The 288,358-nt window shown below is 33.4% G+C and overlaps 1 protein-coding gene across 3 annotated transcripts; it reads left to right on the top strand.

The window, feature by feature from the left end:
* The first annotated feature begins 162,726 nt into the window (after nt 1-162,726).
* TFPI (tissue factor pathway inhibitor) lies at nt 162,727-287,975 on the top strand. Of its 3 annotated transcripts, XM_006209999.4 has the most exons (15): nt 162,727-162,807; nt 171,711-171,749; nt 205,857-205,920; nt 211,834-211,971; nt 218,699-218,807; nt 220,881-220,993; nt 233,403-233,762; nt 256,092-256,214; nt 261,529-261,726; nt 265,782-265,823; nt 269,028-269,204; nt 269,898-269,993; nt 285,876-286,055; nt 286,762-286,835; nt 287,252-287,975. In XM_006209999.4, exons 8-15 carry the CDS (start codon nt 256,094-256,096, stop codon nt 287,312-287,314), a joined length of 951 nt encoding a protein of 316 aa, XP_006210061.2. In that variant the 5' UTR covers nt 162,727-162,807; nt 171,711-171,749; nt 205,857-205,920; nt 211,834-211,971; nt 218,699-218,807; nt 220,881-220,993; nt 233,403-233,762; nt 256,092-256,093; the 3' UTR covers nt 287,315-287,975. The 3 variants fall into 3 exon arrangements, 2 of the variants coding, with proteins under 2 accessions (XP_006210061.2, XP_031534145.1); XR_004189990.2 differs by lacking the exons at nt 171,711-171,749; nt 287,252-287,975 and adding an exon at nt 282,659-282,683 and having other exon boundaries at nt 286,762-286,834; XM_031678285.2 differs by lacking the exons at nt 171,711-171,749; nt 285,876-286,055; nt 286,762-286,835; nt 287,252-287,975 and adding an exon at nt 276,250-276,463.
* Nucleotides 287,976-288,358: the final 383 nt, after the last annotated feature.

Below are 288,358 nucleotides of genomic sequence, written 5' to 3'. Positions count from 1 at the left end.
TTTATGATAGTGAATAAATAATGATAACTGGTAAGCCAGGTATTGTAGAAAGATATTGGAAATTAATCCAACAAAGAGGTCTACCAAGATCTATATATTCCTCAGGGTTCAATCTCAGACTGCTTTATTCCATTCTGACTTTCTACTTTTTAGCGTCTAAAATGTGTGCCAAGTCCTCTAAGATGTAACTTTAACTGTGATTAAAGGAAGCAAGATCAGTTTTAATTTCTCCTTTAGGGCATAAACAATCTTCAAATTATTTTAAAGAAGTCGTCGTTATGTAACATTTTAGACTTTTTCTCTTTTGGTTTCTTTTAATTGGTAACTATCTTTTTTTTATATTTTGCAAGATGAAAATAATTGAAAACTAATGATTGCTTTGATCTATTATTTACTAATTGCTATGTGTCTTACTCAGGAATGGAACATTTTTCAAATTATTTTAAAATACTGAGTCACATCAATTTTTTCACCATTTTTAGACATTTATATCACTTCACACTATTTTTTTCTTTTTTGTAAAAATAAAACTTGTTTGAGATGCATGCTTCAGTTCTGGGTCTGTCACTCAAAAAGTTATTGATATGTAACCATTGTTTCTATGTTCTTATCCCATTTACTCCAGTTTTAGCAAGGATCCTGCTGTATCAGTTTACTGAAAATTTCCACCCTAATATCTGATCATATCCTCATCTTTACCTTTGATATCTTATCCCCCTGTCCTGCCTTCAGCAAGAATCCTGTTAAGTAGGTCTGGCAAGATTTCCCCTATCCCAGACATTTCCTTTTAGTAATTTTCCATCTATTGACTACCATCCTGCTCCTTGGTTATAAATCTCCACTTATGCTTTATTCGTAGTTGAATCTAATTCCTCTCCACTGCTGCAAAACCCCATTGTTGTAGTCCTCTTGAATAATGTGCACCTTATTGTCTTTAACAAGTGAAATTAATAATTTTTTCTGAAAAAGTTTAAAAAGGTATCTTTGGGAATTATAATTTAAATATTTGCTTAATACACAATACCAGCAAGTATTAACTAGTTTATTTCCTACCTTAATTTCCTTCTACTTCCTTGTCCACAAAAACCCCATCCTTGAATGAATCCAGCCATGTGCTTAGTACTGCAAAGTGCTGTTTAAAGAGGACACTAAAATTGTGTGATGCCTCTTGGTCTTCAACTGGAGCTGTGTCCACATCCCTGCCTGGAAATCCTCATGGTTGACTCTCTTAAGATTATGCACCTATTCGCTCAGTAATTATCCTACATGTCCACCTTAGCCTCAGGCTCCCAATTTTACAACTCTCTTATCTCATATAAACATCACCTTGCTCTTCATAGAACCAGCAGGGGTCCTCAGGGAAAACTCCCTGGACTCCCTCGGCATCCCGCTTACCCTGAAACAAATTTGGATTAAAACCTGCTATTCCTCCTATGTTAGAGGAACCATGACTTCCTTCCAGTTCAACTTGTGTTCTCAGTACCACTCCTCCTGACACACCTCTTATGTCAAGACCAACCCTCCCTCTCCTGGCTCTTTCCCCTTGACACAGAACCGCAGACCAGTGGTTCTCTACTAGGAGTATTACCTGAAGGATGGATACACTTCCAAACTATACATACTTTCTCTGTAATTGAATAAATTTTTTTTCACTACTCTAAGTCTTCTTAGTAGCAAAAGGCATTCCAAGATGTGGTGCTTCAGTGAAGCTTGGTATAGAAAGCACTTTACAGGTGACTTTGCTTACGGTCGAACACATTTTGGTTTAGGATCATAGCTTCCACATCATCTACTGAGTTAGAAACTACATTTTAATAGCTTCCCCTGGAATTCATATACACAGAAGTACTGATTTAGGCCATTGGTTCTCAACAGCAGCTACACATTAGAATGCCCTAAAAATCTCCCTAAAATTAGTATCAATGCCTAGAATCTTTTTCCAAACCACTTAAATTAGAATCTTGGAAAATGGAGGGGTCCCATCTTTCTTTCTCTCTCCTCCTACACTCCCTCCCTCTTTCCATCCTTCTATCAGTCATTCTTTTTTTTTTTTTAAAGCTTCTCAGGTGGAATTCTAAAATGCATCCAGAGTAGAGAATAAGTAGATTATGGATGATGGAAACAAGCAGGGTTTCCACTTTGCTATTTACTACCTACACCACTTCCACAAATTCATTATTTTTTCTGGTTTTAGCTACCTCATCTGGTATACCAGAGTAATACCATCTACCTCAAAGAGTCGTTCTATAAACACAGTGCTTAAACCAGTGTATCACAGAAAATGATGCTCACAAAGTGGTAACTATAATTACTGAAATTATATCTTGCTTATACTCTGTGGATTTGTTATCTCTAAACAAAGAGATGGCTTCTGTTTTTCTCAAACTTCAGGGCTTTGCATCAATTTAGTTTGGCTCAAAGACTAAAACTTGGCGAAGCCATGGTTCTTATTCTCATGGAGATACAGATCAACCTTACAGATTAGCTGGGGGTGGTGTGAAACTCCATAGCTGGAATACGTGCTTTTTTTTTTTTTAACAAAGAGGACTAGAATATGTTATCTGGTAATCTCAGAAAAAGGCCTAGTCTTACCCTTTAAGCCCTTTTAACAACTCCTTCTCAGTTTTCTGAGCTCTAGGACTTTGTCTATTGCTTTTATTTTGGTGAAATAGTCACAGTTGGGTATTTTATATCTTTGGTAGATATAGAAGACAAGACAGATTTTCTGCTTATTTTGAGGATGGGACTAATTTTATCACCCTGTGAAGGAAAAGTGCTTTTACCACAGTAGGAGTAAGATAAGCACATTACAAAATCATCATTAAAAATTAATTAATCTCTTGAGTAAATCTCTCTAAACTGGATTCAGTATAAATTTGTTTCAGATAATAAATTACTTAAAGAAATAATTTGAAGAAAAAGTTATTGAAGACTATAATTTAACTCAGTCTTTGAAAGTCAAAATGGCTAGTTTTATGTTTTGTTTTGTTTTGTTTTGTTTTGTTCTGCTTGTTTTTTTGTTTGCTTGTTTGTTTTCACCTCTTGGAGTAAGAGTGGTGGAAAAGGACAAAACAAAGTAAGTTTATATAGCAGTAAAATAGGGAGGGTGATCCAGAAAGGATGAGAGATTGCAGAAAAATTATGGCAAAGAGAATGCTGATGGGGTATAAAATGGGCCCCCTCATTAGAAGAGGAAATGGGCCTAGAAATCTGCATCCTAAAATACATAATGAGGAACACACAGTGGAGGTAGGAACTCATGTCCCCTCTGCAAACCCCAAGCAGCTCTAAGCTCAGAAGCAGTGGGTAAAATGGAGTGGGGCCCTCTACAGGAAGATTAGCTGGGGGTGGTGTGAAACTCCACTCTATTAGTCAGTTTACCTCTATCCCACAGAGTGCGAGCAGGCAATTAGCACTTGAGATGGGGGACAGTAACTGGGGTCTCTCCTCAAAAGAAACTGAACCAGACAGGTTCTTGGCTAGAAGGCCAGTTCTCACCTCCTTGCCTTTTTTGTCCCTTACTGCAGAGATCTAGAAGTGAAAACTCCTTCTCAGAGAGAGAGAGATGATGTGAAAAAAATTTAACACAATACAGCTCTTCTGTACCAAGTTCTTCCTTCTGAAATTTAAACCAGACCATCGAGAATAACTGGATGCATGTGCAAATCAGTAGTATAAAAGACAATGGCCATTGAATCTAAAATAGTCAAACTCATAGAACAGAGATTGGAGTGCTGGCTACATAGGGCTGAGGGAAGGCAAAATAAGGAGATGTTGGTAAAAGAGTACAAAGTTTTAGTTATGCAAGATGAATGAGTTCCGGAGAGCTAATGTATAACATGGTGACCATGGTTAACAGTATTATACTGTATACGTGAAACTTCCTACGAGGATAGATCTTAAATCTCACCACACACACACACACACACACACACACAATATGGTAACTATTTTAGAGGTGATGGATATGTTATTGAGCTTAATTTTGATGATCTTTCACAATATGGAGATATACATATATGTACCTCAAAATGCTTCATACCTTAAGAATATACAATTGTTATGAGTTGAGATTGTTAACTAAAGTGATTAGAGAAACAGTAAAATATTAAAGTTCACTTCTTCAGTCCTGTACTCTCTTCTCCCATCTCTAGTGACTACAGTGGTGTGAAATACACTTGATGTACTTCTGTACTAGGGTGAGGGGAAAGAAAAAGAAAACCTCAGAGCTACACACTCAAAAGGATTAGCAAGGAAAGGGATTCTGTGTGTACATAGCCTAGCTCCTCAGGTAAAAGAACATTTCTGGTGCATTGTGCCAGCCCTCTTCCCAGGGACTTTAAGCAAGTTGGCTTATAACTGGATGTAATATGGGTAGGAAATCAGTTGGAAGCCTAGTTCCTAGTCTGAGCACAACTAGCACAATGCAATTTGTAAGATGTTATTTTAAACACTAATGTCCTAGATCTAAATTGTACCTATACGTATTACTTTGCCTTTCTATAATTAGAACAAGGTCATTTTGAAAAATCACCAGCAATACTAGGCAATTACCTAAGAGCTATATATATATATATATATTTTTAATTCACATTAGACTTATGTTCCTTCTCTGAAATAATTTGTTAGTTTGTCTTTTCTGTGCCTAGAAAGATTTCTTCAGCTGTGCCTGCACTGCCCTTCTCTGAATCAAGTATCAGATCAACTTCAAAGCAAGTTGACTTGCTGACACAATTACTATGTCACAGCATTGGGCATTCACTTGGAATTGGAAACAGGATGAAGAGCAGTGTGCTTCCAGTAATTTAACCATGTGTAGAGTCTAAAGTCAGGCAAATAGCCTATGCAATTTAAACCTTTCTTACCAGAGAGGAGGCTATTCATTATAACTATATCAACTAAGAAGAAAAAGACAAGAATATCACAGAAATCATAATGATTGATTTTTAATTTCACAGCTGTTAATTACTTGGAGTCACTGACATCAAGTGAGAAGAAAACATATGCCCCTTTTATTAGGGTGGTTCAATCACAAGTGACACTATGACTAAGCTGAAGGAATGAGTCACCTGTGCTGCAAAAGAACCAATTTCCATTTGCTAATGTGTTGTCAGGAAAGTCAACTGGCCAGCCTGAGTGCTGTCATACTTAGAGCCAGTTGTCAGGCTAAATTAGCAGAACAATTTTTCTTTCCTTGTATGAACTGTTTATAACTCATCAAGGGGAATAACAGCCTTTACATGCAACCTGTTTTAATGGAAAGAGGTAAGGTTCTGGTGCCAGCAATTTTGAATGTGTAGGATTTTTCTTTTCCCATTTTAATACTAAAACATAAAAGTGACATGTATTGTAAAAATAATACATATGCGTATTATAACAAAATAATAAATACTAATGTGAGAATAATGCATATATAAAAATACACACATGCACACAAATCAGTTCCTCCTTGCCTGTCATTTCCAGGTTGATTCAAAACTCTAGAAAAAATTAATATTATCAGCTTAGGTATTATCTTTCTGTCATTTTTTTGGCCAATTTTTCATTTTAACATATGTATAGCTCTTTATTTTATTAATACTATAATAATATAGTAATTTACTTAACTACCCTCTTATAGTTATTTAAGTTCTTTCTGGTTTCCCACAATCATCCCTCCTGCCACTGCCAGAAAAACAAAAAAAGTCACAAACAACATACTGATGTAAAAGTAAGTACTAGTTTGAATGACGGTTTTGCCATACCCTACATAGGTGATTTCAGGTGCGATATTTAGTCTTTTGAAACCTCAACTTTTCTTATTCTCAATTATGGAGAAAATAATGCTAATCGGTATTGTGGTGGGAAGTAAGTGAGATGATGTAAGACACCACAGTTTGATATTACTGTGAACATTATTATGAACAAAATCTTCAGTCTTGTATTTATATTTTTGACTTTCTAAAAATAATCTGTCTTTCTAAAACATACATTTTATGGAAAACAAAAAGTAATGTAATACCACAGACTTTAGAGAAGAATAATGAACAAAAATCATAACATGAGCTGATGATATTTTTGACCAGGCATTTTGCAAATGGATTTTTTGGTCTGAATATTAATATATCTGAGCTAGGGGTGGTGGGTAACTAATATTCATGTATTTTGACAGAATGCTCTGATTATATTAATGTTCTTTCAAAATGGATAAAGAAACAAATTTGAAGGAAAAAGGAAGAAAACAATTTCCAAAATTAAGCTTCATAGTGAGACAAGGGAGAAAAATATACTCTGCATAATGCTTTCAGCTGACATAGATGGGAGACACCTCAGCGAAGCCATACCTAATAATCAAAATATTATTTATCAGGTGCATTGCACCCATTTTGAAAACGGAGATGCTTTTGTAACCAGATCTATTATAAAATGCATACATGTGTGTGTAATTTTTTTGAAATAAATAAATAAAATGCTTAGGAGCATCTCAGATTCAAAGTAATACATATTCATATTGAAATACACTATAGCTAAATATATGAGTTAGTCAATTACTTTTTTCAAAGATAATTTCTTTTTTCTCTAGAATGGTTATAAAATATCCTCAGGTAAAGTAACATGGTGAGTAAATCAAAGCATCATTTTTATGTCTGGGATAGGTTAATCTGAATGCAGTAATTATATAATATATCCTTTAAATGTTACATTTTAGGGTTAGTTCTATTACAAGTTACAATTAAACCTTAGAAGTAAGCCTTTGTTTGAAATCTTGAGGTAAAAATATTATTTGCATAGAAGGCAGATGATTATTACGCAACTATATCCTTTTCTTTAGTACAAAAACCAAATATCTCCTTGAGAAGAAAATGAACTCTGATTGCAGGAGGTGAAAATTATTTCCATCCTCTCCTAGAAGAAGGAATGGATTGCATGGTATGTTTATCACCTCACTACTTGGTGGCATTTACTTTACACACACACCTTTCTGATGTATTAGCATTTTTGCTTCTGTTTCTCTTCTGCTGAGTACCTTTGCCCCTCTTCCTTGAATTTTCACTCAAAGGCCTTCAGTTCCCATCCTCATATCATTTTCCCAAGAGCTTTTCTGTCTCCTCTCCTCCTGGTGAGCAGAACCTTTCATGACTGTGCATGAAGCAGTTTGGACATATGTGCATATTTGAAGCAGAAATGTAAGAGGAAGGAAGCAGGTGTGTCCTTAGAAAAGGATCCCCATTTATTATTTCAAAAGTCCATACATGTCTTGATATCTCTTAAGAAGCTTAGATTTCCTAATATTACAACAAAGATAATAATTCATCATCCGAACTTGGACACATTTAGAGTGAAAGAGGCACTAGCTACAAGGAACACTGGGGAGATGGGCATAAATCAGCACCGTCTAAGCAGACTAGGACATATGTTCATCCTAATTTTAACCTTACATTTGCTTTTCAAAATTATTTAATTAAAACATATAAAGGAATAACTTCAAAGTTATAGGGAATATTACAATGAATGGCAAAGCAATTCTGTGATAATGTCAGTTCACTTTACTAGAAAATAAAACATAATTATTCAATTTCCTGTAAAAGAGACCAATACATCTCATTATTAACATCAATAATGCAAAAAACATATTAGTATATTTAATGTCTTAGGGAAATAGTAAAGAATGTTGTAGCATTAAGAGAGAAATTATGGTGTAGTCCTTGGTTTTGATTTAAATAAAATTAAGCTAAATATAATTTCTTATGGTGCATTATTTTAAAGTCAAAATCGGTGAAGTTACTATCGTAATCTATGTGTTAGCTCTTGCAATTAAATTAAAATTTATGTTTTGACATGTTGCCATATTTTATTTGATATATTTATATTGAGACGAGAATATTTTACTCAACTAAGGAAAAAATAGGAAAGTATTTGATAATACAGTGTAAACATTGCATTTGTACTTTTAACTATATAGTAAAACATATTATTTCTAAAGTTAGTCTTTAAAATTAGATGCATATATTGATTGCCAACTTGGTTTATGTTGATTGATTTATTTTCTAAATTTGTTTCTTTCTTTAAATTTTTGTTTTTTAAATGTTTAATGACTAGTCTGACTTAGCACCAAATGTGTATCAGTCTGTGATGCAACAGTGCACATGTAAAAGTAATTCTTGTTCATTCTTGAGAAGTTCATTGCCATGACTGGGCTCTCTACAACCCGATCTGAATATAGGGTGATGGCACCAGGCAACTAGGTACACATTGCTCTCCAGAGGAGGTGGTGTAGTTTTAAGGAATTTTACTTAGCCTTTTACCCCACAAATTAGAGAAACAATGCGATGGAAGTTCTGCCACCTGCTATGATGTATGAATTCAGAGACCAGGGAAATGATAACTGGCTAAATCTGAAGATACATTTTAGTGTGAAATGATCCTGGGTCGGGACACCATTTATCAACTAGCTTCTATCACTACCACTCAAACAGAGATCCAAAGTAGCATTTTGAATTCCCTGTTACCAATGTCATCTTTGATTCTGTATCCAACAGCCCTCAAAAGGACAGACATTCTCTTTTTCTCAGTAAATGGAAAATGTTCATAGATCTCTTTGGGGAAAGAGTAAGGAGGTGTTTATGTTCTAATAGTGGTGTTGCTGTATCTTTCCTCAAGGGGATCCAGTAATCAATGGATTTTGGATCTATGCAGTGTCATGTATCTGGAATTTGGGTAAAAAACTGTAACTTTCCATTTTGGTGGCTGACATCAGCCTTCTGCTTGGCAGCACTTTTTTTCCTTATTATACAAGTTACATAACACCCTAAACAGTACGAGCTCTCAGTCATCCCAGAGATCTCTAAGGGTCAAGGCACCCTGATTGCTACTGTGATCTTGCTACCCATTACAGTAATTACATGTACCTTGCCTTTGATAGTTAAGTACTTCCACCAGGCCTCTGATATTCCAGAATTCTGTGAAAGGGATGCTCAGTTCTTTCTGCTCACACCAGCTTGCTCAAGAATCCACTACTGAGTTTCATAAAGATGCCTGTGCTGCTCCTCTATCCCACCCGCTACCCCCACCACCAAGGCACTCCTTATTGATTTAAAAAGGAACATTCTATAAATGCTCCTGAGGAAGAGAAGTAGATGGTGAGGTGGTGTGTTTTCTGGCTTTACAAGATAAATCCATCTTAACTTTTTCACCCCTCTGAGCCTTCTGACTACCTCAATATTCTACCAAGTTAATTTACCTCATTCACAGTAGACTATAATTGTATACAAACTTCAAGAGGATTATCCCAGCATGGTTTCATAATTGGTTCCAAGTGTCCCTGCCAAGTTATTAATTTCTATCAAGAGTGAGTGTTCTCAAGTTATTAAATTCTTCCCTTTCCAGTCTTACACTCTTTCTCTTCTGGTCAAATGTATTTTCTCAAACTCTTGCCTGTACACATTAGCTAGGTCCTACAGGTCCTTTGGAGAGTTTGATATTTCCATCCAGACTTGGGCCCACATCTTTCTGCTCAGGTTGTGCTGATGTTCATCTTGTTTAGTGGTATATAGACAATAAATGGTGTAGAGAGACAAATATTTTGGATGATAAGCAACAATTTGTGAGGAATTTGCTTCAGGTGAGATGTCTGCAGTGTTTCCAAACAAGGGAGACTGTTCTCCTCTGGCAGGGTAAGGAACTGTTTCTGACAGTTCAGGAAGTCAGAGGTTCAATAAAATACACAGTTTTGAGTTTCTCATGATTGTCCACCCAAAGTCTCCACCTCAGATCTTAAGATCTTACTCTTTTCCTACGAAGATGCTGACTTAAAAACTGGAAACCTGTTGAAGAAATGAATACCATGCCCTTTGTAGCTCCCCTCTCTTACACTCAGAATCTGGGCTTGATTTTCAGCATAGCCTGACCTATGACACAAGGACCTCCCTGAACATCATCATGTAGAAACTTTATGTTTCACAATATTCCGTGAGTTGATAGTGACTAATCTGCCCCTGCCATTTTCTTTTTTTCAAAATTCTAAAGCAGCTGAATTTTTCCAGTTCCCATTGCCTCCATATTGTTTACATGTCAAAGGTACTAGATACCTCATCACTTCATATTACACTGGCACTTCATCTTGAAAAAGCAAGAACTTTAGTAATTGTGATGATGCTGTTATGTCAGAGGTTTTTAAAACCATGGATTTATACCAGAAATGGGATCGTCATTGCCTAATGACCTATCAATGATCTAGCTCAATAATCTCATCTTTGAGATTTAATTTTTAGCAACACTCCTCATTCCAACTGGTTTAACATAAATCCCCCTGAAAGTAGAGCCTGAGACAAAAGACTAAAGCACACAGGGAGTGGAACAAAAGGAAATGGAAAAGAAATATAAGAGTATTACATAAGATTGCGGTTCAATCACCAGAGGATATTCTGAGGAGCCTTATGTAATGCATCTCATAATTGTTTGCCTGGGAGTTCCCACTGTTGTTGTCCAGTGGTGGCTCTGTGGACATTAACTCCTCTGTATTTGGCATTAGAGAAATCCTGTGTCAGGAGTCATATGTGGTCCACTATATGAATTCAGTCATGGTGCTGAGTATAGCTGAATGAAGCTGGTTGAAGCCTGTTCATAGATGGCCATGGCAGCAAAGACTGAGGTAAGAAGTGGGACTAAAAGAATTTATAGCACTGTGTGGGACATACCTAAGGAAGAAAAATATTTTTTCACTTATTTTTTAACTTCCTATAGAATGAATGTTCTTCATGCACACTTAAAAAGGGCTATTATAAAACACTACACATAGAAACATCTATATTTTATTACATTACGCTTAAGCTAATTAAGGTATTCGATGCTTAACTTGTCCAGAGACAAATGACGATTTTTGCAAAGAAATTAGTGAGGGTAACTTCAAAATTTTAAACAATTCTTCAGTTTCTTTGTTTTTCTTTTGTAGATTTTAACTATGGATGTAAGTTCCCCCTTTGGAAGATTGGAGATATCGTTGGCTTTCTAATTTGTATTCCCTTTCCTTTTTATTTTTGGTTTGCATTTGAGTTAACACAATTCCCAGTCAGATTAACTGGAATTTTCATATAAAACTCAGAATCAGGTAGATCATTTATTCTTCCAGAAACATAATTGTCTGAATAAGGGATGAAAACACCTGCTTTACATGCTTCCATTTCACCCTCTTCTATCCAAGACAGACACTACTAATTGATAAAGGTTTTGTTGTTGTTGTTGTTTTGGTTTTGGTTTTGGTTTTGTCTCACTGACTCCTGTTACCTCAGTTCCTTCTCAATATAATGCTTTGGAAGTCTTAGTAGGAATATAGGATGAAATACAATTGCTATTTCTGGAATCATTTTAAGTAGAAAACTCTTCTTTCCCTTTTTTCCTTCTCTTCTCCATGATTTCTAAGGATGGAAATAAGATATGCTGCTTTCAGGAATTCTGTCTAATTATTCTAATATTTAAGAGTTACAGCTTCTGATCAAATAAAATATATTCAACCTTTTATTAGCCATAGTGAATTCATTTAGTAATATATTCTATACCTCCCTATTCAGACATTTCTAAAGTAGAAATATTGATGAATTCATTCTTAAATTGACTGACAAGAATGGTTCAGAAAAAAAATTATTTGTGAAATAATATAAAAGTATGAATTAAATGTAAATAAAGTTATTTAGGCTTAATTCAAATTTCAATAAAGTATGAGTACTTTTGAAAAATTTCCCTGAAATGTTAAATGGAAATTAAAGCTATCCTTTATAAGAAAATAATTTTTTTAGAAATGAAGTTTTGCTTTCAAGTTGGTAATGTTTTATATAAGCCCTTATTTAGTTTCACTGCAGATATCATGAGAGATTTTTGAAGCCTGTAACACCTTTAGTAATGTTTTTAATGTGGTCAGACATACAAGTTTGATACGAGGGTATATTTGAAGAAATAACAGAACTTTGTGGGATTCAGGTCAGTGGACTAATGGGGTCATATAATCCTAGAGTTGGGAATTCAAGAATCATTGTATTGAATTATGTACCCTTCCCGAACTTTGGCACAGCTTTTAAAAACATAAACTTTGAAGATATTTGGTATGTTTTTTAATTGCCCTCAATTACATAAGTTCAAGACGGGTAAGAGGCATGTCATGATTGATATTTTCACTTATAGTAATTTTCCACTTTTTTCCCTAAATAAAATTATCAACAAAATGGCATAACAATTGGAATAGTATTACTCTGGAAAATGTTCTTGAATAAATTATAAGTTATACTTCATATCTATTGTCTGCCCACAGTATGTCAGGTGCTATTTGAAAGGTCATTCAGGAAGAACAAATATCCACAACTTCATCCTTAATGATCATTCAAAATAAAGCATCACATTTCATAGGACCCCCAATAGACAGCAATTTAGTTCTCAAGAATGAACAAAGCAAGCGATGAAAATCTATGTTTTAAAATACAGTCACTTAAACTGTCATATCTATCATTTAACTTTAGAAATAATATTCAAACATAAATGTGTTAATTTTATAATAATTCTGTTCATTTCAGGGAACATGATGTCCATATATACTTCAAATGCTCTTTGTCTCTTAAAACAGTGGCAATATAAGAAAAATATTTGCTGGTAAATAAGCATTTTGACACACGTTACCTAAAATGTCATCTTTTAATGAAAAGTAGATAAGATAAAATCAAAACAAGATCATGAATAATTATAATGAATAAATTATATTTAAACTCCACTGATAATTGTTTGGTTTAGAGACACAGGCTCATAACTTATTAAGAATGATTTCATGTAAATGTAGAGTCTTCCAAGTTGACATAATAAATAGGTTTGGATATTTCTTAACCAGTCTCTTTTCCTTTTAATCAGAAAAGTACATGTTTTACTTTGCTCACAAACCATTAAAGCTGATTTGGAAACTTTATCATTGGGTCAATGGATTAGTTCAGAGAAAGTGACCTTAAATGTCAACGTATGGAATTACTTAGATCAGTGAATTTCAGGACGTATTTTACTTGGACTGAGCTTGGTCTGTATTCTAATGTAATTAGGATGACTATGGTGACCCTTTTCTGTGTGTCATTGTTATGAAAAGTAATTGGTTCATGTGCTCCCATTACCTAATGAGACGTAATTCAGGAACAAAAGAGGCAAAGGTAGCTTCCGAATAATCTGGGGGGCAGGACTGACTCCTCCTAACTCCCGAGATACTGAAAGGGCCCCACACCTACCTAAATAATAATCATATTCCTTAAGAAGCCATGCAGCCCTTCCAAGGACCGCTTCTTCAGACTCAAGAAAATGGACACAAACCTCAAAGGCAAAGAGGTACCACATTTGAGGCACATAATCTTCATTCTAGACATTCTCTGAGGTTTTCTGAACAACAGATATTTGGGCTAGCAAGCAGAGAAGATCTCTGGTTTAATACCTTACTAACAAAGGGGATATGAAAGGAACTTCCCAAACCTTGCCTTAAATCCTTAGAAGTATTTTTAAAGTGCTAAAAGGCATTGGAAGTGCCATGAGAAACTATTTCAATAAACTAAGATGGTCAGTAAGATTTCAGGTGATGCAGAAAGTACAGATTTAGAATCTCCCTCAGTAATCCATTTTGAGCTTCAAAAAATGCAGTAAAGTTCTTAGTATAGAGTAGTGCAAATAACATTGTAAAAAAAAATTGCCAAATCAAAGACCATATATGCCTCAATTCTGAGGTCAGCCAATCACAAATTTAGTGGCTCTTTATTCATATAAATACTACTCTTATTTCTTTTTCTGAGTTTCTTTTTATGAAGCCTCAGTTAGGACAACTTTCTGGGAGCATTGCCTAATGCTTCTTCTAATCCACTAAAATTAACTAGTCTATACACTAACTTCTTGCAGTTTACTCTGTTTTATTGTCTGTTGCCAAGACAGCACATAATAGGTCAATTAATTTGTGAAGGAAAAGCTGGGCTGGTCTAACAAGATAACTCACAAATTTAAGTATTGGAATATTGATCTGAGTTCTGCTGGACTAACTTGTAAATCTAGGTTAATTAGTGTTGGTTTGCTGTTCATGTTTTTTTGCTAGCCAGCTGGGTTTTCAAAGATACATATCTGGCTTTGGAATGTTGGTTTGCTGCCTCCCTGCCTCCACTTTTGTGATGATGATGCTGCTAAAGCAGTTCCATGCCTATTGGCCGAATACCCCAAGCTTGTACTTTACCCTATAAAACCTCATGTGCACATCTTGAAGGTGCTCAGAGCTTCGGAGCAGAAGCCCCTCTGAGGCCGCCGGCGTAATACATCTGAGTACTCCAACCCTCCAAGTGGTGCTTGTTTCTTGACTGGCCTGCCGTTTCCGTAACAAATTCAGATAGGCTCCACCCAATTTTTCCTTTTCCAATAATAAGTATTTCATCTTGAGAGAAATCAGCTTTCAAAAATTCAAAAAGTTATAACTGTATATAAATGTATATTTTTATTAGGGAATGTTTTTAAATCATAAAATAATTCATGTATTGGTAGAAGTATATTACGAATATAATTACAAACTGCTTGCTTATTTTATAATTTGTTCTGAGTAAAAAATATATAAATTTGACCATTTGGATAATGACAAATGCATAAATTCTGTCCCTCATGATTTAAAATGCATTTTGTTTCCTTTTGGCTAGTGTTTATGAAAGTTTTAGTGAAAAGGTGGTGAGTTAGAAAGGAAGTTTACTGTAATTGTGACCATTCATAACCCCTTTTAGTGTTCTTTGGGAATTTTCTATAAAGATTTATCCTGCTTTTCAAATGCATTTGCTTTCTGACTGGTATTCCTTAATGCGACTTCATGCCAATTCAAGCTGCCTGCATTTTTAAACCTTGGAGGTAACTGGTATGAGAATGAAATATTTTATTCCTAGACAAATATTTTGGGAGATAATTTTAAATTACTAGTACAAATAAATTATGTTTTTACTTTCATGATATAAACAAAATTCCTAACATTTAACTACTATGTCATTTTCTATGGTTCCACTGTATGTTTATAATAAGAGTAGGTAGTGAATATTTAGACATTTTTGCTACTAAAGTAAATAGTTTATAATGAATACTTCAATAATAAATTTCTTTCAAGTTTCATTATAAACTTTACAGGACAATGTCAACTGGTAAGAAAAAAGAACATAAAATCCAGTCAGCATTAAGCCAGTTGCCCAAAGAATGTTTTTAAAAAAGAGATATGTCAGTATTAAAGCTAGGAAAATAAAAAGAAGTCAGAGTAATTTCAATTTTATAGCATGTGTATGATCAAATTATTTTGTGAACATATTAGCAATTTTTAAAAACAAACTTTCTTTCTTCCTTTCTTCCTTCCTTCCTTTCCTTTCTTTCTTTCTTATTTTTCTTTTTTTGTATTTAATTGTTTCCAGCCTTGTGCTAATCTAAACAGTGCTGCAGCACACAGCATAGCCTTTTTATACTTTGGCTAGAGTATTTGTGGGTTACAATTTGAGATGTGAGATTGCTAAATAAAAAAAGTACATATAAGTGTGATTTGTCTAGTTTATTATTTTATTTCAACTTATTTTACATTTCCCATTTCAGTCTGATGTGGCATGTAGGGTATGAATCCCCTAAAACTGGGACCAGTAGTCTTCCTCTATAATGAGACAGAGTAAGTATTTTGGGCGTGGCTGGTCATACTTAGCCTCTATTGCAACTACTCACTTTGCTACTGAAGTGCAAAATTAGCTATACATATTGTGTAAATGAATGGGTATAACTATATTTCAATAAAACTTTACTTATAAAAACAGGAGGTAAGATGGATTGGGCCCACTGGCTGTAGTTTGACTGCTTCCCTAAAATACATACTTTGTGTGTGTGTGTGTGTGTGTGTCCGCTTCTTTCTAAAAAAAGTAGATAATTATGGCTCATTGGTCAAGGGTCATAAATTTTACATATCTTTGATATATGAATGGATAAGTGAAAATAGAAAAAGTATACTCTAAATTATTGTGATTGCTGTGAAAAAAATGCCCTAATAGAAATATCATAAAGCTAAAAAACAGGACTGTGTCAACTTATAACTATCTTTACTATTCAAAGAAAATCAATTGCTTATTATAATATTTTGTTAAATTTAAGAATTTATCATTTTTAATGACATTTATAAATATTTTTAGTTTAAAGGTTGAATTTTCAGATTGCAGTGAAGGAGTCACAAATGACTTCCCTGATGCTAAGGCAGATTTAAGAATTTCTTGTGATTAATTAACTTGCTTTCTTTGAGTTGTGCCCTAACTTAAATAACTTGCACCTAAACCCAGGACCAAAAAGAAGGTCAGAGAACAATAACCCTGAAGGAATGGCCAGATCCTCCAAGAACCCCCATGACACCAAAGGGATCAGACCAGATAACACCAAGGCCGCAGGCAACAACGACCTACTAAACAGACCACCAAAAGTTCCACTAAACTTTTGTAAAAGATTCTATTGTTTGTTATCACTGATATGCTCTGTTCTGTTTGCCTATATAATGAACAAGCCCCAACCCCAAGATGGATTCACCGTTCCTAAGGCAGCAGTCGGCTGTGACTCCTCTTTGCCCAGCAAAGTGATAAAGCTGCTCTTCTCTTTGCTCCCAAACTCTGTCACTGAGTTTGAATTCGCCTTTCGGGGTGCAAATGTCGAATTTTCAGTAAAAGCAGTAAAAAACTATTACTATTTTTAAGAGCATACTTATTGTTGGCTCTTCTAGTAAGGAAAGTAGTTTCTGGTCAAGCAGGTAATATGTATGTATGTTAAAAGTTAAGGACACATTTGTAATTGATGAGCAAATACTGATTTCCAGTAGCTTTTTTCTTTTTTCTTTTTTTTTTTTTACAAAACAAAATAGTGGCTCATCAATTCTCACTTCAATGATGGAAAAACTGAGGTATAAATATATGAACCCATTTCCCTAAGGACTGTGAACGAAAAATACAGTAAACTATGTAAGTAAACAAAGAATGCTGAAACCATCAAGTCATCAGCCACTGCCATCACCCCCCAGTGAAGACAAGCCTGCAGTCCAGCCCCTGCGGCCACTCACAATGGTGCACTCTGAGGGCACTCAGAATAAGAAAGGACAAGATACTAGCCCTAGATAGCTAGATGCTTGTCAAAGGAATGAATTCAATGAGCCCAAATGTTCGCTTCCTCCCATACACAGAAAAGCACTAAGTGCTTTAACTTGAGATGCCTGGTTTTCTTTAGATAACAAGTAATCTTTTCTTGTTCCAAGTACCTGGTCTTTGTTGTAAAGCTCCTATATATCCTAGCTCCTCTGCTACCTCTTCGGATCAGTCCCTCAGAGCCATCTGAGAGGCTGTCATCCCGGCTCAAGTCCTTCCACCAAATAAAACATAACTCTCAACTTTTAGGCTGAACATTTATTTCAGTCAACAGGACACAGAGGGAAAAAAAAAAAGACAAAATCTCAATTCTTAAACTCACAGATCTTTGAGTTGGAGGATTCTATTCTTTCATTTCTTTTTTAATTGCTGTTTTTATTTTGGGGAACAAAGAATATAAAATATATTAACTTTAGAAACAAAAACATAAAAAAATTTAGTTGTTTAAGGAAAACCTATACTGTCTAAGGAACAGTGTAGAAGTTACTTCAAGAGCCGTATCTAACTGTTGTGCCACACACTAGTTTCCTACAAAACACACTTAGGTGATGACAAAATTCAAATATTTCATTAGTAAAGTCCATTTCTCTCCTTTAACTTTTTAAATATTTTTACCATTTAGAAACTTGCAATAGATGAAAACTTGAGAAGAACTTTCTGAGTTCTACTGCTCCCTTTTTACTACTCCCTCCCTCAAATTCCATTCACCCATGGTAACCTCTGTCAACAATTTACTGTGACTCCTTTGTTCCCTTTTTACGTATTTGCATGGACGTGTATGCTTATATATATATATATATATATATATATATATATATATACACACACACACACACACACACACACACACACACACACACACACTACATAAATTATGCCACACTGTAGTGGTCTATGACAAGCTCTTCTATGTTAATAGATCCTACAGGTTTTTGTGTGTCAGCTAGTGAAAACAGTTATGGCCGAAAAAAAAAAAAAAAGAATCCATCATTTATCTATCTATCTATCTATCTACCTACCTACCTATCCACCTAGAGAAAAAAGAGAATATTAATCTTGTATCACAAACTTCTGAACTCTAATTTTAGTTTTAATGCTTTCATTTTTATGTTGTGGTTGGTTTTCTTGGAATTTCTAGGTAGGCATTAATAAGCTGAAAAAATGGCAATTTATTCTCTTACCATTATGTATTATCACACTCATTTTCCAATGATCTCATTGTATTGCCTAGAACTTGTATTATAAGTTTAAATACAGGCTATCTCAATGGGCATTCTCTAATTTGTACTGATTTTATAATGATCTGTTTCTACTTTTTTATTCCTAAGAATGACGTATACCTTAAGTTTTTATAGATATTTATCAAGTTAAGGACATTGATTTCTTATCGCAGCTTATTTATGTGCACGTAAATATATACATAGATTCTTTCCTTGCCTCCTCCTTGCTAACTGGAAGGTGGTGGCTGACAATCTTCAGTGTTCCTTGACTTGCAGATGTAGTGCTCTTCCATTTCTGCCTCCACTGTCACATGGAGTTCTCCTATTATGTGTCTGTATCTTTACACAGTCATCTCCCCTTGCGTCTTTCTCATCTTATAAGGACACCAGACATACTACATTAAGGGCCAGTGCTACTGCAGCATGAACTCATCTGGACTAACTGCTTCTGCAGAGACCCTGTTTCCCAAGAAGGTCACATTTGTAAGCACTAGGGCTTAGAAACTTAACATATTTTAGAGGGACCCAGTTCAATCCATAACACCTATTATTAATTTTCTTTTTTTTCTTTTGCTTAATTCTTAAAGTTTTTCATTTAATGCACAAATGATTTTTCAGTCAAACCACCACGTTGTCTGCAAAGAAAAAGTTTTAACTTTTTGTACTTTTTCCTCTTAACTCATCAAATTGAATAGCATTGTAAAAACTTTATTTTAATGGTGAAAGTGTATATTCAGTCTGCTTCTATTTTTAATATAATTAATTCTCTTTCTTAATTATTAAAATACCATAAAATTAAAGATATACCTGCAAAATCAAAGAAAAAAATAGCAATTTGTTAAATGCATATGATGTACAGTACTATCCACACTACTTGTTCAAACTGACATTTGCAATTATTAATGGACCACTTGGTCACATAACTCATTACAAACAGGGTACTTGTAGCTTAGGAAGAGATGAAGTAACTTGCCCAAAGTGGGCTCAGTGACAGAATGCTGAAGCTTGGATTTAAACTCAGACTCAAACTATTAAGCTATTATAAAGGAGCACTTCAGCTGTTTCAGTATTGTTTTAATATTGCATGTATCTAAATTTAATATAACTTCAAAATAGAGTATATATTTCTATAGGAAAAAAAAAAACATGAAAATTTGAGAAGCTCCTGAAACTTGGCCTGGCTTTCCCAGTCTTTGGGGAGATAGTACCCATGTATAGTTCCCTTTTTGATAATTTAACATAACTCTATTTACTTAATGGTTTCTATGTCTTCTTCGTAACTCTCTTCAAACATATCAGTTATTGTTGTTAAAGGTGCTGACCTGAAACAGACTGCCAGATAATTCTCCAGCAAAGATGCGTTTATTCAAGATTAGCACAGAATTGCATTTGGTGTCTGCAACCATGACGAGCCACATGTGAGTCCCCACAAAGCGAGGGAGAACACTTTTATAGAGGGAGAAAGGAGCTGGGAAGACTGTAGTAGACAAAGAGTTCATGGCTTTTCGATGGCTGAGTTCTTGCCAGGAAAGAGGAATCTTTTTTCTTCCTAGTTGGCTTCGCTGTTGTTGCAGAGCATGAGAGCTCCCTCTTCTGGTCTCCCAAGTCTATTAATTGAGGTTTCCATTTATTAATATTTTTACAAGGAAAAAAAAATAAAAGCTGAAGAATCAGCTTTTCTTTCTTTTTCTGGCAACTGTTTAGTAGTTTATATTTCATATTCAGAGGTTTATTTTTCATTTTGATGGGAGTGGAAGGACAGGTATGGCTTCCTGGTTAGTTTCTCAACAAATATTTTCCAATTAATTAGATTACAAAGGTATTCTAGGAAATATTTATTAGGTGGGTAGGGAGAATTAGCTATTCCAAGGAAATATAAGAAAAGCCAACACACATTCCTGAATGCAAATAACAAACTATAAATGTGGTTTACTTGATTATGAGACTATTTTATAATGGTTGGTCATTTTATGATCTCTCCTTCATGCTAAATGGTTAGAATTGAATATTTTTTAGTATATTTTTTAACAGAGATACTTGGCATTTATTTTCCTTTCTCTATATAAACTTTATTGCTAGTCACAGCAATATTAATGCAACTTTGTTGTTTTTCTTTAAATTTTATTGACATACTAGTTTTCTAGAACTGACATAACAAATTATCACAAACTTGGTGGCCAAACTACAGAAATTTACTCTCTCACAAGTCTGGAGGCCAGAATTCCAAATTCAAGGTGTCAGCAGGGCCACACACTATGACTGCTATAGGGAAGAAAGCTTGCTTGTCTCTTACAGCTTCTGGTGGCTCCAGGCTTTCCTGCCTGGGGAATTGTGGCAGCCTAACTCCAATCTCTTCCTCCATTTTCCCACAGCCTTCCTCCCTGTGTTTCTCTGTATTCTTTTCTGTATCTTATAAGGATACTCTCATTGGATTCAGGGCCAATCTTAATATGATAATATTTCATCAAGTTCCTTACCTTAATTATATCTGCAAAGGTCCTATTTCTCAAAAGGATTATATTCTGAGGTTCTGGATGGACATGAATTTTGGGAGGACACTATTCAACTCACTACAATAGGGTAAAATGAACTTCAGAAAAAGTAAAGGCAGTCAATAGCTCTATTTTTTCAAAGTTGTGATAGTATAGCAAATTTTTACTTCTTTTTATTCTAAGAATTAATAGTTCTGAAAGGAGAGAAGTAAAAATGGTAATGTTGTTACCAAAGTTGTATTATTTACTGCCTCACTCATAACAAAAACTTTGAAACATCCAGCTCACTGCCTCATACATTATGCTCAGTAAGGTTAGATTCTGTCACTTTCCAAGAACTAGCTTACTTCTCACTTAATCTAAGCAGACATTCCCCTTCCTTGACTGTGGCTTATCTTACATTTGAGTAACTGTTATCTTTTAAAGAACTTTAAAAGTGAAGTTTCTCTGAGACCTCAAATCACTTAACTTTTTATAGCCCTGGTTTCCTCATTTAAAAATGAGGACAATAAAATGTGGTTGTGGGGTAATTTTGATGATCAAAATAAGTAAAATATATGCTTTATGGAAAGCACTATAAATGTCAGTTCACTTATCAGTAAATAAAATACAATTTTAAAAATTACTTTATTAACTCAATATTAAGGGGCAATATTTTTTTTTTTAGCATGCTGGCAGATTTTCCATGTCCTTCTTTAGTTCAGCAAATCAGTAATGTCATTTTTATTTCAACTTAGACCATTAGAATGATTAATTTGCATAGACTGATAAAAAAAAGGAAGAGATTTGTACCTAATTAATTTACTACTCAGAATTAATTTTTGTTCTTGCTTCTTTTCCTTTGCTCTTATGGTACCATTACTTTTATATTATCTCATTTTCCACACAAGAGAGTTGATGAAATTCCTCTTGGGCAGAATATAATAATGATGCAATCTTACTGTTCATCAAATTGAATTTCTCAAGAGGCACTGGAAAAACTGATGATTGCATGGCAAAGTTTGTGATACCCTGGAGTACACATATTGTAAAAGGAGACACATTTGGAACTTTACATAAGAGGTCTGAACTCTCACATCATTTGGGAAACTGATACTCATCATTAATTAATGGGATGAAATTTTCAAGGCTGTCAAGTAACAGAGCTGGGGAAAAGAGAATAACATAAGAGGAATCAAGATGTTGGAATACATGAGAAAAAAAAGATGTCATACCATATTATGTTTAACAAACAAAAGTATTATACCATGCTATTCTGTTTTTTAACTACCTAAAAAGGCATTAAACCATGTTAGCATTAATGATTTAAGAAAATACTGCTTATAGGTTGATCAGCATATGTACCTGTATAAGGTATATTCTCTCTTTCTCTTTCTCTCTCTAAACACATTTATTTATTTCTATGTAGACCCAGAATAATATTTTCAGTTGTAATACTCATTATGAACAAATACTCCCTCCATGAAATTATTTTATTGAGAATAAAATCTCTGAGATACTAAAATATTAGTGTAAAGAAAGTTAGGCATGACCAAGGCAAAATATAAATATAAAATAGAATGCATTTCCCCTCCACCAATCAAAAGGGCAAGCTACTCTTCTTATGCAAATTTCTTGAATCATACATTAGTTAGGGTTCTCCAGAGAAACAGAACCATAGGATGGAAATATATGTGTGGACAGATGGATAGATAGATAGATCTATCTATCTCATATATATCTCTAGCCTATATAGACAGGATACATCCTGTGTTTACTGCATATCTTGGGACTTGCCAGCCTCCATAATCACATGAAAGAGATTTATTAGAAAGAACTGACTCATGCAATTATGAAAGCTAACAAAGTACCAAAATCTGTAGTAGGCAAGCTGGAGACCAGGAGAGCCAAAAGTATGGTTCTAGTCCAAAAATTAGCAGGCCTGAGACCCAAAGAGAGCTGATGTTTCAGTTCAAGTCCAAAGACAGGAAAAAACCATTGTCCTGGCTCAAGGCAGTCAGTCAAGGGAAGTCTCCTTTTACTTGCAAGGGGTGAGCCTTTTTTTCCAATTAAGGTCATCATTGATTAGGTGAGCTCCACCCATATTAGGGGTACAATCTGCTTTATTCAGATGCCATATTCAACATCTACTTATTATTCAACCAGTAGTATAACTTTTAAAGACTTGTTACAAGTATCTACATATTCCTCCCTCAAATACCTGTTTTAAAGCAGGACATAAGGAGAGAAAAGACGTTTTGTAAGACTTCTGAGAAGTTCAATTCTTATGTATTTGATGTGAGTAATTAATATGTAATGGATTTAAAACCATTAAACAGCAAAACCTCAGCAAAGCCTCCCCAGTTGGAGAATGAGTACATTTACACTGATAGCTCAGATGGATGGTATTTGAAAGTGGAAGGTTAGGTCAGCTATAGCAGAGAGTACTGAGTAATGTGGAGAGTTTTCTGGGCAACAGACAGATGTAGGTATTATTTCTCCATATTAAAGGCAGAAAGGTCTATAAATGCCCTCTTACTCAAACCAAAGCAAAAGGAGACATTTCGTAGTAAGCATTTCCCAATGTATATTGGTTTTGGCAAATCGTATATATAATAATTCTCTCACTGTGTAGAGGCACCATGCTCCCTGTGCACACGGGAAAAAACACGAATACTGTTAGTTACATTTTTTAATTTGAATTAGAAAGTATAAACTATTAATGATACTTTATGAATTCCTGAAGACAACAATATTGAGAAGTCTGAGTTTCAGGGTATCAAGTCTAATCAAAGAGACAAAAAGGATCCATGGATAAGCATGAAAATAGTGAAAAAAAAAAAAAAAAAAGAACAACAGAGCCACAATGACTAAAGAAAATTCAATTTAGTGCAAGGACAGAGGCATTATGAAAACCAGTTTTCATTATATCACATTTACAGTTGCCTTTTTAATAAGTTTTCCTTTTTTAAGAAAATATTAGTACACAAATCATTCTTTAGAATGAGTTTAAATTTTTCTACACCTTTTAATATTTTTTGCAAGAAAAATTTGAGTTAGAAAGCTCACCTTAAGTTTTAGAAAGGAGAAGTAATTATACTGAGTCATAAAAGTTAATAAGTATACCAGGACGATATAACTTATTTCATAATCACCATCTTGGTTCTCAGCATTTTCAGTACAGTAGGCAGCTTTCCTTAGAGAGCCATACGTATTCAGGGACAGTTTCTGTTCAGTCGAGTTAGTCCTCAACTCTATTTAAGGCAATATAAAACATTCCTAAAATCTGTGTCTCCTCTTAGTTCAGTTACCCTGAGACTTAAATACATTGGTGTCACTTTTTCTTGATCCTTAGATTATTTCTTAAAATTTCTATATGGATCCTTTTCAAAAAGAGAGCACTCATTAAATGTTTTCATTGTGCAGTGGAATTCTTCATTTATTGCATGTATTTTCTTATTTATGATAATGATATACTGTAGTGTTTCAAAAACTGAGATTTATGGACTGCAGGAAATTCACAGGTGTTTTCTCCAGAGGTTTACATGTCTTGAATGTTAAGAAATACAGGTTGTACTGCGTGTGCCAAAAATTCGAAAAGTTGATCATACTTCCATTTGAGAACTTATTAAATACCCTCATTGTGTCAATTTAAATTAATCTTAATCATTTCACAATATATGTAAAGCAAACCATTATTCTGTGTGCCTTAAACTTATATGGTGATGTATGTCAATTGTTTCTCAATAAAACTGAAATAAAATCTTAAATTGAAATATTATGCTAATTCAGAAATGTATTCAGTAGTAAAAATAAAAGATTATTATTTTTTAAAAATACAGGTTCCCGATCTACCATTTTTCTTGTGTAGCCCTGTGTCTCTGATGCAGGTTTTGAAATGCCATGATAGTTTCATAAAGATGATATGAAATAAGATTAATATAATAGTCAATGAAAATGAGAGTTTGTAGGATCTGTTATCATGTGAGAATATTTGTCATTGGTCCTTGAAATTGCAAACAGATTTTTTTTAAAAAAATGATACTTGGAATGTATCCTAAATGCAGTCTTTCATATATATACAGGTACGGAAAGATACCTAATTATTTTATACATCATTCATTTTACTAGGTGTACATAAGTTCATGATTGAACAAGTATTTTTTCCTGATTGGCTAAACTGTAAACAATTAACAGTAATTATGATGAATCACAAAAAGTTTACTTGTGCATTTCTTAAGGCAGACAGATGACACTGGAGAATAACTGTATATAGAAACAGGGAACTCACATACTTTGGCACCAATGTCCCATTTGTTTATTTTTGCTTTTATTTGCATTGCCTGGATAGACTGCCCTAGGAGAACTCTGCTAAGATTATGACAGAAAATGTTTTGCCTATGTTTTCTCCTAGGAGGTTTATAGTGTCTTGTCTTATGTTTAAGTCTTTAAAGTCATTTTGAGTTTATTTGGTGTATAGTGAGAAGGAGTGCTCTAACTTCACTGATTTACATGTGGCTGTCCAACTTTCCCAGCACCACTTGCTGAAGAGACTGTCTTTTCTTCATTGTATATTCTGGAAGGGTGTTTTAATTTCAAAAAAATTCAAAATTTGAATGTGTTTTATAGTAGAATGATAAAATGGTCATAAAGTTTGAGGTTTCTTCCATCAAGAGTTTTGTAACATACTTGTTTTAGGCAATGGGACATTAGCAAACACAAGGCTGCTTGTTGAAACCATGTGAAGAAGCTGAGATTAGCCTAAAAATTAGTGAAAACCTGTGTTTGCCATAGCAAACATCCACACACATGTGTGAGTTCATCTGGGAACAGTCGGTTTCTAGCTACCTGCCAGGAGACAGAAGCTGCATGTATGAGCCCATAATGTACAAGTAGAAGAACCACCCACCTGGGCGTGGATCAGACTGACAACCCTCAGAACCATCACTGACTGAAATAACTGTTGTTTAGCCTGCTGAGTTTGGGGTACTTTGTTATACAGTAGCAGCTGTGACACGCCCCCTCTGAGTTGACACTAGTTCTTGCCACCCCATTTCGTATTACACCTGAGAGACTCACACATTTATGTCTCCTGAAAGCATTTCATTTCTGGGCTTATGTTCTTACTCACTGAAAATCTACTCTTTAAGAAAAGAAGCATTGAATATCTATTACATATTCATAAATATAATGAGGCACTGAGAGCATGAATATGAGTAAGACTTAGTAACCCTCCTCAAGCAACCACTATCTAGTGGGAAAGCAGCATGAATTAGGCATCAGATATGTAATGTACGAAGACAGTCACTTCAGATTACAAATTTCAGGTCCCAATCAGTGATTTCAGCAGGTGATTCAGTCTTTTTCTATGGTTCTCTATTTTTCATATCCCAGGAATTCTAAGGTGCACATAAATGTATTCATAAAAACTTTTTGGAGTCTTTGGCTTTTGCTTGATGATAGGAAAGTCAAATTTATCCTTTGGTGCCGCATACCATCCTCACTGGCATTAGCACTAGTGAGAGCACTTAGTAGCCATGACTACCTTCAGTGAGCCTAAGGTTAGCACTCCCTCAGTCAGTGCCTGAACTGCTGTTTCCATGCCCAATGCAGCAATCCTCCCCAGATATAAAGTTACTCAGTCACTCAGTTGTGTCGGGAGGCTGAATTCTCCTTTGTTACTGTGGCTGTAAGTCTCAAAGCCCTAGAGGTTCTAAGGAAATAAAGGTACAGTCAAACCATCTGTTTCTGCTGATGGCAGTACAGAGCTGGTAGCTTTGTGGCATTGGCTGCTGCTGATGTGAGGGTTATGCAGGACAGGCAGGTATAAACTGCAGAGGTCGCATCCTGCCAGATGTCACACTTAGCTGCATTGAAACAGTAATTTTCACAGACCAAGTGACTCCTTAAATCTTCTTATGCTTGAATAACCATTGGTACAATTATTGCTGTATAATTCTCTATCAGTTTTTCTAGACCATGATGGCTTCTTGTGCAAAAAAAATGAGATCATTCTCTTCCTCTTTAACAGTAAAACAGCCCAGTGTCTCCAAGTGTTATAGGTCATTTAACTCAATCTCTCTTTCTTTCTCAAACTCTCTTTTTCTATCTCTCACATGCATATACACATACACACACACACTCATCCATATTTGTATAGAATAGCCAAAAACTCATTTACTTTACTTTAAATCATTGTATTTATATTGAAAGAAAAGCTAGGTAAACATGAACTCTCCATTTTCTCCTAAGATCCAGAATCAAGATGTGTTTTGATTCTTAGCCCTTTATTCAGTGCGCTGATATGTATGCCTTCTACCTGTTGGGTACACTCACAAACTCATTATTCTTTCCTTTAATCTTTCCACTGTGATCGACCAAGACCAGAGCTGCTTTGCTCTGCCCTATCTAAGCCTTCCACTAGAAAAGACAACTAACAGCATATATCTAGTAATAGACATTTTGTATAGTAGTAATATTGCATAAGTTGTTTAATTTGTGGGAGGGTAACTGCTGTATCTCTGTCTTCTGACAATAAAAATTCTATTTTCTGTTTTATTATTTTGTTTCTTTTTCTTTTCTTACTTGACTTCAAGTTGACTGAGGGCACAAACCAGGGTATATGTTATAAATGACAATTTTTGCCTTTCTCAACACTGAGGATATAATGGTCTCAACAAATACTCTGAACAATATATTAATATCAATTACTTTTGCTGTTGTATGTTGGCAACTAACTAATTCAGATATCAGCTAATGAAGATTTGCCACTTGTCATCATTTTATATTTAAGTTTTCAAGAGAGTTCAAGAAGTTGCAAATACGCTTTTAAAGTCCTTAGGCAGCTGTTTCTGAAAGAAATTGTTTTAAAAAGATGCTATTCCCTTTATTTGGGTCCATTTAATATTTTCCTCTTCATTAGTATCAGTTCCTCAAATCCTTCATAATGTCATCTGGTACACTCTCAATTTAAAAAGTACCTCTGTAATCAACAGAGAATTTAAACACCTTAACCTTAATGATGTTAGAAGCAACTGGCCATGCTGGAAAGTAGCTGTTGCCTTAGCAGATTCTTGCTTTAGCTATTATTATGCCTTGATAAGTAACTTCAAAAATGAATTTTAGTTCAGGCCAAAGAAGAGGACACTCATTTCAAATTTAATTAAGCACTTTTTTTTAAAGAATACATTGTATTATTCAAACAGCCTTGTCTTATTAAGAGTTATCTTAATTGCTTAGTGTACCTTCGGCCTTATCAATGTTAATACTGCAAATATTTTAAAATAACTGATGAAATTTCAGGTTATTGCTCATCCAGCATTTCTTTGAATTTAAGTGATTTTATTTCTCCATTTAAATCATTTATATTTACAAAGACTATAAATTATAGTGCTTAATTCAGTTTCACACACATACACCATATACTGGCAGTAAATAAATGGGACACACATTTTATTAAAAGATACCAACTTATTGTGCTGCTCATACAAAACCCTCAGCCCTCTACCTGAGATTTACAATTCATATTGCTAGTTTGTCTTCATTATACTATTCAATTTTGTATCCAGATATCTAGATACTAAGTGACTTTAAATATAAAATATGTTCATTAATTCCATTAATTGTATTTAAAATTATTATGAACAATTAATGCATTGAGTTTTGTTAAACACAACTATGATTGGAATATGATAAATAATAAACATGATAAAAAATAGAAAATAACCAGTATGCTTTTATGTTATATATAGAACTAGATAGGAAGCAGGTGCCTAATAAATATGTATTAACAATTATTATGAAACATGATCCCCAAAATTACTGAGTTGTTTTAGTGAAAAAAACCTGATTATGCCAGAACATAATTATTTGTAAACAGATAGTCATCAGAATATTTGCTGTGAAATCATAGAAAGTGTGGCCAGTTAAAATTGCCTACAAAATTCATTTAAATATAAGCTGTTTTTGAAATACTTTATGTAGTGAAATGTATTTTTGCTGAACAATGTAGTTTTCCTCCTTTCTACAGTCTACGATAATCATTGGTAATTTCCCTAATCTTCCCCAACTCAGGCTTTGATCAGCACAGCATAAACCAATGTTTATGTCTTCATTTGTGGTGGCGGGAGTGGGAGGGAGAAGCTGACTAGTTATTATAGTGAATAATAGCCTTTGATGAATATCCTTAAAATTGCTTTTATAAAGTAGGAGGGTAACTTGTCCTCAGTATTCGTGGGTTCCATGGATTCCACATCTGTGAACTCAACCAATTGCCAATCGAAAATATTTGGGGAAAAAATTTCAGAAAGTTTCAGAAAGCAAAACTTGAATTTGCCATGCACCATTAACTATTTACACAGCATTTCCATTTATATTAGGTATTATGCATAATCCAGAGATAATTTAAAGTATATTGAAGGGTGTGCATAGTTTACATGAAATGCCAAGTCTTTTCATATAAGGGAGTTGAGCATCTGCAGATTTTGTTATCTATGGGGGTCCTGGAACCAATTACCCCATGGATACCGAAGGACAACTGTGTTCCTGTCAAGGATGGTTAAATATTATTTAACCAAATCCAAGAAAGTATAGCAATAATATTCCATTAGCCTATAATAATGTGATCTTTTAGACACTTAAAAATACAATTCTGATTCAGCAGCTACCCTATAGAGAAATGCTGTATAGTTCTTAAAGTTTGCTCTGGTATTTAACACTTTCAAAGAATGAATTATTTGGACTTTGAGCTTGCAGTTTCATTCAGACAGTGCTTACATGTACAAAGAACATTCATTAAGGAAAAAGTCTTTTAAAAAATAGTTATTCCACTACATTTCTTTAGCCTAAGAATAAACTATAAAATCTTGCTGCCAGGTGGCTTTGCTGTCTGTTTCCATGGCTTTGTAACTCTCTTGAAAGTGATCTTTTTTCCCTCTCTCTTTGAGGGAAAGAAGTGCTGAAGTTGTGACATTTCATTGTAACGCCTCATGCCCAACCCCAGCAGCAATAATTCAAGTTAAGGTTTAGTCACTTCATGCTCACAAGTTCTGAAACGAGCTTGCTCAAATAGCATTACTGAGAAATCAAACTTTCCTCAAAACTCTGTGGACCAATGAGAATTGGTAATTGCAGATATGTCTAAATCACATATTTATTAATTATTTTAATATGGATAATAGCAAAAAGCTGTCCTGGTAACATCTCCAGATTTTGAGTGAAAAAAAAAGCCTCAATAAAATATTTACTGAATTTGTTTCTTACACAATAAAGAGAGGAAAAATAGAATTGAAAATAACAGACACAGTCACACGTCTACAAGGCAGATTAGGAGGCAGAAGAAACAGTGTATAAGATCACCAAGAAAGCTTTGCAAAACTACAGAGCCCTTTGCTGCTCATCCTATGGTTATCTGATAGATGATCACTATGTATCCTACCAGCCCCATGGACATCCACTGATAAAGAGTGGTGTGGACTGGAAATCAGCATTTCCTTGATCTCTAGCTTATTCTTTCAGTCAATCTTAGCCCAGTTGTAAGAGTTTGGTGTTAGCATAAAATGCTTGCTTATTTAGCAAGCTACCACGTAGGAAATTTGAGTTCCATGACACTGTAATTTTGCATAGAGTGACGTGTATCTATCTACTCTTTTGAGGGGGAATTATATATGTCTGAAAGGGGTTACTCATTGAAGGCAAAGTCTGGGATTGACCTCTAAGTCACATAAAGTCTCATGTAAATGGATTGCTAGAAATTATGAAGTTGGATGACTATCTGGTTTCAAATATGCATGAGCTCTTAAGAAAACAGTGTTTTATTCTTCATTCTGTGATGCCACTTAATTTTCATTGCACATTCTTTCATACAAGGTGGCCCTTCTAAATATAACGTTAAAAGATAAAGAAAAAAAGGCTAACCTTTCATTCCAACTTCTGTCAGGTTGAAGTGCTTTCCTGTGATCTATAAAGAAAAGACAAGACCTTTCAAAGCATCTATACCTGTTGAGGATCAAAGTGAATACTTCTAAATAAAAAGGTATAGGGATGAAATGGAAGTTATCAGGAGACTGCTGCCCCAGTCTTTCAGTATTTAGAATCACTATTCCTTTTATGGTAATTACTAATGATTGAAGCTTTCAAAAATGAAAGAGCCTATCTTAGAGTCTAGAGATGAGAGGCAAAAGGGCTATGTCAGGACTGCTGCACTGAGGGAATGTGAATCATATTGGTGGGGATGGAGCACATGTCTACCTTCCCTATCATCCACCAGAGCAGGACTTACAAAATCTTTCAGAGAGAATGCAGGTAGAATTGGACTTGTGGAAGAACCAGAAAAGAAAAAAAAAAAATCCATCCAAATCAAAGGCGGAAGATCAGCAAAAGAAAGAGTAGTTCTCACCATAAATTTCAGGTAAAAAATGTCAGCAAAATGGAGTGAAAGTGAGGTGATCATCAGAATAATACAAATAATTGCCTTCAGAATAATTACATCAGAGGCCCCTCTTCCATCAGAAGAAGTTTGTCCTTTACCAATTCTCAAGCACTACTTTCTAAAAAATGTGATAGATGTTCCCAGAGACAATGCTTAGCCTGGGTATTGGAAAATAATAAAAAAGCAGATTAAGGACTATGGCAACTCCATATCTTGACAAAAAGAGTAGAGGAAAAACATGAAGGGAAAATAGAAAATATCAGTTTTTGCAATTGCATCCAAGATAAAGCTACACTTATCGCTTATAACAGAGAAATACTGCATCCAAGAGATATCCAAAGTGAGTACCTATAATACATATACATGTAAATTTTTACCAAGAAACAAAAATTTTAAGTCGCTGTTGTTCAAACAGTCATGAAATATTTTGAATACTGATTCTACCTAAGGGGTAAAGGAAAGTCTCAAATTTTCCAAAGTAGAAACCTTAAAGACTACATAATTTGTCCCTAAGAAAAAAATTAATACTGTAATTAGCAAGAAAAATAGCTAAAATTAAGTAACACTTCACATTCTGTTAAAAGGTACAAAGTTCTAGTAATCAGCAGTTCTCAGTTGCAGTGCCTGTTCATTGGATATAGGGTTGTTCTTGGATTTAGTTGGGAACCAGACCAGGTGACTGCTAAATCCCTTATAATCAAAGATTAACTTTAAGTCTCTTATAATCAAGGATTAAAGTTGTAGTGCACTAGAAAATGCACTTTTTTTTTCTTCTTCACAAATGCTTTGGTAAAAAACAAATAGGAGATAGCTCATTTCTTTGGGCTAGACTTTAACAAGACTTAACACCAGTGAGACAATTTCACTACACCAAATGATAGAATAATCATCTGAATCCAATTAAATAGTCGCTTCTAATCATAACCATGCCTCACCTTGCTTACTTACTAAGAAGGCTAGACATACTTACATAGAAATATTAAACTATAAGCAAGAATAAGTTCTGAGCCAAGACTTCTTTTAGGTCTTCTGCACATGTTTATATTCTCTTTCCCTGTTGCAATAAACTCACATACACACATGTACACAAATTCCTAGCAAGATATTTTGGTTGAAAGTCAAGTTTCTCATTCATAAGGACATAAAAATTGAAAATACTTATTGAAAAATGACAGTAGTTTGAATGAAACATGCAGAAGTGTGACTGCAAGTCTGTATTTTCTTGAGAAATCTAGGAAAGAAGGGAAAGAAAAAAGCAGTATCATAAAAAGAGTTACAAAAGAAAGAAAGAGCCAAAGACGGAATCTTGACAGAGAAAGAAAAAAAGAAATATTGAGACCAACTGAGAAAAGCATCATCAGAAAAACCAGATTTACTCTGATTTCTTGCTCTTTGGTGGAGATCAAATTTCATAGTTAACTAGTCAATAAGCAAAAACATCATTTGGGCCTCCACCAAATGTAAGACAGTTTACTTGATAACTTGGAGGATGTGAAGAAAAAGTAAAATATCAACAAAGCAGGGAAAATTGTAAGAACATTATAAGCCATACACTGAAAATCTTAAAAATCCAGAAATTATATGTCTCCTTTTACAAAGGTATCAGCTACAGTAAACTAAAAAATTGGGAAACAACATATTTAAATATTTTATTTTGAATCCTAGTGCAGTGTAGCAAATTGTCATTACCTCAGAATATTTACAGAGACTTGTGGTTAATAATGCTCATCTACTGAAGTATTTAGGTAAAGATCAAAGAACAAATTCAGGCTGCATTTTGCTTTGCCTTTGTCCTCCCAATAGATATGTACCCCTTCCAAGTTTCCTGAAAATCCATGCTCTAAGAAAATAAGAGCCTCCTCATGCCTGTCTAAACCTTGTCCATTTCACTTTCAAATATACAAATGCCAAACATGTATTTTGTGGACTTTAGGTTTATGAAACATAGTTTTAATATTTTCATGAAGTCAAAACACATGCCTAGTTTAGAAAATAATCAGTTGTAAATTTACCTGTTAAAAGTCACAGTATATTATTTGCTTTATGTTCTAAAAACTTTAAAAATAATTGCCTATACATATGGTAAAAGCATAAACATATGCATAACAATGACAAATTCTTAATTCAGGATAGCTAACTTTGGTGAAAGAAGGAAAAAAGGTGAGGGATTGAGAGGAGCCCAAAAGTACTTCAACTAAAATTTTATTGCCTAAAATAATATATTAAGTAAATGCAGTAAAATATTTAAAATAGCAAAGTTAAGTTATAAGCAGCTGAGTGTTAATACTATTATTCTCTATAAAAGCAAAGAAAATAAGATATTTCTCACCTAGCAACAAAATCCATAAAGAATCCTGATTTTACTTAGCAAAGAATGCAAAAGATATTTAGAGATTTTATATTGAGTGATATAACAGATCTGTGTAAGTGAAAGATATATATTTCTGGAATAACATAACTTTTTAAGCATGTTGATTCTCTTCAATATAGCTATGAAGTCAATACACTTCCCAAACAAAATCTAATTACAATAGTGTGAAAATTTAATATATAATAAAGCTGTTAAATCACTAGAGAAATTGTGTTGGGAAAAAGGACTCATCTAATGAAAAAATATAAACTTGCATCCTTTCAGGGAATTATGTACACAAACACATTCTAAATGAAGGCTACGTTACCACATCTGTGAATGGCAAAACATCTAATAATACAAAATTTTGGCAAAGCTGTGGGAAACACCCTCTCACTCTCCTGGAGGAAGAATAAACTGCTACATGTCATTCCAAAGTTTTATCTAGCAGCACTGTTGAAAGGAAGAGTTGGTGTGCTTTATGACTCAGTAGGAACACTCTTCAGTATATATCCATTCTCATACAGGTGAATATGGAAATGTGGATAAATGAATACTTAGTTTAGCCGTTTCCGTCCATCTGCATGGAAATGAAAATGTAATACATAGGGGACTCATACAACAGAATTACTATTCAACACTCAGAAACAATCAATGAACTACTGTTAAGTAAAGCAGCATTGATGGATCTCAGAAGTATAGTATTGAAGGAATATTATAAGAAAATGCATAAAATACTATTTCATGGAAATAATTTTCAAGGAAACACATACTCTAAGAACGTAGAGTTTTAGCTACAGTATTTGGCACAAGTATAAATATATATGTGTACATAAGAATGTACATATACTATATATGTACACATATGCATGATTATTTAAAGAAATGTAACTTAAGCCTCAGAACCACCTATGAAGTAGGTATCTGCAACCCATGTTGCAGGAGAAGAAACTGGTCTGGAATATAAGTAATATGAAAGGTCAAATGCTCATGAAAGGCCATTAACACAGCTACTATGTGAAGTCAAGATTCAAACCTTGGCTATCTGGTTCCAGAGTTCACAAGTTTAAGCACTACGTGTGCTAATTTGCAAACATCAAATGCATTAGTGTGTACCTAGGGGAGAAAGGAAGCAGACATGAGGATGGATGATGATGACAAAACAATAATATAAAACCAATCAGTCTTCAACATACTGATAAGAATGTTATGATATGATTAATTCAACTCTGTGAACCTAAAGAAGGGAAGGGAAGGAGGAGGAGGAACAGAAGAAAGAGAAAAGAAAAAACAGTCTAAGGATCTGAAGAATCTAAGTGATCAGCATGAATAATGTCAGTGAAAAGACCAGTATCTGACTTTTCTGGCTTTTATTCATGTCATCTGCAAGTGAAATACATGAAAGTGTTAATAAATTAAGTGCTTTAAGTTCTGGAGATGAATTTGTTCAAACCTTACTGAACGTCTACTACTTGTGTTTTACCCTGAAGTATTGGAGAGAGATTAAGCAAATGCTCTTTCTGTCTCTCATTTCTATGTGACATTGGACAAAATATTTAACTTCTCTTAGTCTAAATTTTTCTTAATTAAATTGCATTATGCTTTAAAAGTTCTTTATTGTTAACAGTAACCACACTGGAATAATTCAATTACTTAAAAAGATTTAGTAAAGGGATTTTTCATTGTTTGGTGGTATTGAATGCTTATTTTAGCTTTTTTTTTTTCCTCCAACAATGTGCTCAGGTTTAGGAGTGAAGCACACAGAATTGTGAAGAAGAGATGGAGAATCAAAATAGAAAGATAAATAAACCAGTGAAAGCTAACTGTCTGTAGATCAAGGAGAAGACAGAGTTCCCTATCATGTCTAATTAATTTACTTAAAGAATTATTATTTTAATCTTTTATAACATGCACCCACATAGGTAATTCTAAAAACAGTCATCTACCCCAATATCTATTTAATGACATCAAATTACAGAATCCGTGGTGACCGAATTTTGTCACAAAAATAGGAAATGGAAGTTAAGTAATGGCAGAAAATAAAAACTAGTCTCAGTTTCCTACTTCTGAAAAGAGATTAAAACAGTGCATTCACAAGAAATTAAAAAACTGTAAGAATAAAAGTTTAATTAAATTATTTAAGCCTAAAAAGAATGTTTATCAGACACAGAGCTTGAGATAGTGATGGTGGTTTTATTTTTGCTTTGCTAGGTTTTGTGTGCTTCGGTGGGTTTAAGAGCAAATGTGAAAAAGGTGTACTTTAAAACAGCTTGATCTTTCCTCTCTGGTGTTGTGGCCCTTTGCCATATTTTTATATTGAAATCACTAAGTTATGGACTTTTTCTTAAAAAAAAAAAAAGGTTACTCCAAAATATTACCCACTTAGTAGTGGTTTAGCAGTATCAAGTGCTTAAGGGAAATTTTTTCTATCTGAAAATCTAGGTAGAGATTAATGTTTGCCATTTCACAGCTCATTATCTTGAAATGGTCCCCTCTAAAGCCACGAAATGTCTTAAGTTTCATATGAATACTTTTAAAATAAGGTGCTATTCCCAGAAATCATTAGATCTGCTGTGCAGTTTTTCTTTGAAAGGCTCCTGGATTTCAAAATAAATGTTTTGCCTTATGAAAATAAAAGCCAGTTTGTGTTGCTAGAAATAATTATCTTTCCATATTTAACCAAAATATCTCTTTTTTTCAGGAATAACAGATCCAATTAATTTCATAGTATCAACCATAAAGACTTATGTACTGAATGAACCATTCTGCATGAGTTAATTTTTTTAAAAATAGAAGCTTATATTTTGAAGCACAAACAAAAAAGCTTTATTTTCTGGTTCTGCTAGAAATATGCCCCCAAAATATTTTACAGTTTACTCTTTAGGCAGAGTATGAGGATTGAAAATATGTTCAATTCATTATTTCAGAGAATGATCAAGTATTCTGGATTATTAACTTCTAAAGTAAATGATCACACTGTGCTTTATACTTTTCGAGGTTTATTTTCATGATTGTCCTTTCTTTTCCTCTTTAGCTGCATAGTAGCTATCAGAATTAGAACTAGTATACCTAGTGCTAGCAACTATTTTACACTTTCTAAATACTTTTCTGCTCTTGAATTGTAAAACAAAAGTGACAGGGTTTTATTCAAAATAGCGATAAATAGGGATACTGGGAGGTTCTGACGTTAATATACTGCATGTTTATCAATAAAGGTAGTTAAGAAGTCAGAAGTCTTTTCAGTTGTCTTATTAACTGTGTCCTGATGGTTGATGTTTTTGCATAAGTGGATTCTGGATATTAGTTGTCCTACTCTTCTGTTGAGGGTGTTGATTTTCCTAATGTGGGGACATGAAACAATTTTCAAGTGTCTAAAGAAATAAAGCAATATCTGACATGTAATTTTATTGATGTTTTATTCAATATTCTCTCTGGAAAAAAAAAAGCAACAACAATCCAAGCAGATAGTCGATGATGATCAGTGGGCTAAAACTGACATCTATGAAGCTGAATTAGGTGTGGCGTCATCCCTAAGGGATTGCACCAATGGGAGACAATGTAAAACAAATTCAAAATATAATATGCTAAGAGCTATGAGAAAGATGCATATGAGTTAGCATGAAAACTCAGAGAAGAGATAAACTGCTTGGTAAAGTCAGGAGGCTCTTCAAAGAGAAAGTAGCATTTCAGTTGGGTCTACTCTATTTTAAAAAAGGCATTACAGGCAGAAGTCATTTTATGAGCAAAAACAAGCTAGCTAGGAAAAGTGTAATGTTTCAGAAGCAATGCTGTTGTGAAAGCTCACTGAACAAAATTTAGTCAATTTTCACAATAATGACCTTTTCAACTGTTATTTCTCCAATTTAAGATCTAATTCATGATCACATATTAGTTGTCATGTACCTTTACTCTCTTTTAATCTAGAATAGTTCTACAGCTTTCTATAGTTCTTCTCAGTCTTGTCATTTTTTTAGAGTAGGGTCAGTCATTTTATAAAATGTCCCCAGTTTGGATTTATATCTGATTATAGTTTATAATGAGATTCAAATTATACATCATTTGCAGGAATATCTTGCAGATGTGATGTGTCCTCCTCAGTGCATCATGTCAAAAAACTCATGATCTTACTTTGTCTTAATTTTTTTTGTTAACTTTAATTAATTTATTAGATTGTATCTGATAACTTTTCCTGAATGCAAAGCTATTTTTTCCCCTAAAATCAGTCTTGTGGGGAGATTCTTTGGGATTATGTAAATAACCCATTCCTTGTCAAAATTTTACTACTACATTTAACAATGTATGACTTTGTAACTCCGTCATTCTCTCCACATTTATCAATTCACATTCTGCTATGTAAGGAAAATATTTTGTTTCTTCATTCAATCATTTGCATCAGTATGGAACTGTGAATTCGTATGTTATTAAAGAAGTTATAATGTGTACCTATCATTATTTAATCTGAGTTTAAAATGCCTCACATTTGGCCACTGGGAAACATTTCAAGTTGTCTCATGTACCTTTTTGATAATATTTTCATTATTCTTTAAGCACTTCCTTACTTGCTACCACAAATTGCCCCAGGCTCATCTCAAATTTTTCCTGCCCCAGACCTGGAATAAATCTTTACTCCGAGGGTCTCTGGTTGCTCTGAGTGAAGAACACTGTTAAAATGCACAATCAGGCCTCTTGGTCAAGAGTCGGCAAACTTTTTCTGTAAAGGACCATGTAGTAGATATATTAGACTATGCCAGCCATATGGTCTCTGACATATTTCTCAATTCAGCCACTATAAGAAAGGCAATATATAAATGAATGAGCATGGCTGTGTTCCAATAAAACTTTATTTATGGACTATAACATTTGAATTTCATATAATTTTGTTGTATTGAAAATATTCTTCTTTTCATATTCTTCAACCAATTTAAAATGTAAAAACCTTACTTAGCTCATGGGACATACACAAACAGGTAGTGAACCAGACTTGGCTTTGGGCTTTTGATTGCCCAGCACTGCTATCACTGGCATCACCACTGGGGGCACTAGAACGGTGAGTGCCTTCTCTGCATCTGGGTTCACCTGGGTCACCAGCACTGTCATCACTGCCAGGGGTTGGGGGTGGGGGGAGAGGTTGCAAAGAGGAGTGGGTTGTGGGTGCCTCCACCACATCTGGGGTTGTGGGTGCTGCTACCATGCTGGAGGAACTTGGGTCATAGGCCTCATCAACTGGTTCTCTATGGCTGTGGGTGCTGCTGCAGCTGGGAGACCAGATTTGTGTGCATGGCCTCTGCTGCTGCTCCTGGGTTCTCAGGAGCTATGGGTTCAGCTGCTATGGCCGGAGCCACGATTGTGGACATCACCTCTGCTGTTCGTCCAATTCTGCCTCCTCTGTGTGTTTCAATCCACCCACCTTCAGATGGACAGATGTGTGGATTTCTCCAGCATCTTAGTGTGTTGAGTAGAGGAACATTTGTTGAACTATGGAAGTTTTACTAGTTGTAGACCGAAAGGGAGAGACAAAGGGTGTCACCATGATGCTGATGTTGTATTTCTCATTACTCTTCTTTTGATATTTGCAGGATCTCTAGTATCATTTCCTCTGTATTCCTGATATGGATAATTGTTTTTTCCCTTTCTTTCTTGCTATTAGTTTCATTAACCTTTTTAAAGGGCTATTAACTTTGTTATTTTTTTCTATTGCTTGTCCATTTCTTATTTCACTGATTTTTGTTCATTATTTTCTTCCTTTTACTTATTTTGGGTTTATTTGGTCATCTTTTTTCAAATTTCCTAGGGTGCAACTTAGAGTCTATATTTAAAACATTTTTATCTAACATAAGTAATTAAAAATATAAATCTCATTTTCAGCACTGCAGCTTTAATTTCTACCCGCCCTGTACTAAAGGGAATACCTTCAGGCAAAAAGTCTTATACATGTAACTCATATAATGTAGTTCCCTTTTTTCAAAGGCTGACTTCTCCTATTTTCTGTCTACTTTTGGCCACTCTAAAGAACCTTCAAATAGTTGCATTAAGAGAGTTATATATTATATATGTAATCTATATATTAAAAGGCATATATTCTCTCTTCTGGAGACAGAAGGGACTGATCAAATCTACTATTGCTTAGTTATATATATAATCAACAATATATGGATTAAACATATTCGGAGAAGTTGTGTTCAGTATAAACAGTATTAACAAGTATCCTTACTAACAGGTAGATGAAGTGCACAGTAGCATCCAACTATTTTGATGATGCAATTTTCCCCATTGAGGAGTACCATGTGGGAATACTATTCTGAGAAACAGTCTTAGGGAAATTCCCGTTTAGAGTCACATTTCTCAAGCTCTTTGAGTTGTGTTAATTTGGAGTCTACAAATCTGGTCTTTGGATTTTTATTTCAGTATTTCTTCTATATTAACATTTTAACTTTTAAATATATTCCAATGTGAAATAATGATCCTTCAAAAATTTATTCTTTTTTAACTTCTTAAAACTTCTTTGGAGCTGTAAAATTTAAAAGGTCTTGAAATTAGTAAAGGAATTTCACAGTTGTAAATTAACTTGGTGCTGGGGGCCAATTCAATTAGCTAAGAACTTACTTTCAAATTGTTACCAATTGGATCAATGGAGTATGACAGATTTCCTCTTTCATTTCCATGTTTCTAGGGACACAACGTTCAAAGAAACATACTGCAAGACTAATTACATTTTATAAGGATAGGGTGTTCTTCCTCTTTTTAAACATTAGTAGGCAAAGGGGATTTATTTTTAATTTACAAAGACAGGACTCCTGATTACATTAAACAGGGACACAATGTGAATTATCTCTGTGCAAGCTGCAAGCAGAATTCTTTAGTTCATGCTGATTCCAGCCTAGCTTCAATTCCTCCTTTGTTTTCAGAGAAAACATATATATATGTTGCCAAATACCGTATTGATATTACCTGCCTTTAGTTGGAAACTCCTACTTAAACCCTAAGACTATCTCCCCAAATCTCCACAGTTCACTTACCCTATAATAACAGTGGTATCTCCAAATGCCACTTCCTTCTCCTTTTCTTTTTAAACATCAAACAAAAATTTTAAAATGTGCTTGGTTTTCTTTTTGACTATCATTTTGTTATATCTATTAGAGCTACTGAGATGGCATTTGAGCATCAGAGAAGAGTACCTTCTCTTTCATTACAATTTCAACATCACCTGTGGCAACAATATTCCCTACAACATGTGGAAATGCTTTGGCACCAAGACCTACCCCTGAAATATTTCTAGGAGAAACCCTCTAAATAACAATAAGCATTTATTTCTAATACAAATCATCAATTTAAAAGCAGCTTCTTAGAGTTAAAACAAATACTTAATTTAATACACCAACCAAATAAAAGATCATCTTGATTTCAGACATGTTAACTGTAAAAAAAAAAAAAGTGCAACTTAGAATTGAATAAATACTACATAACACATCAGGGGTAATTATTTTCCAAAGACTGATCTTTGTAGATTCCTTTAAATATTGTGCTCCATACACACACACACACACAAACACACATATTTATATTTATTTATTTATTTATATGTATTTATATATGTATTTTAAACTTTCAATTTAAAATATTCCCTTTATAGATACATAAAATCCACTTACATTATTTGCTCCCAAAACTAACTTACTCTACAAAGCAAAGCTGAAATTTGCCAGCCATTTATTTCCTAGGACATTAAAGTCAAAAGTATTAATTGTTTTGCAAAACTCTTAAATCATCTCTTCCATACGTATGTCAACACTGCTTATATATGAATTCCACTCTATGTATATTTAAATGTGTTCTGAATGTACATAATTCCTTATTTGGAGGTACTCTCCATCACACTCACAATGTATCTATAGATACCGAGGAAGCATGGCACACATGGAAGTATCATTTCATCTGACAATATTATAGATGTTATTTTTCTATGGCTGACAAAAGATTAAAGATTGCTAGCTTGGCATTCTTTAGGTTGTAGTAAAGTGAACTTTATAGCATTTCTTTACTCTATTTCAACATTTGTTTGTTTTTCATGTATTTTCATTTGCTTTATATTCTATTTGTCCAACCTGGTAGGTTTGATTTTGAATAAACATACAAATTGTCAGTAAGATTTTCTTTTAAGTGGCAGAGTTAGTGTTTCTCCGTGACTCACTGATGAGATATGATGTAAAATATTCACTGATTTGAGATACTGAAGTAAAACCTTTAGGTATTGTCACAATCAAATATGAAACAGAATGTTGAACGATACCTGTTTCTATGGACTAGAGCAAACTGATAGTGAAGTTGTGGTAATTTCACTGAAAAGGTACCTTTGGATAAGATTTCCATGTATCAGAAATATCTCTTGATACATACACTCAAGTACACTGGAAATGTCCCCTTTGTTTATTTCTCCCATCAATTTAAATCTGACTGGAACACATCCTTCTAAGCAAGAAATTCAATTCAGTGTGATTCTCTGAAGACACATGATTCAGTCCTTTCTGGGATACGAATCTTCGTCAGTGTGAGAAATTTAAGTACCTATAGTCCAGCCTCCCTGGGTACATGATGTAGCCATTTTTCTTTAGAATTTGACAACCTCCTAGGGCTAGGCCTGTCAGGAAAAATACAGGATGCCAAGTTCGGTTTGAATTTCAGATAAACTTCACAACTTTTTCAGTTTAATTAGACTGAAAATATTGCATCCTTACATTAAAAATATTTATTGTTTATCAAAAATTCAAATTTAACTGAATGTCCTGCATTTTTATTTGTTATATCTTATATCCCCACCTGGCACATAATACAGGCTCCCCCTGCTATGTTCAGAAATCAAAAACACTGCCTTCTTCCTGGGTCTGGGACAAACTACCCTTCTCTATGTCTGCCTATTCCTCCTAGGTAAATACTGAAACACAGAGCTAACACTTTCAACTAAGGCTCAGGCTGGCAACTTCAAATTCCTACAGATTCCATAATGTAACATATACGACTGAAGTAGGCCCAGGAGGCCTATGGTAAATTATTATAAATCAGCTAACAGGGGTAGCTGATATTCAGCTCCAGCTAGGTACATCCTGTAAAAATTGGCCTAGTGTTGCCGGATTTTCTGAAATCCAAATTCAAATTCTTAATGGGGAGTCTCCTTATATTTAAGTGTTAGTAGCACACTGAAATAATTTTAAAAATAAATAATCAGTAAGATTCCTTCAGTCCTAAGATTTTAACCATCACTGTAGTCTTTTACTAAAGAAAGCAGTCAAATTTTTCTCCTACCTGCTTCAGCTTTCAGTTCTGCGACAGAAACCTCACCTGAGTTCAGAGAGCCCAGAGCCTTGTTATGAAACAAAACAAAACAAAACCAAACCATGGCTCAAGTGCCTTTGTGTAACAGTGTGATGAAATATCATGTAAAATATTCACTGACTTGAGAAGATGAAAGTGAATCATGTAAAATTGAAGCTTTATTTCAAAATTAGTTAGTGCTTACTTTATAAATCTAAAGGAAATCAATAGCTTTGTGATGTTCACGTAATGTCCCATTAAAGCCTGGCTATTTCACATGGTTTTGAAGCTAATAAAACAAAAATGAAAAGATTTGACCTTAACCTGTAAATCATGTGCACGTGATCTTTTTTTTTCATTCAGTTAAGATGCTATTTTCTGTTTCTAATTATGTCTTGTAACAGCATTAAAGTATCACAATCTTGAATGTGTCTTCAAGACATTTTCCATATGAGTTTTGCTTGCTTATATGGTAATATCATTAGTTTCTGGGTGAAATTCTGCCTGTATCACACTTTCCTCTGATATATATATAGAGTTCATAATTGTGTGGCAAATAGTAGTAAGCAAAGCTTTCTTTTAAATGCAAATGGGATAAATCTAATTTCATATGTATATTGTAATAATCACCTTTGGCAACTGGATGTAATAAATGGATATTTCTAAGCCATTTTTATTTTCTCATTCTAAGGTAAAGAGTATTTAAGAAGCTAGGTGAACATTTTGAAGAAATGGAGAATGACTGATTAAATATTTATGCATATTTAGAAACTTGTTTTAAAAGTCAATACTTCAAAGAGACCTCAATAACTTTATCTAACAATACAGAGTAAACAAACAGCACAAACATTTCAAAGCCTATTGACTTTTCCTGAGCATGAGGCAAAGATTTACTTGAAGAGAATCAATATTTAGCAAACAGGATAATGGCTTAGTAACCTGTATGGCAATGAGGCAAAAAAGCAATTACATGTTTAACTGCAAATATAATTTATTTCTGATCATATTTTCATCATTTACTGAGATCTTATTCTATATCAGTCATTGTGCTAGATGCTGTTGATACAATATTTAGTAGCATTCATAATGCCATCATAGGATTCCAATTTTACAGTAGAAGGTAAGTGAACAGGTTATTGCAGTCTTCTGTTAATAAGTTACAGAAGAGCACTGGTTGCTATAGGAGCACACAGGAGGGACATCAAACATACATGATGTCCCAAATCTTTGTGATAAGATTACTTTTATCTGAAGAGACTCTCTTCCAGAGGTGCTGACTGTTGAAAATGCCATGAGACATAACAGGAGGGAGAGATAGGATGCGTGGATCTGTGTCCTTAACATGGTTCAAGAATATATTTTATCATCCATTCTAGGATACTTTGTGAGAGAGGACACTTAATATTTACATTGAGGCCATCAAAATTAACCTAACATACCCCAGGAAAAATAGGATATATGGTCACCCCATGGATATTCCACTGTATCACCTCCAGGAAGAATAGCTAAATCCTTTCCTGCATGCTAGATTTATTCTCCATTATAGAATAAAATGGTTAACTTGGAATTTGACATTTAAATATATACCATTATTACTAAAGTAATGTCATTTTCAGAAGTCTTTGATATTATTCAATTGTAGTCAGAATATTAAATACTTACAAGGTGACTAGGAGGTTATTTCTGGCTTCAAAGCAGGATAGGTTTTCCCCATCCTCGCAGACAATGACTATTAAGAAGTTAATTTTTTCAGATACCAGATCAAATCTCTGCCTCTTTCAGATGTCTGTAAAACGTAAGCTTATTCTTTTGAAATGTTCTCCATTCAATCTTAAAGTGATGGAAGATGCAAATGTAGCCTAAGACTATAATACAAATACGCAAGCCTTGTATGACTAGGGAAAAAAACAAACAAGACAAAACTATTATCTGAGTTAGGAAAAGACTCTGCTAGCTGTTCCTACTCCTCTCAGCTATTCAACACACTTGAACAGTGTAATAGAAATTATTGTTTTTATGCTTTCTTTTTCATTTTCTGGAACCTTGATAAATGTATCTGAAATGCTTACTGTCCTACAAGAGCAACTGCCATTTAGTTGACAAAATGTGGATTACTAACAATAATGGGGGAAAAAAATAACTTTGGAAGAAAAATGACTATTCCATGCTACTTGACATTTGCTTAGTGGTGTGCTGTCTGGCACACTTAATAATAGCTAATGAGACTTTAATGTTTAACTATGAAAAGATGCATTTAATTGTAGGTTTTCAAGGACAATAGAACATTTTTACTTTGATTTATAATTATAATAAATTAGTTTTGAATAGAATATAAATAACAATTCTATTCAAATGGAATTCATGGGCACTTTTAATAGCATGTGATTTATTTTAATATTCCATTTACAGGTAAAAGTGGTTGCAGATAGCTCCTGTTTAGTTGGGAGAAAGGGTGAGTCATTGCAAGTTGTGACAGGCCTAAACTCATTACAATTCATTTTGCTCTAATCCTTCTGTACCATACCCAAGACTTCTTGTGAAATTTTTAAATACATGCTTTGTTGAAGCCAGTTATTTCGGTATTGAAGATGATACCGACATTATAAAATATAACAAAATATGTCTCTACTATAAGGAAGATACAACTCTGACTGAGAGTTTCAGAACTTTGAAAAAATTTATAATAATTTTACTGAAAAATAAATTTGTTGAAATTAAACATTTGATGGAATTTAAATTATTTATTTTCCATAAAAGTTGCACAGAAAGCTAATTTATCAAATACTCAAGATGAACATCTACTGGCAAGATTTTCTCTAGGATCACAAAGCCAGAAAGACACTTCAGAAGCCCTCGAGTTTATTTATCTTAGTAGTCTTTGTGTTGAAAGGTGTAAAATAAATTTAAGCAGAGCAAAATATTAGTCATGAGTTTGTTTGAAAATATTTATCAAACAAGTAGTTTGATAAGCATATATGTACAGGTCAATGTATAGAAACTAAAAATATGTCAATCTGCTCAGCATTTACTAGCTAGTAGATCCTTCATGAAAGTTACAAAAGACGTATGAGAATATTTATTTTGTGATGGTTAATTTTATGTGCCAACTTTACTGGGCCACAAATGCCCAGATAGTTGCTTAAATATTAATCTGAGTGTGTCTGTGTGTATCTGTGTTCTGGATGAGATTAATATTTGAATTGACAGACGGAATAAAGATTGACCTCTCCAATGTGGGTTAGCCTCATCTAATCCCTTAACAGCCTGGGGGTACTTACTCTTTCTGCCTGTTTCTCAGCTGGGATATCAGTCTTCTCCTTTACTCAACTGGAACTTACACCAGTGAAAGAAAGTTTTCCTGGTTCTCTGACTGTACTCTGATTGGAACTATACTAAATGCTTTTCGGGGTCTCCAGCTTGCAGACAGCAGATCTTGGGAAACTTCTTAGCATTCCATAATCATGTTAATCAATTTCTTAAAATAAATCCCCCTCTCTCTATATATATATACACACACACACACACACACACACCCCCATCTGTATCTACATACATTATATATATACATATGTATATACATGCACACACATTGGTTCTATTTCTCTGGAGAATATATACTGAAATACAGCTGTTCATTTATTAAATTTTTAAATTAAATCATATGCCTTAAAATAAATGGGGTCGGTTTTGTTTCCTGACTAGACGCTGAGTGATACAGCCTCCCTTTATCTATTGCAGTCTATTAAAGCAATTTTTCTAAGTAACTTCCTGTTATTGCTAAAAGCCCAGAGAATTTTAAATTCAGTAAAATACAATTTGTTTTACAAATTTCCTGTTAATTTTAGAATACTTTGGAAAACTTTAACTCCGTTTACCACCTCATCTTTTATATTATTCTTGTCCTGTGTTAATTTCTATATATTTCAAACCAGATAGATAGAATTGGAACCAAGCAGGACCCTGTGACTCTGTCAAGTTTATCATTAACCTCTCTACCTGAAACTTTATTCCTTCTTGTATTCTACAGTTGTTCCTCCTCAGGATTGGGGAATATCAAAGAAAAGGGAGGAACTGGAACTGAGCGGGACTCTACGGGCACACCCCCCATCCCTCTGTCTTGTCTGTAGAAAAAGCTGAAGTCTCCCAGGCCTCCCTAAGCCACAAAAGAGCAGGCTCAAGCAGCTGATGACTAGGACAGCAGAGTCACAGACTTACTGTCTGATGCACATTCCTGAGTTATTTTACAGACACTATGACTGCCACCAGAAGGAAAAAGCTGACTGCATGATGAGCAGACTGCAGACAAGACATAAACTACTCCTTCTTGAGCGGTACTGAATCTACAATTAGCGTAATTTCAAGAACTGACCTTAAGAGAATGGGATTAACACTGCTGCTCATAATGATCTATATCTCTGTGGTCATGAAAATAGCTGTAGCTTGTTCTGCCTGTATATGAAAACAGGCAACTAAAATTATCAGCAGAGATGCTACAGACCTATGTCAACATCTTCCACTCTGAGAATATGGCAACCTATGTCTGCGTGAATAAATTACAGAAGATAGACCTTTGCCCATAATCTCATAGAAATGGAATGATGTTCTAAGTGGGAATTTGTAAGCAGCTTTTGGCAGGAAAGAGCTCTCTGCAGGAGACCCCTTTTGTCTTGCCACTAACCTTAAACCAGGCACCCCCATGCTCTACTCATTTCCAGCCCTAGCACACTTTCAGATCTTTTGATCACTCAATACCTTGCTTCATATGTTGGTTCTGTCCTAGATAAAAGAACTAGAAATGGAGAATGAAAGTAATTAACAGATGACCAGATCTCTTCCCTAGCTTCCATTTAGGTAATCTCATGAATTGTGTAAACAGGATAGCATCTAAGGAAAATTCACAAGGAATTCACAAGCCTGCACACCAAGCCTGCATGCAGTGGGGAATGGTGATGACTCGGACTCCCTTATCTCAACGATCAATCGAGATTACTTCTCACTTTCCCTCTAAATCTCTGATGGCCAAGCAGAATCTTCAGAGATGGTTTTAGGGGACACTGGGTCCACCCTCTCCCCAGATTGCCGGGGAGAGGCAATCAGAATATTAAAGGCAACTTTCCTTTCTATCAACATTGCTTCTCTTGAGTATTGATTTTTGAGTGGCAAGCAGCCAAATCTGAGTTTGGTAATAGTATCTCGTATAGTTATTAGTCTTTTCTGTTTACTCAGCTATTTACATTTTTTTCTTCTAGTAATTCAGTGTTTCCTGTTGAAATCATTTTCTTTCTTCCTGAAAATCTCCTGAGGGCATTTTTTTTTTAGAAGAATTCTGCTGTAGAGAAATTCTCTCTGCTTCTGTTTTTCTGAAACCATCTTCATCCACCTTCATTTTGGAGTGATACTTTTACAAGATACAGAGTTTTTGGTTGGCTATATTTTCTTTGATTGTTTGAATGGATCTTCCATTGTACTCTGATGCCCACAATCTCTCTCTCAGATTTAGCCCTATTTCTTAAGGCTAAGCCCTGGCATTTTAGCTTGATTTTTCACTGCCTGAGTAGGCTTCCACTGCTATTTTTTAAATGGCTTCTTCATTTTAACTAGATTTTCTAGTTATCTCTTCAAACATTTTGGATTATGAACAAAAAACGTAGAGAAGAGTCAGTATAAATGAATACAGTTAAGAGGATACAGCTTGATTTTTAAATTTTATTTTCTGGTCTAAATATCTAAATTATATTGAGTAGCACTGAGCAAGTAAAGTCTTCAAATGATAAAAAAGAAAGCAATAAAAATAATATATTTAAGTAAATACACTGGAAACATTTTTCTTCTATTAATGTATAAAACAATATTTTTTCTCTTAATAAGTAATATGTGCTTGGGAAAGCTGTATTAATAGTAATTTTCCCCCTCCATTATGATGGTCTTAATGTGAAATGCCTATGCACAGTAAACAATTAATAGAAAAATTGAGAAGACCTATTTTACTTCAAACAACTCAGCATCTCCATCATTGCAACTATACAAAAGTGAATCAAGAACTCTTAATCATGGAAAATAGCAAACTATCATACAGATGAATGTTAATGACTAATAACAACAAAGAGTTGCCCATAAAATAGACATTTTGAATTATTTTTATTTCCAGTTTTCCTAGAAAAATCTATCAAACCTTTCTCACAGGAGAGATGCATCCTTTCAGATGACACAGCTGGTTTTTGACAGAAGCTGATGTCGGGGAGTTTGTAGTAAAGAAGAAAACAGCCATTTAATACCCAGCACTCCTGAATCCGACTCTGGCCATCCTGCCAGGAAACTTCCTATATAGAATATCTAATCTCTTTATAGAAAAAAAAGTTGTAGAATCTTATTTCACTCTTCTCTTTTTCTTACACTCTACATCTAATGCACTGACTTATCCTAAAGTTAAAGACTTTTGGATATTGGTAAAGAGAGTTACTCTTATCATGTGTCTTTAATGGATGTTGATGTTAAAAGAATTTTGTGAAATATGATGTCAACTAGAATAAGGAAATTGCCTTTGCAGCTGGAACTTGAATAGGACTCTTTTCTTTAGTATGGTATTACTTGATAGAGTTGTAAAAGAATTGTTTTCTTTTTTTAGGGAGATGAAGTGGCTAATTCACTTCGCTAAACATTCTAATGTCCACTGTTAAGCAGCTTACACATAAGACTTCCTGACTGTCTATGAAAAACATGCATTTATACATCACAGCTCACACGAAAATGTTATGCTGTTCTAAAAATGCTTTAATTGATTCTACTTTTAATTCAGGAAACACTGGGATTTCCTAGATCCATAAAAGTGTTTGTCTGGAATGAACAATTTATTTCTCAACTAAAACATGTGGTTTAGTCTCCCTCTGACTGCCTACTTCATTAAAGCAAGTTCTCAGTTTGGGATGTCTTACAATGTTTATTTAATGTTTCATTGTTCTATTTATTGTGCTTATCACTAGTGGAAGCAATTTCTCATTTGAACTTATAATGTATTTATTTCATAGGACTGTAGGCAGTTAAACTGATTTTGTGTGGCGTCCAAGGTTTCTTAGCTTTGGCAAAGGTAAGTTTTCCAAAGAACTATATTTTACTTCAAAGATATTTAATATTTCAAAGGAAAAATAATTACATTTTTGAAATCTTAAAAAGTCACATTCTGTAACACGCATAATACATCTTTTAAAAGATGTATGATAGTCCTAATGAATTATATAATTACAAACACAATACAAAAATGAGGCCTTGGTTTGTCTGGAGGAGGAAAAGGAACATGTACTAACTTAATGAGAAATTCATGTATTCTTATAAAGTGTATGGAGGTAATTAATATATCACTATATCCTATCTCTGGTGACAGTGAAAGTATATTTTGTTGACTGTGACCTGGAATACTACAATGAAAATAATTATTTTAAAATAAGGGACTTCACATTTATAGATGAATTCTAAACTTGGATTACTTGTCTTTTTCATGCTGAAAATTATGTAATAATATCTAAGAATAAACTGAAGAATTCTCTCAAAATATATACAGAAGAATAAGATGAAAGGTATGGGGTAAAGTTTGGTAACATGGATAGTTCCATGAATTTCAAAATTAATTTAATGGATGCCACGAAGGTGCAGAATTAACAGGCACAAAGGAGAAGAAACAAAATCAAATGTAAAAATTAAAAAAAAATACCATAAGCTGATAAAAGACATGACCCTTTGAACTAAAAGTCCACACAGAATGTCAAGTAGGATTAATCTTTTTAAAGATTTCCACCTAGATACATTCAGATAAAATTTAAAACCCTAAAATTATCCACAGGGAAAAGAAAATAATATCTATAAAGAGTACAATTTAGATAGGCATCAGTCACAGACACATACTAGAATACATTAAATAAAGATTAAGTGGATGTCTTCTAATACCTGAGGAAAAAATTTTAAACCTAGAATTCCAAACTCTTCAACTCTCAGTCATTGTGCAAAGAAAATATAAATCTTTTTAGATATTAAAAAAAAACTAGGGAATTTGATTCCAAAATATTCTTCCTGAAGAATAACTCAAGCTTTTAGTGAAACAAATAGAAAATCAAAATAAAGCAAAAGATCAGTTCTTAGTTGTGTTCACTAATGCAAGAAATATGGAAACCAAGGCAGGTGTGTAAAGCAAAGTAAATCCTAGGGATGTGACTAGGCTGGAGCTGTGGGAGTGAGATGGAGATGGGTCGTAGTACGAATAACCACTGTAGCCTAGGGGAGAAATGTGAAAGGCATTCTTGAGGTTCTATATAGCCCAGTTCAGGGTCTAACTAGGGTGATATATGGAATAAAACCCAGAAGCAGGATTTCTAGCCAGGAATTCACATTTGCGTGTGGCCAGTGTTATGACATCCTTGAACCTCAAACATGAGAATGGTTAGAAAAATAGGAAACAGAGTATCAGAGTATAAAAAATGAATCTCAATCTTTTTTCTCTAGGGATTGAGATCAACATTAAATTCCAGTTTCTTCCTCTAAACCTCAATGCTAATTCTTTAATTTACTTCCTTATCTTTCTCTATAGCAATATACTATTCTTCCCTTAATATTTCTCCATATGATTATCCAACATGGGAACTTACAGAAACACAAGTTCAAATATTGTATTCCTCAGCATGACATATGTATTTCCTTTTTCTCTAACTCAATCACCTTTAAAACAGAATTAAGTTCAAACTCCATCTAGTGAACTAAATGATTTCTGATGTCTTGTTTTGATCTACCTTACCAGCTTCATCTCCAGGTATATTTCCCCATTCCTTCATTTTTCCAGTCAAGTACGCTGCCTTGCCTGTAATTTCCAGGGTGTTCTCCCACTCTCCCACACCCATTCCTTCTACCACCACTTTCCTCACAGGGAGACTGATTCAGGGTCTGCAGAGGTGCTAAACAATGTTGGGGTTTGGGTCCTGAGGAGCCAACTTTCTTAGGCAAAGTGAGTAGTACGGGGGAAAGAAAGTAATTTAAATACCTTGTCCACAAGCAAGATAGGTGAAGTGTTCACAGACAAAAAGAGTATTAGAGCAGGAACCACCTGAAATATATAAAGAAGGTACAATTTGATGACTATGAAAATGGATTGGTGTTTGTAAAATCATCCTTTGAGCCAATGAGTATATGAGTGGGCCTCGTTAAATGGTTGGAGGCAGTGTGGTTAGTTTCTTGACTTTCCATATTTTGCTCTCTCTACCTGGACAAAATCTATATATACCTGACTAATGGTTTCTTATTACAGAACTAGTTCTTTACATATACTTGACTAATGGTTTCTTATTCCAGAACTAGTTCTAGATTTCTTTTCTCTTGTATTCATTGCCAGAACTTCCTGGGTATTTCTCCTAAGGACATTGCATGTTCATAACTCACATTACTTCTGCTCTCACCATGTTTCATTCATTTATATACTATAGCACCTCATATATGGTACTGTAGGTACCATATAATTCTTTCATAACTTTTCAAATGGATTGAGAATGCCTTAATTGCAAAAACTGCATCTTCTTTATTTCTGTAACCCAAGCAATAACCCAATGCCTGGAATATCCTAAGAAATCAGCAAAGTTAATTCAATATTGAATTCATGGAATTGACAGAGCTCTCACTTATCCAACAGTATTATCATCTGCAAAATTATATTAGATACAATTTAAAGGATTATCTTTATTAGATATCATTCCCCTTTTAATTTAAAGGTTAATATGAATTATTACATTACTTTTAGATTTTGTTTGCACCAAATTCAAAAATAGGCAATTTTATATGATTCATTATTATGTAAAATTATCCTCAATAATAGAAGAAATTGAGCTCTACTGGCCTAAATTTAAGTTCTTGTGAAAAGCTGCTCAGCCAAAGTATGCCTGCATAGAGGTTTCTGACACTGGGTAGGTTTGTTTGGTGACAGAAACTAATCTACCCTCAAATCTCTTCTACATACATCCTACATTGACACTTTATGATCTAGTAATAACAAAAATAAAAATGCTAGTTCTCAAAGTATAAAAATAATAAACCTTTTTCAAAGACCAAAGTGAAAATTTCATCAGGACCTTTTAAATTCTAATTAATGGCAAATACCTGTCCATGGACCACATTTTGAGCAGCAATAATCTACAGTATGAAGATAGGGATTTATCAAGACAACTTGCCAACAAATTGATAACCTGAACTACTTAAAACAATAAAAGAAGGATTCATGATGTTATACTAGCTGTATCATCTATTGTCTTAGACCATTTAGGCTGCTACAACACAAACCATAGTCTAGGAGGCTTACAGACAACAAAAAATTATTTCTCACAGTTCTGGAGGTTGGAAAGTCCAAGATCAGCATGCTGACAGATTCAGTATCTGGTGAGGACCTATCCTGGTTCATAAATGGCCATCTTTTCGCTATAATCATACAAGAAGAGAGGAAGTTCTCTGAGGTGTTTTTATAGGGCACTGATACCATTAACGAGAATTCCGCCCTCATAATCTAATCACCCCCACAAAGCTACACCTCCAAGTACCATTACTTTGGGCATTAGGATTTAACATATACATTTTGAGGGGACACAAACAGTCTATAGCAATATGGAACCTAAGGATAGGGATATATATGGCCAGGTGTAAGGTAGGGTCTGAAGTAATGAACTGGAAAGGCCTATTAACAACCCAGAAAATACATTTTCTCTCTCATCTTTTTTTTCCCCCAATCAAATTTCTCAGCTTCTCTTTCACATGGTCCAATGTAGCCACCTCAAAATACTAATGTAAATATTTTGGTTTCAGTCCAGTATGGATGGGTGTCTATTTGTCCCTGTGATTATCACTTCTTACAAATGAACATTATCATATAGTACAAATATGTTTAAGGGCTCTGGTGATGAGGATGAAGGAGGCATTCAGCAGAGAAGGTGGTCTGGCAGACATTGCCGAAGTGTGTCCTAGTCATACTCCTATGATTGCTCTTAAAAATTACTTTTGGGAGGAGTCTGAAAAACAGTGGCACATTACTTTGAATATGTCCAATATTAGAAAATATTTCAAGGTAAAATTCACTTTTTGTACAGCCATGTTACTTTTATTTGAACTTGTCATTTGAATCCATTGGGTTATCAAGCTGCATATGCAGCCTTTAGCCAAAAAAATAAGGTGACAGTATCAATAATAGTCTGATCTCTTGTGTTGATTGTAAATTATCTGCAAAACTTACCAAAGATTCTAGAAACACTTGAGTGATGGAGAAATGTAAAAATTCCCAAGTACATCCTTTAAAAATTATGTATATTCCGATATATGTATTTTTCACTAACATTTGTCATTCATTATATTCATGAACTTACGGGTCACAAGAAGTAACATGAATCAATACTGCTTAATTAACAAAAGGGAGGGTTGGTTAAAAAATATGTATATATATGCATATGTAAATACATACATACATCATACACATGTGTATATACAAGTATACAAATATATATACACATACATGTATGCATATATAGAAAATATATGTCAGCTCATTAGCATAACAAAGACACTCCTATCACTGGGGACATTTCACAGGTTTTAAGAGTTGTCTGCCAGAAACTGGAGACAATGACCAAATACACTTTTTTTATACTACAGAAGTCCATTGTAATTCTTATCCTTGTTCCTTTTTAGGTAATGTGTATTTTTAATTTGGGGGTTCTCTAAAGAATTTATTTTCCTTTAGTTTTCTGTAGTTTGAATATCATATGCTTACTTATAGGGGTTTTGGTCTTATACTGCTTGGTGTTCTCTGAATTTTATACATCTGTGATTTGTCATCTGTTACTAATTTTAAAATGTTCTTGGCCATAACTATTCCAAATATTTCTGCTTCTCTATTATCTTTTGTTTCCCCTTCTGTATTTAATTACACATATATTATACCTTCTGAAATTGTCTCACAGTTTTGGGGTATCCTATTCTTTTTAATTATTTTTCTCTTTGCATTTCAGTTTGGGAAATATATATTGACTTAACTTCAAGCTTACATGAGTGAGTTAATTCCATGTAGAAACAAGTTAGATCACTGTCCCATGTTTCTTCTTACATCCATTTTACTGTCTATGAGGAGAAAAACCTAAAACACTAATTTATTCCATACATTTATGGGTTCAGAGAATTAAACGCATACAAATTTTGCACATGTTGTCAGTGAGCAGCATATGTTTTATTAGCATTGAGCCAAAAAACTATAGTATGAAAATAAAATAATGCAATATCTATCTGATATTTTTGTTTCAATAAGCTAAAATTGTTATACATATAAAATAGTGAACACACACATGTACACAAGAACATACATATTTCTTAACTAGATATATCCAGAAGCAAAGAAGAGCAGATTTCCAAATTTGGAACCCAGAGGGTTTCGATCCTTATGTAGTTAATGGCCTAGAGTTCCTTTTTTTCTCTTTTTAAGGGTCTTTGGATTAATTCACATTTGAAAAGGCCAGAATAAAATGAAGTTTATTTATTTATGATAAATCTTAGCAGCAAAGTTCATTTTTGTAAGGAGAAAGAAAAAAGGACTAAGAGGAAAGTATTTTCAAATGCTGAACAATCCGCAGTTTAAGCAAAATCTGTCAAAACCAGATGTTGTTTTGACAATCCATCCTAAATAGACTTGTTTTGCATTCCTATCTCTGGTTTCAAAATAACAGTACAATTGAAACAGTTTAATCTTCTGTAAGGAGTAGACTGTTGTAGTACAAAAAAAAAAAAAGGAGAGAGATGAAATAGTATGATTCTATTCTCAATGAACTCAATTAGAGTAAATTCATTTATTATTAATATTGAACATATTATGGTTACTTCAAAGGACATAAACAAACAGAAAACAAAATTGTATTTTTAAATTCCATTTCTAAAAGACTTTTTGGAGGGCAGTGTTTCTTTATAATGCTTGAAAACTGTCTACTATTTTAGTTTTATATGTTTAAAAAGTCCGATTCCCTTATAAATTCTTCAAAATAAATTCTAGTCTATACAGATTATGTCATATAACAAAGCTTAGGCAAAGAATTTGAACAATGTAAAAATTCAGTTAGTAACCAAAGAAAAAGAATAAGAAAGAACAGCTTTTTATGATCAAAGCAGGCACCTGACTGGTTATCTCTCACTGGGGTACAAATTATTTGGGAAGAAATAAACATCACAGTATTGGCCAGGTTAGTTGAGAATTAATTTTGAAACTAAAGAATACCAAAGTAGACAGGGAAGTGTTGTTAAGAAAAGACCCAGCAGTCTATTGTTAGAAGATCAAGGCAGGGAAGTGTTGAAGTTACAGTCTTCCTTGGAGTAGTAGAGTAGGCTAATTTAACAAGGGACTTTAGCACTTCAAGAGAAGGGCAGTGAGTGCCATTCTGCCAAACAGGTTGAAAATTAAACTTAACAGCAAGTCACAAATATAGTTCTCTTTTTCCCAGACTATAGACAGAGAGGTGATGAATAAGAGGCTTACAATCAGAATTGTGGTAAAATCAATCAAACTTTCTAGAACAATATTCAAAGAGAATTATAAAGACTCAATATACAGAATTTAAAACCATAACTAGGTTTATTGAAGAAAAATAGTAATACCTTAGTCATGAATTTTGAAATTTTTTAAGGGGTCTATTAGAGAAGTATTGCTCCAAATGATATTTCTATATTAGCAATTAGCTATTTAAGTTACCCTGTAAGTTATCCTGCTACATTTTAATTAACATTTTGTCATTATGAAACAAGGTTGATGCTACTATCATCGGTGAAATTCAGTTGGTTTTATCTGTCTTCCAGGTATAGCTTTTACCTTTTGTTGGACTTGCTCTTATTTTGCAATATTTATGACATAAAGTTACAGCTAGTCGAAGAGCTCTGGAATATGCAGTCAAATAAACAAGCATTTATCTAAATATTGTTCAAAATAATTTATGAAGTAAATTTAGTGATATACGTGCTGAGTGTTATAATTTTTGTGACATTTAAGAATTTCCATGTATTTGCCAATTTAGCATTGCTGATTCTATGCTTGCTTGTCAAGATCTGGGATAGACCCTGTAATTATGCAATGGAATGATGAAAATCTTCAAATATCTAGATAGAAAAATGTGGCATCTACTTATTTGGAAATAACACTATGGATGGTGTTAACCCACCAACTATAGCCAATTTCTGGCCACCATCACTGAACACAGAGTTGGGAATAGATGTGCACACAGTTGAACATCATTCATTATACAGTGTCTCCACCTTACAGATAAAATAGAAATAAATCTAAGAGTGTACATAATAGTTAAACGTACTAAACAAATTAGAAAGTGATGAATTTTGAGTATTATTACAATTTTAGCACAATCTAATTGTAAACTTATGTAATTTATCTTTTAATAATGTCTATGTTTAACAACTGGCTCACAAAATACTTAAAAATTTAACAATTATTTCTCACAAGCTGGTAGGAGCTGGCTCCAGCATACCAGCAGATATCTCCATTAATCTGGGAGCTTCCTTGTCTCTTCCTTCCTTTCTTTCTATATTCAGATTATGATTAGTTGGAATTTGCCAAAAATATCTCCTCAAATTATCAGCTGCCCCAATAATGCCCTCTTCATTTTGCTATTTCCAGTTTTCATAATTGATTTTAATAATTATTGAGCAAACCAGGATGTGCTAATATTGTATGAAGCCAGCACAGTCACACGTATTAACTAATCAGAGCCGCTAGATAATTGAGACAGCTGCTTCTCCTGAATAATCAGTGCACTGGATATTGATATTCTGCCAATAGATGGTTTAAAAAGTTATTTATTGGAGCCACCATTTGGGTAAATATTCAACTCATTAGGTACATATGGGTTAGCTGAACGACTTGCTCTTGATCAAAAAGAAACAAAGAATAGTTTATAGCTAAGAGTTAATCATAATAGAGGGATGGAATCTGTCTTCATGCTGTAGCTTATTGACTTATTCAATTTGCCTTTTGGAATTCTCTGAGAGATAAAAACACAGCAGTTTGGCTAATAACCCACTGCTTCAGCTAAATAACAGTGTCAGAATCTATAAGTTATAATGTAACATTAAGGAGTATAATGATAGTTATTCTCCAGAGGATGTTTCAAACTCACAATGAAGTAACAAGCAATTTGTTGAGGATCCTTCCCTGCCAGTTGCCAAAGCATTAGCATTCCATCTGCCAGGCAGTGGGATTAGCATATCCCCAGTGAAGTTGTTAATGGCAACTTTCAAAAGACTAAATCAGTGCTTTGTAAAATCTTGAGGAAATCAAGTTGAAGACTGTACTAACTTTTCTTTAGAGATATATATTATGTTAGCCTTTTTTCCTTGTTGCTTATTCATTTATATTCATTTGTTTTAGCATCTATTATATGATAAATGGAAGGACCACTAGACACTGGAAAGTTTTTTTTATCACTTGAGCAAATGAAAGCAATGTTATATTTACTCCTCTTAGAAATAGCCCAAGAAAACTGATACTGTTTTAAGTCAAGTTTTAACAAAAGCTTTATCCAAACTGAAGCATTTTGAAGAATTGGGGATGCACTGTGCAGAACTTTTCTGGCCTTGCATGTTCACAATGCCTGATACTTTCATCAGTCTCCACTGATGCATAGCTGTGATCTTTGAAAGCTATTTGCAGTGTGTGCTAGGAAAAGTACTTCCTATGGAGTTTGTCCTGAAAATACCTTTTTACAAATGTTTTCTAACATTTCAAATACACTTAAGGTTAAGTCAAGGACTCCATTTCTCACTGGTTAGAAATGTAATTGATAAAAATTAAGGCTGCTAAAATAATCCATGTCTACTTTTACATTAGGAGAATGTTTCTCTGCCAGGTGCACTCTGGGAATATTAACTTAAGATAGGAAGAGAGTTCAGACCCGAGGATTTTGTAAATTAATAACCCCAGGCTAGCTCTATTAGGGCTTTGTATGCAAACAGTCTGAGAGTTATGAGGTGGGTCTCTTGTTTTAATAAAGAATTACAACATCTGGCAGTTTGTAAAAAGTTCTTTAGTCTCTACATTTTCCTTCTCTTCATCTTGCTCCTTTTTGGGGGCACCAAAACTACTTCAGATGTTTTTGATCTCAGAAAGTTATTAATGCCTATTAATCTCAACCAATTTTTTTAAAACAAAATAAATAATTGTTTTATATTTCTAAGACAGATGCATAATTTATAGCCAACTGATTCAGCTTAACTTCTTTTAGATAGAAGACATACTTATTTTTGTGTGTTATTTTTTATTTCAAGTAACAAATTACAAATTATTCCATTTAGTGTAATACTAGCTGCAGTGACAAACAAGTGTATGACAGCATAATAAACAAGACAGTAGCTTGTTTCTTATTTTCCTGAAGTTCTGATCATGGATGGCTCTTCTCCAAGACAGGATACATATTCTTCCCATCTTGTTGCTCTACCATCATCAACATATGCCTTCTAAGATCATTTTGCTCATCTGTATGAAGGCAACTAAAGAGGAAAATGCATAAAGAATTTCAAGTAGAAGGCTTGGAAGTGATATACCTCTGTTGGAAGTGATGTAACTTTGCTCACATTCCATAGGCTAGAACTGAGTTATCAGACTGCCTAAACAAAAGGAAAGTTAGGAAATATAGCTTAACTTTGTTCATAACTTAAAAAGGAAATCGATCTGATGACCATCTAGCAATTTTTACCACGGTAAATTATGGACTAATACTAGGTCACTATGAAATGAAATGATGCATTCTGTGAAGTTTAACATATTAATGTTCACCAGTGCAGTGAAACAATGTTTATTATTCAAGCTACAAATCTAAATAAGGAAATAAATAAATGCACATATACATATATATTACCTTTTCTTTTGTTCACATTAAAGTCAAATAAATTCCTTTGTACTGATATTCATTCATTCATTTATTCATTCAGTATATAAAACAGCCAACTTTACGTTTTGCCCTTTTTTCAAAGCTCATTTTCACCACTTCGTTTCTTTTAATGGACCACATCTTAGCGATCTTGAAATCATCAAAGGCATAAATGAGAAGGTATTACAGTTCTGCAATCTTAAAATATAAAATAAATTTCACAAGGAAACGTATTTCTTCCTGTTTGTGTTTTTTCAGTTGTCTTTATAGTACATCGATAGATATCCAATGTTAATAGCAACTAGTAAGTTATGCACAGTGCCTTTAATAGAAAACTCTTTCCAAACATATGTTCAATTGGTATATAATTCATAGAAACTCTTTTTAAAGGTATCTTCTCATTAGAGATCACTTCAAATACTCTGAACATAAATTTAACGCTGTTTCAAATCCTTAAGGAATTTAGTGTGCTAATTTTATCTTCTTAAATTCTTATCTGACTAGATAAGTCAGTATTTTATACTAGTATTGTCTTTCTGTATTTAGCACAATATACACTTTTATGTACTATTACAGAACATGATGAAGAATAAATAAAACTATAATTAGTAAGAAAATTTGTTACTAAGGATAGAAAGAGAATATGGAGCATTATATCTTCAGCTACTAATTTGGATCTGTATAATAAACGAAATTTATTTTGTGGCTTGAGGAAAATGACTCCTAATTATTTACTGTATTTCCATTCTTTATATTACTCTCTTAAAGTCAATGAACTAGAAAGGTAACTAAGGATAAAATCTTTAAAATATTTTTCCATTCATAATATCCAACATTGGATACTTATCCAACATTTTACATATGTTTTCTCTCCTTTGGTGTTATTTCTTTTTTATGACTGAATAGTATTCCATTGTATAAATATACCACCTCTTCTTTATCCAGTCATCTGTTGATGGATATTTAGGTTGTTTCCATGTCTTGGCTGTTGTAAATAGTGCTGCTATGAACACTTGGGTGCATGTGTCTTTCTGAATTAAGGTTTCTTCTGGATATATGCCCAGGAGTGAGGTTGTTGGATCATATGGTAAGTCTAATCTTAGTTTTTTGAGGAATCTCCATACCATTTTCCATAACGGCTGTACCAAACTACATTTCCACCAACAGTATAGGAGGCTTCCCTTTTCTCCACAGCCTGTCCAGTATTTATCACTTGTGGACTTATGAATGATGGTCTTTCTGACTTATGTGAGGTGATATCACATTGTAGTTTTGATTTGCATTTCTCTGATAATTAGCGATACTGAGCATTTTTTTCATGTGCCTATTGGCCATTTGTATGTCTTCACTGGAGAATAGCCTTGTTTAGGTCTTCTGCCCATTTTTGGATTGGGTTGTCTTTTGTTATTGTTATTAAGTTGTATAAGATGTTAATACATTCTGGAAATCAAGCCCTTGTCAGTCACATCATTTGCAAATATTTTCTCCCATTCCATAGGTTGTCTGTTTGTTTTGCTTATTGTTTCCTTTGTTGTGCAAAAGCTTATAAGTTTAATAAAGTCCCATTTATTTATTTTCGTTTTTCTTTCTGTTGCCTGGGTAGACTGCCCTAGGAGAATATTGCTTAGATTTATGTCAGATAATGCTTTGCCTATGTCTTCCTCTAGGAGGTTTTAGTGTTTTGTCTTATGTTTAAATCTTTAAGCCATTTAGAGTTTATTTTGTGTATGATGTGAGGGAGTGTTCTAACTTCAAGATAGAAGAGGGAATCATAAACCAAGGAAAACAGGCAGCCATGCACAGGCAAGGAAACAGACTGTCGCCTAGAGCCTCAAAGATGAACCATTCTACTGACACTTGGACCATAGACTAGTGAGATAGATTTTGGATTCTGACTTTGAGAGTAATAAAATACATTTGTATTGTTTTTAGCCACTAAGTTTGTAGTAATTTGTTAAAGTAGCTATAGGAAATGAATGCACTGGTATATAGTCAGTTTTCTATGCTATCATTAGGAGAGGCTGAGTCAACTCCTTTCCTACTCCAATGACTTAATACCATGCCATGTTTACAGCTCAGATGCTCAGAGGATGAGAAAGTTGAAAGTGATAATACGTGCTTTTGCTACATTTAAGAATATTAGTGGTCAGGTGTTAGTGACTAATGGAGTTGGGAGAGGTAGAGCATTAAAGAAGAAAATCATGAGCAACAAAATCCAAGCACAAACCATGTTTTCTTTCTGAATGGGATTTTCTAGTTAATTTCTGCTGCCCACAGAGCCATTGTCTTCTGAATAAAACAGACACTATTTTCTGCTAAAAGTCTGTCTGACAGTCTCTTTCTCACTCTCACCCTCTCTCACACACATACACATATACACCCCTCATCTCTGAGGAATCAAGTCTAATATCAGAACCAGTTAAGGCTTTCATACCTAATTTTACAAATGGATATAAATTACCTTGATAATTCTTTGGGCCCCACCCTATAACATACCCGACATGATAGGTGGCACCAAATGTGCCCATGCTTAGAATAACATTTCATAAATTCTGGAAGTGTCGATTCTGAACTCAGGTACAGGATTTCCTCCCTCCATTTCTTGCCAATCTCTGTTCTTACAAAAGTTTAAAAAAACTCGTAAGTCCCGATGCCACTGATGATGTTCTTTACCATTTGCAATGCCAAGAACTTGGTTGTATTGAATTATCTACCACTAAAAAAAGAAGCACAGCACCTGGCAGGCCTCTTTTTGTTGAGGAGGTGACATGTTCCAGGAATATTGGGTTAAATGTAAAGCTGCCAACCCGAGTTAGGCCTGAGCATAAAAGGGCTCACAGCAGGTCAAAGCATGCAGTCCTGCAGCTCGAATCGAACGATCTGCCAGACCTAAGTTGTCGTATGTGCCAGCAGTGGGAAAAGATGTGTATTTTGACAGAAAACCTAAGTGTGAGAATTACAATGAGGCCCATGGGGATTTAGAGCAAGATTATGCCATCCATACTGGGGAATTACATGTTTTCTGAGAAACAGCCCCTGGCCTGTTACTAGGCCTTAGTAGAGACAAAATACTTAACCATGTATCCAGAAATGACCTTTGTGAGCTGCATTTCATTTTATCCTCCATGTCAAAACACTGGAGAGGCCCAACACTAGGGTATGTGAGATGAAGTCTGAGTAGGACCAGTCGACACAGATAAACTGCATGAGCAGCTGCCCAGAATTCCCATATCATGCACCAGTTGCACAGAATCCTTTCTTTTGTTAATACTTATAGTAATAAGGAGATTCTCTATAATCACCTAAAAGAGGATGAAAAGGCTCAAACTTGGTTCACATATAAGTGTTCTGGATACATGGATGCAAGCCATTAATGGATGGCAGCTGCATCAGAGCCACAAGGATGACCTTGATGGACAGTGGAAAGAGTTGTAGTGTATCTGGTCATCCACTTAGTGCAGAAGGAGAAGTAATCTGAGGTGAAAGTATATATAAATTTCTGGGCAGTCATCAATAGACTGGCTCTTTTGTGAGTGGTCTGGAAGGAAATGGAATGGAAAATTCGGGCCACAGAATTCTATGGTAGAAATGTGTGGATAGATATTTGGTTGAAGACACAGAGTGTGAAGATTTCTGTATCACATATTACCAGAATATAATCACTGTGAAAGAGGCACTAAATAACCAAATAAACAAAAAGTTGTCCAGTTAATGTTAGCCAGCCTTCATCCAAAGGTCACCATGGAACTGGCACAATGGGCACATGTCCCCACTGACCACACTGACAGAGAATGATACCACACATGGGCTTAACAGCATGGCATCCTACATACAAAAGCTGATTTAACTAATGATGCCTCTAAATGTTGAATCTTCCAGCAACAGAAACCAATGTTGAACCCTAAATATCGCATCATTCCTCGCAGAGACCAGCTTGGTTACTTGGATGCATGTCAGTTACATAAGGCCCCTTTCATCTTGGAAGATCCAGTGGTTTGTCCTAATGAGAATTAGTTACATATTCCTGGTATGAACTTGCTTTTTCTGTTGAGTGTCAGACTACTAACCATGGATTACTTACATGATGCCTGATCCACAGACTTGCAATCTTGCAGAAAATATCATTTGGCCAAAAGACCCGTATCTCACATACACACACACACACACACAAAACAGCATTACAGGAATGGGCACATCACCATGAGATCCTCTCTACTGTATTCTGCACCAGAAGCAGACAGACTCAGAAGGCACAGTTGAAGTGCCATTTCAGAGACAACAGTCGCAGAGATGGAGTGTCACTCTTCATTTTCCAGTGATTTCAGAATCAAAACAACTACACAGCATACTCTACATTAACATGACTTTAGTATCCCACTATCTTCATCAATTTAGCTTTACAATTCAAGAAAACATTTGCCCAGGAAGATAGAAATGGTAAATTATTGTTTTGTGTATGTCAGGAATTTCCTCAAAGATCCATAAGCTCTCCGAATAGAAAAGCATTAAACAACAATTTATACTCCAAGACTCTTTGGACTCCTTGCTTCCATATCTTCAACTTCTTGTGTCCACCAATGTTAAACTATTATGTCATGATCCTTACTCAGTCCAAACCAAGTCTCCACATTGAAAGATCCGCCTCAGAAGAGAGTTCAAAAATTTCAGCATCTAGTCTTTGCACTTCCTTCTCTGAAACGATATTAAGATTCTATTAAGGTAGTATTCTTCTTTACTGTGATTAACAATAGTATCAGCTTTGTCTTTTCAATAGGGTGTTCTGTTGATATTTTGGGAGCTGGTGATCACAGATGTTTAAGTGCACAAAAGCTTTGAATTTACTTCATAATGAAATTGAGGTATATACTATATACATAAATTTCTTATATGTTCTTTAAATTTTTATCCCTATTCTATTATTAAGCATGTATTAGGTATAAAATGTATAGATAAATGAATCTTAGATCTCCAGTGTTTGTGTAGATGCAGGCTCTGATTTTGCCAGCTTTCTTGGCAAACTATTTGCTCCAAGAAGTGCTACTGAGATAAAAACTTTGGTTATATTTACAATGGAACATTTAAATCAATCTGAACATATGTGGAAAATGAAAATAATCATAAATAGCAGATGCCAGATACAGCTTTTCTAGCAATAGTGTTAGAATGCATGAATTTGTCATTTGCCTAACAGTTTTGCTGTTTAAGGATGAGTAGTTTTCTTTAGGGATGTACAGGGAATTCACAATTTCTCTTTATTAATTTTAATAAGAACAGATGACAAAAGTGTTATGAATTTGGTACACTGGCAATGAAAAATTCCAGGAGAAGGCCATTCTCTTAGTATGACTTGAGGTCCTTTCTAGCTAGACCATTCATCTATGCATTGCTGTGACTGGCCTATATAAATCTGAGAAAGTCGTAAGAGAAAAGATATTCCATTCTATTGGCAGATTTCTCTCAGCGGTGAAGAATGAAGAACTAATTGGTAAATGTATGATAAACAACCTATATCTATACATTCTTTTTTATTATTTTTTTAACCTAGGAAGTCAAATATTTTATTAAAATTAAATAAAACTTTTTTTTGCTAATGTAAGGAAAAAGAACAACTCAATCATCAGGACTATAGAAATCAACTGATCTAATAATTTACAAAAGGAAAAAGGTATTAAATTAAAAACAATATATAGGACAGAAATGTTGCTATGCTTTTTATAATAGGTTATTATATTTATCAGTTAATTTGAGGCCAGTTGTTCTCAAAGCTTGACCCCCATAGATCAGCAGCTTCAACACCACCTGGGAACTTGTTTAAAAGACAAATTCTCAGACTCTACCTCAAGCCTACAAAATCAAAAATTGGGGCAATGGGGCCCAGCAAATCGTGATTTTACAAACTCTCAAATATGATTCTAATATACACTAGCCTAGGAAAAAATTAAGTTCATCTTGTGAAAACACAGATCAACCAATAGGTATTTGATAACTGTTATTTGCCCAGAGAAAACAAGAAGGTATGCATTTAGAAATTAGAAAGTGGTATGTTAAAATATAACTCAAGTATTGCTACACTGAGCAGGCAGTTGTTTCAGAAGCCCATGGGGTTTTCAAGCATAGGAGTGTCATGGGATAGTAGTGTGGTTTCTTGTTTGTTTGTTTTGTTTTTAACTCTAATAGATATGATTGATTGACACAAGAGAAATGGTAGGAGTCTGGTAAATGAAATGGGTGGCAGATAAAAAAAGCCCAAACTACAATGGAAAAGCAAAGAAAGGACCTAAGGATTTTGACTGTGGGCCGATAGGAGAAGGACATCTCAGTCGTTATGCCAATGGTCCTCTGGGCTCCTATTGGTTGTTTGATTTGTTTGTTACTCTGGAAGTCAGATTTATGTGATTTGAAACACAAATTGAAAAATCTAGCATATAAATCATATGATATCTTTGAACAATTTTTACACTCCAGTGATTTGGAAAGTATAATAATGCATAGACATTATCTCTTGAATATGTACTTTTATAACCATTCTAATAGCTAAATGTACTGATGCTGGAGTCAGATTCATAAATTCAACTTCCAATTTAGTCACTAGCTCCTATGTTATCTTGAGCAAATTACTTCATCCTTCTTATCCTCATCTTCTGTTTCTAAATTTTTTAACATAATAATAATGCCTATGTCATTGAGTTAGTGTAAAGATTAAATAAGGAAATCAATGCAAAATTCTGCAAAGAGCCTGGCATATGGTAAACATTCAATAAATGTAAATAAGTATTATTAAATGATCAAGAGGTAAGTAATAATTTTTTATTACACTAATAATGTTTTTTTACTCAATGAAAACATTGCATGAAACATTATTGATATCTAATCAATATCCAGAAACCTTAAAAGATATATTTTGAATGTGCAATGATCTATAGGTACATGGACACTGATGAAATCTGTTTCACAATAATTAACTTATCTTCAGTTAACAAATTCTGGTAAATATTTTCTAATCTCTTTTAGCTATAATTCAATTTTTTTGCTTCTTAGACTGCTTTAATTTTTCTGAAAATACATCCCCCATGGCATTATATATTTTGTGATAATTGACTTACATCATTTAAAGTACTTAGTCTGACCTATCTGAATGTTCATCCTAACACCCAGTTTCATTATTTAGAATCAATAAATAACTGTTGCAGATTTAAAATGTTTCAAGAACATTTCTGACATTTTAATATTATCCTTAAGTAACAGCTACCTATTCATTAATTTTTATAATTACTTCAATAAATCGATTAATTCCTGATTTCATTTCCATTAATATATATATATTTTTAAATAAAGAGGCTACAGAGGACAGCTCCTATTGACTTTCTGAATGAAGATGATGGCACTCTATTAACTTAATTTTATTTCTCCAGGGAAGAGATTGTTCCTTGTGCCTTCCTAGAACATTGTCAGCTGATGATTTTCTGGTCTTATATAATAAATTAACATGCGCACTTTTCTGAGCCTTCTGCCTGCTTTCTCAATATTCTGCATAAGCAGTTCTGACACATCTGCCTTATTTATTTGGTGCTTCTAAACTTCAAGGAACATGTTCTTGAAACATATTCTTAATGCATTTAAAATTTTTAAGTGATTTATGAGTGCCCTTACATGAACAAAAAAATTTCCTGTCAGCCTTTAGTTTACCTTCCATGGTCCAGCTCCCTCAAAATCCATGTACTGTGTTCAGGTTCCTGCCAGTACACATGAGCCTGGACCTGTAGGTCCCTTGGTGCGTAACTGTCTTTCCATAGAGGGACTTGCCCACTTGAGTTCTGGTGAGGCTTGACCCTACTTATTGGTCTAGAAGCAATGAGTGGAGGTGGAGACACATCAACAGAGGCCACAAATCATTTTTAAGGCATTAACTTCAGTGAGGCCTTTTCATAATCTCCAAGTAGCAGGAGGCTACACTCTTCTGGCAGGGATGGAATCCCCTCAACCTGCTTAGAATGTCCAGAGATAGCTAGGCATTTAGAGATCTCTGGCAGCTCCACCCAAATATCCTGGCCTCAGGGTCTCATTCCTTCCTTATCAGGGCTCAGGCTTCAACATGAGAGACCTGTTAGGCTGTAAATTAAGCTTCCTTGGTGGTCAGCACTTCTTACAATTAAGGTCCTGATTTTCAACATAAGCTTACCTCTAGCCACAGAAGATAAGGATTTTCTAAAATGCTGCTAAGGACATTTTCTGTGTTTCATACTGCACTCAAAATTATTTGGTTTACTAACCTATGTCTGTTACTTTCTTTCTTGGGACTTCTGAGAAGTTAACAATCACCAACACACAACGTGTACAACAAGCCATCACACTTCTTCTTTCAAGCACTGGGGCTATTACATAAACCACTGCTAACATTCCACCTGTGTTCTATCCTATCCATGTTAGTAACTGTACTGTGCAGAATGCTATGGATTATCATCACCTCCTTTGCCACCAGCAAGAATGTACTTGTTGACATCTGGACAGCAAACGATCTAATTCCAGAATCCTATCTTTCACCAACTGTCTTAAACCTGGGTTCCCTAGATGTCTACTTCAAGAAAAAGGTTTGACTGCAAGTTAACTATGGGAAAGATCAGTAAAGGAGTAGGAAGTAAAATAAAATTAATAAAAAGTGCTTTAATTACACAGGTTACCACTGAAGGTAGCTGGAGTTCAATTTTAAAGAGAACCTCTGCTACATGCTCCAGTCGTCAGATCCAAGATTCCAGAGAGCTAGGACATTTATCCCTCAGTTCACTTCTGTCAGTGAATGAGTGATGACTGCTAAGGGCATAATGTACAACTCAGTTTTAGCCTGTAAAGTGTGTGCGTCTAGAGAGAGTTCTCAGGCAGGAAGAAGGATGTCACTGACAAATAAAGGAATTGTGGGTGCCATGGGGATATGAATGGAGCTCCAATAGCATAACTATCTGGTTGTGTCAAGTTAGGGTAATTTGCAATCTGCAGATTGGACATGTGGTTTGACAATGCCCAAATTAGCAGAAATTTCCTAAGGATTCCAGAGAAAACAATGACTTTATTGTTGGTTACTAGAAAAAAAAAGTATATGACAATCCATAGCCAGATAACTTTAAAAGAAATAGAGTTCTCAAAGTGAGTGGTACTGGCTCCATGGGACATTTTGGAAATGTGTGGAGTCTTTTCAGTCAACACTAATGTTACGAGGGATAACCTTATCATTTAGTGATTTGGTACCAGGAATATTAGTTTCAGTGTTTAAGGTATTTCCACAAAATTATTTTCTATTTTCCCACAGGACTTTCAAATGACAACATGCCCATTCCTGCAGATGAAACATGTTTCTAATAATAAGAGAACATAATTCTGTAACTTAACTTTAGACATAAACACAAAGTATTTTTGAACATTTTTCAATTTTCCAGAAATATAGACTGTTAAAAAGTCAACACTCCTTAGCTGAATATTGCCTAATTTTTCTCAAATCCAAACTTACTCACTAAAAGTACAAGACATTTGACTAATGTAATACATCATCTCATGTACTACTAGTACCTAAGATTTATATTCTGAAATACATATTATTTTATTATATAAATTACATTGTTGGAACATAAATAAAATATTTTTATTTTCAATCTTATCTTTTATATTTATAAAAACAGTTTTTATGTTCCCTCTACTATAGAGAAATGACATTAATCTCTTGGGGTTAAAAATTATTGCTCTAAAAGGTTACCCATCGTTTTTACTTGTGATACTTTCAGAAAAGTCAGAGGACCAGGTCCCATCTCCAGCAAATTTTGATTTATAAGTTCTGGGTTGTGACCTGGGGATTGTGATGGGAATAACTGATAAGGTAGCCTCATCTATAGTATGATTTATAAAATCACTGCCAGTGATTTAGGCAAAAGAAAAATTCAAAGCTTTTTACTTTCTAAAGTTAGTTTGCATATAAAATCAGAGACCTCATATTTTCAATGAATCACAAATAGAACCAACTACTTCACTGCAATAACTTACCAAGAAAAAAAATCCACCAAAACAGTTATAATAAATGCTTCTTAAGAAGAAATACTTCATGTGTCATTGAAGTTATATCACCAAGCAAAATAGCTTAATGAATTAAATTAGTCACTTTAAAGCTAGTATGGAATTTTAGAATTATAATGTAAGAGAAGGAAATTAGTTTAAAAAATAAACTACAAGATGGTATTTGCCTTAGTTGGAAAAAAAAAAAAGAAGATCGGTTTCTATCATTACTGTGTAGTAGTAGAAGAACAACGTAAGACGGTTTGAAAGTTCAATCTGAATAAACGTTTAAGACGTTTGATTTTTGGTTGACTCTTAGCCACCAAACCTTTCAAGTCTGAAAAAGTTGACTGGAGTTTTTGAAAGAACAGTCTGTTTTAGGATATTCTTGACATTTTTTTTTAACCTCAATTCTGTTGGGCCCAGTGGGGTGGGGAGTAAAAGCACAATTTTCTTTTAACATCATCATTCTGATATGTTTTTTCTTACCAAGTTCAAAAGAAAAAAAAAATTAAAGTTAAAAGCACATACCCACATACAAAAATCAGGAAATATTCTGGCTCTATGTACTAAAAGCTAACCTTTATTCCTCCTTTATTACTTGTGATTTTCTAGAAGCAGTGCCCTGCTTTTCCCAACACTTGCACCCCAAAAAAGGAAATAGAAGGATCAGAACATTTTCAGTATAATACTTTCCCTAAATATCAAATGAATGTGGTATTCTGATCAGAAGTATACCTCTGATTCCAACTCTGCAATAAGTCCTAGATCATACTTCCTATCTTCTAAAATAATAATGAAAATATAATCATGCTAATAATACTGTTAATATTTATAAATTTGTCTAGTGCCAGGAGCTATTCTAAGTGCTTCACATATTAAAAATAGTTAAATTTTAACAAAAACCTTAAGAGTTAGGTATTTTTATTCCCCTTTTACAGATGAAATACACACACACACACACACACACACACACACACAAATGAGATCTGTTTGGAGAACCTCATCCAACAATACCACATTCTAACCATTTCAAATTATCTGCACGCGCCTGAAAGTATCTATTTTTTGAGAGGGTCTTGTCCATGAGAATTGCAAAAGATAATCCCTGTGCCTAGAATGCCCTCTTCTCAACCCCTCAGCACCCAGCTAAGTCCAATTCAGACATCATTTTATTGATTCCTTATCCCTCTCGAGATTCACTTAGGTGCTTATTTTTTGTTATCCAACGGTACTTTGAAGATGTCTGCATTACATTTTCTTCTCATGGTCTGTCAAATCCGTAGTGGCAATTTCAACTTTTATCAGTGCATTACTAGGCACTAGAATAGGACTGTCCAATAGAACTTTTTATGATAATAGAAATGTTCTGTATCTGTGCTCACCAATACAATAGCCCCCAGCCACATGTAGCCACTGAGCACTTAAATTGTGGCTAGCATGGCAACAGAACTGAATTCTTAATTTTATTTATTTGTTGACTAATTTAAATTAAAACAGCTACATAGAACAGCGTAGCTCTGGAATACAGCTGACACTCTATACAGGTGCACAAAAAATGTTAAACGAATAAATTAATAAATTGATTCTAAGCTATTTGGGAAAAGAATGGAGGTAGGAAAAACTAGAGGTAGGGACATATGTTAAAAAGCTACTCCAGACTTTTTGTCCATCTATGTCATTTATACTCAGTCATAAACATCAGACTTGTGGTAGAACAGATGATAAAAACAAATGCAAAGGTAACTAATGATAGCAGCACAGTTGCACTATTCTAAGATTATTTGACTCTAAAAGCGACTTCAGGTCAGGAAAAAAAAAACCAAATATGGCTAACATGAGTGTTCAGGCTTGAATGTTTGTGTAAACAATTTCCATTAGAACTTTAGATCATTATTTGTTTTTTTTCCATAAGCATACTGAGTTTTAAGACATTAGGTATGTGTACAATCTGATTCATTCATTCCTGTTAGAAATTATTTTATCTAGCATAACCATCTATAAAATGTTTGAAATATTCAGCTTTTAAGGGTCTTGTTTGGTGTTTTATTAACATAAAATTATTATAAATATAACTTTTAATCAGAAGTGTTGTATATGATTACATGTTCACAGAAATAATAATGCACATTGAAAATAAATCTTCGACATGACAGCTTTTAAAACATATTCTACTCCTTAATTATTTTTGCTTCCAATAATTACTTCTTTGCTTAGTCACTTAGAAAATCTTAATTAGAAGATTAAAGGCTTACCTTTTGAAATAGTAGGGGAGATAAAAAGTTAATCACAGGAATTTTAATTATATAAATGAAAAACAACATAATTATAACTCTTTTTTGTAGTTTATCATCACCTCATATGTTTGTGTATATCAATATCCCATGTTCAATTCCATTTATAGTGTTTATTGAGTCCACGTAGTATCTATACTCATACCCCACGATATGTTGCTACAAATCATTAATCTCAAGCTAATTTCAACTTACCAGGTGTAAGCGATGAAAACTAAGCTTTTAAAAATTTTACTTCAAAGCATGACATTGGTGTTTTTGTGACATTTAACACAATGTATTTATACCTTTGTAAATGATTCTACCTACTTACAATAAATCATATTAATAACTAAACTGCCATCAGCTATGTACAAAGTATATTAAATCATTTTGATGATTTTTATTCAGTGTAACATGGGTGTGAATGACATATGACAAGTCCTTCTGCACCAAATGATACCTCTTCAAGGAGGAGCATTTTGCCTGATCTTTTGGAAGTATGTTAAAAGACAGATGTCAGCCACCAGTTCTTCAAAGGATTGCTTCACAGGCAGAAATGTCCAGCCCAAGGCTGCACCCCTTTTAGGATGGCTCACCTCAAGTGACTGACAGCAACAGGAATAAAAAGGCCCAAGCCAGGAGGGAGGATCAAGATGGTGGCGTAAGAGGACGTGGCACTCACCTCCTCCCACAGATACATCAAAAATACATCTACATGTGGAACAATTCTCACAGAAAACCAGCTGGAAACTGGCAGAAGGTCAATACAACCCAAACTGCAAGAAACATCTCCACGAAACTGGGTAGGACAAGAAAAAAACAAACAAAAAAAGTCATTGATATGGGACAGCAAGCCTGGGAGGGATTTGTAAAAGAGGGAAGGTACACACAGGCAGCCCCTCATATAGGGAGCTTCCTTGCCTGCTGGGGGGTCCACTGGGACAAATAGAGAGGCTGGAGGGCCCTGGCTTCTGTTCATGAGGAGTGCACGCATGCTGGCTTGCCACAAACCAGGGCAGAGAGGTTCCAGTGCTGGCAGCTACTGCCTCACTGTACTTCACAGCCTAAAGTGTGTGTCAGACAGGACAAGGGACACACTCAAGGGCAACAGAGGCTTATCAAACCTGACCCTCAGGGCACCTACTCCAACAACTGAGGGGACCCCAACCCCTGACAGGTCTGTGACAGCCACAGAGCAAAGAGGAGGCCCCACTCAATAGCCAGCATAGGGTCTGGACATCACAACACCAATCACACCACCCATCAAAGGGATAATGGCCAGCACACTCTGAGGAAAGACATGGCTGGCATCTATACCAAAATGGTCCCTCACACCAGAAATATTAGACTCATTTAGTCTACATAGGGATGCTCTCACATAAAAAACAGCCCTTAAAGACCACAGTAGATAACAGTTTCTACTAAATTGATAGAAACAGAGAAAGTTAAGTAAAGTGAAAAACACAAAGGAACTTTTTTTAAAGAATTTAAAAGACTAAGAAAAATCCCCTGAAAGGACAAAGAATGAAACAGACCTCACAAGTCTACTAGACCTTGAGTTCAAAAAGGAGGTAGTAAAAATGCTAAAAGAATTAAGAAAGACTATTGATAAAAATGCAGATCACTGTAACAGGAAATAGAAACTTTAAAAGTGAACAAATCAAAATTAGATAGCTCAACTGTCAAAATAAAAACCTAGAAGCAATGAACAGCAAACTAAATAATGCAGAAGAATGAGTAAGTGATATGCAAGACAGAATAATGGAAATCACCTAATTAGAACAGCAGACAGAAAGGCAAATGAACAAAATGAAAGCAACATACAAGATCTAAGGGATAATATAAAGCATGCTAACCTACACATAATAGGTTCCAGAAGAAGAAAGAAAGCGATTGAGAATGTATTTAAATAAATTACAACTGAAAAATTCCCAAAACTAAAGAAGGAAACAGATATCAAGGTACAGGAAGTACAGAGGGCCCCAAACAAGATGAACCCAAACAGACCTACACCAAGAGATATCATAATTAAAATAGCAAAATTTTAAAGTAAAGAGGATTCTAAAGGCAGAAAGAGAAAAACTAAGAGTCAGGTACAAGGGAAACTCCAAAAGGCTATCAGCTGAATTCTCTGCAGAAATTATGCACGCCATAAAAGAGTATGGTATGCTCAAAGTCCTGAAAGGGAAATATCTGCAACCTAGGATACTCTACCCAGTATGATTATCATTTAGAATAGAAGGAGAAAATGAAGAATTTCTCAAACAGAAACTAAAAGAATATAGCAATACTAAATCTATTATAAAATAAATTTTGAAATGTGTTCTCTAAGTGGAAAAGAATAAAAAATCTATAGGAAAGGGTTAAGTCCCACTAGGAAAGACAGAAAATAGTAAGGAATGGAGATTACTCAAATAAGCCCAAAGATAGATTAAAAAACAATAAAAAATGTTTGAAAAAGCAGTAACTACAATAAACAGCAAAAGGATAAACATGAAGATGTAAAATAGGACATCAAAAATCACAAAATGTTGGGAGGGGTGAGTAAAAAATATAAGTCTTTTAGAATGTGTTTGAACTGATATGACTAACATTGTAAAGTAGATATAGTTATGGGTCAACACACTTGAAAACCAGGGTAACCACAAATCAAAACCATAAAACAGATTCACAAAAACTAAAAAGAAAGGAACTCAAGCATAATACAAAAGAAAACCATTAAACCACAGAAGGAAAAACAAAAAGAAGAAGAAATGAACAAAGAAGAGCTATAAAATCAACTGGAAAACAAGGTTTAAAATGGCAGTAAGTACATACCTATCAATAATCACTTTGAATGCCAATGCACTAAATGCTCTGATCAAAAGACATAGAGTGGCATACTGGATACAACAACAACAACAACACAAAACCCAAGAACTTACAGTATGCTACCTAACAAACAAATCAAACAACCAACACCACAAATTTATTATTTTACAATTCTGGAGTTCAGAAGCCTAAAGTTAGTGTCTTTGAAGTGCTGTGTTACTTCCTACACCTCTGAGGAAAATTTATTCCCTTGCCTTTCCTAGCTTTTAGAGGACACATATATTCATTGGTTTATGGCCCCTTCCCCCATCTTTAGAGCACATCACTCCAACCTCAGCTTCTATTGTCACTTGTCCCTTCTCTGGCTCTGATCTTCTTGCCTACTATATATAAGAGCTCTTGTGATTAAATTGGACCTACCTGGATATCCAGAATAATCTCCCCCCTTCTCAAAATTCTCAATCACATCTGCAAATTCCTTTCTAACATTTAAAGTAATATTTTCACAGGTTTCAAGGTTTAGAGTGTAGACATTTTGTGAGTCATCATTCAGTCTACCAAACACACAAATCAGAGAACATGCTTCAGAATTTAACATTTGTATAGAATGATTTTATGATTAATGACTATCATTAGCTGTCTGGATTGTAATTAGTAAAAATTCTTAATGCTTCCTCTGGTGTTATGAACCTTTTTTAACCTGACATTATAATTCATCTATATTGCTAAATAATTTCAACTTGGCTAACTCACTTAGAATACAGTGAATACAAAATACTATTATGATTTTAAGAAATACTGTACTCAGCATTTATTTTATTGTTTTACACATTTCAGGTTAGGAATTTTGTACGTGATAAAGATACAAAAATAAATAAAAAGTGACTCTCTGCCAAAGATGAACAAGAAGAATCTGTGGGGCAGCTAATGTAAATGTAATAAAAGGTGTTAATGTAAATTATTAGAATATAAATGAAACAAAAACAATCTGAAGGAAGATAAAAAGCAGACAACCTTTGATATAGAATACTGATAAAGACATCACAGAAGAATTAAGTCATTGGTTTTGATTTTAAAAGATAAAAAGGATTTTGACTAGTGGAGATAGAGGACAGAAGGATATCCTAGGAAATGCAAACAATTTATGAGAAGACATAAGGGCAGAAAGCATGTGGTTGGAAACACCAATTGCTAGACTGAAGCCTGGATGATGTGCATGACTAGATGTTATGGCTTGAAATACAGGTTAATATCAGATTACGGAGAAATTTTAACGCTATACCATGAAGGTGGAATTCTATTACAACGTGAAGCTACTAAATAATTCTAAAATAGGATGTTATTGTTTTGAGATGTGATTTAAGTATCTACTCTATTGGAGACATTCTTGGTACTGGGGATGCAGTATGAAACTTATACCCTAACGGCCGGTCAACAGTTCATGAAATCTAGTCTTTTAATTTGATTACTGACTTGGTTTGGTTTTTATCATTTAATACTTCCAATATAAAGAGATATTTTTGTGTGTTTGTGTGTGTCCTACTGAATAGCATGATAACATTGTCGAACAGAGTGATAAGTTTATGCATCTGAAAAGGAATATATTTCTCAGGAATTTTCTTTTCTCCAGAAGGGGGCAGCACAGCTCTTGTGTAAGTAGGTAGACTAGCTTTTCCCAGAATATCTACAAGCAAATGTTTCAAAAATGAGAGCCTGGATTTTATTATACTTCTCTGCTTAAAAAAAAAAAAAAAATTAAAAAAATATCCCTACCAAAATAAGTTGCCCACTTAGAAATACATGAATTTCTTCAGACTAGCATCCATCTAGTACTATAGTAATTCATGCTGATTTCCCCATCTGAGAGACTGATGGAAATTTTTATTCCTCTTTCCAAGACCTCATGAAAAAATTCTTGTGTTTCCATTCTCTACATGGATTTCCCACTTAGTATACTGACAATATATTGCTCCAATTTACCTTTACTTATATTAAATCAGCATTCAAAGCCATTTGGATATAAATGCATAACAAGATTCATAAGACTTTTCTCCTACAGTCCTTGACTGATGTAAAATCATATCCACAGCACGACTTTTTCTATAAGTTGCTAATACATGTTCTATTCCTTCACAAACACATTAAATCAGACTGATGGAAGAGATTCTAGATGGTAATAGAAGTCCTCATATGTTTTCATTTAAACCAACAACTAAAACACAAACAACTGTCTTTACGCTTTGCTCTCAGAACCTCTCTTGATATCCCTTTGCACGTTGTACATTCAGGCCTTTCAAATCTCCTCTGCTCAATCTCTCCTTAAAATGTCATGTAACTAATGCTTTATCTTTTCCTGTATCACCCAGGGCTCATTAGTAAGGCTTCTAAATTAACTCATTTATTTTTTTTTTAATTATCCAACATACTTCTTTTAAAGGCAATATTTTGTTACTATTACTCTAGGCTGGTCTTACAGAGTATCTCAGCATATATAAGGAGACATTAAAAAGGAACCTATGGCTTACGGGAAGATATGTTGAAAGAGTTTGGGTGCATTATTTGTTCCTTAAAGATAACTTTGTGATTCTTCCGAAGAGATTAAAAATTGAACTCTCTTTGGACTTTAGTTTCTTCAATAACATAATGATAGGGTTTGAATAGATGTCCTGGGCTTGCTCTTAAACTGTCTAGTTTCACAACAGATTTGTGCTTTGGCATACTCAGGGAAAACTCAACACTTCTGTATATTTATCTACATAATGAGTAGATAGATATTCCTCAGAGCTCTACACTTCCCTTATATTCAATCAAGATGATGGTGGGCCTCTAGCTCTCTTACTGGCTAAGTGACTCACACATCCACTCTACTTTTCAGAATGTGTGGCTGAATTTTACATTTCTAAAAGCTAACACATCTGCACTTGGAAGTAAAAACTACAGAGTCAAATATTTCAAATATTTTACCCAATTATGGAGATACAGTTTTCTAGGAATGAGAAGGGAAAATGTAAGGATGATTTATAATACAACCAAAATAATTTAAAGAATATATAAGCTTTGTTTTTAAAATCTTATAACAGATTTATATTTATAATATATATATTTTAAATATAATAGTTTTATATAATAGACTTCAGTTTAATATTGTAATTTATATTTCTTAAAATGTCATAACATTGGGTCTTCAAAAGTATGCATACTCCTAAGGGGACATGGATAAGTTTAAGGGATAAATCATCACTGGATATTAGAGTCTGTGACTATTCAGTAAGCAGATATCAAGGGTCTACTTACTAATGTACAGAAAATAATATGCTACCATATATTTCTTCAAAGTTTCATGTTTTAATGTCTTTATTGGTCACATTTTGTTTGCTCTTAACAGCCGTATTTGTTTACATTGATCTTAATATTATGGCATTTATTATATAACAAAAAATTACTGTCTGCATTTTTCTCAGATTTTTTTAATGATAAAGTTAATTTAAATAACAACATTTAGAAATAATGTTGATGATATTTAATAATGTCCTAAAACACAAAAAAAGTATTTCTGCAAATACTTACGTATCTGCAAATCCTAATATAGTTATTAAATAAATACATGAAATGTGGTTTGCATTTAGAGTTGGGAAAAGTAGTCTGCTAAGATTTGCTAGACCATTTTAAGGTTAGCAAATCAAAAACATAATTATAGTTGTCAAATGCAAGCACTTCATGTAAAATGCAGAATACAGATTTAATATTTGTATACTGATTGGGTAAAACTGTTCATCTATTTTGTTATCATGCAAATATATCCAGATAAAATACTTATGAGCTATAATTTGACAGAAAACTACATCTGTATCTGTATAGTGCTCTAATTTTTCTATACAGTACATAAGCAATGGAGTAAGTGAAAGAACAGAACAAGTTACTTAAAGTTTTATGCTTTAATCAGTGGTGATGTTAAAATTATGTCCTATTTTCTCACACTAGCTGAAATTCTCAAGAAAAACATAAAAATCATAAATTGCCAAATCTGTCTAGCCTATAAAATTAATTACTTTCTTAGTCATTTCAGATCTCTGACTGCTTCAATTTTAAGTTAGTATAGTTTACCAGATCAAAAATAAATTTCCAATGAAGTTGAGTTTATTTTGTTAATATGATAGATTAGGCTGATGATTTTTTAATATTGAATCAGTCTTTCATTCATAGAATTAATCTCACTCAATCATGCTATACAAATAATAGACTGGATTTGAAGTATTTTGTCTAGGATTTTTATATTTTTTTTCACGAGAGATCCTGGTTTGCAGCTTTTTTCTTTTCTTTTGTGTTGTGTGTTTGTTGCCTTTGTCTGATGTTGGTATTGGGGTAATGTTAGCCTTATATAAGAGTTGAGAAGTTTTGCTTCCTCTTCTGTTTTAGGGAAAAAGTTATATAGAACTGGTGTTTATTCTTTAAATGTTTGGAAGAATTCTCTAGTAAAATCATCTGGGCTTTGATTTGTCTTTATTGGAAACTGTTAAATTACCAATTCAGTATCTTTTAATAGTTTCAGACTATTCTGATTATGTATTTCATTTTAGGTAAGTTTTGGTCATCTGTGTTTTCTGAGGAATTGATCTGTCTCCTAAGTGATCAAATGTATCTGTGTAGAGTTGTTCTTATTATTCCCTCATCGTCTTTTTACTATCTGCAGGGTCTACAGTGATAGTCCTTCTCTTTATCCCTGATATTGGAAATTTATATCTTTGTTTCTTTGCCTATCTTACCAAAAGCTTATCAATTTCCTTGTTAAGGAACCAGCATTTTATTTTATTGATTTTCTCTTTTGTTTTCCTGTTTTCAATTTCATTGATTTCTGCTCTTATCTAAAGATCATTTCTTTCCTTGTGTTGCTTTAGGTTTCTTTTAATCTTCTTTTTTTAGCTTTTTGAAGTCAAAATACAAAAGTCATGTCAAGTCATATTGAAGACTGAGGCAAAAGAAAAAAATCAATGCTATTGATCCTGTCTTTAATCAAAATGTGGATAATTCTTACATAATAGATTTTTGTATTAAAATTTATTTTAAAAATACTACATTAAAGCATTACTTATCTTAATTATTGAGAGTTTTGGTAATCTTAAATTTTGTCTCTGAGGTAGGTACTTCACTAGCCTGACCTCAGTATTGGTCCTGCTTAAATCTAACTTTCTTTTTATTAAGAAATATGTAGGATATGATTTTGTTTCTGTAACACTTTTAAAACAGCTCCCTATTGATAGTAAATTAGAGAGCTACTTTTCAATCATTTCACAACATTTATTGTCTTCTGAGTTCCCTAGAAAGGAGACTCTGAGGAGTAGATTTCTGAGCAAGCGATTATTTAAAAATTAACCCCAGGAGCTTCCAGCAGAAGAGTGTAGGAGGAAGGACAAGGGAGGGGAAGAAGCCAAGAAAGAGTAATATTTTAGGTAAGATCCTAAGGAGGGTGACTTCAATTTGATCTTGCAGGGGAGCTTAGGAGTATAAATTATGTCTCAGAAGTCATCCCTATTTGAAGGAAGGAAGCCTACTTTTCATACACTTGAATCCATCTAAGGTCAAAGTTGGAAGGGAAGCGGACTGGGGAAGAACTCCCAACCACATTTGCTCCCTCTGCCATTGAAAGCAAAGCAGTTCCATTAGCTTGAGACCAGTCTCAGGAAAAGAGTCAAGATACTGACCTGACCATGGGAAGCAAAAGGTTCATGCAGCAGAAGTGGCATAAAGAAATGATAAAAATAAGGGGACCTGGACAAATCTCATGTATTATGTAAGTATATATCAATTAAAAGTATAGAGAGAATTTCAGGGATCTAGATACTTACTATAATACAAATTAAAATGACTAAATATGAATATTTCTCATCACCTTTAAATATACATACATGTACATATATTTATATATGTACATATATATATGCTGTATATATACATATGTACACATGTATGTGTGTACATACACACATCTTTCCCTCCCTGTATTTCTAAGGTTGATCTTTTGGTACTATTTCTTTAAAACTTTAATACATTTTGGGAGAATAGATAAGCTATCAATTATGTGGATAAAGAAGATATTAGAGGGTAACTAGATAAGATATTAGAAGAGGTTTCTATACTTGCTTTAATGCATTCTCAAAATTCTCTTTGTGTTGTTTTGGAAAGTTTTTGCTTTGCAACACTTAAAATAATTTTGACAATCTATGTACCACCTCAAACACTTTTAAGTAGGCATCTATATTTTATCACTACAAAATTTAAAATAATTTACAGCACATTTAAATGAATCAATTTAATATATATATATTTATATATGTGTAATAGTATGCTAAATAATTTATTTATATAACTGGTTATGTAAAATATATTAAATATATGTTAACAACTACATACTAATTTTTATATATTAATATAAATCACTACTATATCTATATATAATTGTGATCTGATATCCACAAATATCCATATAAAAATACATTTTAAAAGTTCTTCCTTAAGAGTCAAGTATTTTACTTTTACCCCTTTCTCCTTTGAATTAATATTTCCATCCCATTTATCAGTAGAAATTTATATTAATATTTCAATTATACTCTTTAGAAATTGTTGAAGCAGATCATTTTTCTGAAAAGAATGTATAAGGAAATTGATTATTTTACAATTTATCCCTTAAACTTATCCATGTCCCCTTAGGAGTATGCATACAATAGTTTGAAGACCCAATGTTATGACATTTTAAGAAATATAAATTACAATATTAAACTGAAGTCTATTATATAAACCTATTATATGTATAATACATATATTATAAATATAAATCTATTATAAGATTTTGAAAACAAAGCTTATATATTCTTTAAATTATTTTGGTTGTATTATAAATCATCCTTACATTTTCCCTTCTCATTCCTAGAAAACTGTATCTCCATAATTGGGTAAAATATTTGAAATATTTGACTCCGTATTTTTTACTTAAAATATTAAAAATTTATGAAAACATAAAATATGTATGTCTATTCTCCCTTTTATTCAAACCAGCTTTCCACCATCTCAAAGATATGCGGTATCAATAGTTAAAAGAAGTCAGAAGAGTGATAGAGATTGATATCTATAACATAGGTTATGCTGTGTTGTTTAACTCCCTGCTGAAATACATTGTATTATTTTCTTCGTAAACTAGAATTCATCTTTAAATGTTGTCTTTCATCTCAGTTAAACAATATATAATTATTGTTATGTTCTAACAGCCTCCTTCATGAATACAAGAATTTCCAAGGACAATGACAATTAAAATTTTTAGTATATGAAAAACTTAGTAAAGTTTTCAAATAATTATGTGAATTGTGTTCCTAAATCAAAATTATTTTGAAGAATATGAGTATGACAACTCTGTTAGGAAAAATACCACACTTCCCAAATGCTTATTGGTTGTTCAAAGCAAAATAAATTATGTGTTAAAATATACGATGAATACGATGATTGCTCTGTCTTTAGAAGATTAATTTTTTTATTTACATGAATGAATAACTTAAGTTGTTTAAGCTATTATGTTTATCCTCCAAAATAAAGATATACGAGAATTATCCCACTTAAAATATGATTTGTTTTAATTTTTTCTAGGAAGGTAGTATAGTGCTTAGAATTTATAAAAGTTAAAAAATGAAAAACATAATATTCTTATCTTATCATATATGCTGCCCTTAAACATTTCAGAAATAAAGCAAAAAAATAATTCTCAGATCGAATGAATTACTTTAGCAAAATGTACCAAGGGGAAGGACGTAATGAGGCAAAATAATACAAACAATTAACTCTCAAATGTTGAGGCATTTTTAGAATGCTATTGACTTTTCTGAATATAATTAAGGCGTCAAAGGAAAACACAACTTAAATGTACAGCTCCTAAAATAATTTCATTAATTTGCAATTTTGCCTCAAAGAGAAAAGCACAAATGGTCTTTTCACTGGAAAAATAAAATAAACACCATTATATTTATTTCTTAATTTTTTTAAAATTACACAAAATCAATTTTTAAGAGTTCATTTAGGAACAAATATCTAATGATCTAGGAATACTATTTGCAGATAATATATTTTTATTTCATTAGAGTGTAACTTTCTGAAAGAACGTGTCTGCTGTATATTAACATACTTTTTTGATTAACAATATCTAATGTAGTTTATTAAATCAGACAGTTATCCTACAATCAATTATTTTACATATAAGAAATTACAAATCAGTTCTGTGGGGAAAGAACACATTTTTCAGATGAAATAAGAGAAGAAATTTAGACAACAAATATTAAGAAAGAAAGACGCTATTCTCATAGTCATTCTAGTGGAATCAGTAGAATTAAAGGATATATAATGTGACAAGTGAATGAAAGTACAGGAAGATACAAGAAGACTATATTGGCAGTACTTAGTGAAATTAAACTTGTGCTTACTCTATGGCAAACTTTTCCCAGATATATATTAGAGAAATTTACACACAGAAACTTAACTGTATATATAAGGATATTCATTGTAAAACTGTTTATGGGAATGAGAAGTTGGATGTAACTGGAGAGCCATTACTATAATAAAGAAAGTAAAATATCGTGCAGGTATGCTGTGGCATACTATGTAGCAGTTAGAATCTATGGATTTATGCAGATTTGCAGCATGACTAAATTTTTTAAAATACTATTTAAAAATTATACAGCATAAGTTCCAAAGTGAAATGTTTATTCAAATGAAACACATATACACTACCATCACCAGCCACACTATATTGTGTTTTCACAAATGTCCAGATATTCAAAGACATATATCAGATGTGTTACAGAAGATAAACACTGGAGCAGGGGAACAGAAGTAAAGATATATGATAGCTCAAGAAAAAACAATCTATGTTTATATCTATAGATATACTAAAAATGTCTTATTAATTATGTCAAAAACAATGCTAATATTTTACTAAAAATGTAACAACTATGGATGCAAGTATAGAAACAGACCATTTCCAATTCAATCATTGCTTACTTTCTCAAAAATCCAGTGACCAACAATCATTAATTTACCACTGGCTGTAAGTCTTTTCCATGAAAAATTACTTTGCTAGCCTAATATAAGAGCCCTCATATTAAAATACTTTATTAACATCATTATATATAATAATTGGAAATATCTCAAAAAATCATGTTGACCTCTGTATTCAGGTAGGATGAAACAGTTTCCAGAAGATAACACTTCTGCTGCGAACTACCTGAAAAGTCAAGTAAATATATAATATATATATAAAAAATTATACATATCTAGGTACATACAGAGAGAGATTTGCAAAAGCAACTGTATCTATAGAAAGTAAAATTCTATAGAGTCTTTCATAGTTTATCTGAATCTCTTCTGCCGTCCCTGTATACATTTACTAATCCTGTGCTCTGTCTCAAAGCTGAAATGCTAGGATAGATCCTAGAAGACTGCTACTGAGGGACAGAGACCCCAGAAGAGCTTTTGGTAGTTACATGGGATTGGATGAGGAAAACAAACAAACAAGAAAGCAATCAATCAAACAAACAAAAAACCCTGTGCTGCCAAATACTGCCTTGAAGAGACACATCTTAAAGATGAGACAAAAAATATTGAAAATAAATAGATGAACTAGAACTATTGTACACATCTGATAGGATTATGAATTGGTACAACCACTTTGGAAAACTCTTAAGCAATATGTCAAATCTGTGATCCAGAAATTTCATTTCTTGCTATAATCTATTAGAATTGCATTTATATACTCAACAAAACACATGTAAAGAATATTCATAGCCACACTATTCATAACAGACAAAAACTGAATCTACCTAAATGTTCATCAACACTAGAATAGATAACTTGAGGTATTTTAATACAATTAAATTCTGTACAGAGATGAGAGTAAATGAATTATAATTCTATGCAACAGAAATATGATGTTGAGTAAAATAAGTCATAAATGAGTACACTACTACCTTATTTCATGCAAATTAAGTTCTAAAACAAGAAAAATTTATCTATAGAGTTAGAAATTGTGAACATAGTTACTTTAGAAAAGGTAATAGTCATTTCAGTGGAGACCGAGAGGGTGCTTTGTGAAGCTAGTAGTATTCTCAAATCTGTATTGGTTACCTGAATGTGTTCAGTTTGTAAAAATGTTTGTATCTGCACACTCATAATTTGTGAACTTCTGTATCTATGTCTGTAAAAATACTCCTATACAAAGATTTCAAAAGAATATGGGGGGGAAAAAAAACATATGTGTGGTGATGTTCACCAAGTCCTGATAAATAGCCTTGAAGAGATCAGTATAGCCTTTGAAGAAATCAGAAACCTGCCTGCTCGTTCGGTCTGAGGAAAGACAAAAGGCTGATTTGTTTTCTATAGCTATAGGAGCTGGGGACAGAGCCAAATAAGTAAGTGTCTTCTAAAACCAAGGAAGAAAATGCTCTGTTGTGCCATGAATGAATGAATCAATGAACAAACAAATGAATGAACAACCTAAGAAACAAGCAAAAAAGCAGGAAAGGTAAAGGCAGCATGGACTGGATGGAAGCAGGAAAAGTTCTAGTTTCCTCAGTACTGTATAAGAGGCATAGGAAGCTGAAGAAATGTTGGCCTGCAATTATTTCACATCCTTCTTAGATATAGAGAGACAGTTGTGACTCAAATAAGACAGAGTATCTTCAGAGAATTTTAGAGTCTATTGGAATCCAGCTGTACACTCTTGAGCAATTTGCATAGCCTTCCTCTGGGGGTGGAGGGTGCAGTGGAGAGATGCTTTTTTTTTTTTAATATACCATTTTCTGTACTATTGAATTTTTTTACATAAATCTGATTACATTTGAAAATTTATAGGTCAGTTTTCATTTTGTCATTCATGATTCATTTGCCTTGGAAGTCTTAATTTCATGGAAATTTCAATATTCATATGAAAATTCTGATGAATTAAAATAGGTGAATATTATAAATGTTCTTGCTTCTGATAAATTAAGATATTTTCCTTTAATATGTACCAACATTGAGTTTTAAAAATCCACATAATGTGCCCTAAAATGTATTTTTAAAAATATTTTAGGAACCAGACATTTCACAAGTAATTTTGAACCTGATTCTAAGTAGCTGTGTGGTCTTGGGCAACTCATTTCCTTTCTGAGTTAGCCTTCTCCAAATTGCTTGCTCAGAATCAAGGAGAAAGTGACTCCCTTCTTAAATAAAAATAACTATGTTATAACTTGAAAAATACTATGTTAAATAAGATTAAGATAGAATTCATTGCGGAAAACCTTCAGAATCATCACAGTAATTTGCAAAATGAACCTCTACCAGAAGAATTTAGGATGCATTATCTCCCAAACTTTTTAAATATACATCCTATTTCTCATGAAACACATATTATCATTTGCTTTTTTCCCCTGGGGCAGGGCTTAAAAAACATTGTTTTAGTACAAAACTTATGTTGATATATGAAAGCATTCTAGAAATATTTTCTAAATATGATTTCATTGGCATACTCATTGACAAATTAGTTCTCATTAGCCTAGTCTGTCAATGAAAAATAGATCTGTCAACTAGATAAAAAGAAAAAAGACTGTTTATTTTGGCATTTCAACTGGATGTTAAATTTTATACAATAATCACATTTAGTTAAAGGACAATTAGTTGTCAGTGGCATTAATGTATCATGATAATCAATGACCCAGTCAGTTAATCAACACTGAATTATTAGTGAAGAAATTGACAAGGTATTCAATTATACTAAGAGCTGACGAGATTTGTCTGCATTCCATGCATAAATGTAATGGATTGATTATCAAAGTTAATGTGACTGTATTGATCACATATTCCAAGTTACATTTTCTTAGACTATGATGAGATTATCTCTACCACTGTTCATATTAAATTAAAGTGAACATTTCACAGAGAGCAGTATTTTTAGACTTTAAAGGGATGTGCTTAGATTAAATAGTGATAAATCCATTTTTATACTAATTGATTTAGAAGCTTTTAAAAATGTTTTATTTTATTTCAATAGGTTCTTGTACTGAAAATAATGATGCTTAATATTTCTTTTTTTAAAATTTAATGAGTAATATTGATATTATTCCCTATGATTGCATAGTAGATGGTATAAATTGGAATTACAAACTGGCAGCCTGCCGAGTAAATTCATCTCCTGGATGGGTTTTATCTGGATTTCATCTTGTTCATTTTTATTTTAAATACAACTTTTAAAAATAGAGATATTTAAAATAAAAAAAAAATACATGGTCATTTTGGGCATGCACTACCAAAGGCAACAGCCAGCTGGAGCTGAGAAAAGGTCATTCTTTAGATGGGGCATTGACTGACCAGTTTGTACTGCCATTCACTAACACACACACATTTTCATTGTTCCTCCTTACTCATTTATATGACCTGACTGGCCCCTCTAGAGCTGAGTTTTTAACTCCTGGTATAAATAATCTGAACAATGACAACATGCAAAATATTGTTCTATATCTCAGAATTAAACACTTTCATTGGAGAAGCAGTAAGGAGAGTTTGTTTTTAATCCCAAATCTACCCCTTATTTACTGTCAAATAATTGTCAAACCATTGAAGTTCCATTGGCCTCAGAAGTCTCTTCTGTAAAATAAGGGTTGTTTTCATGTCTCCTTGGGTTAAGAATCTATGATCTCCTAATGAATAAGCTTTTTTAAAGGAAAATAATAGATTAAGCCTTAATTTAGAATGATTCTTAAAACTTAACAGATGGATACACTCTTCATTAGAAACTGTCAGCAGATAAAATGGCACTGCTGAAGCTTATATACAGAGTAACTCGCACGTATTTACAACCTCTATGAGAGCAGGGTTAGATTTATTTTGTTAACCTCAATTTGACATGCTAAGAATCTTTTAGTGAGGCAAAATTAAAAGTGAATGTCTAATGAAGGAATCGAATACCTCTCATCTTGGCTGCTAAGTACCAAATGTTATTGTTCATAGAATCTGATTACAGTCTTGGCCAGGGTTCCGTAATCCTCTACAAAATATATGAGAGTCCACAGAGGTGGGGATGGCTTCGTCACTTTAACGGCAGGGTACATGCATAACACAGAAGCCATTCACTGAGGGATCATCAGGCAGAAGAGCTCATCAAATTATGAGCTCATAAAATTAAGTCCCCAAAATAGCCTTTAATCCATTTGAACCTCATTTTTTGCAGAGTAGTCCCGATTTGACACTTCATTTGTGGTTTGGCTCTGTGCCCATTTTACCCTGCCAAACTGTGATATACTTGATCACTTTTCCTGATTCCCAAGTCTTGCTTCAGTTCTTTTACTTTGGTTAAGTGTGATTCCCCCAAAATATTACAGAGATCATTCATTGCTGTTGTTGTTGAACACTCCATATTTAAACATCTTTTGTATTCTGAACACTGTTTCACTATTGCATGATTTGGGGTAGAAGGTAGGTTATCACTTTCTACCGCAGAAACTCAGGCCTCCAGATCTCTGCCCTCCTCATCCACCTCACACATTCACCCCTTCAACGTATTGCAGATATTTCTCTCTACTTCTTGGTATCCAGATGCAGGCATGTGGACTAAATGTGGCCAATTAGGTTTTCAGCCTGGAAATCTGAATCTCAAAGGAGTATCACACAAATATAAGAATAATGGGATTATGTCTTCAGAGTTAGCCTATACCACCCACCCAGTGTTCCGTATGAGTGGTTTTCACAATAGCATCGTAACAGTATTTTAGGGGGATGTGATAGTGGCTCTATTCCTTGCTGCCCAGCCACCTTGCTTTTTGTCAGTTTTTGAACCAGGCTCTCAAGCTTTTCCACAGACTGTACGAACTGCAGATAACTTTCAACATGCTTCTGCTTTTGTAATTTATTCAAAACCTTTTTCTGCTGTTGCAACCAAGGATTTCAATATCAAAGACATCTTTGCAGATTATAATACAGTTAGATCTAACTTCTAAAAAACGACATACATTTGAACTTTTCCTAGGCCTGACCAAGTGAATTCAAAGTCTGCATGTATATCCCCTAAAGAACTAGCTGTGTCAGAAGTTACATCTGAAGCCCTAACAGCTGGTGGAAAAATGCAAGAAAGATTAATATTACCATATTAATTGTCTTTTACTGCATAACCACAGCATCTCAGAGCAAAAATCACTTGTTTCTCAAACATTTGTGGGTTGGTTAAAACTTAGCTGGTCTAGGCTTCCTGGCTCTGCTTCAAAATCTTAATTCAACTGGTTTTTGCAGCTCTTTGTGGGTTGGCATCTTATCTGCTTCACATTTATTTATTCTGGGCCCAGGCTGTTAGGCTTCCAGGGGAAGTTCGTGTAGCATTGACAAAGGCACAAAAAATCAAGTAGAAACACATGGTGCCTCTTGAGGCCCAGGCTGGAACTGCACATTATTTTTTCTGCCCACGGTCCACTCTCAAAGCAAGTTACATGGCAGAGCCTCAAGTCAAGGGGCTGGGAAGTACATGCCATTATTGTCAAAGGACATGAATATAAAAAGCAGGGAATAATTAGGAACAATAATTCAACCTATGACAATTACCCAAGGTACTTACCAATTTAAAGGTCAAGGATTTAGCCAAATAGCACAGACAACTAACAACTGAGATCCAGGATTAGGTCATAGGGAAAGATATATTCTAAAACCACACACCTAGATATGAATGTAAGATTGGAACAAAATTATTATGGAACTAGGCTTATAGTCAGAACGCTAAGCAATTAGAGAAGAAGCAATAGAGACCTTGTTCTTGGATAAACGACAAGTTTAGAGCATGACAGATAAGGAAGAGCCCTTAAATTGGTTGTGGAGACTAAGGAGTCTTCAGCATACAAGTCAACACAAACACCATCTTCTAGGTTTAGTGAGTTAATACAGGCAGTGTTTGCCCATATCCAAAAAAGTCACTATTATTACCATAATGAAATATTTAATAATCAGCTACGTTATAATGGTTTCCAAATGAGTTACAACCTCATGAACCTCTTATATTTCAGATCAAGTATAAAATGAAGTTTTAATTTAATCTTCTCATTTGCTATACAGTAAAATTCAACATAAATTGAATCTTGGAGGGAGAAAAAACAATGCATTACACACTCAAAAGTGCAGAAAGCACATGAACTTCAATGTGGCAAAGATGGACAACACACTAGAAACACATGGTTTGTATTTAATGTCTATACCAAGGTACTGAAAGCTAAAATTCAGTGAAGAATTTTATGAAATAGATAAATCTATCTTGTTTCTTTACAGCATTCATTGGGATTACATCAGAAAATATATTAGAATGACTCTTAAGTGTATTTTATCAAAACCATTCAAAATAATCAAATATTCATAGCATCAATTAAGGTTTTTTATCTCATCTCAGATTTAGAAGGCTGAGGTGGTCATTCCGTTATTTCATTGAAAACTAATAGTTATTCAAATAATGTGTGGCTAGAGGGTTTTACATAATAAGTCTGAAAATAAGAAATCAAGGATGCTTTCATCTTCCATCTCTGTCATCATCTGCCTATAGCAGGCAGGTATCATAATTCTGTTCTAGAAAGATGCTTCTTTCTACTGTTAATACAATATTTTGACCCTGAAAAGACTTCACAAAAACAAACAGAAATATGTGGTATATTTCTCTGTATTCTGTGAAATTAAAGATCCAAAATGAATAAAAGCTACCTGATATCTTTTTCAGTAGCATTAGGTGACATAACTAAGTAATATCTAAGTGCTATCAACATTCAGAATGGTAGAGGAACCATATACTACCAGTGGTAAAGTTCAGGAATCATCTTACAGATTCAGAAAATGTCCAGATTGTTTCTACAAGTATTATTAAATAAGTTAATTGAAAGTTTCAGATAGGATTCAACTGCTAAAAAAATTCACAGGTGCCAAAATAACAATGCTTATTAGACTTTGGTTTAGTGCAGAAGGATATTATATAGCAACAGTATTAAAGTAAAAATATTCATTTCAGTCAAAGGCAGCCTCACAGCAATATTCAAAAAGGCTGGATGGGATTCATATTTACTTCTCTCTACAGGGTCACAGTGGTGTTCCTTCTCTCTATGGTCAGGAACTCCCTATGTCTGCATAGATCACCTAGAACCAGAACCATATCAACTGGCACTTCTTAGACTCTCCTGTTCCCATAGGCAGAGTATTGCTACGTGAACAGTCCCAGAGGAAGAACTCTCCCGTTCTCACCAAAACAAAATGCAAACCACCAATTTCACTGCTACCAATCAGCAAGTTGATAAACTGAAACATCTTCACACCACATAAGAGTAAAAAGATATTTAGTATATTCAATGTTTATTAGTTTTTAGTTAAAGTTAAATCTTTTGTACTAACCAGAAGAGGGCTTTATTTGAAAATTTGTGATTATCTATATTGCCAAACTTGTTTTGTTCTTTAAATATATATTTTTCAGATGTTTGTTTTCACATTTTCTAATTCTTTAAAATTTATTGTTTATTTAGTTATTCTTTTAACAGAGGTACCCGTGCATGCTAAACATGCACTCTACCACTGAGCTATATCCTCCCCTCACTTACCTTCTCATTTTTATTTTTTAAACAAATGCTAGTAAACTTTACTATTTTATCAATTGAGAACATAACAAATGTATTTTAGACTTATGTCTCTTTGATGCACACCAACAGAACTAATAAAATTAATAAAGATTAACATTTTTCTATACCAAGATGTTTTTATTGTCCTTCTTGTTGTATTCAACATCTAATCATTATCAAAATACTTAATATGTAGCAGAACTTTCATATCACTTATTTACAACGTCATTATATATTGTCAATCTTTTAAAAATAAAACAGCCAGTTATTTTACAGCAAAATGGGTTTATTTGGGCATAGAAGGATATTGCAATTAGGACAGGCAAGCTATAGTGACTCATAAGCAAGTCTGGAGGAAAAGAGAGTGACTTGCTTTTACTAGGTTTTAGGAGAAAATGGGATTGTGGCACTTTCTCACTGGCTCTAAGTGTTGTTGCTGTAGTAGAGAGGAATCTTCCTTCTCTTTCTTAAAAGTTGAGCATAAAATTCCTGTATGATTGATGTCCTCCCTTACTAAAATATTCTTATCTTCCTTCCTTCCTAAAAATTCTTATCATCCTTCTTTCTTTTGTTTATGCAGACTGCAATGAATTATATGTATTTGAGAGTTCCCCCATCAGGGCATCCTGACGCCATTTTAAATGAAGTATTTCTTATCTATTTTCATAATATAATTATATATATTAATTATATCTTACATAAAATTATAATATTCTTACATATAATCTAGCCAAAACAGCATTAAACAATTATCACACGTTGTTTAATTCAAGTTAGTTTTAAAAATTAGACTAACCTTGAAGCTATAAAAAAAATTTAATTATACATCTAGCACAATATGCATGCAATTGCTTACCAATTCTCTTATGTGATTAGTGTAAGTTTATTTCTAATAATATGGAAAAAATACATTAAAAAGGTATTTAAAGAGTTTTCAATAGAAAGTGCAATATATATTACATGTAAGCAATGGATATTTATTATCATATTATCAGAATGGATTTGTTTTTAACTAGAGTAGGTTTGATTAGTAGAAATATAAGATCACTCATTGCATTAATGATAACAATAACAAGGGATAAGAGAACATAGCTCAGTGGTAGATTGTGTGCTTAGCACGCACAAGGTCCTGGGTTCAGTACCTTCATTAAAAAATAAATAAATAAACCTACTCACCCCCTCCCAAAATAAGCTTGTAAAAAATACAAAAATAAAATAAAACACCAAAAAAATAAAATATTTAAAAAATAATAAATAGAAGAAAAAACAGAGTCTGCCAATAGAGAGATGATATACTCATAGTGCATGAACCCCAAGTTTAAGTCCATAATGTTGAAAAAAAATATTGTACTGACTTGGACTAAGCAAACATATTGTTAAAAGAAAAATATTCAAATTGCTGAAATACAAAGTCTGGAAAATACAATGCATTTTTAAAAAAAACAGTAATTTCTGATGGAAACAGAATGGGATAGGAGACAGGCTAAGGGAGAATTTTCTGTTTTTCTATGTATTGTTTAAATCATTTTTTCCTCATTTTTAGCATGTAATAATATGCCACCTGCATATGAAAGCCATTAAAAAGTTTAGGAGAACACATTAAGCAGAGAGGGCAGCACACAAACTCAAAGAAGTTCATAACTACAGAATCTCAGCCAGGAAGTACAATTAGAGCATACCCTTCAAAATGAAGTACTGGGAAGAGATGGGGGCTAGATGGGAACTAAGACTCAGACTTGCTTAGACTGTTTTATAGGTGATGGAGAACGAGTTTTAGACCCTAGGTAAAGAGGAGGGAGGACACAAACAAATTAACACTTTCAAATTGAGTAAACCAGATAGTAAACTAGGAGCCATTAAAAGAGAGAGTAATGGGTGTTAAGAAGTGAGACAGGAAGGTGAAAAATGAGAAATGCCTTAATATGACAATGAGAGTAGGTAGAAAAGATAAATAATGTTGAATGTGTTGAGTTTTAATGACTGTATGTCACCAATGTTGATACGCTGAGCAAGTTGTTGCATATATGTCTGAAGGGTGAAGTGAAGTTCAATACCAGAGATAAAGATATAAGCATTTTCCAGCCCATATGGAGTAATTAAAGTCATTCATATAGTAAATAAAATCCCATTTGGAGAAAGGCCAGAGAAACCAGGGGAGAACTCTTGAAACTACAGCTGAGGAAATGATGCCCCATGAAATGGAAGAGAGAGAAAAGAATGGAAAGGAAGGGAATGAAAGTATCACAGAAAACTAAGAATGACTCAGTAGCATACATAGCAACAGTCCAGGCATAATTTGAAAATTAATAAGCATGTAAGAATATTTGTTAGGTGGTTAGATCATTAGACACATTTTATATCATGATTTCACATTTGTTTTGACTACAATCTAAATGGGAGGATTTAATTACTAATTAAAACCTTGACATTTACCTCAGGTAATTTCCACAAGAAGTGTGCATTTGAACAAAATCAATAGATAAACAAAACATCAATTGCTAGATGACTATACATACTCCATTTGAACAAGTACGTGTGATAGATATTACTACTGCCTAAATATGTTAGGATAAGTAAGCACTTGGATTCTCTACCTAGTTTACCCAAAAGGCAAAATCTCCCAGAGGATGATGTTTAGAGTTAACAAGACCCACTAATTAAATTTAATTAGGTCAGCCTGCATGAGATAATTAACATAATTAATTTTGATTTTTAAGTGCCCCAAAGAGAGGCAGTTATCTGTTTATTTTTGAAGAGAACTTCAGTGAGGAAAAGAAAAGAAAAGGAATAAAGGAACTAAGTCTGAATATTAGAAAAATGACCCAAAGTAATTTACCATAAAATTTGATATATAAAGACTTGTTTCTTTGAAATTTATAAATACCTATTCAAAATTATTCAGAGAAACTGCCCCCTCCAAGTTCTGCTCTGTTGTTATATTTAAGATTGTTATATTTATTTCTTATTCAAGAACTATCTGATAATTTTATTTTGTTAAATGTATTGGGATAACAACTAAGCATGTAACTTGGAATATATGTTGGAGTAAAGATCCTTAGTTCACAGTATTTGAGTTAATTTTGCAAGAGTATCTACCTCACTATGACTCAGAAGTACAAATAAGGAGCTACACTGTTTTTGGATATTTAGTGTCATACAGTTGTAATCAAGAAAAAGACATACACATATTAACATCCTTGACATTAAGATGCATCTTATAAATTATAACTGGTAGATTTTTCTTTTTTTCTGGTATAAAACACTGGTAGTTCAGGAAATTGACAGATTAGATAAAGTATGACACTTAGTAAGGCATTCCTCACTCCAAGTTTATACTCCAAAGATACAAACTAATTGTTCTATGATATTTTATAATACCTTTTTATTTTTTAAGAAAACTCCATAAAATATAATAAAATTAATAAGCATAAATTATTTAAATATTTAAAATATACATCCATATGACTATCCAAGTCAGAAATACATAATTGCTACCCTAAAACTTTTTGTGAACCCCTCCCTTTTTTGTAGACATAATTTCACTTCACTGAGACTCTCTTTCTCTCTCTTCAAAACTTTATCACTGTATATTCTCTACAAAAGGAAGCTGACTTTTACCTGTTTTTGAACTATTACAAAATGAAATCCTACCATACATACATACAACATGTATGTAGACAACAGACAAAATGTACTGTTTTGTCTTACATTTTTGTTCAATAGTGTGTTTGTGAGATTAAATCTCCTCTTGGAGTATACAGCCAATAATTTGCTGAGAATAAGTTGTCACCCTGATACTCCATCACTACAAAATGCTCTAGTGTGTATTCTACAACAAAAACATTCTTCTACATAACCACAATATACACATCAAAATAAAAAATATAAAATTGATACATTACTAATACCTAATCCTCAGAGTATTAATACCTAATACTTTAATCCTCAATTAAAATCTTGCCAATTGTCCAGGAATGTCTTTTATCAAGTTTCAAATTACATGTACACTTGGTTGTCAAGTATTTATTTAGTCTTTGGTTTGGAAGATTTGCCTGATGAATCCTCATAGTTAGATTCAGGTTATGCACTTTTGGCAGAAATATCACAGAAGTGATGCCATATTTTCATTGCATCTATCAGGTGAAGCACAATTTTTATTTGTTCCATTTCTGATGATATTTACTTTGGTCAGTTGAATAAGTTGGTATCCTACAGGTTTCTCCACTGTAAAATTATCTTTTTTTCCTCCTTTTTAAATTAATAAGTATTATGTGGGAGATACTTTCAAAATATGTACTTAAACTGTCCTTTTGAAACTTTCAATGTATTCATTAACATATTTATATCAGTATGGGTACATGGATTCCTATTTTATTCAATACGTTGTAATTCATAACTATTACTTATTTTAATACTCAAATTGTCCTTAATTTCCTCATGGGTCCTCTTCAAGCTGCCTTTTCTGTCCTTTTCCTTACTGTTGAGTTTTAAAAGTTTTTTTTGTTTGCTTTGTTTGTTTTTGTATTTCAGATACAAGAACTTTATCAGATATGTGCTCAATATATTTTATCGTCTCTGGCTTGTCTTCTGATACTCCAAACAGGCTTTCAGAGAGCAGTCATTCTTAATTTTAAGGAAGTCCAAATTATCAGTGTTTTTCTTTTATGGACCATCTAAAGACTCATCACCAAATTTAAGGTCACAGATTTTCTCCTAAGTTCTCCTTTCGAAGATTCACAGTTTTGCATTTCATATTTAAATCTATAATCCCTTTAGAGTTATTTGTAGTTAACATCTGTGTCTAGTTTTGTTTATCTATTTATTTATTGCATATGGACTAGAGAATGCTTTACATATTAGAGCTGATACATAAAACGTGTCCCAAGGTACATTTTTAAATAAAAAAGCAAGTTGTGAAACCATGTATAGCGTGCTACTTTATGCATAAAAAGGAGAGGTAAAATATATAAAGCTATCTTGCTTCTTCATATATAATGAATGATATAAAACAAATTTGATTATGTATCAAAAAGAGGAGGGAATAGTGGTTTGTGCATACGTGATCAACAGGGGGAGATCTATATGACATATGCATTATATATGTGGTTTTGAATATTAATATATGCCTCCCTAAAAAACTAAAAATAGAAAATTAGGAAGTTATTTTCATTTTCCAAACACTGTCTATTTCCTTTCTGTGTGAATATTTCTCACTTTATCTTTTCTCCTTTCTGACTGTTATCTTTTTCCTTGAAAACTAAACATTTCAAGTTAGGATACTTTGTGACATTCTCTGTAACAACTGATGAGTTCCTGAAGATGTTTCTGGTTTGGGTCTCTTTTTGTTTCTTTCACATGATATCCTGGCAGCAGAAAGAGAATAATAGAAATTGTTGCTCTTGTACATAATCACCTTGAACTGCAGGGCAATGATTAAAGTTTGATAGATGGTCCAAAATGGATTATGTGCTCTCTCAGTAAATGAAATAACAGTGGGGTTGGCCTATTGCCATGTACAGGAATATGATAGAATGCAGCCATATATCTTACTAACTTTTACTAATTTTTATAAGTTTCTAGAATAAATTGGAATACTATTGAGATATCATGATTATTTTATAACGAAAAAATTTGTTAAAACTTATGTTTAAACTAGCAAAGAAAACACCTTTCTATTTATAATATTGAAAGTAATTATTTCTAAGGATTCTAAATTAACTAATAAATCTAAATTTTATTTTTCAATGAGGCTGAATATGTCTCTAACACTTGTTACAGATAACAAAACTGACTTTTAAGGGCTCTCTTATGAGCTTTGCCAGTCCTAATATTTTTGTTATTGTTTTCTCCACAAGAAAGAAACATTGGTTTATTATATTTTTTCAAGTATAAATTATACTTTAGAGTCAGAGTTTCAAGTATAAGAAGCTGAAGCAGAAAGCATCATTTTAGACATAATATTTTAGGTAACATATTCCCTTTCTTAGATTATCCTGCTTAGTTAGAGGCTGCCTTACAACTTAAAGTGAAAGCTTCAGTTATACTTAACAATTGAATGCTAACCAATATGTGTATCTCTTCATCAAGCTGATAGCCCACATAATACATATAACCCCTGAAATACTTACAACAGTAAAACAATTACAGTGATTAAAAAAAAATGACCACAATTTGAGTAGCTATTTTGAATAATGCTAAGATAACAAACACGAAAAATTCTAAAAGGATATTTTCAAAATTAGTTTGTACAAGAAGGCAGCTCATTGTTTTTGCATACTTTTTTCATTTATTTTTTATTGATGCATACTTTTAATATAGTATATAGGGCTGAGTAAAGATTAGTTATACTGCTCATAAATGGAAATGAACCATATGTTTTAGAATACTCCCTAAAACATGGTTGAACACTCTTTTTCAAAGTCACATCTTCTGTCTGAAGCTATTCTTTATTGCTTAAATCTATTTTATTATGATCTTGGTAGGGATAAAGAATGTCTAGTCATAGACTTTTCTGATAATAGACCTTTTCTATTTGAAAGATTGTTATAAAGTTAGACTGTAACTAACCTCAATTTCTTTAACCTTTATAGATTTCATTTTTAAATCCCAAATACTAGATTTAAGGGAATAAAGAACTGAAAGATACAATTCAGTTCAACAAACATGCATTGAATGATGACTTTTTGACAAGTACCATAGCAAACACCAAGGCTACAAAGTTGAATGTGCTAGGATCTAACTCTATATTCTGATAAGTTATATATTGGCAATTTGAATAAAGTGTTTTGAAAACACAGAAAAGAGAGTAGTCATTCTCTTAAGTTCATCAGGAATTTTCATTTTGAGCTACATCTTAAAAGATGGGTAGGATTTGGTCACACAAAGAAGAGAACTAAGCTACAGAATTCTATCTTAACAATACTCATGCTCATTTTTTTATCCTCCTTTATTCTTTAATCTAGTTACTGTTCATCTATCATTTAGAAAACTGCTACAATAAGTACAATGCAGTTGTCTGGCTCTGTGCCTCTCCAATTCAGTATCAGTTCTGCTGCAAGAGTTTACAATATGCAGTTACCAGAGCTAGGTAATTGTAATAAAAGGCCACATCTCTTATGGACCTATCAATCAAAACTATATATATAATGTGTATGTACATACATATGTATACAATTTCTGATAATGGTGGAACATAGGGATAAAATAGGAAATCACTTTTTTTCCCTTGCTTTGTACAAAAGTGGATTCTCTGAAACAAGTGGTAGACAACAGGGTGGGAAATTTGTTTTTTCCCTCCACATTGTATGGTTTGTTCTAAACTATTTCCAGTTGTAAAACAATTGATTATAATTTGCATCTGAGCTTCAGCCATTTTTAGTAGACATTCTCCCAGACTCTTAAAAGTGCTTGTCACAGTAGGGGAAAGTATAGCTCAGTGGTAGAGCATGTGCTTAGCATGCATGAGGTCCTGGGTTCAATCCCCAGTATCTCTATTAAAAAAAATTATAAATAAATAAATAAAACTAAATCCCTCCCCCTGAGAAGAAAAAGAAAGTGATTAACACAAATTTATATTTTCAGTGATTTCCATCCCAAGTTTGTTAAGATTCATTCAAAGGTACTTTATTGGATATCTGGAAAAAGGAAAATAAAGCAAAATTTGTCTTAGTGCCATCTTCAAGCAAAATTTTATGTATATGAAAATTCCTGAATAAATATGGTATCTAATCCTATGAACTTCTCTCATTAATTGTATGTACTGGCATAAAGTTCTTAAGATAGCTTGGAAATTTAAGGAACAAGGAAAGAAAATAAGGGAAGAAAGGGGGAGAAAGATTTGAAAGACAAAGTGAAAGGGGGGAAATGGTAATAGAGTAACTAGCATTTCTATCCACAACTTTTTCCAAGGGGCTTGTTATCAATGAGTTTAATAATCAAAATATTTCTGTAGAAATAGGCAAATACTGACATGAATAATTTACTCTAATTATTCATCATTCCAAGTGGCCCCAATTCAATTCCACAATGGTTGCTTGGCTCTTTTTTCAATTTTGTAGGTCTCTAAAATAATGTACCCTTAAATATTTTCCAATTAATGATTGATCCCATTTAAAAGATGATCCCATCTTGGCCCCACATGGCCTTAGTGTAATTGGTATTTCCTTATGTCATTTTCTAAAATACATAAAGAACTTACATCCCTAACATAGATTCCCTTGATGACAAAACAAAGAAACATCCAAAGGGCATAAGGGTAAGCCATTTAATATCTTATTTCACTCTTCCAGGAATCAGAAGATATAGAAGTGTGACCACTAGTGAACAAAGCATGTGTAATCCTCAAATAATCTGACTCAGTGATAATATCTGATTCATCTTAATAGCAGCTTTTTATTTGCAGTGTGACACTGAGCAGGAAGTACAGATGCCAATTAAAGATAGATAAATTGGTACTAATATTTGAAATTCCCATTTAGGAATAACCTACAAACTGACTCTTTTTCATGTGACATCACCACACCTGTCAAAAGGCAATGAAGTTTTTGGATCTATGATTATTTATAAGCACTTAGACTCTTTCCTAAATCAAGTCAGTTTCCATGGAAACAGGAATTAGTTGTTCAAGTCTGACCTTTCCTTTGCATAGTTTAGTTTTGACAGCTATGTGAGCACTGTTTTAGAAAGCACGTATATCGCAGGGATCCTTACAAAATATATACAGAGAAGAAAGTAATTGAAAATGCTAAAATGCAGTTAAGTTTATGTATTTTTAATATAAATTTTTATTTCTTCAGGAGCATGTGAGTTTTATTTTAAGCCAGTTTTACTTTGTAATTTTCAAAATAATAGTTGGAACAACGTAGATAATTATTTTTATTGTTATTACTGGTAAATTGTTACATAAGTAAATATTGGAAAGAAATAAATGCTTGTATAAGGAAATAATATACTGGATATTCGTTAATGATAACTTAAATGTATAAGCAAATACAAACAGTGTACCTCACACATACTGTATCACCATAATAATCTAATTATTGCAACTCTGGAAAGTACACATCATTATCTTATTTTTTTCAGTTGCAAAAGGATTAAGCACACTAAATAATTTCCCAGTGTCATAAGCCAACTATTTAAATGCAGGGTTTATGTTCCAGGAATTACACAGCACAAGTTCTTTTAATGTCAACCTTTAAAATTGAACAAATTGGGTAATACTAACTGGTAGAAAAAATTTACTACCTTTCTGAGATTTGCAGTCTCAATTTATTTAATTATAAGGTTTGAAAATTAGGGCTATATTTTTATCTGCTTCTGCATCAGGAAAGGTTATTTTTGAGTGTTTTTACAAGTTTTCATATTTGTGAAAGAAATCAATGACTACAGCTTTGGCAATGTGGTAGTAACTGAGAGAAAATAATTTATTAAAACCCGATAGATTAGAATTTTGTAACAGTGACCCTCAGAAAGCAGATAATGACAGTTGTCATTAGAGCTTCAAAATACAACTTATCACCAAGTGTAACTGTAGCTCATTAAATTATTTTAGAAAAAGGTTTTTAATTCTATTTACTAATTTTAACTTCCAAAGTAAATAACAGAAAACAGCAGCCATTCCAACATAAAGAAAAATGTTTCATTAGTAAAAAAAGAAAAAGTTATCTATCAGGGATAACCATTCAAACATAAGAGCAAAGTACTAAAATAAATTCAATAATGAATCAAATGTAAAATAAATGAGTTTCCATATTAGTTTGACAGAATAACCTTAAAGAGTCTTGAAGGACGCTGCAATGTAATTTCATTTCTTTTAAGAAACAATTTTTAAAGTCATAAATTATATAAAATATAAAAATATTATGTATTGCTTACCTCTTCAGTTTAATAACTTAAAATCATTAAGGACTTTAATGTTTTTCATGTTCATGATAAAATACGGAGCCATATTAACAAATTCCCTCCCCCTTTCAAATCTATTTTATGTGTTCTGACACCTTCTAATTTTATGACTTAATATATTTATCATCTTTCACACAGCTGAAACATATATCATAAAGTTCTAGGTTGAATTTCTGCAGTTGCAGAACACACTTGGATTTTTTTCCTAAAATGAATAAACATATTTTTAAGCTTTAGTTTCTATTTTCCTCCTCTTAAATTTGATAACCTAGTGTTTGAAGGAAGTAGATTATATCATTATAGGTATGAAAACTGGCATCACAGAAAAGGTACATGTTAATGGGCTATTTTGGTGAGGCCTTGGGTGAAATGCATGATGACGAGTCGAAGTTGAATGGGAAAATAGTCTATCCTGGTTCAGAAAAGTTTAGAGTGGGCTGCAGAAAATAACTTTACCAAAATATTTCAATAGGAAAGAATGGAAAGAAAATTCCATTACAGTTCTCAACTTTTAAAGATTATATTTATTACTCTTAAAACTGCTCTAGAAAGCAACCAGGACTCCTAGGAGAAATGCCTTATCTGAGGAATGAGGCACAGAAAGTACATGTATACAAAACATCTTTTTTTATGTGTTGGAAAGTAAAGAGTTCTTCGAAGAATGCTGGGAACATTTCAAAAGGATACAGGAGCCAGCTTGAGAACCACAGAAGAGAGAGGGAAAAGAACAGAAAAAATATTTTATAAAATAATGGCTGAGAAGCTTCCCAAATTTGACAAAAATTATTAATTGGCAAATCTGAGAAGTTTGAGGAAATCCATACTGGATAAACACAGAGATTCAAACTCAGACACATCACAGTCAAAATGCTGATGTCAAAGACAGTCATGAAAGCAACCCAAAGGAAAAATCTGAGAGAAAACAGAGTCCAGAAAGCAAGCATCGGTACAACATATTCAAAGTGCTGAAATTAAAAAATACTATCAACCAAGTATCTCACATACATCAAAAGTATCTATCAAAAATGAAGGTAAAATATAGACCTTTCCAGATAAATTAAAATCTCACAGAATTTATTGCTAGCAGACCTGCTTTACAAGAAACACTGAAGGGAATTCTTGAGGCAGAAGGAGTGAAATTAGACAATAATATAAATGCACATAAAAATAAACAGTCTCAGCAGATGTAATTATGTAGGTATGTATAAAAGGCAATATAAATGCATATTCTTACTCTTTCTTTTAACTCATTTAAAGAGTAATTGCATACGTATATGTACCCAATTGGATTGTTGAGCTATAACATATATAGATATACATTTGACAATAACAACACAAAGTAGGTGGGTTGGAGTAAAGTTGAATAGGATTAAGAAATGAGGTAAGATGAAAACTCTAATTAAAAGGAGGAATGACACAACATTGTAAAATGATTATAAATCAATAAAAAATGTTAAAAAAGGAAGAAATGAAAGAAATAAGAAATGATAAATGAGGTCAATATTACAAACTATACAAATATATACTTGGTCTCTTTTCTTCTATCATTTTCTTTAAAAGACATATTGTTATATAAAGTAATAATTATGGCACTGTATTATTGAGTTTATAATATATATTGACCTAAATGTATGACAATGATGGCACAGATAGGAGGATGAATGGAGCAATATAGGGATAAAATTTTGGTATTTCACTGAAATTATGTTAGTATAAATTTAAAGTATATTTTGATAAGATGTAATCCCTAGAACAATCATTAAGATAATATTGAAAAATATGATTACAACTATTATAGTAATTAAAATTTTGCACTGAGAAATATCTACTAAATTGAAAAGAAACCAGGTAAGGAGGAACAGGGGAACACACAAGATGTGAGACGTATAGAAACTAAAAGCAACCAGACAGATATAAAGGCAACCATGTCAGTGAAACACTGAATGTGAGTGGATTAAATAATCCAATCAAAATGCACAGTTTAGACAGGATAAAGAAAAACAAGAGCCAACTATAAATTGCCTTAAGGAGACAAACTTTAAATTTAAATACCAGTGAAAGTAAATGGAAAAAAAAAAGACATCACGCAAAAACCAACCTTAAGAGAGCTGAAGTGATTACTAATATCTGGAAAATAAACTTCCAAAAAAAGATGTTATATATTTATATAAGGATATTTCATATGACAAAAAAAACACAATTCATCAAGAATAAACATGCATGGCCCTCGCAATAAAGTCCCAGAACACATGAGTCAAAACCTGACAGAACTGAATGGTGAAATAGTCAATTCAACCATAGTAATTGAAAACTTCCATATCTTATTTTCATTATTGGGTAAACAACTGACAGAAATCAGTAAGGATATAGAAGACATGAACAAAATTATACACCAACTAGATTTAATAGTTATCTATAGTACATTCAACACAATAACAGCTGAATATACATTCTTCATGTTTATGGAACATTCTTCTGTATATAAATCAAGTCTGAATAAATTTAAAGTGATTGAAATCATACAAAATATGTTTTCCAATCACAATGGAATGAAATTAGAAATCAAAAGCAAAAAATATGTGGGAAGTTTACAAATACATGAAAAGTTAACAACATACTCCTAAATGACCAATATGTCAAGAAAAAAATCACAAGGGAAATTTAAAAATAATTTGAGATGAATGAAAATATAAACACAATATATCAAAGCTTATGGAACAGAGCTAAAAAACTGCTCAGAGGAAATTTGTAACTGTAAGTACCATATTAAAAAATATCTCTGGAGTATAATGTGAAACTTGCACAATGCTTTTAATTACTAATTGTGTCAACTTGGGATAATTATTTAAGTTTTTGAGCCTTACTTTAATCTTCTTATAACAAAAAATAACTCCTAAATTGCAAGGTATGGAAAATACATGTAATCTCTCAAATGCATATATTTATCTCTCAGTAAATGATACCTCTTCATCCTACTCTTTCTTCTTTCTCTTCCTTTTAGAGTAAAAAGAAACCGTTTCATCTTATATAATTTTTAATCTCAAAATTTTAATATTCTAAAATTATTTTCTAATAGAGCAATAAAAATAATAAAATAATTGAATTTTACTTCAAAAGGAATTCAGTATTAAAAATGTTTTCAATATCATTATTGTTACTATTCTCAATTCTCACTGAAATACAAAAAGGTAGCATTACATATATGGATGAAGTAGAATAACTTCCTTGGGTTACACAAAGCAGAAGATATATCAAAGAGAATGTTCAGATTTTGTTGGAGTACTTCCAGAAAGATTATAAAATAAAATATTTTCATGTCAGTAAGAACACAAAGGAGTCTCTCCAATACACTCATACTACAATCCTGTTTTCTCCAAACTCTTTAGAGAAAGGGAGAAAGAAAATACTACTTCATATTCCAAGTGAGATGGAATTAGGTAAACTAATGGAATAGAATCCCTCATGCTGTAAAAAATGCATGATCACATTCTTAAAAAATCCACTAAGGAGACAATGTTTCTCACTGCCCCTACCCCCTGTCAAAAATAGCAAGAAGAGCAAATACCAGCCCTCCAGGTGATTCTAATATTAAACATTACCAGAATTTTGATCAAGTGCTTAATTCTTACCGTAAGGAATGACTTAAGCCACTAAAATACCAAGTTTCTGTGTTTGAAAGAACTAGTGGCTACCTAGACATAGTTTCTGTGTGTGTGTGTGTGGATGTTTTAAGATAATTAAACTTACTTTCTAGATGTTTAAAAATTGTAGGAAAACTAGAACTTTTTTAAAAAAATAGCCATAAAAATACTCATGTACTCATGTTTGGAAGTAAATGAAAATGCTGCTTAACTCATACCACTATTTCTTCATTTACTGTGATAAAATATACGCTTTACTTAAAAGTAGTCATAGCTTCTAACAAAAGAGGTTATTTTACCAGCTGTAGCTATGCATGTTCTTATAGCAAGATCACTGCATTTGCTTCCATTCTGAAAAAAATTAGATATTATAAACTCTCATTAAGGAAGAAAAGGAAAAATATGAATTTACAGAATGGTGGTATAGAAAGAGAATGGGTTTTAATGACACAAATCTCACCGTGAATCTTACTTCTGCCACTTAAAAGCTCGTTGATCTTAGGGCAATTTAATTAACCTTTTAAAATCCCAGTTTTCCCATGTGTGAAATGTAAATAATTAAATGTATAGCATTATTGAGAAAAGAAAAAAAATGTAAAGCATCTATCAGTGTTTTACAAATAATCTACTCTTAATAACTGTTAATCTTTTTCTTCCTGTTCTACATGATCAAAATATGGCACCTTATTAGAAAGAACTAGAATAATTGATGTATTTATCCTGATATATTATTTTTAGAAAGTAAATTGTTTAGAAATGTTTGAGATGGTATAATAGAAAAAAAACTCTCTCCCAATTTTCTCTCATTATCTCAAACCCCTCTTTCAAGCACTGTACTTGTGTACCTAGCTGCCTCTTTCATACTTTTTCTTGGCTATCTCTAAGCAACTAAGATAAAATTGTTGATTTCTCCTTCCCTCCATGTCCCTACATAAGAGCTTTTTTATTACAGACTTTTCTAAATTAGTAAATGGCCCCGCCAGCACCCAATTACATAAGTCAGTCCTGAGGCATTTTTGACATTTCCTTTCCTTTTCCCCACATCTAACCTATCTAATCTATCTCATTTTTCTCTCCCTCACAAAAACATGTATCATCCGTTTCTGTTCTTCATTTCACCACCATTTTTTCATCTGGAGTACAACAATAATTTCCTGACTGGTCTCCCTTCTAATTATCCTGTCACTTTCCATTTCATTTTCCACACAGTGACTGAGGAGATAATTATAAAACACAAGTTGCTTTGTTACTATTGTCTATAACACTAAATGGCTTCCTTTCCACTTAAAAATTATTTGCATGTTTCTACACATGACTTAACAGGCATTCTATGTTCCAGCCCCTACTTAGCTCTCCAAACTCTTCTCATCATATGTCCTCTCCCTGCTGATACACTGACAAGGGTCTCTCAGGTCCGTAAGCATACCAAGTGCTTTCCCACTAAGTGCTACACCTTCTGCCTGAAAACTTTATCACCCAATTTTCACAAAATTGGCTTCTGTTCATCTTCTAAGTCTCAGTTTAAATTTCTTCTGAAAAGTCTTTTCTGGCAATTCAAACTAACATCATACCCCCATTCTTCCTTTGAAAACATTCTGCTTCTTTCCTTTCTACTACTTTTTGAGATATATTATTACATACATATATTTTTACATCCATTAGGTGGGATTTTATTCCTCCCTACTTTCTCTTTCAGGAAAGATTTTTTGGTATGACACAATAAAGAAAAAAATTAATGGCATAATATGTTCAATTTATTCAACCAAAGAACATACGAAAGGGTAGAAAATAATGGATGTACTCAGGAGCAGCAACAATTTTATATAGATCACTTTGATAAGAACTTCAAGATGAAGTGACATTTAGCACAGATAAGAACGAATTGAGGGAGGAAGACAAGAGGATGCATTTTCTAGGCAGGGAAGCACAAGCACAAAGTTCCTGAGACAGAAGTATTTTTAGTGTGTTTGAGGAACAGTAAGGAGGTCAGAGTGATTAAAAAGAAAGAACAAGAAAGAGGGTTGAGTTGGGTCTAGATTACATAAAGTAACATAGATCATAGCATGAGCTGTGTTTTTTATTCGAGTGTCATGTATTCTGTTAGGGGAATCAATTTTGTTTTTATTGTAGGCTCTCTTGTTTGAAGAATATAAAGAACTAATACATTCCTCAGTGTGGAGCAGCCACTGCTACTGGAGGATGGAGTCAACAGGGAGACCCAGAATATGAGCACATCTAGGGTGGAACTGGGGCCCTGAATTGCACAGTTGAGGGAGTGAAAAACTGAAGGGATGGTTGAGAAAGGATGGCAAAGGAAAGACTGGAACGTAGAAGATTTGTTAGATGCTATTCAGACTAGTATGGTATGAGAGATAACCAGTGGGGAAAGTAAGGGGATGTTTTGCACTACTCTCCTAAGTCATGAGTTTACAATCATCTATAATAATATTTTTACGTGTCTAGACAGTGTGTTGTGTCTAGAAAATGCAAAAAAGTATAAGGAGTTAAATTAGAAGATAACTATTACCATATCTATTGATCTGCGATATGCTATCTGACCTTGCATGAATTGTGACAAAATACATGACCAAATAAGGAACATAACCCCAAACTCCCTGAACTTCAAGCAGAATGGTGCAAAGAGAAGAACCACTAGTGTCAGCCCTGAAGTTAGAAAATACCCTCTCCTGGGAAGTCCACCATGGTAGAAACAGATGTGACTGTAGCCACTGGGAAAATATAACTAAACGAAAGGACATTTCGGAGACTTTCACTTTCAGATTGACTCAAATAACTTTGAAGTTGTCACTTCCATCCTTACAACAGGAAAATACCTGAAGAAACTGAAGTCATAACTTTCCTTGCACATATCAGTGAAATGAAGTTGCAGGGCAAACAATCATCCCCAAATCTAGAGATAGAAGTGAATACAGAGAATGACAGTCTACATCAGCTTGTATGGAGCAGGAATCTCTAGAGCCATAATCAGGAAGAAAATACTTAATGGTAATTTCAAAAAATTGCTAGAGGCAGAGTGTCCATTAGAGTGAGACCCACAAAGGAGTGTCTCACTCTTAGTAGAGAAAATAAGTGAAACCAAAAGCTAGTTCTTTTAAAAAATCGATAAATTTGATAAACTTCTAGCCATATTAACAAAGTAAAAAGAGAGAACACACAAGTTACTAATATCAGAAATAAAAGGAGTCTTACTACTGATCCCATAACACTAAAGAATAATAAAAAATAATATGACTAACTCTGTAGCCAGAAATTTGATAATTTAGCTGAAATGAATCAATTCCTTGAAAGACATAAACTACAAAAAACTCATACAAGAAGGAGATGATTATCTTAGGACTATATCTTTTAAAGAAATTATTTCATTAATAACCTTCCAAAAGGAAAAATGCTAGGGCTAAGTAATTTCATTGGTGAATTTTACCAAACACTTAAAGAACACATGATACCATTTCTCTAGGCCAGAAAATAGAATGAGTTAGATATCAAGATTTCATTATTTACTGGAGAGAAGTGGGTAGATTTAGACAAGGATAAGAGGTTTATGAGAGAGGCCATGTATCACATCTTAATTAAATTTAGGTTTCCCCAGAGTTTCCAATATGCTCTAGGAAACTATACTTTTCAATTAATTTGGGCAAAAGAGAAAAAAACAAACATATTAGAACAACAGAAATAAAGCTACTATGATAGATGTTATTTTGTATCTGAAACCAAATGGTGGTGGAAGACTGGTGAAAAGCTTAGTGGGAAAATGTGGAATTGCAATTAGTGGTAAAAGAAAAAGGGGCTAGTCCGGGGTTAACTAGAGAAAAAGCAGGAACAATTTTGCTGTTAGCATGAGTGTCCTGTGCAGGAAATGGCATAAATGATCATGAAGTGTTGGGGAATATAAAAGAATAACAGTAACCCATAAATTGATTGTGGATCAATTTATGTTTCCCAGTGTATCTTCAGAAATACTACTGGGAAAAGACAAATGATGACACTGAAAATCTGTAGAAGGAACAGGTTTTGCAAAATGTAATACATACTCAATTTTGTTCAGCAAAACCATTGACCACTGGTATCCTATGTATAAAGGATTCAGACCCCCAAACTCATATTATGCATCAAGTCCTGTACTGGATAGCCAGAACTTATGAAGCCATTTTACTATTTGTAAAAAACATCTCATATGTTTTTCTCCGGAGTGTCCCATCTGGGACCTGGAATCTTGGAAAAAATATTTTGAGAGAAGTGACTGCCTGCCTACCAGCCCTCTATTCAAGTCTAACTGAGCGAGGAAGAGATATTGAGAATACACTGCCATCCTGACAATATTGGGACATACTAACATCATTTGCTTCTGATACAATGCACCAAAAAGGTCACATCATCCCAGTGACACTCCTTCCAAAATGCATAACTTGAATCTAATGATAGGATAAATGCCAATTAAGTAAAAATCTACAAAATACCTGTCTTCCACTCTTCAAAAATGGAAAAGCCAAGAAGATTAGGAAAATCTGAGGTACTATTGCATATTAAAGAAAGCTAAATAAATATGACAACTAAATATATTGTGCAGTCCTAGATTGGTTCTTGAATCAGGGAAAAAATAGTTATAAAGGATGTCATTAAGACAATTGATGGCATTTGAATATGGAATGTGGATTATACTATGGTAATATATTAATATATGGAAATGCTAAAATTTCCTGATTTTGTTAATTATACTGTGATCATGTCAGAGAATTTATTCTTTTGTCCATAAAACAATACACATTAAAATATTCAGTGGTAAAGAATCACAGTATCTCCAACCTTTCCTCAATTGTTCAGGAAAAATTCTTTCTATCTATTTATCTATCTACCTACCTAACTGTATGCATAAAACAAATAGGGCAAAATGCTAACAAACTATAAATCTAATAAGGGATACATGGGAGTTCCCAGTATTATTCTTATATGTTTTCTGCTGAAATTATATAAAAATAAAAATAAATATGTAAAAGAAATTAACTTAAGAATGATATATTTTAACAATCTTGGAAATAATAAGGTGTTATCAATTTTCAAAAATTAATTTCAATTTTTTTTCAAAAAAAGATTTCTTCATGAAAGAGAGAACAAAAAGATGGAAATTGTTAAAATATAGTTCAGTCTTTGTTAACAATAAAACTCCAATCAGAAGCTTGTATTTTTTTTCAGTTTTACAATTATTTGCTTTTACTTTCTGTGGAATTGAAATAATATGTAAATGTCTACATGGAGCAAGGATTTTAATTTTCATTGTGTGTTTCATATTTACCTCTCACTGCCTCTTTCTCCAGCTTTAACTAACTTAACTTTTTTTTTGGCAATTTACTTCTTTATCAATGAATGAAAAAGTGTAGGTTTTAATTAACCATCAAGTATTTAAGTTCTAGCAGCTATGGCTTAGGTTAAGTTTTGTTTCCAACACAAAATTCCTGGCCTTGATAGTCCCAGGATTCCTGTCAATACTCATCTATTTCTAATCAAGTATTTTATCTGTTCATATTGCTGTGTTTTAGAAAATATATGAAAATCCTCCTATTAAAATGTGAGACAATTTGACTGGAACCAAATCTGCTCATCAAAGTAAAGAAATTTGAATAGTTCTAATTGTCCCTAAATCAGCTTTAAAAATCAATTTAGCTAATAAATATAAACTAAGACTGATTAAGATCTCAGTCAAATTCATATTTGAAACAGTATGTGTAATTATATTGCAAATTGAATACAAAATTTTATTTTTAAACAATCTATGGCAATTTGGAAGGAAAGCAGCATCCTGGAAGAGCTAATGATCAGGCTTCAGAGGTTGTCCTGATTTGTGTACGCACATGTATATTTTCACAATTTGGCCAACCAATGTTGTATAACAACTTTCAAAAATACATTGCTCACAATAAATTTTCTAAGACAAGACTTTTTGAGATGCCTCATTATTAAAATGACCAAATAAATTATGTGTTTTTCATTCATGTTCCTTATTGACCTTGGAATACATCTGTTAGGCTGAGAAATAATAGCTTTGGGCCTATATACTGAGGCAGAAATTGAAGAGTAAACAACTAAACTTGCAAGAAAGCTCCCATATTCTTTGGGTATTTTCATACGTAAAAAGAGAAGTTTTGCTCACTTATATTTCTTTCAAAATGTCATTCTCTTATAATTAAATAAGCCCACATTAATTTAAACTTGGTATGTATGGCATAGTACATAAACTAAGGTGCAGTTTAAATAGACTTCATCAGGTATTAAATCATTTTTAAATTTGTATTACTGCAGATACACTTGCTTAGAGATAACATGAAGAACAAAAATTGTGACCTTAAGTTACAATAAACTCTTAAAGACATTAGTGAAAACAACTTTCTTCATGTCAAAGTTTGCTATGCAAAAATGCATTATTGCAATGGTGACACTAGGGCCAAATATGATAACTCACATGACTCCTTAATTTAATAAGTTGACACAGACTCTCTTTCCATTACCTCACCAAGAGAAAGACAGGGAATCTTTCACTGAGGACAAATTAAATTTTTTCTCCTAAATATAACTAAATGAATGTGTTTCCAAAATTAAAATTAGATAAATATCAAATTAGCTACAAATGAAATTTTGTATAAGTTTTGACTGGCTTTATTGCATACTTATGATCATGTTATTTTATTGATTTCAATGTACACATTAACTTAGATTAAAAAAAATTAGCCTAGACTTCTAGTAAAAGAACCTGTTCCCTCTATTTTTAATCAGTCTAAAAAAAAAAACTTCTTAGTGTTTGGTAGTTTTATGTTTCATAAGCCTTAAGAAGAAAATAATGTATGTATGTATTTGCTTTAGGTCATCATCTGATGTTCAGATAATCAGAGAATAAGTACCTACCTACATGCCTAGGTAATCAGAGTTATTTGAAGAGCTACAGAATCAATTTCCCAGCTCTTGCTCTATCTACTCATGGAGGACAGCCACACTACTGCAAAATCTTCTGAAACTGCCATGTAAATTCTCTCATTTCTGGCTACCTCACTGAGTTTATATAGAGTCAATCAAAATAGAGTCAGGGACACATCATTTTTGCCACTATACAGGTGCCCACCATAGCAATGACAGTGTGTATTCAAGGGCCACCTACACTTTCTATTGGGTCACCCACGGCATGCATCTGAAGCTGCAATTACCTTGCATTTGTTCTTCTTTTCTTGATTGTCTATAATACTATATCAATTACATATCTTTTCTTTCAGTTCATGGGAATATGCCTATATCCTAGTATAGTGATACGCATTCAAAAAATAGTTCTATAATAGTTGTAGTAGTAAAGCTCCAATGCTTCTCCACTGCCTAAAAGATAAAATGCAAATTCCTTAATATCAAATAAGGCTTTACACAGCCTGACTGTGACCCACCTCTTGGCATTTCTCAGGTTAGAGCCCTTCCTACAAAAGGTCATTAAAGCAAACTAAACATTGATCCAGATCACCCCTGTACTCTGTACGTTCAGATCTTTGACCTGGGTTAGCTTCACTGGGAATATTTTTCCTATCAACACTTCAGAAGATGTTTTATGTATGACTCCTGGGTTTTTTGTTTTTGTTTTTGTTTTTTTAAAGAATCCCTGTGTGCCTCAGACAGAATTTATCACTCTTCACTTTGTGATCTTTGACATAATTTATCTTTCTTATGGCCAATTAGCATACATATGATACCTCTGCATATTTCTGCTCTCTTCACTGTGGTGTGAGTTCTGTGACGACAGAGTCCATGTATTCTTACCTGCCTATATCCAGTACCTGACTCAGTACCTAATATATCATATATGATATTTTCTGGACTAAAAATTATTTTCACTAAGCAGTTTGTTTTCCCCTCTAGAATAGATACTAATTATTGATATCATTAAAATCTCCCCAAGTTTCCAAATTCATAGAGCAAAATGAAAGGGAATATTTGATGTACCTTAATTATCAGTAACACAAATAACACTTATAGTGGGCTTTGGTATTTGTGGGCAGCAGGCTTGTAAAAGTGGAAATGGCTAAGGACAGTAATCTTTTATTTATTACATACCACGTGGTATACTTTGCATATCAAACACTAGAACATAGTGTTTAAGTTGTGGATAAAGGTTACAACCACTTGAGAAATCATCTATGTGACTGCACTGATAGAAAGGAATTGAAAGAAGGTAGGCTATTTAAAATCTTTGTTTATAATTTTTAATGTGTTATTTCAATTTCTTCAGGTTTTTCATTTTGGTGAAAATTGCTAAGAAAGTCCATCTTAAATGTTCTCATCACAAACACAGAAAAAGATAATTAGGTGAGGTGTTGGAAGTACTAACTAACCATATTATGGTAATTATTTCATAGTATACAAACGCATCAAATCATCAAGTTGCATACCTTAAACACATACAATGTTATATGTCAATTATATCTCACCAAAGCTAAAAAACAATATAATGATATTTAAGAAATTAGGGAAAGCAGTGTAAATGATTTTTGGAGTGTGTGTGAGGAGCACTGAAGCTTCATTGTTCCTATTTCTTTTCACTGGGGAAAAACTGAGTTAAATTATCAGAGTTCTTTTCATGAATATTTTTAGTTATTTGAAAAGATTTCCTTTATGTTCTCAATGAATCCATCAGATAAAGACAACATTTATGAAGAAGCCATGTTGACCATTTTCTCTTAGTGGCTGGAAAAATTCTTTGGTAGTATACTAGTTAATTTAGAAACTGTTTTTCATTGCTCAATCGCCACAGGAAAAGGTATAAAAATATTCTACTGCTTCATAAATGCCAGATCCCCTCCAAACCACCATTTTGACTGATGTAATATATTTTGGGTGAAAAAAATTAATTTATAAAAAATCTAAACTTATTTTCAGATGATAATATTAAAAATTATTTATGTATTCTCTTTATAGGAAATTTTTTTCTCTTTACTAATATGATATTTAATTATTAAATTGCCTATTGTGAGTTTTGTTTCCTCTAAAAAAGATATATTGAAGCCCTAACCCCAGGTACCTGTGAATGTGACCTTATTTGGAAATAACATCTTTAGAGATGTAATTAAGTAAGATGAGGTCATACTGGATTAAGGTGGGCCCTAAATCCAGTGGCTGGTATCCTTACAAAGAGGTATTCACAACACAGAGAAACACAAGAAGAATGTCACATGACAATGGAGGCAGAGATTGGAGTGATGCATCTACAAAATAAGGAAGAGCAAGTATTGCTGACAGTCACCTAAGGCTAGGAAGAGGCAAGGAAGGAGCCTCTCCTAGAGTCATCAGAGGAAGCATGACCCTGCAAACACTTCGAATTCAGACGGTTAGCCTTCAGGATCGTAAGAGAATAAATTTCTGTTGTTTTAAGCAACCCATTTTGTGGTAATCCATTACAGTAGCTCCAGGAAACTCATACAGTGGTGTAATATAAAATTATTAGTAGTATCTGATCTGTATTTTCAATTTCTTTAAAAAATTACATAAGTAATTTTAATTATTGATAAGTAATTTGGGTTAAGCTCCCTTTAAAGAGCACTTGCTTTAAGGCCAAATTCTGTTGTCTATTTTATTATGTTTGTTATGAAGATTAACACCATCATGGAAATTCTTACATATATTCCTAACAACTCTTTGAGACAGTCACTGGCTCAAAGAAACTGCTTGTTATTATAGGATTGTATGTAAGTTGTGAAAGCGTGTCAGTATAAAAATGTGCCCATTCCCCATTCCCATAATAACACTAGAAATGATCAATTTTCTGCATCTCTCCCAATCTGAAAGTTGAAAAGCAATCTTATTTATATTTAATTTATATTTATTTGATTATTATGGAGCTTTACTTTTTGAAATATGTTGGCTGGACATTTATAATTATTCTTGTTTTTCCTAGCTGATCATATGTTCAATTTTTTTTCAAACAGGTTGCTTATTTTTGCCAATATCTTGTATTCTGGACTCTTGAGACTTGAATCTCTACCCTTGTGATCATGGGCAAGTTACTTAATTCTCTAAATCTCAGTATTCTTATCTGTAAAATGGTAATAATGAGAGAATATAGCTCTTAAGGATGTCATGAATAGGAAAATATATAGAGAGGATATTACACAGTACAGAATAGTATATCATAAGTACTTCACCATTAGTGAGGAGGAGGAAGACACTGATATAATAAATACATCAGCCCATAATGAAAACATTTGGTTTATCGTAAGGTGTCACTAATCAGAAGTTTACTAAGTTCAGAAAGTAAGAAAGATTCTATCTTCAAATCATTGTCTCTGCTCTGGTTGCATTTAGGTTTCTCTTTGATGCTAGTGAACAGTATGCATATTCCTGCCTTTGCTCACTTTTTTTTGATCATCTAGAATGTCACCTGATTCATCTTCCATGTAGCACATTAAGTATTTTGAAAATTCCAATGAATAGTGTTCAGATTCTTATCTTTAATATTCTATTATTTTAATCCCATTAATTTTCATCATCTTAATCCAAAAACTTTACAATTTCCAATGATCTTCTTGTCCCAATTCTACTTCTATTCCATCTATCAGCAATAATTTCTTATCTTTTTCCATTATAAAGACTCCAAATTATCTTCATGACAAAGTTGAAATACTCCTGCCTTGTATCTAAGGCACAATATGTAGCAAGATGTACAGAATCTGTGCTCTGTTATTATTCAATATGAGCCTTCCATTCTAAGCTTAACTGCTATTTTGCATCAAACAAGCCAACCTATTTTTTCCTCGATAGTATTTTCTCCATTTATTAATAAGCATATCAACACAGCTAAACAACAGAAGCTTTGCGTATTTGAGAAAACTCACATCAATTACTTGCTTCCTACTGGTTAGATCTCCAACCAGTTTCCTGTCTTTCTCTTAGGCTTTCCTTCCCTCCCTTCCTTTCTTTCTTGTTGTGGTAAAAACACTTTACGTGAGATCGCTTCTCAACAGATTTCTTAAGGGTAAACCACAGTATCGTTATCTGTAGGCACAATGTGGTACAGTAGATATCTAAAACGTATTCATCTTGCATAACTGAAATTTTATACCCGTTGATTAGCAACTAGTCATCGCTCCTCACCTTCCAGGCCCTAGAAACCACCATTCTGTTCTTTGCTTCTATGTGCTTTTTTCATGCCATTTCCTCTTGAAAATGTTTTTTTCTTTTATCACTTCACTAAACCCTTCCTTATATATCTGCCCTTACACAAGTTTCTTCATTGCAATAATGTTCATTAAACAGTTGTTTTTATCTTACTCTTAGCAATTTCCCCAATAACTAGTATAGTGTTTGAAATCTCATAGATTCCCAATCAATATAGGCTGAATACCCCATAATGCTTTTCCAGAAACACTAAGATTTATTATCTTCTATTTAAATTTATACGACTTACTTGTCTGCATCACTTACTTCTAAGAACTTAATTTTCTGATTCCTCAGAGAAAGATAGGATCAGGGTACCAATTATGTCATGGCCCTGCATGTTCAACACTTGTGCACTACCTTCTCTGGGATAAAGGAGACATATGGGATTGAAAGGCTAGGTACCAAAAATACTCATTCCATTAGCAATCAGAAACTATGTTGGTAATATACATGGGTATATATGTTTATTAGAATCACAGGTGACAAAAGAAAAAATTGTGTGTAAAGATGACTGAACTGTTTAGACCAGAGTTGGAACATGAAGAGAGAATGGCCTTAGTACTGTCAGCTACTTCCTTTGCTGGTGAACTGTATCAAGCTAATAGAAACAGCTTTTATCCTCTTTGTTCCTCAGAGTGAAAATATACTTGCAACATAGCTCATGTTTTTGAGAGCCTGATCCACATTGGGTCTCTTGAAAGTACAGTGAGAAGCAGACAGGGAACCCTAAGTCCCCTCATTTCTCATGGAGGTAGGCAGATTTAATATCTCCTTAGGATACCTTTATGATAAGAAATGCTACCAAGATTTCTTCTAGATTCTCATTTTTTTAAATTAATAAAACATTAGCTAATAACTTCTGTTTAATTGTCTCTTCCTAGAAAAATAAAATTACAGGGTGTTAATTTAAAAGTCCAAAATATTGCTGCTTTTATAAAAGTGTTCCTTTATTTGAGTTGTTACTTTGGGTTGCTAACATTAAGAGAACAGCCCTTCTTTTTTCTTCTCTGCTTCAGCTGCTGCCTCCTCCATACCTTAGAAAGTTATCTGGTCCTGTTCATTTCACAGCAAATCTAGCAGAACTGATGAGATCCAAAACAGGCATGAGGTCATGATTCAGGTATCTAGGGTTCAGCAATCTTTTTCATGATAACTACAAATTAATCATTGCTACTAAACATACGTAATTTCTGAATGTAGAAGTTTCAGTTGATATTATTTCTGAATTTTAAATAATTGAATAAAATACTGATTTTCACAGGAACAGCCCCTATTACAAGATACCTAGACAATACTACAAAATGTAAGGCCAAAAATAAGGATGGGGATACTGGGGAATGAGGTGGCTTTGGGGATACCAAAAAGAAGCAAATTTTGTGTTCTGCCTAGCTCCTTTGTGTACCTTTGAGGAAACTTTTTATATGGGATCATATTTGCTTAAGACAAAATAATGTGGGAGGTTCCTGTAAATACACTTGGCACCTTAGGTATTTTCCCAAATGCCAGTTAATTTACTCCTTTCTACTATTTCTTTCCCTCTCCCATTCCCAGAAACATAAATCCTTGTACTAATGGAAATGTTATCTCATAATTTTCTTTCTTAATTGTTTTAAGATCCAAAGGGGGAAAAAAAAGATCCAAAGAGATGGTCCCTATTAACTAAAACTTTGCAATCTACATGTAATGGCAAGTACTGCTAAAATGCTCAAGATTTGCAAATGCAAACCAACACATTTGTGTCCTCCAATAAGATGTTTCTATGTCATTTCTAACCCCACATGAAATAATGGACTCTTTCTACCCACTTCTTAGTGCCCTGAGATAGACTCCATAATTTAGCCATTCCTATTTCAAATCCAAAAATTAAATGAATGGATGATTTGAAGCTGTAAAGTATCTGATATTCCATATAAACCTTCTGGTGAATAGCTCTTTGGAAGAGTACAGAGCATTTTGTGTACTGTTAGATACATGGAAGAGTCATAGCTAATGATGTTTTTGTTTTTATAAAATAATGCAACAGCAATGAATTACTTTTAAAGATGATTATATAAAGTATGAGAGTTTTAACAATCACCTATGTTAACTGAATGTCATCACTGACAAGGAATTCACTACCGCAAACAGTAATGTATTTGAGTTTCAAATTGGTTGCTATGATCCTGCTAAACCTCTTTTGTATCAAGTCTTAACCTAAAAATTAAAAAAAAAAATTCACATTCTTATACTTTTTAAAAATGGTTTATTGTCATTTAACTATTATAGTGACTTTCAGAAGTCACTCTTATTGACAAAATTTCTTTATTAAACATATAGTCATAACATACACAAAAGCAATACAAGTGGTATAATCAATGCAAATTAGAGTCTCTTGAGTTTAGTCAACTCTGGCCGATTTAAAGGGAAAAATATCAGTTACAAGGATAAAAAGTAAGTAAAAATCTGGGTGGCTCCAGAAAATTAGGCAGTAGGAATTGGAGTCTTTTTAGGAGTTTCCATTAGAATAACTAACTCTGCTCCATTTTCTGTCCTTGAGTCACTCAGCTCAAGATTGAGTTTCAAAGGCTGACGGGCTTATCTGCACTCATGTGCCAATCCCTTCAGTTTGGTGAAATAGATAAACAAAGCATTTTGTTAGAACTTACTACTGAGATCATCTGTAAAAAGTTACCACCAAAGAGCATGACTAAAGGAGAGGAGAGAAATGCTACCAGGCAAAGACAATCAATACCTGATCCAGCAGGCCCAGAACCCTCCAGCTTTTCTGCTTGGAGCTAGGTACCTAAATAAGTATGGCCTTCTGAGCAGGCCCAGTTGTCTTCACATCTAGAAGAAGATGACAGAAGAGTGCTGCTTCCATTTCAGTAAGCTGGGTCATTTAATTCTTTAATATTTGTGTACATTTCTGATCCTCATTTTATTTCTGTAAGCTTTCTACCGTTAAGAACACTGAAGAAAAAGAAACTGACTCACAGAAAATACATATATATATACATACATACACATACATACATGGTTATCTAGATGGCAGAGAATGGTGATTTCATTACTCTTTATGCTTTTCTGTGTTTTCTAAATCATCCCCAACAGATACGTATTTTTAAACTTTTATATACTATGGCATAGGAAAACATTCCCTAAACTATCCTTTATATGTGTACATGTGTGAATACCACAAATACTTTTCCCAAAGATGTTAATAGGTACAAAATAAGAAATAATTCCACCATTAAAAATATTTATGATATGCCGCATATTCTAGTACTCTCCTGGGGATCCACAATTAATATTAACACATAAAGGCTTTGTGCGTCCCTGACTTCAAGTCAGGTAGAACTGAATGTAATTTACTTTACATGTTTTTTAATGTATGTGCTTTGGCTATTTATGGCATTATTTAAAATTTCCATTTTCTCAACAATTCAAGGTTAATAGTAATACCTGCAATTTAAATGATTAGAGGACAAATTTAATAATACAGACTTGGATTCAAACCTTAGTTTTTGAATTTCATCTTTGTATGTTCAACTTTCCTACACTTTAATTTTTCTCATGTATATAACAGAAATCATATATTAAGGTAATTATTAGAGTGTCAGGAGGATCAAATTAGACAATAATTATGTACAGATCTTAACGTGGTGCCTGACGTACAATGAATCTTCATTATTTGGTGACTATTATCACTGCCATTACCATTGGGCTATTTGAGTACCAAGTGAAAAATATATGTAAGCTTTTAGCAAGGTTAATAATATAGTAGATGTTTATTTAGGGCTACTGATGGTGTGGTGGTGGTAGAAGAGAGGGAAAAGAAGCAACTTGGACATGTTTCAATTACAGAAATATTCCTAGGTCAAACTTTTGCATACATCCTATATTCCTCAGACATTATTTTTGTGGACATTATTACTTATTCATACATATGCTAGAACACACCTTAAGCTTTTGTATTTGGGCGGGAAGCTTGGCAGGAACTACCTCGGTCACCTCTGCGTGAATATACCATGGCCTTCTGGTCAGGCACTTGTCCTTGTTAGGCTCCTCACATTTCATAGGAAATGTTTATCTTACCTTCTGTTTCACCGATTGTTGCAGCATATGGCCCTGCACAAACTGGCAGTGCAGAATAACTGTGTTCCAAGTACTTGTTAGGGAGTGTGACCTTGACAGTGAGGATTGATACAAACTTAGTATAAAAAACATTATGTTCACCTTTTTTAGTGACATTTTAAAATCTCTCTCTAGATAAACTGAAGAAGTCTACTTTAAAACATTTTATCATAGGATTTTTCTTAATCCTCTCCCCTTCCCTCCCAAATATTCCTACCATATAGTTTCTTTGTTTAATAAATTTGAGCTTTGGGTTTTTTAAATTCATTCTTATATTTACTGTAAAGTTATCATTGAAGATAACATTAGTACATTGTACATTTTCCTTTTCTTGAGGATGAATAAGAATTTTCTCCTCAATCTCTGTACCAAAAATATTTGTACTACTCTTAGTCACAGTTTACAAATCATGAAGACTGTACATCTTATAAATGATAATGCTTGCATTTTGAATTTTGGTTGCTAAAAAGTTTTAAGCCATTTTTGCCATCTACCCCTTCAAAAAATATACAGACTCTAATTACACGCATTTTGTGTAATGTGTTAGCATTATCTCTGGCATTATGTTATCTTTAAACTAGTCCTTTTAGATTTCTTATGAATTTCTTATGAATTTCAAATTAACATTTTTTTGAAGTATGACATATCTGAAAAAACATAAGTCATAAATGTATGGTTTAATGAATTAGCACAATGTGAACATAATCTGTGGATCAACACTAATGAGAAATAAAACACTACTAGCAATGCAGATGCCCCTATATTCTCCCTTTTAATTTCCTATCACCCTCATCTTCAAAGTCAACAACTATCTGTTTTTGAAGAGCATATGAATGAAAGCTATAGATTCTGTTATTTAATATTATGTTTCTGAGATTCACCTATGCAGTTGCATGAAGCAATGAATTTTACTTTGTTTTACTACAAAAATAATTTTTAAAATCTCTAGTTGTTTATCCATTCTACCATTGAAAGAACACAAATGGCATAATTATGTCTTCCTATTTAATTGACCCTTCTATCATTATGTGTTCCTTTTTATCTCTAATAATATGTTTTACTTTAAATTTATGCTTTTAGACAGCTTTCTTTTGATTAATCTTTGTATAATGTTTCTTTATATTTTTATGTTCAATTTATGTTTTTCTTATAAATAACATATACCTAAGACAATCTTTTTTTCTGAGCATTTATTTTTAATTGCAGGGTTTTAGTCCATTTACATTTTATGTAATTAATATAATTAGGTGTACCTGTAATATCGTAGTATTTGTTTTCTATTTTCCCCATCTGTTCTTTATTTCTCCTTTCTTGTCATTCATTATTATTTTTATGCACTATTTTATTTTCCCTCTCTCTATATGCTATTTCTATAGCCACATGTTCCCTTGATTCATCAAATATAATGTACATAAGTAGTTTGTCCACATCATGCAGAAAGGAAGGATATTAAAACTCTTCAACTCAACTCTATTTAATGCTTTCCAAGATTGTGTGCTATTACTTTCACATATCTTAGCTCTTTATATATTTAAACTGCATACAACATTATTTTATTTGTATTTATCCACATTTTAACTTTTTGGTTCCACTCTCTTTAACCCTCTCTGAGTACATGTTGTCGTCTGTAAATACTGTTTCCACAACTGCCTTTTAGTTTTGTCTTTAATGTGGGTTCACTGATGAAAAAGTTTTTTGTTTATGTAAACCAGTTTCTATTTTGTCTTATTTTATAAAGGATAATTTTTGTTCTACATATAAGTCTATGTAGAAGGTTATTTTCTTTCCCCATTTGAACCTATCATTCTATTTTTGATTTCTATAGTTTATATTGAGAAATAATCTGTCATTGCTAATGATGCTCCTTTGAAGCTTACATGCTCTCATCCTTCATATTTCTTTTGCCTCTGTCTTTGGTTTTCAGCAGCTTTGCCATGAGGTGTTTAGGTGTATTTAGACTTCTTGGTGTTTATATAATTTCTTGATGTCTATCATAAGTTTCTGAAAACTCTGAACCATTATATATTTAAATAGTGCTCTGTCCTATCCTATATCGCCTCTATTTCTGGCCCTCATGTTAAATTAAACTGAAGTTTTCATCTTAATGTCTGTCTGATAAAACAGATAACAAACACATTAGGTTTTTAGCTGGCAATCTATTCTTAACATGTGCAATATATTTTAGTTCCTTTAGGACTAGAATTTGTACGGTTTGATATAACCAAAATTTTCTTCCAATCTCAGTCAGGTGCTCAGATCTTACATCTTTGGAATTTGACCTTTTAAAATACGTGCTAACCAGAACATACCAAGTGGTCCATACTAATGTTCTTCTCTTTTCCATTTTTGACAGTATTTATGAATATTCAACATATATTTATTCAAATAATGCTTACCAATCAGCTAATAAATGCCAGGTACTAGACTGTGTTTTAATAAAGTTTACATTTTAGTGATTATATGTCCTAAATATAAATTTTGATTCTCAAAAATAATAAATACCTATTAAGTCTGATCTGTACAGTGTGACTATCACTGCAAAGTCAAAAGGGAACAAAGCAAAAGCCCCTAATGAAAAGAAACTCACAGTATGATACTTGAGATAGACTATATAAAGCTTCTTGAAATTTTTAGATATGTACTGAGAAAGGTATACAGAAACTATAAAAGGACCAATGAAGATATGGAGATTAACTGGGTCTTAGACAAGGAAAACTACATAGAGACAAAAATATTAGAAATCTTGAGGGAAAAATTGGATTTGCCAAACAAATAAGTTGGAGCAGGAAGACATGCCAGGCAGAGGAAATTTCCAAAGGAAGAGATGTCACAGAGCAGATCATATTTAGAAAAATGTAAATACAAAATGCCAGGACAGAGAGGTTTCTGAATTTTGTGTATGTATGTATATGTACATGTGCAGTGGGGTGGTGGTGGTGTGTATGTGTGTTTATAGACATTTAGTAGGGCATTGGGGTAATTGAGAGATATAAGTGAAATATTAGAAAAGACCATTCCATTAAGAGCCTAACAGTTTCGGACTATTACTAAGTTATGGGCAGGGTGACAAATTTTAAGGCAAAATATCATAAATTCATGTTTTTAGAATACAAATTTTCTATTATGGGATAAATTTTAAAATTTTTGTAAAATCTTACAATGTTCTTTCTGCAAGTTTACTATGCAAGCCTGACAATGATGAATATTACCTTTCACAGCTATTTCAGACAATTTAATGATATGATTAGTATCTCTGACTGTTTCCATCACTTTCACGTTACCAACCATCACTTCCTTTTTTTGTGGTAATTGTTCACTGAAGCAGTTCCCTTAACTCTTGTTCACTCTTCAGAGATAAAATTGTCAGCAAAGAATTATCAGCATTTATCAGATTTTCTATTTTAAGTGGAATGAGAATTGTAGCTCTTATCTAGACTGAAGTTCTTATATACAGTATGAGGGCACTCACATAAGGTATGTTTCAAGTAATATTTTATTAATGATAGTTCATGTATGAGTTTCAGAGTTATATACAATAGAATAATTTATAGTGACTAAAGGTTGTCTTTCTAATCATAACAGTTTTACTCATGATATATGATCAGTAATTGTGGGAGAAAACTAGCAAGCTGAGAATTGGACAATACGTGCAGCCAATTTTATCCAAGCCAGAACCAGATCCCAGACTAATTCATCATTCACAAATGAAGTGAACACAAATTATTAAATTCCTTAACTTACCATGAGCTTTTTGTGGGCTTATTAAAATATAAAAAATTTTTCTCATTTCCTCACTACTTACACATTTATTAGCTCTCAGTTTGTTAGAAGAAAGAGCTTTCCTTTCTTTGCATTTATTTTTTCAAGAATTCTTTAATTATTTTATATTCTGTAATCTGTTACTAACATTATACATGTTTATATTCAAAGCATTCATAACTGGTCATAAAGAGGCCCTGAAGGCTGGCTCTTATATCTTTCTAAAGTGCCTTCTTCATTCTTTGAACATTTCTTTACTGCTGGCATAGCAAACCGTTTCAAAGTCTTTTGTTAGTTTACCAGCACCAACCCTGAAATTAGCAATTTTGCCAAGAAATCTGCTTACTTTCTGTTGGCTTCAAAATCAAATATGGGTTCTCAGTGCTAAATATGCTCATTGCTACTAGATCACTGACTTGAGACCCTCTAGAGAAATGATCCAAGAAATACATGTGTACAGGTATACATGTGTGTATGCACATGGGCACATACCCATGCACAGAGTACATTTAATCTTCCTCTCTTTCTGCATCTGTAATTCTCTGAAATGGTAAGCATGGATCCTGTTATATATGATATTTTTACTTGTTTACTTAATCCTAGAATGCTCAGCTTCAGAATTGCCTACTCATAACCACTATGAAAAACAAACTGACCAACTAGAGTTTAACATTTGTTTATATTTTTCTAAAGAAGTAGCCTAAGAATATATAGGCAAACAGTTTTCAACAACCACCAGAGATTTAATCTCTTCTATTAGGTAAAAAATCATCTCACTAAAATGAAATTTTGATAAGAAACAGTATATTTACATAATCTCAAAATATCTTCCTGCAAGATACACATCCCCTCAAAGGGGAAAATAATTACACTAAAATAGAGAAATCTGACAGGCACCATTTTAACTAAGTGATAAAAGTTAAACTTAGTAATAATAACGTGTACCTTCTGATATGATACTCTGGGGAGCACAGAGAATCACTATGTGGTATTTCTGCCAAAAAAAATACACATTACCAAAATCAAATCATAAAGAATATTCAGATAGACCAAAACTGACAAAATAAGTATTTGTTACTTTTCAACGAGTCAAGGTCATGGAAAACAAGAAAGCCTAAGGTAGTGTTCTAGTTTAAATAATAGCAAAAAAAATTGAATGAAAAGAAAAAAAAAAGAGAAAGAGAAAGAGAGAGAAAGAGAAAGAAAGAAAGAAACAAAGAAAGAAAGAAAGAAAGAAAGAAAGAAAGAAAGAAAGAAAGAAAGAAAGAAAGAAAAAGGAAGGGTGGAGGGAGAAAAAGAGGAAGGGAAGAGAAGAGAGAAGAAAAGAAAAAAGAAAAGAGAAAGGGAAAAACAAACAATTAAATACAATGAAGAATTATGGATTGGTCCAAGACCAGTTTTTTTTTTTTCATCTAACAAGGACATTAGCAGGACAGTTGAGAGCACCTGAAATCTAATCTTTTAGCAAATTTCCAGTATTCAAAGCCATAAAATAATTCATGAAAAACAGTAGATGGAGTATATGTCCTAACCAACCCAGTTCTCCATAAATAAATCTAATACTGCAGCATAAAAAGGGAAAAGTTAATTAAATATTAGCAACAGAAAAAAGTTGCTTTCAAAATTAATTTTTAAATTGATGAAAGAGGAGGACCGGTCAAGATGGTGGAGTGGTAGGATCATGAGCTCGCCTCTCCTCACAACTACAACAAAACCACAACTGAATGATAAACAACCATCAAAAAAATGACTGAAGCCTAGCAAAAAAGATCTTCAGCAACTGGAAACACAAAGAGGGAACCACAGCAGGACAGTAGGAGGGGCATGCTCACCACGTAGTTGGGTCCCATACCTCCCAGGTGGGCGACCCACAAGCTGAAAAATAGTTAAGTCACAGAGACTCTCCCATAGGAGTGAGAGGTCTAAACCCCACATCAGGTTCCAGTGCTCTTATATGCCCAGGTTCTGGCATTGGGAGGAGAAAGAGACCCCAGAACATCTGGTTTTGAAGACCAGGGGACTTGGTTCTGAGAGCCCCACGGGACTGGGAGAAACAGAGTCTCCATTCGCTTGGGAAGCATACATGGAAAATCGTGTGCATCACGTCCAAGGGCAGAGGCAGTGATTTCATAGGAACCTGGGCCAAGCCTGCCTGTTGGATTTGGAAGGTCTCCTGGGGACATGGGGGATGGCTAAGGCTCACCCAGGGGATATAAAAACTAGTGGTAGACATTCCAGGAATGTTTATCTATATGAGCTTTCATGGAGGCTAACATCTTGATTGGATCATCAACGCCAAGACCTAGCCCCACCCAACTGCCTGTAGGGAAGCCTCAAGCCAAACAACATACAGGGTAGGAACACAGCCCCACCCAATAGCAGACTTCCTAAGCCACAAAGGCCTCTAGACACAGCCCTACCCACCAGAGGTTCAGGACCAAGCTTCACCCAGCAGTGGGCAGGCATCTGGCTCCTCCTGCCAGGAACCTGCATAAGCCTCTAGTTCAGCCTCATCCACCAGGGGTAGATACTAGAAATAAGAAAACAACAATCCCAAAGCCTGTAGAAGGAATCCACAGACACACAGAAAGATAGATGATATGAGGCAAAGGAATATCTCCCAGGCCAAGGCACAAGATAAATATTCCAGAAGAAGAAATAAGTGATGAGGAGATAAGCAATTTATCTGAGAAAGAGTTTAAAGTAATGATGGTGAAGATGTTCAGAGAACTCAAGAGAGTACAGATGTACAGAGCGAAGTTTTTAGTAAAGAGTTGAAAAATATAAAGAATACCCAAACAGAGGTGAAGAATAAAATCACTGAAATGAGTAACACACTAGAAGGAACCAAGAACAGACTAAATGAGGCAGAAGAAAGGACGAGTGAGCTAGAAGACAGATTAGTGGAAATCACTACTGCAGAATAGAAAAAAGAATGAAAAGAAATGAGGATAGTTTAAGAGAACTCTGGAACAACATGAAGCACACTAATATTCGCATTATAGGGGTTTCAGAAAGAGAAGAGAGCGAGAAAGGACCTGAGAAAATTTTTGGAGAGATAATCACTGAAAACTTCACGAACTTGGGAAAGGAAACAGTCACCCAAGTCCAGAAAGCACAGAGAGTACCACACAGGATCAACCCAAAGAGGACCACACCAAGACACACAGTCATTAAATTGACAAAAATTAAGGATAAGGAGAAAATATTAAAATTAGCAAGAGAAAAGCAACAAATAACATAAAAGGGAACTCCCATAGAGTTATCAGCTGATTTTTCAGCAGAAACTCTACAGGCCAGTAGGGAGTGGCATGATATATTTAAAGTGATGAAAGGGGAAAACTCACAACCAAGAATACTCTATCCAGAAAGGCTCTCATTCAGACCTGGTGGAGAAAGCAAAAGCTTCACAGATAAACAAAAGGTAAAAGATTTCAGCACCATCAAACCAGCTTTACAACAAATGTTAAAGCACCTTCTCTAGTCATCAAACTATAAGGAAAGTGAACAAAAAGAAGAGAGAAAAAAAGAGAGAGAGAGAGAGAGAGAAAAGAGAGAAGAAAAAAAGAGAGAGAAAAAAAAGAGAGACAAAAAAAAGAAAAAAAAAAGACCTACAAAAAAATTGCTTTGGCTGTTCAGGATCTTTTGTGGTTCCTTGTGAATTTTCAAATTGTTTGTTCTAGTTCTGTGAGGAATGCCATGGGTGTTTTTACAGGGGTTGCATTGGATCTGTGGATTGCTTTACGTAGGGTGGCCATTTTGATAGTGTTGATTCTTCCAATCCAAGAGCAAAAGAAATCTTTCCATTTCTCTGTGTTATTTTGGTCTTTGGAGTATAGGTAACTTCCTTGGTTAGACTTATTTCTGGGTATTTTGTTGTTTTTGATGTAATGTTAATGTTTATGCTGGTTATAAAATTCTGGTCTTTAAAGTGGAAAAAAAGTGAAGTGAATGAAGGGCTGAAAATGGCAAAATATCCTTCTTTCTTATGGGTGAGCTGTATTCCATTACATATATATATATGCTGCATCTTCATTATCTATTCAACTATTGATGTGCACTTAGGATGCTTCAATACCTTGGCAATTATAAATAATGTTGCTGTCAATACCAGGGTATATGTATCTTTTTGAATTAATTCTTACTTTGTGGTTGGCTTTATTCCTTTGAGAACTATGTAAGTTTAAACAGCTAAAGCTCTAAACGTTCTTAGAAACAGTGAACAATACATATATATAAATTTTAAAATATATGCACAGTGAAAAAAAAAAAAGAAATGAGCTATCAAGCCATGGAAGACATGGAAGAAACTTAAAAGACATATCACTAAATGAAAGAAGCCAGTCTGAAAAGGCTACAAACTGTACAGTTTCAACCAAATGACATTCTGAAAAAGGCACAGCTACAGAAACAATAAAAAGATTGTGGTTTTCAGAGGTCTGGGGAGAGGAAGGATGGAGAAATGAACAGATGGAGCACAAGGGATTTTTAGGGCAATGAAATTATTCTGTATGATACTATAGTGGTGGCTACATGTCATTATTCATTTATCAAAACCCATAGAATGTACAACATCAAGAATGAACCTGTAAACTATGGACTTTGGTTGATAATAATGTGTCCATATTGGTTCATCAATTGTACCAAATATGCCACACTGATGAGGGATGTTAAGGGTAGGGGAGTACACACGTGTGGGTGGGGAGGGCTATGTGTGAACTCTCTGTATTTTCTGCTCAGTTCTGTTGTGAACCTGAAACTGCTCTAACAAAATAAAGTCTATTAAAAAAATTGGTGAAAGAGTATAATTTGAAAAACTAAAAAAGAGAGTCACACCAGTCCAAACGGCCACAAGATATGGATAAGAAATGTAGCCATCTATTTCAAAACTAATTCAAAAAACATTTTAAATGATAAAACTATGAGAGAATAGCAGCTCAAAAATAGAATAGTGATATATAAAAATGATATAAGAAAGCAAAAGGAGAATCCAAAAAGTAATTAATACAGGTGGGGGGAAATTAGAAATAAATTAAAATATCATAGGAAGGAATAAAAGAGCAAAGAGACCATAAACATACAATAGGGAAAAGAAAGTACGGAAAGGAGAAAACAAAAGAAAATTAAGCAGAAAATAAGAAAGAAAAAGATTAAAAGGAAATAATAAACATAGAAGAAGGAAAAGAAGATCTAGTACAAATAAACTTAGAATTCCTGAAAGGAAACAAATGAGATTGAAAATATTCAAAAAATCTAATTAAGAATCTCTCTTTAAGAAAAATGGTTGAAACTAAATTTTGCAATGACAAGGCAAACTGATTCAGATTTCGTGAAATTTGGCAAAATTATTAAAATTTTAAGGTTAGAAAAAGGCCTATGGGCATCCAGACAAAAGACATTTTAAAGGGAAAAAAAATCAAAAATACGTTATCCTTTTCAACAGTTGCAGGTTATGCCAGAAGTCAATGGAGCAAATGTATCTGAGATATCCAAGGAGAGACAATATGAATACAGAATTTTTTATCTGCTCAGACTAAATTTCAGGCCAGAGGAAAAGGAAAAACTAATATATATAAATATGCAATAAATCAGTGAAAAATTTTTCTGATCAATGCTTTCTCAAAAATCTATTATTGAAATAGCTTCAAATAGCCAAGACATGCTTAACAATTTTCAGCATAAGAAGTGCTGCTGAGCAGTGAATGTATTCATCTGTACAAATAAAACAAAGCTATAGAGATCAGAGTGACAAAATACTTTGCATTTGTTACATGTTCTGACAATTTACATAAATGTGATACATATATAGTTGTAATACTAATATTAACATCCTAAATGAAGAAATAAGGGAAGAGAAATTACTGGTAGAAAAAGCTCACTAAAAACCCTTATGTGTTACCTTGGAAAAAAAAAATATTTTTTAAACTAGATGCTTGGAGGTGGGGGAAAGAGAAAGAAAGTTACTAATTTCAATATTGTTCATAGTGTAATATTAATGAACAATATCTCTAAAAAAGAGAGGAAGCAATGTGTATAATTTAAGGCACTAGTAAAAATTAACCATAAGAATACAAATATAAATCATCCTAAGTACCAAGTTAAATGTTTTAAAAGACTGAATTTTATTTTTAAAAGAAAGCAGTTTTCGAGGATCTTGAAGGGAATAATTCTACCACATCTAATTCAATATAGAGAACAACTTGATAAAGATAATGGTGATGGCTGGGAAATCTGGTTTTGTAAAAATCTATGCAAAGGAACCTCATTTTTTCCATGAAATACTATTCTTTAACTGTATTTCATGATTGCATTTCTACTATTCAAACTGGTATTTTTTTTCTTCTTGACATTCATGACGAAAGAGGTTTTGAGTACTCATTTCTTTACATTTATCTTATATATTCTAGGTTTCAAAAATAATTTAGAACATTTCATTCTATCAGTTCACGGAAAGTTTAAATAATACTGTATACTTTCTTGAGATTCCTGTTTCTTCTGTATTTATGTATTAAATTTATTTTTGCTTAGTTCATATGAAATGATAGGGTATTACTACTTATTGCTGTAAAATTTGGACAGTTTTCTCATTCTATTAGGAATAATTCATCTAGTTATATCTTCTTTAAAGGAATTGTTCAGATTGTCTGCCTCTTCTAGGGTCAGTTTTAGCAATAGGCAACTTGATAAAGTATTAGCCTTTACATCCAGTTCACTTTAATTTACTTGCACAGGTGTAAGCAAAGTAAGTTTTTGAAATTCTTTGAGCCTCTTGTCTAACTACAGTCATCCTACATTATGATTTTTTAACTAATTTTTTTCCAAAAAATAGGTTAGCTTCTTTTAACATGTCCTTCTCCATAGTAATTACTCCCTAGCCTTTACTTCTCAGACGTAGGAATTAGAACTGCCCTGTTATTAATTAGAGCCATTTTTCCTGCTCTGTTATTAGTGTGAGGAGTATTACACTATCTTCTGTAATTCACTATACCCTACCCACAGCTTTGTAGATAGTCCCTTTTATGGAAACCTTCCCTAAATTCTCCTAAATTGAATATATTATCTCTTTCGCTAGGATTCCCTCCTTTACACTGTGATTTTTGTTAAAAATATTATCATATCGACACTGCCATATTAAATAACGTTCTCCTCCGTAACTATAATTATAGATATTTTCAATCTAAGTTATACACTGAAAGTATCTGAGCTTCTTTGCTTGTTTTTTTCATTATGGATCTTTTTCTATAGAGACCAAATAGATAATAAGAACTGTCCTGTTCCTTTTTATTTTTCTTTCTCATAATAAATAATTCCAAAATTGAGTATTGTTTGTATCATTAGAAATGATTTGAAGGAGTTATACTTCTGCTGCAGCAGTGATTTTATATACAATGTTAGAATTACTTTCCTGCTCAATTTTCATATATATAGTTTGCCTTTGCCCTTGTATGCTGCTTACTTAGGTGTGTCTCAAAACCCTTTTTGAGATACAAATATGTAGGTAAGGCTGAGGTTTGATTCACAGCTACTGATCCAAGTACCAGTCACAAACAATCATCAATCCAATGAGGGCTATAGAACACATTGAGAGTTTCTCTAATCTTTGCTATTATGCTTAACTCTACTGATGAAGGAAATATAATTTTTAAATTGTACACCTTAAAAGTCAATTCTGTCAAGGCATTTATTGTATCAACACCATGGACAGTGCTTTAACTGAGACATATGTTATGAAATATCATCACTTAATGATTGATCAAGTTATTTATTTATTTATTTATGGCAGCTACTATAATCAGCCTGGGTCAAGGCCTTATATTTATGAACTTTTATTATAATTATCACTACCATTAACATTTTGTTTTTCCAGTACCCTAATCATGTTCTACTATTCATTCTTCTTTGCTAAGTTATAGCTACTCAATTTATCTTCAGTAAATTAATGAACATTTAAGAGTATCTATGAAATGAAAAATAAAGAGAGGAGATAAGATGGATGAGTAAGAGGGTGCTGAGCCCACATCCCCCAACAAAGACATCAAAAACACATCTACATGTGGAGCAACTCTCACTAAAAACAAACTGGAGGCTAGCAGAAAGGCTCTTCCACAACCAAGGCTATAAAGAAAGATCCACATGGAGTTGGGCAGAAATGGAGAAGTGATCAGGTTGGAACCCACACTCCCAGCAGGGGGCACAAGAGGAGGATATAATGAACCCTATGATCCTCCCTGAGGAGTGAGAGGTGTGAGCCACATATTGGGCATCAGAGACCTGGAGTCCAACACTGAAAGATGAGTCCCCTTAGCTGGCTTGAAAACCAGTGGGACTTACAAGAGGGTGGTAGGAAACTAGACTCCACTTGTGAAGAATGTGCACCTGCTTGCTCACTCTCAGGAACAGGCAGGAGTAATAGACTGAAAATTTTCCAGAGCTCTGACCAGTGTCCCATGACTACCCTAACATGCACCCTAGCCTGAACTGAGAGTCTGCTCCAGCCCCTGTTGCTCCAATGCAGCTCTCCACTAGGGCAAAGGCTGTCACTGCTTTCATATATATTCCAGCCAAATTACTGAGTTTATCTTAGAGACTCCAAAAAATATTTTCCATTAAGTTACATGTCAAAAAGAGATGTATAGAAGATATAAACATTTGAAAAACCTCTACATATATTTGTGGTTTGTCTCAGACTTAAATATCTGAAAATAATTTTATAGAATATGTACATTTTAAACATTTCTAAAGCTTCTTGTATCTTTGGTGGATACGTATTCAGCATGTACCTTCTTTTCAAATGGTTTAAAAAGAAAATTTTGTATTTGCTCTTCTGAAGAAATCTTCCACAGCTGCCTGCTTTGAGTGTTTCCCAGATATGGTTTTCCAAATAAGAATGTAATATTTTCTGGTAGGACATTTCCTCCTGGAGTACATCAGCTTTCTTCAGCAATGAGTTATTTTAAATTCCCATTAAAACCCCCTTGCTTGTTTCTACAAATATACAAATCAGTGCATGGTATGATGCTATCAAAATTAACTGCTACATCATCACCACCCTTTCTTTCTAAAATAATATTGCTTGTAAGTTCCAAGTGTAAGAACTTTTACTTGTAATATATATAAAATATAGACTGTATTTCAAATTACTTCCATATAGAAGAGGTTGTGTACATAATTATGTTATTCAATGACATAAAAATAATTTTGTAGTGAGAGTATAATGTGAAATAACATAAAATCTTAAACAACAATTTTGAAGTAATATATTCAGGTCAATCTCTAGCAGATAATTTATTATAGAAGAAAAAAGAAATAAAACTTTATTTCAGTATTAGCAACAGTATTCAGCATTTGATTTTGACACAAATTTTCCTTTCTGATCAGTAGCAACTAGTTTTCTGTTTAAACTGTGTTTCTAGTTGAGTTCTCTATAGCTATACTTAGTAAGGTAAAAACAGGTATATCATAAATAATTTCTTAAAGTAACTATTTTGCTTTTGTTTCCTCTAAACAGAAATAAAAGCAACTTTGAGTAAATTCATTTTTTTCTCTTTCTCCTATTTGTATTTTTAATATATCATTTTCAGAGATATTGGTGAATTCCAATGCATGAGCTAATAAATGTTATTTATTTATATATCTTTTGGGGTTTCCAAAATCATCCAACAGATTAATAATTTACTGAATGTGTCTTGTGCCTCTTTATATTATCAGATCAATTAAATTTGGTTAGTGATTGGCTACACAGAGAACTACATAAACCTTAGTTATTTTTTCTGATAAATATGAAAAGTACTATAATAACATATTTTGGTTGTCAGTTGCTGTCATGCTATAAAGTGACTTGTGCTTTTCTCATGAAATGTCCTTCAAATCTTAGGCAGCATTTCTGGTCAAAACGCTGCTACTATTGTAACTAATGTCATAACCAACCCCTTCTTTTAATTTCTTTAATTCTTCAGACTGAGCATCTGATCCTGAAATATAACCTTGACTTTTGGAGTTGTAATGTCTAAACACTTTCTAAACCCTCAGTTCTTAGATAGAAATTACTTCCTGCATCTTGCATCATTTTTCTATTAAGTTTCACAGGTTTTATCTTCCTAATCTGATCTCACAAAAGAATCTTAAGTTTTCCCTGCAGCTTCATCTCCATAGAATGACAATTTTTTGCAAATACAAGTGCAGAATATAATACGTTAGGTAGAGATGCCAAAGCAAGAGCTGGTTAAATTCTCTCGGAGTTCCATGATTTATTCCACTCCCCATCATAGCACATACAGCTCAATTTCATGCCTCTGTAGGAATCAGATTACTTCTTCCAGGGATCCTGGGGATGACGGCATTTAGTAGATATTAGGAAGTTAAATAAATCAGTGCTAAGGGAGTCTATTGTACTCTGCAGGGGAACCAGGTGTGCCTTAATTCCCACGTGGCAGGAAATTAAAAGTGTTTACAGGCACAGAAGCATTGATCCTATTCTTCTGTTAAAGTGTTTCAGCGAGGTCATTAGACTGAGGTGGCTCTAAAGCCTTGGTACCCTACATGAGCAAACCAAAAAAAAAAAGGAAAAAAAAATCTAAGCCAGAATCAATGCACTTGAATCCAAGAAAATTAAGATCAATCACCAACAACCAACTCTCCCAAATAAGGCAACTGTTTAAACTACAGTCAGTCAAATAATTTCCTTGCTTTGCTGCTTCATCTTTTATATAAACCCCTCTCCCCATTCCTCTCAGCTCCTGTCAGTGGAGTGCTCCTAACCACGTTTGGTTGCCTGATTCAAATGGATGTATGCTTAGATAAACTCCTGAAAATTTTAATGTGTCTCAGGTTATCTTTTAACACAACCTTTCCCAAGAACTGGCTCTCAAACATATGCAGATAGATGGATTAATAGATACATGTATATAGACATGTGTGCCCTCAAAAGTGGATAGTTATATAACCAAATGTAAGTAACACCTCTCCCAAAAAGTAGGAAAACAGTAAAATACACACATAGAGCTCTGGATTTGCAAAAGACACGATGAAAAAGATCAATTACTTGTTTCTAAAAGTACTGGGAAAGTAGTCGATTTAAATGACAAGCCCCCCTATGATATTTAAAATAGAAGCTTAAGGGAATTTTTTGTTTGTTTTAATGTTTCTTGTCTAGAGCAGGGTAAAGCCATATGGCTCCGAGAAAAAAAAATTAGTCAAATTTTAAGAAAATATTTAAATGTGACTTTTCCATTTAAAATTAACCTATCTTAAAGTTATTTGATAGTGGAGGGGTAGTGTATGGTTAGCTTAAATTATTCCTCACTAAAAGAAAATCCTGTGGGCATCTAGAATCTCTCTTTATTTCCTCTGATAGCTATTTTTATTGTCTCTCTATAGTTATAAAACAGGCTTCTAGGTGTGACTAATAGATCATATGGAAATAATTTGCATCACATTGCACTTTCAGACGCTCTCATACACCTTGCCTTAAATTTGACTAAACTCGTTTTCACTTGGACAAGCTTTCCCAGGGTGGCTGTTCAATTCCAACTAAAGTTAATGGGTCTAATTCAGCTGCCTCTACCCAGATAAAATTACCCTCTAATTCAGTGTCAGTACCTTTTAAAAAGGATCTCTTTAAATGTTTTGATGTAGTTACATCTGAAATTAAGATAGTTTACAAACAATGGATTTTCCTTTCCAGATACATAAAATCTAAATTTTATTTTGCAATTAAGAGAAAGGAACAAATTGCAGAAAGGAACGAAATTAACTATATTCTCACTTCTGCTCAGAATAGAGCAAGAGGGCCTGGAATGCTGAAGTGTTCATAAAATTAAAGTACATTAGAAAAGTTATTCTTTTCAAGTTTATAAGTTGCTCTAAATTCTTTTAAGCCCCAGTGAATATTCTCATTAGACAATTATTTTATGCAAATATTAAAATAGTTTTTCAATATATACTATATTATAGTAATTGTTTTACTCTTCTTGGCTATGTGGGTACATTTTTCCAAATGTTCTAATTGTACATAAGTTGATATAATGTCTTTTATATTTAAATGAGCACTGTTTATTGCTCTTAATGCACTCATTTTGAATTTTAACACCTGTTATTTATTTGCTGAAAATACTACCGAATGTTTAAGTTGCATTCACAGTATGCAAACAAAATAAAATAGTAAGCAAAAGGCTCAGGCACTCACCATAAATACATATAAACTGATATAAAGCAAACCAACTGCCTTTGGGACAAAATTTCCCAAATTATGACAAAATTTTCCAAACTGTTGCATGCTATGCTTTTCAAAATTGTCACACTCCATTTTATTGAGGGTTTGGAAATACAGAAATGGGTTAAGCATAAGAAAACTATTTGATTACATCCTTAAGCAAGGAGAATTATTTTTGCCCATGTTTATGGACAAAAGAAAACTTGCCCAAGAAGCAAAGTTGAAGGACTTGGAATTTAGAAAGTCATGACTTTGCTCTTTCCATATTTTTCACAAGGTAGTTACAGGCTGGTCTAACAAGATAACTCACAAGTCTAGGAATGTGAAGGAGAGGCTGGGCTGGGCTGGGCTGGGCTAACAAGATAACTCACAAATCTAAGTATTGGAATACTGATCTGAGTTCTGTCAGACTAACTTGTAAATCTAGGTTAATTAGTGTTGGTTTGCTGTTCATGTTTTTTGCTAGCCAGCTGGATTTTCAAAGATACATATCTGGCTTTGGAATGTTGGTTTGCTGCCTCCTCACCTCCACTTTTGTGATGATAATGATGCTAAAGCTGTTGGATGCCTATTGGCTGAATACCCCAAGCTTGTACTTTACCCTATAAAACCTCATGCGCACGTCTTCGAGGTGCTCAGAGCTTCGGAGCAGAAAACCCTCTGAGCCCGCCGGCGTAATACATCTGAGTACTCCAACCCTCCGAGTGGTGCTTGTTTCTTGACTGGCCTGTCGTTTCCGTAACAATTTGACTTAATCTTATATTATGGCTAAACTCTCCTGGTCATTGTTTGAAACAATGTGTTGAGTGCCTCTTGCACAACAGCTCATAAAGTCCTCATAACCATCTCACAGGTGGGACGACAATTATCATTTCACCCGTGGAGAATCTGAGGCTCTAAATAAATAAATAAATAAATAAACAAATAAATAAATAAATAAATGCCCTGCTAAACCACCTGGGATTAGAAATAAATGAGGCCTGGCCTTAACTAGCCTTTCCATTTTATAGCCACCAGAACTTTAATTCAACCAAATAACAAATTCAATTTATGGTGGCTGCAAAGATCCTGGCTCTGGTGTAAACCTTCAGGGTATATACAGGGCAGTCCCTTACACTGGGTTGCTTACAGTCTAAGGTAGATGTTCGATCCACAACTGTGGTTGAGATATTTACAAAGTGCAGGAGAACTGTTACAAAGTGGTTCCTGATTCTGACTCAGTCTCAGGAAAAGTCTGGGAAAGGGGCCTGTGCCAAACCAAAGTGTCATGTTCCTGCCTTGTCTAACAGAGATTGCTAAACTGTAGGAGAGCAATTTTTCTTTTTTGTGTTAAAATGTCCCTCCAGATTTTTTTTAGATAAAATGCCACAATTTTTGAGTGGACAAAAATTTAAAATTTTTAAAACCCATCAGACAAATTGAAAGAAAATAATCAACAGTCTAGGTTCAGATTATTGGCTCCCAGTTTCTATACAAATATCTGCTCATTCTATTCCCTCTGCTCTGAGATTTTCCTCTGAGTTCAGTGAGTAGCATTACCATCTCCACCCTTCCCTAGGATTAAAACTATCGAAATTTGCAGATACTGACTGGTATATAAAACAGATAAACAAGTTTATACTGTATAGCACAGGGAAATATATTCAGTATCTTGTAGTAGCTTATGGTGAAAAAGAATATGAAAATGAATATACGTACATTCATATATGACTGAAGAATTGTGCTGTACACCAGAAATTGACACAACACTGTAAACTGACTATACCTCAATAAAAAAAAAATTTTAACTCAAAAAAAAAAAATGACTGGAATTATTTTCATCTTCTCTAGCCCATAGTTTGTCAGGTCCTGTTGACCCCATTTCAGTTTTCACTGAGTCCACTCTGGTAGCATTTTCATCATCACCCAACCTCAGTCTATTCTTGCCTGAGGAATTTTTCTAAAATATTGAATTTTTTTTTTTAAGGAACACTCCTTCTTAGACATTTCTGATGTGTTTATATTACCTAAGAAGTAAATTAAGTTCATTAAGAGTCTTCCACTGTGGGAGCCCATGATTGGGTTAACAAATTGTAACAGATCCCAGCTGCTTATCTCCTTAAAGAAGATGAGCTTAGTAACTGCCTTGAGGTATAGCAATGACCCAGGCCCCCCAGCTATAAGGCTATAAACGCTGGGTGTGCCTGCTGTAAGTCTTCTATCCCCAAAACAGCCTTGGGCTGGAATGGTGAACAACTTATAAAAAGCTGCAGACTCAGAGGTGAGAAGGCTGGTTAGCCAATGATGGGTAAGATCCCCTGAGGGGGCAACCTAAGACAGGCACAGCCCCTAAGTCCAAGTTCTTAAGCAGCTCATTCTCATACATTCCAACCTGGTAAGCTGAAAGGCTCCACAGGAACATGATTCACCAAAAATGGCCTTCTGACCTTGAGCCAAACACCAACAATAAACAAAGCCTTTATACTCATTGTGATCCCACCCTGTCCTTCCCTAAATTCCTGCATTCCTCCTTTGACTGCACTCAATAAATAGGAGAGATTTGAGAGGCTCGTGGAGTTGGCTCCCGACTCCCTCTCGCTCTCTTGACTTTTCCAGAGTCTTGAGTAATTCATCCCATCTCGGTGGGACTTCTGCTGGCCAGAATCCACAATTGGTGACAAACCCACATTCCATGAGCTGGCCCAATCTAACTTTTAGCATTCTGATTCCTAATTTTCTAGTTTATCCTCTCTGTATCAGTCAGTGTTCTCTAGAATTATAGAACCAAGAATTGGGTTATGCAATTATGAAGGTTGAAAAGTCCCACCATCTACAGTCAGCAAGCTAAAGACCAAAAAAAGCTGATAGTGTCTAAGTCTGAGGACTTGAGACAAGGAGAGACAGTGGTGTCTAAGTTTAGGTCTAAAATTTGGCAAGCTTGAGAGCCAAGAACAACCAAAGCTTTAGTGCAAATTCAAAGACAGGAAAAGATTAATGTCTCAACTCAAGCAGTCAGGCAGGAATTCCTTTTTAGTTGGCCTTTTTGTTCTATTTAGGTCTTCAACTGGGTGGAGGCCCACTCACATTAAGGAGGGTACAAGCTTTACTCAGTCTACTGATTCAAATGTTAATCTCATACAGAAAGAGCCTATAGACATACCCACAATGACATTTGAACAAATGTCTGGTCCAAGCAAACTGATACAAAAATTAGCCATTATATCCTCCTCCTTTGACAAGTTCTAATGTGCTAGAGAATTTATTTATCTAATGTTTTGGGGCTGTGTAACTAACTAGAATAACATCTTTATAAAAGCAGGGCTTCTGCTCTGCTTTGGTCATCCTTTTATACTCAGCATTTAGAGCAATGCCCATATGTTAGGAAGTTAGATAGAAATGAGCACCAGGCAAGGGGAGAGGAAGAGGTGAGAGAGTAATCCAGAAAATAACAGTACACCTGCACTCAGGATAAGGAGCTCCAAAAAACTTTCACTTTGTCTAAATGAAGGCCAACAAAGGAGTTGGCTAGAGTCGAACCCTGTGGCTGCACAGGAGACAGAAGGACCTGGCTCAACTTGATCCAATGCTCATTAAAATGTAATTAACATTACAGTTTGAGCCCCCTCCCATAGGATTCTCTGTGTGCATCAAGGGTAAAAACATGAGTGAAAAAGATGGGTATGCCTGAGCACAAGGAACAGGGGCCTTCAATCAGCTTGAGCACTCAATGGAAGCCATCAATAATCAATCATGAAAACCAGGATATAAAAATAGGAAAAACAAAGGAACAGTGCCATTCTTCCTCTCTTGGATTGGCCTGCCCCCAATTCTTGGTGGTGTACTATATTTTACTACCTTTTTACTTCACTAAAAAAATTCTGTTTATATCATGCTCTCTGTCTCTCGTTAAAAAGTCATTTTTTCCGGATGACTAAGAACTGAGGTAACTTTTATTCCCCTCTTCCTGGCAACACAAAGTATACGCTCACCAAACTGGTGCTGCATAAATACTGTTTTATGAGTAACTAGGATTCAGATTATGACCTCCTATTCCATAAAGTCACACTTCTAAATACTGGCTTTGAATATATTAATTGATCAGTAATGATGAGAAAGCATGATTAATTATAAGTATGATAACTTTAGAAGAGAGAGAACTAATTCTTTCCTGAAGTAGCCTAGAGGACTTTATAGAGAAGATAAGACAACCTGGGTCCTGAACAAAGAGTTGGGATTTTGATGATTTCAGAAGAAGGTGGAACATATTCTAAGAGGAAGGCAAGGTTCAACAAGTACTCAAAAAAAAAAAAAATGGGAGCATAAAAAAGAGGGTGCTACATAATTTTGAAATAGTGAGAACTTTTTATAGATTTGTAAAGAGAAAAAAGCAGTGAGAGCTTTTTATTGATGATGTTTGTGAAAAAATGTCTGAAATAAAGTTTTTAGGCTTTGAGACATATTTTAGAGTGTTAAATGCTAACTCCAGAGATTTGACATCATCTCATAAGGAAAGGACAGTTATCAAAGTCTTTAAAGAGAATATCAGCACTATGCATGACATATGTAAAATGTAAGAAAATTAACCTCATAGTGATAGCTTATAATGAAAAAGAGGTTGAACAAAATCATACATAGAGAGAAGGTGACTGATACTGTATTCACTGCAGCATTGGTTCTTCCACTAAGGAAAATCATGACCAATTATTTTCAAATAAAAGGACTTTTGTTACCAAAGAAATGCATTCATCTTTGAAAGATAACTTATGGTGACTAACAACGTTTGGGAGCTCAGTAAACACTGCCTTCTATATTAATCTCCTGATGCTCTTGATTACTGTTCAATTGTTCAGAGCCCACTGATTTCCAGACTGCAACTAAGAACAGGCACTGAGAAGCTGATCATTCTTTGTGAAATAACATATAGGTTTACCTTCCCAACAACAATGCTAAACATTTCTTTGTTTAGATCATTCTTGTAGTTTCCTACAAATAAACTAGAAGTTAAAACCTTTGCCAATTCATTAGACAGATTGAGCCCGTGAAACCATTTTTTATTTAATATGTAAAAAAGAGAAATGAGCAAAAAGTGAATGTCTTGATGGTACTTTAAGCTGTAGAGATGTCTGCTCTTTCCATTGTAAATAACACTACTTTGTTATTAAAATCAGAACTATTTCCCTAGTTATAAACACAACTTCACCATTTCACTTCTATTACTTGGAAAAGTACCAGGTGAACATGAAATGATAATAGTTTGATATAGTAGGTATAGGCTGTGTGTGTGTGTGCACATGCTAGACATACGACAACAGGAGGAGAGGGATTAGGATGACACCAGAGGGAATGAAAAGGCACAGAAAAATTCAAAGATTTATCTTCAAAACAAATATCAAGCACAATTTTTGTCAAAACAAGTTCAATAAAACTATGTGCATTCTTCTATCTGAATACAGAATCAGAAGACTCCTCAAAAGAAAGGCTATGATTCATTGATTTCAAAGCAGTGGCTGGAAAGCTTTCCAAATGAATCTGTTGCAGCAAGCAGTTACTGGTAAAAAGTCAGTCACTTTCACATATTTGTCTTAGAATTAAATTGAAAACAGGAATTTTCTCTTTAAGAAAAATATTTTAATATATTTTAATTCATTAATGTCTTATTAGATCTGCTCTAAAGAGACATAGTATAAGCTATGTTTAAGGAAACACAAAAGTCAACATGTAATCAAAGATGAAAGATAATTTTTTTAATTAAATAATTTTAAATTAAATAATGCATTCACTTTGGCATATATTATAGGAACTATGATTATACAGCTAGAATTTTCTGATTTAGAGTCATAAAATCTGACTGAAAATATATTTGGATGTATTTCCAAATGTATACCCAAGATTACTCATTAATTTGAATCTTAAAGTTTCTAATTTTCAAGACTATATTGATGATACTCTGATTAAATGAGTTTTCAGTGTTTGCTACTCTGTTTTATAAAAATTGAATAATATAGTCTATAGTAATGGAAAAATATTTAGAAAGTTTCTTTACAACTTTGAGTAAATGATTCACTATTTATTACCAAACAGTTCATTCTCAGGTTATGCCTTAAAAATGGCCTACCATATAAAGAGTTATAAACAAAAAAATGCTGATTTCTTGAACTGCAAGGATCATAATATCTTCCTAAAAATGTCGTCTGGGTTAAAAAAAAAGATCAGATGCATAATATCTGAAACCATGAGGTCTGGGCAAAGATAGGATCAACTGGTCTTTTTTCTATATTAGTTGGAAGTGATCACCTTGCTGGAGGATGGAAAGAAAACGGCAGTTGAAGTCCCAGCATCTGTGGTATGATGATGAGAGCGGAGAGCGCTGATCCTGAAGACAAGACACCACAGATGACAAAAGCTGCTATAAGAAGTGAAAAAGCACCTGTAGCTAAGGGACAGTGTTCTAGGGCACAATTTACCTAAAATATCCCAGTGTTTGAGGAGTGATGCAGGAGATAAGAAAATGGCAAGAAAGATAATTCTGGAGTCAGTGTTGGTAACTGGAAGAGAGGACTGCTTAGGAGGAAGAAACAAAAATGTACTGGGAGGATAGAAGACTAGAAAAGTGTAAGGGAGGGAAGAATGAACTGTCTAGGCAGTTTGAACTAACGCATCCTTCAAGGAACCAGAACCTAGAAGTCTTCTTCCATTCATTCATTACTGTTCCCAGAGGCATTGGAATTTCCAACAAGAAATTCCATCACTGGACTGCATCTACAATCATATTAGAAATATTACACTCCCCACTAATAACTGTTATAAACAAAACACTGCTTTATCTGTGAAAAAAAGGTTTTTAGCTTAAAAACAAATTACCACAATAAACAAAGAAAATTCTTCAAGGAATAAACACCTCTGTGTAAAACTATTAATGAATATCTTGCTAAACAAACTGTTAGAGAAATATCATTGATTTCTTTATATAAATCATTAAATTCTGAGATGTAATTTTAATTTTATTTGTATCAGAAAATACAAGTTTTGTTACTCTACTTTCACAGCAAAATGCTATATGCTATCTGCTTCAAATACCTCTCTCACTTTCACACACACACTCTCTCTCTCTCTCTCATATATAGACTTTTCCCATAGGAAAGAGAGTGGGGTTCAAGTTTTAATTTTACCTATTATGCCAAAGTATTTATGTATAGTTCAGGTGTCATCTCAACCCTACAAAATATTACAAACTCCCAAGATTATACCTTATAAATTTAGATGCATTATTTGCAGAGTATTTTTGAAATCCAGAAGTTAGGGTGAATGGACCATGAGTGATAAATGATGTGGGCTTTTGGGGTAAAGACTAATGGCAGCTCTAAGGGCTGATTCTGTTATTTGCAATCTCCAAAATTATCTTTAACACAGAAAAGGGATGATATCAATTATGCTTGAATGTGTTAAAGAAGCATGCTTCCAAAAGGAAAAGAGAGAGAGAATTTCTCCTAAGTTAATATAGCATCACAGGCTGTTCAGGAACAAGTCTATAACAATATATTTTGAGCTGGCTTTCTATATCCACTACTTAAAATTTTATCAGTAATCTTGCTAGTGAACAAGGGGTGCATCCTAGGTTTCCTGAAAACATCAGCACATCAGCTTTGGTATGGTTTTTAAAATATGAAAGGGGCCAATTTCAAAATTATCTTAATTGCTTATCAACTATAAAAAGGATAGTGATGATTAAGGAATTGACCCTTGGTGGAATATAATTTCCTGAGACACTTCAATAAAAGAACTTACAAAAAAGTATATTAAACATCTAAAATTGCCATGATTTCAAATTTTAATCTATGGGATTTAAATTTAATGACAAACCTCTCATAACTTCCCCAGAGTGTCTGACTTTATAGACATTCAAAGGTTTATGAATTAAATACAATAAAACTGAATTTCCAGAGCTACCTCTGAACATCACATCACATTACAATTTGACATTGGGCTAACCTTCTAAATCAGGGATTGGCAAGCTTTTTCTGTAAGTTCCAGATAGTATATATTTTCAGCTTTGTGGGCCATATAGTGTCTTCTCAAATACTCAACTCTGCTGTTCTAGCATGAAAATCTTACATAAATAAATGAGCCTAACTGTATTCCAATACAACTTTCTTTACAAAAAGAGACAGTTGAGTCAGTTGGGCCCACAGGTTCAAGTTTGTCAACGCTGTTTCAATTGGTCTTCCTTCTCCAGGCTTCCTGTTTACATAATTCTCATCTTGTGGTCAAGACATGTGAGCCAAGGTACATTGAGGCACTACACTGTAGTCACTGGGGAACCACCTTAGGGTCCTTTAAATTTGCAAAGGAAACATGGTAACATTTGTCAAAGGCCACATGAACTATTTCTATTCTGTGGCTTGGACATATCTACCTGATAAATAGAACTGTTAGGTATTTTGGTCTATCAGGGACTTAAAAAAAATTACTGAGACATGAAGGAAACTTGAATTGCGACTGTTTAGGCATCTCTGCTCTAATCTATGCACTTCACACTCATGGATACATTTTCCTAAAATATCATTTCAATATGATTTTTTGCTGCTCCAAATCCCTTAATAACATTTCACTGATTACAGAAAAATGAAAACAAAACAAACAAAAATGCCCTGTTTACAGATTTCTGTCTTAATACAGAACCATATTTCTAGACTTAACTCAAAAATCAATTAATCCAGGAAGTCTTGAAATATGAGTCTTTTTAGATAGGCATTCAGAAAAGAGATATCACAAAATTAAAGGAAAAAATAAACAAAGTATAGTTGAAGGAACAGTGAATAAATCTACTGTATGTATTTTTACTAATTCTATTTTATTTTATATTATTTAATAATATGAAATGGGAATCTTCCTTAGAGCTAATATAGTCCATCAATTTCAATTATATAAACATTTTCAATATACAAATGAAATATAATTTCACTCTGATTTCTTAGACAAGAATTTCATTAAATATTGCCTTGCCTTTGTGCTGCTATGTACATACCTGTTGCCTAAGCTTTTTGAGTTAACAGGAAGTGGCCGTGATCACAGTAGTTAATGACATGATGGCAAATGCAATGGTCTTTCGGTAGCATGACACACTTGATAGGAAAACAAGCTCTGTACACATAATGCTGAATTTTGATACTGATTTCACTGCTTACTAGGTACATAACCTCAGACAAGTTAAAACATTTAAAATAATAATAATTCCTAAAAAGTATGTACTAACTTACAGTTTACAAATGCTATCACATGTATTATATAATTTTATTCTGAACAATAATCTTGTGTGTGAGTATCAAAATCCTTATTTTACAAATGAGGGAGGAAAGGAAAGAAGGAAGGAAGAAAGCAAGAAAGGAAGGGTAGGTTAAATTGCTATTCTGTGCCAAGTATCAGGCTAAGGTATTTCATGTAAGTCAAGTACTATTATTAACATGACTTCACAGGTAGAAAACTATGGATTAGAGAGAGTAAGAAATTTGCTCAAAGATCAACTAATAAATGGAGAAAAAGGAATAAATGTTTCACAATTTAAATTTTAAATATTTCCTTTTGATATATTATTTTATAATATGTACAAAGATCATCTGAGCTGTGTCCATTAATTCATGGTTGATTTTATAGAAAGATTAAAATGAATATCCTTCACATTAATGAAAGTACAAGCATAATGGTGCTTGAAGTGAAAAGTATAGTTAAATTAAACATAAATTAAATACATATACATATATAAAGCTATCAAATCAATTGCTAACATCTCACCCCAAAGCTATGGAATAAATTCTACATCTAACATTTTCATTTTAAAACCATTTGGCACATGCACCAACATTGATTTATATGACATTTTGCTATTGAAATCACTATAATCTTCCTTTTACAACAAAAAGCTGGTTAGCCAGTTTGTTCCTTAAATGCATGCTGAATGACAACTGAAATCTTTAAAACAAAATTTTTTAATACATGTTTGCTTTACAGGAGGAAAATACTTTTAAATATCTTACCCCCACTTATATTTTTATTGGATAAATTGCACTGGACATTGTGAGGCATTTTTAATGACTAAAAATCTGGCAGCGCTTCCATATTATCTTTCTCAGGACATCCCATGAGAGAGCAGAGGAAGAGACTGAGGTGAATGCAAGGTAAATGTCTTGTGTTAAGACTTTTGGCATAAAATTCCTAATGATGATTTTTTACTCCCATGTGACCAATAAAAAGTGCTGTTTAATTACAGTTTTAGATTTACCAAATGATGAGAAGAGAAATTATCTATGCTGCATTATTCAGCTGTTTTCATATTTCATTTGATTTTTAACTTTAAAACAAAATCTAAGGTGGTATATAAAACACAATGTTTATCTTAAAAACTATCTGTCTCAAATTGTCCTATACCTTAAACTTATTTGGTGACATGTAACAATGACACTTACAGTATGTTGCTCACAAGAATTTCCTGGGGATAAAATGAAAGTATAAAAGTGAAATAGTAAAAGATACAACATTATCTGTTATTTGAACTCTTTTTGGAATTAACTGTTATGGTAAATTTGAGTTGGTTAAAAGTTATAATGCCAAACTTTAATTTTCAAAGAAATGAGTGTACTTGAGATAAAAATTCACTTAAGTCCATTTTGACAATTTAGATACATTTCATAATTTAAAGCCAGTGTCATCATTAAACAAAATGGAAGCATAGAAGCACTAGAGGTCATTTACATATTATGTAACATATGTATAATTTATATATGGCACACACATATTTGCGTATACATATACAACTAGATTTGTAGTTACAAAGATATTATTGCAATTGTATTTTAGCAGTACATTGCTACATACAATTTATATATATTTATTTAATTAGAGTTTTCATGTGTTCCTTCAAAAAATATAAGGGCATGTAAGGTAATACCGTTTTTCCCATTTTTGCACATAAGGAAATCAAGGCTTAGAGAAGTAATGTAACTTGTTCATGGTCATAGTCATTAAATTGAGGTGAAATGTACAGACACTTCCCACTACATCATACTATTTTGATTTTCAAAAATCTCACAGCTTATCATTTCTTTTTGTTTAATTATTTTCCTAATGTCTTAATATATTCCACTAGTGGCTTATACATTCTAATCTTTAAAAATAGGTATAAAACCCTTTTGATGATTTCATCATGTTAACAATTTTACTCATGGTAATTACCAGGTTTCATGGTATGTTTGCAATGCGTATGTAAGTTTTCTAAATAATATAGGTTGGCAATATATACACATGTACAAACACACATATAACTTATAAGAAAGGATATAAAGACTAAGAAACCATAATTACAGATACAGGAAATAAAGATAGACTCAGTAAACTTCGCTATTGTTAGATGTCACTAAAATAGTGTACCAAAAATGTTATGTTCCATTTCTTCTTTAGATATTAAATTTTACATTCGGTCTAAAAACATAATAGTTATGCCTGTCAACCCTTGTCCAATTTGAATTTTCCATTCCTTTGTTAGAGTGCATTATGTGTTTTCTGGTGGCTTTATAATTTTTAAGTATTATGTTTTAAAATAAAATGTTTAAATTGTTTTAATATTATATTGCTTCCTAATGTAACTTTTATACTTATTCATGTACATTTATAAATATGTATGCCTATTTCTGAATATCTCCATACCAAAAGAAAGTTATTATCACAATTTGTGGCTTTTGAGTGTCCTTCAGTCATTTTGCATTTGTGATTACTCTTTCTGGAAAGTATCACATCTTCAATACTTTATTGCCATCAAGTATTATATATTATTATTTAGTTTATGTTATTTATCATTATCATTTTTTCCTCTTAAAGGCATTTTCACCTCCTCATAACTCCAGTTTTCCAGTGTTTGAATTTGTGAAGCTGTCTGCATGAAGAGGCCCTCTTTATTACAACCTGCTTTTAATTTCATAGTTACATTGGGTTTATTACATGCATATCACACAAGAATGCAGTTACCATAGAAGAATCTGCTGTTGGCATATAGTTGACTCTCAATGAGTGCTGGTTAAATGAGTGAGGGAATGAATATTTGCATTCACATAAAAGGCTATGTTCTGTATTAATGAAAATACAAGCTCAGCTTCTGCAGCAAAGAATCAGAATAACAGTGACCTGAGATGTAGTAAATATCAGTATGTCAGAGATAAGTTCCTTCTAACTTTTGCTCTGCCATTTTATGGCGTTACTCAAATCCACATGATCCTTTGGATCACCACCAAAAGCTGTGTTCAAGTCCAGTGAAAAGAGGAAAAAGACACTGCAACCTCTTTCATTTCAAGGACACGCATCCATTACTTCCATTAGACTACATTAGTCAAAATTAGTCATATGTCCTCAACCTGCTACAATAAAGTGTGCAATTCTAGTCTTTATTCTAGGTGGCCCAGCATCCAAGTAACATTTAAGGTTCTGTTATTAAAGCAAGAAGGGAAGCTTATAGCAGCTTCTGTCCTCTCACCTGTTTATGAACATTTATTCTTTTGCATCAGTTTTTATTTTCAGCCTTTGATTTAAATTAACTAATTAATTAACCAGACTACAATACTCTAACATTTCCTTTGTATTTTCCTTCTAATTTTGATTGAAATTAAGAATGGTCAGGGGTGGGTATAGCTCAGTGGTAGAGTGCATGCTTAGCATGCATGAGGTCCTGGGTTCAATCCCCAGCACCTCCATTAAAAAAATGGTGCATAAATCAGAGAAAATAATGAACAATATGAAGCACATGCACATACAACATATATGTACACCTATTTACATATATACACACTATACATACATGCACACGCACACACACACACATTACTTCTCTACTCCTAAAGGCACTTGCCTTTCTCAAAACTTCACTAGTCTAGTGTAACAATTAGTGAAGTTTTTGATAGCTATCTGCATGAAGTGCTCCTATTTATTATTTTTATGGATTTTCTGCTAATAGGGTGTTTTAAACTTCTCACAACTGCTGCAAAAGATTGATGCTGCTCATGTATCCATATATTTTTAAGAGACAAAAAAGGAACACAGAAAATAGGCAATTTCTTATAAAACACAGAAAGCCCTAAATATTGGGGTAAGGAATGTGAGATAAGTAAGCCATTGGTGATTTTGTATGATCTTTTTGAAAGGATACAGATGAAACAATGTAATGTTTTATATTATTATTATAAATCAAATATACACTTATTAAAGAAATATGTGAAAACAATAATGAAAATAGGAATGTGTAAAAGCTTTATGCATTGTAGGAGATTGTCGTCCCCTGCTACATAAAGTTTCTACACAAGTAACCAGAAGCCATAAATCATTATCAGAAGTTTTTAACCTTAAAAATCAATCTTAAACAAGTAAGAACTGATATAAAGAACCTGTGGCAAACACAGCTATGACATGGTGTCATTTTGTCAATAAGTACTTAAGAAGAACTAAATACTTCATATACCCCCTCGGGCACTTTTCTGACCTTTCATATGTGATTGAAATAGACTATTTTTCCTCCTGGAATTTAGTTTACTGTGAGGCACCTTTTAATGTTGTACAGGCACAAATCCTCTAGGAAGTTAATAAAATAGTTCTTAGTGGCTGTTGGTTCAGCCTTATTGAAATGATTAAACTGTCCTATTCTTAATTGCAGAGTACAGACTGCTGGTGAAGCTCTTTCACTTGTAATAAAAGAGTCTCTGAAGAATAATGATAGGATTAGGCAGGAATTATTCACCTCTTGTCTTCTAAGGGAAATGCTTTTTGTTTCCATGGAGACATGTTTTATATCATATAATGAAAGGTACATGAGAGAAGGAGAGAAGTGAAGCAGTGCAGGGTTTCATTCGGAGAGGTTAATATGATATAAGGACTCATTTGGTTCCAGTGGAATCACTATTAGTGCAATTGCATACGTAGCATTCTCTCCCAACAGTCAATTAAACATCAGCAATTTTGCCAAGAGCATAAAACTGGTGCAGAATAAACATATTTGATTTTTTTTTCCATATAACATTACAATTAAGATGTCTGCTTCTAAACTTAAAAGACGTATTATTAAATGAAAGAAGCCAGTCTGAAAAGGCTACAGACTGTATGATTCCAACCAAATGACATTCTGGAAAAGACACAGCTACAGAAACAATAAAAAGATCGTGGTTTTCAGGGATTTGGGGAGAGGGAGGGAGTGAGGAATGAATAAATGGAGCACAAGGGATTTTGGGGGCAATGAAATTATTCTGCACGATACTATAGTGGTGGCTACATGTCATTATGCATTTGTCAAAACCCATAGAATGTACAAAAGAGTGAACCCGAATGTAAACTATGGACTTTGGTTGATAATAATGTGCCCATGTTGGTTCGATTGTACCAAATATGCCACACTGATGAGGGGTGTTGAGGGTAGGGAAGTATATATATGTGTGCGTGGGGAGGGCTATGTGTGAACTCTCTGTATATTCTGCTCAATTCTGTTGTAAACCTGAAACTGCTCTAAAAGAATAAATTCTATTTTAAAAAAAAGATGTCTGCTTCTAAGCTCCCTTATATATAAAGTAAGTAAGCTTCAGCTTTGCTAATGAACAGTATATTAACCATCTGTATTATAGTCATTTGTTCTTGTCATGAATAAATCCACCTTGCCCTATTGCTTGAGAGCAAAACATTAGGTATATTCCTAGCAGAAGGTTCAGAAAAAGAGGAAAATGGAAGTAAGTTTGGTTGAGATCTTCAAACATTCCAGGCTTTGAAAAACCATTTAGTTTATATGATCTCATTTCAGCTCTCTACAACTCTTGGAGACAAATTCTTCTCAGATGGGGAAGTATACATGCACCAAGCACGATATTCAACACTTTCAAGACAAGCAGTTAATCAGTGCTGGAGCCTGATTTGGACTCAAGACTGAATATCCTTCCTATGCTCCCGTAACACCTCTTCACGTTACCCAAGTCTTTGTGTCGAGATTTCGTATTACCTATTTCTGTCTTCTATGTGCTACTGGGTCGCAGTCTCAAACCACTAGAAAATTGTTTATGATTATCTGCAATGCATTTCAATGTGGCTATTCTCTATTTTGCTTCAATTGAAATATTATCAATTTTCATTTGTTTCAATGTTCTACAAAGGCATTTTAAGACAAAAAAACTTGTTTCATTTTTCAGGAAAAAAATACATAGCAGTACATATAGACTACCTGACTAATACTTAAAAAATAGAGATAAAAACAAATCATTTAGAATTCTTATGGATTATTTCAAACTCATATTACCAAAGAAATGAAATCTCACACTCAGGAAATTAAGAGGGTCTTCTCTATTTTCTGTTTTAGACATGATGCTACTTAAAGGTGTAGCGTGGGATGACTATAATCACTTTAAATACAGACTGCGAAGAGTGAAAGATATATAGGCTCATGCACGCCTCTCAGCTAAAATATGGCTGATTATACCACAAAGTGAATTGCCAGCATATTTATCATAATTTATGAATATGCTGTACAATGTTTTTATAATAACTTACTAAAAATTGGGAAACTCCAAGTCCCTAACTCATTCATCTTACTGCGTTTATGAAACTCCTGAAGTAGGAAAGCTGAAGGGCACTATAGGGATCAAAAGTAGCTATCTGTGGACTCGTGCTCACAGTTGATTTAGATTCATGACTCTCTCTCTTGGTATAAATATAGATAAAACATATGTATTTCTCATGCACCTTGTAAAAAATTAGCAAGCAAAAACCTCAATGAAATAGTGTTGGGAAACGAAAAGGGGCAGCTCTCATGCCCTGAGACAAAAGCAGAGCCCAACAGGTGGAAGAAAGACTTCTCTTCTTCCCGGTAAGGTCTTAGCCAATGAAAAGCCATGGACTCTTTGTTTACTATAGCCCTCCCAACTTCCTTTTCTCTATAAAAGCAGTTTCCTTCCTTTGCTGTGGGGGAATTTAGATGTGGATCACCATGGTTGCAGACCCTGAACTGCAATTCTCTGCTGATCTTGAATAAATCCATCATTGCTGAAGAAATATCTGGCAGTCTACTTGTTTCAGGTCAACAACCTATTCACATTTACCTTATTTGGTCACAATTTGTCCACTGTTATTCTATGTAAATCTATAAAACTCATCTCTTTTTATAAGAAATATACTATTGGAATGCTGTGATTATCTTCTCTTGGTAAACAGTATGTTTTTAGTTTATTTTTTGTATTTCCTACTATATACAGCAGTTTTGATCTTAACAAATGGATAGAGAAAGTGGTATTTGGACTAATCCTTGAAAAATGTCTAGATATTTTCCAGAAAAAGAAAGGAAGGATATCTCAGGATGAGAGAATAAATTACACTAGTAAAAGCACGAAAATATCAAGGTATGGTATGAATTCATACAAACACATTGTGCTTCAGGGAGATACAAGAAATTGCCAGAAAATTAAACTAACATTAAAGACTGTGAAAAGAGTAAGGATAATAACAAATCTGAAATTTTTTTATATTTTCCCCAGTGCCAAATGTGAAGAGAACCTTTTTGCTCTCCCTTTTTTATAGCATTTCCTTATAATTTAAACTTGTACTTGTAAATCCTTTCATGCAAATTCTTTCTCTGTCTCTTTGCATTGTACATAAATCTTTAAAAAGCTAAATAAGACCCTTGCTAGTTTTTCACCCTAGGAATCTTTCTTGAGGTCTCATCTTTTGAAATGTATTTTAGACCTAACAACATGAGCCCACATTGCTGCTCTGGAGTGAATACCCTTTTAAATGGAAAATGTTTTTCTAGTTTTCCACAATAATTATCAGCCTCTTGTAGTCATATAAAAGGTAATTATATTTCCCTGTTGGCCCAGTACAGTCCTGTTTCACACTTGTTGTCACAATTTCATTCCCAAATACCAGCATTTTCATTCTCAGTAGTGGCCCAGTTTAAAAATAATGTACATAAGCATGCTACTCATTTATTTCCTGATTTCTAAAAATATTTTATTCAACCACCAAAAACACCTAATAGGAGAGATTACTCAATAACTCCCTAAATGGTCATTATTGCCATTACCTCCCTTCCTCTGATAAAAGACCTTTGGCCACAAAGACCCTTGCTAAAACACTGGAGTCTAACTCACAAATTTTTTCATGCTAAAGCTGGTAATGAAAGTCCCTTTCTTTTCTAACAAGGGAGCTTTCAGGATATTAATGCAAAGTTATCTGTGATAATGTCTCCAACAAAGATGTCAAAAGGTAGAGGGGAGCAAAGATAAAAGACCTAGTCTTAACAGTGAATAAAAGCATATTTCCATTGGTGCTATCATCTACGACATTCCTAATTACGAGAGTAATATATTTCATTTTTATTGAGGTAAGAGTTTGGCTTCTGGTGAGTTACAAACAAAAAGCATCATTTATTTTTATTCCAATAGCTTATTTATTTTTATACATACATAAATAAAAATTAAATCAATTTCAGTGAAATAATTCAGTTCCTTTCCTGTCGTGGCTCATTTACATGTAATCTTAAGAATAATGATCTACTCCTTTATCTAATACTTTCTTTAATATCCTCCCAGAGAGAAAAAAGAGAGAAAGTGTTTGTATAACCAGGAAGGTTGGAAGAAATCTTAGAAATCAACTTCTTCACCTTTTTTAGTTTTGTGGAAGAAGTCTGCTATGTACTGAATTTTCGTGTCCCTCCAAAATTCATACCTTGAAATCCTAACTCCTAAAGGTGATAGTATTAGTAGGTGTGGCCTTTGGGAGATGATTAGATCTTGAGGGTGAAATGCTCATGAATGGGATTAGAGCTCTTACAAAAGAGACCACACAGAGCTCCCTAGCCCTTTCTACTGTGTGAGGATACAATAAGAAGTCCGTGACCTGAAAGAGGGCCCTCACACAACCACCTAGCACTCTGATTTCAGACTTCAGCCTCCAGAACTGTGAGCTAAATTTCTGCAGTTCATAAGCCCCTCAGCCCATGGCGTTTTGTAATAGCAGCCCAAATGAACTAAGACAAAGTTACAGAGAGGTTCAATGACAAAACTGTTCGTATTCATTTACAATATAGTACTGAATAAAATTCATTTTGTGCATTAAATTTATTTTAATCTCATTTACTCTTCTATTTTTATTTTGTCTTAACCCTTAGTTTTTGAACGGAGTTGGTGATGGTTGCTGACAACTGAAATGGAATAATTTATATACTTCTTTAAGAGAGACACTCCCTTTCCCCTTATGACTTTATAATAATGATAGCTAACTTTAACTGAGCACCATGTTAAGGGCTTTTAATGTTATTGTTTTTGTTGTTTTCCATTTATTCCCTGCCACAATGCAATTATACAGCTATTCAGGTACTGATAAATGGAACGTGTATCAGACTATTAAATATTATAATGACCAGTGAGACTTATTCTAGGAGATTGCAGATTATACTCATGTTTTACTGCTAGGGTTAATGAGACTTGGAAGAAGTCTGTTAAAATCTCAAATCTGAGATTAGTCAGTACACCCAGTCACAAATTCTTTAGGCTAATTTAAAAAGTACTCTCTTGAATAATTTTTTAACTTTATCCCTTGTTATTTAAATGGAGAAGTGTGTGGAAGAAAATTATAGGTTAGATCACTGAAGTATATTATAATTCTCAACTAGACTGAAAATAGAATCCTTTCCTCAAAAAAGAAAAAGGAAACAAAAAATAATAATGTCTATAGTATAGTTATTCCATACATGAAGTTTTAATTAGTTCTCCATTTTCTAAGTTGACTTTGGCAAGAAAAACATTCATATTATTATTTAATGCAAATTATTCTAACTAAAATTTTTGATATAAGTAAAATACATACTACTTAATATAGTTTTCTATTAGAAGTTCTGTCCATCAAGGACATTTTTATGAAGCAATTAAGAATATAGTGGACTTTCAGGAGAATAAAGAATTGAGCACCAGTTCTTTTCAATCAGGTTTCACAGTCTTGTTATTTAGTTTATGAAAGATGGGGTTAAATGGCCAAGCTGTTTCTAATTACTTAAACCTTTTCTACCTTATTTTTCTTGCCCTCAAGGTAAGAAAATACCTGTCATATGGTATAAGTCGGGTCTATGGCATGAAGGAAGTTGTATTTTCTGGAAAACAGACTCTGAGGCAAATGTTTGTTTACACAATGTTTATCAGAGATTAACACTTGTACAGTGGAGAGGGAGGAAGCAGAGGAAGCAGAATTGTCCAGAGGGAGCAGCAGAGTTCCAACGTGGGTCCGAAAGCTCACTGAACCCCACTAGGGAGATCTGAAGCTGAAATGGCCTGTCAGAACTGTCTGGGGTCAGCATCAATCTATCATTGGATCTCGGCCACCCCTGGAAGGACTTGACCTGGGGTGAAGCACAGCTGTACACCATTTATTTTATAGCCTGTGCTTTTCCCACTGACTTGAAATGTAACTTTAAAAATACACAAGGTTATACGTTTGTATATTATTGGCGCTCAAATTCGTATTTCTTTTTCTATTTATGGTGTTGGCTAAACTCTAGTAAAAAGCTGAAAGGCTGTGGCAGCAGATATCCTTGCCATTTGTCTTTATTTTAATAAGAATGTTTCTAATATTTCAACATTAAGTAGGATATTTATAGTAGGTTTCTGGTAGGCACAATTTATGAAGTTAAGACACTCCTATTCTTAACATGTTAATAATTTATTATAAATATATTAAATGTTAGCAAATGCTTTCTGAATATTTATTTAGTTGGTTATATGCTTTTCTATGTTCATCTATTAATGTAGATGATGATCTAATGACGAGGCTCATGGCTAATGGAATTAACTGGCATGATCTTTCAGTCCTCCATACACCCACACTTTCTCCATGGCCTTATTACAGGAGAAATATATTTCCCCACCTCTTGACTTTGGGCTGGACATATGACTACTTTTGATCAACAGCAAGTGGGTAGAAGTCACTCTACCTTCCTGAAGCCTAAACCTTAAGATGTATTGTTTTCACTTGTCCTCATGTGCTTCTGCTTCTGCTGTGAGAGGAACATGTTCTGGCTAACCTGATGGCCCAAAGAAGAATGACGATGTGATATGCAGGAGGAGGTATCAAATTACATTTGATTTCTGTTTTTAAACGCAGAAATGAAATTACTCTACATTTCTCTTATTCTGTGCTTGCTTGGTTTTGGTATCAGGAAATACAAACCTTCTAAAATGAGAAGGTATCACATAAAATTTTGTATGGTGAATGACACTTTACAGAATATTATCAAACATTTGGTTTTATCAACCCAACTCCTTGTAACTTTTATCAGTTATATTTATCTTTTTTATTTTCTTCCTTCTAGTCCTTTTGAGTTTGTTTTAAAATTTTGATTATTAATTTCAAGCTTATTGAATTTAAGAATATATATTGTTCTCTGAGAACTGCATTGGGCCACTGTAAACATTATGTCATTTAATATATTGTAATTCAATCTTATATAATTTCTATTTGTCTCTAACTGAAGATATATGTAGAAATACATTCTTTCATTTCCAATGGAAAATAAACTATGTATATTTAATTCATTTCTTTTTATTGCTTTTCCAGAAAATACGTAATATTAAATATTTTTAATTTATTGAGATTTATTTTGCTGACTTCTACATGTTAAATAGTATAAATATTTCAAATACACTTGAAAATAATATGTATATATTGTTTCCTGGATTCATAATTCTGTATGTTAGACATGTGTTTGTGTCTGTATTCACCCTCATAAATACATTAAAGAAGCTTTTAAATTATAACATTGATATTCTCTATATTTCTCCATTACTTTCCTATCACTAGAATTATTCAGAAATAGATATTATAAATACCCATATATTTTCAATGTATAAGATTTATTACTAGTAGTATATACTTAATTACATGATTAAAATACAAGTATAAGAAAATTAAGTAGTTTATGGACTTTAATCCTTAATAACAAGTATTTAATATTTTTACCAAATACTGAGTAAAGATAAAATTACATAATGACCCTCTATACATTAAATATACAACTTAATTACATTAAGGATGAATTAAGGATTATATTAAGATGATAGAAGATGTAACTTGACTCTTTTTTTGTACATCTGTTTATATTTTTTTTTGAGTTTAGTCCAGGATAGCCTGGATATGATGGGCACTGATTAATACGTGTCCCTGTAACTATGAAGTCCCTATTATGGAAGAAAATAAGTAATTCTCTGAGTGCTGTCACATTCAGACGAAATAATTAATCTGAACAATTTCAAAGCTCTTTGCTTCTGGGTCCTTGTTCCTCAAACATGGGACCTTGACATTGTCAAAAATAGTCCTAAATAGAGGAAACAAATACTTTCATCCGCCAAATTGTATTTTTCTCATCATCACTGAATTATTTGGCTTTAGTTTATAAGTCAATCTCTTTAATAAAGCTTGTGTGAAGCATTTAATCATTGCTTAATGAACTGACCAAAAATTTAAGAAACCAGCCTCACAAAGGTGCCAATCACTTGGTCACTCTTGGCCTCCCTCTAAACCCACTGCAACTGCAGATTTACCCATGTTTAGCAGCATGATTCCAATTTATAGGACTCACCACACAGAAGAAAAATTATAGAACTGTTGAAGACCAAAGAAATATGATTGGCAGTAACTGATGTCCACCAGCCACTTACTGTCAGCAAAGTGTGATATGTACAAGAAATGCATTCCACTCTTGATTAGTCCTGTTAATTGAGGTCGAAAGTAGCATAATCTGTTTGAATCTAAATATAAATTCTTAATGTTTCATTATGCAAATAACTCAACACTCTTTCTCAATCTAGCATCTTAAGGAAGACTCTTGGAAATTTTACTTTTTTTTACATGGAACAATTTGAAACGCATTTCATCTTTCTGGCCTTGTCGACCTTTTGGTGGAAGTCTAAAATCAATTTTATGAGCATAGGCAATTGGGAGGCCAGAAAAAAAGTTTTTATACTTCCTATAATACCTCATGGGGATTGGATGAAAGAAAATATAAACAAAGTGGCACCTCTCTCAGGCAAATTTTGTAACCAGAAATAAATTTGACTAACCTGTTCCATTCAGTATCTCACTGCTTTTCACAGAGGGCACTGTATGACAGGTAGGTTTGCCAAGAGGTCTCCTTGATGTCCTGCTGTACCTTGTGAATGTTCCACCTGGAGGATAGACATGACAGCAACTAAGCCAAAGAAAAGTAGAGAGAATGTGCACATGTGTGAGTAAAATACTGCAGAGGGGAAAGATGTCAATAAGTAACTGGTTTTCTGACTGCTTGTCCACCATCGACTCAACAAACTCACTATAACTTGAAGGAATGATGTGCTCCAGCAGGAAATCATTCTCCCTACATGTAAGACTTACATAGCTCTAAAGATTTTCCCATGGGCCAGCCTCAGAGCCATTTGTTTTAAAAATATCCACAAAGTTCATTTCTGCTTTGGGCCTCTTTATTTGTTGTCTCTACTTCTGGAATGCTTCTACTCTCCTGTTATTTACTTTCCTGTTCTCTTTCCAATATTCAGGTTTTAAAGTATCTGTCACCCAGACAGGCACAATCTTATTTAATGTAGCACCACAGAGCACTCACTCTGTAGCCCAATACCCCGTAGTCTTATCAAAGACAGAGGTAACTGTCTTAACAGCTGTCATCACACAGTGAAGTTACCTCATCTAATTTACTTCTGTCTGTCTATACTGACATGTTAAGGACTTGTCCACTATGAAACCCTTGTTCCTAGAACAGGGTCTGGCACCAAATTAATGCCATTAAATGTTCACTTATAAATAAAGGGACATAGAACAGGTAACTCACTAAGGTAGAGGGATCAGTATCCCCTGCTAGGGAAATAGTCACAGGCCTAAATCTTACTGGCTGCGATTAGATTACATTGTGGATTGGTGGTAGAAAAATAAGAAATATCACTACCCATTGGCTGAAAATCAATAAAGAAATGGCTTCTATAGATATAAGAGATCATGTCAGAAAATCAGACTTGGTAATATATAACTATATTTTTAGTTTTTAAAATAAATATGATAAATTAGGTGATTTCAGCAATATTTATATTTTATGTGATTTTGAGTATTTTTCAGAACTTGAATGAAGAATCTAAAATACTTTATTAGCAATTCATTATATATATTAATTATCTGAAAAGGTCTCCTTCATAGATTATAACTTCTTTTTTTTACTTTTACATATGGTATTTCTCTAATATCCTATTCATGTGAAATTATATATTTTACTTTGTTATGTGGTGGTAATTTTACATAGAATTAATAAGTATTTATACATATAAAGATGATATATTCTTAAAATACAATTTAAATAGTATTGGAAATATCAAGATTTACATTATCAACTGCAAATAAAATGGGGTTTTAAACGTGAAGAGATGATCATGTGGAGCAGATTACTGCTAGAACTTGCAACACGCAGCATTCTCTTAATTTTTCTAACTTGTTCCTAACTTCCTTATTACCTAATATTGAAATTTTGATTATTCCTCCTGAAGGGTCATTGGCACTCTTCTTTGTCTGGAAGTCCTCTCTTTCAAACTTTGTTTATATTTCCTTTAATACCTCATTCATGTAGCCAATGCCTTAATAAAGATTCTTTTTTTACTTATAGTACATAGACTTTCTTACTTTGAAATTCTCAGTGTTTGTACATTTTATATCTATTAGTAACTTTTCCTTTTTAGTTTTCCTTACACATAGTATAACCTTCTTTTAAAAATTGATTCTTCCCTGAAGATGTTTAAGTCCTTTGTATTATTTCACTTTCTATTCACCTTAAAACTGTGGAGTTAATTTAACTTTTGAATTAATTCTTTCAAACTTTATATCCAAAAATGCATGGAAAGAAAATAACAATTTCTATTGAAGGTCATCTGCATCTTTGATGCAACTTGACTTATAATCTTTGTTCATTTTTGTTGCTTTTGTTTATATGCTTTATTTGTACTGAATTATAACAAATATAGAGGAAAGTACACAACTCATAAGGTAACACCTTGATGAATTTTCACAAAGTGAACACACTTGTGCAATCAGCACCTGTATCAAGACACAGAACATCATCAGCCCTCAGAAGCTTCCCCATATGTCCCTCAAGCCACTGTCCTTCTTTCATCCTCCAAATAACCACTGTATACCACACATGAACTCTGCCTGCTTTGGAACATATTACATGTGAAATATGGACAGCCCTTTCTATTCCTTGGTCTTCATTCCTTGACATTATCCCCTCCAGTGACCTTTACCTTCACTCCCATTTCCTGTGATCTTGCCATCTTTAATAAATACTCCATCTCCTACATCTTGTTGGCACTTATTCTACTTTCTGAACATTCACTTCACATGATTCAGTGCTCTTTGTTTAGAATTTATTTGACTTGTTGTCCCTGTGAAAATATCAAGTCTACCATGAGCTCACTGTCCATCATCCTCCTATGCCCTCACTCCCTCTGGTTCATCTTAAATTCAGTGCTTTTCAAGCATCATTAACTCCCTTGCCCCCCACCTCCATACCACTGCATTCACTGGGCAAAACTAACTCAATTTAAACCCAACTCTCCGTTTAACCTGCACCTGCCCCCAGAGCAGAGTGTGGCTTCAGGAGAAGAACACACTTTGCTAACTGGTCTCAGTATGAATTCAAGCGTCCAGACCCCAAACTGCACCACTAAGCTTCCCAGGTAAACTTCATTTCCATTCTCAAAAATAATGCTTTGACACTTCTACTTCCCTTGTCAAGCTTCCCATGTCCCTTCTCTTCTCCTATTCTCAGCTTATAGCCTGGACTCATATTTCATGGAGGAAATGGAAACAATCAGACAATAGTTTCTTAAGCTTCTCACCGCCAAATCTTCAGCCTCTCTACCTCTACACCCTTGCCCTCTGCCTTCTCTCTTGGTACAATGTCTGATTTGTCCCTTCCCCTATCAGAATCCAATTCCTCTCTGGTGCCTGCATCTTACCTCTTCTTGCCTACTCAAAAGCACTTCCCTGGTCTCTCCGCTATTGTACCATCAGCTTCTCCCTCCAAACTGGACCAGTCCTACCAGGCTACAAATATGTCTCAGTATCTGCCATCATAAAAAAATGTCAACACACTTTTTTGAGCCTTCCTCTCTCCAGCTCCCATGAACTTCTTACCTCTTCTGCTTGATCATATTGTCTACAGAGACCGCCTCTACATTTTTATCTCCCACAGTCCCCTTTACCTTCTTCAGCCAAATGCCTAAACCCCACTTCACTACTGAAACTACTCTTGTCAAAGTCACCAGGGACCTCCACGTTACAAAACCAATGGTTTCCTTTCAATGACCCATGTATCTTTTTTGTTTCAGTTCTTATCTCTTTCCTGAGGTTCTCGCTCATACCACATAGTTGCTTACTTAATATAACGCAATAATTTCCAGTAAAAAAGAAAAAAAAAAACCTCCAGCATTGGTACATATCAATTATCTGTTTTGTATCTGTTCTGTTTAGAAATTGTATCTGTTCTGTTTAGAAACAGAATTGTATCTGTTCTGTTTAGAGAAGTTCCTATAAGAATATCAGCTGTTAACTATTTTAACATCACCCTCTACTTGTCAAATGTAACATGTCCAAATCCAAACTGTTTACCCTCAAAACTGTTCCTCCTCCGCTCTCTGCATCTCAGTTAAACAGCACCACCACACCCGGTTGCTGTGTGCTCTTTACCTTTGTTTTGTTTATAGTACTTCTCCCTCCCCGCCCTCCCTCCCTCCGTGGTTTATACGTTAACCCTCTTCAGCTCTCAAAGACCTGAATTGACCAGTAGCTTCCAGAGTGGCCGGTCTTCTGAGCCACATTTACAATCAGCTCTTTGTTTCCTTTCGCAGCCCGCCTCCCCGTCTCTCTGGCTCACACAACTTTCAGTGGCTCCTGCAGCCTGTAACGTAGCCTCACCTTATTCCAGACATGGGGCCGCGAGGTAAACTGAGATCACGACGTCCACAGCATGTCTGCCAGCGAGTCTGTGCTTTGCCGCCACAACTCGCCTCTCAGATTTTTACGTGCCCCGAGTCACCTCCTGGACGCTCGCGGCCTACTTGTTCGTCACGGATGCAACGTCTGACGTCATCTTTCAGAGACGCACTTCTGACGTCGTCTCTCAGATCCTCACGTCTGACGTCGTCCGTCAGAGCCGCACGTCTGACGTCATCTATCAGCGCCTCACATCCGAAGTCATCTGTAAGAGCCGCACTTCCGACGTCATCTGTCAGAGCCGCACGTCTGACGTCGTTTGTCAGGTCTGCACGTCCGACGGATGTCATTACCTGGATCCGCACATCCTACATCTTTGGTCAGTGTTCATTTTTTGTAATTATTAGTGAGGAGCGCTAATTTAAATGTTGAAAGAGAAAATTGTTCACTTAAAGAAAATCTATGATGGATCCTTTCAAATGTTAAATATATCTACATTTGCAAATTGATAATTTTCAAATCAGATTTTCGTAAACTAGGACAGACTGAATATACAGACAGCACTCACATTGTTTTATCAATATAATTCACGGCACGTTATATGGGCAACAAAATTCTACCTGTCTCCTATTTATTTGGAGAAAACTGTAAGGAAGGAGACACAAATCACTACAAGTAGTACTAACACCTCTCTATGAGAATTTTATTTTTTACTCTATTTTGAGTTGTCAGAGAAATCGCACCTTGTGATTAACTTAAGGAATAATGCAAGCTATACCGACTAATACAGTTGTCCATTATTGTTTAAGTCATTTTGGCAGCAGTTCCTGGAAACATTGAAAAAGCGAAAGCATTATAAATGTTTGCACTCACTGTTGATTTTTGCTACTAATTGCCTTTTAGTTTTATTCTCCAATTCAGAAATTTCTACCCTAAATGATAGAGAAATAAAGTTTCATCATTAGTCAAAGGTAGATATTAACACATAAGATTTAAAATAACTGTTCTTTTTGTTCCAGAAACTATTCTACACTTGAGATTATAAAATTTTATTCATTTGAAATACATAGAATATTATAATCCTAGTCAGAGTATGGCATAATTTTGTAATATGTTATGGTATTATTATATGAAGTCTACAGACTTCTCAATAGGAATATATGATTTCCTTTAATGTGACTAAGCCATTTCTCAATTAATCTGAGTCTATTCTTCCACAAAACAAGTAAATAAATGTAAGGTATACCATAAAGTGAAATATGGAGGTCCATTAAACAGACATGTTTTAAAGGAAGTATTTTTCTTATCATAGAATTTTTTTTTAATCTATATATAATTACCTATTATAAATATTGAGACCTCTTCTTAAGGGAATGTCTGTCAGCACTGATCAAGAGATTCATGAATTTTTAGAATCACAAATAAGGGAAAAAGAAATTCACAAACCTCTTTGAGTTATTTTAATTGCTTTATATAGTTTGGGTTGAATTTTTTTAAATATGTTAGTGTTCAGGTCAAATAAGTCTAATGGCTAATTTACTTTAGTATTTTGTCTCAGGTACATTATTTTGTAGTGATTTTAATACCTTCATTTATTTTCAACTAGCTATTTGTTTTCCAATTATAAAATATTTTATTTCTATAAGTACTACCTTCATTAAACATTTTGCATCCTTCAGGACATAGATAAGACAGACTCAATCTTTGTTTTTCAGGGTTATGGGAGAGAGCAAATACAGCCAGTACTGGTAAAGCATTTACTATGTGCCAGAGACTTAAAGGGCTTTGAACCCTTTAAGGGTAGTCCTCATTACAACTTTGTGACATAAGTGCTAAAGACGTTATGTCTCTTTTTCACTAATAAGGAAATAGGTACAGAGAAGTTAAGGAATTTGGTAGTAGTCACACAACAAATAAATAGCAGAGCTGGTTCAAACCCTCCAAATCTTCTTTACTGAACTACTGTGCTATGGTATCAACTCATGAGTTGGTTTCATATACCTATATTTTACAGAATCTAGGGTTTCATGATAGCTCTTTTTCAATCTTGTCACAAAGTTTCAATAGAATTTTTCACACAACCAAGTTATGTCAGCCCCTTGTCTATTAGGAATTGTAATCTTATAAGCCACAAACTTTGGTAATATGTATGCTTGTTTTAGAGAGTTTAAATTGTGGGAGAAAGTGCACATGAGAATTCATGAAATAGATGTACTCCTTAAATATCTTTAAATATACCTTATTAATTTTGATGAGACCAAATAGTTAATACTTTCATAGAACTAATTCCTCCTTGCCTGTTTCAGGTTTTTGCTCAATGTTCACTGTCAGTGGTATTTTCTGGAGCACTCTAATTTAAAATTTCAGTTCTCACCATTCACCCACAGTATTCCTAATTCAGAATACTCGGCTCTGTTTTTCTTCTTTTTCATAGTTTTGTCATTTTGCAACATGCAATAAGTATTATTAATTACATTTATTACTAGTGCCTTCACGGACCACTGCCCCTTTAGAATACAAAATCCTTGAGGGAAACACTGTTGTTTTGTTCACTGATGTATGTTTAGCACATAAAACATTGTCTGGCACATGCCAAAATTCTCTGTGTGTGTGTTTGTGTATGTATGTATGTGTGTGTGTGTGTGTGTGTGTGTGTGTGTGTATTTTAATGTCAAGAAAAGTCAATTCTCATCAAAAAAATAATTCATACTTATATGATCTATATATGGCTAGGATCACATTTATTTATTTATTTTTATCTGAGATATATTTGTACAACTTTCTTGTGTGGAAACCTTTGTATTTAATATAACATTAAAACTGCCAGTATAAATCATCAGTAATCATCTAACTATTGCATAATTCTTCTTTCAGTTTATGATCTGACTAGGGAAAAGTCACAAACCAAGTTGAACAGTGAAAAAATAAACTAATTGGAAAATGTGCTTAATGCCTCTGAACCTCAGTTTGCCTATGTATAAAATGGGGACAGAAATAGTACACATCTCATAGAGTCATGAAGAATATGTGAGATAACTTATGTAGGATTTTTTAAAAATAGTGTTAACTAGTATGTTGTTATGCAAGAATAGATGATAGGTTCATAAGGATAGATATTTGGGGGGATATTTATAAAAGCACTATTCTTGATGAAGATTTTTTCCCCAGATTCACTTAAACAGATTCACTTAGCTATTGATTACTTCTCTTGAAAATGTCTTAGAATGGCAATATATAACATGTATAAGTAGACTATGTCTGTGTCCATCACATCATTCTGAGCAAACTTCAAAAATATATCTGCACAAACATATGTTTTCTCCACCAATGAATTTCTAGTAGTCAGTCTCATAGTAGTTGATAATGATGCCTTTGAGACCAATAGGCGTCAAAGGTGCCAGTAATGTAGATTCTGTTTGCATATGTGTAATACAATTGCAATAAAATTGTAACTGCATTTTTATAAGAAACAGAATAGTTTTTCAGACTTTGCTGTATGGTACACCAATATCAATTTGAATGATGCATCATACTGTAGTCCTTAAAATACCGCTGAGAATGAAAGGTGATGCTGTATCTCACAAGAATGATGATATATCTCATACAAAGAAAATGATAGGATTGTCTTGAAAATTTGACAACTCATATGTGAAAAAAAATCTGGATAGTCACTCTACAACATATCTGACTATGTTTTTGTAACTCTTCATGGTCAACATTTTGAATTCTTTGCATACAGAAAGACCAAGAAGCACAATTTAACAACTAATCTGTAAACAAAAAATTAAATTAGATGCAAAAGCTGTTCCCAGCTTTCAGGACTCTGAAAAAAGATCAATAGCCCATTTGGCATCTAAAATATCTGCTTACTGTCCCAATTTTGTAAGTTTGTCAGTTACCAGTCCTCTTAATACTAAAAATTATGCATGAGTTGGTTGATACTTTAGTGCTTTAAATAAATGTCATCATTTTTTGTATAAAAATGTTCTGTCATGCTGTGATTCTCAAACATTGATATATGCCAGAATCAGCTGGAGGACTTGTTTAAAAGCTGGTTTTCTGTACAGTCTCAACTCTCTTGTAACTCAGATTTAATAGTTCTGCCGTGACGTTTAGGAGAATCTGGATTTTAATAAGCAAACTCACTAATTGTGGTGATGTTGAAGGTAGACCACACTTAAAGCAAGACTGTGCTAAGCTGGTTATTCAAAATCTAACTTTTTCTTGGTGCAAGGAAACAAGAAGCTGAAGGAATGTGATAAAAGATATATAGGTGATTTTTGGACAGTAAATTCACCTGAAATTGGAGCTCTTGACACAAAATAACTCTCCATCAGAATAATATGCTAATGTGTCTTTGCAGAACAAAGTACTGTGCTCTTAGGGATAGAAACCCAGTTTGAAATTCATGCGTAATGTGGGCTAGGGCTAAGGATTACTGCAGTAGCAAACAACAAGTATCTGAGAGGCTTAATAATGGTAAAGATTTACTTCTTATTTATGTTCTATATCTATCATGGACCTTGCTTTTTGCAATCACTCAGAGACTCAGGACAATGGAGTAGCTCCCTTACAATATGATGTTGGCTTCTGTGTCCGAGAGAAGGAGAAGAGTTCATGCTCTTGCAAGTAAATAGCAAGTTCTGGTTTCAGTAATTAAATACTTATGAGTCATTGGCCAAAACTAGGCACCAACCTATTTACAAATACAGGAGCCAGGAGTGCAGTCTTACTGAAGGCTTGAAAAGTGGGGAGGTGGGAGGAAATGGGAATACTTGGCTTACGGCACTTATGATTATCACAAGTCAACAAATTCTTTTCTGAGAACTGCTCCTGTAGCATGGTGTCTGAGCAACATCAGTGAACCACTTAGCTGTTAGCTAAAGACACTGCATGACTCAGGGAAATCTATGTGGAAAATGCTTTGCATGAGCTCATTAGACATCAACATTATGTCTACCCCAAACAGATGGCAGAAATAAAAAATCTGCTGAAATGGAAGGAGGAAGCTTTAATTATTGAAAGATGTTCTGCATATTATTGACAGAAAAGTTTGTCCTGTTGACTAATTTTTTTCTGGACAGTGATTCATTTTCTGACCAGTGCAGCTTCACTAGTTTTTCTGTAAACAAAATTCATCATCACAAACTGCCTTTTGATTAGTTTAATTAAAATTTCTGCTTCACTGTCACTAAACAAGAAAAACTTAAGGAGTGGGAAAAGGTCAAAATTTTGCCTTACCATTCAGTTATTCAACAGAGCATAACATAAAATTTGTTAGATAGTGGAAGATAACTAATTTTAAACCATAATTCCTAAATACTTCATCTTTCCTCTAAAATTTTTCATAGACACATTAGCATATTATTTTGATGGAGAGATATTTTGTGATTATTGTGAGTTCCTTTATCTTTAGAAGCAATACTTTTCTTCACTCTTTTAAAAATAATTATACTGCTTTTATAATTTTGCTTGCTTTTATCTTATTTATCAAGGTACTACTTGTCCTCTAAACAATGAGGAATCAATGTAGCAACTGTCTGTATTTTTATTATCTTATTAATGCATATACCTGCATCCATTTAGTTCTTAAAAAGAAACCAGTATCTGTAAAAGCTGATTTTCTGCACAGTTCACATTATAATTCACATTATGCTTGCAAAAGAACAGCTTAAAGATGTTTATCTAATTTAAGAGGAGTTTTGAATTCCATTTTCTAAGAATTCACAAGGCTAAAGTCTGTAATATACATAAAAGTGATTTTAAAGGGCCATTTATTTCAGTAATCTCTTTCAGTATTTTTATTAATTGCATGATATTATATGGCCTCGATTATTTACAGGAAAATTAAAATAGTAGAAATTGGAATAAGATATAATGTTAAAAACTACGAGTTTGAACAGATTATTGATGAACTTGAAATTATACCATAGGGCTAATGGACAATTTAGGATTATATTTTCTTTATGCTGATGGAGGCCTAATGTACATTCTGATTTGATACTGAAAATAAATTCGGTTTCATGTGGATCAGTTAATTAATGAAATTGTTATTTTTCCATATTTTAGCAGGAATGGTTTCAATTTTTCACTGTTGAGTATTGTGTTGGCTATAGGTTTTTCATAAATAGCTTTTATTATGTCAAGATATGTTCCCTCTATAACCATTTTGGTAAGAATTTTTATCATGAATGGATATCGAATTTTATCAAATGCTTTTTCTACATCTGTTGAGATGATTATGTAATTTTTGTCCCTTCTTTTGTTGATGTGGTGTATCACATTGATTGATATGTGTATGTTGAACCATCCTTGTGTCCCTGGGATGAACCCAACTTGATGGTAGTGTGTAATCTTTCTTATGTGTTGCTGGATTCAGTTTGCTAATATTTTGTTAAGAATCTTTGCGTCTATGTTCATGAAAGATATTGGCCTATAATTTTCTTTTTTTGGTAGTGTGTTTGTCTGGTTTTGGTATCAGGATGAACACTTTGAGAGTGTTCCCTCCTCCTCAATCTTTTGGAAGAGTTTGAGAGGATTGGTATTAGTTCTTCTTTGTGTGTTTGATAGAATTCCTCAGTGAAGCCATCTGGCCCTAGACTTTTCCTTGCAGGGAGGTTTTGTTTTTGTTTTTTTTTTTTAAGTACAGATTCTATTTCACTAATAGTGATTGGTCTGTACAAATTATCAATTCTTCTTGACTTGGTTTTGGTGGATTGTATGTTTCTAGAAACTTGTCCATTTCTTCAAGACATGGAAGCAACCTAAATGTCCATCGACAGATGACTGGATAAAGAAGTTGTGAGACACATACATACACACACACACACATGTGTATATGTATACACACACATACATGCATACATATACATATATACATAAATACACACAATGGAATACTACTCAGCCATAAAAAAGAATAAAATAATGCCATTTGCAGCAACATGGATAGACCTGGAGATTGTCATATTGTATAAAGCCAGAAAGAGAAAAAAATACCATATGATATAATTTATATGTGGAATCTTAAAAAGTGACACAAATAAACTTACCTACAAAACAAAAACAGACTCACAGACATAGATAATAGTCTTATGGTCTTACTTATGGAAAGAGGCAGTGGGAGATAAATTGGGAGTTTGAGATTTGCAGATACAAACTACTGTGTATGGAATAGATAAACAATAAGATCCCACTGTATAACACAGGGAACTGTATTCAATATCTTGTAATAGACTATAATGAAAAAGAATATGAAAAAGAATATATACATATATACAACTGAATCACTATACTATACACCAGAAATTAACATAACATTGTAAACCAATTATACTTCAATTAAAAAAAAGAAATTTTAATACAGTCCTGGTAGACATCAATAGAACAAAGTGTATGCAGATTTTTGTCATGATCCCAAATATTTTATCAGTGATGATAATTCCACACCATTCAAGTTCACAAAGAAATTCCTTGAGGACCTTCCAGCATTCACTATTATGTCTCCTGGAGGCCCTTCCAGCTTCTCCTTGTTGCTGAATCTCAAACTCAGTGGCTGGTGCTTCAGATTTCTGTTATGGTACCATGCCACTTTTGATATCAAAAACTGTGCCAGTTAGCTATTACTGCATTAAAAAAACAAAACAAGACAAAACTCAAAAACATTATATCACAATTTTCAAATTCAGAAATTCAAGTAAAGCAAACTAGGAATAGCTTATTTCTGCTCCTTAGTGATTATTAAAAGTTAAAATACACAAAATAATTTTAATAAGGTGAAAGGACCAATGGAAGTAAAATGTTTCAGTGTCTTTGCTCTGTCTGTCAAGTGATAAAAGCACCAATTTATATCTTAAAGTGGAGCAAATCAGGGATGACATGTAATTTCTTGTATAATCATTAAAAATTGTTAAAAATGTTAAAAAGTAAAGATAGTAGAGGAAAATATAGTAAGGTGTTAGATTTAAATACAAATACACTATTAACTACAGTAAATGCAGGTGAACCAAATATTTCAAATAAAAGACAAAGATAATCAGATTTTTTAAACTCGATCATTTGCTACTTACAATAGACACAGCTTAAATACAAAACTATAGAAATATTGAAAGTAAAAAGCATGCAAATATCAACCAAAAGAAAGATGATATAGCTATATCAGTATCATATAAAAATAGACTTTGACCCAAAAAAAATGATAAAAAGGGATATATGATAATGGCAAAAGGGTCTTAAAAGTTGATGTGCCTAACATAGTCTTAACTCTATAATGCAGACATAGTTTACAAGGAGGAGGCAAACCCACAATCATATTGGAAAACTTGAATACTTCTTATTTCTGGAGCTGAGAGAGCAAAAGACAAAAAGAAATTAAGAATATAAAAGGTTTGAGGATCAAAATTAGACACACTGATCTAATTGACATATGTAAAACATGACACCAAGCAACTGCAGAATGCATACTCTTCAAAAACACTGGAATAGATAACCAAAATTGACCAAATGTTGGGCCTCAACAGATGTTAAATAAATTATACAGAGTATGTATCTTACCAAAATGGTGTTAAGCTTAATCTTTGAAACAAGACGTAACTAGGAAATACCCAAAACATTGTAAATTGTTATATACTTTGAGATAAAAAGTCAAAAGCCAACAAGGAAATCATAATGGAAAATAGGAAGTATTTTGAAAAGAATGATGGTTAAAATGGAACACAGTAAACAGAAGGGTCACCACTAATGTAGGATTAAATAAAATTGTGAAAGCTTATTGAATGAGTACAAAGAGAGTCAAAAATCAGATCTATGTCAAAAACTGTGAAAAACAAAAATTAAGCACATTAGGAAATGGAAGGGAGATAATAATAAAAATAAGAGCTGAAATTAATGAAATGCCAAATAAACACACAACAGAGAAAATCAACAATACTTTAAGTTTGATCTTTTGATGTACTGTAGCAAAACAGACACAAGATATGTAGAAAATCTAAAACGTGTTCGTTTTAAACTCTTCTCCTCTGCCTTACCTCCACTTGGTTGAACTTATCTAGGACTAAGGCAGACAATTCTGAGGTGCATTCTTCACACCTACTTACCAGGTTCCAACCCCTAGTACTCAGAGTAGTTAACACTTTAATTATGCAAATCTGCATCGACTTTCCTCTTTCTCTTTCTCAGTTTCTTCACTCCTATTTTATAGGATACCTTACTAATTAAATTACCTTCATCTAAGTATTTGTCTTAGGAGCTGCTTTTTTTCTTTTCTTGTTTTTTTCAACACAGGCAAAGACAGTCCAATGTGATTTCGGGTAACTTGGATCTGTAAGTAAAAGCTTCTCACAAAAATTCCAGGCCATATGGTTTTTGTAAGTGTATGCTACTAATCATATACAAATTCTCCCAGAGGAAAGAAAAACAGGGAAAACTTCCAAATATTATATAAGGCAAGCATTACCTTGACATCAAAACCTGACAAGGAGATCTTTAAAAAGTCAGGCTAATGTCTCTGACAAATATAGACAACAAAAAATTGAAACAGAAAATTAGCAAACTGAATACAGTAATAAAAGAGGATCCCAACCTTTGGGATTATTGCAGTAATATAAATACAGTTAAGCATTTGAAAATTCCCCAGTATTATTTACCATATCAACAGAATGGAGGAGACAAATTACACAATGATCTCAATACATGCAAAATAAATATGTGAAAATCCAATATCCTTTCATGACAAAATGTGTAGCATGCTGTAAATTAAATGAAAATTTCATAATCCTTTGAAGGTATCAAATTATGTAGGTCCCTATATCTTAGAGCAAATACCATACATAAGAATGAAATGTTGAAAACTTCCCTTGTAAATCTGGGAGTAAGTCAAAAGTGTCTGCTCTCATCAAAACAGAATCATTAATAATAGGAAAAATTAAGATCAACTGATAAGATGCAATGAGAACACAGCATCACTTTTGTAATATTCCTGCCAAGATGAATAATCTAATTATGAGGCCAATCAGACAAACACCAACAGAGGGATCCTCTACAAAGGTAGTGCCTTGTAATCTCTAAATGTGTCAGGATCAAAGGAGTCAAGGAAAAGTCACAGGAATCAAGAGACCAAAAGATGTTAAAGAGACATGACAGCTAAAATCACTTTGTGATTCTGAGCTGGAGGGTTTACTATAAAAAGCATTATTGTGACATTTGGTGAAACTTGAATAGGATGATTTTTAGATGACAGTAATATAGCAATATGAATTTCCTGATTCTGATGGTTGTAACATGGTCATTTATAAGAATCTCCTTGTCTACACAAAGTATTCCAGGCCTATAGGGCTTCAGCTCTTTTAGTGTCAAATGGTTTAGAGGGAATAAAAAGTTCTTTGTAGTGCATGGGCAACTGTTCTGTAAGTTTAGTATCTTTTTTTTTTTAATTCTACGATTTACAGGGGAAATCTATGTTGTTAAGGTGAATTTACTTTTTGATCATTTAAATAACATTGATTTCAAATTTGGCTTCTTTAAAAGGAATCAGAGTTTTCATAAATGATCCTTTCTAGAGTTATACCTGGATCAAACCAGTCAGTGCTTCAGCCTTTTTTTTTCAGACATAAATAAAGGAATGGGTGTTTGCATTTTCATTGTACTTCCTACTTTTATTACTAAGCATTAATATATATTTTTAAAAATCATTTTCTGGTCTTCTGCTTTGTTCTAAAAATTCATTGCATTTTAATAATATGCTCATAAATCTGTATTGATATAATAATATAACTTGGTATGATGCAAGAGAAAACATAAATAGTGCCTGAAAGACTATGCTGTTCGTATTTAGTAAACTCTGCTTCCGAGAATGCATGCTTTATTATAATGACTGTGTGGGTTTTAAGAAGCTACATTTGATATATTATGGTTTCATCAAAGAGATTTTATTTTACAGTTTTTATTGCTAAAATTGAGGGAACAGTGAGTGAACTGCACTGTGTATTACTAAAATGTTTTTTCTGGTAAGAGCGAGGTGTTGATATTTATCGGACTTTACTATTATTTTTTCACAGAGTAATCTACTTGAAATTTCCCCAAATGGTACTCTAGCTATGTATTTATTATAAATAAAATTTAGCTGGCTAGTAAAGTTGTGCATATTCTGTGTGAAATAGAAATTATTTTTCATTAGAATAATAATGGTATTAAAATTATGAAACTTAAACAATTGAACTTTGAATGATCAGTAGGATCAGTATTGTCACGGTTATAATTACTTCCACAAAACATCATTTCCCCTTTTAATATGAACTTTGTGTGAATGACATGACTTGTGGTTATCATGAAATTGTTTTGGTCATCTTAACAACCACTACATAAATTTCCTATTTAAATGAGGAATGAATTTCCAGTAATTTCTTAAGGATGTATTTATCAAACGAAACTATTTTCCACACACGGGCATGAGGCTTATTTAGGATGAGAGAGAGAGAGAGATGCTGTAAGGTATGATTCTTTTCTTATGATCCTAAAAACTTTTATCTTTTTCTCTTCAAAAGACCTGAAACTAAAAGTAATTTTTAATTTAAAATGATTCAATATCTATCAGTTGTCTATTATGTATCATTTTTCACCACTGTATGAGATATAAAGATAGACAAAGTATAGCATTAGAATCATAGAGTATAATAAAATAGGGAGAACAGCATAACATCAATATAATTTGCATGTGATAATTTTCATAAGAGTGAAGAGAGCCAGCTGGCATAACATCAGGTAAAGGATAGATCATAAAGGAGATATAGGGCCTTGAATAATTTGTGGGCCAGGGAATGAGGATGAATTACTTGGGTTTTGTTTCTAAATATATGAGACAGTTGTTGTTGCTACTCTCTTCTTGGCCCATTCCATGACCCTTCCTATAATTTTTATGTTCAAGTAATATTTTTAAAAATATTTTGAAAGAATCTATTTATGAAAGTAAATTTTCCTTTGTATAATAATTGAACAGTTCCTTTTGAAATTTAATTTAAAGGAGGAGATTTTAAGTACAAAATAATACAAATGTTTAACAGATATAGCAAAACAAATGAAAGGGTTATACAGTGGTACAGGGACATGTCAAATACTAAGATGATGGCACCAGAATAAATGAAATTTGAGTATCAGAGAAATTAAGCTGATTAAGATTACGATTTGGTGGAAGAGAACAAGGCAAAGAAGGAAGAGCATTTCAGTGTGAGGGTACATCATAGGCATGTCAGATCTCATGTCAGGCATAGATATGGACTGTTTGATAAGACAGAAGGCTAGTGTGGCTGAAGTGAAGGTACATAGCAGGTACAAGTGAAATATGGTAGAAGTGAAATATGAAATTGGACATAAAAGTAGGCATTGAATTTTATGGGACTGTGTAGGCCATATGAAGAATGTTGGTATTTATCATAAGAGCAATGAGAAAACTATAAGCATTTTCAGTGAAGAGGTAACATGTAGATTTGTATTGAAAAAAATTGCCTGCTTGAAAGCAAAAATGTATGAGAAAAAGAACAAATGAAGTAAAAGGATAATAATTTAAGTTACACAATACTACCAGTTCTTTATATTTTAGAAACATGAAACAATTTAGAACAGTTAAAACAATTTCTCCCAGTTAAGTGCTCACTCTTTGGTTCTCTCTCCCCTTCTTTTGCTTGTCTCCAAAGAATTTCTGGGTTTAAGCATTCACACTGCCCTCTGAGTCACCATTGGTCTCTCTGACAATATGTTTTTTGTCATTATTTCCTGACCTAGTACCTACTGAGTTGTAAATGGTTCTAATGAGCCAAAACTGCTTATCCAACTCTGGCTAGACTGCCCTGAACATTGTGGTTTCTTACTCCAACTGCAGCATTCTTTAGACGCACGGATATTCTAAGCATCTCCCTGTTCCATTCCTCAACCACCCTCTCTCCCACCATTGCTACCTAGGAAATGAGGATGCATCTAGATCTCTACAGAATTGTGTAACCAATAGGAGGCCATTAGGTCACCCCGGATTCTTCTCTGTAGCTACTATATCCACCCATATCTACTATTGTAGAATATGGCAAAGGGCCAAAAAGCCTTTCATTATTTTCATCCAGGGAATTGGGTCACTAGTTCCAGTGTTCTCATATTTTTCTCTTACCCTACTGCATCCCTAGAAACAACATCATATCCATCCACCAGAACCACAAATATGCACACATTGAGTTTCCTCACATCGAGGTCAAGAAGTAAGGACGCAGATGTTGGATCCTTTGACCTCCACCACCTCTGAGGAGGATTTCCCCCAAACACCCACCCATGATATTCTGATTTGTCTCTTGCTTATGATGAAGCAGATATTCAAGGGTACTAATCCAGGTCCATGATTTATTAATAAGAGGTTAATAAATGAGACAAATCTTCCAACTTGACTCTACTATACTGCTAGGGAATTTTTTTAAGGCTCAAGAAACATTTTTTTCATTGGTCATAAAATCTAAGCATTGACTGGCATCTTTTGTAATTATGTGCATTTCCTACCACAACTGTTTTAATTCTCTCTTCTCATTCCATTTCTACACTGTAGCACATATATGACATTAATTAACCAAACAAATGTTGAGTACAGGAACATTAAAAAATAAAACAATTTAATATATTTCAGATTTTATATTCACATAAGGAAAACATTGCAGAGACATGAGGTGTCTATTGCAATGATCTAGAAGGGAGAGGATAAGAAATGGTAAAAAGGTGGTTGTTGATAGAACTGGCAAAAAGTGAATGGATTTAAGCGACAAATCTAGCCCACCACCTATTTATGTAGATAAAGTTTTACTGTAACACTCATTCATTTGTGCACTCTTTATGACTACTTTGCATTGCAACAGCAAAATTCATTTGTCACAATGGTCATAATCAGCAAAGCCTAAAATATTTGCTACCCTGTTCTTTGCAGAAAATTTTTGCCAACTCCTAATTAATAGCATGATATAAATTCTATGCATTTTTATACTACTTATGAAAGATATCAACAAGGAGATTTTTACCTATAGGAAGAATTGGCTTTGATCTTGTTTTTACTTCATATTCTAAAGGCAGAGTTGATGTAAATATTATTTAACTTCATACGGAAAGAAACTTTTGAAAATGGTATTTACATTCAATTTTTAAAATTGATAATGAATTGTTTTGTAATTGTTCTTTTGTAGAATTACTTTTAAGAACTCATTTATGGAAACTTTCAAATACATATAAAAGTAGAGAGAATAAAATAATAAACATACATCTATATATATGTCTTAATTTGAACAATAAATTCATGACAATTTTTAGTACCTGCACATCCTTTACCCTTGCTTATTTTGAAATTAATTCAAGACATACATCCTTTTGTCTACAAATATTTCATTTTTATGTCCAAAATATTAGTACTCTTTTGTAATATAACCACAGAATTTTATGCCAAAAATGACAATAATTCTTTAATGCCAAGATTATTTTATAATTTTATAGTATATTTCAATGACTAGCTTGTAAAATATATATTTGCAATTGGTTAACATTACTCTTAGGTCTTTAGATCTATAGGTTTCTACTTCTGTTTTTTTCCACATAGTGCATTCATTGGAATAACCAGGTCATTTGTGCTATAAAGTTTCCCACATTCTGGATTTTGCTGGCTGAAAACTTGTGGTATCATTTTACGTGCTTCTCTAACTCTAGTACTTTCCATAAATTCACAGCTAGATCTAAAATGAAGTTTATATTTTGGCTTTGTATATGGCATTATAGAAACACGTGATGACTTGTTGCTTTTCTTTTTTGTTGTCTTCCATAAGTCATTATTGCCTGGCTCCATCACTTTCACTAGAGTTGCAAAATTGTGTTGTCTTAATTTTATGATCACTTCTTTTCTTAGCTGAAATATTTCTATAAAAAGAAATATTCACTGATCAATTATTCACTTACCCTAAAGCATATAGGAAAAGCAGCATAACAGCCAATTCTTTTTAAATAATGAAGTGGCTTCCCAGCATTTTGTATAGGTGATCACTGACAATGGTTTTATTATTACAAAGTCATGAATGGAAATGTATTTTATGTGTTTCAGTCCATTACAGTTATTATTTTTAAGATGTTCAAATTCTCCCAAATTTAGCCATAGAGAGCTTCTTCAAGTTAGCTCTTGGAGTCCTTTTAGAAAGTCAGTAATCTTTTATACCTTTCTCATTCTTCCATTTGACTTGAATAACTCAGTTTGTACATTTCCTGTTGTAGCTCTGGAATTAGCTATTTCTCCAAGGAGTTCTATATCCTTTTAGTGAGAAATGGTAGTTAGCACAATCTTGATACTAGGAATGCTCATTGATTATTGGATTGGTCATTGTTTTTAGTGTTTTTTAGGTGACAGAACTAGAGAACACACTTAGTTTCAAGATAAGTATATTGATGCTTCCAGTTCAATATCAGAATTATTCTTACTTAATTTCATTGATCTTACCTTTGTATCTCCACCTACCAATGTTAAAAATCCTTATTCTCAATGACCCCAACATACTCTTTTAATGTTTTAGCTCGTGTAAGAAATATACTAGTCTCAGAATAATAAAACCAACAGGATCTCGAGCTATATAATTACTAAAATACTGTTTTTAGTACCTAGAAGTTTCCTTTAAGTAAATATTACTTCAAACAAATTACTCAATATATTTTAGTAATTACTTTAGTAAATTATTTATTGGCATTAGTGAATATTCATTAAAATTGTTCACAGTTATGGAAATTTGTATAAGATTTTGGAGTTAAGTAAAATAGAAACATAACCACATGATAAAACACCTTGGGAAATGTCATAATTCTTTGTTATCTGTCGTTTGTTTTAGAAAATATTCCATCTCTACAAGAATTTGAAATGTTTCTTTCCAACCACCCTTATCTCTTCTACACAGTTCCCTTAGAACACTTCTTTAGATCATAATCAGCCAAAGAAACTATGAGAAGAGGAAAATATATTATACCACATTTATTTAAGTGCTGTTCTTTCAAAAGAAAAACCATTGCATTTTTTTTTCCCGAACAGTACTTGAAATGTATTATTGAATGCTACCTTTAGGAAAAATAAGAATCTATACACATATAATAAAGTGTATAAAGATATATACATATGTATTTTAAATAGGACCTATTCTTGTCTCTATAGATTATAATGTTGAAATCACATTAAAATGTACTTTGTTTCTTTTATTATCTCTCAATCATTCCTTTTTTCAGTAGTATCTTTGTTGTTAGACATGTTTAAGGGTACAACATGTAATATTTATGTAATGAAAGCTTTATTTTTTTCTTAAATGTGGATTTGGAAATATGATAATAGCTTAATGTTCACTTAAATATGGATATGGAGATATCACAATTGAAAATGTGATGTGCTGTGAGTGTTACCTCGAAAGTGGAAGGCCTTGGATCTTGTCTTTCTTGAAAAAGAAGAATTCAAATGGGAGATAAAAGTGTTGTGTAGTGAAAGATTTTTATTAGCAAAGTGAAAATACACTTCCAAGTGCGCAAGGCAGGCTGATCCAAGAGAGGATAGCAGTCCCGGTCTTTCTTGGTCCCTCCTGTCTTATACCCTCGATAGGGGCAGTCTCTTTATCGACGGCTGTTGCCCCTCTAGTGCTTAGTCATGTTATCCCCCTCTGCACATGTCCTTACCCACGATACACACAGAAAAGCCCAAGGTGGGAGGAGGAGCCTAAGACAAAATGCTAGTTATGTTGCAGTGATCGTTGGGTCATGTCTGGTCAGGCCCTTGTCGCTACCATGCAGTCGTGCCTGTCAGATCCTAACCGGTTTCTGGCTGATACTCATTTAGAGGAGTAAAGTCACTTGTGCTGAAGGCAGGCATATCACCATCTTCTGGACCACCCTCTCTTTCCTCCACCTTATCTGCCTGGTACCCCACCGCTTGTATGACTGCCTAACATGAAGATTTCCTCTTGAAGTCCTTGAAAATGTGTCCCTGCTGATTGTATGTAAATTCCATAGTCAGCTGCAAGCTACTCATAACTCGATAGCTAAGTATAAATGATCTAACTATGAGCCAAGTTCTTATGCATATAGAAAAATGGCTTGCATCACAACTATATTTCAAGAGCAATTCAATTATAGCTGTTTTCAAAATCAAGGAAAGTTATTCTGAGTATGCTGGGTTATTTGCAGTAGCTACTTCTCAGCTTCATATTAATATGGATGATGAGCACAGTTCCTCATACAAAATTTGAATTTTTATAAACTGAATTTGTAAGGTTTTTGTTGTAACTTATTATTTATATAAATTATTTTACCTAAAATAGTTTATATTCATAATCATTGATTTAATATACTTCTGATTTTAGTGAGTGCTCAGACCACTGCTATAAATGATACTATAATTTTCATTTAAATTTTGAGGAATCTTCCATATAAGAAAATTAAGTAGCAAGACCAAGATTGTAGGTAGAAATTTACGGTAGAGAGAAATTTCCATCTAATGATAGCTGTATAATTTTATTTATACTAACTTTTATTTATTTCAAATAAAGTTCATTTTATTTGTACTAAATGCCAGTATACGTTTTGTTATACTAAATACAGATTTATACTAAATTACAAAACCAATTTTGAGGAAAAAGTTTAGTTTAGGCCATTAAAATATGTATGGCTAAATGACAACCAAAACATTTATAATTTTTATGTTTCCCTTTTCAATGTTATTACCTTATATCTTCAGGTATGATCTTCCACCACTCTTGACCTTGTGTTTACCTATTTTGGATGTGCAATTCTATTTGAAACATGGGGAGTTTTGTTTGTTTTGTTTTGTTTAATTTTTAATGCAGGAATGGAATTTTTGAAAAATAACTTTTCATTAAATTTCTTTAAAATTTAATAAATTTATGAACTTCAGTATGCTACACAGAACTTAAGGCCTACCAACAATATCCTCAGATTTCCTCTGTTCTCATTCAGTACCTCTCATCTCTCACCAAGGTGTCTATCCAAGTGGTATCAGGTTATAAAAAATCTTAAAGAAGGCTCTGAAGGAGAAATCACAAGTGATTACAGAGCCTAGAGCATATACGCCTACTCCTCATCATGCAGATAGTGACAGACTCTTAAGTGCCCATTGTTTGCATATAACCCTCAAGTTTATTTCAACAGCTGATTATCAAATCCCTGAAACTGAACTCTTTAAAAATAATTTGATAGCTCCAGAATTCTTTAGCAGATAAAGTAGGGTAATGACAAGTTCTTTAGTTTGTGAATCAACAGGGATCTATAGATCAGAACTGATTTCATAGAGTAATAATTAATAAATATAATTTGAATTATGGTTAGTTATATACAGTAAGAAATAGAAGAAGGAGGATGAAAAAGAGTAGCCAGAGGAAAGGGGAGGAGAAGTAAATGCAGCTGTTCCTCACCCAAACACTTCAGTAGAGTATACAGGAAAGGGGAAGGGAGGGTGCATTTATTGCCATTCAGGATTCCACTTGTCTGTAAGGGGTGCCCAGAACTCCCTTTAGCCTACACGTGTCATCAGGAAGGAGCTAGTCTGGGGCTTTCTCTCTGGAGGAATTAGATCAAAGTCCAATCCACAGTGCTCAGTTTGTGATTTGCGAAGACCAAAAAAATAAAGCCTTCTCTTTTAGAAGATTCTTGGTCTTATTTGTGCAATATGCAGTTCAGACTAATTGGGTTTTGCAATAGGTATGAATATACATGGAATTTTTAGAAGAAATAAATTTAACATTCAAATATAGCAGGATTCACTTTTTAAATGGAATTTCCTGTATTATCATCTATAATTTCAAAAATTATCCTCTCTTATAATCTTAGTTTTACTTATACTCTTGTTTTCTATTTCCATTTCCTCTTCTATTTCTTTAAGATGTACTTCATATGCATTGGGTTTGCAATAATTGAAATGTCAATTAGAAAGCCATAATTTATCTTTATATGCTTTGAAGTAAATTAATTTAAGAAAAGTTAACAAAACTATAAAGATATTTGTCCTTAAAAGTCTTGTTTTAATAAGACTTTAGAAACCCGAACCGTCAGAGAAATGTAGGAAAATATGGACATTTCCAAAAGATAATTTAGTTCTTAAGATTGACATGAAATAAAGCCAGTTTTGTAATCCTCATTCCCCAAATCAATTCCCTTTGAAAATGTTCAATAGGGACCTTTTACATTTGATATGAATTGCTAAGTTTGATCCAAAAAAATGTATTTTAAATTATACAGTTTTAAAAAGAATTTGATCTATTGCTTTTTTAAAATCAAACTACTAAAAGTTTTAACTAATAAACAGAAGGAAAATGATTTCAAGGGAAATAAATCATTTTAGGTCAATTTTAGGTATTTTTTTTAACTAATTGCTCAATACTAAACTTGTTTTTCTTATTCTGTTTGAGAATGTTAGCAATGTTCTGAATAAATTTACATTAATGTACTCCCCAAATCATTCTTAGATATTCTTACTGTCATATATATTTACTGTGATCAATTTAAATTTAATATATTTTGAGGATATGAAACAATTTTAAAACTTATTCACATGGATGACTATGCATATAAGTTGGCATAGACCTTTTAAATTAAATATATATCAGGTATTAGAATAAAATTAAATTTAGCAGATTTGATGCAATTTTACAGTACTAAATATGTTCCTTACTGAATTCATTAATAGGCCAAACAATTACTAGAGCTTTTGATAAAGTTTTGTTACATCCCTCTTTTCTTTTCATAGTGGCAATTCAAAGGTACAAACTTTTAGACTTAGTTTTTAAATATATCCTGAATGAATTCACTATAACATTTATTTTAGGAATCATCAGGACAACTGGCTCTTCCAGTTTTAAGGTTATATGATCTAAAATTCCAAATTAACATTGTTCCCAATCAGAAATCTATAGGTTCTGGTTTCTGATATTAACATAGATGCCTTAGCAGGGCAAGGGTGATTAATTTTAGCCACCTTAAAGAAGTTACAGGCTGCACAATAATGGAGCAAAGTTTTTCAAACTAGTTTTATGAGAAATATAATTTTGTTCTTCATAGGATGCACTCTAATAAAAGTCATCTAGTAAAAGTTAAGCTCTCAAGATTAGATGGATCCACAGGACTAGAAAAGGCAAAAATCCATGGTCACAAAGCAACACTTAATCAATGTCTCATACCTTGACCAGAGGGCAGTGTCATGCATGTGTATTTCTTATTTCGATAGGAGAGCTAAGTTAATTCCAGATTTACTGGAATTAATCCTCATCGAATAGTCGATCTGCCAACTGATAGTCAAGATAGTCAAGGCCTTCTTATGACAAAACGCTCGTTCTCAGTTTGTCAACAATATTTGCCTTATAGCATCATATAGTCAGATCATCAAAGGCTAAATACAGATTCCAAATGTTTGTAATACTCAAATGTTTGGGTTTGGTTTGGAATTAAACAGATAGCTAAACCATCCAAAAATACTAGCACAAATTCTTTCATATTTTTGTTCTAATTAATTTTTCACTTCCCTGATATATAGCTTTCTGTACTTTATGATATACATCTGCTGAATGACTAAGAAAATAATAAATTAAGCTTAAGACTTCTTCAGGCCACTTCCCCTCCATAAGGATAATATCACGAGGGGGCTTTAATTCAATCTCCCAGTACATATTGCAAAGATTTCCCAAGTTCAGATATTTGAAAAGACTCACCATATTCCACACAGCATACTTACGTAGGATTTCATTAAACGTAAATGAAAGAGACAATACTTGCAAGCATTAGGGTTCCAAGAAATATCCCAGGAGCAAGCTCTCCAGGAGTCTTAATTTACACATGCTGACCTTGCTGTCTTCAGCTTAAACCACCAAGATCTGTGCAAAGAATGTTAACTTTGGAAGGCCTCATAGCAGAAGTCCCAAGTAGGGCCTTTATGCCTCTCTAGCTATATAATCAGCCAGGCTGACTTAACTGGTTAGGCTGGTTTCAAACTATCAGTAAAGAAACTAACTTTGGGGGATTTCTAGGGGTTGTTTAGAAATTTAAATAAATCATAAGTCTTACTGCCCTTATCTTAAGTCCGGAGTCAAAAACCAGACATTCAGGAGTCCCCAGAATATTGTGTCCAACCCACCTGTAATGAAATCTGTCTCACATATTTATGATAATACATACTGGTATTATCATGTTTACAATATATATATACTTAAATGCCAGTATTATAATAGTGCAAACTAGTAGGTGGAAGATAGGACATCAGAAATAGAGAACTCATGATAGATCAAGAACCTAGCTTACAGACACGAAAGTGCTAAACAGTGGGGAAAAAAAGTACTGCAAGGACTGAGTATAGGAGAGAAAAATATGTGCAAAACCCTCGAGGTATTAGGTGTGTGCTTTGAAGCAGGGAATAAGGACAAATTAATCTAATAGGAGCTAGGGAAAAGAAGAACCAAGTGCAAAAGTGACTCAATCTTGATGTTAAGTTACTTACATAAAGTTCCTTGAATTATTTCCCACTCAGAGCCTGTTTTTCCCAAGAGCCAGGAATGTGGACAATTTTACCGGTGTTAACTGAGCACAAGAGATTTCATGATACCACAGTAAGGTATAAAATATTCAAGTATCGTTACTGTAGCCAATGATAGTTAAACAGTTCGGAACCATCTGAAATATGAAAGTAGGAGGTCCAGGATAGGAGATAAAAATACAGAAAGCTTATTGTTGCCAGAATTTATTCCCAGGTCAAATGGGCTTTCCAATACTCTTCTTCCAGAATTAAACCCTCAAATTGTGTTCTCCCCCTGCAGGGATAGAGCATTTCCAGGATCATTTTTCACCTGTGTGAGGAAAGAACATGTACTCCTGAAAACAAGGATTTCCTAATGAAAAAGTCAGCCAATTTAGAAATTCCCAATCTTAAGACAAGATCACTACTCAAATAAGACATGTAGAGGAGTAAGTGTGAAGAAACAGGGTGGAAATTGTCATCATATTCTTCAACATTTTCTACTTGTAGCAGCAAGTTCCCTTTTTTACCTGAAAAATTAGACTTGGGGGATAAGAACTTCCTCCAACACAATCAGTAAGTCAGAACATAATGACAGTATTGCTGAATACATCTTTGCAGAGAAAGAAAAACTGTTGAGAAATCTGCTTCAGCATTAGATTTTTAAATTAGATCTTCTATAATTCCTTCATTATTGAAATAGTTCTAAGATTATTAAATATATTTTCTCATCTAGAAACTATGGTTGTATATGATTTTCTGCATATTAAGTATTACATATTTAAATTAATGCACCATATATCTAAAATGTAAAATAAATTAAATTAAAATATTCCATATTTTAAATAATTGGGTAGGACTTGTTTTCAGTCACCTACCAAATTAGCAATAAGCAGTTGTTGGAATTACACTTTAGTTTGCTATTCTTCATGTTCTGCCCCTTTAGTAAAGATACATTCTAAAATTCTTCCTAAATACATTAGTGTCATCTGGTCAAGTGACAGCATGTATATATAATGAGCTAGTTTTCCTTCCTTATTCTTCCAACTGATAAATTATTAACAATAGAGTATGTCTTAGAGATGACTTGTTAAGACTAAACACTTAATTTTAATGAGGTTCCCTTAATGTGGGACTTTAAAACTAGGGTGGTATGAATTGCTTAGGTTTTTTGCTGTTGTTTTTATTCTTGTTGTTTTTGTTTAACATAATGAATTAGTCACAAATTCTGCAATAAAACCTTTGTGAATCACAGTCTATCCTTCCCTGATGCTTTGCAACATAAATGTGAACTTCCTGGGGTTTGAAAGGTGTAACTCACTTATGAAATAGATATTCTATATATCATGCAAAGAAAGTTGATTTATTTTTTGTATTAATAGTAGAGTGAGAAAGAGGCCATAAACATGTATCATGAGGAAAGGAAAGGCCAAGTTAGTTCTAGACCTTTGGTCCACAATACTAAAGTTCAGAGACAAAACATAGATCAGATTTTTCTTTTAGCAATACTCCAGCTCCAACTCTTTCCTTGCAGCTATACTTTCTGGGTCTCTAGAAAAAGAGCATAACCTAAAGCTTAAGACCTAAGATGATTCCAAAATTGTTAAGTAAATGGTTTATGGGGCTCAGCACAGTTCTACCCACATGAGATAGAGTTCTCTTTATCCAAGAATGAATGAGAAGAAAAATATCTCTGAATGGTCAGAAAATATGCCACAAGGATATGAACAAAGTATAAAACAAAAAATCTGAGCATCAAATACAAGAAGTAAAAAAAAAATATGAATTTTAGAAAATATTACTGCAAAAACCAAAGCAAATTTTATCTTTAAGAATATTCATGTCAGTGTTGTTTTTTTAGATGGAAGCAACTAAAATGCCTCAAAATATGGAAATATTAAATAAACTGAGATGTCCATACAGTGAAATACAATAGAAACTTTAAAATTGATGATAGGGGAAATGACCACAAGTGATGTTTAAAATTGGTTTTAAAATATCGTGTGTATGGAATATTCATACAGTATACACAAATATATATATTGAAAGATAAAATAAGATGATAATAATGATTTTCCCTGTGTAGTACATTTCTAGTTTATTTTTTACATAAGTTTTCATAAACTCTCTACTTTTAAACCTCCTTTACAATAAATAATAAATTATACTATAATCAAAATAGGTATTTTATACAACATTGTAAATCAACTAAACTTCAATTTAAAAAAGACTTGATTTAAAACCTAAAAAAATAGATATTTTAAAAGATTTTAATGGAAACATTGGAGCAAAAAGCATGAAAAAGTAGCCCATGATGGGAGTGATAGTTTACTATTAAAAATAACAATGAAGAAAGCTCCTTAACTCACTTCTGCAAATAGGAAAGAAGAAAATGAATATTACATTACTGGAACATTGAGAAAATAGGAGTCATAGGGAACAATCAGAAAATAATATAAAACAACCTTAAGTTTTTTACTTAAGACTGCCCCGAAAACTGACTACAAGAGACCATTTTGTCTCTGTCCAGGTTAAAATTTGGCCAACCCTATAGCTATTCACTCTTAGTTAATAAAACTCCCCTGCTCACGTTAGTGCTGAAACGGTCTGTCTCTATAGTTAATGTACCCAAACATAAATAATAATCAAAACTCTCAAATAATTTCAAAGTTGAAATTCTTCCATATTCCAGTTAGAACAGCTTCTTCTCCTATCCTGTCTAACAACTCCAGGGTTAGCGAGATACTGGGGATGGTCTGTAAATGATAACGGGGTCTTTCTTAAGTGAAGTTCTCTCGTTTATCTACAGATCAACATAAAGGAGATACAAGACTTTTACCTGGACATTTATGAATCCTCCTTCAGCTTATTTTCCAAATAATGTCTCTTAATTAGACCCCTTCTCATTTCTCTCCTTCTCTAATAGTTATGATAAACCCAGCCCTTTGACTAGCCATTAGTGGCTAGTCCTTTTCTAAACCACCCTAGACCACTACTTTGCTACCACACTCCTTTATTTTTCCTAAGCAAGGAAATACAAGTTTATTTGTTCCTCAAACTTCCAAACTTCAGTGATACCTATCAAATTCTCCAGGTAGTCTTATATAAGTTCTCATCATTATATCTGACATAAGGGAGAAGCATGTTTCCTTCATAGCAAATTTGTAACTCCATCTTGAAAGCCATTACAGCTTAGCTTTTATATTATCAAGTGGTTGAGAAGCCAAGGGATTCAGATATAGTTTTTGAAAAAGATAAGTGGACAAGGACTTCATTTATTTTACTATATCTGGCTGAACGGAAGGATGGAGTGATAGGGTCCTTTTGACTTCAGTGGAAATTTTCCCTCCTGTCCAAAAGTGTGCATCCTGCGTATGGTACCTGTTTATGCCTTCTACAGAACAGCTCGGCACTACCTGCCTTTATGGCCTCTCCTCATTGCCCTATTTCCCAGCCAGTAGCCTCACACAGTAGTTGTCACAGTTCCCACAGTCATAAAGCCAGTCTTATAACACATACCATTATCTCAGTCTGAGTTGGGGGTGAGGAACAGGATCCCATGGCCTCTATTAAGAGCAATGCTGAAGGAGTCATAGAAACTCCAGTGCCAAGGAGACCAAACCAATGCTCTGTCTTCCCCCCTATGCTGTCAAGAGGAGACAGTCAACACAGCTCAGAAGTGTGGAGGACATAACACTATAAAGGATGGACTTCATCCAATGGGAGACAGGAAATAGGACTGTTCAATGAGCAGTGATTTTAAACTGCCCCTTTGGAGGTATTGTTCATGACTGAGCCAACATCTGGGTCTTCTTGGGAGTTGGAAGTGCCTGTATTTGCTTTTCCTCCTTCTCTGCCTCATTTCCTTTCTGCCTGTTTTCTTCATGTGAATGACATTTACCAATAAAACTGTACTGTGAAAGTTTGCCTTAGGTTCTGTTTTCCAGGGAGTTTAAGCTAATGCACCCTAAGAATAAGTAATTTACTGGAAAGAATTTAGGAGATTATTGTGAAAGGAATATGGATTGCAGATGGCCAAGAAGTTACAAATGCCATTGAAATCATGCAACAGCTATTAACATCCTATAGAACTGCAGTTCTGAGGAACACACTTCATTTAACTTTGAACCAGTTATCTATTTCAAACCTAAAATTTTATGATTCCTCACTTTATAAGTAGGTCTATTACATTCAGAGATGCCGTAAATCCAGTCATTCAACCTATGAAAATTCCAAGAGGTCATGATTTTGACTTTGAAAAGGAAGATATTAAGCAGCAATAAAATTAACAACTTTTTGCACAAAGATATATGTGTAGCAAGAAGCATCCACAATGACTTCCATTTATTTTGACCTTATATCACCAGAGCACTGAGCCAGTAACATCTCAATGTGAGAAAGATGAGCTGACCAAGAGGAAGCAAAGCACTGACACTGGCATCCAAATTGTTATGTATTGAAACATCATCTCAGCTTGCACCTGGCACATTGGCTCTACTTGCTGACACTGGAACTGGAACCTGACATTTGGCGTTACCTATCAAAGTCTAGAAGGATAAAGATTCAATATAGAATGTAATGCAGTCAGGGCCAGCACGCAATTATGAGGACAATTCTCTAAATTCACATTAACACTGAATTGACAGTCCTTGTATTCATTCAATAACCACACTCCAAGAACTTAACAGTAAATAGTAAAATGATTGTTTTGCATTATAACATCAATTTAGTGAACTTAAATTTTTGGAGCAATATTGAACTATTAATTATACCTCAATTGTGTAAGTAGAAAAAAATCCATAATTATAAATATGTCATAAACACAATAATAATACCCTAGATATAAATGTTATTTTATTATTGCTACCAAATAATCAAAATAATTAGTATAGTCATAATGGGAATTGGTAACACTTGTTTAGTGCTTCTGTGTCTGGAACTATTTTGTCAAGACTCTAAGATGGTTGTCAATGGCGCCCACATCCGTGGTATCCACACCTTTGTGCGGTGCCCTCCCACATTATACTAGATTTGTTCTTTGTGATCAATAGCATGTGGAGGAAATTATGCTATGTCATTTAAATTATAAAAAGCTAACACTTCCATTTTGGGCTCTCTTTCTCTCTCACATCACTCACTCTGGGGCAAGCAAGCTTCAGTGTTGTGAGCATCCCTACAGAAAAGCCTATAAAGAAAGAACTAAAATCTCCAGTCAACAACTAGACAGGTGAGGGCCTTCCAACAATCATATGAGTTATGTTGGATGTGGGACATGATTGTAGCCCTGACTGACAACTTGACCATAACTTGGTTGGTAACCCTAAGCCAGTCTCTATTCTATTGCATTTGTTTCTTTGCTAGTCACTAGCAGTCTTTTTTTTTTTTAATTGAAGTATAGTCAGTTTACAATGTTGTGTCAATTTCTGGTGTACAGCATAATAGTTCAGTCATACATAGGCATACATATATTTGTTTTCATATTCTTTTTCACTATAGGTTACTATAAGATACTGAATATTGTTTCCGGTGCTATACAGTATAAACTTGTTGTTTATTTTATATATGGTAGTTAGTATCTGCAAATCTGAAACTCCTGATTTATCACTTCCCACTCCTTTACCCCCTTGGTAACCATAAGTTTGTTTTCTATGTCTATGAGTCTGTTTCTGCTTTGTAAAAATGTTCGTCTTTTTTTTTTTTTTAAGATTCTACATATAAGTGATACCATATGATATGTTTCTGTCTCTTTCTGGCTTACTTCACTTAGAATGACAATCTCCAGGTCCATCCATGTTGCTGCAAATGGTATTATTTTATTCTTTTTTATGGCTGAGTAGTAATCCATTATATAAATATACCACAACTTGGTCACTGTAGCTTTTAGTAAGTCTTAAATGTGGTTCTCTAGCTTTGTTCTTTTTCAAAGCTGTTTTGATTATTCTTGTCCATAGCTTTTCCATAATATTTTATAATTAAACTTACAAATTTCTACACCCAAGTCTGCTGAAATTTTTGTTTGTATTGCATTGAATCCATACATCAATTTAGGGGAGATTTAACATCTTAACAAGTCTTTTATTTCACGAACTTGGTGTACCTCTCCTTTTACTTAGGTTTTTAAATTTTTTTCAGCATTGTTTTGTTGTTTTCAGTTTAGGAGTGATGCACACCTTTTGTTAGATTTATTCTTGGTAACTTTTGTTTTTAGAGTTTATCTTTTAATAAGGCACTTAACTCATTACTGCTATTACATAGTGTGTCTTCCACTGCCTCTCCATGTTTCATATTATTCATTGTTATTTAAAAGAAACATGTTGAAAGAAATTTATAATATTCATAGTCATCAAATATTACTGATGAAATGTCAAGCTCCTCATATAAAAGTAAAACTGGAGAGCCATAAAACTAAACTTATCACATTATCTCTTAAAAACTCACCTCTTAATTTCCTCTGTCCTTTCCTAAAGCTGTTTGTAGGTGTATTTTTATTGCTTATATTACTTCTAAAATATACTATATATTCAATAGTTCTATTTCTTTAAAAATATTGTGATTTAATATTTGAGAATTACTTGTAATGTATAAATTTTTAAGTTGGAATTCTTTGCAGATCTGGGTATTGTTGATCATTAATTAGGCTTTGCATAACTCATTAATTTGTGGTAAGATATTACAAAATTCATTCTTCTACTAGGTGAATGGTAAAGGGCACAAAAGGAATTAGAGTCAAGACTAAAATTAGGTAGTGGCGAAATGGCCAATAGTTAGAACCAACAACCATCATGTTGACAGACCGTGGATAATTGAAAGTACTATGAAGCAATGCAGCTTACGAGGAAATGAAATGGCTTCAAATATAAAAGCTACATAATCAAAATCGGTGTTTCCTTTTGTATGTGAAAGTCCTAATAATGTACCTTCTAAAAGACATGTGAAAAGAGTTTACATTTGTGACCCCCTCTCCTTTATACTTTTCTTCATTATGCTTATCCTCAAAATCTCTGTGGAACCTCTTTCAGAATACATGTGAATAGGCTCAATTCACAATGCAAATAGATCTGTGGATGTCAGGTACAAGTGTGTTTTAACAAAGTCCTCCAAATGCCAGGCACAATAAAGAATACTTCATTTGTTATCTCATCTTACTTAACCCACACAGAATCCTGAGAGATAGGTATTATGAACCTCACTTCCGTAGAGGGAAAAGGAGACTCAAAAGAAGTAATTAATAAGGAAACTTACTACTTATTGTGCTTATAATCACTATGCTCTACTATGCTGCTTAGTCACTAATGGTTTATGTAAAATCAGCCAGTGATCTCCCCCAGTGTCATTTCATAATTGGAAAAACAGAGTGCCACTGGAAGCACATGCAACATGAATAACAGAATTCCCACAGGAAGCTGGCTGTCACACCTGAATGGCAGACGTCTCACAGGAAGTTGGCCGCCATTCCTATTTCAACATGTTTGTGTTATTTTCATATCAATTCCTCTTCAATTCTGCCCTCCTGTCACCCAGGCAAGTGCGACTCCAGCACATCTAAGCACAGAGGGATAGGTGTCCACTCTTGCCCCTCCTTATCTTCAAGATTTTGTGGCAACTTTGTGAGAGTTTACTTTCCCTCAAATGGGGGAAGGTATGGTATATCACAGTTGTACCCTCAGGTTTTAGGGGGAGAGGCCAGCAGTATGCAGAAAGTGTTTAGCAAAGAGATGGCTTTAATTGGTTTTATTCTGATTTTAAAAGTCCATTTCTGCCCATCTTAGCTACTCAGCTTAACTTTTAATTTCACACTTTGTTGCCTTTATTTTTGCTGTTCTGATCACTTGGACTGTTATCTTCCTTATGTTTGGTTAACAGCTATTTACTTTGGCAAAGCAGTCTTTGCTTCAAACAGCTATCCTTCCTGATTTAGTCAATATAGTCTATTTTACTTAATATTCCAACAATGAGTAATATGCGGAACTAGAAAGAAAAGAATCCATACATCAAAAATTAGTCCTTATAATTAATGCCAATGATCTTGAACAGATAATAAATTAGGCCTCCTTCAAACATTTTTAATGGCAAAGTGCATTCTTTATTAGATAATAGTATATATTGATGTTTGAAGGAAAATTAGTGATTAATCAATAAATAGCTAATAAATAAATCAATAAATAGCTAAACTAAAAAAGGAAAAAAAGAAAAACTGTGTGTAGCTGATTACTTCTTCAACTTGTAAAAGTTTTGCCTTTATTAAATTTCCATGTGTTATATTCATCACATCACATCATCAATCTCTTGCAGGGGTTCCCAAACCACAAATATTATAATACAGAAATTTTAATTTTGTCTCAGTAGATTTAGTAAAATGTAGCATTCCCAGAGGTTGTTACCATAGAAATACATTGCTCAATATTGTGCATTTTCAACTGAGCCTCAAAAACAATCTCTCTTCAGATGAAAAAAAAAACTTGTTCCCTCAAACAGTATATTTTTCTTCTTATTCTGCTACATGCACTCAGAGTTGAGGCCGTATTTTCTGGTATCCTGAGAACCTGCGCCTACATTATAAATTAAGGAATGCTTTAGTCATTTTAGAGATTCTCTGCAGAGAATAACAACTCAGATTTTCTCTCGAGTTTGTCCAGAAGTTTAAAAAAAACTAAAATTAAATGGAAACAAAAAATAACATCTTCTCCAAAGAAAGTTCTAGTAATTGAAGAGGGTAAAAGAAATTATTACTATAGAAAAGTATCTCTGAAGTTATAGGAATTTTCTGTGCCTTTTCTATTAGTGGAGACTGACAATACTAATGACTACAGCAGACATTAAGTGTCATAGCATGTGCTAGGGACCATGTAAGATGCTGGGAATCTATTATAAGAAAGAGCACACGGTCTCTGGATTCAGTGACATCACAGCCGTATAAATCCCTGATGTACTCTCCTTAGATGACCTCACATATAAAAATTCAAAAAGCAGTTTCTCAACTTACCTATAATTTTAGAGTTTATTTATTCCCCAAAGTAAAATTTGTGTTGGCTATTCCCTCAGTGTCTGCTGAAAGTTTGAAAACCAGAATTTTTGCTATTTTAATTTAAAGATATTGCCAAATACACATATGACCAATTTTTAAATTCGACTTTGTGTTTAGGAAAGAAGAATAAGCATCCTAAATTAGGAATACCTGCCAAAGGAGAAGAAAAATGGAAGTAATAATCATTCATTATTAACGTGAGGCTACTCTTCACTCTTTCTTTATTACAAATATTCCATTGGCTTATTTTATTACTTCCCTAACAGTCATTATTCTTGCTGATATGACACTGCATTTGTGTTTACTGCAATTCAAAACCAGGAGATAACTCACCTACTCTGATAAATTGCATCAGGAAGCTACAGGATTCTTACTATTAAAAGAGTTATTCTTCTTACATTAAGTATTATGGTTGCTGTGTGTGAATAAATATTGCTGAAACCTCAGCTTCTGACTGGTATCATAATATTCAGAAATTTCAATTCTCTCTTTGGTATAACAATAACTCATAAAATACAGCTACTCTTTTTTAATCTTGTTTTTGAAATATTAATAGCTTGCTAACTAGCCAGATATAAATATAACTTTTAGTTTCTTTTAGACAACGTAACATTAGAGAAATACATTTGCTTTCTGTCCAGTTGTGTAAATAACCTTTGCTTTATTTAAGCTTTTTGTAACCCTGGAGATATCTATACTGTTAAAGAATTAAAGTCTGAATCATATAACTTCCAGAGAACTTTCGGCCAGCATTTACTGACTAAATAAAAAAACAAATCTCTGACACAATCTTGTAACTTAATCCTCTCAGCTCATACCTGTGATTTCCAGAAAACAACTTAACCTCTTCTCTTCCATAATAATCTGTTTAGGCTATGTTCATTCCCTCACAGGAGTTACAAGATTTTCTTTATATTTTCTTTTAGACTATTTACATACACAGAATATCCATGAAAGGGAGAGTTTTTCAAGGACCTGTGACAAACAAAAATGTAAAGTTCATCCACAAATCTAAGTGCTGTCTTATATGTAAGATACCAGAGCAACTGGAGATACTAGGAACATTAATTAATATATTATTAATTATTAACATATAATATAATATAAAAATGAGTTGAATAATTTTTTATGCAGTATTTACTAAGACTCACAAAATACATCATAATCTAAGAAATTAAGAAAAAAACAAAATACTATTTTCAAATTGTAAACATCTGTTCTTTTTTGTAATGTATTTAGAGAAATGCTAATATAATGTTGATATTAATATAGATATTAATATGGTTACACACATTGATGCAGGAATATATAATGTTACCTTAGGGATTCATATTTTCATATGATTTATTATCATGTTAAAATATGCTAATATGGATAATCTATAAACTTGATCCATTAATTTATTACACAAACCAAAATTAATTATATGCCCATTCAGTATATGGCTCATATACTCATATATGATAAAGAAAAGGCACAAAATAAGGTGAACAAATATAAACTGCACCATATTTTTTGGCATATTTAAAGTGTTTTTCGTTCTCTGTGATTTTGCACTTGATTTCCTTTCAATTGTGTCTCATATCTCCAACACTGTTTCTAAAATGCCATTTACCAAAAGCAGACAGTAATGGCTAGAGTTCCAGGAAATGTTTCAGGCCACACATGACATAGATTTTCTTCTTTCCTTAAATGCTTTCATTAGGCAGTTACCACTTACTTGCCTGTTAGGTCTATTCCATCAGGCAGATTGGCCATTGGTGTGTCTACCAAAAGCAGTTTGCTTATCAGTTACTTCTGAGCATCCTTCAGGTCATTAAAAGCCATTAGAACATGATGTGAAGGAGCAATCTGGTTGTTGAGCATGAAAAAAAAATTTTTAATTGCTCTGTTTTACATACTCTGCAAATAATTATGGCAGAAATTCATATTGTGGATGGTTTTTAAAAAGAGGATGAAAAGTGCTGATATCTTAATATAAATCAAAAGTGTATGCCACCACATAAAATTCCCTTTATTAACAGAAATTCTATCTAAATCTTTTACATAATGTGTTGTAAACTAACTCATGAGTGGTTATGGAATGCCACACAGCTGGAAGCTCCTTGCATTCTGCTGAAGCATGCCTCATTTAATCAAGGGCATTTGGATCTTCCTCTAGAAGCCTTGTAGTGATTTAAAGAATTTGACCACAGCAATTACCAAGCTGACACATCACACAGTTTCATTAAAGATCCTTTCACTGCTCATTAACATTGGCCAGACATGACATAGGAATTCTCTATGATTAGTTAAAGGAGCTTTCTTTTTTATTCTATGTTTCCAGTGGATTATATTATCCGTCAGAGATTGCTGTATAGTTTTGGTGCTGTGTACCATACAACAGTGTGAGGACTTACAGGAACTTGGATATCCCTAAACATGGCACTGATTCGATGAGCTATGTGACACCATAGAAGGTAGCCTTCACTTTAGTATAAGATGGCTTTTCCAATTAGAAAGTAAAATTCTAATTGGAACTTATTCTACAGGGGTTTTGTGGGGGGCGGTTCTTGGGGCTTTTTGGTTTTGTTTTTTAGTGTAATGGAAAACTATGACATTTTTTACTTATCCAGAGCAGATTATTAACTTTTTAAAGTAATAATATTTTAACCAAAATAATTGTCTTGGAAGCCTCACTTTCCAATACATTTAACACCAAGATAAACTGTTTATATAGTGTCTTTTATAGTTATTATTATTCATGCACATTAAAAGCTGTTGTGAAGACTTGCTTTGTAATTGTCAAATATCCAGGCAGTCCTGGGTTTACAAATCTGATATCTGTGGCAGAACTGTTTATTAGAAGCTTAAAGCCAGGGTTAGACTCAAATGGATAGGGAGTCCTGCCCACGAGAAAGTCCCCTCTACCTTATGAGAAGGTTCTAACATGGACCCTAGAGGAAGGCATAACATCTTGATTGACAGTTCCACTAAGATCATCCAAAGTGAGAGTGAAGTAACACCTGAAAAGGAAATTAGGGTTGCTGGAGAAGGGTGAAATGAATATTCAACCAACAAAATAGCAAAAAATAATGGACATTTCATAACTAATGTAAATCAATGCTTCTATCTGACACAGCTATAATTCTAGGTTCTCTATAAATATGAAGAGCCACTATACATTAGAGTTTTAACAATATAGACCCTAGAATCAGACACACCTGCCTCACATTCTAGCTCTATCTCTTCAAGTTATAGAACTTTGAGCATATTTCATAACTTATCTATACCTCATTGCACTCCACTGTTAATCTCATAGAACTCATCATGTAGATTAAAAAACTGTATAATTCTAAATGTAGTCAGCATGGGCTAATTACTAGTGCTGTATTATCTGTCAGTATTAGAAGTAACACTTACAGAGTGCCTGGCACTAAGTAAGCACTCGATCAGTGCTAGCTGCAGTGACAGTGAAAGTAACCATCATTATTATTAACCAACAAAATATATCCTGGTACATCAAAAGATATTTTTGCAAATGAGAACTAACTGGACTAGGAACTTCCTTTGGTTAAATAACAATATAAGTATCTTAAGTTGCACATGCAGAAATTGTACAATCAATGGGTGGATGAGATGAATTTGCTTTTATAGAATAACAATGGTAATAACAACCACTAATATTATTATTAAAGCTACCTTTAAAAATGAGTACTTATTTTGATTCAGAGACAATGCATAATTCCATCTAATCCTGAAAGATAATAGTAATTGTAAAAAGCAATAATAATACCAGAACTGCATAAGGTAGTAAACAGAAGAGGATCCAGATTTTGTGGGGCCTGAAGATTTTAATATGGGAAGGTAAAAAGTAATATACAATTATGAATATATAATTAGGTACAGGATCTTGGAAGGATTCTTTATTAGCCACTTGGTTAGTCTGCCTCTGAAAGGAAGTTCTATCATTATCATAATTTTATAGATAAGAAACATGAGACGCTGAGTGTTAAGACAGCTTGACCAAAGTCACACAGCTGGTGAATGTTGGAGTTAGGCATCAAGTCTAATATTGTGTTTTCATATTAGAGATGAGAAATCTCAGTCGCAATGAGTTTCTGTAAGCTGCCAGAGGTTCCAGAATTTTTGAGTGGTGGAGGCAAGATTAAAACCCAGATCTGTCAAACTCTAAAGTCCATCCTCTCTACACTAAGCTTTTGATGCCAACTTGTAAAGAATTCTAGCACAGGATACTGAATTTTTTTTTCAAATTTTCATTGCTTTTGATCAAAAATCAAATGAATAAGAGTTAGCCTCGACCCTGAAGGAAGTAAGGCTAATTTCAAAGATAAAGTTGCTATTTTCTGAGGGCATGTTAGCAGAGGTTATTTTTGATATGGTTTAAATCAGGGACTTTATATTCCTTATTTGCAACACAATTTTATATCCACCAGTCAACTGTTATGTCATAGAGCATTAGAGATTTCTAAACTAAAAGTTCTGTATTAATTTTGCTCCTGAATTTCCTGAGTTTAAATAAGAACCCACCATATTATAAATAACCTATTCTTTGAGGATATAGACAAGCTTTATTTCAACTTTAGAGTTCAAGAAATTGTTTTTTATTTGATTTCATTACTGTAACCTTCCATAGAACATCCTTTTCCCTTGAGTGATATTGCATATAAGCATAAGACATAAGAGCAATTAGAACTCAAAGTGTCCGCAAAAATGAAGGCTTGGATCATCCACTACGTCTCATTTGGCTGAGGCAGAGGATAAGAGAAACATGGAATAGTGGTGGAAAGCAGCTATAATTGCTATCTTGGGCCTCATTTATGATGACAGAGAAAGGAACCATAGTAGCTGTATTTTTATATTGCTTAATAAGTTCTTGCCCATAACATCCCTTTTTTCTCTACCACTTTATGTGGAGAATACAAGAGTGCTTAAAGTTTTAGGTGTTAGGTAGAAGTAAGAACTAGTTAATGACACCCTTTTACAATAGGTAGATTATTGGACTTCATGTTTTCTACTGTTGGAGATGCAAACTTTACATGTATAGAGACGACGAGAGTAGACTGAAAGGCAATAAGAATGCCCCTCCAGATTACTTCACCTCATTTCTTCATTCTGCTCTATTATCTTCAGGAGGCTGATCTCCAAGGACTACATCAATAAGACCACCATTCACAGTGGTTTGGGGTTAGATTCAGTCTTTGGGGGGTCCTGGTAGGAGTGAGAGAGAGGCAGAGACAGAGAGGGACAGAGACATTAAGAAGAGAGTGGGAGGGAGAGACAGGAGAGGAGGAAGATCAAGGTATGGATCTTTATGGCTCTCTTTTATGAAGTTGCCTTGAACTAGCTATGTGCTTTACATAAGAATCACTAACCATCAGTGTGTCTCCTCTCAAGGTGATCTCTCTTACCATGACTCACTCCTGGATTCGTTTCCTATGTCTCTTTAACACTTTAGGCCTTGGGTACTGAGAGCTAAGAGGCTGTTAGGCCTGGATCCCTACACTATGCTAGTGTCTCCCCACGAGCCCCCAAACCTTTGTAATTAGTACTTCTGCAAATAAGTGCTTTTTAAATTATCTAAATGTATGTGAGCCATCTGTTTCCTGTAGGAACTCTGACCATTTCTTTTTGTTTCACCCTAAAAGTAGAAAACACTGAAGACAGAAGAGATTCAGGTCTCACACGCACCCACACACACTTAAAACCAGGAAGCAGAATATACATGCAGGGCAGAGAGACAAACCCACAAATACAGTACTTCACAAGTAGAACAGAAGCTATTAATTGTATAACATATAATCTGTGGCAGCCACTTTGTACAATCTATTGGAACAATAGATGAACAAATATTCTTTCAAAAATAAACAGTGAGATAACACATAAGAAGATGATAGAAATTTTCTGCTGAAAATAATAGTTCATATAAAATAAACATTACAACTTAAATCAGCATGTGTGAAGAATGATACATAATTAACAAAAAGGAATCAGCAACACTTGATAAAAATCTGAAGCAAAACCATCCCATCACGATAGTACAAGAGTACTCTCATAGCTGTATGGGACTAAGGGTATTTCAGTTTCCTAATGTGGACAAAAAGAATATATATTATATTCTCTGACATAGTAATTTTCAATTAAACATTGTCAACTGCATTGTGATTGTTAATATCTTCTTCTACTTGTTTGTTACTTTGTTTATTTGGGGGGAAGGTAATTAGGTTTATTTCTTTACTTATTTATTTAATGGAGGTACTGGGAATTGAACCCAGGACCTCATGAATGCTATCATGCACTCTACCACTGAGCTATACCCTACCCCCCGGACCTCCTTCTGTTTTTAAGTTTGTTTTCATAAAATTCCAAATTTTAAAAAGTTAGATATTGTGATGAATAGGGTAGATAAATAAGTAAACAATGCACAGTTTAATAGATTTATCATCTGAACTGGATGGTTCTGACCATACTGTGTTTTACTCTTAAGACGTGTTCTGGAATGGAGTTATAAAGAGAATGATCATGAGGAATATATTTTTTCTTTTTTTTTTTTTGACTTTTTTTTATTGAGTTATAGTTATTTTACAATGTTGTGTCAAATTCCATTGTAGAGCACAATTTTTCAGTTATACATGAACATATATATTCATTGTCACATTTTTTTTCTGCTGTGAGCTACCACAAGATCTTGTATATATTTCCCTACACTATACCGTATAATCTTGTTTATCTATTCTGCATATGCCTGTCAGTATCTACAAATTTTGAACTCCCAGTCTGTCCCTTCCTACCCCGCTTCCCCTTGGCAACCATAAGTTTGTATTCTATGTCTATGAGTCTGTTTCTGGTTTGTATTTATATTCTTTTTTTTTTTTTTTTTTGGATTCCACATATGAGCAATCTCATATGGTACTTTCCTTTCTCTTTCTTGCTTACTTTACTTAGAATGACATTCTCCAGGAACATCTGTATTGATGCATATGGCGTTATGTTATAGGTTTGTATGGCTGAATAATATTCCATTGTATAAATATACCACATCTTTATCCAGTCATCTGTTGATGGACATTTAGGCTGTTTCCATGTCTTGGCTATTGTAAAGAGTGCTGCTATGAACACTGGGGTGCAGGTGTCATTTTGAAGTAGGGTTCCTTCTGGATATATGCCCAGGAGCAGGATTCCTGGGTCATACGGTAAGTCTATTCCCAGTCTTTTGAGGAATCTCTATCCTGTTTTCCATAGTGGCTGCATCAAACTGCATTCCCACCAGCAGTGAAGGAGGGTTCCCTTTTCTCTGCAGCCTCTCCAGCATTTGTCATTTGTGGACTTTTGAATGATGGCCATTCTGACTGGTGTGAGGTGATACCTTCTTGTAGTTTTGATTTTCATTTCTCTGACAATTAGTGATATTGAGCATTTTTTCATGTGCCTATTGATCATTTGTATCTCTTCCTTGGAGAATTGCTTGTTTAGATCTTCTGCCCATTTGTGGATTGGGTTGTTTGTTTTTTTCTTATTAAGTCATATGAGCTGCTTATATATTCTGGAGATCAAGCCTTTGTCGGTTTCATTGTTTGCAAAAATTTTCTCCCATTCCATAGGTTGTCGTTTTGTTTTACTTATGGTTTCCTTTGCTGTGCAGAAGCTTGTAAGTTTCGTTAGGTCCCATTTGTTTATTCTTGCTTTTATTTCTATTTCTTGGGTAGACTGCCCTAGGAGAATATTTTTGAGATGTATGTCAGATAATGTTTTGCCTATATTTTCTTCTAGGAGGTTTATTGTATCTTGTCTTATGTTTAAGTCTTTAATCCATTTTGAGTTGATTTTTGTATATGGTGTAAGTGAGTGTTCTAGCTTCATTAATTTACATGCTGCTGTCCGGTTTTCCCAACACCATTTGCTGAAGAGACTGTCTTTATTCCATTGTATATTCTTGCCTCCTTTGTCAAAGATGAGTTGACCAAAAGTTTGTGGGTTCATTTCTGGGCTCTCTATTCTGTTCCATTGGTCCATATGTCTGTTTTTGTACCAATAGCATGATGTCTTGATGATTGTAGCTCTATAGTATTGTCTGCAGTCTGGGAGAGTTATTCCTCCAGCCCCCTTCTTTTTCTTCAGTAATGCTTTGGCAATTCTAGATTTTTTGTGGTTCCATATAAATTTTATTATGATTTGTTCTAGCTCTGTGAAATATGTCCTAGGTAATGTGATAGGAATTGCATTAAATCTGTAGATTGCCTTGGGCAGTGTGACCATTTTAACAATATTGATTCCAATCCAATCCAGGAGCATGGGATATCTTTCCATTTTTATAAGTCTTCTTTAATTTCCTTCATCAGTGTTTTATAGTTTTCCATGTATAAGTCTTTCACCTCCTTGGTTAGATTTATTCCTAGGTATTTTATTACTTTGGGTGCTATTTTAAAGGGGATTGTTTCTTTACTTTCTTTTTCTGCTGTTGATTCATCGTTAGTGTAAAGAAATGCAACTGATTCTTGAACATTAATCTTGTAACCTGCTATCTTGCTGAATTCTTTGATTATTTCTAGTAGTTTTTGTGTGGATCTGTTAGGGTTTTCTATATATAGTATCATGTCATCTGCATATTGTGACACTTTTACCTCTTCTTTTCCAATTTGGATCCATTTTATTTCTCTCTCTTGCCTGATTGCTGTGGCTAGGACTTCCAAGACTATGTGGAATAGGAGTGGTGAGAGTGGGCAGCCTTGTCTTGTCCCAGGTTTTAGTGGGAAGCTTTTGAGTTTTTCACCGTTGAGTACTATGCTGGCTGTAGGTTTGTCATATATAGCTTTTATGATGTTGAGATATGTCCCCTCTATACCCACTTTGGTGTGAGTTTTTATCATAAATGGGTGTTGAATTTTATCAAATGCTTTTTCTGCATCTATTGAGATGATCATGTGGTTTTTGTCCTTTCTCTTGCTGATGTGATGTATTACATTGATTTGCAAATGTTGAACCACCGTTGTGTCCCTGGGATGAACCCCACTTGATCATGATGTGTCATCTTTTTTATGTGCTGTTGGGTTCTATTTGCTAATATTTTGGTAAGGATTTTTGCATCTATGTTCATCAGTGGTATTGGTCTGTAATTCTCTTTTTTGGTGCTGTCTTTGCCTGGTTTTGGTATCAGGGTGATGGTGGCTTCATAGAATGAGTTTGGGAATATTCCCTCTTTTTCTATCTTCTGGAAGAGTTTGAGAAGGACTGGTATGAGTTCTTCTTTGTATGTTTGGTAGAATTCCCTGGTGAAGCCATCTGGTCCTGGACTTTTATTTGTTGGGAGGTTTTTAATTGCTAATTCGATTTCATTTCTAGTGATCGCTTTGTTCAAGTGGTCAGTTTCTTCTTGATTCAGTCTTGGTGGACTGTGTGTTTCCAGAAACTTGTCCATCTCCTCTAGGTTATCCATTTTGGTTCCATATATTTTTTCATAATATTCTTGTATGATATTCTGTATTTCTATATTATTTGTTGTAATTTCTCCATTTTCCTTTCTTATTTTGCTTATTTGCGCTCTTTTTTCTTCTTTGTGAGTTTGGCCAGAGGCTTGTTGATTTTATTTACTCTTCCAAAAAAACAGCTTTTGGTTTGATTGATTTTTTGCCATTGTGTTTTTAATCTCTATTTTATTTATTTCCTCCCTGATCTTTATTATTTCCTTCCTTCTGCTGACTTTTGGGGGTTTTTGCTCTTCATTTTCTAATTGTTTTAGCTGGTGGGTTAGATTGTTTATTTGAGATTGTTCTTCTTTTTTGAGGAAGGCCTGTATCGCTATAAACTTCCCTCTTAGCCCTGTCTTTGCTGCATCCCATAAATTTTGTGTGGTTGTGTTTTCATTTTCATTTGTCTCAAGGTATTTTTTAATTTCAACTTTGATTTCATCATTGACCCACTGGTTTTTTAATAGCATGTTATTTAATCTCCATGCTTTCCTTTTTTTCTCCATTGTTTCTCTGTAGTTGATTTCTAGTTTCATGGCAGAAGAATATATTTTCTTAATACTTTTTATCAGTGTGTAAGTATGCTGCAAGATACTCTTAAATGGCAAAATATTATTTGTGGAAAAACAAACAGGCTACAAACAGACAAGCTCTATTAAATGATAAGAATTTGCCTGTAATATTAAATATTACTTTGTTCTAAGAGTTCCTGTCCATATTTATTTCCTAAAGTAGTTCATTATTTGCCTTTTGGAAACATAAAATAATAATATAAAACAAGTTATGTAATACAATTATATTTATCAGTGTGATGTTTTGTAGTTTTTAAACCAAAGCAAATTTATTTTCCCTTTAAATTTCTGTTTGTTCTATTGAAACTAGTGCTTGTGAGGTTTTTATCTTGAACCAAAATGTTTTTCTTCTATCATTTCTTTGAAATACTTATAGACTTGCTGATCTTATAGCAAGAAGCTTCAAAGTCTGCTCTATTACACAATAGATTAATTTTTTAAAAATTGAATAAACTCTCTCAAAATGATTAAACCCTAAAATAGCTTCATTTCATTATACCACATTCTGGGTGAGTAGAGCTCATAATTATTAAGCAAAGAGTAAGATAATGATTATGACATTGGAAAAGCAAGATATGGTGTGAACTGAAGATATAAGTGAAAATGGTAATAAAGAGAAATACATATGAATATAGACACAGATATGGACAGAGATACAGCTATAGAAATAGAATTTTAATATCAGCTACTACTTGATATACTAGATGGATTGTGTGAAATTAAATTACAACTTGCTGCTCTTTTTGTATTTTAAACTTCTAAAACTAAATAACATTAACTTCTTGAAATGTCAACTAAGATAATATCAGTTTTAACAAAGTTAATAAGAAAACTTACTTTTTAGTCAATTTTTACAGATGCATCGGTACATTATTGTTATTAAGTAAAATACACAATTCATTTCCAAATCAAAATTGTATTGTAGTTTGATGTTCTAACTGAGTTACTCAGTGAGAATAACTAGAGAAAGGGAGCAGAGAGGATGACTGCGTTAGAGGCACCAAACTTCAGAGGGCTGTCCGAGAAAGAACCAGAGGAGAAAGGGAGGTAAAGCATTTATCTTGCTGTTTTTTGACTACTAGAAAATAGTGATGTAGCCAATACTCAAAATTACTTCCTAAAATTGCTTCCAATAAATATTTTAAATCTAAGCAAGCACATATTTTATACATAAGTAGTGCTATTTTAAGAATCTGGGATGTTCCAGATGCTGTCCAGTTTAGGAACTAGGAGGTTATAGTAATTATCAACTCCATATCAATCATCTACATATGAAAAACAGAATTGTCAATCTTTATACTTTTTAATCTTGTAACTTCTCCCCTCTTTAGAAAACTGGTGGTTTGCATTCAAGTTTTCTCCAATTGAAAATGTTCTTTGTGAAAATTGCTGTAATAGGAACACATGCTTAAATTGCAAGGCATTAATTAAATATGTCACCTTTACAACTGCTTTAACTCCTTCACATCTGATTCCTGCACTTACTCAATATACATTCCAACCCATGTCTAATGTAGATGGGCAAAAAACTAAAAAGGTTATGTTTCCTAGATTCCTTACAAATATTTTTTCCTTAAATAGTTCAAGTAGAAGCCAACTCTTGGTCAGCAATTGTCTGATTCCTAGTCTCCAGCTAAGGCAGTGTGTTCATAGAGCCATTACTCTGCTGCTCTAAGAGTGACAAAAGTAGTGTGATTCTTGAATCAGCAACCAGATTTCCCAGATTTGTGTTTGTTACAGATGGAACCCTCAATGGGCTGGTTCTATGGTGTTTGCTGAAAGTGATTCTTAGGAGTCCAACTAATGACTGATCCTCTAGTCCTTTCCATAGTTTCATAAGCACCAGTCTCTGTATTAAGTTTCTCTTTGCTTAAATTAGATGGAAGGGTCGTCATTATTCTCAGTTAAACTCACAGTAAACATTAGTTCATGGAGCTATTATGAAGATAAAATTTAGGGGGGCGATATAAAGTAATTTGGAGAGTCAAGTGCTTGGCCATCAGTAAATGTTAGAAAAATTTGTAGAGACATCTCTTAATGAATATATTTTATTTGTATATATGTATCTGTTTTATTACTGAAGCAAAATCTAAGATACTCTGTATGTTTTGTCAAAATTTTGAGTTAAAGAAATTTTCCAATGTCAAGAAGTTTTTACTTTTATTTGTATAATTTTGCTTCTCTTTATAATGATCTTTGTTTTCACAAAAGCCAAATGCAAACATAGCCATATCAATCAAAATACAAAGAATCGGTCTCTATGGGTCAGCTGAGAGGGTCAGTAATTTATTTAGATTGTCAAAAGATAAATTGAAAAGTGGTTTCTTCTTGTAACTGATCAATATTGCTTCGCTGTAATTCATTAATTTCACTGTGTGTAGCCATACTAATATTTTTCTTTAAGATTTGGAATTGTTTCAAACAAATATTTAAAGTAATTTTGTTTGACTATTCCCAGTCTAACAAAGAATTACAGACTAATGAAATAGTTCCAATAATTTAAGGAAAATAAATAAGTAAATAGACAACCTTATGTAGTCTATTTCTCAGAGATAAGGGCTCAAGAAAAATGAAAAATAAAAGCCATTGCTATGTTAGACAGGAAATAAATACATAACTTTTTTTACTTAATGAAATATTGAACAGTATAAATACACACACACACACATATATATATATGCATGCCATCTTGCATATACGTACATTTACTATGTGCACCTGAATTATGACAATGTAAGGGGAAGAACTGAGTTAATTGTACCTACTTGAAATTTTGAAGAGCACTGACCAGTTTTTTTTTTGTTTTTTCCCCTACATCTCTCCATTTAGGCTTATCTGATGTTTTCTCATGATTAGACATGGGTTATGGGTTTGAAGGAAGAAAACCACAAAGGTAAAGTGAATTCCTCATCACATATCATAACATTAACATGACTCATTACTGGTAATGACGACCTACATTACTTGGTTATAGTGATGTCTGCCAGGTTTCTCCACTATAAAAATCCTTTCTTTACTTTCGCTAATCTATTTGTTATAAGTGAGGCACTAATTCCAGCCCACACTGAAGAGAATTAAGGGGAATTTAGCTCCACCTCCTAGTGAGAATGGTACCAAAGAGTGTGTTGATATACATTAAAACCAACATAGTAATTAATACATAGTTTGGAAGTGATACTTTGAGCACGTATCCTGTTTCTCCTTAAAATTTCACCCACTCTGGTGTTCTAATGGCAAATTCCTCAGTCTTTTTACATTTAATATTTAAAATCCTTCTGTAAGAGATATTTGTCACATTAATCTGTCTATTCACCTATTCTATCACTTATGCATATTAGTATGGATTTAGCTCTATTTATTTTATACTCTGTGTTACAATTTAATGTTATCATTCTATTAAAAAAATAGAATGGACTCAATGGTGTTGATCTGGAGTTAAAGATATTGGTGTGAACTCATGGTTTCCAATATAGTTAGATTAGACAGACAGATGATGATGATAAAAGATAGATAGATAGATAGATAGGTAGATAGATAGATAGATAGATAGATAGATAAACAATGTAGTTGCACATGCCTGCATATATATAAGCATATATACACACATGTACCTAGTCCCTAGGTCTTTCCACCGAGAAAGCCTGGAAAATGTTTGCTTTACATACCATATTCCAATTAAAGGAAATTGGTAAGATTCCTTGGAAAATGATTGATTCCATTTGGTACAAGGTAAGTCTGAAACAACTTTTGCCTGATATTGAGGAATGTTCAAAGGAAAAGAAAGTATAAAATTTAAATTCTAATATTTGTGCATCAAAATCATATTTATATTGATATTTAAGTATATATAAATAATGTTCTATTATTACTTTCTCAATGATGATACATATGTGTTCAAAAGTAGAAATGGTGTATAGAAAGTTTAAATCCTGGAGGTTTTGCTGTATGTATTCTTATGTCCTTTGACCCAGGGAATAGTTAAGTAGATTATTTACCAATTATAATTTATTTTAGATTTGGACTTTTAACCTTATCGTCCAAAATAAATTTTTATAATCTTCATGATGATTAATTGCTTTTAGTATATTTTACAATGCTTAAGTTGTTATTGCTTAACCAAAGTTTCACAATTTAAACATTTTTATGAATAATGTTGTATGTGCTTCTAGACATTAATAATCAATAAAGCAGATAGTGTGCCCTTTCAAGAAGTTCATAGCCCAGTACAGCAGGTAGGCATTTAAGTACCAACATAGATGGTGAATTAAAAGAAAAAGAGAGAGATAAGTAGTGATCTAAAGTAATGTAAAATGAGAAACTCTAACCCAGTATAGGAGCCTCTGAGGAGAGGATATTTAAGGCATAATAGTTTAACCAGACAATGAGGTGGTGGATGGGACATGTTCAAAGCATGGAAGGACATGGCTAGAAGCTGTATTAGCATAAGGCACTTTGCAAGAAAAGCTGGTCTGTATAGGTAGTTTTAGCTGTGGTTATAGTATCTGGTTGTTATGCCAAGGTTGTGATAAACTGTTTTCTTTATGTATACACACACACACACACACACACACACACACACACACACACACGTACATCAGAATGTGATGGGAAAATGTATATAGGATGAATTTATTTCAATTTTATATTAAACATAAAAGTTTTTAATTCTTGAATATATATAAATATATATTTTATATGCATATATGTTTTAAAAGCAATGAAATAGTTGGAAAACATTTAATGTATTATATTTTAGCCATGTACATATATAGCCTAAATCTTAATCTTCTATTTTGAAAGCAAAATTATTACATGTCAAACTTTTTTTAAAATAATGTTTTTGATTCTGTACAGTCTTCATAATGAATTTTTGGTGCTATTTGAAGCATGTTTATAAGTTTAGGAAGAAATTTATATCTTGTAAATTAAAAAACAAAGTGCTTTCCTAATTCTTTATACCCTATGTAGTTTGGACTTAAACCTAGTTGACAAGTACTTAAGATGTAGATATGCTTCTCTGAATAAAGTGCTAATTTAGAAGATATTCTAAATCATTCTTTTTATGAACAAAACACTCATATTTGGTAAAGCAACAGTGACATCCAGTGACAACTCAGATTTATTCAAGGAATATTATTTAGATTTGCCATACAAGCAAAAGAAAAAGTTACTAAATATTAACCCGCACACTTTTTTCTCTTTTAAATGTTTTAAACTTTCTAAGAATATGTCCATATAAAAACATCATTGGATGAAAATAAAAACCAGTCAGTGATTTAGAGAATGAAAAGCTACAGACTGAGAGAAAATACTTGCAAAACATATATCTGATAAAGGGCTTGTATCCAAAATACACAAAGAACTCAGTATCATATGTCAAAAAGGAATTGCAAATTAAAACAAAAATGATAAACCACCACATACCTATTAGAAGGGCTAATTTTTTTTTAAAGGTTTATACTAAATGCTGGCAAGGATACAGAGCAACAGGAATTCTCATTTATTGTTTTTGGGAATACAAAATGTTACAGCCATATTGCTGCCAAAGTTTGGCAGTTTCTTACAAAGTTAAACATTGTCTTTATGATCCAGCAGTTGTACTCCTTGGTATTTACTGATATAAGGTGAAAACTTAGGTCCACACAAAAACTTGCACAAATATTTATAGCAGGTTTATGACTCAAAACTGAAAGCAATTAAAATGTCTTTCAGTATGTGAGTGGATTAAAAAAATGGTGATATATCCATACAAGGTTAAAGATTATGTGTATTCTGTTTGTTTACTACATATCACAAATTATTTTTTAAAATACTGTAGCCAGTTTTGCAAGAAAATGAAAGAGAATTTCATTTCCCCCATTGTGCTATAGCACTAGATATTACCAAATTTTAAAAGTTTGGTAAATCTGAAGACAAAGATATTATTTAATTATTGCTTTAATTTGCATTCCCTTGAGTGAGGTTGAAAACATTTTTTGTGATGCTGTTATATTTCTCCTGCAAATTTCCCAATGTATCAGTCAGGAAAATCTAGAATAGACTGTGGTTATATATTAAAGCAGAAACTTTAATGGCATAACACAGGAGAATTTTATTTCTCAATCATGTTACATGCCTAAAGTTGATTAGCAGCAAGCCCAGATCTGCTGTTGCCCAAGGGACTCAGACAAAAAAATGTTCTTCGATGTTGTATTTGAACCACCTGCAGTATTTGTTCCAAGGGAGCTTCCAAAGAAACAATTGTAAAGGAGGCATATCAGGTCATAGCAGCCTTAAGTTCCAAAAAATATTCATCACTTCTTTTTATACTAACTAGTCCCATAGCACCAATCTAACTATTAGTAGGACTGGGACACACAAGCAAGCTGTATTTGGTGAATATTTTATGACTACTAACCATGGCTACAACAACTACCATTTTCATAACTCGGTATTTGTCTTTTAAGTCAGTTTGCCAGAAGTATTTGTAGGAAATGTTAATAGTTAAGATATGCTTGTTTAGCCTATTATTTATTTGTCTTTAGCTATTTTGTGGTATCCTTTGCCTTACAAGAAAACTCTCCATTTTTCTACTCTTATTCTTGTAGAATATTTATTCATTTTCTTTATGTTTAAATATTTACCTCATTTGGCATTGATTTTTAAATAATGAAGTGTAAGAATCTGGCTTTTCTTCTCTCAGATGATTAATCAACCCCATCAACAACACTTATTAAATAAACAATCTATTTCTCACTGAATTAAAATATTTCCAATACATTAGGTTCCTTTATAGGGTTTATATATCTTTCAAAACTGCTTTTTATATATTCCATTAGTTACTGTCTGCTTTAGTATGACAATGCACTTTCTTTTGCGTACAATGTTTTCATACTCAAATTTAATATCTAGTAAAGCAAGACAGAACCTTGTCTTCCAATTCTTCTTAATAATTTTACTAGATATAATTCTTCTGAACTATAAAAACCTATTTAAAATCTAAGGTAAAATCAAATTTTTATGAAATTGCTTGAAAGTGTCACTTTTACAATCACTTTTATTCAGCTACGTGGTTTCTCCATTTTTGCAGGTCTTGAAAAAATTGTATGTTTTCCATTTTTGCTATTAAATTTATTTATAGGCATTTTATCATTTACTATTTATGTGCTTATTGTTTATTACCATATGATGGTATTTTTATTTCCATTTCTCAACTGTAATTGTTAGTAAAGATAAAAAAAACTATACTGACTTTTGTGTATCAACCCAAACAATCAGAAAATTTTCTTATTGATATACTCCCAGTTTCTTTAGTTTTCTAGGCATACGTCAAGTTATCTAGATCTAAGAGTAAGTTTCCCTCTCTTTAATAATGCATATACAGCTTGTTTTATTTTGTATTATCTCATCACATTATCTGGAACAACACTGTCCAACAGAACTTTCTGCAATAATGTAAACGTTTTAAACCTTCACTGCCAATAGGTAGCTACTAGGCACATGTGGCTAGTGCAGCTGTGGAACTGACTGTTCAATTTCATTTAATTTTAATTAATTTACATTTAAATTGGCACATATAACAGCAGCTACTGTATTGGAAAGTACAGATCTAAAATATGAAAAACAATTTTGAAAAATATAATAGGCATCCCTCTCTTCTTATTTTTAATTATCTCAGCATTTCACTATTTTATATGTTGTTTGTTGATTTGTGAGTGTGTGTGTGAATATTCTTCATCGTTTTTAAGTAGTTTCCTTCCATTCCTATTTCCTTAATAAAGTTGAGAAATTTAATTCAGGTTGGAAACAGAATTTTAGCAAATATTTTTTAGCATACTTTTTTTCTTTTTTTACATGTATATGTAATTACTTAAGATTGATGTCCTTATTTTGGACAAAACTTATACTTTTGCCTAAATCCTTTCTGTTTCTGGTGTTATTCTTTTCACAATATGGGAATTTATTTTTCTAAACAATGTATGTAGAAAGTTAATAGTGCTAAGCGAATTATTCTAGAGTTTCTTAAGATAATATTAAAGTTATGATAAATGCATAAAATGACATGAGAAACATTCCATTTTTCTATGATCTGGAATATTTCATATTACGTAGAGCTTTAATGTTTAGCTAGAGCTCAGTTGTAAAACATTAAAAGTCTTATAGCTCTATGAATGAGAGATTTCCAGATATCTTTCCAATTATTTTCTGTAATTGTTGATTATTATTCAGTGATTGCATTCTATGTTTTTGTAATCGTTTAAAATTTGATGTTGGAAACCATCTCTTTCTTCAAGATTTTCTAATTTATTGCCATAGTATTGCTCGTAATATTTTATAATTCCTTTGTTCTTTTACCCTCTTCTTTTTTTCTGAATTTATATCTATTTTATCAGTCTAAATATTTTATAATTTTGCTATCTCTTATAGATTTTTTGTCTTTCTCTTTTATAAGGAGAGAGAACAAATCTTTTGAGATGTTCAGGAGCCCTCTAGAAATCCCAAAGCTACTTCCAGGTCAAAAGACTTCATTTAGAATTTGATTTTGGGAAGTCTGCCAAAAATATCAAATGGTTTTGGACACTTTATCATGGATCATTATGAAACAATAATTATCTACTTAACTAAAGTGGCAAAAGATTTTAAAGGCAACTACAGGAGGTTACATAGTTATGAGCAGGCTTAACTCTTTTAATATTGAGAAAACTCAGTTTTCTTAAGTAATCAAAGACTTCATTAAGGCAACATGAAGCACAAAATTATTTTGATAAAACTCACAAGCTGGATCAGTTAAAAAAGTAATGCAATACCTTTCACAATCTTTTAACAGGAGCAGACCAATACTCCAAGAAAACTGTCCTTTTAGCAGATGGAAGAAAAGTGCATGAGTGTATTATTGATACTAAAGCTTATTGAAAAAAAACCTCTTAGAATAATAATTCAATTTTAGCCAACTTAACCACAGAAGGTAAAATTCTTTTCCTCCCTCTTCTCAACTTTCTATACCATTTGTCCTTTATTCACTTCTTTCTCTTTATAGAATAACCAGCTTTACTTTAGGACAAAAGACAAAAAAAAATTTCATTTTCCTTAAAAATGAGTCTCTATATTTCTTATTTTTCTTACTCAAAACATACCCTACTTCCTTGCATATTGAGATTTTTCCTTATTATTTCTAGTAGTTTTAATTACATATATTAACTAAAATCCTTAACCCTTACAAATCTCACTTTCTAATAAAAACTAAGAAGTAAACAATTGTGAACTGTCTCTTACACCAGCATTATTTAGATTACCAAATCTATCAGTATATCTTATGTCTAGAAATATACATTTCCTCATGGCACAGTTTTTCAATGATGCAGAAATCATGTTTACTAATAGACTCAAATATCTTTAGTTCCTCTGTAATAAGAGGTCAAAATTAGGTAAATATAGACTTGTTTGGCAATTAATGTTTTAGTATTGTATCTTATTTGGAAATGAATTTCCATCATTAATTTAACTTAGCAGAAGTCTAAGCATAGATGTCACAAGATTTGGGAAACTATTTTTAAATAAACATGCTATAATCTATAATTACTACTGAAAGATTCACCTAAAAACTAGTCTTTTCCTACTTACATCTATTTAAATCATTTGCTCCCAACATTTATGTTTGGATTACCTATGAAAACTTCATTAGACAATAGACAAAGTCAGTCATCATCCCAAGCTACTTTTCTTGCTGACAGATTTTGTAATAGAAATAACATGAATTTGTCTGGTAAACTCAGGTAAAATATTACAAGTCATTTATCTGCATTATATTTTATGCTGATAACTCTGAAGACATACCTATTTTAATTAAGCCAAACATAAACTAGCTTTTATTTATCAAAAATAATCCCAGATCATGTAAACTTGAAAAACATTTGGATTAGTTTCTATATTTCTGAGGTTAAGGAATAGTTAATTCATAAGAGTTTATTTTTTAGACAATCAGAGTGAATTTTATGAATTAGTTTTGGCAATACTATCTAGGGGTAGAGAAGAAAAATAATCACATGTACATAACATGCATCCATAGACATTTGTAAACACGCAGACAGACACAGAAACCCTATAGCTTCTGTTACAAAATTTAGCCATGAATCAGGTACACGCTAGCTTATAAATAATAGCTGAAACCAAATTGGTGGACAGAACAAGTTAATGTCACTTACTTCTGTGACTATAATATTTTACTAGTACTTGTGGAGAAGATTTTAAGACTTGTATTTGTCCTTGACAAGTAATCTTAAGGAAGCTATGGGTTAGATTTGGGGCAAGAGAGCTTTTATAGCAGTTTGTATTTTAAAAGTAATCTTTCCCCTCTTTTTTACCTTCAGTCTCAAGTGATTGTGGGCAGTGTTTTAGTTACCAGCTGAGGTGTTTACATTTCAAAGACATGGTAAGATTTACATCTTCAAGGGATAGAGAAAGAATGTAAATGTTCTCCTAGCAGTTTTAGTCCCTTTTGGATGGTTTTAGCAATCCCAGTAAAATGTAGTGGCACTGCCCTGTAATTAGAAAAGCAAATTGTAAAAATAACTCTCTGGACTCAGGGTCAAATGGGGCATCTTTAGGGTTAGGGATAGAAAAGGGGGTCATTTTGGTCACTATGGTCATGGAAATCATTAGCCCATTGGACCACAGCAACTTTGCACAGCAGAAGACCAGCCTCATCTAATGTTTTTCATTCACTGTGAGCCTTAGCACGATCACTGTGATGGAAGAATGGACACAGTGCCAGGCAGTAAATATCCAAGTGAGGAGAGAGAGGGCCCTGGTATGAATATAAATGGCTCTCAGGGCCTTTGCCTTCCCTCTCTTTCACCTTCCTCCTCTCTGGAGGCATTGATAACCTGTCAGCTTTTCCCTTAGAAGCAAGGACACCTCTTAAGGCATGTTTCTTACCCCTGCCCCATTCGGAAGAGGACCAACAGGGCTTGGAATCTGCGGTATCTGAGAAGAAGCAAGCCTACAGCCCAGGAGGATCTTTAAGAGAGTTATGGATTTTTTAAGGCCTTTAGAAGATAGCAGCCAGTTGAGATATTTTGGCAGCCCTGAGTAACAATTCAAAACCTTTTCCAAACAAACAAACATCTTACAATGGCCAATTAGCTCCCCTCTTTCCTTTCTGCTACATAATATCTTTAAGAAAGGCTTGAATTTCAGTTAAGGTAACATTTTTTGACCCCAGTTTCTATTTCTTGATTTTCTCCTGTTACCAGAATCTTATGTGTTGTTACTGGAAAAGTTGGGATGATGTCACTGTGAGCCCTCTTCATGGGTGGTGACTTTCCTTTTCAGAGGGTCCCAGTCGACCTCTCTGGGATTGGGGTCTGCCCCCACTTGCACAGTACACACATGGTCTCTGGAGAAAGCCTCTGGCTTCTAGAGGTAATACCAGAGTCTCGGCATGTTGGTACGCATGGCGTTGAACAACACCTAGAAGCCACGGGGTTTTGCATTTATCCAGATGCTGCTGTACCTCCTCAGGGTTCTTCAGAGTTGCTGGAACCAGATTTTCAGGACATTTGTATTTGTTCATTATTATTAAGAGCGACAGTAGTGAGTGAAATGACTGTAGGCCTCTGTTGTGTTTTCTTTCTGATGATGCGATTAGTTTCTGTCGTGAGGCTATTTCATTATTCCAGATTAGGACGTGTAGTCCAAGCATGACCCACTGACTCAGGGTTCACAGGTGGGGTTCTCCCATCCTTCTCTCCTATGGGAATCCTTTCCTCATGCCTTTTAGCTCAGAGCCTCTCCTTGGGCAGTGACAATAGCCTTTTGATTCAGTCAACCCCCCTTCACTCCCCTTGGTCTTGAGACATGGAGGACCCTAGTTAGTTAATTAAGGCTTTTATAAACAGTGGTCTGATTACCTTGGTTAGACCATATGGCCATGATCACACTGCTCTGGACTATTATGGTAGCCCTGACATTTTGGGTTGGATCCTGCATGTAACACTAAACAGAGACAATATGTGAAAGCACATAACAGCGGAAGAGCCCTCAGCAAGCAAAGCTCCTTCCCCAGATGGTATTGCCCAGCTGACTTACGCGTTTAGTAAACAAGTTGCAGGTATAGGGCATTCCCCTTTGTTAATTGCAAAGGTAATCTTGCAGTCCTGCTGACTACACCAGCTGTTCTGTGCAGGTCTCAGCCTATCAAAAGCCACTGTTGTGCCATAAGGTGGTCCCTTATGGTTCTTATTATGATTGCAAGATGCCCTTCAGCAATAACCATCAGGGAACTTTGAAAGAAAAAAGAGGTATACTGCTTACAAGTCCTGGATATTATGTGGCCACTTGGGACTACATCAACAAGGATCGACAGAGAGAAAGAGAGAGAACTGATCTGGGGTTCTGCTTTCATTGGGGTGGAAGGTGGGGGCCTAGGTTTACAGGGCTTGCTCTTTATTAGTGAATTTAAAACATGAGAGTGAGAATTTAAAGAGAGGAAAAAAAAACTGGTCCAAATGGTCAGTTATCAAAGTCAATCAAGATCTAAAGGAACCTCCATGGGGGAAGGCCACCTGGTTCTTTACCTAGTCATATGGCTGACAGTGTGTTTACTTGAGATAGCCATCTTTGAAGTGGATGCCTCTTTGAAGTGAATGCCCCTTTGAAGTGTTTGTGTTAGCAATCAAAGCTTAAGTCAGGCACTTGCATTACAAAAAAAAGCTGTCAGGGTTTACAGGACCGACACTTTGGTTCACTGATTCAGAAACAAGAAATAAAAAAGGAAATTTAGTAATAACTTGAAAAACAAACTGTATAAGTCACAGATGGCAAATTTCTAGTTATGTGAAAAGACGGGAAGACACAGTCCAGGCAAGAGCAAACAAAAAGCAAAGCTTCATTCTGTGATATATCACAGGAATTTCACAAGTAAGCAAGTTACTTAAGTATATAAGTAGGACTACTGCCTGTAGGAACCATGAAATAAGCACCCTAGTATATGAAGTACATGGTCTATGTACATGTATGGTCTCTGAAAAAGAAAATAATCAATTGAAAGTTCCATGAAGCAAATTAATTAAGTGGCATCTAAAACACTAGAAAATTAGATGAATGATGGAACATAAAGTGACCGGGATCTCTGCTAAAGACCCTGGATGAGATTGGATAATGGATTGAAATACCTGAAAGCTTTTTCCGAGTAGAAAGTTGACTGTTTTACTTCTAAAGAGAATAGAGGACAAAGGACTTATGTCCTATTTAAGGAATAGTTTCCTGGCAAAAATTATAAGCATAGAAAAGCATTATTGATAGAAACTGCAGATTTCTTTTCCCGCAGTTGTTCTGCAAAGGATAGGTGTCTGTACATCTAAAGCAGATTAACATTTGGCCTAGTGATACAGTGGTGTGAATGACACAGCTACAGTGTCCGTTTGATGCTATGGAACAAATACACAAGTTAGCTAATGGACAAGTCAACAACTCTTGGCCCTAATGTCGATCTTAGAAGGCATGGATCTAATTTCAGATTTTTATCATGGGGTGACCTGAGTCCTAGAAAAGTGATAAGACTGCCAAGTGAGTCTTGGGCTTAGGCACTGGACAGAGAAAACTGAGTCATAACTCAGCTCTACTAGATGAAAGATATCTATGTCTGAGACTAAATGGTCCAAGGTCTCAGACAGTGGGCTAAGAAGGCTTTTTAGAGAGTGAAACCTAGATTGATAGGTACAGCTAAAGCAGTTTTCACTTTATGCAGAAGGAAGGAACATACAAAAAAGGTCAGTAAGTCAGTTCCCTTTTTTAATCCCAAAAACTGCAAGATACTCAGCATTACTTAGAATATAAGGCTCAATTGGGGATTATGACATAACACTTCTAAAGAAAAGGCAATTCTTAGTTTATGAAGTACTTTTTAAGACAATATCAGGAATTTGTATTTTTTTCTGAAACAATTTGGGTAATGTCTTCACAAGTTTAGGACAGTGTATAGGAACTCCATGAGTACAGGCAGTAATTGTGTGCATTTTCTTTAGAAAACCTAAAAATGATAATAGAATCAACTTAGACTTTTTTTAAAAAAATTATGCACCCGCAGTTCTAAACAATCAGCGATCAAATACTCCTCCCAGAAAAAATATTTTGTTGGTCTAATATTAAACAATTTCTGCAATTATTGTTGAATTTTAATATTCCATATGCCAGTGGCAGACTGCATTTTTCAAAAACAGCTGCAATGATATTTCTAGTTCTATATGCTCTTCCAGTATTTTGTCACTCTCCCAACAAGAGTTGGAAACTTTCTCCCCTCTGCCTTTGTGTGGACTTTTGCGACTGCTTTGTTGAGTAGAATGCAGCAGAAGTGTGGTTAGGTCGTATGTAGCTCTTTCTTGTGATGCTTGCTTTTGGAACCCAACCACCCTTACTTTGAGGAAGCCAAGCAGTCACTTGCAGGGTTACATGGAGATGTTGCTGACAGCACTTGACCAAGATGGCCTTAATGCTCTTCTCAGCTGACTAAATTGTACACAGGTTTCTTCCTAGCTTCCTCACATTCCTCTTTTTAGAGTGCTTTCTTTAGAAAACTTGCAATTGTCTGTTCTTTCTCTGCCTTTTTGAAATGTAAATCTCCAGCCTCCTGCCAGTTTTACAGCCTAGGAAATAGGTGAAACCAACACCATGGATTTTTTTTTTTTTTTTTTTGCCAGTTTTGCACTACACAGTGGTGCCTCTTTCAAAGACTGAGTTACCTTGACACATAGATAGTATATGTTCTATAGCAGTTTTCCAGTAAGGGCAGTAAGTTGTTTTGTTCTAATAAACTTAATGCATTATGACAATTTTATGGAATAAAATGCATCTAGAAAAGTTGGCCAGAAGTTCCTGAGTGGAATAATAGTTATTTGCAATACCAGCACATGCAAATACAAAATTTCTCTGAAAAGATAAAAAATATGACAAAAAATATGCTAAACTAAAAAGACAAGACGCATTTGGAGAAGGGATCTCTAACCCATACAGCCAATAGGGGATTTTTTTTCCAGAATATATAATAAACATCTATTGTGTAAACAAGAACAAGACAGAACAGAAAATCAAACATTTTAAACTGTGAAAGGATATGAACAAGCATTTCTAAGGAGACTAAACCAGTAAACATTAACACTTCCTCACAAGAAATCTAAGAAATCAAATCAAATCAACAATAATACATCTTTTCTTACATATTAGCTTGGCAGAAATTGAAAATTCTGACAACACTTTTTGGAAAGCATTTAGAAGAATAAGTAAGTACTCTTACATAGTGCTGTGGAGTGGTAAGACTGCTTTGTAGAGTAACTTAATAATACCTTGTTAATTAAACTGCTTATTCTACAGTGATTTAATTCTTCCATACCCGAAGATACACCTACATTTATACAAGGTGTCATGTGTAAGAATGTTCACTGAAGCAAAAAGAAATGCAAGGAAACTAATCAATCTACTGCTCCTCAGTAGAGGAATCGAAAAAAATAATTGTATTTTTTAATAAATGGAATACTCTACGATAGCTAAAAGCAAAAGAAGTATATCCAAACATATATATTTCAGAACTATAATGATGTTGAAAAGAAAACTGCAAAAGAATAAATTGAGTCTAATACTATCTATGCAAATTAAAAAGAAGCAATTGTATAATTTATTTGTGTGAATATTATATACAGCAATGTACAGCATCAAAAATGGGAAAAATTCACTCAACATCAGGATATTGACTACTTCTGAAGAGGAAGACTGTGGAATGGACTGGAATTAAGGCTGCTTCAGACTAAGGTAAATCTGGATCCTTCTTCATTATGAATGGTAAAACTGTCCACAAAGTTTGACTATAACAAGCATCAGCAGAAGACATCCAAGATGAAGAAAGCCCCCTATCCATGTGCTATAAAGGATTGTTAATACGCACCGCAGATTATTTCCTTGTTTAGTGACATGTAGGTAACTGAGTCTGAGATACCACGCTAAAGTAAATGCATTATTCAGCTGTCATCCATTTTTGTGGAAGAAAAGGTAGACTCCTTGACTTTAAGATAAACGTGATAAATCTAGATTGATCTTTCATTCATGCATTTCATTACCTAAATTTTTTGAGAGAATGAAAACCAAGTATTGTCTTTATGCCTCATTGTTTAGTCTGACTTTGGTTATAATGAATGTCGCCTGGGTTCTAAATGACTTCCATATTGAAAGAGAAAAATGACTCTTGCCAAAGAAGTAGAAATAGATATTCTTCTCAGTCCAAGTGAGTTTTTGACAGGCATCCCACTTTCTAAGCTATCTAATGAATCACTGATATAATAATCAGACACAATCCTAATAGAACTCTGGGGGAAAAAAGTCATGCCATGAAAATACCTTTCCTGAATTGGTTCCGCTATTAATGCAACTGAATTTGCAACTGTGGTATTTCTGATTAACCTTGCTTTTCTGTGTGTGCAAGATGGGCAGCAGCTGTTTATCGCCATCTCCATGGGAATACAGAGGATGTGGATTTGTGATTGTTATTATGGTACCAATTAATCAAGCTTATTCTGCTTGCTTTCTAAAAACCGCTCCAACTTAAAACAAAACTCAATTTTAATTTATATTTTCCTTCTTTCTTGTTTCTTTCCATTCAACTCACTAAATTTTGAGAATCATGTTGACTGTGTGACAATTTTCTATTATTCTGCTGCTTTCTTTTGCCCCCTAAACATTTTCTCCAAGGCCAAACCTTTCCTCCAAGAATTCGGAGAAATCCTGCTACAGTTATGACTTTATCCAGCCAAAACCCACATGGTAATTCAGCAAAATTTGCCATGCCAATGGGGAAAATTGAGAAAGTTTTATGTATGACCTTAATTAAGAGGGCAAAAGCTATGTCATGTCCCTGAATACGTACCCTGATGAAAATGTACTAAAATGTAAGTTCCAAGAAAACAGGAATGTTTATCTGGTTTGTTTACTGCAGTAGTCTTAGTAGTGGCCTGCAGTAGAAGGTCAATAAATAGTTGGTAAATGGATGATTCAGAAAATGCTGTGCTTGTATCATAGGAAAGTAGGAGGCAGCAACACTTTATGATGAACATATGTTAAACTTAATATTTAAAATTATTAACCAAGTTAGAAACTACCATATAAATTATATTCTATCCTACTTAGACAAATATACTTTCATAAAGATGAAATTATAAGAAATGTTGTAAAGCCATAAATTTTATATGGCTAAAAGCTGACAGAATTCTAAGACATCACAGCTGAATTTTTACTGTGCATATTTGGGTGTTTGGTTAATTGGCCAGTGATGCTTAGACAAATAATAAACTAAATATATACATAACTTATAAGTATTTATATGTTTATTCCATACCATTGATCTTTCCTGCCTTCATTTCAGCAAAACTAATAATTATGTGACAATCAAGATATCACACAATTTTGTTATGCTTTTAATGCATACAATTGGAAATATTTAGTCCAAAGTGTAAATTAAATTAAATTTAAACTTAAAAATTTTTCATTTTTTAAAAAAAGTTTTTTCTTCTAAAACATTCAAATTTATCAAAATACAAAGTGCAAATTTTTAATGAATATCACAATTTAAAATAAAAATTCACATGACTGAAATTTTATTGTAATTTTAAAAATCTGACTGTATTATTGTTTTAAGAAAAGTAAAACTGTCAGCAGCTCTACTGTTTAGTGTTTATCTAATTGCCAGTGTAAAGAATTATTATGCTTCACATGTTATGTATACAGTTACATACAAAAAATTTTAGTTACATCAATTGTTTAATATACCAAACCATTCCTCACACTCCAAGAACAACTATTGCAGATACCTCACTAATTTGTGTGTTTCTTCAGAAAGAGACTTTGGAATTAAACAAGAAGTCAGGAAATGGACACTCAGCACGATTGAGAAAATAGTACCTAGCATCTAAGATCTTCTTGCTACCTGAGAGAAAGGATATGACAAGGTAATTATTTTGATTTTGTGTCTTAGCTGAGCATTTCTGTCCCTCAAATCCTATCTGTGCAAGGAAACAGAAAAATTAGGTAGCTTACAATGGAGAAGCCTGCAGACAACACCTTGGTCAAGTGATCAAAGTTAACATCTGTCATCTAATAAGACATGAGAACAAAACAGCCTCACTTCTCTAACAGTCCAAGAAGAGATTCATAACTGAATTATGAGAAATATCAGGCAATCCTAAATAAGGAGATTCTAAATTTGCTTGTAATCCTCAAAAGTATCAATAAAAGGAAACCATCTTAAAAAATGAGTTTTATCTGTAACATAATATGCAATAAACTCTAAAATACATGTTTTACATTTGAAAAAAGTTGAAGAATAGTACTTTGATTTTGGGGAAAAAAAATATATATATATATAATTTCCAGAATGGTAAAGAAACAGTTAACAGTTGCAGCCTCTGGGGGTTGAATCAGATGGAGAGTGAGAGAAAGCTACTCATCTTTCCCTCCTCTATTGTATGATTTATTTTTAAACTGAACAAACATTTTATTTAAATTTTTTAAATAAAGTAATTTATTTAATTTATTTGATTATTGTAAACTTTGTTTTTGTGTCAGAAAGTGGAAAATATCTCAGGCGAAATAAAACTACTGTTTTTAAGTTAGTCAACACAAGACTGATGGTAGATCATTATACCTGGGGTCTCATCCTGTCCTTGTCTTTAAGCAGCCATGGCTGTTCGGGCAAGGCACTTCTATTCCCTAGGATTTCATTACTCATCTTATTGGTGAGATTTCTGTTAACTCTAACCTTAAATATTCTTAAAATATAAATTAAGACTTACATACCATGTTGTCAACAGAGGGCAGTACTTAACCACAAGTAGTTCCGTGTTCTCTATGTGCAAGAAATGAATCATTTTCACAGAATTTGAAGGAAGATAATATTCAGAGTACCACGGTTTTACTCACTGTTCCTGAAAATTTGGATCAGATTCACAAGCACTTCAATCATTTCTTTGTCTCACAAAATTCAGTCTTTAATACGATAAAACATGATAAGAGAAAGAAAAATTTAAAGTGAGTTTAGTGATGACAGAAGAGGCCTTGTCAGTGGGACTCAGATTATCATTCCTCTCTTCTGATCCCTTGCACAGTGGATGTTAATGCAGTAGCATCCATTGGAGAGACTGCAGAAGAAGGATTACTACATGTTAGGGTTTACACTGTGTTCAGCTGCTTATTATTTGTAAATGTTAACCTATGGCCAACTGAATTAAGCTTTCCAATGTTCAGATTCCTTCATATTTACAATAGTAACAATAGCTACATTAGAGGATTGTTTATGGATCAAAATAATTATTTGTAAAAAGTATAACAGAACAGCAGGTAAATAGTTTTACTATTTAATGTTTACTATTATCATCTAATGTCATTATAGGTTACTAGTGTCATACCTATTTCCTTGTTTTAGTATAAGAGAGTCTAATAACAGAAGAAATACTGCATTTTATCCTTGAATATATTTGTATTTATGTATGTGAACATATATACATAATAGTATAAATATTCCTTTATTAAAAATGACTAACATTTTCTTTTATTGAACCAAATTTTGGATAATTTATACATACTTTAATTAATTAAAAAGAAACACCAGTTTAGCTTTTATCTCAATTCTAAGCATTTTAAAAGAGAAGAATCTGGGATACTAAATAAGAACTCTTACAGGTCAACAAGAGAAACACACACCAAACCATAAAAAAGAGCAAAGACCATAAATAGCAATTCACAAAAGAAAAAAGAAAAATGTTTAATGAGAAAATGAACATTTAACTTCAGTTTTACTCAATGGACTGCAAATTAAAACTTTTGCAATGTTTTGCCTGCAAAACTGACTGAGAAAAAGCTTTTAAAATGTCATTGAGGGAGTTGGTACATGGATACTAACATAGACTGAAGCTCAAGTGGTTAGAAACTGATATAAAAGAGTTTCAGAACTTCTGTTCTGAAATTTTTGAGAAATTAATCAAGAAGTGAAATGAATAACAAATTGTTATCTCATTTCAGTGTTAAATAATTGAATAATCAATGAAAACCTCCACAAGATAAACTAACACTTTTTTTTTTTTATAAATTAGAAAGAAGCAATAAACTCTCATATCCAGCTCCTGGAACAACTTCTTTCTAGGCAGCTTTAAAGGAGGTATTTTAAAAGGTGAGGTATTCTTTCTTTTGTTCGCTGTAATCCTCGTTCACTGAGTGAGAACTGTGATCGTTAGTAGCATTCAGTGTATGGCAGGCACTAAGATTAAAATTCTAAGACCAAGTTTTATCTGTCTTGTTCTTTGCTGTTTCCTTAAATCCTAGAACAGTGTTTGTCACATAGTTGGTGCTCAATAAATATGTCTGTGTGGTATATTTATGTGCTATTTTATTTTACACTTTGAAATTTTTCCCAAGAAATTTGTAAGTAAAAATATTTTAATAAAATTGTATAAACTTATGAGAAACAACTTTTTAAATTTCTAAAATAAAATGTATCTGTTAACAGTGTTTTTATGATTCTTACCAAAAATCTAGTCAACTCTGCCTGCCAACCATTCTTAGCTTTTGTAGCTGTGTCTTATATCATTGGACAAAGGGAGACAGATAACCATAAAACTACCATTGTAGTGAGCCTTTTTTTCCCTCGAGAATTCCAAATTGACACTGAACAATATTGCTTCTCTGGATTCTCTTAAAAAAGAATAGTGAAAACACAAACATATATTTAACTAAGAGATATAAAAATAAAATATTGTGAATATAAAATTGTTATCCAAACGCAGCTGAGATTACAGTCAAGGAGAGAGTAAGATAATAGCTGGTCTCTTTTACTTTGAAATTCTAGGTAGGATCTCATTATCTAATCAGCAAGTCTCTTTGAGGGTAGGATCAATTGGATTAGTTCCCTGAATCTAAAACAATAGGAATGGGGATGTAAGGATTATCCTCTCTGAGGCCAAACTTCCCTTAGCATTCCTAGTCAATAAGAGAGATACGTTTTGGTATAAGTAATTTTACCCCTTAAACCCAGTCAGTAAAGAGATGTAAATTAATATGTGCATGTTGGTAGTGGAGACTGGAGTAAAACTTTCCTATCCATACACACAATCTTTCTGGGAGGTTCAGAATGAAAGTTTGTTCTGTGAGAAGATAGATTTTTTCATGTAATTTGCCAGTGTCTTTCTTGGCTGTATAGGTAAACCTGTGGTTGGAAATAATTTTTGTCTGTGGGCCTATCAGATTATTCAGTGTGGTGATCTTCAAGTCACTGAGTCCCACTTTGGTTAAAGGAAGGATAGTCTGTCCTAGAGGATTGAGGACTTGCTGCAAATCAACTTGAAGGTAATAAAGACCCAACTTTCCTGGTTTACACCATGCTGTATTCACACACGTGGGCATCATACATCATATTGTCATCAGTGTAGTACTAATGATAATACTTAAGATAGACACTCTTATAAAAATGAGAGTTAACACTAAAAGTAATAAAGCTAGTTAAAATATTATAGATGGGATTAACAGTACAAGTAATATAAATTAGAAGGCTGATTAAAAATAATGGTATTACAAAATAATTAAAATAAAAGAACCATAAAACTAAAAGCCTAAAACAAGTTTTAAATATAGGAAATAAATAGAAAGAAAGCAATTAAAATCTAGAAGATTAAAGAATAAAGCACAAAGTTGTTAAAAGTATAAGCTTCAAGGCTTAACATTCCAATGCAGAAGCAAGCAAGGTAGAAACCACAGAAGTCAAGATTACTCCTTTCCATTGTTCTCCAAGGTTGGACTTTTCTTTGAAGGGGCTCTCCAGGCAGATATCCTAAAGAGAGTGTTTACTGAAACTCAGGTGAGCTCCACAGTGTTCCCTCAGGAATAGGGTCCTTAATGTATTCTCAGCATTCTTGCTTTTCCTTTCCATGGCCTTTTCTCACTTTGTTTGTGATCACCCAGCCAAGGTTTTATGCATCTTTAATGATCCCAACCATACTGTAATGAAATAGGGATCCACTTTGGTCTTAAAAAATGTAGTGAGACAACAATTATGAGTATCATAAATGTTAAGCTCAAGGACTCTGGAGTTCGACTTACTATTTATAAGTTATTTAAACACTCTTGTGGGCTATCATAGAGCTGTTAATGAAAATCACAGGAGTTCACTGAGTTAAAATTCTTTGAATAACAGACTAGCTATTTAAAAGACTGTATGTTGAACAGACAAATTCATTCTTCATTATTGGTGCATTTCATACATGGTGCATTTCATTCATACCTGGGATAACAGATGGGCAAATTGAGACTTTTTCTCACTGCTTATCAAATAGCATCTCACAGGAGTTATATTTTCCATCTAGACTTTTTTCTCTCTTAGGGAAGTTCCCAGAAAGGATAAAAAAGCAAGCTGAGCAAGAAGGCTCTGTCCAGATTTTCATCTTCCACATAGAGTTAGGGAGAGACAGGAAGAAACAAGAGATTTTTATCTGCTGTCTAATGTTCTGTTATTATTACATATTCTAAATGATTTTTTTATTTAAATGTTTAGAATCAAGAAAAAGTACAAGGAATAAAAACCAAAAACCCAATAATGATCATCTACAATTAAGAAATGCTAACATTTCCATTATATTTTCTATGTATTTTATCTAAAACTGTTTATATTATGCCACATACTATTTTATATACAGTATAGTGTTATGTAGAACTTTTACACAGAAGATATAAAATATTGCAAATATAGTTGAAGTTCATACTATTCTTTATAGCCTTTCCTGGTTGCATTCCTCTCATTTTTTTTCCAGAGCAACCAACTAACATAGATGTGTGTCCTTTTACTCCATACATATCTTTATTTAATATATAATATTTTTGTGTGTATTTCCAAAGTTAGTTAAGTGACATTGTTCTTGATTTTGCATTTTTTTACTCACTGATTAATTTGTTAGTTTTGGTCATGTTTATACATATTCATGAATACCTCTTTTCTGAACAGTATTCTATCAAATGATTATACCACAGTGTATGTATGCATTTTGATTGATTTTTAAATTGTTTTCAATTTTCCATTTTTACAAAAAATATTGCACTTGATATTGCACAGGTATCTTCTGATATACAAATACAGTTTGTAAATATTTTTTAGAATAATAGAGGTAGGTTTATGAGTTAAAGATTATGCATAATTTCAAAATTACAATGTGGCCTTGGGAAATTTTTTTTCTCTTTCACTAAGAAGGACAATAGATACTTATTATTATGGCTATGGGAACATACAAAAGGTAACAGAGAAGTAGTGCGGCCTAGCAGTTAAGACTGCTCAGAATCTAAACTATCTGGATTCAAATCTTGTTCTTATTTATTATCTGTTTAAACTTACACAAGCAGCCAGAAAGAGAAAGAAAAATACCATATGAGATCGCTCATATGTGGAATCTAAAGACTCATGGACAGAGAATACAGACTTGTGGTTACCAGGGGGGTAGAGGGTGGGAAGGGATAGACTGGGATTTCAAAATTGTAGAATAGATAAACAAGATTACACTGTATAGCACAGGGAAATATACACAAAATGTTATGATAAATCACAGAGAAAAAAAAAACTTATACAAGCGACTTAACCATTTAGCTTCATCTCTAAATGGGGAAATAATATTTCCTGTCTCATGATGATCTTTATAAATAACACACTTACAATAATGTCTGGCACTAAGTAAGCCTTCAACAAACATTATTATTGTCATGTTTGTCATTCATATTATTGTTTTTATATGCTTAGCTATATTATCCTTACCATTGATCAAGGAGTGAGAAGGACTAAAAGGTTTTGAACATCGGAGGTAATTCTCCAGGACTTTTAGTCCAGTTCTCTCATGCAATGTCAGGATGTCCTTTGAACTGCTTCCACATTTCTTCCTTCTCCCTCCCTCCTTACTTCTGGAATGGGCACACTCCTTATTGTCAAGTAGCTCATCCTATCATTGTGAACTACGATTGGTAGGAAAATTATCCTGATTATAAGCTAAAAACTGTGTCCCCAGTATTTTCATCCACCTAGTCATTCTCTCTGAAGGAAAACAGATTATATTTACTCTTTTCCACATAACTGTGTCCTAAATACTTTAATATAACATGCATTATGACTCTTCCTACCCTCTAGGCTTTTTCTTCCTAAAGTTAAATACCCTAGATTGCTTCAACATTTTTGGAGACATTTATATATATATATATATATATATATATATATATATATATATAATTTTTTTAACGTATCTAAATGTGTACACTTCAAATAACATGGTTTTATCTCACTCCTCTGAATTCTCTGCTTTGACAATTTCTCTCCTAAGATTTGGTCCAGATTTGAGAGCAAAATACTACAAGTTTGAAGAGAACATTACTTTTCTTATGCTAGAGAATGAAGATCAGTTATTGTGACCTAGGATTGTACAATACGCTTTTAACAAATGTGTCACTTTTATAGAACTTATTTCACAGAAATAAATATATAAGAAACCCATATTATTCAGGGGGGAAGGTATAGCTCAGTGGTAAAGTGTGCGCTTAGTATGCAAAGGGTCCCGGGTTCATTCCCCAGTACCTCCATTAAAAAATAAATAAAATAAATAAACCTAATTACCTCCCAAAAATAAATAAATAAAAAGAAACCCCTATTATTCATCATTGAAAAGCAAAATGGTCTACTTCTTTGTTCATGTATTAGAGACACAGGTATAATTCCCAAGTTTTCACAGAAGGAGGTAGACAAACTAAAAAAGATTAGGAAAAAAGCACATAATTGAAGTGAAATTTCAAAGTAGTATCACCATGCCACCTAATAGAATATCTGATTCTAGAAAACTATAAAGAAATAGCTAGGAACTCAACTCATTTTATTTTCTCTGTTTGACACATTATATCTATTTTTAAAATATGAATATGCAGCAATAATTTATTGTGAAATGCAATGTCTAAACACAGATGATAAAGATTACCCTTTTTCCTACTCTGTTAGTTAATATGTTTTGCCTGATGAAGGAAAATCACTCAAAATGTCCGCCTGTTAATAATGCAAATTATCACTGAGATTCCTGTGGTGACTCTCCTGAAAGGGCTGAGAAATCCTTAGTCATGACTTCATGGTCCCACATGTTACCACTACGTCTTAATAATCATTCTTTTTTTCAACTGGGGAGGAAATATCTTATTAATAGGAATATGAGTTAGATAAACAAAGATAACATAATGATTTCAGCAGTCATGTTTGCTGAGTTTGTCTGCATTTATTTTGAGTTCCCTGTGAAAATTTAATCTAATTTGAGAAGAACTTGTTTTCCTACAGTTGGAGGCAGCTTGCTTGTGACCATAAAACTTCTGAAAACCCTTTTGTTACTACTATATCACTTAACAAGAATTTACTTTCATCTGCAACATATTTCAAATTGTTGGTTGTTTAATTTCGTTTATACTGCTGCTTAACATCAGTAAATTTCCAGAGAGAATTCCCCCCAAATTACTTCATATCCTGCAATGAATTTCATGAAATGAAAAAGAAGACAGGACACCAGGGAGACTGAGATCATGGGGTCCAAGGGTCTAATTTAGTTCAGTGTCTAAAATAACATAACATAATAATATATATGCTGTTAAGATAACATATCTTTAAAGGAATAAGGTAAGGTAGTAGGGAGTATATGGTTTACTTCTGCCTAAGTTATGCTTGATAGCAAACTACCCCCAAATCTACAAGGTTTTTATCAAGAAAGGATTTATTTTGTCACCTTTGTGAGTCATCTTTATTGGTTCTCCATTTCTTTTTTATTGTGATCCAATTTTAAAGAGTAACCTTTATATGAGGCAAGCATTATCTGGCAGAGAAAATGAAAAATAATTATAGAACCATAAAACTCATAAACTTCTCATAAATCTCATAAAAATCTATTTAGCTGTGGCTTATATTTTTTTTATCTGCTCATCCTATTAGCCAAAGCTAGTAATGTAGCAAAAACTTGAAGTCAATGTGGAAGGAAATAACTCTTCTCACTGGTGACCCAGAGGAAAGGGTAGCAAAAATGTTTGAACAAATGATATAATCTACCACAGAGAGGAGTCAGAAAAGAAGCTAAGTATTCTCTTTCTTCATGATATAGATCCAGTTGTCCCTGCTTCCCTATGAATGGATTGTTTTTTGGAAACTTCCACTTAGAAATTAAGAAAACTAAGCCAAGTGTAAAAAAAATGCATATATCTGAAGATAAATTAATCATACAGATACTCTGACTTTAAACTCATACTAAATACCATTAGAGCATGTCAGTATTGTTAAAATGAACATGATACTAAATTTGGCTAAAAATGAGGCAGCTGGACTGTAGCTGGTTGTATTTTGGTTTACAAGCACATGATATGTTTTGTTCATTTACTTTTGTCCTTACTCTTTACCCTGGGCAGATAAAGCTAAGAGCAAAGAACAGAGGCTTTGTGTGACTTGCTGAATATATGTCTTAACCCAAAGGAGAGAAAATATTCTTGAAATCTATGGCCTTAAATTGTGAGAACTAGGATCTAAAGCAGGAACATATTTTTAATTACAAAATCTTGGTCAAATGTTAATAGACATGACCAGACAATGTGCCTGTCTCTCAGCAGAGGACAGTCAGGGCAGAGTGCAGCAAGTGGTCCCCATGTCCATCCCAAGGGTTCAAGTGCCCTAGGGAGAAGAGAAGGAGTGAGGGCAGGGAACATTTGAACTGCCTGAGTTAACCTGAAAGTGGCCAAATTTTAACTGGTAATTAAGTCAGTAGCAAATAGGCAAAGCTGTATTTTTCACATCAACCAAAATAGGGACTTAAGAGTAAAATTAATTGTTAGTGATGAAATAAATACAGAAGCAACTAGGTACCCATGTTTGTATATGTCATAAATATCATGCAGAGTTTCAATGAATGTAATTTGACAAAGTCTAGATACCATTTGTTTTACATCTGAAATCTGAAAATGTATTGTTTTCATTTTTAAAATCAGTTTTCAGAAATTCACTTTCAGGAAAAGCAAATCACAAGCTGTACATGATTTAGATTTTGGATAAAAGGATGAAAACTGAGGCAAAGAGTGGAGCTCAAAGATTCATCCCTCCCCCTAATCCAATTAAAGACCTTGGCAGTCACACTTTGTATGAAAGTAATTGGTTGAAATATGAAATAATGGAAAATATAATTTTCCACATGCTTTGGAGTAGACAGAAATACATGAAATGAGTGTTCAATGTGATAAAACTTAACTTTGTTTTGGATGTTTGTCCACACTTCTGTATAATTTCTTTTAATATCTTTTCTAATTTTGATGTTCTGTCCTACAATGTGTACTCTTCTCACAGTGCCTTTAAGGAACCAACTTCCTTCCAGATTTGTCACTTCAAATAGGGTTACCTGAACTTGTTGAAACATTTAATATCTTTTAGTGGACAAAATTCTTAATGGATAAAATTAGGAAATGTTTTTTTAATACATAGGGCAAGTAAAGATAAAAAAATGACTATTTCTTGGACAAGAAATAAACTTACAGGAAGAGCCTGAAATATTATTTGAATTTTGTGAAAGTTGGAAAGAAAAAAATAACAGAACATGGTGAGGAATGAAATGTAGAGTGCCTAGTATTAGGTGGGTACTGGAACATCTAGATAATGACTGGATACAAAGAACTTTAAGATATAATGGTATATAGTCAAATTGTTGGTAAGAAAATCTTTTTATCCAAATAATTCACACTTAGAGTTGTACACAATAGAAAGGTGAACTAGTGAGACAGGAAGAGGGCAGGGCACAGCCATTCAAGGAATGCCACAGCAATTAACATGAAAATGGTGAAAGATACAACCCCTAGTAGGCCTTGAGGCTCAAGATGGTGGGAGATTTGACTTCTAGCAGATCTTGAGCTTCATTATATGCTCATTGTAATATATTAACATGATGAATAGCATGCCCACAGGCACCATGGCAGGCCCAAGGCTAGCCATAAAAGGTCAAAGAGTGGGAAATGGCCAACTTCCTAGGGAATCCCAACCCTTTCCCCAGGCTACTTAGACTGTTCCTTCCACTTATTAGCATATGAAGCCACCAAGTCCATAAAAACTGGCAACACTGTACCTCACAGCCGCCCCCTCTCTCTCACTCGTTGGAGATGGCCCACACTCTGTCTATGGAGTGTGTGTCTACTTTTAATCTGAGCACCCAACCCCCACACCTCATGGCCTTTCTCTTGCCTTTCAATATATCTCTCTGAATAAATCTACCTTGACTCAACTGTGGCCCGCTCTTGAATTCTTTCCTGTGTGAAGCCAAGGACCCACACTTGGCAGGGCATGTCCCAGGGACTCAACCAAAGCCTGGGACACGTCCCTCCTCATGCCCCACATCCGTTTTTCCTGTATCACTAGTAATAAAACCTCCAAAAGCTCACACAAGCCTCGGGGAGAGAAAACCTGAGTCTGCAGAGCCCTTAAGTAGCAGAGTCAGGCTGTGTTATCTTAACAGTAGTTCATGTCAAGTGCCCACATTCTCATCAGCACAAGAATATCCAATTATGTGTAAATTACATGGAAACAAAATGGTAAAAAGTCTTCATTGATTCCACATGCAACTTAAATATGAAATCAATGATCTTTGGGAAAATAATTTCAGCCCAGCCGGGGCTCTTTCAGTTAGGGTTCTTTACAGATAAAAATAAGAGATTTCTTAAATGACCTTAGGGGGAAAAGGGAACTTATAAGAAGGGGATATGTTCTTGAGTACTTAGGAAAACTTGAACTAGGCCTGGGGAAGGACCGTCGCTGTAGAGCTCAGGCATCACTCTCTCATCTCTTTTGCTCTCACACTTGACTCTTGCTTTCATTCTTTCCCTATTTCTCTCTCAGAGGTAACACATTCTCTTTCATTTATTCCTTTCACCATTCTAGCTTTCTCCACATAATTATCTTGTACACACCATTTGGCTGTCAGCACTCCTGCCTTCATGGCTTTTTAGTTAAGAGCCTGGCATTTACTGTATGCTTTTTTTCTATAGCTCTTAGTTCAAGTTTTCAAAAAGGAAATCCGATTGGCTAAGCGTACCTCTGTCTGAGTAGAACCTGTACATTGGCCAAAAAATGAATCAGTGTCCACTCCTGTCCAAAAACAGGCAATTTCCTCAACAATCTGAACAAAAAGGGAACACTGAATGTGCTAGAGTTGCAACGTGTGAGGTAATAAGGGGTAATAATTATATAACAAAGTTCTGTTAAAAATAAAGTTTCAACACATAGCAAAGTTTTGTTGTGGTGTAAAACCCAGAATACAGGTGAGAAAGAAGTATAGAAGAGCATTTAAACATCTGTGCTCTGAATTCAGACTACTTGATTGGAATCAGAGCTCCACAAACCCATGAAATGGTCATGTAGAGAGGGCCTTCTGCATAAACTAGCTGTAACAATTAAATGAGGTAATTTATATGACAGACACTTAGGAATTATTCAATAAGTACTAAAAACACACAAGAGGAAAAATTACTCCTTACCCAGAGGTCAAAGAAAAGAAGCAAGAAAAGTTGAAGGTAGAGAGAGAATCAGAGATGGAAAAGACAAACTTTCTGACGGACTTTCTGATCAAATGACTTCAGCCTTCATGGCAAAGTAGATTCTACCATTTTATAAAATCTTAGTCTGATATAACCATATTTCCATTACAGGATTAACTTCAGTGATAGCCAAATACAGTAGAGCAAGCTAAGTGATGCCTTCTAAATATTTACATATTGTGTAAAATAATAATTATAACATAAACAACAACAATACGCATGATCATTAACATTTATTGAAGGTTTGGAGGCCTGTCTTAAGAGCTTTATATATATATTTATATGTATACATACATGTATATGTATTAATCCATTTACTGCTATCTAACCTAGGAACTTTTATTATCATTATTTTAGGGAAAAAGAAACCAAGGCACAGAAAGTTTAAATAATTGACCAAAGTTGCAAAGCTAGCAAGTAGTTGAGGCAGGGTTCACAGCCTGACATTCTGCAACAGGCAATAATTTATATTTCCTCTCTAAGCAGAGGAACTTTCAATAGCACTCAAATTTTTTTCATAAATACAGTGACAATACAGATGAAATAATTTGAAGAGGATAAGAAAATAAACTGCAAAAAGGGCTCATTTTATTAACTAACAATGTAATGACAAAAATATAATGTTTAAAAAATATGTAGCTCTGGGGAAAAAGTGTGTTTTTTGTAACTGATGACAAAAAGAATCCTGGAAAGAAAAAGGAATAGTAATTTTGAAATCTTAGTGTAAGCTGATTCCTTTGTCTGTTTCCTCCATAACAGAAAAGGCTTTTGAAGAGTTTGGCAAAATTAGCCTAAAAAGAGTTGGAGTGACCTAAACAGGAAGCCTGGCTATTCCCAACTGCCAGTGATCTCTGAAACCGGCTCTGAGGCTCCTCTTTGCTCCAACAGACGGAGGGACTTTGGGCTGGATAAACGTCAAATTCTTACCTCGCCCTTTCACCGCTGGCAGGATCAGATTGCATTTCTTTCATTATTCTCCATTCTCCAGTTTCTTGATCTGTTTAAAAGAAGAAGTAGAAAAGATAAATCCTCTCTTCAATGCCTGGAAGGGAACACAAAATGACTTCAACTCCGCTTTGAAAAAAATCTTTCCAAGAACTTTCTTCAGAGATTTAACTCGTGAGTACTTGGCAATATACTTTCTAGCCCACGAGAAATAACCTTTATTTCTTTTTCTTGGGTGAAAAGCAGGGTACTGAGAGGCAAAGACTTGCAGGAGAGAACCATTGTCTGTACCCTACAATGAAAATCCACCCTTCTCTGTAAACAAACTCATATTGCAATGCAAAATTAGATCTCAGCACTTTGCATTTAGTTCTTAGGCAAATATATATGCAATATATGCTTATGCTTTTAAGATCGTGAACATTTCTTTTTTAAGTTGGTGAGATATAGCCTTCTTAATAATTTTATGCTTGTTGCGGCAATTCTTCACAAATTATGTCTTTAATTGGAATTTTCTAAAGAATATTTTACGTTTAAATATTATTTAGTAACATATAAAGAAATAAAATAAAGAGGCCATCTGGCAGAGTTATGTTTAAAGAAACATCTTTCATTGTCATTAATTGGTGATATTTAAAATGAGATATAACCATGAGAATTCTTATTGTCTAAATTAAATATTTCATGCCAGCATTAGCTAATTTCTCTAAGAAAATATTTTACAATTCTACAAAGACAAAAGTTCACATTTTGAGATAACTTACATAAGAATAGATAGGATTATATTATATGTGGTACAATTACATAAATTAAAGCAATAGATTACATACCTATATGATGTACTGTCATGTTCTTGTTGCTTATAAAACAATATTAAATTTAACTTCTGATAGTAAAGGAAACCACAAAATATACAAGTACACAACCACAAAACTATAATGAGACAAAAAGTTATTTAACTCTGGAAAGAGCTCATTGGAATAAGAGCATTACAAAAAAATGAGAGCTAAGAGCAGTGTCGTGCAGAAAAAAAAGAGAAGATAAGCAATAGCCACACTGTGACTCAGTGCTCTGGAAATTAGTCACAAGATGACTTTGTATAACTGTGATAACATAAACACAAAGGGCAGAACCCAGGCAGGAAACATACAGCCCAGAAAGTCATATTTTATGTGTAAAAGCATAATATTTACGTCAGAGAGGAAGTTTTGTCAATTTTGAGATATTGCAACATTTTTTAACCTGGTAAGAGCCTTTCATAAAACACTTTTAGGATTGTTTTATATTCATCATTCTAGTGCATGATTATTTCAGGCTATATTATCTATGTCTTACCTAATCCTTAAAGTGTAAATAATCTCTTTAAAAGTGAAAATTCTCAATAAAGGCTATCTCCAGCCACCTTTTTTTGTATACCATCTAAAACATTTAGCTCAGGGAATTTGATTTGCAGAATTGTCTTTTTAAAAATATTTCTAAATGCATTATATGTTTTGGTAGAGATCTACCAATACTATAATTATTTCTGATTATTGTAATGTGCATTGGGAGAAATCTGAATTCAAGATATGGAGTGACTCTTGAAGTCCTTGTTTCGGGATAGTAAGTCTCACCAAAGTGAAGAAGGGGTGCAAGTTACTCCAGTGAGTTTTTGGGTTTTGTTTTTTGTCTTAGTTTTTAAAAATTTTAATGCTAGATCATCTCTCTTGGGTCTCTGAGATCCTCAATAATTGCTTTCTTGGTGTGAGGTATCATTTCCAGGAGCCCAGTTTTCCCATTACCCTTCTCTTCCTGTCTTCACTTCTCCAAGTGGCAGGTGCCGGGTAGAACCAAAACTACCAATAGGATGAGGGCAATCTAGTCATTTCCACTTTTCTTCTTTCCAAAACCAATACCAAAAAAGCACTGAATGCATGTCAAATCTGCTATGTTCACCTCTCTTCAGGCCTTCCTTTGGAATTCTATATTCTTTCTTAGTTGGAACAACCACATTTTTAAATTATTTTAAAAACAAAAGGGTAAAAGGACATCATGGTCACGGTAGAAATCCCAGTGTTGTGATATTTCTCTCTCAGTTGTTCCATCTGGTACATGTCCCTGGGGAGACGCTGACTTTCTGTAAAGAATTCCCCAACTGAAGTGTGATGGTAGCATTCTTTCTAGACTGAATAAATATTACATGTTTTTGATTAGGCCATTTCAGCATCAGGAATGTGAAAGTTATCATCAGTATAGCCCTGATAAAAAGGTTTTTTTACCAAGCATAGTGTGCCTGTGACTGTACCACACCGTCAGTGCCACCACCATCCTGCTGCCAACCTCATTCTATCTCTCCTAGTCATGATTCTTATCGACATCTACCCCATCCTTGAATCTGGCAATAATCCATCTCTTAGCATTACCTCATTCTTCGTTTTGCAAGGCTTTAGGAATGGAATAACTCTCAGAAATTGGGTTAATCTCTAGAATAATAGTGTTTATTGCAAAATTTTGGTAACATTTTTTTAAGTTCATCTATGAAGAAACTTCCGAGTATCCCAGAAAATGAATCAAAATGATTCTATCAAAATATCATATGCCTACTCTTACTCTTTTATGTGCAACTGACCTCAAATACACATGACTATAAAATGAATTTCTGATTCAAGCTACATGAATAAATTTGAAAACATGCCAAGTGAAATAAGCCATGTACAAAAGAACAAATAGTGTATAATTTCACTCTTCTGGAATATCTAGAATAGGCAGATTCATAAAGAAAGAAAGTTGAATACAGTTTACTAGAGTCTGGAGGAAGGGATGAATGTTGAGCTATTGCTTAATGGATACGAGTTTCTGTTCAAGGTAATGAAAAAGTCTGGAAATAGATAGTAGTGATGATTGCACACTAATGTGAATGTAATTAGTGCCACTGAGTTGTACGCTTAAAAATGGTTAAAATTGCAAATTTCATGATATATTTATTTTACCACAATCAAAAATAGTAAAAGGAAAATAGTAGTATTTTGGGGTTTTTTCTGTTTTCAGTTTATATAATTTCTATCATCATGTCTTTACTTATCTTTTCTTCTATGTCTAATCTGTTTATATCCCCTTTAGTGTATATTTAATCTCAAATATTGTTGTTTTCATCTCTAGAAATTCAATTTGAGTCTCTATCTTCTTTCCCTGTTTAATACACTCAATATTTTCTCTAGCTTCTTGCACATATGAATGCAGTTAAAATTATACACCTTGTAATTTTTATTTGAATGCCTGATATTATGAATTTTCCTTCTGGGGTGCATTCCTATAAATAATCTTGAACCCTATTCTAGAATGTAGTTTAATTACTTGGAAGCAATTTAGTATTTTGTTATGTCACTGTCAAGCTTTGCTAGGCAAAATCAGAGAAATATTTATTCTATGGTTAATTTTTCACCAGTACTGAGGAGAAAACATTCTGATGACTCTACTGGGACAAGAAATATTCACAGCTTTATATGTGTTCTAAGTTTTATCCCTTCTAGTCCTTTGAGGTGGTTCTTTACCCAAACTTGAGTACTTTTCCTTCATGCATGCACTGATCAATATTAAGCTGAAGACTTGAGGATCATCCAAAGATTTCTGATCTCTACTTCTGCATAGCTCTCTACTCTCTGTTTCTCTACCCTGCATATTCCAGATGCCTTGGCCTCTCCGGACAATGTACTTTGTCTCCTAAACTCAGGGAGATCACCAGGCAATCCCAGAATCACCCTTTCTGAATTTCAGTGCGGAAACTCCCTTTAGTCAGTGTGCTGGAGCAAATTGGAATATAGGGCTGAATCATGTTACTCATAGTTGTGGGATCTCTGCTTTTCACTGGCCAATACTTAATTAGCTGAAAACCATCATTTCATATATTTTGACTGTTTTATTTTTTAAGCTGTTTCAGGTGGGAGGATAAATCCAATGTTAATCTATTGTGGCTGGAAGTAGAAGAGCTATTATTTTTAAATTATATTTTAATGATATCCTAAAAAATAAAAATAAACTTAAGTAGAAAGGAAAATTTTAAGGGCATATACACTGTAATTCATTCATAGTCCTGGATAAGATAAAACATTTTTTGCCTGCTGTATCTCAGCAATTATGCTAGATAAGTAAATACATTTACATGTTTATAAATGAAAAACTTAAATTCACTATTTCTGCAAAATAATTATTTCATCTCAGATAAGCAGCTTGATTCATTATGTTTTTCTGATAACAGTAGCTGTTGGGCAGCTAATATTTTACTCTCTTTTATTTTAGATGACAAATGAATTCTACAAGGCTAAAACCAATCAAGTTGTCACTTGAACAGGCATTTCCAAAACTCTGAGTGCTGAGTGTTATTTACCTAAAGCCTCCAGAGTTTTATAACGAATTAAAGATTGCCTTTCCTGATAACTTCTTATCACAGTTTCTCATAATTATCTTTCCTTCCCTGCTTCCTGGATACTTCTGTTGACAGCTCAGAACGTTCATTGACAGCACATATTAAAACTTTCTCTTTTTATGAAAGGAAGCTTAGTTTCAGGTGTTTCCTGCTTAATTATATATACCAGTTGAGGTAAATAGATAGTCCCAAATGACAAGCATTATTGACAAAATGTATATGTAGCATTAGAATTTGTTTTTATACTTATGTAAGAGTGTACATAAGTATAATAATAAGTAAATTATCCAAGTTTCTATGCATCTTATTTGAGTTCTATGGTTTTGCTCTCCTTTAACGTATTCAGTCTATGAGGAAAGGAAGCAGGTAACACAGTAAGGAAATGGGTATGACATCCACATCCTGGCACTAATGCAAGTTATCAAAAAATTATGAGATAAGCAATTTCTCTTAGAGACACTCAGGCCCTCCTTTCAATGCCAATCATTTTATTCAACTTCCAGACTTCCCAGGATTAACATCTTTTTGTACGTTTTTCTCCTAAATAGTTGAAGAATGTGCCAATGGAAGAAAAATGTTTAAGTAGGGAAAATTTAGATTAGGTTCAATTCACGTGGAGATCAAAGAAAGACAAGTGACCATCTGTCCTTCCTAATAGGTACTGGAAGCCTCATGTGATAAGGCATGAGTGAGTGGGAATTCATGGATGTTCCTCAAAAGTATGTGTGAAGAGATATCTGGGCATGCATGTACTGCACTTTAGAAGACAATCTGTAGAGAGAATCCCATAATCTATATCTTATACTTCACCATGAAAGATGTATTTGAGAGATGATTAAATATCTAAGGAAAGCAAGATCAAAAAGAGTATCAAGTAACATCCTTCAAAAAGCACGCTAAGGATTTCAAAGGCAGAACTTAACTTAGGAGGGGTAGGAGTAGGGGAGGGATGAATAAGTTATCCTATGGATAAGAAATCTTCGAGAAAAGATCTTTTTGAGAAGCCTAGAAAGAGATTAAATCATTTAAGACCTTCAGTTCTATCATTACACTTCAATTAGCAGATTCAATTTTTAATATCTGCAAGCTGAGTGTTAACTATATGTTTTTATATATTAGATCTTTTGCAAGATACAAAAAGTATACAGTGTGATCATTTTAACCATTTCTAAATTAATCTAATTATTAGGATTTGAAATAAACTGCAAAAGATCAAAACTCTGGTTTTCATTCTCAGAAAATTACATTCAGGGGAATTAAGTAGGGCATTTAATAAGAATATGCTCTCCAATTCCTGATTATGTGATTATGTGTTAGGTAGAATTTGGATAGGAGAAAAAGGAATGGCAATTTGGAGAAACTAGCCAGTTATTATAAAAATGTAAAATAATGAGCATTCAATGTGAGGAACCAAGAGAAAAACAGAACTATTTATTGGACGCTGTGAGTAAAAAAAGTAAGTGATACCAATTTCCTGTCATTCTCTGAGCCCTTAGTTCACTCTTTCATGGGTCTGACATTTTAAATTCTGAATGGAAGTGGCTGAAGATCAACAAATTAATGGTTCCTGGAAGACCATGACTCAGCTGCCTGAGGCCCCCTGTTCCTTTACAAAGATGATTCAGAAAGTTGAACTCAGACTGTCATTTAAATACATGCATGTAGTCACCAACAGCTGCAGTTCCAATCTTGAACTAAGCTCAGTTACTTTTCACTAGAGCACAATCAGAAATTCCTGGATTTTTCACATTAGGATTTATTTCATCTGCAGAATTACTCTCACTGAGCAGGGAGCAAATTGAGTATTATGGGTTCATCATGTTTATTGTACTTAAAGGTTAAAAAAACTTTAGCTAATATTTGGAATCATAACACCTTTAAAGTCAGAAAGAAAGTTACCTGATCATTTATCTGAAACCAAGTATGTCCTAAATATCTAGTCTCAGGTATACTGAGTATAAATTTTGCTTCTCTTTCCCTCAAAGAAGTGATAGTATAGGAATATTTTGTGAGAATGTCCTGTACATGGGCTAACATTTTGTTCTCCTTCTCTCATACTACAACTATAAAAAGCAGAAAGCTGAGAATTCTCCAATATGTTTGACCAGAGACAAAAATCTAAGATAGCAACAGACTTTGAGGGGAAATGAGGAAATAAACCTTACTTTAGCTATTGATCCTTAAAAAAAAAAGGTGATATCAACCTGAACTACATAAGCTGTGAATCAAGGTTCTAATTAGAACCCTGTTAGGAAAGTCTCAACTATCTTTCTGTCTTTCCAAAAATACATATACCTCCTGCCTAAGATGTTTCATTCAATATTAATTAATAGATTAATTAGAATTAATAAATTAACGGTATAATCAAAAGAGAGAGATTGATTGATAGACATATAACTAGAGAAACCATGGTTCTGAAATACCATTTTCTTATCTTACTAAATAATGGGTACCTAGAAGAGCAGATACAAACAGCATAAAAACCAGAATCAGCCGTAGGTCTTTCTATGTCATTTACTTCTTAATATGGACAGTAACGATGATAGAGAAAGACGTTAATATAGTCAATCCTTTTCTTTTTCCACTCACTGTATTATTTACTTATTTGCATTATTTTTTATTTCCTTTCATTTGGTGCTACTGGCTTCAGTAGTTGAGCAGAAGTCTCCATTTTGGTTTAGACATGTAGTACCAACTTTTTACTTAGTTATTTAGTTATTTATTTTCCCACTTAGAGGAAAGAAATGAAAAGAGCATACTATGAAGAGCTTTGCTGTTAAACAAACTGGATCAGATGGAAAATAAGAGTCACTGTGATGAAGAAAGGTGAACTCATTCAAAGAAATGAATGCTACCTTCTTTTGGCAAAATGTCTTATGAATTTAACTATAATATCTAGACAAAATATTTCTACATATTATTTTCTAAGAGTTTTAGTAGTTATGGGCAACTCTAAGGAGGAAGAATCTTTGTTATTATTTCCTTTATTATGTATTTATACTTTAGTTTCCTTTGTTCATTGTATTTTTATTAGTAAAAAATATACATTAGTCTTTTCAGATTTTACTTACTAATTTTCAGTAGTATTTTTACATATTTACATATTCTTAACTTTCTAATTATTTACTCTATCACTCTTATTTTACTTATAGAAGTTTGGCCCAAACCAGAGAATAAAAATCCCCTACTTATGAATTGAGGAATTGCTAATTCCTAGAGATTGTAAATAATCTGAAATTCACTTTACCAAAAAAAAAAAAGAGGAAGATTCTTGTAAGAATAACGGGTTCTTTCTTAGGCTTGCAGTTGCCCTTTTTTGAGATGGTCACAATTTCTATGCTTGAGGTGAAGCTCTGCCATTATGCAGATATAAAACTTTGGGGGATAAAATTAGCTCTGGGCTTCAATTTACTCATTAAAAACCCCAGGATATTCCAGATACTTATCCCTGTAGTTTCTTTTATCTCTAGCAGTATATAATTCTTTGATCTTGTCCTTCATTTCAGTTTTTTTAATTTTTAAAATAAAGTTAGTTAATACATGTTGTATGCTTGATTGTAACTGGAGATACTCACTTTTTTCCTGTGGCATTGCTATTTCTTTTCTAGGGTATTTTTTTTAAGTTTTATCTCTCATATTATGAATGACAAGAGATCAAACCTACATAGTGAACCGCTTTTAATGTATCATTCCTAGAGAAAACTTTCCTACTTTATAAAATCATAGCTAACAACTACTTCTATATCTAAAAGAGGTAGAGTAACAAACTTTTTTATCTGTGAAATTGTCACCATGCTTGTTCCCAGGCAGAAAATACAGAGAAATGTTGTGATTTGGCCTATTAGCTAACATTAAAGAATTCCACATTAAGCAATTCTCCAGAAATATGACTTCCTGTAACAAGGGCCAAATCCAACAGACTTTTTCTAGAGGATTGGTCAGTCCTTTAGTAAACATGATTAGAGTCAATAGTCTGCAATTATTTGGGGAGGCTTGTTTTCTGTTGTTGTGGTTTAGTTTTATTATTTTTCTCATATTAATTTACTTACTAGGTTCAGAATGTTTTGCTTCATTGTTTCCCACATTTTATCATTAGTCTGGTTATATTTTTAAAATAGAATCTGAATATTTGTTTCATAGCAGAATATCAGGCATTATTTTAATAGAAAAATAATTTTAATGATAAGAAAAGGGGATTCTGACTTGAGCTTTACAGTGATGATATTATTTTCCCATCCTACGAGCATCCTCCAATGAAAAGCGCCAAAAAAGTGGTCAATAGTCAGTTAGTGAAAGCAAAAAAAGCAAAATAACTGTCAGGTTACATTTGGTTGCTAGAAGGAAAAATCCATGCATATGTAGCTTAAAAATGAGGCCATTTACTAGCTCACATTATACAAAGTACAGAGGATGTTTCAAGATTTGTTAATTCAACACAGATCCAAGTTCTTTCCATCGTCTTACCTTATTATTAAAAGCAGGTTGTCTTAATCTTGGGGTAGTTCTCCCCAGGATGGATGCTTCAGTCACAGGCATCACATACAGACAAAACCAGTGGAAGGAAACATCACGTGGCTCTTCCCATCTAGCTTCATTTAGAACAAAGATCTTTTTCAAAAGTACCCCATCCCCACCCCTGGAAGATAGCATACTTCCTCTCTCATCTAATTGGTCAGAGATTTATCATATTGAAATTTCTAAATCAGTTACTGTAAAGGAAATGGAATCATCATGATTAATGTGGATTAATGAAGGGATTATTTTTATAAATTTATTCCTTAGGTGGGCATTAGGCTGTCCTTCCCTGAGAGCTGCACTTATGAACATGTTTAGCTCACCTGCTCTCAACGAAGAGTGGCAGAAAATGGTTGTTGCATAAGCAAATTACATGACTGAAACAACATTTTAAAAAGTTGGAAAAAAAAGAAAATTTCATCCATAATCTCACTGACCTAATGTATTTTCCCTTATTAAAGCATATTTTCTGCATAAACATCAATTTTTGCTTAGTTCATCTTAAAGTATACATATATTTTTGCATACAGCTTTTAAAATTCGTATTACCATGATTGATCCTCACTTTATCTTCTAGTCATTGTCATTACCAATTTAGCTTTGTGTAATATTACATCTGATAGATGGAGGTACTGCCTATTCTAATAATTGTCATCAAGTTGCATGCCTACATTGTTTAAAAAATATTACATTATTTTCTATGCTAAAGTGAACATGAATGTGCATTTAGTCACTTTCATATTTTTAAATTCCCAAGTGTGATAATAACAACCTTAAAGTATCATTTACATTTTTTAACAAAGAATTTATGCATCTAGGAAAAATTATTAGTTGATGATTAAATAATAAACCACTTACATACTTCCTCTTGCCAATACTCTTCAAAGCCCTGCCTTTTTTGCCCTTTATCTGTCTCCAATTGATAAAATCCAACTGTGAATCCTTCAAAAGTTTAATTTCTAAATCTGGAGGGATAGGGCACTGAATTTGGAAGACTTAAACTACTATGTATTTAAAGGTTAGTATTCCAGCAGCCCAGAAATCCTTTAACATTTTTAATACCCCATTTTATTTTACCTAGAGAAAATGGCAAATCCTTTTAAAACCATCTAAAATTCCACTAATTCTTGACATTTTGAACAGAAAATCTCAACTGTTTCTTCACTTAGAAAATTGAATTACAAGAAAATCTCAGTTTTCTCTCTGCTCCTGAACAGCTCCATCACAAAATATATGCTCACACACACACCTGAAAATGTATCCTATTCCCCCACCGTCAGAGAAGAACTCCCATTGTAATGAAAGATGCTCTTTTCCAGGCCAGAGTTAGACCCTCTTCACTTGTGTCTAGGACTCAGCCTCAATTTATTTTATTTTTGTTTTAGCTTTGTCTCTTCCTCTCTAATGGCAGAAACGTATTAAACTATGTTTTAACCAAATGTTTCCCCTCTCTCACTTTTCAGCTTAGATTATGAAACGGTATCCTTAATTGCTGTTTTGACAGCCTTTGTTCCAATTCCTTCCTCAGGTCACCAGCTGCTGCCCCCATCACTGTACCAAATTTTCTTTTGCAGTTTTGCAAAGGTACTAACAATGCCATTGTCACTAAACACAATGCATTTTTTTTTTTTTGGCTCTTGCCTCAGTTGAACCCTCTGTGCTCTAGACATTGTAAACGTGTGACAATTTTATGAAGGATTGACTTCCTTAGCATCTGCATCACTACAGCCTCCCAGGTTTCTTCTGCTTTCCTGGCTATTTCTTATTCATCTTCTTAGACCTATTTCTCTTATTCTTGTTCTCCAGAGTTCACTTCCAGGGTGTCCCTTTCCAGTTTTCACATTCACCTCATAGAGTCACTATGAGGATTATATGAATTAACTTTTGTAAAAGCACTTAGAATACTACCTGCTTCATATCGAATGCTAAGTAAGTACTTTTAAACAAATCATCCTCCACTCCACAGAAGTAATTATCATTTATATATTCTCACATTTCTGTCTCTATCAGAGATGTCTACCCTGAGGTCCACGTCTACGTATTAAGCCTCTTATTTCATAGCTCCAATGAACATCTCACAAATACTTCAAACTTCAAAATACTTCAGTGCTTCAAAACAGACAGTAAGCATATAAATATATAATGTGTTACATAGGGATAGATGCAATGATCTAAAAAAAAATGAGACAAAATTGAACATAATCATGGAGTGATTTTGTGTGAGGTGTTCAAGACAGAATTCTGAGAAGACACCATTTGAGCAGAGATTTGATACAGAACCAGTATATCTATAGCATTTATGAGATTGAGTCAGAGCACGATTCCAGAGGTGGAGGTGAGGAGGGCCCTGAGAGAAGGGATTTACCCCAGAATTTCCTCACTGCCCTGACTTCTCATTTTCCTAAAATCTTGTGGCAAATGTTATATACTTAGCTTTCAGGCCCTTAGGATTTTGTTTTAATAAACTTGATTATGCAAAATTATGAAAAATCTAATCTTAAAATAAAATTTCTCAGTAATTTCATAGTTAGCCCACAAAAGTAAGTGAATGAAAATTATCCTCCAATTTCAAGTTACAAGAACTAACATACAGGGCAGTACTTTCTGCTTTGGAACATATGATTTGCAATTACAGTTGAATGAATACCGAGTCTTTCCTTCTTATTGTGAACTTTAAAAGATACTTTCTTACCAGAAGAGGTTATAGAGAAGAATTATTTTCTTAGAACACATGTCCCCTCTTAGTAAATAACAACAGTAAAAGCCCTACAAAAACACCTAATTTGGAAGAACTGGATACCAAGCGTCCTTCTTATATACATGATTTCTACATTTCCTATAGGAATGTGGTAGGCCATGGCCTGTCCCGTCTCAAGCTTGATAATGCAACAAGAACTAGGACATGGAAGTCTGTAGCTGTTCAGGAAGTAAAGAATTTGCTTACACATTAAAAAGTAGGCTCAAGGGCTGATGTATCTCCTCCCACGGCCTAATGAGAAAAGGGATGTGGCCCTCACTTCTGAAACCAATTTACTAGCCAATTTACTACCAGTTTACAAGTTTAGAATCATTTTCTTAAGAAATGAGGAGGGGTCCTGCTATGGACTAAATTGTCCCTGCTCCCTACATTCATATATTGAAGCTGTAACCCTCAAAATGATTGTATTTGGATATCGGACTTTTAGGAGATAATTAATGTTAAATGAGATCATAAGGGTGGTCTCCTGATCTGATGGGATTGGTGGCCTTATAAGAAGAGGAAGAGAGAGCTCCTTCTCTCTCTGTATGCGCACACAGAGGAAGGGCCTTGTGAGGACGCAGAGGAAAGGTGGTATCTGCAAGCCAAGAAGAGAGCTCTCACCAGGAGCCTAAATCTGCCAACACCTTGGCCTTAGATTTTCCAGCCTCCAGAACGGTGAGAAACTTGTTTCTGTTGTTTAAGATATCCAGTTAGTGGTATTTTCTTATGGCAGCCCTAGTAGACTAAGACAGCTCCTGTGAGCTTTATCTGCAAAATCACTTGTATCCTTACCTAACAAAAATCCATTTCAAGTCTTGTTGACTGGTTTGAAGTGATGTCAAAGAAAAACCACCTTCTAACTAGGTCTGATTTAGCATTCTTGTCTGACCTCAAACCTGGACTAGGTCACTGAAGATTGCCTATCTTAACCGTTGAGGCTCTTTTATTCATTTTTTACCAGCTGGCCTATCAACATAAACTTCATTTATAATATTGTGTGCTCAGAGTTCCAAAAACCTTAACCTGCCAACATGGTTTGGAACATGATTCCACTGTAAGATGATGACTGTTATAGTCAAATCTGTAGTGTCTTTCTCAAATCTTTACTTACCATCTTTATTACAACAAATCACACTATTTAATCCACAGATGAATTTGTAAATGTAATTTTTACTAATATTTAAATTTTATTTTACAAAAAATAACTTTTGAATCTGACAGGATAAAGCAATGCCAAAGGCATTTGCTTTAGAATTAGGTATATCTATACAACCACTTACAAGCTGTTTTCTTAGAAAAATTTATCATTTTTATTTTCTATTTTATTTTACTACTTTATTTTCTCTATCAACTGAGGATAAATTAATATCCTCTTAGGGTAAGTGTGAAGTATAAATAAGAAAAAAATAATAATTAAGACTCATTATTGGAAACTGCTATTCACATTATGATTTATTATTATTAAATTGACAAAATGTAATTTAACCACCCATGGTTAAAAAAAAAAAAAGTGGCTTAGAAGCAGGCATCCAGGGAGAAAATCTGAACAAAGACCTAATCTACAACACAAAAATTAATCCCAGATAATTCCACAGCTGACTCTAATTACAGGTTTGAAATGGGGCCTAAATAAAATAGGAATTTGTTCTTTTCAATTCTGGTCTTTAGCCAGATTTTTTTAAATGAGTGTATACGTGGTATCTATTTCTTCTTAAGTTTGGGAAAAAAGAGAAAATATGATACTTAAAACAGATTTTTCAAATACCTCTTTTAGATGTCCCCTTGTATTGGCTTGTTCTAATCTATTTATTTAGGCCTTCACTGCTGGGTGAACTTTGGTGTCCTTTCCCCAGGTGTGAGGGGCAAACATCCAAGGCTTTCTAAGGCTTATGGCCTATGCCCTTTGCTAGTATGGCTTGCTAAGGCTTGGGCCAAAAACCAACTACCCATATACATAGACAGAGTGATGTGGGAATATTTACACAGTAATAAGTATAATCACTAACGAAGTATAAAGTTAAAGCCAGGAATAGAAAACATTTAGGCAACTTACTAAATCAAAAATTATAATAATGATCACAGTAAAAACTTATACAGATCAATTAATCATACTTGTAGGATTAGTAAATCACAGAAATCAATTTTTTTGAGAAATCAACTTTTATCCTGTAGTTCCTTTGGTGATGTTACGTAATCATCTTCTTCAAGTCACAATAAAGGTAATATTTCAAAGAGAAGTATAGAAAGATTTAGTAACTAATACATTTTCCTATATTAGATTTGGTCTCTATTTCACAAATCTTGCTTACATGAAGGGTGCTATAGGATCCTGCCCTGCCTCTGTCACTTACTAGTCTAGTCATCTAGACCTATGACGTTGGAAAATAAATCATGTATCATAAATTCAATATACCTGCCCCATTGGCTACACAGCATTATTATCAAGTTGCGGTAACCTAATAGATAAGAAACCACTTCAAAAAATAATAAATCATTACAAAATACAAACATTTTATAATGATGTATCTTTGCATTTCTATTATCATGCTTAAAATAAACGTGGTGTTTACACCATACAGCCAGAGCCTCATGAAATTTGATCTTAATTTTAATCGCATGTCATAGATAAATAATCCTGATGCCAAAATAATGCTTATAGTGATGACTCTATGTCTGAGGAATTTGGGATCCCGGGGGGGTAGTAATAAAGAGATAAAGAAGACTCTGTACTGACTTGTTAGAATTTGGTATGTGGCAAATGTGCAGTTACACAGCCTTAAATCTCTCTTGGGAAACTGCCCAAACATTTGCATTTCCACAATGTATTTATTTAGAAAACACTCTTTTCCTGAGAAAAATCTGGCTCTCAAACCTCTCACTGAGATATGCAAGGTCAGTAACTCTCTATTCAGGAACAAGTTGTAACACCAGTGAGAATTGTTTTTAACAAAAATTCATTTCCATATCCTAGTTGTTATGAATATTTTGGAATTTTCAGTTGAAAATACTACTTATAAAAAATGAACTTCAAAACATAAAAAGAAAATAGAAAGCTGTAAGAATCTCCACTAGGTTTTTTTTATCTCGCTCCCTCCACCATAGATTTATTCTAATGTTCCCTTTCTTCATTCATTATCCTTGGTATTAAAGTGCTGCAAACTCACCCAAAATGAGAAGCAGCCAAAAAAATACATAGGTTAGAGATAAAAGCAGGTGTTAGGCTTCAGTGGGCAGTTCCCTGGGGATTAGCGAAATTGACCAAGAAGATAACAACATTAGCCACTGCTGAGCAGAAAACTGGAATTATTTTTCAAGTTACATTTTTTCTCTTTTTCTGGTTGTCAGGTTTTGTCTCTCCTGTCTTTCACTGGTACACTGCAGATAAATAAGCAGTCAAAATTGAGATCTTTCTTTTAGACATGGCAAAGTACCCATGAGCTTAGAGATTAATAGCAAAATTTTTAAAAAGAATAAGTTCAGTGATATGTGATAAAGAAAACCTGAACCAGAAAGTTTAAATTGTATAAGCACCATGCTGATAATATATACACAAACACAAAAAATATGTGATTTTCCAGATAAATTTATAAGATGATAAATAACAGAAGTTCAATGCAAAACTAATGATAGGATGGAACAATACTTTCTGCATGTTGTTACATGTCTTTCTCAAAATGATGTGCTAGAAATTTAATGGTATCATTCCAGCCTACTATTGGTCTCTTCCATTCTCTGTGAGCGTTTTGCTTTTTGAATCTTGGCGCAAGTTCTCATCCACACCAACATCCACTGCCATTTCCTTTGAGTTGTTCTGTATCAGTCACCAAAGTCAAATTGCCAACATATTTCTAGCTCCAATGGACTTGGATTCTTAGAAAAACAGTCACTTTACATAAAGATCTGTATTGCCTCACCTTATAACTTAGAGTCCAGCAAACTTCCCATACCTAACCAAATTAGAACAAAAATGTCTCTCAGTTTGGCCCTAAAGTCTTTCCAAATCAGTGCTATGTTTTCAATCTTTTAGACTTTCAAGGAGCCTGAGATGACATTCTAAACAAAAAATAAGCTCCATGAATATTGTGCTTCCATTTTTACAGTGCACCCAAAACGATGTCAAGAATTACAACAATTATAATAGCTAACATTTATTGAATTAGTCATCATTCTAATTCTAATTCTTTCCCATGTAATCCTCACATCCTGTGAGGTACATTTTAGTAACATACCCATTCTATAAATAAAAAGAGGATAAATACACTGTCAAATTCACATAATTAGTAAGTTACAGCACTGGTGTTTGAAGCTTTATGGTCTGTGCTGGTTGACTAGGGCTGCTGTAACAAAGGTCCACAAAATGGGCGGCTTACACAGCAGAAAGGTATTTCCTCACAGTTCTGGAGGCCAGAGTTTGAGATCAGGGTGTCAGCAGGGTTGATTTCTCCCTGGTAACCAAGTTTGTTTTCTATGTCTGTGAGTTTGTTTCTGTTTTGTAAATAAGTTAATTTGGCTTTTGTTTTAGATTCTACATATAAGTGATATCATATGGTAAAGACACCGGTCATACTGGATTAGAATCCACCACAAATGACATCATTTCTCATTAATTACCTCTTCAAAGGCCTTATCTCCAAATAATTACCTCTTCAAAGGCCTTATCTCCAAATACAGTTACAGTCTGAGGTACTGGAGGTTAAGACTTCAACATAGGAATAGAAATCATTCTGTCTGGAAAAATTATACTCCCTTTCTGCACTCCAGTTTTCTTAACATAGGTGTAATATTTCTTATAGGATAGGATTTTTTAAGGGGATTATATTTGATATGAAGTTCATAGATGAGCTCATATCCTCAACAAGTGAAAAATCTCAAAGTTCTTCCTTTTTTCTTTTTCTTTTTGTCTCCTTACTTCCTAGATCCATACAGACAACTTGCCTTTCTTTCACATACCATCTCAAGAATATTAATATCATAAATAAATCATGAAACAACAAATAATACATTTCTTTCACTAATTACCTTTTTTCTAAGCACATCTTTAGTTAGTAATATCTCTTTTGATTTGATTTACACAATCACCGTATTTTCCTACTTCAATTTGGAAAAATATCTGTCCCTTAAGCAAAATTTTATAAATATGAAATCTGCACTACTTGTGTTACATTTTCTTTGAAAAATTTCTTTTAAACAAAATTTTCAATTAAAATATTTCACACTTACAAAAAAGTGGAATAAGCAATACATAAAGACACATTACAAAAATGAGTATAAATAGATGGCTTTCCATCACATTGTTTCTAATCTCTCTTAGTTTTTGGTGGTGTTGGTAGAAACAAATAAAACTGTGGATATATCCAAAGATCCATATTATAACATAATTTTAATTCACAAAGTTTATCCTAATTAACTCACTTATTCATTATATCATTATTATTTGGGGTACTGAACATAGAATTGTGAATGTTAATGCCAAGAATGGAAAATGCTTTAGTGAGGGAGACAGTGAATAAGTATACAAATAAATATATAAGTAGTAATAAGTGCTATTCAGAAAACAAAGCAAGACATTACTTTTAGAAATGTAAAATGGTGCAGCTGCTTTTGGAAAGCAGTCTGGCAGCTCCTCAGATGACTAAAGAGAATTATCATCTGATCCAATAATTCCACTCTTAGGTAAATATATAAAAGAAATAAAAACATATGTCCACACAAAAACTTGTGTACAAATGTTTATAGCAACATTATTCATAATATCCAAAAAGTGGAAACAGCACAAATGTTCTTTAAATAATGAATGGGTAAATAAACGGTGGTATATCTATAGAATATTTTTAGCAATGAAAATAAATTAAGTACTGATATATGCCACAGCATGGGTGAACCTTGAAAATATTATGCTGAATGAAAGAAGCCAGACACAAAAGGCCATATATTGTATTATTCCATTTTATGAAATGTCTACAATTAGGTGATATGTAGAAACAGAAATTATATTAATTGTTTCTTACAGATGTGGGCATGGGAAAGTTGGTGAGGGATGACTGCTAAAGGGTGGGGAGTTACCTTATAGGGTAATGAAAATGCTCTAAAATTGATTGTGGTGATATTTGTACAACTCTAGGAATATACTTAGACCTATTGAAATATTTTTAAAATCAAATTTATAAAATTAAAATTTGTGCTAATCAAAAGACACTTGTATAAAATTGAAGAGATAAGCCATAGAGCAAGATAAAATATTTTATATATATATATACATATATATACATATACACATTATATATAGAGAGAGTAACAGAGGAACTGGTGGTTGTTACTTTTAAAATATGGTGTTCAAAGATGATCTTCTGGAGGACAGGATATCTGACAAGTGTCCTGACTAAAGGAAGGGACATTGTCATTCCTGTATCTTGTAGAAGAGTGTTCTCAGGACAGGAAATAGCAATTTTAAAGTACTAAACCTAGAATTAGTATTGTTTGATCAAGAATCAACTGTTTCAATGGAGCCAAAGGATTAGGAGGAAGTATCCATAAAGCTAAGTAATTAAAGAAAAGACTGACAGAAAATAAAGTTAACGTGGGAACTGGGAATGACTTATTGGACACCCTTTCCCCTGGTGAAAAAATGATCCTACCTCATGATCGCGATGATGATACAGCAAAACATTTCCTAGCTGCTGCCCTTATACTGGTCCACCTAGAAAACATAACCTCAGATTCACTCTCTCCTGACATAATTCATCCCTAATACGTACACCAGTTAGTACTAGTATGAATTTACCAAGTTGTATGACTAACACAATTCATTCAGGATATACTTGAATCCTTTGTCCTTCATATCCTGTATCTACTCAATTATTCAGTTTTATTAATACTAACTCAAAACGTCTCTCACACCTGCCCCTTTCTTGTTAGTTCCACTGATAACTCTCTGTTCATAATTTCAATCTGATCTGCAACATTCTAGCTGTTAATTCTACTTATAATTTTGCCCTTTCAACATCTTTCCAACTCAACATCATTCCAACACAAGCTGGATTTTATTAAAGCACAAAGCACATTATGCTTTTTTATATTTCTCTGGCTCAGAAAAATCTGGCTTTTCCTTATCTATAACATTATTTCTCTAGATAGTTTCCAAAATATTTTATGAGAAATAGTCCTTTGACATATAAATTTGGAAATACAGTTACTATATTCTCCGATAGAAGATACTATCACACATTACCATATTAAGGATTCTTTAAAAGTTCTACAGTTGAGAAACCAATATTAATTTTTAAGTCAGGTATAAGTATGTATTAACCTATGAACACCTTTTTAATGTAACAAATAATAACATCCTGCTGAAATGCTATTGTAAGAACACACCTTGACCTAAAGGAATAAAATTGATGCTGCAAATTATCATTAAAGTTAATAGAAAATGTAAGTTATACAACATAACTATAAGTTATTCTGCAAGTGAGTAAAATGTGTTAGTTCAAATGCATAAATTTTTAGAACTGAAATGGAAATTAAGGACAATCTAGCCAAAGTCATGCCTATTATGAATCAGGTTCAGAAACATAAATTTATTTCCAAAGGTTACTTGGGTTGTGGCAGAGCTGAGTTTAGAATTTCTAGTTTATTGCCCCAATGTATAAATACTGTTTTTATTCAAGGTAAATAATTTAGCATATATTTATTCTCCACTACTATGTTCCTGGTATATGCAAAGATATTCTCACAATTCATCTTGGCATGTAACATTGCATTTTTATTTAACTCAATTGGTTGAGCATAAATTCTGTAAGGGTTAAGGCTTTCTCTAGATTTTTAAATCTCCCTTAGTGTCTAAAACATCTTGCTATGTGCAACTAGTTACTAACATGACATGACACAACACATTCATATAATATGTTCTTGCTTAAATAACTTCTGATGACATGTTAGAAGTCAAAGGGGATTTAGCAAGAGTGAAGGCCCTCTTCTGCGTTCATAACTGGTGACTTCTCGCTCTGTCCTTACATGATGGAAGGGACAAGGAACCTCTCTGGGATCTCTTTTATAAGAACACTAATCCCATCCCTCATGACCTTTGAAAGGCCCTGCTTCCTAATACCATCACTGTTTGGGAGTTATAATTCTGCAAAAAGATTTGTTGAAAAACAAACGTTTAGACCATAGTATTATCCCACCAACAATGTTGGAAGTCCACATCCTCCACAACACTTTGTATTGTCAGTTTTTATTAATTTTAGTTGAGGTATCTCACTATAGTGCGATTTTGCATTTTATTGATGAATAGTGATGCATCTTTTAATATGCTTATTGGCTCTATGTATGTAACCCTTTGAAAAGTGCCTATTAACTCTTTAATCCATTTTTAATAGGATATTTATTTGTAGTTCATTATACTTTTTCAATATTGTAATCTCGAGATATATGAATTTCAAATACTTCCTCTCAACTTGTCTTTTCTATATCTTAATGGTACTCCCTTCGATGAACAGAAGTTCTTGATTTTAATGAAATCCAATTGTCAATATTTTATTTTAATTGGTGCTGTCTGTATCCTGACTCAGAAATCCTTGCTAACCTAACCGTAAATATATTGTCCTGTTTTTTCTGAGTTAATGTTTTATCTTTCACATTTAGATCATTTAATTCTCTTGAATCAATTTTTGGGTGTAATACCAGGTTGAGGAGTACATATTTTTAATGGGGCCAGCTATTTAAGACAGTAGAGTGTAGAAAGGTACAAGGATGTGTAAAAAGATAATCAGTGCACTGCTTCAGTTTGAGTTTGTTTTCTTGTTTGTGATTTTGCAACGTTAACAGTGCATTTTGAAATTTAAAAAATTAATTACAATAATATATAATTAGGTCGGTTCACTCAAATTTATCTCCACAAATTATAGTTTTATGAGTGTTGTAATAAGACATACTATTTTTTCAGTGATCAATCTTCTACTACTCTGGGAAACTGAATTATTTGGTGCTTTGGCCTCTTTTCAGAGGCAACTTTGTGGAGAAGAGCACTGAACTAGCAATCTGCTGACTTGGATTCAAGTTCTGTAATCTGCTGTTAATTAGCTATGGTTTGCTATAGTGTGTATGCATAGTTTTTTTCTTTCCAATACCCTTCCTTTCTTCTGGAAGCAATAGTCCCCTCCTCCTGGGAGTTATATCTGTCCACTCCACTCCTAAAATCATATACTTACATTAAGATTTGCAGTGTTTTTACATTTTTCTATTCCCTGACCCCTGACATTTTAAGGTCCACCAAATCTGTGCTAGTCTCCTATAGCTCTCCACTTCAAACGTATACATCCAAAGTGGGACACTTCCAAATTGAAACGATCAGTGCTGTTCTCAAGCTGTTCGAACCTAGCCCATGCAGAAATAGGCACACTATTTTGATTTGGCACGATTCCTTCATATCCTTGGGTCCTCTGTACCAGCAGTTGGACACTCAAGGATTCAAGCAACTGTGGATCATGTAGTACTGTAGTATTTATATTGAAAAAAATTCATATATGAATGGACCCTGCAGTTCAAACCCGTGTTGGTCAGGGGTCAACCATTTATATGTATATCTATGCATACATTTAAATACATATATATTTGTGGACTCAAATAGTTTACGATATGATGTAGAAAGTATATAACACTGCCTGACTAAAATTCAAAAGTGTGTTAACATTTCCAAAGTGTGAGAAAATAGGTTATACATTTCACTAGTGATTTTAATGAAGCTTAAAGCATAATGACATTTATTACTTTATTTATTATAAGGCTACACTTTAATGATGTATATTGCAGCTGTGATCCACTAAACATAATCAGAGAATTCTCTAAATTGTTTTTGATGAAATATCTGTTCTTGTATTTGTGAATGTTTACTGATAAGATTGCTCTCTCCTTCCTGATTCTGACAGCAGCAGCAGCTGAATGTGCGCATGCCTTCCCTTCTTATTCTCTTCCCTTGCTTTGTAAACAATATACATTTCCTTCTACTGTTGAATACAAAGGATAAATAGCCTTAAAGATAAAATGTATATATGCTTTTCCATTATTTTTCTGCTATGGATCCTTAAATCATTTTAAAACAGAAAGTTTCGCTTTCCTAATAAAATGTTTCCTATGGAGTGTAAATATGTGGGTTTATCACTTTAATCACTGAAATTCTTGAATCAATTAACTCTCTAAGTTGAGGTAGAAGAACTAGAGTAAAGGACTGGCTGGAATGTTAGACATTTCTTTTTCAACAGTTCTGTTTGCAATCTCAATGAAAACCTGTTTAGGAAATTTGTTATGAAAACAGAAATATATTTTAAAGGAAACAAAGATGAAAATTTGGAAATGTGTTTCTTTTTAAAACATTGGAGTAAAGGGGGAGAAATTAGAAATTCAAAGTTGTATTAAATAAATAATAGAAAAATGCAAGAAAAATTAAAATATTATTAGTACTGACTCATAAAAAACAACAGCTATGAGAAAGATGTGGCAAATAGAATTGCGTATGAAAATGGCTCTTAATACATACTTAGTCATGTTGATCAGCATTTACCCATGTCTTTCAGTTATTGCCATTTAATTTGTATTTTTAAGATTGAAATAAGACCTGTGTACTTGAATATTATTAGATATATGCACAAAAAGTAGTGTGTCTACAATATTGAATGCTTCATATACATGTTTTAAATCTGACTCATGGAATTTGTGGGCAGATATGTATGAGAATACACATTAAATGTCATATAAATTTACATTTGGAACTGTGCACAAGATTCCTGCTAGTCTATATATAATCCCACATTAACCATTTATTTATTAGATATATCTGGGTTCTATATTTCAGAGATGAATTACACAATGAAGAGAGAACAGATTTTTTTGGCTTTTGTATGCCTGCTGCTTAGTTGTGCCTCTGCCCCTCTTACTGCTGTCCCTGAGGAAGATGAAGAACATACAAACAGCACAGGTAAAATCTTAGCATTCATCATTGTAAGCTAGTCAGATCTCTCAATTTCAATCCAAATACTTAACATTTTCCTCCGTCTTGTAGGAGAATCAGTTTTTATTGAAGTAACGTTTTTCCAAAACTTTGGTCCAAAAACGGTCAATTCAGCAATAAAGATCTCTCTTTTGCAGCCTCTATATTACATACTGAAGTATCTCTGGAAAATTGCAAGGAGCAAAATGCTGTAGAAACAATGCTCTTTGAACCTTGCTGTTACCCTTTTGCTGGGAAGAGTATGAGAAGGAAAAGGAAAATGCAGACATCTGAGGTTTCAGCCATTCTCTCCTTTTTGCCCTTATTCCCCAAATAAGAACTTTCCAGACGAGTCCAATGTGAGAATCTAGTCAAGCAGGACACCAAGAGATCTAATCCCATAGAGTTCTGTGTCTAAAAATAAATTACAGTTGACCTTTGAGCAGTGCGGGGTTAGGGACACCAAAAATCTGTGCTGTCAAAAATCCACATATAACTTACAGTCAGCCCTCTATATCCACGATTCCCCTATGCCTGGGGTTCTGCCTGCAGATTCAACCAACTGTGGATCACGTAGTACCATAGTATTTACTAGTGTGTGTAAATGGACCCACACAGTTCAAACCCATGATGTTCAGGGGTCAACTCTATAACAATAAAGCAATAGAACAAGGAGAAGAGTGTGTAGTTATTGTTATTATAGATTTATTTCTTTCTTAAAAGTAGTATTTTGTGGCAAATTAGAAAAACATTGATAGAAATCTCAAGCATTGTTAATAATGAGAGACTGAACAAAGTGATAATTTCTATTTGTAATTATGTTTATGATGTACAAAAAGATTTTCATAAATACATTTTTAGTTCATATCTCTAACAGCTCTTTAAAGTGATTTTGTTCAGTGTACTTCCCTTTGATAAAGATTGTATAAATACATCTTAAGTGCCTGAAACTCTGGCTGGTAGTAGGGAAGAAGTGATGACTGAGACGAGGTTCTCCAGAATCTCTTGGTTTCACAGAGACTGAAGTGCTGACAGATTATTTACTATAATGTAGTAAATGAATTGATCGAGCCAGGCATAGGGTGCTGCTGTTGATGCAAAGAAGGGGACCCATCAGGCTTGGCAATGTGAAAGTTTGACACAGAGAAGTGGCCAAGTGGTACATGCTGCATCACTTCAGTCTGCACCCAAGAATGAGACATTGGGAACAGATCTGAAGATCTGGACTCACAGCTTGAAGTCCACCTGCCCAGGCAGACCCAGCTTACATCTGCCCCAGCCGACCAGTGGACAAGAAGCAAACTTCTCTGGGATCAGAAGGGCCACTCACATCCTACTAATGGGTGAAAATTAGAGGCTTATTGTTATATGCCACCAGAAAAAAATATATATTATTAGGAAAATTTCCTAAAGATGGAACATTACTTGATACAGAAAAAAGTTATGTATTTTACGAAAACAGAAATTTGGGCACTATGTATGAGATGAGCTCTAATCCCTCATTTGGCTCATTTCTCAAAAGGGTTGGCTAAAGTTCTAATATTTTGGAGGTTAGGTAAAGAAGGCATGTGGAGGTTAAAGTAAGTCCCAACAGGGAAAAAGCAGGCAATCTCATCTTGGGAAGCAGGAGGAGAAAAAAGTCCAAGTGTTCACAATATTCACCTAGTCTAAGCTCCCTCCCTTAGGCTGAGAAAATGCTTGCCAGTTAATCAGGTTTTTGATGTTGTTGCTGCTGCCATTGTTGAGTCAAGGAACCAGAATTAACCCACCTATAATTAAGCCAGAGTTTAAAATCTCTGGATAAATCCAGACCAAACCCAGCTGGATAAGGAAAACATTTGATCTTAAAGTTAGACTTGAACACCACTTAGCTGACTGGCTGCACAGTCTTATCTAGTTTTGGTTTCGTGTTTGTTTTTAATTAATCTTGCAATAGCATGATCCTGCACCTGAATCAATTCAATTTTGGAGATACTATTTGTCACATTATGCCGAGGTCATGCAATCATTTTATAGAAGGATACCATTTCATTGAAATAACGTATTATTTTATTGAAAAACATACAAGATTTTATGGCTTCTCTCACAAGTCAATAGTAGACTTTTTAAAATTAGTTTAACCAGTAGGGAAGATGAAATAAAAGAAATTTCTTGGTAAGACAAAAATGATAAGAAAAAACTAGTGGTGATAAGCTTTAAAAAAAAAATCCTTTGGCCTAGGAGAGAGAAGATTAGCAGGGAGCATTTAGAGAAAGGCAAGTATCTTTCATAACATGTAGAATCAGATAGACATAAGTTTGCTTGTGTAGTTTGCCACACAGAAGCTTTGCAAAATTAGGTGAGTTTATGTAAACTCTCTGACTCCCAGTATCCTAATCTGTAAATAAGTGATATAAATGACTACATCCAAATGGTTGTTGTGTAAACTGCATAAAAGCATGTGGCACTTTTTCTAGCACAGAGAAGGCAGAACACATATCTGTGTTCTTCCCTTGCAGAGAAATAAATCTTTTAGTCAGAGTCAAGTAACGTGCAGACTCCTAGATTCCCAAACAAATTCCAGGAGAATAATTTTAACAGTCAAGGACAGGTATGTCCCCAAATATTAACATAAGCCTTCCATCCAACATCCCAGGACAGGGAGAGGGAAGAGTGAGATTGTAATCCTCAGACTATGTGATGTAAAAATACAAGCAATTAATTATGAAAATGATTAACTATAAACTGTAATTCTATTTATGTTGCTTTATCAGATTAAATTCCTGTTACATCACCCAGTATGTGTTTTCCAGTTTTATGGCCTTAGGTAGATTCTTGTCACTGTCAATTCTTTCCTCAGTTTCAAGTCCCAGGAAGTTAACCCCTGACCCCCAAGCTTAAGTATCTCATTATACACTCATGAAGCACCCTGAACTTCTTGAATATTTTCATAAGTGAGTCTTTAGTGTCTGCATGCTCCATGAAGGCGGAGGGGCAGGGGGTTACTGCCACCTAAGTTACTATCATACCTGCCATGACAGCACAGTGCCTGACACGCATGATCAATGCACGGCTGTTAACTTTTGAAAAGGTTTATCCAGAGTAAGGAATGAAAACAAGACAGATGTTCATCCCTTTTGAGTGGAGTGGCATGGCTGTGTTTCCAGTGAGGCCACCTGTTCACTCCCCCCATTCTGGAATGCTGTGCCTGAGTGAGAGGTTGCAAGCTCACTGCACAAAAGAATATTCTAAAATAGAATTCATGTAAGACATACATTAAAATGTGAATGGTAAAGATGAATAATTAGATAATAGCTAATACAAGATATCAATCAAAGTGAATTCTTAGTATTTTCTTTAGGAAATTTCTGTAAAATCATCACCTGCTTTCATCATTGAAACCATTTTTAGTGTTTATAAAGTGAAGTTTAGAAGAAAAATTATTGAGTGGAAATAGTATGATTAAATCTATGTGCTTGACCTAAATGCTAATTTAGGAATCACTATCACACAGATCTGTAACAATATCACTCAGTTATTAAGAAGGTGTGAGATATCTGGTATAAAACTATGTGGAGGTCAATACTAAAGCCATCACTTATGGTATGAACTGAGCAATTAATTTTTGAAGTGCTATTTTATAATTAGTAAAATTCAGATGGTGATATATAATTCATAAAGTTGTTACAATCATTAAATGATATAATTATAAAAAGTTTGTTGCACATTAATTACTCAGTAAACATTAGCTGTTACTGCTGTTAGAACTACAGTGTACTATATTTTGTGTCTGTGATGCACTGTCACCATCTTGTGGCATAATTACTAATAGCAGGTTGAACTTGAGGCATAGCCTTCATAATACACAAAATGTAAAATAAGGGATTTGGTGTGATGATAAGGAATGTCAACTATATGAAGAGTCAAAAGCAGGGCAGTCATCAATGAGAAAGAATCTGATACAAATTACTGATTTATAAGAAACAGTTTTCCCTAACTATATAGTATATGGCAACTCAGGTATTAGGCAAAGCTGTCTGTGTTCTACTGGTGGATATCTATATTAAAGGTGCCTGTCTGAAGCACTGCTTCAATAATCTGATGTCTGTAAAAGTTCTAAAGTGACATTAACTTGGGAATCAGGACCATAATTTTATAAGAAGTGCTACAGGAATTTCTGAAATGATAGTATATAGCCATAAGATTCAACATGTCAGAATAGTTTTATTCCTAACTGGTTTCTCAAAAATTGTTCATGTGACTTCTGAGATTCAATTCTAAGATCAAATATTTATAGAACTGATAGGTCAAATTTTTGTCAGTCTTAGAAAAATGCATCTAGAGTAGACAAACATAAAGTGCTGATTCAGTGACACATCATGGGCCATCTCTCAGTCAGATGCATCACTTAGCATCCTTGATGCAAAGCGTTCTAGCTTCTCACGACTTTTTCACTACTCAGAATGTCAGTTATAGAATTCTCAATCTTTAAGTAAGGAAAGAGAATATAAACTGCATTTACAATTATTCATAAATGTACTACTCAGAAAATGCTTCAGTTATTTTTCAATTCACATTATAATTCAATGATAACTTCAGTGATGAAGGGAAAAACATTTTTTAGGTCATTTTTTGTTTATATGCAGATTTTTATCTATTAAAAATATTGTCATCAATAATCTAAAACCTTATAATATATAGTATGAATTTCTATAGAAAAAGTACTTGTGTATGCAAATTTAAGAAAAATAAATACTTTTTATAATTTACAAAACACCTACATTTTCATAATTAGGGAGTGGCTTAATATAGTATGATATATACACACACATATATGAATATAAATATACTGTTGCTTTTTTTTATGAGGGTTGTGGTCATGTCCAATCCCTGATCTGTTGCTTTTAAAGAGTTATTCTATATGTAAAAACATGACACAACTGTGTGTTAGGGAGATGTCTTTTCTTATATGTAATGTCAACATATCAGTTATCTTACAACTACTACTCAGTTCCATATTGGTCAACTGATTACAAGCTTAAGCAATATCTATAACAAGGGTCTAAAAAAATATTTGACAAATGAATAATCAATCACTATTAAAGTTTAATAAGGTTGATAAGACCTCACATTTGCTAAATTTACATATTTTATCCACCTCTGCTAACTTTTCATAGTTTCTTATATCACTAGCCTGTTTTATTATTGTTGTATTTTTCCTTAAAATTAAGATGTATTAAAAAGGAAATAACATTATCACAGTGTTGTTATGTCATTCTTTTATTTTGGGGTTGTATGTTATTCTTTTATTTTTACCTTGTAGATGCTGAGTTGCCACCTTTGAAACTTGTGCATTCATTTTGTGCATTGAAAGCTGATGATGGTCCATGCAAAGCAATGATGAAGAGGTTTTTTTTCAATATTCACACTCAACAGTGTGAAGAATTTGTATATGGAGGATGTGAAGGAAACCAGAATCGATTTGAAAGTCTGGAGGAATGCAAAGAAAAATGTACAAGAGGTAGGTTTCTAGAAACATTTATCACTCAGGAGCATTTAGGGTTATTAGATCTAATCATATATTAGATAATTTTAGAAAAAAAGTTAGAACTATTTTAACATTCCAATGAGTCATTATAAAATATATTAAGCTTATTGTCCTATACTCTTCTTTATAATAAAGAGGGAAAAAAACCCTTAAGTTCTCAGAACAGGTTTTATATCTCAGACAAATCAAGTGTAATTCAGCCTTCATGGGCAGGTATGAGTTGGTAAGAAAGAAATTATTATTCATCATGACTTAGACTTTCCTTTATGAATACAATGATCTCATAGCTGTCCACTGCCAAGATAATAAACCTGATAATCAATTCTGAGGCTCTCAATAGCTACTAATTAGAATATTGTAGAAATTTATATAAGAAAGTTAAATCATTTTCTTTGGAACCTTGGAATAATGGAGAAAAGAAAATTTCATCCCTACTAACTTGTGAAGACCTTACTGAACCCAACTTTTCTCTTCATATTTCTGCAAAGTTATAAAGTTTAAAAGCATATCACATTATATTGTTATCAACCTTTATTGAACACTCTTATTCTCTTTTAATCATATTAAAACAACATTTTTTAGAAAATTTTACAAATTACAATATTTTATATGTTTTCCTCTCTTCAGACTGAGATGAATTCCAAAAATTACTGGACAAAATTTTGATCGTTTTTATCTTATTTTTATTTTTCTGAATTGTGAGCTACTTGAGGGATAGAAGAACCCGAACTGTTTTTATTTCTCCAGTTTCTAGCCCCAGATTTTCCCACTGTATGTTCTTAGAACCAGTTGAATTGAACTGTAGGGTTATAGAGATGGTATCTTTAGTTAACACTGGTGTCTGCTTTTTTGCAAAGTGGGCAGTTCTGTATTCTCACTCTGATAATGCTTTCCTAAACAGCTTTTTTAAAATGGTCTTGGCATCATAATGCTGTTGGCCTGTGGGAAAATCTCAATGTGGTATAAAGAGAGAACTTCTCTCCTCTGTGACTCTGTGAGATGCTTTGTTGTATGCTCTAGAGGAAGTGATGTGAATATATTTATCTCAGAGCAATTATTTCCCTATTTCCACTCCACAGATGTGCTAGAAATGTTAGTAACACAGATTAAGCAGTTCAGTCGTTCTCTGTGGTACCTTTGGTTTTTCTGATTGCCTGTTCATTTTCAATTCATCACAGATTTCTATACCCTGTTCTCTTTTGTACCAGGCCAAGTATACTTCTGTGTTGAACTATCACTCAGGTTCAGCACCTTGGCTAGAGGCCTGGTTGCCTCATTCTTTGTCATCTTCACTTTTTTCGGGTAGCAGCCTGCTTATTTTAATCAACTGGCCTCTCCACTGAAATACATACCTGTTTTGTTTTTACAATTTACAATTCTGTTATTTCACTATTGTGAAAAGTTACCCTTTTCCTTAGAAATTAATCAAATATAATCATTTTGTTCTTCAGTGAGTGCCCTGCTATAATGTCTTCTCAAACATCATTACTGCCTACCATAAATATATGACTTTTGACCCCATCTCAACTTTATCTCTTTAAAAGCCATTTAATATCATTTTTGAATATATAAGTACTTTATGTAGTAAGCAACCATTAAGAATACAGCTGACATATAGAAAAAGAATTACTAAGCTTTTAAAAAATCATCTAAGGAGAAAATTCTGTCTTCAGCTGTGATGGAGTAACTGGAACTGAACTTTCTCTCCTAATGTAAATAACCAGAAAGTTGGACAAAATATATGAGTCATCTTTTACAGACATTGATCAAAAGGCAGTACAGGGTTGTGATTTCTGAGAGAAGAGAAACATGCGAGGCGAGCCCTGCCCTCTCCTCTACATTCTGCATGAAGGTACTTCTTGACTACAGTTAAAGGAGGGAAGTCCAAGCACAGCACGGTCGTCTCCCTGGTGGAGGATATAGAAATTGGAGACTGGTAGACTGAGGTGGCTGGGTGTTGAGGGACAATATGTGAGAGAGAATGGGCATAGGTAGAGAAAAAGGTAAAAAATCTGGATAAGGGTTCCTTTGAGTTTGTCACTGAATAATAAAATTGCATACATTTGTTGAAATTCTGTGAGTTTGAGAAAATTATTAAAGGGATATGTAAGTGGAACAATTCCCAAAGTTCCCAAATGACTAAGAGAAATTTTGCATTTAGTTTAGTACTAGGACTAGTTAGACCTAGAGTAAAAGTTCCTTTAGCCTTGCCATAGTGAAGCTCAAAACAAGACTTAAACATTCCAGATGATCCATATGTAACTTACTACCAGCCAAAAGGCACTTTGACATTCTTTAAAAGAAGACAATACAGAATGGCCATCATCCAGACGTCCAAGAACAATAAATGCTAGAGAGAGTGTAGAGAAAAGGGAACCCTCCTACACTGTAGGTGGGAATGTAGTTTGGTGCAGCCATTATGGAAAACAGTATGGAGATTCCTCAAAAAACTGAAAATAGACTTACCATATGATCCAGCAATCCCACTTCTGGGTATGTATCCAGAGGGAACTCTTTTAAGTCGAAAAGACACATGTACCCCAATGTTCATAGCAGTACTATATACAATAGCCAAGACATGGAAGCAACCTAAATGTCTGTCAACAGATGACTGGCTAAAGAAGTTGTGGTATATTTATACAATGGAATACTACTCTGCCATTAAAAAATAAAATAATGCCATTTGCAGCAATATGGATGGACCTAGAGATCATCATTCTAAGTGAAGTAAGCCAGAAAAAGAAAGAAAAATACTGTATGATATCACTCATGTGTGGTATGTTAAAAAAAAAAGTGAGGAAGTACACTATGAACTCATCTACAAAACAGAAACAGACTTGCAGACTTAGTAAACAATCTTATGGTTACTGGGTAAAGGGAGTGGGAGGGAATAAATTTGGGAGTTTGAGATTTACAAATGTTAGTCACTATATATAAAAATAGAATTTTTTTAAGTTTCCTTTTTTTTAAAGTTGCAATTGGGGGTTGTTATTAATTTTTAAAAATCAGGTTTTTTTTTAACATTTAAAATACAGTTAGAATTATACACATCCATATATATATATATACATCTTTTTTATATAAAAAGACTATAGATAGACTAAAACATGGTAAAACTCAAAAAAGGAGATGAACCCCATCACCTTATCTTTTATAAACATTCTACTCTCCAAAGAATAACTGACAGATCACTGGCTGAAAGGAGCATTTAAGCCAATTCATATTCTCCCCTCTCTGCCTCCCTGTCTGTCTCTCTGGCCATATACCTAATAATAAGCTGCCTTGACCAAAGCTTTTGTCTATAACACAAATGATTATACAGCAAAACAAATACCAGTTTCCTAATGTTTATATGAATAAATGAAAACTTTACATATTATATCAATTTGAATTTCATTATCTGTCATTTACATTAGAACTTAAAATCCATACTTGAAATACAGTAGGTCAAAGGTAAGTAGCATTCCAGTTCTTGAGTGAAGTATAGTTCCAGTAGTCCTATGAGATTAAGCCAAAAAATACATCATAGATACCTTTTGCATGATTTCTCCTCTGTACCTGGAAATAATAATGAAACTTATAACTGAATTGAGATAATGAGGCAGAGGAAGGAATCAGGAAAGAAGATAATTCTGGTTACTCTCACTCTTACTCTCATCCCTCTATAGAAATGATCTTTTTTATAGACAAAGTAGGCTGTTTGAATTACTTTAATATTTCACATTATTTTAATAAATATTTTAATCATAAATATTTTGAATAGCAAACTTAATTTATCATGAGTTTTATTTTTATAAATGTATTAAAAAGTTCTAATATAGTTTTTGTACATTATTATGTTAAAATATAGATACCATGGTTATAATAATTTAAATAATTTAATCTTTAGAGAAAAATAAATTTATTGACATTCTGTATAAGAATAATTTTAATAGTAATAAATATATCATACTAGTTTGTTAAATTGGATTCATAACATTGTATTATAAATTGTAGTACTTGATACACATTTATTGTTCTTCTTGCAGATTATCCAAAGAAGATTAGGACAAAGACAATACTGCAAAAAGGTGAACATTCATTTGTGTGCTAATTAGCAGCATTTACATAAAGCACTTGGAATTTCAGTTCTTAGCTTTCTCTGATAGAGGATTCATCATAAATCCATATGATCTTTAAAATGCTGTTTTGTTTTAGTGAACATAAGGAAAAGTTAGAAATAACATACATGATACTTGGTAAGGAAGACTTCAAACATTATATTTCCTCATTCTAAAGCAGCATGATGTTTAATTAGATGAGTAACAATCGAGAGCCATGCACATGCTACCTTAACATCTCCCAAATATTTAGATGTTGCTGTTCTTAGTTCTCAGATCTCTAATCTCTTGATAATCTCAGCACTGTGTGGCTTTAGTAAATTTTATTCAATATTCCCCTCAATGGATATATGTCTTTGAGTTGTCAACAGTCTATATGCAAAAGTAGGTGGAGATATTTAATGATAGGTAATTGCTTGTCACCAGTGTTTAGTGCATGCTAGCATATTTTTTATTTTGTGATTTAAACTATTTTATTTATAGTTTTTAACTAAAAGAATTACTTTTGGTGAATATATTGTATCAGCACAAAGCTGTTACAAGAGATCAAAAAAGACACATTCCTTTTAATAAGGGTCTAGAAACTGATGTGGCCCAATTACCGTTTACAGTATTTCATTTGGATGAGAAAATACTGAAAAAGATCAAAGTACGTAACTTAGGACATGAAAGAGCTACACAATTCAAAGTGAACTTTAATTTTACTGACGTTGATTTAATTATGTGAAAAAGTTGAAAAATGCTGTGATTTACTGATAAGCTTAAGACTATTCTACTGGCCAGAATTTCAATCAAAATTTATAAAATAAATTCAGCAGCAAGGTTTGTACAAACAACATAAGTGAATGTATTTATTTACAAGTTTAAAAGTAACTTTCTATAATATTGAATTAATTTAACCAAAGTGTTCAATACTTCAATTAAATGAAGTTCTCATTCTGTAACATCAAAGAATACAGTGTATTTATAAATAGGAGGTTTTGTCCACAAGTAAAAACAGTAATGTTCAACATTTAAAATGTTGGGATTTTTTTTTGAATATGTAGAATTAGGAAAAAATTATATGCAGGGAAAATCTACTGGAAAATTATGCCATATAGTTTGTATTTAATGATTCAGATTTCAGTCCTTCTTAGTGCATGAAAGTGAGAGAATAAAGCTATCAATTCTATTCACATGTGTAAAAAATGTTCAGATGCTAAAACCATTCCATAGTAAAGGCCTCTAAGCATATTGAATGAAGTTAACTTTGTGATGTGCTTCCTAGCATCAGAATCAGAACATGATAAAGACAGCAAAGATTCTTTACAACTCCTTTGGAAGAAAGTTCTGTTTAAGACAATTGCCAAGTATGCAGCCTCAAACAAAAGTTAATAGTAAAAATCACGTGTCTTGTGAAAGTTGGTTTATAGCTTGAAGTCTGCATTCTGTGTCTTAACTGAGCATTAATTTAGAGCAAGAATTGTGTATGCAGATTCAATACAAATGTTACTTTATTTATCCGAAGAATATTGAGTATGAATTTCTTAATTTGTAACCATAAGGGTTTTAAACTGTAGGCATAAGCAGAATCATTTTACAAGTAAGCAATTTCAACTCCCAAAATAAATTTATGTCCTAGAATGGGGCCTTATATAAAACAGCAACTTCTAGTTGTATAATTCCTTAATTATATTTTCAGCATAATTTGTTACTGTTTCCTGTTTGTTATATGCAATATTTATACCTACTCCCTTTTGTTAAACATAGAATTCTTATATTACCTGTTAATATGATTTAAAATGTCATAGGAAGTACATACTAAGACCAAAACAAATCAAATTAGTAATAGAATATATTTTTCTCTTTCTCATAATATAGTATTATAAAAATTTTAAGAAGTGGGTGTTTTCCTTGTCTCACATGTTAAACTTAAACACAAATTGTTACTATGGGAATAACAGTAAATTCACCTTGAGAAACAAGAGGCAGTAAACAATACACAAAATAACTTTCTAATTGGTAATTTGAAAAGTTCTAGAAAATAGATATTTTACACTATATTAAAATAGGATGTTTTATTTAATAAGGCAATTTTTTCACAGGGGATTGATTTTTCTGCAGATCTGCAACTGTTGAAGAAATCATTAACATTATTAAATACCTGCTCTTTTTATAGTAAAATACTTGTGAATATTGCTTCCCTGAGATAGATGCAAGATGCTTTAAAATGTGAAAGGATACTACGGTTTATTTTTGCTGCTATGGTGATATATAGTTGCAGGGGGAAACTGGGGAGATTGCAATTTTGCCCTAAAACTTTCAAGCCCGATATGTCTTGCAATCCTAATAACTTAAAGAGTAATTTAATGCTCTTCTTTACAAAGTAAGCATGTAAACAAGGCTTGTAATGTAGATCACAGTGGCACTTTTGCGACAGCTGTGTTTAGAGCCTGGTTTGGAGCACTATCAAAGAATGGGTATTAAACTTTTTCAAAAGCCTCTCCAATCCCTGAACATGTATTTCCTTTCTGCCTCTGCACTGTTGGAGTCATTCCAATGCCTGGAAGAAGAAAAGTAAGAGACACAGAGGTGGAGGATGTCATACCTAATACAGATATTAATTTCGGCAAAAGAATTCAGGAACTTCTAAGTATAGCCATGAAAGCTTCCATACCCTTCAAAGCTGCTTCTGCACTAAAAAAAAATTGAAACTATTTTTAATGAAGAACACATTACACTCATTGTGTAATGGAACTGCACACCTGAAAAATGTGAAATATTTGTAGATCTTTCCTAAATGACAATGTACGTAATCTTAATAAAAATAATTAAACCAAAATTTTGCACTTCCAAACCAAGGGTAATTAATCCAATATCTTTTATTCTCTCAATTCATTAAAGAGTTGATAGTTAAAGCCCAATTAATTTATTATGAAAAATTTAGAACTTGAAATTCCAATAGACACAATGTATGACAATAGTTACATCTTCCTTATTCTAAATGTCACAGTAGATATAGTAATATTAGTATTATATAGCTGTGGATAAAGTTATATTTTTATCATTTATCTTTAAATTTCATATTTACTCCTTAAATAACTTCAACTTAACCAGTTAATTATATGTTTAATTAACATAAATAAATTATTCACAAAAAGGAATATTGCTTTTTGACATTTTTATCATTTCTAGAAAAGCCAGATTTCTGCTTTTTGGAAGAAGATGCTGGAATCTGTCGAGGTTATATTACTAGGTATTTTTATAACAATCAGTCAAAGCAGTGTGAACGCTTCAAATATGGCGGGTGCCTTGGCAATTTAAACAACTTTGAATCACTGGAAGAATGCAAGAACACCTGCGGGGATGAATGTATGTTTATTCTCATCTTACTTTACTTTATTTTGTAGGTGTCCTTTTAAAAATAAGGCATCTAGGAGGATGTTCAGATTTACCCAGATTTTGTTTCAGCCATGCAAATGAGCTATTTGTATTCACTTTAAAGCTGACAGAAGTTAGTCACTATGTTAATTATTTTTAAGAAACAGAGAATTAAGAAATTTATAGCAGAAATTATTTCCATAGGCTTGATTGTTTTTTAAGTTACATTATTTAATTTTCTTTCCTAAGAATACTGTGGTACAATTTAGGCACAAGAGTAGGACTGCTGAAATCCCTTAGGGTTATTACAATTTGAGGGCAAATGGTTCTTTGGAACCTACCATCTAAAATGAGTCAGTTTTATCTGACCGTAAATTTGATTTAAGGAGTGACTTTGACATTAACTGTTACCTTTTTTTTTAAACCAAGAACCACAAAGTTATTCATGGAAACATTGTCTTATAAAGAGATATATATATATATATATATATATATAAAATTTATATACATACATACACATATATATGTATTTAAGGATGCACTGTTCACTAATTTAACATAGCAACGTGAATAAAGTTTCTAGACATCTACTTTTCTTAACACAACTTCTGTGCTTTGCTTTATGTGTCCAATTAAGAGTTTGTGACAGTGTCTTGTATTTTAATTGGCTGTATTTTGTCCCAGTGAATGATTTCCAGGTGGATGATTATAGAACCCCGCTCGATGCTGTGAAGAACGATTCCTTGACTCCTCAGCCTACCAAGGCATCCAGCTTCTTCGGTAAGCCCATTTTATTTTAATTGTTGCCAGGAAAACATTATCATAGTAACAGTAGAAGTAGAACGTGTATTAGAGCTATGCTTTCTAAAAAATTATACCTCTTTTGTTATTTAATAATAGGTATGTTGAAATACTGAGATTCAAAATTGCTTAAGACCTTTAATCCCATAAAAGTGATAATGTTCCTCATCTATTTTAAAGTATGTTGTGAAGTATGCTTTTATTACATATCGCATGAAAACTTTTATATGAAGTTTAACTCTAGGCCAAACTTATCTTGTAAAATAATGCCAGGAATTATCAGCCTCAATGTCTAATGGTAAACCATTGTAATGGTAGCACTGTGTCAAAGGCAGTATAAAATGCTCTTAAATTGAGCACAGCATTGGGCAACGTCTCTGGTGTTAGTCACAGGACATATTAGGAATTTGTTGACTAACCATCCGAGAGGTTGTGTCACTCTGAGGGCATTTTCTTTTAGATGTATGCAGAACTCTTGTCTGGATACTACCCTGTCAATATATTTATCGAATTTGAACAAACATGCAGTAAATATGCCCACAAAAGTGCAGAGCTGTGAAAATACTGGAAAACATAACCAGATACCACAAATATCTCGGCAGTTAGAAACAACCTAAAAAGCTGAAAGTTATTGGGATAAACGCAGGTCCTTTCTAAATTTAAAAAATCACACATGCTCATTCAGAAATTGGGGATTTTGCTTAGAATTTAGTGTAAAAATGTTAAATGTAAATTTGGCATGAATTCAAAGAGTTCTGTGGCTATTAAAATTACAGCCTTAGGGTAAAAAGGGACATAGTGTCCAGGAGAAGGGTTCTCCACCCTGTCCCTGTATCAGAATCAGATGGATCTCGGAATCAGAATGTCTTTAAGCAACTCTCTTTACAACAAACAAGCAAACAAAGCAAGCAGGCAAACAGAAAGCAAACAAAATTTCTTCCAAGATGGATTTAAAGCACTGCAAATGTTGACTGTGATTTTTCTAGAATGAGGAATAGAGTCCCATATTGATCTGGTGGAACTTGCTTCAGCCCTGAATGCAGTATCTTAGAGGTCACAAAGAGAACTGGAAACATGTTTCCAGAAGGACTGGAAAGTGTAAGGGGATGTGAGATCTAAGAGGGAACATTATACATGCTCTCAGTACCTGAAACACTATCTGTGAAAGAATTTTGTACATACCTCATTCTCAGTCCTCTCCATTTCAATCTTCCCTGTCCACATCCCTTTCCCTCCCTGCACCCCGTTCCTTACCGCCCTTAACCCAGCCTGAGAATCAGGGTAAATGCATGATATTTAAAGCACAAATTTCTTTCTGTAAAGTGTTTATTTTTAACGTGAGGTTCTGTATACATCAGAAATGAATGGATGCCTCAGGGATTAAATTCCCTAAGCTGTAGGCTTTCGAGCAGTGTTCCAATAGCACTTGAGATGTCATAGAGGTTATGCAAAATTTCAGAGGACTTGGACAATATGATACAGTCAGCATGCCTTCAAGTCCTTAGATTCTAAGCTGTGAATTCAGTGCCAGATGAATTTAAGTCTAATTTTTAAATGCTACTTGGTTTGTAAAAATGATAATAAGTATTTTTGTAGTTCTGATTTTTTTTAATCTGTGAAATTAAGTAATTCCATTGCATTGTTTCTTTGCATTCCCCCACCCCTTGTCTTTCAGTAACATTTTGTTTAATCCAGTTACATATCACATGTTGAAAAGTATGCTAAATCTTATGGCTTGGAAAGATGTGAAAGTTTAGAATAACAAATCTATTAATGAATTTAAAGATACATGTGATACAATATATCTACAAATAAATGTATAAAATCAGTTTTCAATATGTTTCAATATTTTTTGTTTGGGTTATTTTACTAGTTAAAATAGATACCTTCAGTCATTTACCAATAAAATGAGTAGAGTAGGTTAGGGGATGATTTTGCCTTAAAGTTTTATGAGGTATAAGAAGCATGATTTTTGGCAGGCACACAACCAAAATAGAAAGGGGATTAATGTGTTATATATGTGTGTGTTTTAACATAAGTAAGATTATATTTTACTTTCTTTGTTAGTATTTGAAATCTTAATTCTTATTATGAATGGCTGCACAGCAGCATACCATATTTTATTCAGAATTGTTTACAGTATTAACAATGCTGCAGTGAACATTTTTAATAGGTGTAAATCTTTGAGTATTTGTGAAAATAAGTACATGGGATGCATTATTCCTAGATTATAAATCAGGCTGAATATCTTATGTTTATTGGCGATTTTTATTTCTTCTATGAATTGTCTTTATATCCTTTGCTCATTGTCCCATTCGTTTACTTAATGGCATATAGTAATTCTTTATTTAAAAACATATATTTTGTTAGATATACTGCAAAATTATATATTTAATTTGTCATGAATATTTTAACTCATTTATGATGTTCTTTGTGGTATAGAAGTTTCAAATTCTTACAAGTCACATCCTTGAATCTTATCCTTTATGAATTGACAATTTTGGTGTGATACTGTGTTTTCCAAAAGACTATTTGTTTTGCAAATTCATTATCTGATATCCAATAATGTGGCTATTGACTGAAACTGTTATTGAAAAACTGCTTCCTCCCCAGTATTTAAATTGTGTAAGACTATCCCTCTTTACAACTCTCCAAGTTTATTTTCACGTAATTTTGCAAATTACTATCCAGATTTGGTTCAGTCTACCTTAACATATCACTATATTTTAGATTTTCTTTCTGAATAAACTAGAAACACAATGGCAAAAAAAAAAAAAAGAAAGGGGAGAGGGATAAAGAACATAAGAGGAGAAAATAAATGAGTTTTAAATACTGTCTAATAAATGTCCTTTCTAATTTTTTATGCAGATGAACACTAAAATGTATAATAGACAAAGTAATGGTGACATGAGCAAACTAACTAAAGAAGCAAATTCACAACATAAACTTAAAAGGAAACAATATTAAGAGAATTTTTATTTAAAATAATAGGCATTTAAGGGAAAATTCTTTCATAGCAACTGCATTTAAAATTAGGGCAAATGGTCTCCTTTGTCTACAGAACTATTTTATTTTTTGTCGTATACATTTGCTTCAAAATCTAAATTTCTAGCCATTTGACCTCTCTTCCTCTTTTTCTGGGAGCATTCTCTTCTTATTTTTTGTTTTGTAACATTCCTAATTTAAAACATGAAACAATGTCACAGTAACTTCTGTGAGAAGTTTGATGTGAAGGGTGACTTAACATGTAAAGTGTGACAGTGAAGCTTTGCCCCCACTCTTCCTAAGACCTACATGATCCCATGTCTGACCCATCCAAGATGCAGAAGATGGGAGTGCAGCTGTCCCACTCCATCATCTAAGACCTAGGTGATCCCTCCTTCATCCCATCCAAGTGGCAGACTGTAGGAAGGCAATTGTGCCTCCATCCTTCCTAGACCTAGATTATCCCTCCCCCATTCCACCAAAATCTTTGCTGAGGTCTATGAAGATACTCAACGTTCCAGCTCAAAAAGAATTACATCTGTCACTGCTTGCAATTATTATTAATACATTTTATAATAATTTAAGAAATTATTATATATATGTCTATGTATAACCTTGATGTTCAAGGTTTTAGCAAATGTGTGAGGTTCTCTGTGGATATTCGTTTCTTTTGGGAAAATGTAAATCCTTTAAGGGTTTTGATTCAGTGTACAGGAATAATAATATGCCCCACAACACAAATAGAATAGCATTCATTTAAAATTCTTTCCATTAAAAACAATCCTCAGGTATGTGAATATTCCAAAAATATAGCTAGATTAAGCTATTGTTATTAAGTGAAATGTTTGTAAATATAATTTTAATGTTTCTCCTTATGATGATAATAGAAAAACATTTGAGAAGTTTTGTTCAATGTTACCAGAAAATTATTTGGTAATTTTTTTAATTGCTATTTATTCTCAACCATAATACTGCCAATTAGCCTGAGAATATATTTTTTCCAATGAACCCTCTTGACTCAAGATATTTGAATGCTTAGTAAACACAATTGAGGTTTAATTTTCCCCTTTTATTCCATATTTCAGTATTAACAGTTAATAATTCCATACTTCAATATTAATACATAGGCAAAGACTGAAACTTCATTTCCTTAAAGAGATTTTTACAAATGTTTTGTAAGCATGCCACTGTGCACAAGTGAGAGCAAATTATTTGAATTTGATTTATCATGCTGAAATATGAAGATGTCCTTGTAGTTACAATAAATGTTTGTTCTCAATAAACCTGGGAGAGAAATACTTCTAATGCGGTATCTCTAAATGTGTGCAGTTCTGTGTATGATCTTCAGAATGAAAGATTAGCACAACTGCTTCTTCTTGACTTCCCTGCTGTGATTGGCACTGTTATATAGAAGATCAGAGAAATAACTCTGAGCCGGAAGACTAGGGCTCAAATCCCATTTCTTTCACTTACTGGCTGTGCAGCCTTAAGATACTTCTTAATCTCTCTGAACCTTCTTTTTCCAACTGCAAAATAAAGGTAATGAAAATATAGTACTTACCTTATATGTTTTCTTGTGAAGTGAAATCAGTCAATATACATAGCACACTTAAAATACTGCCTGATACCTATTCAGTGCTATATAAGTGTAACTTATCATTGTTATCCATGTAGTTTAGAGCAATACAAGTCTTAGTTCCAGGCCTTAGTTTCTCATTTATAAAACAACTCTTTGTAAACTCCCATTTTCAGGAAAAGGTGATACTTCAGCCTCTTATAAAACCTCTAATTAAGTGATTCAGTACATCTACTATAATAAAATTACAATTAACCTTTAAAAGAGAATTCACAATAGAACTGAATTAATACATATGGGGAAACAAACAGTTCAAATGTGTTTACTGGAAAGAAGTTGAGAATATTGGCAAGCAGAAGTAGCATGGGGCTTTGAAACCAAAAGAATTTTATTTGTATAATTTTTCTTTATCATTTCCAATATTTCCAGCTATCCACATTTTCAGACTTCTGCCACCATTTTCCCAATTATTTCAGCATGAGCATTTGTTAATCACTTTTGATCACTTCTCTCCTAGTCAGTCATTAAATTCTATTGCCTTTTCTGATGAATTGTCCATTTTCATCTTCTCCATTTTCAGTACTGCCTGTTCTATTCAGACTATTGATCCTTTGTGTTTAGATTACCTCAGCTATCATATGTCATCCAAACTGGAATGCTAATGAAAATGAAAGGAGGATGCTATAAAAATTATGTATTTATTAAAATATATATGTATGGGCAGAATGTTGGGTTTGTTACTTTGGTGGATAAATAAATAATTTTATTTTTTAAGTATTTCAATTTTTTAAAAAATCACGTATGTTGGAACATGATACACTAAAAACTAAGCATGAACTGATAGTGGTTCAGGCAAACCAGGCAGTATAGACATTGGTTAGGTAGGCAGGGAAGGATAAGCAGATAGATAGCACCAAGATCAGCTATAACTCAGATATACTATATACATATATTATTAAAATAGTTGTATGTCAGGCATAAGTCAGGTAAACCATTTTATGTGTATGTGTATGTTCAGAGACAGAGAGAAGAGAGAGGCAGAGAATGAGAGCATTATACATAGCATGTATTAGATATGACCTCTTAGACATGACCATCCTCCTTCCATATATCCATTATGTTAGGGTCAAACTATCTTTAATCAAGCAAATTTACATATTTCTCTTGCTTTATAGAAAAAATTAACTTAATGGATACATTTTCTTTCTGTGTTAGTCTAGCCTCATCCGCTTGTCTTAAAATTGTCTCTGTTATCTGTTAGCCCTCTACCTGTTCCAGATTTTGTCTCACTGTCCTGTAAATATAAAAATTTTCTGTCCATTCAGAACAAACACAAATTATCCATTCTCTTCATTATTATTAAACACAGAGTATCCATTCTCATTTCATGTGATGTTTTATGTGCTGTCTCCCATCTAAAATTCACTGCCTTCCTCATTGTATCTAAGCTGCCTTTTCACCACCATAAGGAAGATTTCTTTCTCTCTCTTTCCCCTGGCTTTTTATTGTGTGATGTTGTATTAACTCTGCCTCACTGACTACATTACAAGGTTTTGAAGGAAAAGACTATGGATTTTTTATTTTATAGACTCCCCTCCCCTAGTGTTAATCTCACTGTTAGGCACAGGACAAATGACTTACTTTTTTTTTATGTATTAATTTTGTAATCCACAGTTACAACAGAAAGAACAAATGATGGTTGGAAGAATGCTGATCACACTTACCAAGTCTTTCTGAACATCATCTGCATTCATGCATCCATGTTCATTTTAAGATTACGTAGCATTTTATGCATATGTTAATAATTGTGCTTTTGACATTTCTTTAACATTTATATAGTATATATGATGCCTTCTATAGCATTCTATTAATAAAGTTTTAATATTTACATGCAGAGAGTTAATATATTCCTCTCAATATATCTCATTGGTAAATGTCTAACTAGCAAAGAAAAACTAATGTTCTCAAGTGTTCATACTGGGTTCTGGACCTTTTGACTGACTCATTCATGAAAAAAGTGAGTAGTCCTTCTGGTTCTTATAGCTCCCTTTGCTTCTATGTATCAACTCTTAATAGCTGCCTTGGGACTACATGAGCTTTATGATATTTTGGAAAAAAATCTTTGAATAGACTTCAGAAGCCTATTGTCAATCCAATCTGGTACTTACTCTATGATTAAGAAAAGGAACACCTATATACCTGGCCTAGTCCCATGTTGCTTCCTGGCAGCCTCCACGTCAAAGGAAAATGATTGGATATTATTCTGAAGGCCATTTGGATACTTGGAACTCTTCTCTCTCCTGACTGTATTCACTGTATAACCTAGTGGCCAGATTCCATACATATGTAAAAAAAAAAAAAGGCAGAAAAGAAACACACACACAGACACACATATATGCATATATAATACACATCTTTTAAAAAAATGTTTATCATTAGCCTTCTGGAAGAGGTGTTATGCTCACACATTGCCTGATTGACACCAAACACCATCACTGATACAGTCAATTTACAGATTTGCAAGAGAATACTATCTTCTATTTGGCCTCTTTTTGAAGATGTGATATCATATGGAAGAATATCACAACCTTGGAAACTTTTTGGAAAGAAAATATATCTCATCAGATGAAAGAGTTACATGCTTAGCTGTATACCACAGTTAATCACTAGCACTGTCAGCAATTCTGAAAACCCCCACTTCATCAACAGCCTACTTCCATAGTCCCAGAGAAGTATCCTGTTTTTCATACTGTGTTCCCAGACCAAGAAGAAACTTCCCTCATAATCTAAATATGCCTGCATGGTGAATTTGGTGCCTTCAAGCTGGCTTCCCAAAAATAGATAACAACTTGTGGTAAGAATCCATTGAACCTACTTCCTGCCAGGAGAGCTCGTGAGAAACAAAATTGTAACACTTCATCTCTGCCAAGATTGCTGTCATCCGAATACGATCATCCAAGGTGACTACTGACTACTTCTGTTAATCCTTTTCTTCCTGGACCACCTCTGGTTTTAACAAGGAAAAATTTTTGCCTCAGTCATAATATTCCTCCAGAGAAGTTGTTTCTCAATATACAGATACCTCTAAAAGAGAAAATTAAGACTTTCATTTCAGAAACCAAATTATTTGGACTGACAATTTTATATGAACATGCAATAGGTACGAATAAAATCCTTATGCATGTGACCATTACATAAGTCAACAAAACATTCACAAATTAATATAATACAAACTACAAAAGAATAAATTAATGATACTAATTCATGATTTATTTGATGGCACGTGTATTTTGCTAAAGGGGAAAAATGCCTATGATAATATGATTTTGGTATGGATTGCTATAGGATAGGTTAGGAACGAGTTAGGAATAAGTTAGAAGAGCCTGTCCTGCCCTATGTTGTGTATAATTCTCTGCCCTTTTTCTGTTTGAATGCTGGACAATCTTTGCAGGAATCAATTTGAGAAGCATTGATATAAGATGTTGTTGATTAGGAAAATTCCAACTCTTTCCTAGGGACACAGCAGAATGAGGGTTCTGGTTTTCTATCACATCTTAATGCTATTAAATGGACCTCACTGGCCAGTGCAGATATAATCATACAGGGCATAAAATCCGGAACTGTGGTCTATTTCTAGAAACTTCCCAGGTTGAACATGTCAACCCAATAATTCTTGCCTCTAAATGTTTGAGCTCTCTGAATTCTGTTTGGCTCAGCACTGTTATTCTCAAAACTTGTTTTCAGCCTCCTCCTTTGATGATCTGTTTTAATCAGATATCTTTCTCCTGTTCAGACTTGATAAATTCCAGTTTTGCTCATGTAACTTGAGGGTAAGAAGAATCTAAGACATTCTGAGCCTGAGCTTCAAAAAAGAGAGACTTTGAGAATTGAACATAAAGGGGAAGTTGTAACAACTTTCATTTTACCTGATAATTATTAAAATATCTTTGCCCAGTTATTTTTATTTTCTAGTTAGTTTTCAGATGACCTTTCAAAGTGATTAGGAGCATTGGCTTTATGAGCAGAAAGAGGTGGGTTTCAATTCCAGTTCTGCTATTTGTAGACTCTCAGCGGCCTTGAAAACAATTACACAACTCTCAGCCTCAGGTTCTTCATTGGTTATATGTGAAGAGTAATAGCTCATAAAATTTTGTGAAGATTGTGCTGACATATCTTAACCCACAGTTTAGCACAAATAAGAGCTCAAAATATTAATACTTGAGCTTTTTTTATGATGATGAAAATGGTGATTACCCAATGTCAACAGAGGCTTATAGCAGAAAAAAATAAAATCAGGAGTATCATTTGCATACATTTTATTAGTGACAATTTTTAATACAACTGAAGTATTAAACCAAGTGTAACGATCTGAAATATCTTCATTTAATATACTTAAAACTATGATTATCTGAAATAACATAAAGCACTTGTAAAATTCAAGCATAATTATAAAATATGTGTTTTTGTGTCTTTGGATCTTATTTCTAATCAGAGGACTTGCAAACCTGTGTTTCCAACTTTATGCTATGACTTGAGTATCTGTTATGTGTCTTACTTTCGGTTTAGTTCAACAACTATTGAGTGCCTCCTATACAACAGGATTTGCCATGCCAACTGGGAGTCTGATAATAATAAATCAGAGGGTGGCTTTTTCCTTTACAGGCATGCCTGTGAAATAGGGGAAGGAGATACGTAGATGACCTCAGTGCCTGTTGGGTGCTAAGACAGAGACCTACAGAAGTGTTAAGGGAGGACAGAGTCATGATGTGCTTCCGTTGAAGGGCGTCAAAATTAAGATTTCCTGTCTTCTCAAAACCTAAGTTCTATCTTCCATCTAACATCTTGAAGTTGTTTGCTAAATGCTGGCTAATCTTAAAGCATAGTTCAAAATTCCATCTTCGTTCAGGGATTTTTTTAAGTAAAGCCACATTTAAAGTAACCCATGATAAAATTATAAATTATGAAGCTATTGACTATATTTTATACTGTAACATATTAGAAAATATTATAACATATTAGAAAATATTCCATCTTCTAAGTCAACCAGTCTAGAAATACTAGAATTACCTTCTCTCTAGCTCCCTCTCTACCTACATTCACTCTGGTGCTTAATTAGCCATTCACACTATAACTGCTTAATTAGGATCATTTTATATTCACCTCTATTGCAAGTCTCCTATTAGATTCAGCCTACACATCCCCAGTTGAGTTTGTTTCATGTATAAAGATAGATCAGAACTTGTCTCTTCCATCCTTCCAGTTACTTACTAATGTCTACATCATAAAATACAAATATATTAGTATTCAAGGACCTTCTGAATTTGGTCTAAATCTACTTTTCCAGCCTCGCATCCCACTATACTCTCCATGCAATCTGTTCTTCAGATAGCCTGGAGTTTACAAAGTACCCCAAACAAACCAGGAATATTCTGACCTTTCACTTGTATTCCTCTCTACCTCCTCTGCTTTAAAATTTCATTCTTCCTTGAAAGCTGATCAAGGGACAAGTAAGCATTAATTCTGAACTTTTACTAAAATCTTAAAAGGTTTTCAATTTTTCAGATATGTCATGAAGAAAAGTCTTTCTAATGTATTACAAGGTATAATTATCTTAGATTAAGTTATGCTCAACAGTCTCATAATTTGTAATTTTACTATATCTTTCTTCCTTTTTGACTTTATTAAGAGAAATTCCTGGATGAAGATAATTTTGTGAATTTTGTCCATGTATTAAGCAGTATCTACGCAAAGAAATCCAACCCAATAAATACCTACCTAATTTCTCTCCCTCGTTTTTAACCTGTGGGAGCCCCTGTCTGGGCAAGGTTTCTTACAGTCTGTTCCTCATGACCTTTCAGTTTCAAATGCCCTGGCAGCCTACCTTTTACCTTTCAACTTTGGATAAGTGGACCAATACACATAGAAAAAAACAAGTTCCATAGTGCTTGTTTTCCCACTCCCTGCCCTCTTTCCTATATGCCACGTCGGTTTCTGCCAGTTTAACACCATTTCTACCTCATTAGTGAATGGAGATACGTGCTTTTTCCCTGTTGTACAGATTTACTATCTGTAAATAGTAAATTAATAAGTGGAAAGTTTATTTTCCATTCCTAATCAGAAACAGATTCCAGTCTCTAGCCTTTCTTTATGATCTCAGGACACTTGTATCCCTTTAAAAATATTTTTATTATATAATATTATTTCTAATACTTATAATATAATAATTTTGTGATATAATTTAAGCATTATAATTGCAGACAACTTGGAAAAAATACAAAAGTAGAAGAAAAACATCAACCATATTTGCATTACACAGAGACACTCACTGTCAATATTCTAGCATATTTCTTTTTATGGTTTTTGCTACTTTTGTTTTTTGGCTCATCATGAAGTAAATAAAACACTGGAATAGTAGCTTCTAAGGATTCCTAGCAGTATACAATAGGCTCAGCATCAAATAATCTGTTTTTTCCAAATGTAAACTCTAAGCTCCCTACCTGATAAAAAAAACACCTCTATATTGATCATCTTTCCCGCTGCACACTTTCTCAGTTTTTTGTGTGTTTGTATGTGTATATGTGCATATGTAGTACTTAATTTTGGTGTGTTGACACACAAAGATAAACGATCATATATTATTGATTCTAAGATGCATTTTTTACACATTTTAACATGGTTCAAATCATGACGAAACTTAACTGATGGTGTATAATAGTGTGTGTTTTTTTTCCTTTATAAAGCAGTACATAAAATAGTCATGAATATTAAAATCAATAGCATCTTAGGTTCTTTCTAAATTATATTTTGCAGAACACTTAAGGAGCTATGAGCAATTACTTCCACTTTTGTGGATATAAAGAGAATAAAAGCAATAATGGTAAATAAATGCAATGCAGTAAGGTCCTCATTTTGTTAAAAATTTTTAGGCACTTTTATTTTTGTTAAATTGTTTAGGCACTTTTTAACACTACTGTAGAAGTATAAATTATGTATAAACTTTCAGTGGAAAAGTCAGCAGCATCTACCAAATTATAAATTGAATATAGCTTTTGCACAATTCTAATTTTAGAACTATTTCCTTTAGAAATACCTGGACCAGTATATAAGGATGTTCATGAGTAATTGTCTGGAATTGAAAAAAAAAGATAGAAATAATCTATGAATATGTGAGTAGTGACTGACTAAATATACTGTAGGCAGCTCAAAAAACAAAATATTGTGCATACTTTAAAAAGAATAAGGTATATAGATGAACAAACATGGAAACAGACGTACAAAATATTATCAAGTATAATAATAAGACACAGAGCAATATACTAATATATGTTTGCATATGCAAACAATTTGGGGAAAGATATTCAGCTAATCACTGATGGTGGTTTAAAGGGCAAGGGTCAAATTATGGAGAACTTTTGTTTTATATTTGTTATACTTTAGTATTATTTCAGCATTTTACAATGATAAAGTATAATTAGAAATTAAAAATCTTTGTATTTCTCTTCACTATAAAATTATGGGGAAAAATAATTTGTTATTCAAAGGAAAGATTTGTTATTCAGTTCCCTAAGACAGTCTCAGAAGACAAAAAATAGTTTACTCAACAAGTGATGAGGTGATTCACAAAACCTAAGTTGGTTGGTGAAATAAAAGCATAAATGTAGTCACATAAAATAGTACAGTAAGAAAGTTACCACAATAAAGATTCAAAGTGAGTATAAAATTTGAAGTTTACTGTGTAAGTTTCAAAGCAAATATATGTAAGCAAGCCACTTCCATATAAAACTGGCTTTGGAGCATCATCTTACAGTTAAGCAGTCATACTAGATCATGGCAGTTCCTGGCAAATATAAATAGTCTGAGTTCTGAAACCTATCATAGACCCTCTAAATGGAAACTAGCCAACTTGTTTTTAATGGTGAGATCAAGCCAATGCATTTGGTTATTAAATTCCCTTTGAAAGTGAACAGAAGTTAGGTTAGTGTCTTTTTATTCTATCTTAAATTTCTGTGACTAATTATAATCTAGATCAAAAAAATCACATTGTCCAACTACTTCAAAATCTTTATATTTTCTTTCATTGTAGATATCAAAGTCTGGATTTTCAATAGGTGAGTGCTTACGTTTATCTAGAATAAATATGTTAATTGGACAGTCAAGCTTATCTCCTCACAGGGTGCAAAAATCTTTGATTTCCTCACTTCTGGAGATTGAATCAGATGATAATCAAGGACTCAAAAAATCTTGGAGCCAAAATGTCCTTGAGAAACCATCTGCTTTATTGTTTCCATTCTGTTCTTTATGTTAGAGTAATCCAATGCTAGTCTTACTGCTTAGAGTTAAAATGATTTTAGGAGAAACTGATTAGTTTATATAGTGGGTATAATTCGTATTTCCAGAGTAATGGCCTTATAAAGACTCCTCAACTGATGATATTTTATTGCATTATTAAAAACATAATTTTACAAATTTAAATACAATATTCTTAGTGATTAATTTCAAACATTAAGCCACTCTCAAAATAATCTTATTTCTCAATAATGAGCAGGGTCAAATGTGAGTTCTGTTCAATGATCTGTGTAGGCAGTGATTAAAATAGGGCAAACAAATGAGACAGACAAACTATCATCAGATTGGTCATGGACAGACACTTTCTGAACAAGAGCTGCTGTCTAGTAAGAGTGACAGTTCAAGTCTGCATGCCAGACCCAAGGTTGTCAGAAAGCTATATGCCAGACACCCTCAGATTCAGATGTCACAAAGAGTCTCAGGTAGAGGCAATATGATGCCTGGGACAACTTAATGGATAGTGAAACTCTCTTTGATGGCATCTGTGCTGGTCAACTGTCTGTTTGCTTTCAAACCAATCCCCTGCCTTCTTGCCCTTTCCTTTGGCTTCTGAGTAGATTTGGTCAGTGGCAAACTGTTGGAAGGCTGAGTGGCCAAAGGAAGATTGCAGCTACGGTACATCTCCCCACCAAAACTGTGGTGTATTCCACATGGTAAACGACCTTACTGGAGAGGCCATTTTGGCTCTAGCTTTCACCTGATATTCCAGGCTCCTGGCCTATGATAAGAGAGGTACCTCCCTTATTACCTTCAATCTAGGAACCATAGCCCCAGATATACCAAGCCAACTTACCTGCACTTTGAAATAGCATTGATTTTGTTATGGGGCCAGTTTAACTGTAGGTTGTGTGTTAGGCAAAAAGAAGGATGAATTTGTTCTCTGTCATCAGAAAACTCTCTTTGTCCTGGAATAAGAAACTTTAGGTAGAAACATTGCTATTAAGACATAATAACTAGCATTTGTAAAGAAGTGTACAACTTACAAGTACATCTGTATTACTATTTTCAACTTACTGTGGGCTCATACATCTTGTGTACAAAATGCTAAATTGAAATTGATGTATAAATCATTTATCATCCTACTTACACATCTCCTATGAAGTATCTGCAGTGCTTTCTGAGAATATTTATTTAAAGAGAATAGCAATTTTCTCTGCCTTCTCTATGTCTCAAATCTGGCTAATTGCTTGTGGGGTAATTCTTTTGTTTCTGAACATAGGTGATGACCTTGAAAGCTCATGGAATTAGAAATGGTGGCAGTTGATATTCATCTTTCTTGGCTGTGGGTTGATGAGAATCCATAACATACATATTGGAAAAGCTTGCACAATAGGAGGGCTCAATTACAATGTATCTCTCCTAGCATGTTAGGAAATTCCTCTTTCATAAACCATTGTTGGTAACGGGAGACCTCAACATTTTCTAGAAAATTAAGCACACATTCTCACCAAATACATTTTAATTTTGATTTATGATGGCAGTAATCATGCAACATAACCCCTAAGTAGGGTGAGGTAACACATAAATTAGACTACAAGATTTCGAATGATGTTTTAGTTTTATAGATCCTAGGAGTTTCTTTAAAATCACAGTGTCCATGGACCTAGTCAAAGACTAAATAATTCAAATGTTTTTTACACGACTTTAGTTCTTCAATTTTGGCACAGAATGTCACCTTTCTAAAATGTTGTATCATAAATTCCCCCCTAGAATTCCCACTCCTTATCTTATAGTTTCCAGAATTTCTCTATTACATGAGCCATTATATCAAGACACACTAATCTTTAACTATCTAGAAGGCAGGGGGTTATAAAAACGTGTTTATCAATAAAGTTTTTAAAAATTTTTTCCTCAAGTTCTTTTATCCCTTTTTCAGTCTATTTATCTGTGGTTCACACTGACCATCAAACTGCTTCTTGCTTTGTGTACAATCTATTTACCTTCATTGCTACTGGATTCCTTAAAGTTCTGTTTTCTGCCAATGTTCTACATTTAGCAAATACTCTTCGTCTGAATCTGCTGTGCCACATCTCACTATTCGGCAAAGCGACCAAGTTCCTGACTGTACACCAGTATACCTGCAGTTTGGGTTTACTGATACGAAGCAGTTTAGCTCTCCTGCTAACGAGTACCAGCTTGTCCTCATTGACAGGAATTCTGGAGGGATGAAACCATTTTTCTGCTTTGCATCAAAGAAATGAGTGATCCTTTCATTACCCAAGTTGTACTTTTTTCCCTTTTGTTTTTGAAAGTGGTTGATCTCACTGACAGACCAGCCTGTCTGGTTTAAATCTGTAAATGTTTGATCTTACTGGCTTTAGCAATATTCTTTCCTTTGCAAAAATATCTAACTCATCTAAAACTGATACTTCAATTCACAGGAAAACTTTACTTCTAAGCCAAATCATCTCTTCTGCACTTTTCTAAAGCCTAAGGGTAGAATTTGCTGTATGTAAATTCCTATGTGTTACATAGTGATATGTCATTTAGAACTTAGGTCAAGGGAAGGAACTGTTTCTCAGCTTCAGTGTTTGTGTCATAGAATGAAATAAGGATTTTGCTCATCAGGACCTTTTTCACAAAATTGAATACTTGTGAACAAATGATACGTAAACATTGATAATTATTTAAATGGATGTGGTTAACAAATTTCCACAAGTTAAATTGTTGAGCAGTGGTTGTTTACATTATGTACAACTACTTTTGTCATATAAAGAGTAATCACCAATATATCTACTTTTTTATTTGTTGAAGATCTCAGTATAGTGGACACTTGGAGATTGGTTAAGCATTCTCCTGGAATTGAAATACATGAATTTTACTAAGTTCTACTTTAATTTATTCAGATTACTGTTTTACATAAACATGTCACAAGACTAGTCTATAAACAATAAATATGAAAGTTTGGGATTAACTATCAGACATGGCTTACCCTGTTTTATTGATGTTCTTAGAATATTATGGCCCCTCCTGGTGTCTGACCCCAGCAGACAGAGGATTGTGTCAAGCCAACGAAAGCAGATTCTACTACAATTCAAGCATTGGGAAATGCCGCCCATTTAAGTACAGTGGATGCGGAGGGAATGAAAACAATTTTACTTCTAAAAAAGCATGTCTCAGGACTTGTAAAAAAGGTATAGACGACATTACTCTCATTAATTCACTAGTGTTTAAGATAAAAATTGTATTGAAATTATGAATGAATTTTAATCTATGAAAAATACCATGAAATTAGTTTTATTTATGATAAGACACAGTATTATGATTTAGCTAACGAATTTCCCCTTTTCAACTACATTTAGATAGCATTGCCAGATATGTTAACTGCAGTTGTTTTTAACGTCTTCCAAGAAAAAGAATCAATTGTAAACAAAATATTTTATTCTTTTAATTTTTACATACTAAGCTTTCATTTTAAAGGATTATATAGCAAAATATCTTTATGCTTTCTAGTGCCAAAATTTTACTGTTATTTATTTATAAAAATATAAATATAAAAATAATGCATATTTATAGAGTATTAATATGTAAATAAAAATCATCTATAATTTCACCAACCATATACAGCCACATGTCCACTTTAATAAAATGAGCATGATTTCTAACTGAATATGAATAGTAAAAATCAATAACATGTTTACCCATTTTTACTAATATATGCAAAGTGACTTCCTTTGGAAGAGATTGTTCTACACAAAGACATAGACAGATTAAAGGCTTTTAAACCAAATCAATTTTTTTTTGTTTTTAAGCATTAAAAACTAATTTAAGGAAATTTTACATGAAAAGTTTTATTGTGTTACTTTATCATGCATAAATTTGTTTATCTTCCTTTTGTAGGTTTCATACAAAGAATATCAAAGGAAGGATTAATTAAAACCAAAAGAAAAAGAAAGCAGCAGCCAGTGAAAATAGTATATGAAGAAATTTTTGTTAAAAAGATATAAATTTGTTATATTACAACATCATTTCTACTAAATATTTTGGATAAAACTTTTCACTATGATTCCTATTTTTTTCTTTCCTGAAATCTTTTTAATGAACATTTTCATGAATTTTCTATGCATATATTACCTGCTATTAATACATTTGCACCAGAGTTCTTTTTCTAATCAGATTGCTTATTTTACAGCTATAATTTATTAACTGACTCCTATGAATTTTCTTATTCACTTGATTCCCTTTCTAACTTTCTGCCATTTACATACAAATTATCATACTAATGGCCACATCAAGTAAGTCTGTTTTACTATTTGGTAATCATATATTTGAGAGTGTGTTTTTTGTCACTTACTTGTTTTGATTATGTATACAATGATCTTCTTTATAGGCTATGTCCAGATTAAGAAGTACAGCTATCAAAGATCAAGTGGTTTTGGAGTTTCACATCTAAAATGGTGACAAGCACCTTCTTCTGCTAAAGATCACTCAATTGTGATTTGGAAAGAGCTGGTAATAACACAGTTCTGTCATGCGATTCCCTCCTTAGACATACTTTTTCTCCTATTGTACTAACCAGTTCACGTAAGAAAAATTTTACATCTTGAGTTCAAATATTTAGTATATAAGTTACTGCCTTAAACAGGATCTTTGCTGTGGATTTTAAAACTTTTGGAAATCAAAATCCTTTGTGAAATATGTCTGTTGTCTTTTATATGTGGATAGCAGTTTAAAAAAAAAGTCTTAGGTCAAGTGGCAAGTTACCATCAAGGTCATATAAACAACAAGTTGGTGAGTTGACTATTTTTCCCAACAACCATTCGTGAGTTCATTACTTAGTCAAGAAAGATACATACTGAGAGATGGTTTGCAATGTTTAATGCATGTGAATATTATTTTTGCTGTGTTTTTAAATAAGGGTCTCCCTTATGGTGGTATTGTCTTCCTTTGTTTTGCATAATCAAATGATGTAACTGTGAATTTTATATAGAATTACCTTATAAAACATATACATATATTTACCGACCTTGTTTATTCTCTGTTCAAAATTAACAGGTTGTGCTGAAAACTGCTCAAATGATTTTATTTTTTACAGTATAAGAAATAAAATATATTATCCTGAATAATAAAATATGAATGTTGTAGTCATGAAGTTTTTTATACTTCAAAAAAATATAATGGTCTTTAGTTGAAAAAATAAAGACTTCTAAGACAAAGGAAACAATTGTTCTACAAGATCTACTCTACTCACCTCTTTTAGTTAGGATTTGCTAATTACCCCTTCAATAACAAATGTGTATCCATGTATTATGATTTCTTAGTTGTCAAACAAATTAGTGTGTTATGCCTTACAGTCCATATATTCTATGTTTACTCCATTCCATATGTATTTCTACCAACCATCTCCTATATAATTAACTACTATTACACACCTATTAGAATGATTAAAATTAGGTATATTGACATCAAAAGCTGACAAAGATGTTAAAGCAAGAGC

The sequence above is a fragment of the Vicugna pacos genome, chromosome 5 (genome assembly GCF_048564905.1).
Source record: "Vicugna pacos chromosome 5, VicPac4, whole genome shotgun sequence".
Classification (NCBI taxonomy): Eukaryota; Metazoa; Chordata; class Mammalia; order Artiodactyla; family Camelidae; genus Vicugna; species Vicugna pacos.
This window is presented reverse-complemented; position numbering and strand designations above follow the sequence as displayed.

Excerpts from the sequence above, each read along its gene's own strand:
- TFPI (XM_006209999.4), top strand. The coding sequence starts at position 256,094 with ATGAATTACACAATGAAGAGAGAACAGATTTTTTTGGCTTTTGTATGC. Across the intron at positions 256,215-261,528 it reads AGAACATACAAACAGCACAG|ATGCTGAGTTGCCACCTTTG; the intron begins GTAAAATCTTAG and ends TTTACCTTGTAG. Across the intron at positions 265,824-269,027 it reads AAAGACAATACTGCAAAAAG|AAAAGCCAGATTTCTGCTTT; the intron begins GTGAACATTCAT and ends TATCATTTCTAG.